Raw genomic sequence first — 288,358 nt, 5'->3', positions numbered from 1 at the left:
GAGGAGAAGAAAAGTGGAGAAAGCACATAGCCTTGAGGGGGTCCTGGGCTAATTGTACAGGTATCAGATGTGATGCTGCCTAGCTTCACCTGCTTCTTCCTGTGTGTTAGGAAGCTTATGATCCACTTACAAGTGTGTTCAGGTACTGCTAGTTGGTTTAATTTACTGAGAAGAATGTCTGGAATGATGGTGTTGAATGCTGAACTGAAGTCTACAAAGACGACCCTTGAGTAGGTATTTGGAGAGTCAAGGTGTTGTAGGATGTAATGCAGAGCCATATTAATAGCATCATCTGTCAATCTATTTGCTCGGTATGCAAACTGCACGGGATCTAACAGTGGATCCGTGATGGTTTCCAGGTGAGGCAGCACAAGCCTTTCAAAGATTTCCATAACTACAGATGTTAAAGCAACTGGTCTGTAGCCATTCAGTTCCTTGATGGAGGGCTTCTTTGGCTCTGAGATGATAGTAGAGCATTTGAAGCAGGAAGGAACATAAATCTCTAGTGATTTATTGAAGATTTGGATGAAGATGGAGGCCAATTGGTCAGCACAGACTTTTAAGCAAGAAGGAGTTATCTTGTCTGGCCCTGGTGCTTTTCCTGGCTTTTGTCTGTGAAATAGAACTTGCACTTCTTTTTCTGTGATCACCAGAAGTTGTGAATGCAGTTGGGGCCAGTTGTAGGAGGCTTGGCTGTTGTTGGTGTGTTTGAGATGGGGGTTGTGGAGATAGGTGGCTGTAGTTTTCTTTGTTCCCTATAAGGTCATAAAAAATTAACTGCAAGAAATATTTCTGTTATGAGATTCCAAGAAGTACATGTAATTAGTGACTATTTTAAATACTAGTCTAATCTAAAAGTATGTTATAAACCAGCAATTTCAAAGGGCTAACTTTTAAAATTGTTTGATGCTAAAATCGATGGTCAAATATTTGAAGAAAACTAATGTTACTAATATAAATTAATATGAGATAAATAGTTAAGCAGTAACATTTCTAATTCAAGTAAATATTAAAGTCAGTTATGATGGATAAATAAGCTGTTTCACAATATATTTGTACTGCTTGTTAATTAAGAACAAGTTAAATTCAAGCTATTCAATTCTGTATGAATCATTTGTGAACCAAAAAATACTGCAATCAGTCTTCATTGTTTAGTTAGACAGCTTTCAACTTTGTTGTACAGATACAAATGCAAAAGTCAATGATCCATAAGAAATCACTATCAAACTATTCATAGAGATTTATAGAGTAGAAAACTTTATTTTTAGATTTCAGAAATATAATTAAGAACATGGTAAGATGAATTCAAAAGGTTCAGTGTCAGTTGTCACAGTCAGAATGATTAAGCATGAGAATCAGAACAGAAGTGCTATCAATTTTAGGATCTATCACCAGAAGTACAGCATTCAGTTAAGTTCTCCACTGTGTTGTAACTGGAAGTGAATAAGCTGCTAGTTACTCTCAGACTACATTTGAACCACCCATTTTCTGAGTTTATGTAACTTACTAAGCCACACAAAAACCTAACCAAAGGACATATTATTTCTTAGATATGGGCTAGGTTGAAGAGGCAGGACAACGGTAGAAGGAAAGGATTTCTTTATTTGGCTCTGAACAAAAACTGCTGTGCGGTGTGCCTGCTGTTCTTTTTACACACTGCTGTCCACAATTTCAACCACTGACGGCTGTTACTTTTCCCTGGAAAATGAACCAAAGGGGGAAGTCTGACATTTTCCCTTTGAATATCCCTAACACCCCTCCCCTCCTGGAAGATGCATTCATCCGACACTGACTTTTCCCCATTGAATATCTAACACCCCTCCTGGAAGACGCATTCATCCGATCAGCTCTCACTCACAGACATAATCACGTAAGTAGGCGGGACTCCCGTGTGTGCGACTGGACCTTCACAGTTCAACCTCACCTACGGTGGAAACCTGACTAGTTGAGTCTGTTGTCACTCCAGGGCTAGCCCTTTGAGCTGCCTCAGGTTTTTTCAGGGGCGGGGCTGGCTCTGATGGAACAGAGGGCTCTGAGTTTCTTTGCTGGATTTCCCCTCTTCAGCTAAGTTATCCTGTGGTGTACTCGAGTTTGAGTCCCACCCTAGAGTGGGGAGGCTTGTGTTGTTAGGGTTAGTCTTACCTCTCTATGTTGTGTTTCTGTCTCTGAGGTTTTCTGGTCGTTCTGATTCCAGTCCAATCGTCCTCGGAGTTGGTCTATGTGTCTGCTCCATATTTTCCCATCTTCTAGTTCTACTCTATAAAATCGGGGGCCTGTGACTTGCACTACTCGTGCAGGGACCCCCTGCATAGTTGTGAGCATAGACCAATTGACCTATGTTCAAATATCTGCATTTACTCATCGAATCTGCGGGTGTGATTGGATTGTAGTATAGATGTAATCTATCCAGCTCTGATCTTAACTTCTGCCCCATTGAAAGTTCTGCTGTACTTCTGTATGTGGTAGCCGAAGGTGTGATATGTTGTATCATTAAGAATTTGTCTATTTTTGTTTGCAATCCCCTGGTCCGATTTTAGCTAAGGTTTCCTTTGTAGATCTTAGGGCTCTCTCTGCCTGCCCATTATTTTGGGCATGTCCAGGTGCTGATAATACATGGTTTGTCCTGTTCAGCTAGGAAACATTCAAAATTGTTTGCAGTGAATTGGGGCCCATTTTCCGATACCACAACATCCAGTAACCCATGTGTGGCAAACAATTTCCTCAATACCTTAACCACAGCATCTGCTGTGGTGGTTTTCATGATCGTTACTTCCACCCACTTTGAATATGCATCAATGGTTATTAGAAATGTTTGCCCCTGTATTGGCCCTGCCAGGTCTATATGTATTCTAGACCAAGGTGCTGTTGGTAATTCCCATTCTAGGGTTGGTGCTGAAGGGGGTGCGGGTCTAGATTCCTGACAAAGTGTACAAACTGCAACCCATTTTTCAATTTCCTTATCCATTCCCGGCCACCAGGTATAACTTCTGGTTAGTGCTTTCATTCTTACTATCCCTGGGTGGCCCTCATGCAACATTCTTAAGACTTGTTCTCTCAGCTTCTTAGGTATCACAACTCTATCCCCCCTTTAATTACAGACAGTTCATTTTGTCGAATTTTAAACAGTTTAAAGTCACCTTCCAGCGCTTCTTCTGACCATCCCCTCAACACCCAGTTTAAAATACATGCCAGAGTTTTGTCTTTGGCTGAGTGTTTGGCTATCTCTGATGCTGTGATAGGGCCAGTGGCAATGTCTTCAATGAGGAGTATGGATGTGGCTGGAGCTAGGTCTTCAATAGGTTCTAGAAGGGGGCAACAGTTGAGTGCATCTGCATGAGTTATGGTCTTGCCCGGTCAATGTATAAGGCGATAGTTATACGCAGCTAAGAAAACAGTCCATCTTGTCATTCTAGGGGACAATATGTTTGGTGTTGGTTTGTTTCCTGCTATGTTGCCTAGGAGTGGTTTGTGGTCTGTGACTAGGTCAAATTGTCTCCCATAAAAATATTCGTGAAAACGCTTAATGTCTGCTACTGCAGCCAGTGCTTCCTTATGTAGCTGGCTGTAATTCTGTTCAGCTTTGGATAAAGTTTTTGAGTAGAAAGCAATGGGTGCTTCTCTGCCATTCGGGAATTTATGGCTGAGAATGGCCCCTACCCCAAAAGGAGATGCATCACATGTTAGTGAAAGAGGTAATGTTTCATTATATTGTACTAGAACACTATTAGAAGTTAGGAGCCCTTTTATGGATTCAAATGCAGTTGCTTCTCTGTGCCCCCAAGTCCATTCTGCATTTTTATCAAGAAGTCTGTGAAGTGGTTCAGCAACTGTCACTTTCTGTGGTAGAAAAATACTGTAAAAGTTTAAAAGTCCCAGGAAAGCTTGTAATTCTGTTTTGTTTGTTGGATTGGGAGCTTCCTTAATTGCCTTTATTTTACTAGGTGGGGTGTATACCTGTCTCATCAAATAGATATTCCAGAAATTCAACACCTGGTTCTGCTATGTGACATTTCTCTTTTTTTAACTTTAAGGCCAGCTTCTTGAAATCTGCTCAACACTAACCTTAGTCTTTGTTTAAGTTGTTTTTTGTCCTCTGTTGCCATGAGGACATCATCAAAATAAGGTACCACCCCCACAATGCCCTGTAGTAGGCATTCCACTCAGCTTTGAAATAGTCCTGGGGCTACGCTGACCCCAAATTGCAATCTTTTGCATTTGAAAGCACCCCTGTGTGTTAAAATGGTCTGAGCTTCTGCTATTTCTTCATCCACAGGTAACTGTTGATAGGCTTGAGCCAAGTCTAATTTGGCAAAAAAATATTCCCTTTTCCTGTTGAATGCAACAGATGTTGTACAACTGATACTGGGCATGCTCTCTGTTGCAATGCAGTATTCAGGGAAATTTTATAATTAGCACAGATTTGAATTGACCCATCTGGCTTAACTGGGGTGACTATAGGGTCTCCCGCTTAGCGTGATCAACTGGCTCTAAGACTCCCTGGGCTATGTGTTTATCTAATTGTTCATCCACCTGGGTCTCAAGGCAAAAGTGACTTGCCTTAGTTTTATTCTGACAAGGGGAATTTTTGGATCAAGGTTGAGGGAAATAGGGGTCTTTTCTCCTATTATCACTGTGATGTTGAATTTCTTTGATTTATGGGGATCAGAATGCCCCATTATTGTGCCCGCCCTTCATTCCACCTTGATGAGGAGGTGGCCCTTGGGGTGTGGACCACTGGAGATTAGGATGGAACCTGCTGTCCATGGGGTACTGGCAGGGGGGGGGGGGGGGGGGGGGGGGGGGGGGGGGGGGGGGGGGGGGGGGGGGGGGGGGGGGGGGGGGGGGGGGGATGGGTGGGGGTTTACGGGGGGGGGGGGGGGGGGGGAGGGGGGGGGGGGGGGGGGGGGGAGGGGGGAGGGGAGTGTTTTGCCGCCGTGTTTTCCCTACTTGGGGGGGGGGGGGGGAATTAGGGGGAGGGGGAGGAATTAGGTGGCATAGTCTCTGCCCTTCTACATTCTATTCTCTTCCCACCTGTAATTTGAATGAGGAGGTCTCTGGAATCCCCTTTGTTGTGGACCACATGGATGATTAGGGAAACCTGCTTGTCTCTGACTGGGGTACACTGGCAGATTTGTTCTGCATGCTTCAGCAATATGCCCCCTTCTCTCGCATTGGTGGCATATTGTATCCCTGAATTTGCAAACCGCCCAGGGATGGTTCCCTTTATAGCTTGCACACCACATAGGTCTCTGGCTCGTCCCTTGGGGCCCTGATCTTCTATCAGGTTTTACTTTATGTATTTCTTCCTCCTCTTCTTTGGAGAGTTCTCCAATCTCCCCCTCTCCCTGATATTTACTGGTTGTCCCCCATGCTGAGTGAACGCTCTTGGATTTCTCACTTTTAGCTACTGGTTTTTCTGAGATTTCTGCTGCTCGGGCTTCCTCTATTACTTCTTTTAAAGAGATGCTCTTTTTAGTTATCAGCTTCCTTTGCAAACTCAGGTCCCTCATTCCAGCTACAATTCTATCCCTTAAAGTTATTTCCACATTTTCAAACTCGCAGCCTGCAGCAATATCTCGTAGGTTTGTAAGGTAATCATTTATGGTCTCACCTGGTTTCTGTTCTCTGTGGTAAAAGTCAAGTTGGTGAGCCAGTGATGATGCAGCAGGAGCATAATGTTCTTCTAACATCTTCTGTAATTCTTTCCATTCCATTGTTTCCACATCTTTGGGTGCAGCTAGGGTTCTAGCTGTTTTGTAGAGACAATTTCCATAATATCCCAGGAATAGAGCTCTCTTCCTCTGTTCTGTTGCATCCTGCAGTGAATTTGCTTCTAAAAACATTCAAAATTGTCCCATGTACGCGACCCCGTCATGCTTCATTGGATCAAAAGGTTCTGGTTGAGCGTGGGTGGACATTCTGATGATCAGCATGGTGATAGCAGAGTTCTGTTGTAAGAATTTTCTGTCTAAGCCTTGTTTCCTTCGTTCTCTTCTAGAATCCCACCTTCGTCGCTAGTGTTAGATATGGGCTAGATTGAAGAGGCAGGACAATGGTAGAAGGAAAGGATTTCTTTATTTGGCTCTGAACAAAGATTGAATTGAATCTGAATTGTCCAATTAATTTTCATCTGTCATTGTATGAACAATTAGTGGTTCAAATTCAACTCCACCAGAAAAAGAATTTTGAGTAGAACACCATAAAGGAATCCCAAAGGTGCTTTTTCAGGAGGCAACTGGACTTTCTTATTTTTTCTTTTGAAAAAAGTCCAGTTGTCTCCTGAAAAAGCACCTTTGGGACAACAATGACCTGGATGACAGAATATCTACAGACTTCTATTAAGGAATTGTTTCTATCAATAAAAAAGTTGCATCCAATCCAATGATGTTATGTTCCAGGAATGGATTACTATTCTTCTTTTCTTCTTTTTCCTTGTTCTCATCCAGGTTAATTTTTACTACAATCTGTCTTTTATTGTGTGCTGTTGTTCAACTGTTCCTTGTTTCTAAATGATTTTAACAATTTTTAAACTTCCTAAAATCACTGGAGATCAGGCAGAATATTATTGTTATAGTTGGTTGCACAATCAGACAAATGTTTAGACTGGTTTGGGCATGAGTCCTTCACAAGTACCTGGGATAGGTAGATACTGTTGTTTGATGGCGTTAAAGGTGTCCTTGCAGTATATAAGTTACTCCACTAAAGCTGCCTATTGCAACTGACTGATGGGGATTTTGTCAATGTTGATAGTGTTCAAGTGGTGTTTCACATGTTGTGGAATGGCACCTACTACTACATGTATCTTTGCTTTATTTTACCACAGTTCTACTTCTATATGCAGTCTTTGTGATTTTTGTCTACATGTGATGTTTAAACTCTAAGACAGACAAGGATCTGCCACACAAACACTCCAGAATTGACAACTGTTGATAAGAAAGATATTATGGTTCATAACACAGTCCAGCCAGATTGGATTTCATATTTTTATCTATCCATAGAGTCCTTCCCTTTATTTGATATTTAAACAAATCAACCTAATTAAACATTACAACCTACATGCTTACTCATATATATTTCCAGCATCCATATTGCAAAAGCAGCAATCGTTGAAGATTGCATCAGAATAAAATTGCAGCATGACTGCCACTTAAAGATAGCCAAAATTTATAATAAAATTGGCAACATTTACATTTCAGTTGAAGACCCACAATGGTTATTTCTTTATTTAGCAGCATTCTAAAATTGTAAAGGAACTGCAAATATGAGAAGATAAAGGTGCTTATGGATAGAATGCTGAAAGACAAAATGTGCTGTTATTACAGTGAATCAAAAGCGCACAAAAACAACTTTTATCTGAATTACTTATACTACTGTTCTTCAGAAGATGGCAACATTATTAGGATCTATTTTACAGGGGGGATGGAATGAAAATGTTGCAGATGAAAACACATAATGGTAGCCTGAGTTTTGGCACAATTTTAAGAGAAAATAATGCTTTGGGATAGAGTTAATGAAAGTATGAAAGTTTAATATTTAGCCTGCATCTGAATTCTCCAGAAAATGTTGCCCAACATCTTCTGAAGCTGAAGAGAAAGCAGATTGTGATGTATAGAGAATACATCCCATTTCCAAATTGCCCATTTCCAAATTGCAGTTTCAAATACTGTATATGTATTGAATTATTAAGGACAGGTTAGAGTAGTCTTTCAAATGTTATCAGTTGCAGTGGTATCTTATCACTGGGCCAAGTACAATTCAGGCAGAAGGATATCAAATACTAATTACAATACTAATTGCCTTGACTACTCTTATACTGATGATGACTCCTATCATAAATGGAGGCAAAACATGCTCCTGGGGAATATGTATTTTTATATCAAAGGACATTCTTTCTATAATCACTACTATCAAAATCATTTGCCTCTACTGTGAATTGAAAAGATGAATATCAATTCCACAGGCCATCTCAGTCTACAGATAAATTGTCTTCACTATTCCATTTCCTTCTCCTATCAGTCCTACTCCCTTTCTTTTTAGCCTGTTTGTTTCTGGTTTCTGTTTATCTTTATAAATCATCTAAAGCAACTTCTTTGAAGTAACTTAAGTAACTATGTCAACACACATGAGCTTGATGGAATTCTGTGTAATCAATCTGAGTTGATGGCAAACTTTGAATGTTAAAAGAGGTGTGAGAAAAATTGCCACTTCTCTCTGTTTTTTATGTAGCATTATTATTATGTAGATCAGTGCTATTATAATAAACATAATATAAAATACAATAAATTGTTAAAAAAGAGTAAAATAACATTAAATTTAAACAATAAAAGGCTTATAAACTTATTCACTGGCCATACAAAGCCAGTCTGGACTTTAAGCTGAGATAAGACACACTTCTCTGTTGACAGCTGTTTTACTTCCCTTTCCAGTTAAATTACAATTATAAAGAGATTAGCTTTATAGGTTTTAGTAACTTTATTTAATTCTCTAATCTGCTTAGTTTTTGTATTTTCTTTTAGTCAATTTCTCTATAATTCACCTGATTTAATTGTATTTTATCCTATTAAAGTTTTGTGTCTAGTTGCAAATACCCATGTAATAAAATTCTACTTTTTGAAAGACCATATGTTTTTGGTGAGTTTCTTTTTTTTAATGAGAAAGCAGGACCTCAATTCTGAATATGGACCATACAATATTTCTGAAAACTTTTCCACATAGTTACTTCCAGTAAAAATGATTTAGGTTAACTGGTAACTGAAAACATTTCATAACATTGTTAGAGCAGAAAATGTAATAATTATCCATAACCTTCTAAAAAGAGAAGCCTAAACATTATTTTGTTTAATTTCCATCACTGAAACCACAGTTGTTTTTTGTGGCCTGTGGTTGAAACAATAATCAGATTGGATTTAATTAAAACCATGAATTTTCTGATTCATAAATTGTCAGAAAGAAACTTAAGTATGACTTAAAGGATTGATTTTAAACAACTAAAAATACCATCCATTATATTCTTTGTAGTATTTCTTTAGTACTTGAAATTCTTGTATATTGTGGAAAAACAGTATAATTGTTTTGCAATTAAATTCTTACTCCTTCTCTCTATATAACTAAATTACCTAACATATATCATTCATATTTAACTTTTTTTTCAAGCCACATTCATTCAAGGTCCACTCATTTGATCATATTTTATTTTGATTTACTACATAGATTTCTAGCTACCCACTCAAATAACATTCACCTTTTTATGTTCCTTATAATTATCAAACTGGTTCAACAAAAGCATGCTGTTATATACAACCACTTCAGTTCCTTTAAAAAAAATCTCACAACAGGCCATATATAACTCATTAACTATGTACCAGCATCTCCACAATTTAATTTTTCTGTAACCTTTTCCCCTTCTTTAAGGAACATTTTACCTAGACAATTAAAATTAAACCACATGGACATATTTCCTGTAAAATATATACATATACATACATACATACATACATACATACATACATACATACACATATATGAATTGTTAGCTCAATTTTCCTTATTAAACATGGCTTCTGTAGTGACTTATATTGATTTTTAGATTCATACTGCATGATGCTTAATACAACATCAATCGAACATTTGCTACAGTCATTTGTGTTCTCAGCTGACCGCACTATCATCTTCACGCAAAAATATACTTAGAGTATATACCTATATACTTTAAACATTACTACATTCCTTATATATTTATTCATAAATACATTTTAAAAATGAGAAAACTTCACACATTCTTCTCCAACTACCTTCACTAAACATTTATTGGTTACTTTTTATCATACTCTGCTGTTATCATATTCCCCATTGAATCTTCAATTCCATATTTGTGCAAAGCATCCCATAATTCAAATTCATCCACTTGATTATATATATTTTTCTAATATAAAATATTATTTATCATATTTGTGTATTCCTGAGTGACCTATAGACTGGCCTGCATCTTGTAGTATAAAGTTGCATTTAGAGTATGTATAACAATCAGGGTTTCAGAAGCTACAAAAATTGTTATTATCGTAGAACATGTTGTAGATTTCATTGTTCTTCTGTACAAAAAAGCAGTACTTGGTTCCTTTAGTTCTTAAAAAAAAAACTATTGATGCTTATTTTTAAAAATCTTCTGCCCAATTAAAACATATAGCTCTTAGACATCAGAATGATTTAATAAATAAATAAATTATGTAGTATATGGTATCTTCTTGAAATTAAAAAGATATATATTTATATAACATAATGGCTAGCCCTGGCATAAATACCTTCAGTACTGAAATTACATTATTTTTAAATTGTTATACTGGAGATAAATTAAACATTTGGTAGGAATGGGCCAAGAATATTTTCTTAGGAGAATCATCCACACGATTTTTATAAATATGCTTTATAAAAGAATGAAAGTTTTCAAAACACCTTGGTGTTTATTCAGGAATGGTTAGTACAAAACCTGCATGAAGATGAGAACTTGTTTTTGCAGTACCAGTGCTTTCAACTATCAACTTGCTCATACTTGATGGGAAACAGTTTCTCATGCTAAACGAACCAAATGAAAGTCTGTAAGTATACATTTCACAGACTTAAAAAAAAGACCTTGCCCAAACATTACAAAAATATTCCATACTCAAAAAGGGTCAAAAATTATATCTGTTTGAAATCACTGCATCATTGCTTGCCCTGGGGCTGTCTTTTTGCACGGGTATTACCAGCTGCCAAAATATTATCTCTTTACTGATACAGGATGAATAACAGAGTTTCCAAATGATGCATATGAAATTCTTAGATAGGCAGGTGGTTAATTGGAAGAGTTTTACCAGTGAATAAAGTAAGTTATTTTATGGAGGGGAAAAAAAGTAGTTTTGTGGAGAAAGAAGGTGAAGTTGGAAAAGAAAGAAGTAGCAGAGAATTGGGAGCTGAATCTTTTAAACCAGGGGACCCCATCACCAGCAACAGTCCACAGCATGCCAACAGCCAGTCCATACAAACAAGCGAAGCCCTATCTTCAGGATGCAGGCAGCACGCAAAACCACGCCCCCTCTAGTCCACAGAAAAACCTTTGTCCACAGAACTGGTCCTTGTGCCCAAAAGGTTGGGAGGGTGCTGTTTTAAACCCAAATGGTCAGTAAGAAGGCAGGCAGAAACTTGAATTTTGGCTTCACTGAAGGCCGGTGTGTTGGTTTTTCATTGGAAAAGTTTTGCTAACTTTGAGAAGTGAGAAAATTTAAGACTTGAAAAATAGTAAGGGTGCTGTGAACAAAGAGCTGCACCTATCTCAAAGCTGTGGCAATTGCTTTTTCCTTTTGAGTCATGTATGAGAGCTATTTATTAGATCAGATACTGCAGCCATCTGCAGATTGTAAGGGACATCTAAATTTGCCACAGAGTTCTGAACAAAAGAAACTTCATGTCATGTCTCCTTGATGGAAATAACAAAAAGCAAACAATCTTAGCTCTTTAACCAACCATTTACCACTTGAGCTGATAGGGGAATCTGTTTCAGCAGTAGTGCTACCGTATTAAATTAATTCAGTTACAGTCGTGGCAATGATCTTCGGAGCCCTGCAAGAATAATAGTGGAATAATTAACTTCTAATTTCATTAAACTTTAAAATGGAATTTTTAAAATCTATGCTAAACAAACTGAACAAATACACAGCTGAGTTCAGTTTTTTTTGTGCAGAAAGCCCATTTGTACTAACCTTCTCTGTGATTTATATTTTCCATTTCACTAAGTCATGAAGAATTCAGTAGATAGCTGAATAAATTGTTTAAATATGTAACTCTTCAGGGTATTCAGTAATATTTCTCCAAGGATTCCATCACAGTTTTCTTGCCTGATTACTCAAAATGGCATGAATCAGAAGAGGAGGTATACTGCATTTTAATTTACTACAAATTTAGTTTAGTGGCAAAGGCAAACAGCATATTTTCACTGTCTCAGATATACTCAGTAGGTTCTAAAATTTCTGAGTAAGAAGGCAAATCAGAGACCATTTGGTTATGCAGATATGATTAAAGACAAAATTAATATGGTTCATCAATACCATTTAGTCATTGATGACTTAATTTGGAAAACACCACAACAATTTGACTTTTGACAATGGGATCTGGAAATATTTAAAATTGTTTAAAATTGTACAAATCTCACCCTTATGGGTGGTGTGTGTCTTCTTCCATTTTAAATATTTTGCTGAAGGTCTGGGAGTTTGAGGATTCTGTGCAGTATCTTACTTGTTCCTAGCATTGCATTCTTCTGGGTAGAGACCTCTGATGGGATCTGTTGGAAACATTCCCCCAGCAGAGAAGTCACAGCCCTGAGTGCTCCTACCACTACTGGATCTATTTTGACCTTTACTTTCCATACATATGTGATATATTATGCTGTATGATACTTGATGCTTGATGCATGATGATGCATGATACATTAGGTATGATATGCTATCAATTATGGCTCCCTTTCTCCTCACCCCTGGAGCATTTCTGTGTTTTAAATTTTTAGATCTTGGGATGCAAAATAAATGTGGCATGTCAGTAAAATACACCAATGAAAGGAATAGTATGATTCACAGGTAGTGTCTTCTTCAAAAGAAACTAGGCCATCCAAATAATTATAGATATATGATTTGCTTACAGTTTATTATTTTCCATTTTGTAACACAGAATAGAAGTTTATGACTAAAAATAAAGAAAGGATCTGGCATTGTATGGTCTCATTATTGAATAACTTTTGGAGTGGGAGGTTTTTGAGTGTTGTGGCTTTACTGGAGATATGATCAAATACATACACAATACAATGGTGGTTTTTCTCATTCCAATCAAAAAAGTAAATAGAAGCAAATAGACAATCCACAGAGAAGATGCAAGGAAACTAAGACTTAGGTCTGGTAAAGTCTTAAGATGTCTTATGACAGTTGATTTAGTCTTTTTTCAAGGCCAGAACCCACAACTGCACTAAAGGTAATCCTCAACTTACAAACACAATTGAGTCCAACATTTCTGTTGTTAAGGGAGACATTTGTTAAGTGAGTTTTGCCCCATTTTACAACCTTTCTTGCCTCAATTGTTAAGTGAATCACTGCAGTTGATAAGTTAGCAACCTGATTGTTAAGTGAATCCGGCTTTCACATTGACTTTGCTTGTCAGATGATTGAAAAAGTGTGATTACATGACCTTGGGACACAGCAACAGTCATAAATATGAACCAGTGGCCAAGCATCTAAATTTTAATTACATGATCATGGGGATGCTGCAAAAGTCATCACTGTGAAAAAATGGTCATAAGACCCTTTTTTCAGTGCCGTTATAACTTTGAGTGGTCACTAAATGAACTGCTCTAAGTTGAGGACTACCTGTACTGCTAAGGTCTTCAAATTCTCAAGACACGCTATGATTGCATTTAATACATAGGTTGTTCTTTACTTCTGACATTCCTCCTTTTTATGAGTGGGGAAAATAACAAATATATATGATAGATAGGAATAAATACCTCATGGTAAGTCCCACTTGTTTAACTCAAATAAATATGTATATCTATACATTATTGATTGTCCTTTGAAAAGTACCAATTAAAATGACCGGTACATTTTCCACTGGTCAAATCCTGAAGAAAATAATGTCTTATCTTTGAAGTCAATCAGTGTAAACCTGAACCATGTATGTTTTTTTCCAAAGAGAAAATACACCAAGTATTTTCCACTTACAAAATTCAGTAATGAATCCAGATTCTGAACTGATATTCTCAATTTGTCTCAGTTCTCATTTAATACCCCTTTTCATTTGTGCATCAAGTTTTATTAATTTTATCAAAATATAAAATACAAAGGAAAATAAAAAGTAATAGAAAACTAGGGGAAGGAAAAGGAGAAGAAGATAAAATGTGCAGTGGAGAGAGAAAAAGTAAAAAAGGTATTGACTTCCATCTCTGTTTGGCATAGTAGATGATAATAATATTACAACCTCAATTTTTTATTTTTATACAATAGTATATACTAACCATTTCTATAACAAACCTACAGGTGAAACTCGAAAAATAAGAATATCATGCAAAAGTTCATTTATTTCAGTAATGCAACTTAAAAGGTGAAACTAATATATGAGATACACTCATTACATGCAAAGCAAGATAGTTCAAGCCGTGATGTGTCATAATTGAGATGATTATGGCTTACAGCTCATGAAAACCCCAAATACACAATCTCAGAAAATTAGAATATTGTGAAAAGGTTCAATATTCGAGGCTCAAAGTGTCCCACTCTAATCAGCTAATTAAGCCATAACACCTGCAAAGGGTTCCTGAGCCTTTAAATGGTCTCTCAGTCTGGTTCAGTAGGAATCACAATTATGGGAAAGACTGCTGACCTGACAGTTGTGCAGAAAACCATTATTGACAACCTCCATAAGGAGGGAAAGCCTCAAAAGGTAATTGCAAAAGAAGTTGGATGTTCCCAAAGTGCTGTATCAGCACATTAATAGAAAGTTATGTGGAAGGGAAAAGTGTGGAAGAAAAAGGTGCACAAGCAGCAGGGATGACCGCAGCCTGGAGAGGATTGTCAGGAAAAGGCCATTCAAAAGTGTTAGGGACTTTCACAAGGAGTAGGCTGGAGTCAGTGCATGGATCCTGGACATGTCGTATTCCTCTTGTCAAGCTGCTCCTGAACAACAAACGTCAGAAGCGTCTTACCTGGGCTAAAGAAAAACAGAACTGGTCTGTTGCTGAGTGGTTCAAAGTCCTCTTTTCTGATGAGAGCAACTTTTGCATCTCATTTGAAAACCAAGGACCCAGAGTCTGGAGGAAGAATGGAGAGGCACACACTGCAAGATGCTTGAAGATCCAATGTGAAATTTCCACAGTCTGTCTGCTGGTGTTAGTCCACTGTGCTTCATTAAGTCCAGGATCAATGCAGCCGTCTACCAGCAGATTTTGGAGCACTTCATGCTTCCTTCCGCAGACGAGCTTTATGGGGATGCTGACTTCATTTTCCAGCGGGACTTGGCACCTACCCAAACTGCCAAAAGCACCAAAACCTGATTCAATGACCGTGGGATTACTGTGCTTGATTGGCCAGCAAACTTGCCTGACCTGAACCCCACAGAGAATCTATGGGGCATTGCCAAGAGAAAGATGAGAGACATGAGACCGAACAATGCAGAAGAGCTGAAGGCTGGTTTTGAAGCATCCTGGTCTTCCATAACACCTCAGCAGTGCTACAGGCTGATAGCTTCCATGTCACGCCACATTGAGACAGTAATTGCTGCAAAAGGGGCCCAAACCAAGTACTGAGTACATATGCGTGCTTATATTTTTCAGAGGTCCTATATTGTTCTATGTACAATCCTTATTTTATCGATTGCATGTAATATTCTAATTTTCTGAGATTGTGGATTTGGGGTTTTCATGAGCTGTAAGTCATAATCATCTCAATTATGACAAATCACGGCTTGAACTATCTTGCTTTGCATGTAATGAGTCTATCTCATATATTAGTTTCACCTTTCAAGTTGCATTACTGAAATAAATGAACTTTTGCACGATATTCTAATTTTTCGAGTTTCACCTGTATCTAATCAACAAAAACAAAAGTTCATTTTTTTTCTTTACAAGCATACATCTGGAAGCAATTTCCAAATAAAAACAAAATTAAATATATTCTCTTCTTTAGATAAACAAATTGATGTAACAATCTCTGCCTTTCCTTGCTGTGAGAAATAATAATAATATGTTTCCATTTGCTCATTAAACTTTATAGACTGTCATAATTTATATTAATAATATATTATTTCAGTTTTTTAACCTCAAAGGAAAAAGAATAGCTTTTCTAAAGTTAAAAACAGTCAACTTTTCTTTAAAAACATTTCTAAAACCATAAGTGATTTAATACCCCTTTTCATGTAAGGATTCTGAAAAAAGTTTTTGTTCAGTTTCTGTATATAGATTCAGGTGTCTAATTATTTGATAGCGAAGAAAATTGAGGAAACACAATAAACTATTGTAGTACTATTGCAAGAGCATATTTATTTAGGAGTACATTCTATTTAGTCCAATAAGTCTTTCTTAAATGTGTTTGGGATTATAGTCTTGAATCTTATAATATACCTGCTTTGAATAAGTGTAATTAAAGGTTAGTTGACATTTTTCAGCCTAATCCTCATGGCTGAGTTGTTCAGTGAATGTACTGGCTAGAATAATCAAATACAGTAAGCATATTCAAACTGCAGAAAAGACAAAATACTATGCAAATGTTGATCTGTAGTCAGTATTTTTTGCATATCTATTTGTGTAATAGCATTAATTAACATTAATTTCAATTAATTGGGTTACATAATCATAAAATTCTAACCATTAGTAGTTTCATTATCATTACAGTATAATAAGGACAAAAAACCTTATGTATTTTTTTAGGTTTCTTATGATTAGAGATTTTTTTTTTAGACAAATATTATTGGTCCTAGAGGCCAAATACATGTTTCCTGAAAATATTTTAAATAATTTATATCTGTATTACAGTCCTAAAATCTATAGCTAGGACATGATTTGCTCCAACTTGCAACAAAAATATGCAAATGTTGCAGGAAAAAAGCAGGAAAAAGCAGGCAAGCACAAAGGCAACAAATGAATTGTCAATTTAGGTTTGTTTCATATAAAAGGAAAGAAACAGAAAAAATGGTTAAATTCCCAGTAATGTTAAAATAGGCAAGTGATTATTAATATAGCTGTGTGTGTGTGTGTGTGTGTGTGTGTGTGTGTGAGAGAGAGAGAGAGAGAGAGAGAGAGAGAGAGTTTCTTTAGAAACTATCATAATCCTAATCAACATACTGGGAATCTATAATCATTTAGATAAAGGGAAGCACAAAAAGCATTAAAGAAGGAATAGAATAGAACTTTATTGTCACTTTAAATGTACAATAATCTGCATACCTTAACATGAAATTTCACTGCATTCAGCTCTTAAATGATAACCAGTATGAATATATCCACATACAAACACATATATGACACAGAGAAATATATGTGTGTTTTTATGCAGTATGTACCAAGCTTGAGCATATCTATAGTTATTAAGAAAACATAGATATTAAATCCAATCATTTAGTCTATGCATATTGCAACCTCACTTCTGAAGTTTAATTACAACACATAATTCTAAAAGTGGAAGCATGAGTAATATTCAAGAAGATTTGAGTGCAGACATCTATCAACCAGATGCATGGGAAATTGCGAGGGCATATAGAGTGATATATTTAGCTAGTGCAGAATGCTAGACAATGTAGTTTGCAATTCTATGAGCTTGTAGTACAAGGGATATAAGTACTGTCAGTTCTTTGGACACTTCTTGAACAATTCATAAAAATGATATTTAATCATTTTATCACCTTAGTGAGGCAAATTTGGTACATGTGTATATTTATAACATATACTTATGTTATTCAGAGGTATTTTGCAGTTACTTTGATTCCATGATGGCCATTAAGTATTTAGTCCAGTAATATTTTGCTAATTTCAGTTCTGCCACAATCTTTAATTTGATTCCAGTAACTGTATTACCTCATTTGTTATGTTTTTACCCTGGATAATATTTTATGTAGATTTTTTATAAAGTGACTATCTCGGATGTTTGTAGAAAACAGCTTTGAAATCTGTTCCATTATTTTAAGGAAGTGTCCATTTTTTCACATGTGCAGCAGATTTAAAGAGTCGAGCAGTGCTGATATTCTTTTCAAATTTTTTTGCCAGTGAAGAGAGTATGCTGCAATCTTCTCTTGATGCTGATCTTTTTGGATGGCCTTTAAATGGCAGTTTCGCTTCAAGCTTTTATCGTGCTCTTACACGATTTGCTTCTTCTTCATGGCAAGTCAGAAAACCAGCCATATTTTTCCTGACTGGGAACATTACATTTGAAGACTGCAACATTCTGGGTTTTTGAATGCATAAATTACAGTCTCTTCATTTTGTCACTACTGAGGATTTCCTTTCTGTTATATTTCTATCTGGTGCAGTGGTGGGATTCAATTTTTTTTTTACTGCCGGTTATGTGGGTGTGGCTTGGGCGTGACAGAAAAAGGATACTGTAAAGTCATAGGTGATATTTGCTGGTTCTCCAGACTACTCAAAATTTTCGCTACTGGTTCTACAGAACTGGTCAGAACCTGCTGAATACCACCTCTGATCTGGTGGATGGCTCACTTTCAGTCTGTAGAGATCGAGGATAGTTTTGAGAGTTACAATTGCAGGTCCAAATCATCTACCAATCTAAGACATTGAACTTGTATAACTTTCCTGAATAAAAAACAGGAACATTTTTTTAAAAAAAATCTGTCATAGTAATGACATAATAGTTGTATTTAAGAAACAGCAGTTAAAATTGTAAATACCGTATACTGCCTTATGACCAAGGCTCGTCTTTTCATATTTTATGAAAATAAAATGATTGACAGTATAATATTCCAAAAATAATATTCTTTCTTTGTTGCTTTAGTGGTCAAGACCTAATTTTTTTTATCTAATGCACCATAGATTTGTGTCATTCATACTGCACACAAAGGGCCTGGAGGATGAGTATTGTAAATTACATTTAAGATTTAGTACAATCCCAGCATAAGAGAGTATGAAAAAATGTTATTTGACGGAAAATAACATATACTGTCTGTTAGCAAATGCTGAGATGCCAATTCTTATGAGTTTAATACAAACTATTCAATATCTTGTGTTTTGTTAAAACTCCAGGGAATTCTGTGCCTAGGTGAAAAGTGAGTCTTTCATTTCAGAAAACTCATCTCTTGATATCAAAAAAGAGAATGCTTGTCCTTCTAGGCATAAACGTTTTAAAAGCTTTAAGGCCAAAGGGAGAAAAAATGAAATGAAACATATTTAACCTTGTGAGACTTATCATCATACTTTATACTTTGAACATTTGTATCATACATTTTGATAGACATCCAAGCTGTAAAATTTTGCCACAAGGATGTAATTTTAATTTTTGCCAGTTTATTTTTATTCTAAATTTTTAATGATTTGCACCCTATCTCTAGAGATAAAACATAAAAGATAGTTGCCATCACTTTTAGAAGCATAATTGTGTAGTAAAAGCAGCCCAAAATAAACTTGTGAACAATCTATTCCTTAGTTGTTTTCAGGGGTACAATAATATTATACCTTACTGAAAACAAGTTTGTGAGCAGAGAGCGGCTATGAGATTTTTTTTAATTCATAAATAAAGAAAAGATTGGTATAGCATTTTGAACTGTGGTATTCTAGAAGTGCCAATTGTCTATTATGTCAGACATCATCTTTGTATGTCAGATGTTCTGGCAAGTAACTAGACAAAACAATTACAGAAGATAAACAAATTATTAATTTAATAAAGCTCCTGTGATTAAGCATATTTTTATATTTTCTGTCATCTGCAGTTCACATAGAAATTACATTTATTGTTTCTATGTCTGTAGAAGTAGAAAGAGGAGAGAAATCACATTTGAAAGACAACAGGGAGTGTTTTATTTACTGGCAAAAACATATTTTATTGTTGATACCATTTGTATTTTTGCTTCAAGAATTTACTTATAAGGAGTAAAAGGAACCCAAACAAAATCCCTGACATTTTTCAGAAGAGTTTTGTGACAACTCAAGGAGGTGTCATTGAGATAATAGATTGGGTGATTGTATGGTCTTTTTGGGTGATCGAATGGTCTCCTTGGGCATCACCATTGTTATACCAGGATGTGGCTGGAATGTGTCTTCTATCATAGAAAGCCCACAGGTTCCCTCGTGATCTAGTCAGTAGCTGATCATAATACATGCTCAAAAAAATAAAGGGAACACTTAAACAACACAATGTAACTCCAAGTCAATCACACTTCTGTGAAATCAAACTGTCCACTTAGGTAGAAACACTGATTGACGATCAATTTTACATGCTGTTGTGCAAATGGAATAGACAGCAGGTGGAAAGCATAGGCAGGTAGCAAGACATCCCCAATAAAGGAGTGGTTCTGCAGGTGGTGACCACAGACCACCTCTCAGTTCCTATGCTTTCTGGCTGATAGTTTGGTCACTTTTGAATGCTGGCGGTGCTTTCACTCTATTGGTAGCATGAGACGGAGTCTACAACCCACACAAGTGGCTCAGGTAGTACAGCTCATCCAGGATGGCACATCAATGTGAGCTGTGGCAAGAAGGTTTGCTGTGTCTATCAGCGTAGTGTCCAGAGCATGGAGGTGCTACCAGGAGACAGGCCAGTAATCAGGAGACATGGAGGAGGCTGGAGGAGGGCAACAACCCAGCATCAGGACCACTACCTCCACCTTTGTGCAAGGAGGGACAGGAGGAGCACTGCCAAAGCCCTGCAAAATGACCTCCAGCGGGCCACAAATGTGCATGTGGCTACTCAAGCGGTCAGAAACAGACTCCATGAGGGTGGTATGAGAGGGGGTTGTGCTTACAGCCCAACACCGTGCAGAACGTTTGGCAAATTGCCAGAGAATACCAAGATTGGCAAATTCACCACTGGCGCCCTGTGCTCTTCACAGATGAAAGGTGGTTCACACTGAGCACATGTGACAGATGTGACAGGGTCTGGAGATGCCGTGGAGAACACTCTGCTGCCTGCAACATCCTCCAGCATGACCGGTTTGGCAGTGGGTCAGTAATGGGGTGGGGTGGCATTTCTATAGGGGGGCGCACAGCCCTCCATGTGCTCACCAGAGGTAGCCTGACTGCCATTAGGTACCGAGATGAGATCCTCAGACCCCTTGTGAGACCATATGCTGGTGCGGTTGGCCCATGGTTCCTCCTAATGCACAACAATGCTAGACTTCATATGGCTGGAATGTGTCAGCAGTTCTTGCAAGACGAAGGCATTGATGCTATGGACTGGCCGGCCTGTTCCCCAGACCTGAATCCAATTGAGCACATCTGGGACATCATGTCTCGCTCCATCCACCAACGCTACGTTGCAGCACAAGACTGTCCAGGAGTTGCGGGATGCTTTAGTCCAGGTGTGGGAGGAGATCCCTCAGGAGACCATCTGCCACCTCATCAGGAGCATGCCCAGGCATTGTAGGGAGGTCATACAGGCACGTGGAGGCCACACACGCTACTGAGCCTCATTTTGACTTGTTTTAAGGACATTACATCAAAGTTGAATCAGCCTGTAGTGTTGTTTTCCACTTTAATTTTGTGTAACTCCAAATCCAGACTTCCATGGGTTGCTAAATTTGATTTCCGTTGATAATTTTTGTGTGATTTTGTTGTCAGCACATTCAACTATGCAATGAACAAAGTATTTAATAAGAATCTTTCATTCATTCAGATCTAGGATGTCTTATTTTTGTGTTCCCTTTATTTTTTTGAGCAGTGTATAATGTTTGATTAGCATACTATGGCAGAGTTTTTATGAATATAGGAAACAAGGTTGCTATTTTAATGTCATTTTTAAGATTTAATGCTTCATTTTATATTCTTCTCCTTTCCTGCCCAGCAAGGGTAAGATACAGTAGCTTTTCTGCTAACATCAAGGCATATCTTTTCCTCATCTGCCATCTTTTCATAATTATTATGTAAGTCAGTATGTGGTTATTTCAGTACCTTCTATACTCAAAATCCATACAATGCCACACATTATCTATTCATATGCAGTTGCTTTGTCTACTAGTATGATTATTTTCCCTGATGGTACATGAAAATGTTTCTTACAAATGTACAGGTTTCTCTAAAGAAAAAAATGAAAACAGTGAAAATTAATATGATATATCTCCTGCTATCCTTGCTCAAATACTTTGGCTACCTAATGAGGAAGGACTCACTGGAGAAGAGCCTAATGCTGGGAAAGATTGAGGGCAAAAGAAGAAGGGGACGACAGAGAATGAGGTGGCTGGATGGAGTCACTGAAGCAGTAGGCATGAGCTTAAAAGGACTCCAGAAGATAATAGAGGACAGGAAGGCCTGGAAGAACATTGTCCATGGGGTCACGATGGATCGGACATGACTTTGCAACTAACAACAATCCTTGTTAAGTATTGGTCACAAATAATTTCTAAGCAATTTGAACTAATCTGCCATCCAACAGTTTGTGGCAAAGATTAAGAACATTTATATTTTGATTGTGCTATCTCATAGATCTTATTGTGTTAGGGTATAATATGATATAGTCTTGTTGCTTGTACCTCAACCACTGAATCTAGTGATAGAAAATACCAATGAATTCACTGTTGACCTTCAGACTTCATACTATAAGTGTTATCAAATGATGCTACTAGCTTAGACAGGGTCTCCTTTAAATAATGGGAAACTTTCCATTTATTTTTATTCCTTTTCTCAAGCTAGAGAATGCCTGTTCTCTACACTTCATCAATCATATGTCAATGGAAATTCCTTGTTCCACTGAAATTCCTTGTTCCATTCCAAATCTGGCAAGCTCAAGAAAGATTTTAAAATGAGATGATTTTGCTTGACCACATTTTTATAAGAATCCAAGTTGAGTTTGTATATACCCACATGGCTCCTTAATTATGATTCAAGGATGCCTTGCTTACCATTCTTTTAATAATATTATGTCCTGACCTATATGATCCTCTTATCCTTATAGCTCCCTGTTTTCCAAACTTGTATTTATTTGCTGCAAAGGAATAAAATGGGATTTTCCATCTTATCAGACCCCAGGGTTTGCTAAATGCATAATTTCTGATACTTCAGTGGCAACCTTCATCTTTATATTTCCAGCTTTGTTAATGAGACAAGTAGAAAGAACAAATTTATATTGGTGTAGTTTAAATTATGTCACAGATTGGAAGAAAATCTGTTGTATGAGTTTGCCCTTTATCTTAGGGGGTCCCAATAATCAGGTTGCATTAAATGTTTGTTCAGCAAAATGCAGAAGAGGTTATTTCGGAATGTTTTAATAACAGTGAAATAGGTAATTTTTTTCTGCAAGTTTTTTCAAGAGTTTTATGCACATAGACTGAATTATCATTAACCAAATGTGTCTGTAATTATTAATACATCTCTTATGCTCAAAGCACATAAGACACTAGTAAGAAGCATCTGCCCAAGAGCTAATAATCTGTTTGAGAAACTTGTTAAGAGCTGTGAAGAGAGATAAATTCAAAGTTCTCTGACAGCCTGCTTCTTCCCAGAGGTTTCCAGTAAAAGATAATTAGGAGAAATTCTCTTATAAAACCAATGAAGCAAAATCTTTATGTATAAAAATTACTCTGTGGGAAAGATAACAATGGGAAGGTAACAATCTCTTATGAAGCATTCCAGATAAAATCAATACAGACAGTCCAGCTAATTTAGTTACTCATTTACCTCTTGAATAAGCTCTCTCATGCATTATATCAATAATGTTTCTGGGAGACTATCTAAGCCTCTTCTTTGAATGTTTGTAGGAAAACCCTTTTTCACACTTTCTCCTTTCTTTTTCTCTTGTTTTATAGAGCATGGAGGATAAATGAAACTGAAGGTTGCTTTGTTCAGTCAAGAGTTTGAAATAGCCAGAAAATTAGAAAGTACTTATTAATTGAGCTTCTACCCCAATGACCCCTAACAGAATTATAAAGCTAAAGTCCTGTTTTTCACCCTTGATATAAATGAAATTGCATGGGAGAATTGTTCGGGGAAAGAAAAGCTGAATTCCATACATTCAGACTTCTCAGTATGGAATTCATTTATCAAGGCTTGTCATGGGATTTATCTTAAGTTATTATGTAGAGTGATTACTGGAATTGGTACTAGTGGGTATTCTTTTGCAATAAAAGGTAGAACTTCATGCCTCATATATAAATGTTGGTACCTCTGAAGTTGCTCTTTGGTAAACACAGCAGAAAAACAGTTTATTATATTATTTGAACATAATATTTGTTTATAAAATAGTTTTGTCTCATCTTTTACATATCAATAAGCTTTATAAATGATTCCTTAGCATTATAAGCTACCTGTTATAACATTTAAATTTAAGAATTAAAACACAAACATTGGCATAAATCAAAATTCATAATCTTTTGTATCATTATCAATGACACAAAAAGTTAAAATGCCAATTAGATGGCATCCTGAGATCTGATTAATCACTAGGATCACAAAACTTCCTGCAATAATGCCAGACCATTGACTCCAAATAAGGCTATCAAAGTACTTTATGGCAGATTACGCTTTCTATAAGCATAATTTAAGTCGTTGTCTGTATTGATGCACTTGCTAGGATTCTGGAAACTATTGTAGAAAAATATACCTGCCAACATATATTATCACAAATTATACAAACAATAATTTAACAAGCACCTTAGGGATCATCATCAAGTCCAAATTCCTCAGCAAGACTAAATAGTTTCCTCTATTTTCTAACATCACAAGATTCATTTAGATGTATTGTATAGAGCCTTGAAGTTGGTTTTTTTTTCTCCTAACAGCAATGCACTTTCTTTGTTCAAAGTTTTTCCAAGCATCATTTCAATGAGCTAGTCTACTTGTGCATGTATTTATTCATGGTTGCATTCCTTTGACGATCTGAAGAGCTTGGATGGAAAATAATTCCACTGTAGAAGTGATGAAAATGTCAGACTCCATGCATACCATTCTGCTTGTTCATAAAACTTTGAACTTCCTACCTCTTAAGATTAAGAAAATACTTACCAAAAAGCACAAAGAGCAACTGGATGCAAAGTTTAACATGTTCTCTAACTCAATACATTGCCTCTAAGAGACCTACACAAAAATATGAGACTTTTCCTGCTTTGAGAGTTTAATTGATTTGCCAAGCTGGGCTGATGTGGAATATAGATGATATCAACTCAACCGAAAATGCTATGGAAATTCATAACATTCAACAAACTGATAAAAAAATCTTTATGTTTTCAGTGATAAAGGAAGCATTCAGAATGTTGAATATTAATGAGGAGTGAAGCCAAGGAATGAAAGTTTCACTCTGGTCCACCTTTCCAGTGGGAAATAATAATTTAAATTCATTGGTCCGCCTGTTCGGTGGGAAGTTTGGTTTGATGTCACTGGCTGAGCTGTCCAGCTCCCTTTAAAAGGGAGATCTGGCAGACAGGCAAGACACTGGGTTGTACTGATCTACTCAATAAAGGGCTGTATTCATTATTCCCTGTGTCCTGCTTCTTCAATTTACCCCAATTAAACACAGAATTTGCTTTCCCAGAAAGTCAAAGCTATTAAATGCTATTCAAAACAGCTAAAAGTCATTTGATTCTCTCTTTTTTTGCAACTTCCTCCCATTGTACAAATGTGAAGTTTTTCTTTTCACTGATTTGAAGATAGTGAACAAAAGAAAAGAACTACTTCAATGTGAATTCAGTAAAAAGGAGCCTACTCAGACAATACAAATTTAAATATCTCATTTGCAAAGACTTCCATGCTGAACAATCCAACTCTGCTAAAAAAAAAAGTTTCTCCATTGAAAAATATGTATAGCATAATAGGAAAAAATAGTAAAGGAATGAAAAGAGTTATTTTGTTCTTAGTTTAATTTGAAAAAATTTATCTGATGCATACCAAATGTATCAAAACCTAATGCAAATTAAGTTACTGTTTGTTCTGTTTTTTCTAACACCATTCTTGCCCTGATACTAAGGAGTCTCTATTCTGTTTCATATGACCTGACCTTTATGACCTGTTTATGTTATTTTCTATTTCACACACACACACACACACACACATCTCAGAATGATACATATCATAATCAGAAATTGAAAGTTATACAAAACACCTCAATATCAACCATAACATTACCATTCACCAGGGAAATCTAAAAATTAAATGTTATATAAGTTAATAATATATAATAACAGCTAACAGCAATTGTTAGTTTGGCCAAGATCAGAAGGGATAAAGATATGAATTAATTAATGAACAATGTGCAGATATGTTATTTTGTTGTTTGTATGTCTTCTTTAAGTTTTGAAAATTCGGCTAGAGACTCATGATTTAAATGGGGGTAACTAACGGAGCCCTGACACATATTTTCTCTCAACATAACATGTATGACTCTCATGGTAACTCATAAGATAGGCAAGGGGTGTCAAACTCAAGGCCCACAGGCTGGATCCAGGCTGCAGGGTGCTTAGATCTGGCCTGCGGGACAACCCTGGAAACAGCAAAGGACCAGCTCATGGTGCCTCTGCCAGTGTAAATATGTGGCCCTGCCGAGCTCCATTTTCAGTTGCGATGGCCTCCTTCAGCCTTCTGCTAGCAAAAACGGAGCTTGGGAGGACCATGCACAGCACTCCCGAGCTCCATTTTTGGTTGCAATGGCCTCCTGCAGCCTTCTGCTAGCAAAAATGGAGCTCGAGCTCCGTTTTTGCTGGCAGAGCGCTCAGGCCCCCACAGGCACCCCCAACACAAGTGATGTTGAGCTGACCATGCCCACCCTGGCCACGCCCATCCAGCCCCCAAGATCAAACACATCCCTGATGTGGCCCTCAATGAAATAAAGTTTGATACCCCTGAGATAGACTATTGTAAAAGGCACTGACAAACTTATTCAATCGGGACTTTGGTCAAGTAAGAATTTGAATCTAGGTTTCCCTTGTGCCAAGCCTGTACCTTCATCCAAGGATGCCCAATATGTTGAGACAATCCCTGACATTTTACCTTTAAAAATATTGGAAATATTCTATTTTTTTTTAAAAAAAAGATCTACTGTAAAGCAAAGTGGCAGCCTTCAGAATAATTTTATTTTTAAAATTGCCTTTATATTTGAACTCCATAAATGTTTCTCAACAATAAAACTGATGGAGAACTAAAGCTCTTATCTGAATGGGTAATTGTTGCCATGAAAATATTTATGTGGCAGTTTCCCAAAAGTCCAAATATACACAAAGGCTCGAAAACTTTGGAGATCATACCTGAACAGTATCCTACTTATTATAAGCAGAACTGAATGCATTCTTAGCTGAAATAGAATAAAGGTGTCACTGCTTTGAATATGGAAATAAGAAGTGTTTGTCTGTCTGCTTGTTTTATAATGCTTCAGTATGGACAATTAATTGAAAAGATTGTCTTTTGGTATATGAAATCCGATATTCACTTAGTCTCTATATGCCAGTTGCCTAGCCTCTGACTGACTGGTTAACCTCTCTGCCTCTTTTCTTTACAGCTGCCTGTAACATTAGAGGATGTCTTCCCTCTCTAACACCTGAAAATCAGCACCATGAAAGTAAGGCAATCTTTCATGTCACAAATCCAGCTGGGATGACCTTGTGAAAAGCTCAGAGTACAGTGGAGATACTATAGCTGAATACATTTATGAGATAAAGGTTCAATATTACAAAGTGCTTTGATACAAGTGTGTCAAAAGGAAAGAAAAATTTGTTCTTATAATGCAAACTATAGTAGAATCTTCCATAAGCCATTTTTTGTGCAGATGGTTGTGGTTTTACTATATTCAATAGTAAATTATAACTAGATACCAAAGAATATATAACAAGGAGGGATATAACAAATTTATTTTTTCTGTTAAAACACAAGGTCATTGTTTTAAAGCAAACTGCTTGCAGATAAGAGTTCTATAGAAAACTGGCTTGGCTTGGCCTGGCATTGTATTCTCCCAATGGTCTTATCTCCTCTTTTGAGTTGTCACTCTGTATTGCATTGTGCATGATATATATTTTAATTGGCAATGAGAAACATGCATTGCAGTCTTGCTGAAATGGCTCTTTATGGCTACTGTGGAGTGGAGCCATAAATTGAGGATGCATCATTTAGTTTCTGGAGAATGAATAATTTATAATGAATGTAATTCCTTTTTATGAGTCCTATTCATTAGGGAAAATTCAGTAGGAAAACACACCCTTTTGTTATGTGTCCCAAGGTGGGTGAAGCAGTACTTATATGATTCAAGGGGAGATTTAAAGATCATCTTTTAAGAAGCCCTTGAGCTATACATCATGTAGTGAGGCTCTTATATATAAACCTAAACGTATATAAAATTAAATATATACTATAGAATATAAACCGTGCTGGACTATCACAGAATATCTTCAGTGTTTTTAATTTACCCAAATCTGTTAGCTACAAATAGGTCATCCCTAACCAGTCCATGATTATGCTTGCTATAGTCATTCAGTGTTCTTGCAAATGAGCCTCAAAGATTTGGCAAAGAAACAACAAATGAGAAGCAATGAGAAAAATACATGGGAAAAAAATCTTTTTACAGAGCTTTTGGTATATTTATTGCTATTTTTCATTACCCAAGTAAATATTTTCTCCTTATTCTCCACAAAACATTTATTAAGGAGGCTAGGCTGAGGTTAGGGAGGTTAGGCTGAGAAAAAATGATATTTGATATACTGAAATTGCTGATTTGCACAGATGTAGAAAAAATGTGCCCTTAGATTTCTTTTAGAGCAGAATTGGTTTGACAATATATACTAGTTCATTATACACATGACAATAAGGCAGATATTCCCAGCATAATATGCTTAGCTCTAAAATTTCATAAAGCTGAGCAATGTTTAATCAGCCCAAATCTAAACACAAGGAGGTTGTTTCAATTAAATAGAAGTTTGAAATATTAAATTCACATGGTACCCACAATATGGATTAAACTGATTCTCACATCATCTGCAATTTTTCAAATTAATCCACTATTGCTTGTTGCCTTTCTATATAATATTATCAAAAAAGCACTCAAAAAATAAAAAAATCCATATAATAAAAGTGCATCAATAATAAAATAAACTGTGGCTGTGATAAGTAGCCTGTAACAAGTTTGTAATTATCAGATCAGAAACAAATATACAATAAAGGGCAATATTTTAGTCCTTCTTCTAAAAATATTCTATGTTTTTCATTTCCTTGAAAGTCGAGCTTAATGAGCAGCTCTTTGTTATTGGAAGTAGAATGCTATAAGATCAGCAAGATCAATTTTATTAGCATCTAGATTCTTGCTGTGTAATTTATTTACCATCTAAGATACAATTTCCAAGGATAGAAAAAAAGCAAATTGCATTGCCATCAACCAGAACGTATTAAAATTATCTTTGCCTCTAATTCTTCTTATTTTTCCTTCTATTCTACTACAAAAAGAAATTTGATGTTGGCTAAAGATTGGATAAAAATGTTCATCAACCCCATGCAGCTTCTGTCACAATGCCACAAGTAATGTTTTGCTTGTATAAATGTCTTTTATTATTCAAGACTTTTAAAATAAAATGAAAAGCACCTTAATCAGCTGTTACACCTAATTGAACCCCAATACTGTAGTTATTTTATAGATCCAGCCTTCGCCCACTGCTTTACGGGGTTCCACAGGGCTAGGTACTCTCTCCACTCCTGTTCGACATTTCTATGAAGCCGCTGGGTGAGATCATCTGTCACCATGGACTGAGGTATCACCAATATGCTGATAATGCTCAGCTGTATTTTCTTGGCCTGTGGTGAGTTAAGTGTTGCTGTCTCCTCCCTCTCACAGTGCCTGGAGGATGTTAGGGGCTGGATGGGGAGCAACAGGTTGAAACTAAACCTTGCAAGACCAAGTGGCTCTGGGTTTGGGGTTCATTGACTCAGGGAGAATTGCCACCTTTGGTCTTGGATGGGGTGGCACTACCCCCAAACAGACCCTGTGCATAATCTAGGGGTTTTCCTGGACTTATGAATCCTGCTTAAAGAGCAGGTGGCGGTTGTGGCCAGGAGGGCCTTTGTGCAACTGCGGGTTGTGCACCAGTTATGCCCTTTACTGGACCAATGGTCCCTACTCACAGTCACTCATGCCCTTGTCACTTCCCGTCTTGATTATTGCAATGCGCTCTACATGGGGCTTCCCTGGAAGAACATCCGGAAGCTCCAGTTGGTGCAAAATGCAGCAGCCCACATGGTTTTGTGCAGACTCCAGTGGACACATGTTTCACCTCTCCTGCGGGAGCTGCATTAGTTGCCAATTTGCTTCTGAGTGCAATTCAAGGTGCTGGTTGTCACCTTTAAAGCCCTTCATGGCTTGGGACCAGGTTATCTGAGGGAACAAATCTACCCAACCATTAGAGCAGGGAGGCAGGGAATGTTGCGGGTCCCATCCCTGAGGGAGATACACCTGGTGGGACCCAGAAGAAAGGCCTTCTCCATCATGGCTCTCTCTCTCTCTCTGGAACATCATTCCCCCAGAGATTAGAATGGCCCCCACTCTAATACTCTTCCAGAAGGCACTGAAGACCTGGTTCTGCCAGCGGGCCTGAAAAACACAGAGCGGGATGGAGCCCATCAAATGGCTCGTATGATCTGCTGTCATCAGGGCAGGGGGTGGGACTTGGGTGTTTTTTTTTTTTTTCAGATTTTGTTCTATTGTACTTTAATAATTTATTTGATTCTTTTTGTTAGTTTTTATTGTTTTTTTATTTTAAATATGGTTTTACATTCTGTAAGCCACCTCAAGTCACCATGGGCAAATAGACAACAATATAAATTCAATAAATAAATAAATAAAAATATTTTAAGATAAGCAATTATCTTTCAACTGTTTTGACCAGCAGCATTTATGGGGAGAACCAAAACAGCCTAAATATCAGCTGTAGTATTGAAATAGAAGACCAGCTCACAAATACCGATAGAAGATTCAGCTTTTTCTTCTATACAGAACTAGAAAGATTTGCTTTCATCATTATCAGACAAAAGTTACTGAAGCTGAGAAAAGAGAAGATTGACATCATCTTCCATTTTGCATTAAAATTTGAAATAGGAAAAAGGGAAACTCAGGAAAATTGAAATAAAGAAATAAGGTTTGAGTTACTGTTTCTGAAGGAAGAAGTCTAAGAAGGCATTTGCATTGGAATGTTGCCATTTATTTTTCAATACTGTATAAATCTCCTGGCCCATTTTTCTTTTTCTTTTAATCTATTTTTATTTTATTCAAAAAAAAAGGTTAAAATACAAAACATAAAAAAATAAAGAAACAAAGGAAAAACAAAACAAACAAGAAATTTAAAAAGTGCATTAAAAAGACTAATACATATATAGATATTGTCCCCCCCACAACTGAATGCTGATTAATACATTATAACAATGTTAGTTTTGCCCTTGCAAAACAGGCCCAAAGAATTTTAAACTACTAAATTATTAATTAATTTCCAACTTGTTAACCTGTCTGTGTACTATATTAATGACAAAGTTAACAGAAGAACAATAATAATATAAAAATTAAAAATTCCAAAACCCTGTTAACAAACTGTTATTGTAATCAACTTGTAGAAAATTTATCAAACTTAACTATTTCAAATTGTCCCAAGAAATAACACTGATTGGTTCTGAATCAAATATCCATGTTTGTTTCTTAATACCATCTCTTATCAATTGTTGTCTGATTAGCTGCAACAAGTCCAATCTCCAAAGCCTATCTTCTCCCAAAAAAAATTACAGATGAAATTGTTCCCCAGTTAAAATGACAAATTAATTCCCCAACCACTTTAAACCACTTTAAAAAGATTAGTTTATCACATATCCACTCAGATAATTTTTGGCTGTTGCATAAGAGTGCAGGTTTGAACTTCAGAGAGATGTATGGAATCGACTCTGTTATTTTTAAAATCTAAGTCCATATTTCTTCCCAGTAACTCTACTGGTTTTGAATCACATTCCTTTTGTGGTTTTAACTGATTTAGAGTCACTTGCCTCTGAATATTTTCCACAACCTTTATGAGTTCATCAAACTTTTTAAAAAAGGTTTCAGTTAAGAACTGTATGTTTCCAAATTGTCTTTTTTTTTAGTATCAGCCTTCTTCCCTTGTCTATGATCTGATACATTGTTGCTCTATGTAGTAGATAAGAGAATTCTTCAAAGCAAAATGACAAAAAAGACAAAGGAGCAGGAATGATATTTGCCAAATATTTCAATCCAAAATTAAAAGAAAGATTAAGAAAAATAAACTCCAAACTTTTTGCAAATTGATAAAATATAAATCCCTGTAGTAAATGTCTAATAAAAATGTAAAGCAAGTAAATTTACTTTCACTATTCACAGACTCACCATGGTTCCTTATGGAAAAGAAAAAGTTATTCAAAACAACAACATAATTCAAAGGGAAAAAGAAAAAAAAATCCAGCAGGGGTTAACATAAAGCAGCATTCAGCCAACCAGTCGACTTTTAAAGGTAAAAACAAAGTAAAACAAAAGATTAAAAAAGTGAAGTTAAAACCCAGGCATGCTTAAGAAATTGAACTGCATATACTACAGGTATATGGCCAATGGCTTTCTAACAACTCCCCAAAGGGCTGGAAATCTTCAAAACTCTTCTTCCCAGGCTGTCTAAAAGCTGTCTTGGGTCACTTCTAAAAGCTCCCATTCAAATCCAAGGAGCAGCACTATCAAAGAAATAGCTTTGGCAGCAAAATCAGGAAATCTGCAAGAGACAAAAGTTCCCTTGCAATTGTCTCAAAGGTGCTTTTACAAGAGGCAACTGGACTTTCTGGTTTTTCTTTGAAGATGTTTCGCTTCGCATCCTAGAAGCTTCTTCAGCTCTGGCTGGATTGAAAAAGCATCTTTGAGACAACCGTGACCTGGATGACTGAGAATCTCTATAGACGTTGCCATTCAGCAGCCATCTTGGAGAGGAAATCCTATCCTGGCTTGTTTTCATTTTATTTGTCTTATTTTTCTGTGCAGATTCAATAATTGTGTACATCAACCTTTTCTGTATCTCTCAGATTGTGAAAGAGTAATATTTAAGTTTAAAGTATTTTGTGATTCAGAATATGCATTTGAAATCTTGCTGCAAATTCCTTACAGCAAATATTTATTTATTTATCAGCACTCTTTGGTGTCTGTCTAGATTATTATTTTTTTAAAAAAATATTTTTTTGAAAACTGCCATTCGCCTATATTTCCAACAGCTTCATATTTACTTCCTCCAATATTAAGCATCTAGTCTAGAAGAGTTGTTACTGTATATTTTCTTTTCAATAAATTTTCATTTTATTTATTTCTTGTGAGATTGACCTATCTCCTATGAAAGGACTAAAAATTCTAGTGATATGCCTCAGTGTGATATGACCAAAAAAAATGGCAACTATAGAAATTATTCCATTATTCGTTCATTTATTTATAGTTGCAAGAAAATCAGCTCAAGATATGAGAACCATATCTCTTACAGTCTGGAATTAAGAACTTCCTTGGAAGATAGATAGTATTATAAATTACTTAATGGCTATCTAAAATAGGATTAGAGATAGGGTATGAAGATATGAAAAGCCAAAGGGCTTCTGTGAAAAGTTTAAGACCTTGAGCCTCCCATCTTAGAACTGTTCGTGGTCTGCTACAAAGGAATGATTCATATATTTTTTTTAGGTAGGGGAGGGAGGATCTAATAACTGTCCTAATGGTAGGGTGAATAAATGTACATATAATGTGCTCTGTTACTTAATTATGCTTATGTAAGTTGATTTCCCTTCACTTAATTTTAGGCACTAAAATTAAATTATCATAATAAATGAAATTATTCTATGCAAATATACACAAAACAATGAAGGAAGAAAGGAATTTCTCAAAACAAATGTTTTCTGAAAAAAAATGGTAGATTAAAAATTAGGAAATAATATTAAAAATTATTAGTTTTCTTTTTCCAAACATATTACATAAAGTATTTCTGCATTCATAGAATAATTTGCTGAGCCCTAAAAAAGAACCTGTATATTGCAATTACAGGCTTTTTTTTTCATATGCTACATAATGTTGTGGGTAGAGCAGAGAAAGGAAAATGCATTTAGCACCCACTTATAGCAGAGGAAAAACAGGGAGTTTTAACAATGTGTCTGTAATAATCATTATGTCACTAATCTCTCTCTTTGAGACTTCCCACAATAACCACAATACTGCTTGTGAGCAGCTGTAATTACAGATTGCCTAGTGGGGTCTGCGTCTGCCCTGTGCACCACAATTTGTTTACTTAGAAGCGATCTCTCAATTGTGAATGAAACCTTCATATAGCCTTTAGTTTCTTTATTACCTTCTAATTAATTTTGCATTAGAAATTTATTAAAAACATACATTTTAACATAACAGAATATTCTCATTTCACATGTGGCAAAAAGGACAAAGTCTGTTTTCTCCAAGTACCTTCATTTAAATTTCTTTCCTAATTAAAGGATTTCAGTCTAAAGTTTTGAAATAAAGATGATAAAAATGTCAGCTTTTGAAAGGTGTCCAGCTGGCTTTTTATTGTGCAATCCCATCCCTGAACTGGAACACTGCAACAATAGAATGATCCTGCAAACTCCTACAGCAACTAATTGGCAGGAAAGAAAGAAAATTGGAATGTGGTGCCTTTAAATGATTCTTACTGTGAAGCAATGGAAGAAAATAATTTGGACCATGTTGTTAAAGTTTTACTCCTCTTCCTCTCCCACTCCTCCTTTTCAGACTTTCCAAAACTCAAATATTCAGGTCTGCCAGGGAAATAGAAGATGGAATCTTTTCACTTTTGAGAACAGAACCCAAACTCCAAACTTGATCCATGGAAAAAATGGCCTTTGGGCTGATGGCTCCATCTGTAGCCAGCTGTACCATTAGAAAAGGAAGGTGAATATACGTGTCCCAGGATAATGCTGCAGGATCCAATCTGGGTTGGTCACCTAACGAGAAGTTCCTGAAGAAGTTCCAACATGAGTCCAAAAGCTCTGAAGACAAAACTTCTGGTCCCGGTGACCAACTCAGATTGGATCCTGTACCATCAGCATCACTTAACACATTTTGAATTTTATAAAGATGGTGCATCATCTAAGTAGTTTATTATCAAATGCTTACTACTGTTGGGCTCTGAGCGTGGTGCTCTTTGCATTGGTGCCCGACAGCTATGATGAGAATCTGGAGGATGCAGCCATGGGGAAGCCCAACACCTTTAAATGGGCGCCAGCGGATGACATGGCTGTGGGGAAGCCCGACAGTGCTGATGGGCCTTTTTTGGGTGATGCTGTGAGGAATCCCCGTGTGAGCCTCCCTGCTGCAGAAGAGCCTGCTGAGAATAATTGGAGGCAGATGGCTATCAGAACTCTGGACAAGAGCCCCAATGCTGACGGCATTGTTACGGGGCCATTTGCAAACTCCACTGCACTTGCTGGCAATGGGGTGTTGCTTGGAGAGGGGGTGTAACTAGAATGAATAGGTGGTGGGGCTAATAAGGCTCTATAGGCAGAATTAGGGTAGGTAGGGACTGACAAACCATGATTGCCTCTAGGGAATACAATGAGGAGAATTAGGGTGTGGCGGTCTGTAGGAGGTAGATGCGTTGGGCAGGGGGCGTGGCCATGGCTATAAATGAGAGGTAGACGATCCCAGTGCTAACCTTAATCAGCTTTCTGCTGTTCTTGTCGGATGTGGAGGTTGATGTTTGTGAATAAAACAAGCTTTAAACCATCATAAACAAATATCATTAAGTGTTGTACATTAAGATTCTTGATTCTTAATGAATGTACCTTTTCTTTATGTATACTGAGAGTATTTATACCAAGACAAATTCCTTGTGTGTCCAATCAAACTTGGCCAATAAAGTATTCTATTCTATTCTATTCTATTCTATTCTATTCTATTCTATTCTATTCTATTCTATTCTATTCTATTCTGTTCTGTTCTGTTCTGTTCTGTTCTGTTCTGTTCTGTTCTATTCTATTCTATTCTTTCTGAACTGTGGAAGTTGGCTTGTTTATTTTGACAGATAAAAAGTAATTTTGATATCAACTTCCAAAAGAAAATGCTGCCTCAGGCAGGAAAAGGTCCTGGATGCATCTGTGATTTCCTAAGGCTTTGTTGTTAGCATGGAAGGTACCTGTGCACAAAGGCAGGTCCTCCATAGGCAGGGGTCGGATTCTACTGGTTCTTACCTATTCACTAGAACCAGTTGTTAACTTTCTAAGCAATTCGGAGATTCAGTTGTTGGAAGAAATCTACTTTTGTTTTTTCCCACCCTTATTACATTCTTGGCAGTATGCCTAGACTTACTGTCTCGGAAGGAGTTTTTTTTTCTTTGCTGGTACTTTCTTAAAGGGGAAGGGTTGTTTTAAGTTTTTTACACTGATATTGGGAGGAAATACTCCCCCGTTGGAGTTCTTCCAGCCAGGATCAGCACTTTGAAGAAATAATTGAATAATGAAGCAGAGCTGCCAGAAAGAAGCTTTTAATGACAAGGAACCAAGATGAGGGACATTCACAAGGCTTCTTGGCTAGCTAGAAAGATTGACATTCAAATGTGAGTTTACATACCCTTTCTGAGTTTTGGTTCAAAAACTGGTTTTTGGTGAAGTTTAATTCTGTCCTTGGTAACATTTAATCCTGTGTTTATTGATGAGATAATGTTCCCTATTCAGCTTTATTTGGAAGGAAAAAGGTTAGTCTCTCTTCCTGAAGAAACTGGGTTGAGAAATCTGGCTAGTTCCTGTATCTATTTGTTCTGGTAATTGGTTTAACAAGCAACAGCTACTGTTGTGATTTAATTATTTGTATTGTGTTTGAATTTTTTCCTGCCTCATGGTTTCTTTTTCTATTTGGAGAGGGGGTCTTCCTTCACTGCTTTAGTGATTCCTGGCATTGTCCTTTTGGGGTGTACTTCCAAGAGGCAGGATGCAAGCTTGGCACTGATTTATTTACTGCCTTTCTGTGGGGCATGTGATCTTTCCTTAAATCTGGATGATTTTCTTAGGATATCTTGTGAGGTGAGTGAGACCAGCTGGTATCTTTAAGTGGTGCAAATGGATCTAAGGATTGCTTCTCCTGGGTGTACTCTTTCTGGAGAGCTTAAATGACCTCTCTGCTAAAAGGTTTCACTTTATGAGCAAGAGTTGGCTGCTGAAAGTTATCATTGCATTTTAACTATTTTAATTCCTCAAGGTGGTCTGGCACCCTGCCTGATTTGTAACTCCGGCTTGCAGGTCTTTTTAATCTAATGATTGGTATTTAGGGCAGCTTTTTGCAAGCAAAGAAGCTTTTTGTATTTTTCTACAGGAAATCTTTGACTTACAACAGTTCATTTAATGACCATTCAAAGTTACAATGGCACTGAAAAAAGTGACTTATGACCATTTTTCACACTTATGACTGTTGCAGCATCCCCACTGTCATGAGAGGCCAGGCGAGGAGAAGTGCCCCTTGACATGAGTGATGTCGAGTTGGCCATGCCCACCCAGTCACATGACCACCAAGCCACACCCACCAACTAAGCCACGCCCTTACACACTTACGACTGTTGCAGCATTCCCATGGTCACAAAAGGCCAGGCACAGAGCACCCCTCGACATGAGTGACGTTGAGTTGGCCATGCCCACCCAGTCACATGACCACCAAGCCACGCCCACCAACTGAGCCATGCCCACAGAACCGGTTGTTAAAAAATTTGAATCCTACCCCGTCCATAGGACTGCTTCTCCAGAACTACTAGATTATATAAACATGCTTAACTTCAACTGAAAAAAATGTGGTTGTTTTTGAAATGAAGCCTATCAGGCTTTCCTCCCCCTGCTTGATTCCCCCTTGCTTTTTCTGCTCCAGATGTGGAAAAAATATGGATTAAGTGTTTGAAATGCTGACATTTATAACATCCATCTCTAACTTTATCCTTATCCTTGATTTCTGATGGTGATTGTTTTCATATTGATGGTTGGGTGGAAAGTGAAAGGGGATTATGTAAGTATTGCATGTAACAATGCTTTAGGTAATTTTTTTATAGAAATCCATTTATTATGAACAACAGGGACTACTAATGACAAGCCTCAACATTCTTTGCATGATGGTGTCATTTTCTGGGCTGGAATACCTTACCGACTCAGTAGGATATTACAATAGGGTATTAATGTTACAGTTTGGGTTTGGGTTTGTTCCAGAAAAAATACTGCCAACCATTTACTTTTTAAAATGTAGATGGTGTTCCAATTCAATAATATAACTCTATATTCAAACAATAACACTCAATAACAGTAATAATCACTAATGTGTGACAAGGATAATGTCCTATCCTCTTCCAATAAGAATTTACTATTCTGGCTACAGTGCTTCGAGAAATAACTGTATTTTAAAATCCTTCCCAAAGAACAAGAAGATCAGGGGCTACCAAATAATCAGAGAGATATTTTGGAACAGCAGGTTCCAACAGAAAAGTAAACAAGAATATTATTATATTGTTATATTCTCAGTGGTATATTGAAGTTCTTTTTCTATTTATTTATTTTTGATTTTATTCATATACATTTTTTGAATGCAGCATTTTGTCCAGATATATTATTTATAAAAAAAAAGACACATAGCTAATACTGTAAAATATTGTCAATTTGCTAATAATATTACTAATAATATAATAACAGCTAAATTAACAGACTGTGACATAATGGATAAGTTTTGTATTTTATCTGCAGAAAACATCAAGCTAAAACTTCAAAGTTTATACTTTTAAAATAAAAAACAAATGGATAGTTCTGTTGAAGACATAGAAAAGGTTGCTGCCTGTCACCAAAATATGGCTAGTGGCTAGATTGATTTAGTATCAAACAATTTTTTAGTATTTCAGCCAGGGAAACTTCCAGCATGCAATGGATTGTTCAGAGAGCAAGTTTCTTCCTTTGTTTTCAACTAAATATCTTTTCTTTTTCAGCTTTGTAACTTAGACTTGATTTTATATTTTTTAGGTTTTAGGTTTCATGTTTAACTTTTGAGATTTATTATCCTGATCATTAAAATATTCATATATTAATTCCTTTGTTACACATACTGTAGGGCATATTGCCACAGTCTCTTTATGAAATACTTTCTAAATTATATATTATATACTTACCTCCCTCTATGATCATTATATAAGATTGTATGATTCCTGCTGAGTATTGTTGAAAGCTGACATATATTTGTCTAATCTGCATATAGTTATACAAGTTTGCCTAGTCATCAGTATCATTTGCAGAGAATAGGAAATGCAGATGCAAATGTTCATGAACATACAATTATATTAAGAAGGTGAAACTGCAATGTAAAATGAAAGAAAATGCACAATAAAAATATTTTAAAAATAAGGTAGTGTTAATGGAAAAAATGAATCTATTTGAATGCATTCAAAGAAAATGATTGATGCTGAAAATTATTTAACCTGAAGCCCATTTCAAAAAAATCTCTTATACTTTGTAAGATAAATAAGATAAAAGTAACTTCTGATTGCAGTGCAAGTATTAAGATGAAAAAAATATACCTATAGAAAAATATTAATAAAGAAATCGGTATTCAAAACTCTTCTTGGAAAGAAGCTTAACAGATCTTCAGAAAAGGAGAGTCCATCAGATGGAGTTCCTTCTAAAGAGACATCATTTTCACATCAGAGTGAAATGACTGTTATGAATGAGTAGCTTATTGCTAAGCATTTAAATTGTTATATACTGTATTATATTATCATGGTATGGGAGAGGTCCTTTGGTTTTTTTCTCCCTCACATGCACAAATTATTTTGGTGGGCTTTGGACAGTATACATTTTGATATTGTTATTGAGATATGCATAACAATATGCAGATAAAAAATTTGCAGATAAAATTTTTTGAGTAATCTCTGATGAACCCTCAAATTTTGAGGGTTCTAGAAAATAAAGTAAATTGATAGTAAAGTGCCTGTTTTTCCATTAATTGTTAAACACATTTCTTTTAAACTTTTTATAGTGTTCAGCCTTTCTCTAAATAGCTGGAATGTACTATACTTATGGCCCTAGAAAAAACATCCTACAATACAATTAAACATAGCATTCCATAAGGGTTGGCTGCATAATTATTAAAACTATATTTACTAAGCCCTATTTGTATACTTCCCTTTATATTTGAATGCTAAACCCTTTATATCCCTCCATTTCTAATTAAATTTATATCCCTCTATTTCCTTTCTTCAAATAAATAAAAATTGTAATACATTGTCATACAGTCCTAATCAACAAAAGTCCATTAAACATTACCAAAAATAGCAATTCAATTGTGTTAACTGTAATCAAATAAACTGGTTTTGTATTCTTCTTTCTAAAATCCTCAGAATCCTAATATCTGCCTGTTAGTGTTTGGGGATAAACCCCTAGCAGAGTATGCAGCAGCAGTCAAGCCAGGCAGCCAAATGAGAGAGGAAGGGTTTTAGAGTATACACACACTGAACACAAACACTGTTTGTGGTTTAAATAGTTTTTAATCCAGTTAGAGTTTAAGCATTGTCAATCAGTCCGTATGTCATTCACAATATATCCATTCAGTAAGACTCACTAACTCAGTCCAGATAATAATCCTTACTATATCTTTATCAGCCGATAAAGATATCTTCTCCTCCTCCGATGCCTTTCTCCAGAGGATAACGCTGGATATTCAGTAGAGCGATCAAACAGTAGACAGTCGCAGTAAAACAGTAATAAACAGTTGTATCCAGCAGTAAACAGCAGTAAACAGTAAACAGCAAGCGGTAAACAGTAAAACAGTAGGCAGTAAGCAGCAGGCAGTAAACTTTCCAGCTTTCTCCTGCTTCCTCTTATTGCAGTTTCTAACCGCACCCTTAATTGGCTAATTACATGCAGTGTGGTGCTTAAAGTTACAAACACTTAAACTATGATACCTTAGTTTATATATTTATCCACCCAAACCTTGTTGGGTATCAATGTTATACCTAACATTCTCCCCTTTTGGGTGATATAAATATATAATACCTTTACAATCTAACCCCATAGTTTTCACAACTCTCCTGGTGCTTTCTGGCACCTTGGGCTTTTGTAAAATTATCAGCTACATTGTCCTCCGACATGCAGTACTCCAGCTGTATCATTTTACTTCTCACAGAATGTCTAACGTTTAGGTACCTTAAATCTGTATGCTTGCTCCTAGTTTTGACTGCAATATTTGTGGCCATTTGAATTGCTGCCTGATTATCTTCATGTATAATTATAGGATAATTCACAGTTATGCCTATATCATTCATCATTTGCTTATACATAATTAATTCTGTACATAATAGCGATAAACAGGAGAATTCTGCCTCCATAGTTGACAAACTTATATGCTGTTGTCTTATTGACTTCCAACCTATTAATGTCTTACCCAGCATTATGGCTGTTCCTGAAGTCGACTTTCTTGTGTCTCTTTCTGATGCAAAACTAGCATCAGCATAAGCACTCAGAATGAGATCTCCTTTTGGTTCTAGATACAATGAATAATTCATTGTCTTTTTTAAGATATCTTAATATTCTTTTAGCTGCAATCCAGTGTCTTTCACTTGGTGCAGAATTGAAACAACTAACTGATTCACACTGTACGATATGTCTGGTCTAGACCAATTGCTAATATAAGACAAACTACCAATTAATGATTGATAAATTACCTTATCAAACCCGGGCTTTGTGCATCAGTGTTGCTAAACTCCTGACTCATTGGAGTCTTAGCCGGCTTACAAAGCTCCATTTTATAATCTATTAGCAATTTGCATATCTTATCTTCCTGAGATATCTTAAAGCCCTTCTGTGTTTTCTGTATATTTAAACCGAGATATTTTTTATCTCCCTAATTGCTTAATCTTTATTTTCTTTCCTAATGATGCTATTATTTTATTGGCCTCATCATTAGTTTCAGTAATCAATGCAATATCATCAGTGAACAACAATAATAATGATATTTTGCCATTTGTCTCCCTCTTAAATAGACATGGATCGGCTAACCCAGCTCTGAATCCTATATTGTTTAGTTCCTTTACAATATACTGGTTCCATTCATAGCCTGATTGTTTAAGACCATAGAGGCTTTTTTTTAACAACCAACAATCATTATTATCTATTATTTCACTTTTAATTCCAATAGGTTTTTCATATATATAGTGTGTTTTAATGGGCGTGCAAGTAAGCAGTTTCCACATCTAGGTGGTTAATTATATATTTTTGCTAGCTGCCCACACTAAAAGCTGCCCTCAAGGTTGCTGCCTTAAGACTAGTGCAAACACCTCATCATAGTCATTGGCATTCTGTCTAAAACCTTGGGCTACTAATCGTGCCTTATGGATTATATTTCCATCTTTATCAGATTTTACCTTAAAAATCCATTTGCAGCCAATGGACTTCATATCTACAGGTAATCTCGCATTCTCATATACTTTCATATTCTTTAATGAGTTCAGTTCCTTATTCATTGCTGCATACCAACTTTCTTTATCCTTAGTAGGATACATTTTTATTTCATCTACAGTACATGGAACTCTATTAATCTGGCACACTGTGTTAGCCTGGTACCTATCAGGCAGTCTAGATATTCGTGTAGTTCTTCTGGGAATTACAGGGCTTGCAGGAGGACTTTTTTTTAACTACTACCTGTTCATCTTCCTCATCCTGCTCAGCTATTGGATCTATTTCTTCCTGTATTTCTTTCTTTACTTTATTCTTAAAGTTACAGGGATAACTAATGGGATTTTTATAGGATTCAATAATTACTTCTTTATTGGTATCCTGTTCTAACTTCTCCCATCCTACATGCTCTAGAAATTGGGCACTAGCACTACATAACACCTTAGATGTGCCTTTCTCCCAAAATCTATATGCCCTATGGTTTGCCTGGTAACCAACGAAGAAAAATCGTTTAGCTCTGTGTTGCCCTTTATGCCTGAGTTGTGTAGGGATATGCACCCATGCTGGTGCACCAAATGTGTGCAGGTAACTTAGGTCAGGTTTCCTGCCATGCCACTTTGTGAATGGTATTTCACCTGTCGTTGTGTTAACAACGTTGTTCAATGTTATTAGCACACATTGTAGCCTCCCCCACAAAGAATCAGGTAATCCAGAATCAGTTAACATTGTTCTAACCATTGCCTGTAGTGTTTGGCCTCTTCTCTCTATGAATGCGTTGTGTTCTGGCCTGTATGGTGCAGACTTCTTGTGCTCTATTCCAGCTACCTTTAGTCTGTTCTGGAATTTGTTGTTAACAAATTCGTACCATTATCTGTCACCAGGGTTATCAGTTGCCGTTTAGTCTTTCTTTCTGCAAATTTAAGCCAGTTGAAAAAATGTTGATATGTTTCAGTTTTGCTCTTCATTAAGTAGCAAAACCCATATCTAGAATGGTGGTCCATAATGCTCAGTATATATCGAGCACCCCCATACTGGGTTTCTTTGGACCTATGATGTCTGCAAATATCACTTCTAAAGGTTCTTTGGTTTTGAAACCATTTAACCCATTTGCAGGCAATACTTTGCTCTTATCTTCACAGCAAACATTACAACGCAAATATTTATCACAAGGTTTTAACCTTATTCCATCAGATAACTCTACTGTACGTTTTAGCATTTTAAAATTTACATGCCCCAAACGCCTATGCAATAAATGGATACATTCATTATGAGGCTTTATATTGTTAAATACAGTCTGTGCCTCCCCTTTCTTACTATCATCTAAGACGTATAACGTTCCATTTAAAGCTGCAGTTACCCTTTTTTATCCTTCTCAATTATGCAATTATTATTTTTAAATGTAATTACATAACCTAGTTTGACTAATACCCTTACAGAAAGCAAGTTGAACTTTAGTTGCGGTACATACAACATTTTTATATCCTGATTTATGCACGGACAATGTGCAGTACCTTCTCCTTTCGCTTTCAGGTTCCAGCCATTAGCAAGTGATATATGTTGAGAGCTTGTAGACATTTTTACAAATTTTGTCTTATCTCTCGTGATGCAGTGGGATGCACCACTGTCCACCACCCATAAATCATTCTTCACATCACAGTTGCTAAACATGGTTAGTTCAAAGGCTTTCTTGGGCTTTTTACATTCTGGCTTTTTCCTTTTTGCAAAAACTTGCCAAATGTCCTCTTCCTCCACAATTAAAACACTTTTTAATTGTGTATGCCGTCGAAGATAAATTCTCTTCTTCCGGGTGCTTTCCTTTACTAAGCTGGTTTCTATCAAGCTTTGAAGATAATTTCTCTTCTTTCTTAGATTTATCTTCTCTCAGCTGGTCACGTTCACACCTTCTTCTGGCTTCTTCTAGTAGCCTGCCTGTAATCTCGGTTAATGAGAAGCTATCCTTAGGCAATACTTCCAACGAAGTCACATAGTCATCATAGCTTTGATCTAATGAAGATAATATAATGTATACTTGTTGCAGCTCATTAAAGATAAGCTCTTTTTCTTGTAATTCTTGAAAAATGTTCTTCATACAGTTTAAATGAGCTAACATGTCTCCATTCCTTTGAAGATGTGTTCGAAACAGCTTCCGTGTAAGATTTATATGTGCTCCTACACTGTCCCGAACATATATCTTCCTAAGGTTCTCCCAGCAGTTTGCAGCATTTTCTTCACCACGAATATGGACAAGCTGCTGGTCACAGAGAAGTCAGTCCTATGATGCATAAAGCCTGCTCATTCTTCCGTTTATAGTCTTGTAACTTTTGGTTATCCTCTTCATCATCAGGATCCCAGCTACTCACATCTGGTGGGTTTGTTATTATGTCCCACAAACCTTCTCTACATAGAAGTAAACTACATTTCATTGACCATGAAACATAGTTTGTTCCATCCAGCCTGGATATCAGGGACAGATGTGGTAGATTTACTTGTGCCATTACTCTTCAGATATATGACTATTTTAAACTAATAAAAACAGTTTGTTTTTACAGTAATGTGCAACTCACACCAACTCTCACTGCTATATTCTGGTTAGTTAGACTGTGCAGCTGGGCCCATAACCATTGTTAGTGTTTGGGGATAAACCCTAGCAGAGTATGCAGCAGCAGTCAAGCCAGGCAGCCAAATGAGAGAGGAAGGGTTTTAGAGTATACACACACTGAACACAAACACTGTTTGTGGTTTAAATAGTTTTTAATCCAGTTAGAGTTTAAGCATTGTCAATCAGTCCGTATGTCATTCACAATATATCCATTCAGTAAGACTCACTAACTCAGTCCAGATAATAATCCTTACTATATTTTTATCAGCCGATAAAGATATCTTCTCCTCCTCCGATGCCTTTCTCCAGAGGATAACGCTGGATATTCAGTAGAACGATCAAACAGTAGACAGTCGCAGTAAAACAGTAATAAACAGTTGTATCCAGCAGTAAACAGCAGTAAACAGTAAACAGCAAGCGGTAAACAGTAAAACAGTAGGCAGTAAGCAGCAGGCAGTAAACTTTCCAGCTTTCTCCTGCTTCCTCTTATTGCAGTTTCTAACCGCACCCTTAATTGGCTAATTACATGCAGTGTGGTGCTTAAAGTTACAAACACTTAAACTATGATACCTTAGTTTATATATTTATCCACCCAAACCTTGTTGGGTATCAATGTTATACCTAACACTGCCTCATACTCTTTGTCTCTTCTCTCAAATCTCTGGTATTTTACTAAGCTCCTTTTGTAATTCTAGTAAAAGAACGTTATCCACATCACAGTTCATATTTCTACATTTACTCTTACAAAAACTTTGACATCTTTGTTGTAAATCCAATGTAGAGAAGTTATCCATATCATTCTTCTGGTTTGATATTTTCATGTCTTTTGTAATTAGTAAGTCGTTATTCAATTTCATTTGTAAATCTATTATTTCCATCTCTTTCTTATGGACTATCATTTTTAAATTCACATTCAAATAAATTTCAGTTTTATTCAGTGTAGCTTACTTCTTCACAATCACTTCTTCCAATTCCAAAATAACACATAACTTTATGATTACATCTTTGGTCCATCCATCATAAATCTCTCTTAAGGTAGTCACTGATACATTTCCTCCTAATGACCTTTAGTTTTCAACCTTCAAAGTTGTGTTATCAGTTGTTTCCAAATATAAACATAGACATTTCCTAGGAGAAAGGATTCCTTTAATTGACTTCAAAGTTCTTCTTTAATTTCAGTCCTTCTAAACCTTTCTAAAATTTCTAAACCTTTCTAAAATCTACACTGTAATCACCTTTTGTTGTATATTCTGAAAAAAAAACCTTTGAAAAACTTCAAACTTATAATTTTCTTACTTAAAGGATTGAAGCAAAATTCACCAAGTGAATACAATCTGACGTGCCTTTCTGAAAGTTTTCAATGATTAACAGGCAGTATGTTTTTAAAGGAAAAATAAACTCGAGAATGGTTTAAAAAGTAAGGTTTGGTCAAACTTTATGCCCATAAAAGCTACCTTAAAATCTCTGAGCTCAGTGAAATCTCATGACTCCCAGCTGTTTGCAAAAGACCACAAAAATATTATTTCTAACATCTACTAACACAAAACAAACAGCAGTCTGGAGCACTTATGAGAACTTAAAGGTATTTTTTTTCCTCTAGAGAAAGGTTTTTTTTTATTTGGGTGGTCCTGATCTAGCATCCAGATGCATTTTCAGTTTTGATATCTCCCACTAGTTGCGAGATGTCAATTTACCATTTCTTATTAGGAGCTTCTCTGCAGATGATACTGAAAAGTGGAAAATACTAAAGCAATTTGAAAAGCTGCTATCACAGTTTCTTAAAAAGGAACAAAATGATCCATTTAATGGTTTTGTGCCATTTCTTTTCAGAAATTGAATTTACTACTGCAAAGAATTGGCATTTCTTTTGCTCTCTTTAAATCTGTGTCTTCCACAAAGCTACCATAGTCAGCATGTAAAATTATATTTTTGTAATCTTTCTGCAGGAATTAACACTTTCTGATGAGAAAACAATATATCTAATCAGCCTCACAGAGGAAAAAGCATAGTGTACATATTCATTTTATTATTATTTAATCTGGGACTTTTATACTGCCCAGTGACAATTTCTTAACTGTGTACAATTGGTTAAGATGGCATTAAAAAACTACGCACAACAGCATAATAAATTCAGTATAAAACCACAATTTATATCATAACCCTAAAGTTCTAAAATATTGTAATTTCCTTTTTGTACAAAAAATACAAAAAGAGGTTTGCCTGGGGCCAGAAGAAGATAATCTAGATATGAAATAAGTCTCTTTGGTTATTTCATAAATTGGAAGCTGTTAGATCGCGGGGAAGAGACTTAAGACCAGTGTGACTTTCAACTCTTTATTTAGTCCTTAAAATCTGCTCTAACCGCGGAGCCGCGGCAGCTGCTTTTATGACGGCTGCTCGCGGCTAGCGGCCAATGACAGCTCCTTGAATCTCCCGCCATCCAGATGGACCAATCGTAAGGTGTAAATACGGTCCAATCAGAATAGGGTAAACGGGCCAATCAGCAAGCTGTATTGGTGGACCAATCAGATTTAAGGATTACAAGTATGTTAATATAGAACAGAAGCATACCTCTGTACACATTATTGAGTATTGGGCAGGTCAGAAAGCAGAATGATACCTAAAACACAGCTGGTTTCATTAGAAATTGACACTAACCTTTATCTCTTTCCAAAATTCAAAATTATCTCCTTCCTGATTTTATAATATCAGAAAAAGGAACTGCCATTCCTTCAGAGGCCAGAAAAAGCTCAGGAGAGAATATTAATTCAAGGCTCTTTTTTTTTACAGCTATTATAATGTATTTTTCACTCCTTTACTCTTTGAAAAAAATACTTCAGCAAATGGAATCCCAAGTGCTGAAATAACTTTGAGGATTATATTCTAACAGATAAAATTTTACTGTATCTGTTCATTAGAGATACCAAGTGTACATGGTTGGGGCAGCAAGTCCCTACTTCTGAAAAGAAATGTGCATCCATTTTCGATGTATAAGTAAGAAGTGTATTTCACAGAGATAGGCCAACACCTGCAATCAATAGAGTTCTGGTTTTTTTGTGAATTTTTGATGTTTTGCAATTGATTTGAATTACTGTATTTGTCTCATATGATTTACCTATATGAGTATTTGATGTGAAAAAAAATAACTATAGCATATTTCATTAGATTTGAAATTTCACTTAAAGGAACCAGCAGCTTTAAATGTGGCAAAAAATGTTTATTGAAATATTGGAGACAATTTGAAACTTGTAATAAAATAATAAATAACTGCATTGTACTTCTAGCTTCTCCATTGTTAGAGGAATCACCTGAAAAGCAAACAGTGCAACTTTGAAACTGCCTAACTTAAAAGTGAAAAAATTTCCATGGAACATTTTTTGGCCCAATCAACCAAATAATAGTAGCGCACACAGTTTGATTTGAACTTTTAAATATTCTTTTTTCTGTCTCCCAAAAGTAAAATCTATTTTAAATAGAAAATATTGGCAAAATGTAAGAAGATAAAAATTACATCTGCACCCCAATACCTTTCATAAATATCTGTTGTAATTAGGTTCAGAACTTGAATTTTATCCACAAACAACATGGAATCACGTAATAGCTTTGAAACTGAATATAAAGGGGAGGGGGGAATTATGAAAATTCTTATTTCAAGCAAGAACTGAATGAAAATGAATGCCTGGTGATAAACCTGGAAGTGTGTGTGGTGGGGTGTAAATCCACCATCATCAACAGGTAATTGTAACTTATACAGTGAATATTTTGAGTGATGTTACTGCCAGAGAACATTACTTTAACTATCAATTAACTTAAAACAGCAAGTATGGAAATTGTTAAATAGACTGCACACAGGTACAAGATCCAGATACACTTTGAACAAATGAAGCCTCATTTATTCAAAGTGTATCTGGATCTTGTACCAGTGACTTTTGTTCTTTGCTATTGTGGTGACAGCACCCCTGGGTGCAGTGGTAGCAGTGGGGTTGAAGTAGAGGCCTGGGGCCTTCAGTAGTTTCAACTGGCTTCCATTGCCCTGGATCTCTATTTCACTCAGAACTGCTGGTGTCGCCATTTCTGTCAAGGAGTGCTGCCTCAAGCCTTATACTAGCCACTTCCGTGCTACAGTGGAAAGCCGCAGCTATTCCTGCTGCCCTGCACTCTGCAGCCTCTGCAGCCCCAAATGACCTTCACTATCTTCTTCCACCCATTGCTGATGAGTGTGCCCAGCCTGGCCCCATGAAAGTCAGGTATCAAGTCGTCTTCCCAAGGCCAGAAGCACCTCCTCCAAATTGCCAGGAAGCATTCTATACTATTCTGTCCTACTCATGCACATACACAAACACACCATGGGTGTAAGGAATATTTATCAAGGCTTCCAACCTGAGTTGATATTCCCTAGCAATTCCCTGTGCACCAGCTCAACCCCAATGAGTTCCACCTGCTACTCAAATGAAGCCAACACTAGTCCTCAGGGCAAAGGAAAGTCAAGTCCACCAGGCCAAAGCAAATTCCTAAAGCAAAGGCAAGTTCCAAGACAAAGACGAATCCATAGGCAAAGGCAAGGAAACAGCTGAAGAGACACAATCCAAAGTTCAAGGCAAGAATACATAGCAAGAAAACAAACACATTATTCCAAGCAACATCTCCATCTGTCTGCTGTCCTAAATAGCCAACTTCTGGTGCAGCCCATCAAGAAGGGCAAGGCTGCCTTGTCATGAGTAATCTGGCTGACCTTCACTGCTCCTGCCTTTCCTCTGACCTATGTGTTCTTGGATCAAGGTGCAAAAGGCAGTTTCTCTTCCTCATTACTGACCAGCTGCAGCTGCATGCTTTCCCCACCTGAAGCCTGAGAGCTGTCCTGCTGTAGCTGTGCTTCAGCCCAATCACTCTCAGATGGCTGCTTGGGACCATTAACCAACTCCCCTCCTAACATGCCCCGAACTGGTTCATCTTCTTCCTAACTCGCATCCAGAGAGGTGTCTGGTGGAGTCATCACACATAGCAGCAAATCTAGAATATAGCATTTCATAGGCAGCAACTATAAAAGCTGCAGGCAAACAGGTCCATTGAGTGAAATAAAGCCAATAAATGGAAAGTCTATCATATACACTGTTCAAAAAAATAAAGGGAACACAAAAATAAGACATCCTAGATCTGAATTTATTCTTATTAAATACTTTGTTTATTACATAGTTGGATGTGCTGACAACAAAATCACACAAAAATTATCAATGGAAATCAAATTTAGCAACCCTGGATTTGGAGTTACACTCAAAATTAAAGTGGAAAACAACACTACAGGCTGATCCAACTTTGATGTAATGTCCTTAAAACAAGTCAAAATGAGGCTCAGTAGTGTGTGTGGCCTCCACGTGCCTGTATGACCTCCCTACAATGCCTGGGCATGCTCCTGATGAGGTGGCAGATGGTCTCCTGAGGGGTCTCCTTCCACACCTGGACTAAAGCATCCCCCAACTCCTGGACAGTCTGTGGTGCAACGTGGCGTTGGTGGATGGAGCGAGACATGATGTCCCAGATGTGATCAATTGGATTCAGGTCTGGGGAATGGGTGGGCCAGTCCATAGCATCAATGCCTTCATCTTGCAGGAACTGCTGACACACTCCAGCCACATGAGGTCTAGCATTGTTGTGCATTAGGAGGAACCCTGGGCCAACCGCACCAGCACCAGTCTTACAAGGGGTCTGAGGATCTCATCTCGGTACCTAATGGAAGTCAGGCCACCTCTGGTGAGTACATGGAGGGCTGTGCGGCCCCCTAAAGAAATGCCACCCTACCCCATTACTGACCCACTGCCAAACCGGTCATGCTGGAGGATGTTGCAGGCAGCAGAATGTTCTCCACAGCATCTCCAGACCCTGTCACATCTGTCACATGTGCTCAGTGTGAACCTGCTTTCATCTGTGAAGAGCACAGGGAGCCAGTGGCGAAGTTGCCAATCTTGCTGTTCTCTGGCAAATGCCAAATGCCCTGCACAATGTTGGGCTGTAAGCACAACCCCCACCTGTGGATGTCAGGCTCTCATACCACCCTCATGGAGTCTGTTTCTGACCATTTGAGCAGCCACATGCACATTTGTGGCCCGCTGGAGGTCATTTTGCAGGGCTCTGGCAGTGCTCCTCCTGTCCCTCCTTGCACAAAGGTGGAGGTAGCGGTCCTGATGCTGGGTTGTTGCCCTCCTATGGCCTCCTCCATGTCTCCTGATTACTGGCCTGTCTCCTGGTAGCACCTCCATGCTCTGGACACTACATTGATAGACACAGCAAACCTTCTTGCCACAGCTCGCATTGATGTGCCATCCTGGAGGAGCTGCACTACCTGAGCCACTTGTGTGGGTTGTAGACTCCGTCTCATGCTACCACTAGAGTGAAAGCACCACCAACATTCAAAAGTGACCAAACCATCAGCCAGAAAGCATAGGAACTGAGAAGTGGTCTGTGGTCACAACCTGCAGAACCACTCCTTTATTGGGGATGTCTTGCTAACTGCCTATGCTTTCCACCTGTTGTCTATTCCATTTGCACAACAGCATGTGAAATTGATTGTCAATCAGTGTTGCTACCTAAGTGGACAGTTTGATTTCACAGAAGTGTGATTGACTTGGAGTTACATTGTGTTGTTTAAGTGTTCCCTTTATTTTTTTGAGCAGTGTAGTTTCCTAGTTGGAAAACAAAAAGTGGGACTCAAGGATCATCTTCCTGGAACACAAGTTTAACATCAGTGAAGTGAAAGAAAGAAGGACTATAATGGAGATGGGTGAATTATTGAGATGGCTCCCTTCTTATATTATTATTATTACTCCTTTACCTATTATTTTTCTGTTTTGCTTTTATAGTTTTTAAAGCTTTGAATTATTATATAATGGTTTTACATCATGATTGTTTTATATATCTCTTGTTTTACCAGATTATTGTTTATTGGTAAGAGCTGATTAACAAAGAATATTATTTTAGGAAGAGGTAGAGTTTTTCTTGCTGGATGAATCTAAGCAGGTTATATGGCCATATAACCATACTGAGAATATAATAATATTGGTCTGGAGGTTGATCTAGATTAGCTCTAAGGTCACTTCCAACCCTCACATAATATGTTTCTAATGATTTATAGTACAAATTATACAGATACTAGACACTAATGTAGAAAACCATAGAATGACCTTGTAGAAACAATATGATGACAATTAGAAAAACATGATTTAAGTGCAGGACAGGGAGAAAAGCCATTATAAGGAAATTGAGGTAAGCTGCATTTAAACCCTGTGAATATAAGGGAAGGAAAATGCTTTCAACACATGAAATATCAATAGAGTTGCAGATATTCTTGTGGAATCTGACCTGGTCTCCCTGGCCCCTCAAAACACAATTATACATTTTTGTTCATAATCAAGGAATTTTTTACCTAAGTGTTTCTCAACCTTGGCAGCTTTCAGACATATGGACTTCAACTTCCCTGCTGGCTGACAATTCTGGGAGTTAAAGTCCACATGTCTGAAAGTTGCAAAGATTGAGAAACTGGTTTATCTCAATGAAACTCTACATGATTGTATGGCAAAAGGCAAGTTTGATTCGGAGTAGTAATCATCTCCATGAAGCTGACACTTGGGAGGTAGGGATCACTTAAAATTGTTTCATTATGAGTATTTCACTATATAATGGTGAAATATATTTAATCATGTTTCATTATATTAAAGAGGTAGAAACTATGGTTCTGAGAGAGAGAAGAACAGAGACAAATGATCATAATGTTGAGCAAGTTCAACATCAGGGCAGGTGTTCTCTTTCTGGGGAACTAGTTTGCTGCAATGTTAAAATTTAAAATACAACAGAAAGAAATGATGTCAATAGCAGTTCTATTGTTCTAATCTGTTATCAAATGGTTACAAATAATTGTAGTTTGGGATTTATCCTAATGATGAATGGTCTTTGAAAAACTTCCAGGCCCTTGAATAGGATCCCTGTGGAGTCCCATCAGTTTTGTTATGTGGGGTTTAAATTCTTTGTTTTGTTTTTTCCATTTAAGCCTCTTATTTAGTAGTTGGGTGCCTTCCATATTCAATGAATGAATGAATAAATGAATAAATAAATAAATAAATCCTTTTGAAAGAGCCAAAGCTCAACATAAATTCACACTGTTCCATCTCAACATGCTACAACCTATTGGCCTGATTTATAACCATTAAGAGCGTGGCTTACACTTTCCTTTACACTGTTTTATTGATTAGCATTTCATTTCTGTTTTTGCTACATTCGCACATCAGGACTATTTCTTTGTTCCAAATACAGAAGAGAGAGAAAATAAAAAAAGGAAAATAACTTATTTGCCTGTCCTAAAAAAATGTTGGTGGCTTCTTTCTAAAGATCCTCCTATTCAAAAGTCTACAGCTGTCTCCTTTATACTTTTTTCTGCTGCTCAAAACCATGAGAGTGTTTTTTCCACCATTGCCCGCTCTCTGCTTGTCACTATGGTAATCAGTCTCAGTGTCGTCATATTCTGGATTGCTGACTAAAAATTCTCCAGGCCAATTATGGTTCTCTTTCTAGATTATGAGTTTACAGCTGCTTCTAGCTCTGCTACCAGCTGTCCAGCTCAGTTTTTTTTTCCCCTGCTTTTCTATCATAGCTTTAATTTGGGTCATCTTTTTTCATTTAGCCTTTTATGTCAGTCAGCCTCACTTCAAACAGTCTTATCAGATACCAAGAACTCCCCTTTGCCTACTAAACCTTTTTCAGCAAAAACATGTTTTTCACAGGTATTTTAGGGTGCTTAAGTTCTTTTCAGATGCTACTGTATAATGCATCCAACCAGTAGACCAAGACAAAAAAACCCAAAATGTAAGAACACTTGATAAAGGGTAGAAAAAACTGTCCTGGGTATGGTGATTTTTTTTTCTGCTAAAGTATGTATCACCAAGTAGATGAAAATGGACCACACTTATTATTACCATCAGGCTGAATTAATATTTTCAAGACCCCATACATCAAGAGTCAAAATGCAGTGGGTGGTTACATATACAATAACAGCACAGCTACGGCCCAAAGAGCAAAAGTTGGAGGTTTAATACTCTTCTCTCGGCATCTCCATATTCTCTATGTTCTAGTTTTGCTTCCTGTGTTGTTGTGTATATTGTTAGTTTTTTTCCATGGGATTTCATTCTTCCTTGTTCCTCCCACCTTCCCTGCCTCCCTCTCTTCCCTTTCCATTCACTTCCTCCCCCAATTCCTTTCCCTTTCTAACAAGCAGGCTAGTGGCTGCTTCTGGGTGGAGGAGGGGTGAGAGATTGTGAGACTGGCTGGGAAACTGTTGAAAATGAAGATACTGTGACCGCAACAGCAGCTCAGAAGCAAACAGCAGTAGCACTGAAGCAACTACAGCTTCCTCAAATTTCATTCCCTTCGGAGTCATGGATCCTGGATTTTGGACATATTCTGTAAGTTATCTCATTTGGGTTGCCTTGGCTCAACAATTGTTGCCATATGATGCACTGTTTTCCTCAATTAAAGGTCATGGCAATAAGAGTTTTCGTAGTATATATATTATGCAACAAATGCATGTATGAAACTGATAAAAATATGGAATTATTTTAATTGCAATGTTCATTTAAAAAGACCCTCCAATGGAAAAATATGAAGTAAAATTAAAATGTTGAGGCAGGCAATAAGATTTTGGCAGTTTTATCTTAATTAAAAAACTGGTGTTGCTAAAAAATTTCAAGTGAAACCCCATAACTGAGCTAATGCAGAGAAAATAACTTTCAAAGACAAAAATGTTTAACAGATTAACAGAATTGGAAGGAACCTTGTAGGTCATCTAGTCCAACCCCCCCCACCCAAGCAGGAAACCCTATACCCGTGATGGCGAACCTATGCCACGCGTGCTGGAAGTGGCACGCAAATCCATTTCCCCCAGCACGCGAGAGCTCGCCCGGAAGAGCCCCACTGCACATGTGCATGCGCCGTCACCTGACAGCTGATCATCAGTTATCTGGCGTGCAGGTCGGGGGTGCGGGGGTGCGCAGGAGACATGCACGCATGTGCAGAGATGTGCAGTGCATACTAGGGGTCGCATGCACAGAGATGCACAGCATGCGGAGGGATTGCACATGCATGCACAAATGGATGGCGCACGGGAGTGATTGCGCACAGGAGTGATTGCGTGCACATGCGCAGAGATGCACGGCGTGTGGTGGGGTGATCGCATACGCATGTGCAGGCATGTGGCACACGGCAAGGGGAATCACACACTCATGCGCAGATGCACAGCATGCAGCAAGGGGATCACATGCGCAGGCGCAGGGGGTGGCGGTGGGCCAGCATGCATTGCCTTCTGGCTGCTGGCACGCAAGCATGAGCACACAAGCGTGCACACAATTATCGGTACGGGAGCCGAAAAAGGTTTGCCATCATTGTCCTACACCGTTTCTGACAAATGGCAGTCCAATCTCTTCTTGAAAGCCTCCAATGATGAAGCTCCCACAACTTCCAAAGGTAAGCTGTTTCATTGGTTGATTGTTTTCACTTTCAGAAAATTGAACGTCTCCTTGATCAGTTTCCATCCATTGTTCCTTGTCTGGCCTTTGGGTGCTTTGGAAAATAGGTTGTCCCCCTCCTCTCTATAGCAGCCCCCTCAAATACTGGAACACTGCTACCATGTCTTCCCTGATCCTTCTCTTCACTAAACTAGCTATACCGAGTACTTGCAACTGTTCACCGTATGTTTTAGCTTCCAGTCCCCTAATCATCTTCTCTGCACTTTTTCTAGAGTATCAACATCTTTTTTACAGTGTGGTGACCAAAACTGGATGCAGTATTCTAGATGTGGTCTTACTAAGGCTTTACAGAGTGATATTAGTATCTCACTTCATCTTGATTGTATCCCTCTGTTAATGCAATTTAGGATTGCATTGGCTTTTTTGGCTGTCGCTGCACATTGCTGGTTCATATTTAACTGGTTAAATAAGACTCACTGCTATTAAGGCTGGTTTCACCCAGTCTATATGTGTACTTTTGGTTTTTCTTGCCTAAGTGTAAGACTTTACTTTTCTCTACATTGAATTTCATTTTGTTAGATAGGGCCCAGTGTTCAAGTCTGTCAAGATCTGGATCTTGAGCCTATCATCTAGGGTGTTGGCTATTCCTGCCAGCCATCATACACAAATTTGGTAAGTTCCCTTTCTATTTCCTTATCTAAGTCGTTTATGAAGATATTGAAGAGTACTGGGCCTAAGTCGGAATCTTGTGGTACACCATGGCTTACTTCCCTCCATGTAGATATAGACCCATTAAGGACTACTCGTTGAGTATGGTTTGTCAACCAGTTAAAAATCCATCTGGTGGTGATGCTATTTATCCCACTTTTTTCTAGCTTACAAAGAAGTAGGTTGTGGTCTATTTTGTTGAATACCTTGCTGAAGTCTAAGTCCATGGTATTTCACTGGTCTACTAACTCAGTCACTATGTTGAAGAATTAAATAAAATTGGTTTGGCATGATCTGTTTTTAACAAGCCATGCTGACTGCTAATTATTACTTTACTCATTTCTAGATGGTGGGAGATCTGTTTTTTGATTATCTTTTCTAGTATCTTCCCGGGTATTAATGTTAGGCAGATTGGTCTGTAGTTTCCTGGGTCTATTTTTTTCCTTTTTTGAAGATGGGAACCACATCAGCTCTTTTCCAGTCCTCTGGTAGTTCCCCAGTGCTCCAGATTTTTGGAAGATGTGGTACAGTGATTCTGAGATGACATCTGCCAGCTTCTTTAGAACTCTGGATTCTAAACAAACATTAAACAAACACTCACTTTACACAGTGTTTGGTTAATGCAAAATATACACACAAAAGGTGAGGCAGTTAAAAGTCTGACAGTCTTGATTGCTGAGTGATAAGTATTTTGAAGTAACTAGTGGTAAGATACATTAACATACAGAGACTAACTAAAGCTATTCATTTTAAGGAGTTAGTTGCTACTTTGTAGTTTAAGCAGTACCCATATCAATAACAGGATGTTTTCAGAGATAGAGACATGAGAGCATAGGTAGTCCTCAACTTATGACCACAATTGAGTCCAGAATTTCTGTTGCTGAGACATTTGTTAAGTGAGTTTTGCCCCATTTTATGACTTTGCCACATTTGTTAAGTGAATCCCTGCAGTTGTTCAATTAATAACACGTTTGTTAAGTGAATCTGGCTTCCCCATTGACTGCTTGTCAGAAGGTTGCAAAAGGTGATTACCTGATCCCAGGACACTGCAACCGTCATAAATATGAGACAGTTGCCAAGCATCCAAATGCATATCATGTGTGACCATAGGGATTATGCAGAGTCATAAGTGGGAAAAATTGTCATGTCACTTTTTTCAGTGCTGTAATTTTGAACAGTCACTAAATGAACTGCTATAAATCGAGAACTACCTGTAGTCTGAAGCAGTCCAAAGGTCTATAACCAGAGAGTTACACAAATTGGTCTCAGAGTCTAGTTGGGGATCCAAGCAAGGGATCTAGCCAGGGAACAAGAAGAGCTTTGACAAAATGCCAGAGGTATAAAGTTCCAAAATAGAAAAGCTGTTTCCAACAAAAAGAAAAGAATCTAGAAGTTTTTTCCCCCATAACCAAGGTTCCTGGAATGAATTAGGGACTTCCTGCCTTCTCTTCTTGAGGAAACAGGCTAATCACCTTTGCTCTGTCCTCCTTAGCTGCTGACATGTTCTTGGGTTTGGTGTCCTGTCAGTGTCTGTTCATTATTTGATCCACACCTATAAGTTCTGATTTATTGTGTCTGGCAGTTGCTTCGGCTATATGATTATCTACTGTTTCTTTGTTCTACAATCCATCAGGTCTGTCTCTTCAGTTTCTGAGTCAGACAGAATATCTTCCTGCCTATTTGAGTTGGAGCATGTCACATTCAGAAAAATCTAGCTAGAGAAGTTTGTGTACTTTGTGTCTGGGAGGTAGCTGTGAATTTTAGGAATGGAGAATGACATTGCAACAAAGACTGCTCATAACTTCTTAAAAGTGACCATTTACTTTTTTTTACTCAGCATGTGTAAAACATTCATTCTGTATACAGTATGTCTGAAGTTCACATTGCCCAAATGTCAGTTCCTAACAGATAGACCTTTCAAAATGATAATTGATTTTCCACTTGAATGCAGAAGTATAAATAAAAGGAAATTTTGCTATCTTTATCGGTAAAAAGAGCTGACTTTATTGTTTGTAGTTTACAAAGAAAAAGTATTTTATAATCAACCAAGAAAAGCTGGGTCATTCTTTTTCTTTTTTTTCCCTTCTTTGTACAGATTTTTTTTTTGTTACTGTTGGATGTATGTTGTTTTTTCTTTTGTATTTATTCCTATTGATAAAACATAATAAATATATATTTTTTAAAAAGGAGAGCTGAAAAATATTTTGAAATGTCATTTGATTTCCATAAATCAAATCATGAAATTACGATGTGTATTTTTGCTCCTTTATGTAAGGATTCACTGTGTCAGATCCACCAGCTTCAGCTTGGCACTTCCACTTGACTCTACTGCAATCAGCATTTCTTAGTAAAAGTGTATTTTCACTTCAACCAAATGGAGTCAAGAGTTTTACTTCCCTTAATGATCAGATTGGGGCAGTTCTGAGACATTGTTTTGCAGAAGATGCATATGCAGAAAATGGATTTACTCAATATATCATTCAATAGCTAAGGGGCGGGGTTTGGCTTTCTATAAAGGGTATTATATATCTACAGTCAACAATTGTGAATTAGAATATTGTAAATATAACAATTTTAAATTGTGTTGGACTTTTTATTACAACTGATAACCAACAATCAGCATACAATTTTGGCAAATGAGAAAAAGATGCCCTTGATTTGTAAAGGTATTGCTTATTTTATTTTGTCTAATGTTATTGATGTTAGAAAATCATGTGCATATATAAGTGTTTTGTGAGTGTATTTTTCTTGTTTCTATTATTGTTATAAAGCAATTGTAAGTCATGATTCTCATGATTGAAATTGCATGAAAGAGTTGTAAATAAATAATATCAGTATATAATTGAAATTCTAATATTTTAGATGTGCTCAATTCATAAACTATAATATACTTTCATAGTTCATTAAATTCTTAAACATACACACACACACACACACACACACATACCACATTTTAACATACAGTAGCTTAAACTTTTCTTTGATTACTTCTAGGAGCTCAATGAGAACAACATAATCATTTCAATAAACAAAGGCACATAGAAACTTTTCATTTCTCCAGATCTCTTCACCAGATAACATGTTAATACAGAGGAAAATGATTTTTGACAATTTAAACAAGCATATCATATTTTGAGTTTGTAGTCCCCTTTGAGATTTAATAGTACTATGTTATGTCTCACCTTTCCAAGGAAGATGAGAAGTCCCAAACTCCGACCAAATACAGGCAGGCAAGAAGATTCAGTATTTACAGAGTTAATTCCTTTAAGCAGGCAATGTTCTTGGTAGTATCACACACGCTGCCTGCCAAGTCCGACAAGATAACCAGAAACATCAATCACGGAAGCTTTAAAGAAACAAGATACACCGAAGATCGACAGAAAATTCACACTTTGTCCCGTACAGAGTTCTCAGAGAAAACACACCCACTTTTATCCCCTGTGGGGCGTGTCTCCATGACTCAGCTCACTCTCTCATTCGTCCACGCCTCCTACACTGCAACTCACACTTTTTCCTGCGACGCTGCCTAGCATCAAGCCAGCATTCGTCTGCTTGATTCTCTGTCAGAGGCTGCTCCGATATGCCCTCCTCCTCCTGATTAGCCTCAAGCTGTCCCTCTCAGTTATCTGCCGAAACCTGAGGCATAATCAGGGAGGAAGGCATTGCCGAAGAGGAAGGTCCTGGGGAAGAAGGCATTCCCAATTCCACCTCCTCATCTTCCGAGTCCTCTTCCTCTAACAATGCAGACTCAGGACTCGGAGCCACAACAGTACTATATAAGATTTTTTTCCAGCCTTAGTAGTATGAAAATTATACATCATTATTGCTTTGCTCACAGCAGATGCAAATGGGGGTGGAGTAGGAGAATGATATTTATATTTCATGTTTGGAAAACTATATTAATATATTAATTTAAGAAGTTGCAGACAAGTGCTTTATATGGGTGGAAAAATTCTTCTCTCTAGCCATAATGCTATCACCTGCATGAGCAGAAAAAAATGATGAAAGAAAATGTTTTACACATAAAAGATTGTATGATTACTTTGGTTATAGCAGAAAGCATTTCTACATAAGCAATTAATTTTTAATAATTGCCCCATTCACTGTATCTAACATTTCCTAAAAATATCCCTTTGAGTATTAATGTTTCATTTACAATAGTATAGGATATCTCATAGAGGGTTTAAATTCAATTCAAAAGGATTATTAAATTGTACGAACAAAATAATTTTCTGCTTACTCAGTGCCACCACTGAATTTCTTCACATATCAATCATGTTTCTTCTCTAAATTTTCATGTAGCCATCAAAAGGTTGACCTATTATAATTTCTTGAGATGCTGCATTAGAAAATACTTTGTTTATTGTTTATTTATTAACATATGATAGATTAAAATTAGGGAAAATATATTATCTGAAATATCTCATGATATGAGATTTTAGGCAACTCTTGGAAACTGAAACAAACCATTCTTAAAATTTTGGGGAACATTATTTAAATAACTGCAAAATATCCTCAGTTTAAAATGAATCAATATGTTTAGTGTAATAAAAGTGCCAAGTTTCATAAAAATTCTTTGTATCATTCTAAATTAATTGGTATAGATTATTTATTTATTTATTTTATTTATTTATTTGATTTGCCAATTGTTTACAAGATAATAAGTATAAGCGTATACATAGTTGTGAATACATGAAATGGGTACATATAAGAAAAATAAAAGAATAAGAGAAACAATAGGACAGGGACGGTAGGCACATTGGTGCGCTTATGCACGCCCCTACAGACCTCTTAGGAAAGGGGTGAGGTCAATAGTAGACAGTCTAAGGTTAAAGTTTTTGGGGTTTGGGGAAGAGACTACAGAGTCGGGTAGAGTATTCCAGACATTGACCACTCTATTGCTGAAGTCGTATTTCCTGCAATCAAGTTTGGTGCGGTTTACTTTGAGTTTGTATCTATTGTGTGCTCTTGTGTTGTTATGGTTGAAGCTGAAGTATTCATTGACAGGTAGGACATTGCAATGTATGATTTTATATACCATGCTTAAGTCAGACCGAAGACGGCGTAATTCAAGGTTTTCTAGTTCTAGAATTTCAAGTCTGGTGGCATAAGGTATTCTACAACGAGTAGAAGAGTGGAGAACTCTCCTTGTGAAATATTTCTGGACTTTCTCAATTGTGCTAATATCAGATACGTAATGAGGGTTCCAGACTGATGAACTGTATTCGAGTATTGGTCTAGCAAATGTTTTGTATGCTCTGGTTAGTAGTGTGATATTACCAGAGAAAAAGCTACGTAGGATTAGGTTAACAACTCTTAATGCCTTTTGGCTATGTAGTTGCAGTGGGCTCTAGCACTTAGATCATTAGAGGTGAGTATTCCAAGGTCCTTTACAGAGCTTGGATCATCAACAAGTTCTTGACTATTCAGCTTGTATTTTATTTAAGAGATATCATGTACATTTATGGGTTTTCATGCCAGCCATTATGAATGCTAGATTTGTTAGATATTAAGCTTACATTAACAAAACTAAAGCATATATTAAATATTTCAGGAAATCTATCTTCAACGTGTTGCTCCAAATGCTTTCATTTTCAAAACTGAATGAATATATGTATGTGTGTCAGAGGTGGTATTCAGCAGGTTCTGACCAGTTCTGGAGACCCAGTAGTGGAAATTTTGAGTAGTTTGGAAAACCAGCAAATACCACCTCAGGCTGGAGATTTTACAGTATCCTTTCCCTGCCACACCCACAGAACCGGAAGTAAAAATATTTGAATCCCACCACTGATATGTGTGTTATGTGCGCGCACACACACACACACACACACACACACATGTGCCCACACAGAGGATTTCCATAATGCACTCTGTCAAATAAGCATTTATGCGAACAATTTCATGATCTTTCTTACATTATTTCTTAAATAGCAATATCAATAGCTCTTAGACTTATATACCACTTTACGGTGCTTTACAACCCTCTCTAAGCAGTTTACACAGTCAGCATATTGCCCCCAACAATTTGGGTCCTCATTTTACCCACCTCGGAAGGATGGAAGTCTGAATCAACCTTGAGCCTGGTGAGAATTGAACTGCCAAATTGCAGACAACCAGCAGTCAGCAGAAGTAGCCTGTAGAACTACACTCTAACCACTGTGCCACCGTGGCTCAGCTAATTTTACCTATTTAATTTATCAAGATTGCCACATCAGTACAGAAAACCTGTGAGTTAATCAAAACCATATTCAGAACTCTAAAACAAAACAGGAACTCAGTTATATTTTCATCACGTAGAAAACCTTGGCTCAGACTTTCAGTGTTGTTTATAGTTTGATTCTGGATAAAGTCTCAGGCTTGAAAAGCCAGCAAACCTATCAGGAATAAAATACTGTAATTATTAGTTTAAGATGAAGTTCTGCTAAAATACCTTCATTAATTAAATTACAGTGATAGGAATTTACTCAAGGATAGTAATATTTTTATGGCATATCTAACAAGCCAGTATCCTCCAAATTAAACCATACAGAAATCATTTAAATTGGTCAGTGCAGTCCTCATTCTAGAGAATTACAGGTGCCAAAAAGTTCATTGGACTGTTATAATTCATAATTACATCTTTTATCTTTAGTAGATTGGGTTTTTTTAACCAGACTTTTTCATTTATATGTCAAAGAGAAACGTGACTATTGGTTTATTTGATCTATCTTATGTGCAGAATTGTTAAGTAATTTGAAATCATTCTGTAAAACCTTACTTTTGGACTATAAGCACACATAGTCTAGTTTTCTTATTGCCTTACTATTTACTTATTGGTATGTTCTACACAGGTTCTGCCCAGAAGAAACAAGAATGCAACTAATCTCTTTTAACATAGAAGCATTTAAGTAGTAAGACTTCCCACAAATATGGACCTCAAAAATGACAGCATTGCCTACATGTTGGAAAGAGGAGAGATTTTACTGAGAAACAACACAATAAAAATATATCAAAGGGAAATGCCAAAGAGATAGTGAACAGACTAATAATCAAAGGATAAATAGAATTTCGTGGAGAAATAACATTTTAGTGGTACTAGGGATCAGCAGGACATAATTTGTGATGGCTAATGATGAGATAGTATACTGAGGTTTCTAGAGAAATCAGAAAACCTGTATGAGTTCTCTATAAACCCTTTTCTTTGCTTTAGAGGATTAGTTTTGGATATTAATAATAATACATGGAGTTTGTATGCTGTCCAACTCTCAAATGACTCTGATAAGAAGGTATTAGTGGGCATGGCTTAGTTTTGGAAGCCAGAAATCCAGCCAAATATATGAAAGCCAACCCATGTAGAAGGCGTAAATTAGAGTGGAAAACAAAGGTTATTAAGAAGCCAGTCTTTATATTAAGACAGATAATAGATTCAAAGGTTAGGAGAAAAGAAAGAGGACCACTGTATTTTCTCTGGCATAGTTGGGTTTCTTGAGAATTGGCAGCAGATACAGTGGAGAAGAATGCTAGAAAATCTACAGCAGATAGCTAAGGTTATGGTACAGAAAGCAGAAGTTCGCAAACCTTTCCTCCCAGGATACCTTTTGTGTCTTTATACAACGATCTCCCCCTGCTTTGGGATAGTGGTAATAGCTATTACTGCTACCACTTATCTTTCAGAAAGCACTTCCCTGGCTCTTCTTTATCCTGGGGTGTGAAAGAGATAGGGCTGCCTTTTCCTACATGAAAAGTAAAAAACGTGAAATAATAGCATAGAGATATGTGACTAAATTATTCAGTGCTTCCTTCCATCTTTTAAAGAGAGACAAATCTCACCAGAAATAATCAAAAGCAATGGTTTTATTTAAAAGATATAAACTCTCATTAATGTTTAGTATTCAAACACAAACATTAAAAGATGCAAAAGCCATTCAGATCATGCAAAAATAGCATCTTAAAAGGAAAATTATAAAAGAAAAAACAATGCTCTAGGGTAGAACAAAAGATGCTATGAGAATGTGCTAGAATATTGAGAGGATTCTGCAGGAAACTCAGATTAAAGGAATATTATGCTATAAATGCTACTACTGTGTTTCTCCAACAATACGCCCTCTCCCAATAGGAAGACCCAGCATGTTTTCTAGGCATAAGGTTAAATTAAGCCGCTCACCCCCAAATTTAGGCCTAGTTTAAAACATGCGAAAGGGGGAGGGTTGGGGGAACTTGCTGTTAGGAGTGCCCCACAGGCAGCCATGCCTCGCCACCAGCCACTCCTAACGGCCGATCATGGTGGAGCTCGGAGAGCTCCCTACTCCCCACCAAGTATCTTTGCTGCCGGGGCTCTTGTGCAGGAAAGATGGGGCACCAAAGAGGTGGATGCTTCTGCTTTCCCATCTGCACAAAGGGCACCAGCTCCCCCTCCCCTGCCACAGCCCCGGCACAGGTGCGGGAGCTGACTTTAAAATGGACTCCATCCACGTCCCCTCTGGCAGCCAGAGCAGGGCTCGGCAGAGATGCCTTCTGGCGGGTCTGTGCAGGATCTCTGGAGGCTGAGCTTGAGCCTGCCCAGCCTGGTGGTCTGCCTGCTTGGGCGAACAACCTTTGGACTTCAACACTTCAGGGGGGGGGTGTCTGCACCGCACCTGAATGGTGCATACTGGAAGGTCTGGCTGAACCCAGCCCAGGAGGTTAGGGAGGGTAGAACAAAATTGGTGCGTGAGACCGGTCGGCTGGTGTTTGCACTGGGGGAAGAGGAGCTGGCGGAGCACCAGCTGCAGCAGGAGTGAGTGCCAGAAAGGCAGCCCGCTTACCTTTTTGTGCAGTGGCAGGAAGCCAGGCATTGCCAGGGCCGGGGGCTCTAAGCGACCCAGCAGTCAGCAGGGCAGGTTAAGAAAGCAGCCTCTTGAGTAATGGTTCCGAGTGCTGCAGCTTGATCTGAGCTCGAGCATGTCCACATGGCATGCTGAATTTGGTGCTTAATGGAGCTCTGCAGGTTTGCCAATGAACTGGACTAAGAACTAACCACACAGGCTGAGCTGGCACAATGCACAGGATGGAAAGTGGTTGGCTGCGTGGGTGTTGTGGGAACATGGCCATTCACTGATAAGGGTGTAAATACACATGCACACACACTACCACCAGGCTGCACGTGGGAGGAAAATTAAGACATCCTCGAAAAGACGGCCTAACCGTGTTTTGGGGGCTCAAAAAAAAAATAAGACCCGGCCTTATTTTATGAGAAACACGGTAATATCTTTATGTTTAGCCTGAAGGATGGATAGATTAATATTACAAAGTTGCTTGTTCAGAGAAATATATGAAATTACATTTGATAACACACAAGAAACAAAAATTAACTCTAGCAAAATTATTGATTGAATATTTTTAATTTCCCCTACAGAGAACAGATTCTTGAAACACATATTCCCCGTTTCAGTTAAATGAACTGCCAAACTTCCCAAATTCCCACATTTTAACAGGCCACAATAATTATATCAAGCCCCACTATTCTATAGACGTAGTTCGGTAACTTCTGTCCTTCCCCCCCTCAAAGGATTAATTTTATCCTATTTCAAGCAAAGGGAGAAAGGGTGTAATGTGACTTTGTATGTGATCAGTAAGCTATGCCTCTCTCATGGGTGTCAATTCTGTTTGAAATAAGAAAAGTGCATTGGGAATATCCATATTCTGCTGGTTGGCAGGAAAACTATGTTCACAACAATGTTCACAGACCTGCTTGTCTTCTTGCTGAGTCAACTGCAAATACAATAAAGTTCCAGGGAAGACTTTATTGTGTCCTTTCACACTTCATGATCATAATTAGCTGGTCTGAAGTCTAGATGACTCAAACAGATTTATTTGTAAGATAAACAAAAGTGTGCAAAGAGACAGAAAGTTCGGCAAACTGCTCAGCTCCTTGAATGGTTTTAGCTAGAAATGGAGATTTGTCATATATGTACATAGCATAAACATGAGGAAAAGGCAAAGAAAGGCCACCAAATGACCCTGGAGAGAAAAGAGACAAATGACAGAAACAGATGGTAGATGTGCTATATTTCTTCCTACATTTCTCCCTAAAAATATGTAAGATCAAAATTCCCTATTCATATTGTCCTTTTCAACAATAACACTTAATTTCAAAAGTGTAGCAAGGAATCACTTTTAGTAGCAAATGTAGAACAATTTGGCCAATAAGACTTTTCCTTGATTTTGATGTTATATGTATCCATTTCATGTATGCATAACTATGTTTATACTTATACCTATTATCTTGTAAACGATTGACAAATCAAATCAAATCAAATAAATAAATATAACACTACATCTCTACATAACTTCTAGGAGAGCTGAAGTGTAACATCAGGTGCCACATTTGTGAATATAATGTTACTGCAACAAAACAAACCAAGATAACTGGATTAGCTCTTTCACGATTGACTAACATGTTATGCGGTTAAAGGCTTTAAAGCTGAGTTTTAGTACAAATATTCTACCACTTTATGTGCTTAGGATGAAGCTTTAGTACAGGCTTGTCCAACCCGCGGCCCACGGGCCGCATGCGGCCCAGGTCGCCTCGTAATGCGGCCCAACACCCACCCCAACCTTCATGAAAGATCCAGCGAGGAGGAGGAGGAGAGGCAGGCGCGAGGCGGGCGAGGCGAGCAACAGAAAAGGCGGGCAGCCGCAACCCAAAAGTCCCGCCCCGCCAACTCCTGCTGTTGCCGCCGCCGCCACCGCTGCTGCTTCTGCCCCCGCCGCCGCCTGCTGCTTCTGCCCCTGCCACCGCTGCCGCCGCCACTGCATTTGCAGGAGGAGAGGTAGGCGTGAGGTGGGCGAGCTTTCTTTCCCCCCTCCCCCCCCACCCCGCAAAATTTGGCCGGAAAATTATAAAATAAAAAATAAATAATTTTTAATAAATAATTAATAATAATTTTATTTTATTTTATTTTATTATTTAATTTAATTTAATTAATTTAATTATTTAATTTAATTTAATTTAATTTAATTTCATTTCATTTAATTTCATTTAATTTCATTTAATTATTTAATTTAATTTATTATTTAATTTAATTATGTGCGGCCCAAACCAAATTTTCATCTTCTAATGTGGCCCAGGGAAGGTGAAAGGTTGGACACCCCTGCTTTAGTATAACCATCTAACAAAATGCTAACAAGGGAAAAGTGTAATTTTGATAGGTTATTTTCTTGCTTTGTCTATTGTTCTTATGTTTCAAATTTCAAAGCACAGGGAGTGAAAACTGAAAAGAAATGAAATTGTTATCATTTGTAATTGAGTATTATATCTTGGCAAATGTACCAATGTGCAGGACATTGTGACATACTGTGATATTATTTGGTAGTAAAGAAAAATATTTTTCAAGGGAGAAACTGAAGCAATAGAACATGGGTGTCAATCTCACAGTGTCACGTTGCTGTCATGTATCGTGACATTTTTCCCCTTCGCGAGCTGGCGTGAGTGTGGCCTGCGTGTGATGCATCCGGCCCACAGGCCAAGAGTTTGACACCCCTGCAATAGAGAAAAATAGAAAAAAGTTTGTAGTAACCATCAATCACAATTCAGTGGATAGATGATACCTATAAGTGGCATATCCAAACTTAATACTTAAGTTACTACATAATATAATTAATGTAATTTGTCCAAAAAATCAGAATGGGACCAAACTAATATAAACACCATAAAAAGAATACTCCATAAATTTTTCAAACTACATGTAAATATTCTCAGAAAAGCTTAATAATTCTTACATTTTCATATTAGATACATATCTGCACATTAAATTATTTCTTCAGGCAGAAGCATATGAATGAATTATCTTTCTTCTAAATTGGGTGTTTCTCTATTCTATATGGGAAACACAAAATATGGCATTCATCTCCATATGTAGAAAAAATGAACTGATTAAAGTAAGAAAATTCCTACTTTAGGAATTTAGTAGGAAAAGTACAATAGGAAAAAATCTTTTTTTTAATGTTCCACCAACTGTGTATGCCAGTACGTTTATGTAAAAAGCCCTGCAAGTTATGGGGACTTGTTGCTTGTGGGACTGTCTATCTCCATGATATGCTCCTGGCCAGTACAAGTTGATAGGGTTTATTTTCTCCACATCCCTTCAATTAGTCACCTTTGGGACCCTTTTCTAGCATAGAAAATGACAATGGAATGAGGTTCTTCTTGCTTTCTGGGTGGCTCCCACCCTGTTGGCCTTCTGCAAATCCTGAAAGACTTGGCTCCACTTCTAAATTATGGGCTAACTGGATGAAGCCCTTGTGAGATGTATTTTTCGGGGGGCTGATCTACTCTCTTGTTATTGATTCTTGCTCTTTATTTTTTTTTTCTTTCATTCATTTTTTGTTTTTTTGTCTGAGCCACTCAAAATTGTCTGGAGTTGGGTAGTACCTAAACTAAATAAATTATGTGTATGTATGTATCATATGTGCAATCTCTCTCTCTCTCTCTGTTTGGGCCTATCTGTCTGTCTGTCTGTCTGTCTGTCTGTCTGTCTGTCTGTCTGCCTATCTATTTTGCTGAAGGAAAATTGGCATAGTAGAAGAAAAGGATTGTCATGAGTCCCAGCCATCATATTTTACAATTATAGGTGATTATTCTGATAATAATAAAGTTAATAAAGCTCCTCAGGAAAAAAAATAAGGGAGGGTGATTAAACAGCTTAGCTTAGTTCCTCCTCAAGGGTTGGTAGAAATGACCATATTATGAACAGTGACTGTAAAGTAAGAGTTTAATAGTTCTTTTAATAACTCAGTTGCTGAGAGAGTGGCTGTAATCATATATTAAGGTTAGCTATGATGAAGATTATTCTGGGCAGAGGTGTTATTTAGCAGGTTCTGACCAGTTCTGGAGAACTGGTAGTGGAAATTTTAAGTAATTCGGAGAACCGGTAGCAAAACTTTTAAGTAGTTCGGAGAACTGGCAAATACCACCTCTGACTGGCCCCGCCCCCATCTATTCTCTGCCTCCCAAGTGCCAGCTGATTGGCTAGGTCTTCTTTTGTTGCCCTGCACAGGAGAATGTAGCTGGAAAGCAGGTTAGTGGGATGGGGAGGGAATGGAGATTTTACAGTATCCTTCCCCTGCCATGCCCACCAAATTTATAAATATTAATACAATATTTTTTAAAGTTCTGCTCCTCTATCCAATTATTATTCAGTATGGTCATACAATGCAATTGAGCTGTCTTAACATTTAGTAATATGTCCCTTGGATATCTCATTTTTACAACACAAATAAAAAGATGAATTCATTAGGGATTTTTTTGAACACAAAATATTCCTAATATCAAAAATGTCTGCACTGAGAAGGTTGCTCAATTGTTGGTTGGTATGCATGCACACATAAATGAAACTTTAACAAAACTTCTGCACAATGACTTTGGAGGCTACATTGATTTTTAATAAGCACAAATCTGCTTATGTAGCTAATTGTATGAAGCTGCTTTTTAAAAAAAAAAAAGTGAAAATATTAATGCATGCAATAATATTCTTATATTGCAGAAGGTTAGAGCAAATAGATCTCTGTAGATAAACATTATCATTTTTCTCTGCTTCAGATCTCCCCTTTCAATTAAATCTTTCACTTGATACTGTTGGTGGAGAGGCTGGGTTTGATAGGCAATAAGCCATTTAAAATCTTAGGTTTTCTATGTCCAGTGTCACTGATATGCCTTAACTTATAGTCCTAACCTGCCATTTAAAATTTGGCATGAAAATCTGATACATAAATTATTTACTCAGAGAAGTTGAAAAACATCTCAGAAGAAAGCAAAAATATTGTTACCAAGCCTATGACACAAATGTCCATAATATACACAAAATATGCTTGGCTTGAGAGAGTCTTTATTTGTAACTTATTCTTTATCATATATGTTCACAGCACAACAGATAATTGTTTAAGTATTCTGTACCTGGTAGAGCACTTTATTTATTATAATCATAACAAAATTGGAATGGAACAGACACTTGGCTTCTACTGCAAATTTTGTGAGCAAGTAACACATCAGCCTGATTCAGATTTAATAGCAATAGTACTTAGACTTATATACCACCCCATAGTCCTTTACAGCATTCTCTGAGCAGTTTTAATGACAGCATATTGCTCCCAACAACCTGGACCCTCATTTTACTGACCTTGGAAAGACAGAAGGCTGAGTCAACCTTGAACAAAAACAATCTTGGGTTGAAAGAAAGTGATTGGTTCAAAGTCACTGGGTGAGTTTTATGTTGAGAATAAACTTGATCCAACGTCACCTTGGTTTTAGCCTTACATCAGTTCCCAAAGTTCTGCTTATAGTTATGGATAGTGAGTTCTCATTTCATAAGGTCAACCAGAAAAAAAATCATAGTTAAATTATCTATCTATCTATCTATCTATCTATCTATCTATCTATCTATCTATGTGTGTGTTTTCTTAAGTTTTCGCGGGTATTTATATGTATGGTATTCAGCTTTGTTCGGGTATTTTCCCACATCATTATAGTTGTGCTTTTAAAGTTGTAGCAACGTTTCAGCAGAATCTCATCTGCCATCATCATCATCATCATCATCATCATCATCATCATCATCAGGCTTCTGAATACTGAATTCTGAAGCCTGATGATGGCAGATGAGATTCTGCTGAAACGTTGCTACAACTTTAAAAGCGCAACTATAATGACATGGGAAAATACCCGAACAAAGCTGAATGCCACACACACACACACACACACACACACACACACACACACATGTATGACAGATTAATGTTTTTCCTGTTGTTTATTGGATAATGAAGAAAACATTCTATTTTCACTCTAAATTTGTGTACTGTAATATATATTGAAAATGATCTTTAAAGGAATTGTAAATTCATTTAAATTGTAAATTTATATTTACGTGGCATTTTGGAGATGAGCTGCGAACATCCTTCTCATATGTCTGATAATATCTTTGTTTCTTATATTCTAAAGCAGGGGTGGTCAAACTCATGGCCTGGAACTGGATCTGGCCCACGGGGTGCTTAGATCTGGCCTGCGGGGCCATCCTGGAAACAGTAAAGGATCAGCCCACAGTGCCAGCAAAAATGGAGCTCAGGAGGGCCATGCAGCCAAAAACGGAGCTCAGGGACCCGTTTTTGCTGGCAGAGTGCTCAGGTCACCACAGGGCCCCCTGACATGAGTGATATCAAGCTGGCCCCTTCCCTCCACCAGAGATCAAACACAATCCTGATGCGGCCCTCAATGAAATCAAGTTTGACACTCCTGTTCAAAAGTGTCTGAGTCAATGACTGGATTTATATATTAGGCTAAGCACAATGCTGGCTTGCTTGTTTGGAGCTCAGTATATTGTGTGAAGCAGATGTTTTGTAAATCATTGCTTAAAGTTTCCAAATATAGATAAACCAAGTAAACTAAAGTTTAATCAATAAGATATGACTAAAGAAAGCATAACTTAGCACAGAGTGTGAAGCCAGCTAGTATGCCTGTCTTGGTAATAGTTGCTATGCAAGGAAACTTCAAAGTGTTGCATTAGAAATGGACAAGTTAACATGTCATATGATACTGAAGTATCCAATTTGACCAGAAAACACCCTTCAATTGAGTTTACCTTGAGAAAATCTCATTGTAAAATCACAGGACTGCACATTCTACACAATGACATACAGGAGGAAAAGCTTTCATAATAAGGCAAGGATGGGAGAAAAAAATGGATGACTGCCACTTTATTGAGTGTAATGCCAGGTCTGCCTATGGATAGAGCACTTCTACTATGAGGGATTTATGCAAACAACTAGACTTCCTTATGAAACTTTGTGGGATTACAAACCACATCAGTGCTCATCATCTTGAATACAACAAGAAGGGGATATTTTAAAGACAATTGGAAGTTGGAAAGCATTCTGCCCTGGTTGATTAAGGAGTGGCTCAGAATAATTTACATTAAACAAGTATATAAAAAGTGACTAGGCCAACATGAGGAAAACAATGGTTCATTTTCTGCTTTTCTTTCCATCTTCAGTTAAAGTCTGAAATCAGTCTGAAATCTGGAATCTCAATCAGAAGCTGCCTTGCCTTGAGTACTTCCTCTCCTTGCAAAGCTTTGCTTAGTTTAAGGAAAAGCCTCATTTTAAGATTATTTTGTGGGGTGATCTGTTGTGGGAAAAGTGTCCACTTACATAAGGAAACAGAGCTTTTGGAGATAAATGCAACAAAAACATTTTATTATCATACAGAACTACACTGATCTCTGAGCTCCTACCCAAAAAATGCAAAAGAGCTTGTGCCAAGCAAGGTTATGGATTATATTGTTCTATATTAACATTCTCCAAATCGTAAATTCTGATTGGTCCACACGGACCGCAACCTGATTGGCCGACTAAGCGGCCGTGATTGGTGCGCTAAGAATCTACCGCGATTGCCCGAGCCGATCACGGGAGATTCGAAGCGCTGTCATTGGCCGCCGAGCTGCGCGCTAGCTCTATATGAAGAGCCGCCGCGAGCGCAGGTCTTGTACAGAACTGTATATTCAATAAAGAGCTGACTGTTCACTTTGGTCTCGCGTCTCAATGGAACCGATCTACCCGATCTAACATATATCCTCCCAAAAAATTAAATAGAAATGATAAGGAAAGCAATGTCATAAAAGAGTGACAGGAATGTTACATCTCATAATACCTTGGAATGATCTACTAATTTTAAGAGTCATTAAAAAAGGTCTCTAGGTTGATCCTATCCTCAATTCTCTACAATTGTTCTGTTCCCAGGCAGGATAACATGGAGTGAAGAGGGGTTGACAACAATATCCTGGAGGCATTTCACTAGACCAATGGTCAATGCAGAACTTTGCCCAAGAGTAAGAAAAGAAAATGAACATAAATAGCAATAGCACTTAGACTTATATACAGCTTCATAGTGCATTACAGCCCACTCAGTTTAGAGAATCAGCATATTGTCCCAAACAATCAGGGTCTTCATTTCACCAACCATGGAAGAATGAGACAAGCAGTAGCAGATTTGGTTCCACAGAAGCATAGTCCAAGAACTACAAAGAGAAGAAGTTGAGCAACTACTGATGCCTACTATGCTATCAAACATGTGCCAAAGACCTTGTCACATTGAACAGTCTGAACAAAAAGGACATAAGATGCTTCAGATATGATTTTCAAGAAGAACATGGGGACTTTCCACTGCAATTAAGCAATTCTGAAAACAATTAGATGTTTAATAGGCTGCAGACATGTTCTGCATTCACACTGCTGCATGCTCTAAATGACCTATTCTAAAGTGGTTCCAAATCATTGCATGGTTTTACGCCATAAAGTGATGCCTCAGTTACAAGAATGACTGCATTTGCAGATGGATCCCTGTGGAGATAAGGCAGAATTAAAGCTTAGAGCAATCAGGCTATCTCTACATTTATATTTAGGCCTTGAATTTGATATTTTTTTCATTATTCATGTCTGTTTTCTTGAATTTTAGTTATCATTTTAGGTTTCTTTAGGATAGGGATACTCAGAGTTATAAAAATCAAGATGATTTTTGAAGGGTAGGAGAAAATTTTCTGAATCTCTTTGCTGCAACCGAGTGCTTGTCTTCATTAAAGAAGTATCTTTATAGCCAAAATAAGGCTTGCCTAGTATAGAATTTGCATACAGGTTTAGAGTAAGCACTACTCCCCTTTCCTGAAACATCTTTATCAGTGTTTGCCAATAAAAAGAAAGAAAGAAAGTTGACTGATCAATCCAGGACTGTCACAAAGGAATTAATACTATTTATACTTGATATTATGATTTTTTTTAAAAATGTAATATTGTTTATATCCAATGAACTGAATTTTTATAAAATGAGTATTTTAATCTTGATATGTCTAGTTACCAGTAGATCCAAGTTTCACCAAAGTCTATTTATTCTTTAAGAAAGGTCATGACTCTTTGGAAAACTGAACATGAAAATGTTTTAGATGGAAAATTCTCTAAATGGCAACCCACTCCAGTATCTTTGCCATGAAAACCCCATGGACAGTACCAAAAGGCAAAAAGATATGACACTGGAAGATGAGCCTCTCAGGTCGGAAGGTGTCCAATATGCTACTGAGGAAGAGCAGAGGGCTAGTACTAGTAGTGCCAGAAAGAATGAAGTGACTGGGTGAAAGCCAAAAGGAGACTCAGCTGTGGATGTATCTGGTGGTGAAAGGAAAGTCTGATGCTATAAAGATCTATACTCCATAGGAACCTGGAACGTAAGATCCATAAATCAGGGCAAGCTAGATGTGGTCAAACAAGAGATGACAAGACTGAACATTGATATCTTAGGAATCAATGAACTAAAATGGACAGGAATGGGTGGATTTAATTCAGGTGACCATCAGGTATACTCAGTGGTGGGTTTCAAATTTTTTTACCACCAGTTCTCTGGGCATGACTTGGTGGGCACGCTTTGTGCACACGCAGAGGGTTTCTACTGACCTTCTGCTGTTCTGACCCAAGCCCTTTTCCAACAAATCAAACACAATCCAAAAGGATTGTAATGCTTTTGAAAAATAACTATCTGTGATAAGCACAAGCCTTGCCAAACTGAGAGACTTGCCAAAAGATAACAGACAAGAAATAATTTGCAATACAAGATTCTTCAAACACAAACTCAGGATACTGGAATGTCCACAAGGCTGGATTTTCAAAACATATTTGCCTTCTACAAAGTATGTTCCTTTCACAGTTGGCTTTTATCTTCTTGAAGGAGGGGCCATTACCTTGCAGCCTTACTCCCCAGTCGCCCATGCTGTTGTAGCTGCTCTTTCCTATGAACAATCCTGCATGCAAGCGCACTTGCACAGGCTCCTCGGGAACCTCCTCATCACTGCTGCCAGCCCCCACAATCTCTGAAGGCAACAGTCCTTTCCCTAATGGTCCTGGCCCCTCATTAGCAGTCTGCACCTCCTTAGCCGTCTGCACCTGCTGCCGGCTAACCACAACACCTGCAATCCTGCATTCTCCCTATGTCTTCAACAGCTGACGTCAAGCAATCTGCTGTCCTGCGCAAAGCAGCTGAGCTTCAAAACCAGGAAATAAAGGTCAGTATAGAACTTGGGCAGGCAGGAAGGCCCAGCAGTTGATTGTCGAATGAACTGGTTCACTCACAGATGATCCTTGGAGCTACCAGTTCAGCTGAACTGGGCCAAACCAGTAGAATACCACCACTGAGTATACTACCACCACTGAGTATACTACTGCGGGAAAGAATTCCTCAGAAGAAATGGAGCAGCCTTCATAGTCAATAAAAGAGCAGGAAAAGCAGTACTGGGATACAATTCCCAAAATGACAGAATGATCTCAGTTCGAATCCAAGGCAAACCATTCAGTATCACAGTAGTGCAGTCTATAGCCCAACCACTGGTGCTGAAGAGGATGAAGTTGACCATTTCTATGAAGTCCTACAACATCTTCTAGAATTAACACCAAAAATAATGTCCTTATCATCATGGGGGATTGGAATGCTAAAGTAGGAAGCCAAAAGATAACTGGAACAACAGGCAAGTTTGGCCTTGGAGTACAAAATGAAGCAGGGCACAGGATTGTAGAATTTTGTCAAGAGAATACGATTGTCATAGCAAGCACTCTTTTCCAACAACCCAGGAGATGACTCTACACATGGACATCACCCTGTCAACACAGAAATCAGATTGATTATGTGCTCTGCAGCCAAAGATGGAGAAGCTGTATGCAGTCAGTAAAAACAAGGACAGGAGCTGGCTGTGGCTCAGATTATGACCTTCTTGTTGAAAAATTTAGACTTAAATTGAAGAAAGTAGGGAAAAGCACTAGACCACTCATGTATAAACTAAATCATATCCCTGATGAATATACAGTAAAGGTGACAAATAGATTTAAGGAATTAGATGGGTCGGACACAACGTCACAGCTAACAACAACAACCTGCACTAATGACTCTCTTAAGGTTATTCTATCACAACTATTTCATTATTATTAAATGGCACATTCAGTTGTTATATTGTTACTTTTCTGAGTCAGTCAACAAAGATGGTAATTTTACTTATTCACACACAGTGGTGACTGTCTCTTTTTCCCTGGCCTCCTGATTGCTTCTGTTTCATGAGCTTCTATTGGTAATTATCTCATCATTATGGCACCTCATAAAACCAACTGCTTCATGTTAATTTAATACTGGAACAATAGTTTTTGCTGACTGGGAATCCAGAGCAAATAAAGAAATGAAATATTGGAAGATTTTAATACCTCAATACTTCACTACATATTAATGCCTATTAAATGTTCCTCTTATCTGTGGAATCTCTGCAATTCACAGCAAACAATTATGCACTCATTCCCTATATAATCCCAAAAGCTTGATCAGACTGAAGATGAGTAATTTTGGTTGAGTGTTATGCATCTTCACACATAGAATAATCATCTCAGAACTGTCCAGCAAAATAGTTAATGGTATTTATTTATTTAGCGTATGGCAAATACATGGACTTATAGTGTATATTACTGTATATTAATGTACAGTCCACCCAGCCATTCAAAGACAGGGTGGTCTATGTTGAAAAAAATCAAGTTAATGGTATAAGCCATTCTACTGCAAGAAAGACTAATCTAAATGACAACTGAATATGTACAACTCTATGACTTACAATCTGCATTCCAAATAATCAAACACACTACCAGTTCAAAAACTAATAATACAGGAGAAAAAATAAAGAAAAAACAAAAATCAAAGATGTAAATTATATATGCCAAAACAGTAAGATATATAATCATAAAATGACATTTTTTAGGCTAATGATTGTTTTTGGATCAAGTCCCAAGAATCAGCTCTTTCACGGGAATTTGCTTTAGCTGTTAAGCATTTTCAAGGGGGCTTGTTTGGTTTTCACTAAGCTATTTGGAGTTTAACAAATGATCTATGATAAACACTTTTTTGCCCTCCCACCCCTTCACTAGAGTGCTATTTTCAGAGGAGAAGAACATATGAAGAACAGTGACAGGAACTGGGCTTGGCTAGTGAAGAGAAGGACCAGGGGAAACATGATAGTGGTTTTCCAATATTTGAGGGGCTGCCACAGAGAGGAAGGGGTCAAGTTATTTTCTAAAGCGCCTGTAGGCCAGACAAGGAATGATGGATGGAAACTGAACAAGGAGAGATTTAACCTGGAAATAAGGAGAAATTTTCTGACAGTGAGAACAATCAACCAATGGAGCAGCTTGCCCTCGGAAATTGTGGGAGCACCATCACTTGAGACTTTCAAGAAGAGATTGGACTGCCATTTGTCAGAAATGGTGTAGGGTCTTCTGCCTGGGCGAGGGGTTGGACTAGATGACCTACAAGGTCCCTTCCAATTCTGATTATCTGTTATCTGAGAAATCCCCAATCAATGGACTTTATGAGGCTAATGGAAGATTTATTTTTAAAAAGCTGCAAGTCTCTTTAAAGAAGAGAGGAAGTTAAAGGATGTGATTGGCATTCAGGTCGTGTCTGCTCAAACTTTAAACTTGGATGGCATAATGGTATGTTAGAAAGACTTTGAGAAAAGGGGTAAAGAGATACTACCTAGGGAACATTAGAGAAGAGAGGGCATAGCCTGCAGCTGCATAATGGGCAGAGAAAGAGGTTCAGAAGAGATCCTCCCTAACATCTCAAGTTGTAAAGGAGATACTGGGAGGTTTGTACTGTCAGACTTGCAAACCTTTGTTAATGTAGCCTCACAATAATGTAGAATTAGCTCATTTGGTCATGCCTATTTACCTGGGAAAGCTAACACATGGGCATCAGAAAATCTATATATGTGTTCTATATTGCCTTTGTTAGGAATATAAGTCACCTAACAGGTATTTGGGTTAGAAATATATAAACCAGGATAAACATTTTAAAACTGTATCTTTAAGAAAATGCAAAACTGTAATTAGGTGTGGTTTCTCAAACGGCCATAAGATGGAGCCAGAAACCTGGTTTCTCTTAGTCTTAGTCTCAGAAGAGAGTGTGAGTGTATCTCTGTTTCCTTCTGTTGGAAAGTATTGCCGTTCCTCCATTTCTTCTAATTGACTGATATTACTAGATTTGATGTAAGTCTGATACTGAACTGTTTTTGACATTGGAATTTGTTATTGGATTAATCCTGGACTGAAAATTGATTGCCTTACCTGTGAATGACTTTGGACTGTCTATTTTGAACTTTGCTAAAACATTTATTGAAAGTAAAACCCTACATTTACTATACAGTGTATCTGTATGCTGTGTGTGTATTATTCAAACACTATTCTCTATACATCTTCCTGTATGTGCTCATTCTCCTAACAGGGAATTACCTCAACACTGGTTATGGGCCCAGGCCATATCAGGCTCAGATAACTGAGAGTTAGCGCGAATACACAGTACTGTATACAGACAGCTGTTTACTGTTTAATTGTGGTTTACTATCCTGATAAAGATGGCACAAGACACTTCAACAAGTTATCACTGATAACCCGGTTGGATGGAACAAACTATGTTTCCTGGTCTATGAAGTACAGTCTACTTCTGCGTAGAGAAGGTTTATGGAATGTAGTTCAGGACCCACCGGATGTAAATGCTTGGGATCCAAATAATGAGGATGGTGCCAAGAAGCTTGCTGACTTTAAACAGACCAATGAACGAGCTCTTTGTATAATTGGACTAACACTGAGTGACCAGCAGCTAGTCCATATTCGTGGAGAAGAGTCTGCTGCTTAGTGTTGGGAGAATTTGAAGAGAACATATAGCTAGATTCTGTAAGAAAGGAAAACAACAGAATACTGGCAAACACCAGAAGGCTAAGAAGAATATTAGTTTAGCTATGTCTAGCAATTCACCTGTAAACCATGATTTGTGGGTTGTTGATAGTGGAGCATTGCAATGTATTACTAAAGATAGAAAAGGGTTTGTAAAGATGTCTACGAGTAAACAACATGTATCATTGGCAAATGGATGGAAGATTAAAGCATCTGGTCAAGGTACTGCATATTGTTCTTGTATAAACGAACATTTAACTATGTTATATGTACCTAAACTGAAATTTAATTTGTTATCAATAAGGGCTTTAGTTAATCTTGGTTATGTAGTAACCTTTAGGGGAGATAACTGTATAATAGAGAAAGAGGGTAAAAGTGTTACTGCTACATTAGAAAATGATTTATATGATGACCAGTTGAAGATGGCTAACTCAGTTTATAACAATGTTAAGCCACATGATGAATGTATACATTTACTGCATAGACGTCTGGGGCACATTAATTTCAAAATGCTCAAACTGTTGAATTGTCAGAGGGAGTAAAATTGAAACCTTGTAGCAAGTATTTAAATTGTAATGCTTGTAGCCAAGAGAAGAATAAGGTTACTCCTGCAAACAGACTAAATGGGTTTAAGACCAAAGAACTTTTAGAGGTTGTGTTTGCTGACATAATTGGTCCTAAGAAACCAAGTTTAGGAGGTGCCTGCTATATTTTGAGTATTATGGACCATTACTCACGATATGGTTTCTGCTATCTTATGAAAAACAAAACAGAAACATTTCAACATTTCTTTAACTGGCTAAGGTTTGCTGAGAGAAAAATGAAAAGTAAAGTAATTACATTAGTTACTGATAATGGGACTGAATTTGTTAACAAAAGATTGCAAACGATGTTGAAATTGGCTGGTGTTGAGCATAAACATTCTGCACCTCACAGACCACCACAACATAATTCATTTGTAGAACGAAGAGGGCAAACATTACAAGCCATGGCTCACACTATGTTATCTGATTCAGGTTTACCTGAAACACTGTGGCATGAAGCCATAATGTGTAGCAACCATGTTTTAAACAATGTAGTAAATACAACAACTGGAGAATTGCCATTCACTCGTTGGCATGGCAGGAAACCAAATTTAAGTTACCTACGCACATTTGGAGCTCCAGCATGGGTGCATATTCCCTTGAAAGTAAGACTGAAAGGGCAACATAGAGCTAAGAAGTTATTTTTTGTGGGTTACGAGGCCAACCATAGATAATTTAGATTTTGGGATCAAGGCACAGCTCATGTTTATTGTAGTGCTAATGCAAAATTTCTTGAGCACGTTGGATGGGATAAACTGGAACAGGAATCCAGTAATGATATAATTATTGACACCAAAATAGTCCCTAAAGATAAAATCAGTAAACCACCAATAGCTATTAAAGAGGAAGAACATGAGGAAGTAGTAGAACAGGCACAGGAAGAAATAGAAGAACAGGAGCAGGTGGCACAGGAAAGTCCACCAGTTAGCTCTGTATTACCAAGATGTTCAACCCGAGTAACACGACCACCTGATAGATATCAGGCTAGTGTTGTATGCCAAGTGAATACAGTTCCAAGTTATTATAATGAACTAAAATTGTATCCTGCTAAGGATCAGGCTGTTTGGCAGAAAGCAATGGATAAGGAACTAGAATCTTTAAAAAGACTGGAGGTATACGAAAACGTTAAGTTACCACCAGGTAAACATGCCATAGGTTGTAAATGGATTTATAAACTGAAGACAGGTGTAGATGGGACTGTTACCCATAAAGCCAGGTTAGTAGCACAAGGGTTCAATCAGACAGCAAATGACTACAATGAGGTGTTTGCACCTAGTCTGAAGGCTGCTACATTAAGGACAGCATTAGTGTGGGCAGCTAAGGAGAAATATATTGTAAATCATTTGGATGTAGAAACGGCATATCTGCATGCACCATTGCAACACACTATATATTTAAAGACACCTTTAGGTCTCAAAAATGATAATACAACTGATTGCTGGAGATTGAAAAAGAGTCTTTTTGGCTTAAAGCAATCAGGATATGAGTGGAACCAATTTATAGTTAAAGAATTAACTAAGATAGGTTTTGTAGCTGGCATGGCTGATCCATGTTTGTTTAAAAGAGAAAGTAATGGTATAATTTCATTGTTGTTATTATTTACTGATGACATAGCATTAATCACCAAAACTGAAGAAAAAGCTACTGAGATAATTTCCCTATTGGAAAAGAAATTTAAAATAAAACAATTAAGAGAAATCAAACATCTTGGTTTAAAGACAGATAGAACTAGGGGAGGATACAAGATCTCACAGGCAGATAAAATTAACCAATTACTAAAATGTTTTAAAATGGAACTTTGTAAGCCGGCTAAAACACCAATGAGCCAGGAGTTTAGCCATAGTGATGTACAAAGTCCTGTTTTTGATAAGAACATTTATCAGTCCTTGATTGGTAGTTTATCTTATCTCAGTAATTGGTCAAGGCCAGATATTGCATACAGTGTTAATCAATTAGCGAGATTTAACGCTGAGCCAACTGAAAGGCACTGGCAAGCTGCTAAACGTGTGTTAAGATATCTGAAACAAACAATGCATTATGCATTGTATTTGGAGCCAAAAGATGAACTGAATTTAACTGCATATGCTGATGCAAGTTTTGCTACAGACATAAATACACAAAAATCTACATCGGGTACTGCTGTATTATTGGGAAAAGCATTGATTGGATGGAGATCTATTAGACAGAAACATCTAAGTTTGTCAACAATGGAGGCTGAATTCTCATGTTTGTCTTTATTATATACAGATTTAGTTTTGTATAAGCAATTATTGATTGATATGGGAATTGATGTAACAGATCCTATTGTTGTTTATGAAGATAATGAATCAGCAATACAGATGGCTTCAAATATTGCTGTTAAGACAAGAATAAAACACACAGATTTAAGATATTTAAATGTGAGACAATATGTGCAAAGTAAGATGATTAAGCTAGAATACTGTATGTCAGAAAACAATATAGCAGATCATTTTACAAAGGCCCAAGGCTCTATAAAGCGTAAGACTAGTTGTGAAAATTATGGACTTAGAATGTAAGGTTCTACATATTGTCTTACCCAAAAGGGGAGAATGTTAGGAATATAAGTCACCTAACAGGTATTTGGGTTAGAAATATAAAAACCAGGATAAACATTTTAAAACTGTATCTTTAAGAAAATGCAAAACTGTAATTAGGTGTGGTTTCTCAAACGGCCATAAGATGGAGCCAGAAACCTGGTTTGTCTTAGTCTTAGTCTCAGAAGAGAGTGTGAGTGTATCTCTGTTTCCTTCTGTTGGAAAGTATTGCCGTTCCTCCATTTCTTCTAATTGACTGATATTACTGGATTTGATGTAAGTCTGATACTGGACATTGGAATTTGTTATTGGATTAATCCTGGACTGAAAATTGACTGCCTTACCTGTAAATGACTTTGGACTGCCTATTTTGAACTTTGCTTAAACCTTTATTGAAAGTAAAACCCTACATTTACTGTACAGTGTATCTGTATGCTGTGTGTGTATTATTCAAACACTATTCTCTATATGTCTCCCTGTATGTGCTCATTCTCCTTATGGGGAATTACCTCAACAGCCTTCTAAAAATGTGTTGGGTTCCCAACAAAGTAAACCCAAATGGATTATTAACCAATCCATCATCCTCCACTTAGAGACAAACAACCTACTCTCCAATAAACAATTTGGTTTCAGAAAAAAACTATCCTGTAATCTGCAACTCTTACACTGCAAAAACATATGGACGACACAACTCGACCAGGGCAAAACAATAGACGCAATCTACATAGACTTCTGTAAAGCCTTTGATTCAGTGGTACACGACAAACTACTCCTAAAAATAAAATCCTATGGTATCTCTGGACAACTGAATAACTGGATAGAAGCATTCCTGGCAAACAGACAACAAATGGTCAAAATTGGGAGCGTCCTATCAAATTCTATACCTGTCAATAGTGGTATCCCCCAAGGCAGTGTTCTAGGACCAACTCTCTTCATACTCTATATAAATGATCTCTGTGATCATATTAAGAGCAATTGCGTTCTTTTCGCTGATGATGTAAAGCTGTTCAATACCACAGACAATACTGCTACCCTACAAAAAGATCTTGACTATGTATCAGAATGGTCAAACAAATGGCAACTTCAAATCTCAACAAATAAATGCTCTGTCTTACATATTGGCAAAAAAAATCAGAAAATAAAATACAAGCTGAATAGTCAAGATCTTGTTGATGACCCAAGCTCTGTAAAGGACCTTGGAATACTCACCTCAAATGATCTAAGTGCTAGAGGCCACTGCAACTACATAGCCAAAAAGGCATTAAGAGTTGTTAACCTAATCCTACGTAGCTTTTTCTCTGGTAATGTCACACTACTAACCAGAGCATACAAAACATTTGCTAGACCAATACTCGAATACAGTTCATCAGTCTGGAACCCACATTACGTATCTGATATTAGCACAATTGAGAAAGTCCAGAAATATTTCACAAGAAGAGTTCTCCACTCCTCCACTCGTTGTAGAATACCTTATGCCACCAGACTTGAAATTCTAGAACTAGAAAACCTTGAATTACGCTGTCTTCGGTCTGATTTAAGCATGGTATATAAAATCATACATTGCAATGTCCTACCTGTCGATGAATACTTCAGCTTCAACCATAACAACACAAGAGCACACAATAGATACAAACTCAAAGTTAACCGCACCAAACTTGATTGCAGGAAATACGACTTCAGCAATAGAGTGGTCAATGTCTGGAATACTCTACCCAACTCTGTAGTTTCTTCCCCAAACCCCAAAAACTTTAACCTTAGACTGTCTACTATTGACCTCACCCCTTTCCTAAGAGGTCTGTAGGGGGCGTGCATAAGCGCACCAACGTGCCTACCGTCCCTGTCCTATTGTTTCTCTTATTATTCTTTTATTTTTCTTATATGTACCCATTTCATGTATTCACAACTATGTATACACTTATACTTATTATCTTGTAAACAATTGGCAAATCAAATAAATAAATAAATAAAATAAACAAAGCTTTTCAAGAATGAGTGTGCATGTGCGCATGCATGCACACACACACATCATTATTGTTTCTCCATTTTTTAAAATACAAAATCCAGCTGTTATAGTCAAAACAAATTTCATTCCTGTAAATAAGCGCATTGCAGATATGGCTTAAATACCAGCTACATTTCCTCCCCACATCCCCCATTCCCAGTTTTAATCAAAAGTTCCTGGAATTTCCTGGAATCCTTTTTTTCCTCCACTTTCTTTTTTTCTTTTTTGTTGAACAGCAACTGAAAGATTGAGTTCTAATCCTGCCTTATGAATGAAAATTGGCTGGGTGACTTTGGACCAGTCACTCTCAGCCCTACACACCTGGCTGTTGTTGTTGGGAAAACAGGAGGGAGGAATATTGCTCCCTTGAGTTATGCATGATGTAATAAGAGTAGGATAAAAATCAAATAAATATATAAACCAACACCTGACATACTCACATACACATCAGGGAGCTTGCTACAATGAGCTGTAATATTTGAATATTTGTGAATTAATACTACTAATCAAGTTGGATTCAGAACACCCAAATTCAATCATACTACTGAAAACAAATATATTTATTTTCAAACCAAAGCTTTTTAAATGACTGGATCCAGGGGTGGGATTCAAATTTTTTAACAACCGATCATGTTATTGGCTGGGTGTGACCAACTCAATATCACTCACATCGAGGCACCCTGTCAGCTTTAAAAATTCAGCTGCCACATTTTTTTTTCCTTTTAGAGAGTTGGAGGAGTTGAAAAGTTCAAGGTTATTCTGTATGTTGTATTAAGTAATTCCAGTGGCAGTTAATTGGTGCTCGTGATTTATGAAGTGTAGAAGTGGGAGGAGAGAAGGGAGGAGAGAAGGTGGATTCTGTGTAAGGCCCAAAAATAATTTCACTTGGGAAATTGCCTTTGACATGCCAGATCTGTTTCTAATAAATTCAACCTTGGAGAGAGATGTCTCAGAGTGATTGATATCATGGATACTTTCTGGATGCCTTACACATGCATCTCCTCACTTGGCCTCTCAAGACTGTGGAGATGCTGCAACAGTTGTAAGTGTGAAAAATGGTCATAAGTCACTTTTTTCAGTGCCATTGTAACTTTGAATGATCACTCCACACAAGCAAAGTACCAGCAAAGGAAGGGAAAAAAACTCCAGAGACGTTCCTGAGACAGGAAGTCTAATACTGCCAAGAATGTAATAAGGGTTAATGGAGAGACAGTTTCTATAAGCAACACCAGAATGTTTCCTTCCTGCCTTCGTTACAGGATTAGGCCAGTAATTTCTTCTAACAACTGGTTCTCCAAACTGCTTAGAATGTTAACAACTGGTTCTAGAGAATAGTTGCGAACTGGTAGAATCTCACCTCTGACTGGATCTAATACTGCCTCTCATTAAATGATGTTTGACCTCCCTCTTATATTTAAAGTACACTGATGCAAAAGATGAGAATAAGGGTTTTTGAACAGCACAAGATAAACCAAAGCCATCTTTTCTACCTTAAGTAAATTTAAATTGGTTCTAGTAACAGAAACAGGTTTCTTCTACATCTGAACTAGAATATAATTGAATTATCTAACCCAGGAACATAGAGAAGAGCAGCAAATAAGCCAGTTGCTTGTGAGTTAGCTTCATTTAACACATATTGCAGCCATTATTTGGGAGACTTTTCCGGTTTGTCTGCAGTGAATGCAATAACAGCCTTGATAAGAGATTATTTGTCAGAAATTATGGGTGAGGCAGGAGAGCTGGTAGAAATCCTTCCTCTTAACTGAATGGTAACAGTTTTAGAATGGCTAGAGAAAAGTTGTAACTGGAGTTGCAATTTGAACTGAGAAACTGCCAAATCTGAAAACAGCAACAATTACCTATGGAAGAGAATATTTGTAGTTCAGCATTCAACTCTGGAAACATTGGTATTCTCTGAGTTTGATTATTTTCTTGCAGACAATTCATTACCAGACTAAATATCAGGGCAGACAATAACCAAGCTACAGAGCATGAGGAACTTTACAGTTCAAACCCACCTGCAAATATTCTCTTCCATTGGTAATTGTTTGGTTGTTTCCTTGCAGACATTTCATAATCCAACTAGATATCATCATCATGGCCTGATGTTACCTAGTTTGGTAATAAAACACATCCAAGAAAACATCCAAGCTTAGAAGCACCATAGATTCCATGCAACATCAAATGTCAGTAACAGAAAATGAAATGACAGTTGTTCTCATTACAAATTGGAAGATATCCCTTCAGTAGACCCAAGCAGGTGGCTTCCAGGTGTGTTCAGATTATATCTCCTTGTGCTCCCAACTAAAATGGTGGAATGGAGAATTTCAAGATGCACAGTCCCAATATTCCAGAGACTATACATTTGGAATGCTGCATCATATTTGTATTTGATACTTAAGAGAGAGACCCAACATATAAATGTGAATTATGCTTTCCATTATCAATTATATCACTAATATTATCACTGCCATCACTAATAATTATAGATTTTCAAATAGATCGCAGGGCTATCCTTATATTTGAAGAGACATAATAACGTTTTTCTACATAAAATTATGTGCTCAGATGTGCTCATTTATAAACCTTGGATATATTGCTTTGATCCCGAAGTGCATACTTTAGTTCTAACCACACACTAGTGTAAGCATTGCCACATATACATAATTGATTAATCTGTTTTCCTATCCTGAATTAATTTCCAGGTCTGTAGTTGTTTGGATAGTCTCTTTTAAAAAATGAATATGCCATCACAATAAATTTTACAAAGCAACAGTTCACTTTCTGAAATTCTCAGGGGAGACACACTTTGCTCGTAACTCATTCAACAATGCACACACACACAAAAAAAACACAACACACATAAACAAAGGGAAGTAATTACACTAATCATGAAAAATCCAAAGTTTGCAGAAGAAATGATGGAAAGGCTGATGAACAATGAAGACTCATATATCTACATACCAATGTAAACTGTTGGATGAGAGTGAGGAGCTAGAAGATGGGGAGCTAAAAATGGAATTATATAGTATCTTTCAGGATAGCATGGATATCTGCTGGAATATTGAACAGGACCCTTGCAACATTTTGCATTATACAAAAGAAGACCTTGAAACTAACTCCAGTTTCGCCTTCATTTGTATAACTAATTTGTTGCAAGTTAGTCTTCAAAAAGAAGCTTTTGGTATTCCATTCACTCTTGTCAGAAATCTGTGTCAAGCAGATATTATCAGCCAAGGCTGGCAAAATCAATGCATGAAGGCTGAAGCTAAGGCAATCAAAAAGCTGAGAGAAATTTAATGAACCAGACGAAAACCCAAGGAAAATACTGCAGAAGTGAGAAGGTGTTATTTGTTCAGAGACTTGTTAAATTGTTGATACATGAGAGGAAAAAATGATAATCCTTTGATCATTTTGTCCTTTTCATGTTTACTGGCATGGCCATGCAGAGTTGAGGATACATTCACAAAGAGGACAGATGAAGTAACATTTCATTGAAAATCAAGTTACTTCAACTTGATATTTTGTTTATTAATAATGGGTCAGACTAATACATAAATAACTATATTTTATACTGTTGGAGATTATAAATATCAGGGTTTTTTCCCCTAAAGAGAAAAATTAAAGTATAGATTTTTTCTTTCTTTCTCTTTCTAATCATGTTACCTGTTTTTTCTGGATTTCTAGGAATCAAATTTTATAAGTGTCTTTTATAGCATTTTCTATACCTGTCCTCAAATTCATTGTTAATGAAACTATTTTGATGCATTGGGATAAACTGCTCTCTCTCTCTCTCTCTCTCTCTCTCTCTCTCTGTGTGTGTGTGTGTGTGTGATTATTTGAAACAACTTAATTTTCCTAACCTGAAATAAACTATTCCTATCCGACACTATATTCTGTTGATACATTATTATCATTCTTTCAAATGCAACACAGGATCCTAGAACTGGAAGTTATCATAGAATCCAACTCAGCGGCTTGTGCGGGATCCACTAGAGAAATGGATCTCTGACAGATGACCAACTGACCAATTCTCCGTCAGAAGATTTCTAGCAAAGGAAAATTTACCACCTCATTCTAATGAGGCAAACCATAATATTGTTGCTTTTACTGAAATAAATAGTGAAAAGATATTGAGACATCCTTGTAGATTCTGGAACTAAGAAAAAAAGTATATTATGGATCTCTTGGAATTTGCCATTAGCTTCACTGAGGGGTGCATTGTTGCTTCATGTTATTACAATACTACTCCATTTTCAGAATGCATTAGTGAAAATGGTGAACACATTTAGAATGCATTAAGGAGGAAGACAATATACAATGTCTTGTCCATTTATACTGCAGGGCAGAGAACATTTATCTTTTCCTGAATATCATATAATAGGCCTGTGATACAGGCACTCTTTTTTTCTACTTCTTTTGAAAGGGAATAACACCTTCATTTGTCTGCTTTAAAGATACATACTTTTAAAATAAGTAAATTACATGGTACTATGTGTACTATCAGACTGGTGCTGAAATGCTGTAATTACTGTTGTAAAACTGCAGAGGGACTCTGCTTGGCTTAGGCTCAGTGCTCAGTTTCTGGAGACATGCTGGCATTATGGAAATAAAGCATTCTGGTTTTGCAAAGGATCGAGACATGGCTGATCTAATTTGATCAAGCACCTCAGTTCGAACTTTATCCCAGATTTCAGAATTGTGTATTAATTGCCCTCGGAAAGTATTTTGAAATTGCACCCCTTATATTTTTTTAAAGCACATAATTCAATTAGTTTCCAGTTCACCTCCAGGTTCAATTCAAATGACAAATTGCTTGACAAATACAAATTTACAATGACAAATTTACATGACAAATTGCTTGAACCTCCCCAGCCCCAGGCTGAAATAAGGAACTCATGGTCTAAGACAATATGAAGATCCTAAGATGATATGAAGATCCTATTCTTGCCTCCAAAAAATAAAAATAAATAAAATAAATGTAGAGGTATAATATCTTGCTTGGTATATTAAAAATTCACATGCTTTTGGGTGGCTTTGGAAAGTTAAAAAGGATGAGTTGCAACCTTCCCAAAACTTAACCCTGTCTACTTGTAGGACATCATTAAACTGTTCTAAAAATCCCTCCTAAAATAACAAATAAGAAGTGTTACCCATGCTACTAAAAAGTTTGTGTACCTGTTTAGCGACTACATACATCTTAACGTCTGGCTCAGGGGTAGTCAACCTTTTTATACCTACCACCCACTTTTGTATCTCTGTTAGTAATAAAATTTTCTAACCACCCACCAGTTCCACAGTAATGGTAATTTATAAAGTAGGGGACAAAATCCCTACCGTCCACCATGAAAGCTGGAACGCCCACTAGTGGGTGATAGGGACCAGGTTGACTACCACTGGTCTGGCTCCTGTGTGACCTTTCCAGTCACTTGAAACCATCTCCAGAAGCCTGATTATATATATAGAAACAGCAATAACACTTAGACTTATATACTGCTTCACAGTGCTTTACAGTCCTCTCTAAGCGGTTTACAGAGTCAGCATATTGCCCCCAACAATCAGGGTTCTCATTTTACTGACCTCGGAAGGATGGAAGGCTGAGTCAACCTGATGAGATTTGAACTGCCAAATTGCAGGCAGCTAGCAGTAACCTGCAGTAATGCATTCTAACCACTGTGCCACCGTAGCTCTTAGATATGTTCTGTCACCAAAAAATAGTTTGTTAGGTGAGAAAGTGAGGAAATTTTCTTTTCCCCCATGTAGAACACCAGTTATGATATTCCCTTCAAAATGAAATGAAAACAGCTCCATCTGTTATAGTATTGGAGCAGACAGTCACAATAATATTTTAACAATTAGTTTTATTATAGCATAATAAAGACATAAGTAACGCATATTAGTTCAGTGCAGTGGCATTTATATAGTATTAATTGGAGATTATAGTTTTACCATTGCCTTTACCTGCACAATAGTGAAATGATGACATTACCATTGTTACTAAAGTGATTACAGGTACCGTGTTTCTCATATAATAAGGCTGGGTCTTTTTTTTTTTTGAGCCCCGAAAAAATGGCTAGGCCGTCTTTTCGGGGGTGACTTAATTCCCCCCCCCCTTGCATCTTCGGGCGGGTGTGCGGTGATGGCTTGGATGTTGACCTCGGCGTTGGTGGGGCACTTCGTACCGGGGTCAACGCAGGCAGCACCATATCCGGGTGTGCAACAAAAGTACTTCCTAACGGCAAGCCCCCCCCCACCATTCCCCCCCATTTCGCATGTTTTAATATAGGCCTTAATTTGGGGGGAGGGGCTTAATTTCATTTCATGCCTATAGAACATGCTGGGACTTCCTATTGGGGGAGGCCGTATTGTTGGAGAAACAGGGTAGTTCTCAACTTACAGCTATTCGTTCAGCGACCATTTAAAGTTAGGATAGTACTGACAAATGGTGTTTATGACTGGTTCTTATAATTCCAAACACCCCAGCACCCAGTTACAGTGCCCCATGATCACATGATCACCATTTGTGACTTTCCCTGCTGGCTTTCTCAGAAACGTAATGAGGAAGCTGACAGGGAAGATTGCAAGTAACTGAGGTAAGTCGCCCCTACCCACAACTTTTCCTTGCACTTGTGCTGAGCCAGCCACTCACACACCTTTGACCCTCACCATGCCTCTCTGTCAGCCTTTCCAGGTAAACCAAGCGGGGAGCAAGACTAGCTGAACTAATTCTACTTTATTTTAAAACTACATTAACAGAATCTTTTAAGTTTGAAAATACATATGTTCCATTGCCACATTTTACTACTTGATCTATTAGGACAGGCCCTTCCTAAGGTTCTTCTCCTGACCATTAAGCCACTGGGGATTCCTGCCTCTCTCGTTTGATTGTTTCCTAGGCAGCATCTCTTTTCCTCTTTCTCCAACGTAATTTACACATTCTATTATATCCATGCACTCTTGTGTGCCATCCCTGGGCCTCAACATACATCCCTTGCACCTCCTCTACAACCTCAATTGTGCTTCTCTTGCACCTTGACACCCTAATGCATTCTCCTCAACCTTCCTTGTGCCCGTCTTACACCCTCACTCTCCCTTCCTCAGCTGTGCTGCACCTTTCTCACACCTTCAGGCATCCCATCACATCTCCTTGTGCACCTCCCCAAGCCTTGTTGTACACCTCACAGATACACACGCACACAATCTTGTCACAACTCACTCACACCCTTGTTCACTCCCATGCACCCTCATGAATGCTTCCTGAGTCCCGCTATGCTTCCCTCACACTCCCACACCATTCTCCACCCAGCAGCAGCCACTTATCTGCCTGCTAGCCTGCTGCCTGCCATTTGCAAGTTCTTGATGGCATTTCAACAACTTGGTTATGGGAAGCTGGCAGGAAATTGCCTCACCTAGCAATCATGGGATTCAATTAATAATAGCAAGTGAGTCTGCAAGGATTATAATAACTAAGCGATGCAGTCAAGCTTTATGACTGCATCGCTTACTAATGAAATTCCAATCACAACTTCTGTCATAAGTCAAGGAGTATCTACATCCCCCTCCATTATCTTTCTATATTGTTTCCTTTAGCTGGGCAGATGGGATGACCATTGCTCTTTGGGTGACCATGCTAAATTATACATTTATATAAACTCCATCCATTCTTCTCTCAACTCAAGAATGCACTTCACCATAATGACAGTGTAAGGGTGTAATAACTGATACAATTCATATCTTTCTTATTTCAAAATACAATGTTGTCAGAATTTAGGAAGAAGAACAAAGTCTGGATGCAGATCATCCAAAGTCAAAGTTTGTCCTTCATGCAACACTCAATAAAATTAACTCTCAGATATTGCAAATCTCAGTATGAACTCTCTTAATCCACTGATAAGACATGTAAGTGTGCATGTAAATGTGAGGTGTATGTATATGGTATATAAATTGTGCAAAAAAGAAAACCTTGACTTACAACCACAATTGGGACCAGAATTTCCACTGTTAAGCAAAGACATTGTTAAGTGAGTTGTATCCTATTTTACGACTTCTGCCATGAGAGTGGCAGTCTAGAAATATGAAATATAAATCAAATAAAAAGTGAATCTCATGACTGCTAACTGAATCTGGCTTCCCCCCCATTGGCTTTATTTCTTAGAAGCCAGCTGGGAAGTTCACAAATGGTGATCACATGACTCCAGGATGCTACAACCTTTGTAAATAAATGCCATTTGGAATTCTGATCTCATGATTGTCGGGGATCCTGCAATGGTCATACATCTGCAGATTGGTTGTCATTTTCTTTAGTGAATTCAAATGTCACTGCATAAATGGTTGAAAGTCAAGGACTATCTGTACAGGATATAGCTCATATAAACATCAACGTTTTGAGCAATCTCCCCTAGACATATTAAAAGAATTTGTTCCAACTATATTGCAGTCTAACTCAACTGAAAAATAATCTCCAGCGGATAGTTTTCACTATGAGTCTCTGATGTGATAATTTCATAATTTCTCTAGTTATCACAAAATCTGCCAAGAATTTATAAATGCTGCAAATTCTTCATTAATATTTTAAAATTTAAATTAAATATTTCTTGTTTGAAGAGCCAATCTGCTTTGGATGTGGGTATTTTTCTCTGACCATTTTCACTTCTTGCTCCGTCTGAATTTATTAACAGCAGCTGGTTTAGCAGCCAAGCATGACTAAAGTAAGTTAACTGATTGGTAGGCCTTAAGTGGCAGATAGTCTGTGTAATGTGCTAATTTCCAGTACTATGTAGGCATAATTTGATGATTAACCTGGGAACAGTATGCTGCATAAGATTATGTAAGGTAGAGACAGATTACATAAGGAAGAGATAGCAATGTTAAGCAGGCATCCAAGAAAGAAAACTGGTCAACTGTTAACCTGCTGATAAATTGAATTCTTGAAGAGCTTTTGCAAGGTACACAAACAGATGTCTTGTTGTGGACAGTAGTAGGTGCTATACACCAAACTGAGTCTCCCCAAAGCAATTCAGTGATCAAAGGACACTCTAGGACTAGGTCTCTCTTCATGTCAGAATCTCTTTCTCAGGCAACTGAGTCATCTTTATATGCTGGCAGCTTTATATGAGGTCAGATGCTGTTTTCAAGTGGACATATATTTATTCTTTTCTCAGCTGTTATTGAAACTATGTATTTTTCCTCCCTGTTTTCTGCTATCTCTTTTATTTTTGTCCTCTGGAAAACGGAAAGAAAAATCCATGATGGGATGATCAAGGTCAAAACTACTATACAAATATAAACCCACTCACTTTCTCTCTCTCTTTTTCCCATCTTTACTTTAGGATAGCTATGACCGAAAGATGAAAATCAGAGCAATCGGAAAGACAAAAACAGAAGTCCCAATTTGAAGGCATTGGTATTCATTCGTAAAGCTTTTTCTGTCTTGGATACAGTATCTGATAAACTGTATCTTCTCGTGTGTTCCTATAGATAGTCTAAGCCACGGGTGTCAAACTCGCATCACGTTGCCATCATATGATGTTTCATGACAGTTTTCCCCTTCGTGGAGCTGGGGTGGGCATGGCCTGCGCATGACGCATCTGGGCCACGGGCCGCCAGATTGACACCCCTGGTCTAAGTTATCTATAGGAGCACATAAGATAAACTATAGGTATTTTCAAAGACCCTGTTTTGGGTACTTCCCCTACTGAATTTTAAAGTGAAAGGCTATATTGGAGAGAGTGCAAGTTCTTCTTGTCCTGTGCCAACATTAATTTTAGTGGTAATCCTGCCTAGCCTTGATGTGTCAACATTATTGTGCTTTCAGTGCTAGGCAAGGACAGTTTTATTTTACCAGTGCTCTTCATAGGTCAATGAAGTATTCTCTTCCTATCTGTGAACCAGATGAAAATTAAATTGGCAGACATTTTGCTGTCTCCATTATTTCAAACTTCATCTCTTCTGGTTTGCAGACATAGGATTTTTGTTGTTGTTCCATTTCAAATAGGTAAAATGTAGTTTTTCCAAACCTTTTCAATATCTTAGCTGGACAGAGGAAGGGGGAAACCATCAGTCAGATCACCGGTGTGATAGCTGCTATTTTTAACAGATAGCTGAAATAAAAAAAATTAGCCATCTTTCAAATCTTGCTGTTTCTTCACTTTTCACTCCACTGTGTGGGATGCTGATACCCAAGCTGGAAAAGGTGAGATGAAAGGAGGATGAGAAGCTCTTTACCTGTCAGGAGGCTAAGCCAATCCCTAGCTTAGAGATCCGAGTCAGCTGAAATACTGTAGCTACTATGAAAAAATTGCAAGGGTAGATTTAATAGCCAGACAGAATAAAAAGGGAAGAATAAACCAAAAAGCCAAAAAGATTATGTACATTACTATAGCAGGTGGCACGCAGAGCCATTTGTGCTGGCAAGCGAGCTGCAAGCAAAGTTACCTTACTGGGCATGCGCACGCCTCACAGCCGATTTTCGGCTGGTTTGAGGTCTTTTTCGGCCTCCCAAAGGCTTGAGGAAGGCTTCTGCAGGCTTTGCAGGCTGAAAACTAGCCTCGTTTCGTCACTTCCAGTTTTCCGAAAATACCAGAAGTAATGAAACGGGGATAATTTTCGGCCTGCAAAGCCTGCAGAAGCCTTCTTCAAGCCTTTGGGAGGCTGAAAAAGACCTCAAACCAGCCGAAAATCAGCTGTGAGGCGCAGTGCAGGTAAGGGGGCAGTGGGGGATTACATGTGCATGCATAGGGGTGCACATTGCCTTCTGCGTGCTGGCACACGAGTGCGAGCACATTTTTTTGGCACAGGAGCCCAAAAAGGTTAGCCACTACTGTACTATAGTATGTTCATTTTTTTTTTTTGTTGGGTATCAAACCCAAATGCCCTCTGTGGCATACAGAATTAAACCAGTAAAAAAATGAAACCAGTAAGAAACCATATAGACAAATATAGCATGTTGGGGGGAAACAGAACTCAGACATCAATCTTCTATTCTTCACCACAGGTAGTCCTCAACTTATGACCACAATTGAGCCCAAAATTTTTGTTGTTAAGCGAGACATTTGTTAAGTGAGTTTTGCCCAATTTTACAATCTTTCTTGCCACAGTTGTTAAGTGAATCACTGCAGCTGATAAATTAGTAACCCAGTTGTTAAGTGAATCTGACTTCCCTATTGACTTTGCTTGTCAGAAGGTCATATAAGAGATCGCATGACCTTGGGACACAACTACAGCCATAAATATGAACCAGTTGCCAAGCATCCACATTTTGATCAGATGATATGGGGATGCTCCAAAATATGCAACTGTGAAAAATAGCCATAAATCACTTTTTTCCCAGTGCCGTTATAAGTTTGAATGGTCCCTATATGAAATATGGTAAGTCAAGGGCTAACCTAGAGTTGGAATCACAAATTCATCTGGACTTCTGGCCTGTTTGAAAAGCAATGGTTTTTGAGCTTTTCTGCAAAATAGCAAGGTTAGACCCAGATGAATTTCCAGGGTGATGGTACTACAAAGAACGGGGTAGTAAGAGAGAACGCATGGCCCACAAGATAGCATTGTGTAACTGGTGGGACTCAGAGATTGCCTGCTCTTTCTGATTAAAAGCATGACTAACATTCAAATGTTTTCTGTTGCAATTAGAGAATGCTGACTTTGGAATGGTTCATTAGAAACCTCTAAAATTCAAAAAGCAATTCCGGAAGTTCAAACAGTAGTTCTTCCACAGCTAATCTTGTCAATTGCAGATAGGACAAGATAGAAGACATATGTAGTTTGGGAGATTCATTAGGAGGGTAGGTGATGCAGCAAATAAAGTAAGCAGTGTAAAGAACAGTTTCACCTTCAAACAAGGTGCTTTGTATTTTGAATCGAACCACTGAATTCACTTTAAAAACAACTTCTGCAGCCTCATTCCCACCTACTATTCCATTAATGCCACTGCATTGCGATATCATAGGAGAGTAAAAATGTTAAATTTCTTCTCAGAATAAACCGAAAAATATTTTCTTTGAAGTGAAGTAATTAAACTCAACAAAGTATATGCGTGTGTGTATATAAATTGATTCTGATGTATTTTTCTTTCAATTGGGGAACATGATGAGGACCATATTCATACAATGCACTGAACTGCAAACTAGCCAGTCATATTAGCCTTTTAGTCCAGCTTGTTGTGTGAATGTAGGGAGTCACCTATGTGTTAGTTGGGTGACTATATAAATTTATTACATAAACAAACAAATGCTATGTTAAATGAATCCCAGTTAAGGAAACCATGGGTTAGTGTATTATATGAATAGACATAGTACAGACAATTTGATGCAGTTGTTCTACGTGTGATTAACAGATTTTGATAACAAGACACTACTTTATATAAACAGAAGAAAGTCTATGTAGTGTTTTTAGTAAAGTGATACTATGCATGACTATGGACCAAGTAGGAAGTTAAAGGGCTCTCCACATCCATCTCTAAGTCAAGCAATGTCACTGTAAATTTGCTGACCCTGTTGCCAAGTCTTATCCTGCCTCTGTTGTATCTGATTCATGACACCGATAATTATATTGTATTGTCCAGATTAATGAATAAGTTGCTGCTGCTTTACTATTATGGCTTGTCACCAGCTAGTGAGGAAAACTTCCATAACCTGGTATTGCAACAGAAACAGATAGGTCTCATTTCAGGATTCTGCCTTTTCCTCCCCCCATAATTCACACTGAGTTTTATTTTATAGTATCAGTGATAATAAATAATACAGGACATGGAAATTTCTATCCAACTTATTGAAAATAACCTTTATTCTAGAAATTGTACAGTTAGGGAAAAATAAGAAAAATAAGAGAAAGTAAGAAGAAAAATAAAGGAAAGATAGGAAAAGAAAACAAGTAAACATAGTAAGATGTACCTTATAATAAACATTTTTCTAGTTTAGTAACCCCAAAATAAAATATTAATGCAAATCATTAAAGTCACTTCCTGAAGGGCAAAACAAGCTGTATAGAAATGTATACTGGATCTCCCCAGCGATTTAAAGTCAGTTCAAGAAAAGCCTCTGCCTGTTTTCTACTAGTGTAAAAGTGCAAACAATGCTCATCTCCTCCCACATCTCATTAGGACATCTCCAAATATCTTAATCATGCAAAATAATACAAAATAAAGCAATTTAAGAAAATACCACGACAAAAATAGGCTCAGAAATAAGAGAAGTATCATGCCATAAATATGCAGTTACCTAAGTGCTTAAAGCATGATAACTGAAATAACAAGATGATAGGCAATCACTATTCTAACTTCATGTGTGTAACTAAAACTAGTTCAGTGATGAAGGGAATGTAGGCTTGCCAGAGAGTTGCCTTTCCAAATTTCCAGTCCTGCAGCTGATCTGGTTGTGGTGGCCAGAAAATGCTCTGATATTGCCTGGTGTGAGTGCCTTTATATGACACTCAACTGCAGGGTGACTATTGGAGTGCAGTTATACATTTTTTAAAAAAATCAAGGCATTGATAAACAATATACCTGGCTATTACAGGAAATAATTGAAGACTACTTAGCCAACATTATACCATTTATCCATCCAATGAATATCCAAGGATCCAAAAAGGTGACACAATCTTCCCAAATGTTTCATAGCAGCTTTAGAAAAGGTCTTCAGAGCCTCAGAAGACATACAGGTGAAACTCGAAAAATTAGAATATTGTGCAAAAGTTCATTTATTTCAGTAATGCAACTTAAAAGGTGAAACTAATATATGAGATAGACTCATTACATGCAAAGCAAGATTGTTCAAGCCGTGATTTGTCATAACTGAGATGATTATGGCTTACAGCTCATGAAAACCCCAAATCCACAATCTCAGAATATTAGAATATTACATGCAATCAATAAAATAAGGATTGTACATAGAACAATATCGGACCTCTGAAAAGTATAAGCATGCATATGTACTCAGTACTTGGTTTGGGCCCCTTTTGCAGCGATTACTGCCTCAATGTGGCGTGGCATGGAAGCTATCAGCCTGTGGCGCTGCTGAGGTGTTATGGAAGACCAGGATGCTTCAATAGCAGCCTTCAGCTCTCCTGCATTGTTCGGTCTCATGTCTCTCATCTTTCTCTTTGCAATGCCCCGTAGATTCTCTGTGGGGTTCAGGTCAGGTGAGTTTGCTGGCCAATCAAGCACAGTAATCCCATGGTCATTGAACCAGGTTTTGGTGCTTTTGGCAGTATGGGCAGGTGCCAGTCCTGCTGGAAAATGAAGTCAGCATCCCCATAAAGCTTGTCTGCGGAAGGAAGCATGAAGTGCTCCAAAATCTCCTGGTAGATGGCTGCGTTGACCCTGGACTTAATGAAGCACAGTGGACCAACACCAGCAGATGGCATGGCTCCCCAAATCAACACAGACTGTGGAAACTTCACACTGGACTTGAAGCATCTTGCAGAGTGGGCCACTCCATTCTTCCTCCAGACTCTGGGTCCGTGGTTTCCAAATGAGATGCAAAAGTTGCTCTCATCAGAAAAGAGGACTTTGGACCACTGAGCAACAGATCAGGTCTGTTTTTCTTTAGCCCAGGTAAGACGCTTCTGACGTTTGTTGTTCAGGAGTGGCTTGACAAGAGGAATACGACATTTGAAGCCCATGTCCAGGATGCGTCTGTGTGTGGTGGCTCTTGATGCACTGACTCCAGCCTCAGTCCACTCCTTGTGAAAGTCCCCAACACTTTTGAATGGCCTTTTCCTGACAATCCTCTCCAGGCTGCAGTCATCCCTGCTGCTTGTGCACCTTTTTCTTCCACACTTTTCCATTCTGCATAACTTTCTATTAATGTGCTTTGATACAGCACTTTGGGAACATCCAACTTCATTTGCAATTACCTTTTGAGGCTTTCCCTCCTTATGAAGGGTGTCAATGATGGCTTTCTGCACAACTGTCAGGTCAGCAGTCTTTGCCATGATTGTGATTCCTACTGAACCAGACTGAGAGACCATTTAAAGGCTCAGGAACCCTTTGCAGGAGTTATGGCTTAATTAGCTGATTAGAGTGGGACACTTTGAGCCTAGAATATTGAACCTTTTCACAATATTCTAATTTTCTGAGATTGTGGATTTGGGGTTTTCATGAGCTGTAAGCCATAATCATCTCAATTATGACACATCATGGCTTAAACTATCTTGCTTTGCATGTAATGAGTCTAATATATTAGGTTCACCTTTTAAGTTGCATTACTGAAATAAATGAATTTTTACACAATATTCTAATTTTTTGAGTTTCACCTGTAATTGGGAAGAAAGAAACATTAATATAGACAATGAGAAGCCCACTCCCCTTTGAATCAACAATAACATTGTAATTATCAGTGTTGAGGAAGCTGAAAAAATGCTTAAATGAGCTGAATGAGACAAGTAAAGGTATTGGAGTAAAGATCAATAGAAACACAGCCCAATATATACTCAACTCGTTCTGCCAATACCATGAAATGAAACTTGGATATGAGAAGCAAGAAAGTATGAACATATATATCTTTGCCAAGAAATCAATTTAGTCAACAGAGTTGACTGAGAAATATCACACCAAAGAAAAGCAGTGTGAGTTAGCTTTAGTCACATAAAAAGAATTATCCAACAAATTGGCCACATTAAGACAGGAGCAAACATCTCCAGCACCATAATCTTCCCAGTAATGCTCTATGGATGTGTCAATCCTTTGAGGTAGTTTTTGCCTTCTTCATAGGGATGCAATAGAATGACTGACCCAAGGTCACTCAGCTGCATTTGTGTCTAAGGCAGGACTAGAATTCACAATCATCTGGTTTCTAGCTTGGTGCCTTGATTATTACACCTAACCTGCACTTATATCCTTGCTTAATAAAATTTATTTGTACTAAAGGTTTTTTTTTTTAACTCAAGCTGTATCATCTTAATTATATCACTTTTTGAGTTTTATATAGTAAAGTTAGTGCTGTTGCTTTTAGATTTATTGAATGCTTGTTGAAAATAACATGAAATTCCTATCCAAAGTCTGAGAGGTTATTATCTAATTCAGGGCTGTCAAACTCATGTGGTCATGTGACATATCAGAACATTTTTCCCCTTTGCTAAACCAGGCATGGGTGTGGCTAGCACTTGACACATCCGATCCATGGGCTGGGAGTTTGACAGCCATGATTTAGTTGGTAGGTTAGTATTTGACTGGAAAAATAAGTGGCTACCCATTATTCTGCAAAAACCCTTAACAGTCAAAACTTGTTCTGAATATTTAAAATTTCTTTCAATTGTTTGTTATGAGTACCTACTTAATTATTAACTGTGTAATTGTAGCTCTTTTCCCAGAATGAATTCTAATAATGCAAGTTCATTAACTATCAGGATGGGATAGAAGTTTGGCTCTACTATTTAATCAGTTTGCACATTTTTGTGTTAACTTTAAGAAGTTACCAATTGTTCTTCTGGCACCGAGCTAACATTTCTATTCTATTGCTCAATTGTAGACACATCTTGATCACCTGGTTCTACTAGTAAGTTTGTTGAGGCATTTCCTTGTAGCATTTGTGTGTGTGTGTGTTGGAATCAGATTTTAGTTAGAGATTTTACCATCTTTATACTTTTTTGAGTCTTGGTCAAGGGTCTTCAAACTTGGCAAGTTTAAGACTTGTGGACTTCAACTCCCAGAATTCCTGAGGTAAGATGACTGACAGAGAAATTCTGGGAGTCGAAGTCCACAAGTCTTAAAGCTGTCAAGTTTGAAGACCCCTGGTCTTGGTGAATTGCATTGGTAACTTTGACTTCATGTTGTTAGATATTCTGACATTCTGATTAATTTGAATAAAGAATTATGTTGTAACTTACATTCAATGTTCTATTTAAAGCAACTCAAAGAGACATGGCTGCAAAATGAACTCTTATCCGTAGCAAGCTTACTCTATTCCCACAGTTGTGCAAAACATCCTTCTGCCTAGCCAAAAGAACAATTGTTTTCTAGAGCTAACAGAACAATCCTGTTTCAGCAGGCATTGGTGACCAATTATTAGTTCTGTTGATGTTCAGTTTAGGTGGCTGTCTTCTATTTTTACAGATATTATATGCTTCTTACAATTCATAAATGGAAATAAATCCTTCCAAATAAATATATATGGAGTCAGAAAGGTGGAAGTTAACTGTGAACATGATGACTATGGGAAAGTGGGCAAATAAGCACAGACCCAAAGGCCTTTCTTCCCCAGAAGACATAGTGAAAATAATTGTTCTATTCTTTGTTGGAACTCTGGAGAGAAGTTGGAGTCACAAAAAGAAAAGTGAAAGGGGGTGGGGGAGAGCAAAGGGGATCAAAGAAATTGGCGAAATGAAGTGCAAATGGAAAGGAGATGTGTTGGCAGAAAAATGGTTAAGACTGGCTGGTGACCAGAGAGAGGGAGGAGGTATAACCGCAAATTCCATAACTGTCCCATTCTACCTCTGTTCACTGCCATTACTAATCACCTGATCTCACTCTCAGTTCTAAGCAGAGTGAAACACACAACATTAATGGCAAAATGCGTACTTTGGGGTATGACTGCACCATCATTAGCATAAATAAGGATAGACATAGAATAACAGAGTTGGAAGGGACCTTGGAAGTCATATAGTCCTTCATGGCACTTAAGATAATTTTTTAGCATTTAGTTTTTCAATATTACTTTTACTGGTTCTTAGATGGTAAATACACTAACTGATTTACTTGCACATTTAGGAGGCAGGAGGAACTGTTACTAGAGCAGTTTGACTATGACATACTATATGTCTATGGAGATTCTCAATCATCCAGGTCACAGTTGTCCCAAAGGTGCTTTTTCAAGAAAACTGAACTTTCTTGTTTTTCTTTGAAGGCATTTATTTCTCTTCTCATTCAAAAAACTTCTTCTGCTCTGACCATGGTTGAGATTGGATGAGAAGTGAAACATCTTCAAAAACAAAACAAGAAAGTCCAGTTGCCTCTTGAAAAAGCATGAACAGAACAGACACAGACTTCAGAGGATAATTAGGACTGCAGAAAAAACAATTACTACCCACCTGCCTTCAATTGAGGACCTGTATACTGCACGAGTCAAAAAGAGGGCTGTGAAAATATTTACAGACCCCTCACATCCCGGATATGAACTGTTTCAACTCCTTCCCTCAAAACGATGCTATAGAGCACTGCACACCAGAACAACTAGACACAAGAACAGTTTTTTCCCAAAAGCCATCACTCTGCTAAACAAATAATTCCCTCAACACTGTTCAACTATTTACAAAGTGTACACTACTATTACTGTTAATCTTCTCATCACTCCTTATCACCCATCCCCTCTCACTTGATTGTTTCCTAGTATGATTTGATTGTTGATTGTACCCTATGACTATCATTAAGTGTTGTATGTTATGATTCTTAATTCTTAATGAATGTACCTTTTCTTTATGTATACTGAGAGTATTTACACCAAGACAAATTCCTTGTGTGTCCAATCACACTTGGCCAATAAAGTATTCTATTGTATCTGGGACATGACACACTGTACTTTCTAGCAACGCTTACTGCTCAGCCTGCTGAATTGTACAAGAAAGGGCTCAACTTTTGGCTTGTCGATCTGCTTTGACTTTTTTAAGAACCCAGAAGTTCTTAACCCAATCTGATCAAAGTAATACGTTAAAGAACTTCTGATCCCTGGAATTGATTATGACCTCAGAACTAACTAAACAGAGTTCATTTTAGGATCCTTCCATCTTAAAATCGAATTTCGTTTCTGCAATCCTTCTGATTTGGAGCAGGGACCATTCTGAACGCCGTAAACTGTGATTAAACCGAATCATGTTCGAAATCGCTCAGTCCTAGCTTTCCATCCCGCTCCATCACCTGCTGCGCCAGAAACAAATACGAGACTGTGGCCCGATACCGCCGCAAGCAGAGACGCTTCCGCTCCTCCCTTTTCGTTTTTTCCCAGCCGGGGCTTTCACGAATCAAATGATGGCAGTTCCAGTTGCGCAGTTCGGTCGCTAGGGGGACTCTGCGAAGGACCGGCCTGCTGCTACTGCCGCCGCCGCCGCCGCCGCTTTGGGCGGGTTGGAGTATCAGCTGACATTCCTTCTTTTCCGAAGCTCCGCTAGCGCTGCTGCTGCTGCTGCTCTTGCAGCTCGGTTTTCATTCCTCAGCAGAGCGGGGAGGCGAAGCGAGGCGACTGGGCGGATATCTTTCGGCTGTCTCCCTATATATTTTAAAACTAGTGCCTGAGCTCCAGCGCCCTTAGCTGCTGCTTTTGCCCGCGATGCTGCCGCATTTAGCTTTTCTGCTGCTGGGAGCCTCTTGGACAGCGGGAGCTTTGGAGGTAAGCGGCTCCCCATTACCTTCTCCCTGTTGCTACGACAAGAAAGTCTTTGTTCGCCGAGAACCTCCCGCAGCTTTAAGCTGGGGCTTCGCCCCGAAACTGGCCGAGGAAAGCGGCCTGCTTGAGGCTCGGGAAGAAAGGGTGTGTTCCTCAATCCGCGCCTCTTCAGAAATGCCTGGTTCAGCCTGAACAATGGAGAGAGGAGGCTGGGCTGGCTTGGACGGGCGGCTTCCGAAAAATGCCTCTTTTGCTCACTTGCGGGTAGCTTTGGGCAGCCTTTGAGCGAGCGTCCGTCCGTCGACTCTGGGGCGCTTCCGAAGGGTGGGGAGAAGGGAATCTTGCCTCTTCTCTGTTACTCAGGACGCGGGCAGTCTATGGGATGAGAAAGAAAAGGAGGCGCGAGGGGGGAGGGCGAGGCCCCTTGTTTCTGCCTCGCATCCGTCCTTTGTGGAATGCGCCAACTTGGCATCGGTGGATTCGATGCTTCGCTTTGCAAAGATGAAGGGGGAGGCAAGGAGGGAGATGAGTTTCACGTCTGTCGCCGGCCGCCGTGCTGTTTTTTTTTTTTTTTTCTGTTGCCTTTACGCTTCTTCTGTGTTGTCTGGTGTGGCCGATCTGGGGGCGAAAATCGAGAGGGGGCGGAAATCGAGGGGGCGTCGCTTGTGATGTTGGGGCCGGGAGACCCGATCCTCCAACGAGGCGGTTGTTATTGCCCGCTCATCATTGCTTCCCCCCCGGTTCCTTCTCTTCCTCGCCCTCACAGGGAATGCAAAACAAGAGCCGCTCGTTTTGGGGATTGCCCCTCACTCCCGCCGTGCGGGGGAGGGGGGAAGGAGGAGGAGTAAGTTCTCTCGGCTGAGGTGCCTGTGGCTCGGCCAACTTCAGTAGTAAGGCATTAATGGGTTGCGGCTCCTGCGGAACAGACCCCCTCCCGCCTTTGGGCAGGGTGGGGGGTTGCTCCCACCAACTGCGACCCTCTCTGTACCCCCGTGCTTCCCTGTCAGGAAGAAAAGGGGCATTATGAAGGGTCCTCCCCCCGTAATAAGGTCGTGCGGTTTATCCTGGAGCGCGTTACAGGCTTGAGAGGCAGGACTGGGAGAGAGGGTGGTGAGGCAGAAATCTGCCCAAATCCCGCAGGAGGGTTTCCTTCGGTGTGGAGATAAAGCCCTTCGGACACCGAGAGGCTTTCCTCTAAGGAAGGGAGTTTGGGGAACCACATGAAAGGAAAAGGGTTGGAGCGAAGCTTAAGAGCGAGAAGATGGCGCCTCTGCAGTGCAGTAAGGAAGCGCTGTAATGAAAGCTGCAGACCGAAGCAGCCCTCCCACCGCTAGGTGTTTAACAACTCGACTCTTCCTTTCATTCCCCACATCAGATAGTGAATTTTTGCCTGGTGAAATTTTCGGCTTCAGCATCCGGAGTAGAAAGAAAGGGATGTGCGAGAACGAGAGGGAACGCCAGAGAAATCTTTCCCTGAGTAGAGCGACTGTTTTCCCGCGATTTGGGTTGGCGTTTAGTTCGCTTTATCTTAAAAGCCCCCCTCCCACCCCTTTCTCGTTGCTGTAATTTTGCAGAATCAGTTGCACTCAAACCATTGGGCTAAAACTGGGCTCTGCTCTAGGTAGACTGGTTCGCTTTTCCTGGCATTGGCAAAAGAGGATCTAAATATGCCACACCCTCTTTGAAAACTGTAAAAAAAGTGGAATGCCTTGGAATTTAAATTCTTGAGCCTGAAGGTTAAGGTGTTTGTTGGTATGGGTATACTGTATGTTGGGCCTGCAAGGGAGGTTCAAGATCTTAGCTTGCACAGAATAGCCTGAGCTTGAAATAGAACTTGGTTCTCCTTCTGACATACCACCCCCCCAATGAGTTGGAAGTGATTAGCATTTCCTCCGTGCTACTTATAGAAAATTGAGACAAGGCTCTATGTGGTTTAAAAACAAATAAAATTGACCCAATCCATGATGAGTGGATCAGTAGTATTCATGGGCCTTAAATTTATTTTCCATTTTTGCATAATACTGGTTATCATTAAGGGAATATTGCGGTAGCTATGGATGGAAAATATGAATTTTTAAATTTGTGAAGGCTGGTTCACTTTAATTTTTCTTTTAACTCTCAGGAGGGCAGAAGGAAGAAAAGCAATCTCCTTTACCTATTTTGCTTTCAGGCTGATTTGTCTTTCCATCAGTACATTAGGTTCTTTATTTGTTGATGCAAATGAGTCTCATTAAGTTTAATTCCTTAATAGGTGAGTATAGGACAGCACATTAAGGTTATAATCCTATTTTATGCACACTTGTTCTAGAAATCGCAATTAACTGAATGTGACTCATTTTGAAGTTACAATGCATAGAAAGGTGATGTTAGGATATACTGTGGGTGGACAATCTAAAGAAACCAAAGTCTTCAAAAGAGGAACTAGATCAGGGCTGTCAAACTTCTGGCTCTTAGGTCACATGCATCATGTGCTAGCCACGCCCATGCCCAATTTAGCAAAGGGAAAAAAGTCCCGATACATCATGTGATGCCGCCATGATGACATGACTTTTGACATCCCTGAACTAGATGATATGTTTGTTAAGTATTAGATTTTGTTTCATATGCCAATTGTAGAATAAATACGCTTTTCAAATTGTTTGGATTTGAAGTTTGACTGTCTTTTCCATAGTGGTGAACTTTTTTTAACAGATCTAATACCCATTGAAAATAACTTGTTCAGACTTGCTTATGAAGTCTGTAAAAGGCTAGGATTTTTTTGTTCAATTTTTTTAAAACTGGTGCTTTTTTATTCTACCTTGTTGTCCAGTGAATTTATGTTGATTTTCATGATATTTCTTCCAACTTCAAAGAAGATTAGATCTATTTTATATATAAATAATAAATAACATTTACAGGAGTTAAGTAACAGGTGTCATACCATGGAGCAGACTTAGTTAATTTTACATGTTGCATTAAGCCATGCATTGGTTTACATATCATATTCAACCCTCATGTGCTTGATTGCATTTTTATTTTCTGTGCTATGTGAACAGTGTTTAAGGTATAAAGTCTGTATACTGTTTTTCTCTCAAGTGCTGCCTATAGTAGAAGTTGAAGTCAAAGCACCTGGAATACAACAGATTAGAAATGACTGGATTAAAGATTAGGATGATTATATCCAAGTTTCATGAAAAAGACATGGCTGTTTAGCTGTACCTTGTAAAGGAGCACACTTGTTAGGGTACAAATACATATATAACTTTGTATGCCCATTTTTTTTAGTTTTATGAATAAGGTTTTTTATGAAAATGTAATATACCTTTCAGTAGATATACATTTCTTTCTTCCTCTGTCCCTGTTCCCTTTTTCTGAGTATTGCTGCACATTATCAGTTAACACACTTTGGTTTGATTTCATTGTGTTTGCAATGTTTTGACAAAAAATTATTTTATGAAGAAATTTACAGAGCACATCATGAGAAAGGAGGGGCTAGATGAATCACAAGTTGGAATTAAGACTGCCAGGAGAAATATCAACAACCTCAGATATGCAGATGATACCACTTTTAATGGCAGAAAGTGAAGAGGAACTAAAGAGCCTCTTGATGTGGGTGAAATAGGAGAGTGCAAAAGTTGGCTTGAAACTCAGCATTAAGAAAATGAAGATGATGGCATCCGGCCCTCTCAATTCCTGGCAAATAGATGGGGAAGAAATGGAGGTAGTGACAGATTTTATTTTCCTGGGCTCCAAGATCACTGCAGATTGGGACTGCAGCCAAGAAATTAAAAGACGCTTGTTCCTGGAGAGGAAAACTATGGCAAATCTAGACAGCATACTAAAAAGCAGAAACATGACTCTGCCAACAAAAGTGCGTATAGTCAAGGCCATGATTTTCCCAGTTGCAATGTATGGCTGTGAAAGTTGACCATAGGAAAGGCTGAGTGCCAAAGAATTTAGGCCTTTGAACTAAGGTGCTGGAGGAAACTCCTGCGAGTGTCTTGGACTGCAAGGCAATCAAACTGGTCACTCCTAGAGGAGATCAATCCTGACAGATCTTTAGATACCAGATCCTGAAGATGAAACTCAAATACTTTGGCCACCTAATGAGAAGAAAGGACTCACTGGAGAAGAACCTAATAATGTGAAAGATTGAGGGCAAAAGAAGAAGGGGACGACAGAGAATGAGGTGGCTGGATGGAGTCACTGAAACAGTTGGCGTGAGCTTAAATGGACTCCGGAGGATGGTAGAGGAAGGCCTGGAGGAACATTGTCCATGGGATTATGATGGGTCGGACACGACTTCGCAATTAACAACAGATTGGTATGGGGCATATTACCTGCAGGTGATGATGAAAATTGCATTCTTCTATGTGAAACAGACATGATATTCTTCCGATTAAAATCGGAATTCTGATTTTTTTGGGAATCGCCGCGAGTGGGCGGGCGGTGCGAGCGGCGGGCGGTGCGAGCGGCGGGCGGTGCGAGCGGCGGGCGGTGCGAGTGGAGCCCAGGCGGTGCAGCGGCGGGCGGTGCGAGCGGGCCGTGGGCGGGCGGCGGGCGGTGAGCGAGCCCGGGCGGGCGGGCGGTGGGCGGGCGGGCGGTGGCGGCCCGCGAATATCATGCGAGTACATCCCGGGCGGGCGGGGCGGTGACGCGGGCGGGTCAGACAAGTTGGGAATCGCGGAGCCCTGGTCGGAGGGGCGTCGCGGCCCAGGTTGCCTGGAAGGGAAGGCAAAAGGAAGAGCCGGGCGGGCGGAGCAGCGGGCGGAGGCTCGGCTCAGTGGCTCCTGGTTTGCCTTTCCTTCCAGGCAACGGACGGAGCGCGCGGGGTGCACCCTGACGGGCGGCGGCTCTGTTGGCCGTCTCTTGGCCCCGATTTTTTTCAGAGAGGAATATCATGCCTGGTGAAAGTACATCCTTTAAATGCTTTTGTTGTTGATACTTGAGAGATCCTGCCTATTAGATTGTTTATGGACTAGAGAGTTTGAAGTGGTACATATTAGGAAGACATTTTATGGTAACAGAATGGATTTAAATCTAGGAAGAGTGCTGGGCAATCCATGTCTACTTGCTTTATGAAATTACCTTTAATACTATAATTTCAACATGTCAATTTTCACACTCTACTGTTAGCTGATATACTTCATTTTATGATGCATATGTGATAATACTCTATTTACTTAGACAATTATTGGATTTTATATTAATTTCTCAATTCAAGATTGCCTTTGCTAATGATGATAGCAATCAAACAGTGTACTACAATGTAAAACAGAAATGTGTGTTATGAAATGCATTGTTTCTTAAATCACTATACATGTATATCTCTTTTCTATTAGAGTCAGATGGCAAATAAGTCTTAAGAAAATCTCTATTATTTTGTTTTGATCTGCCTTTCAAAATACATTTTTATGGGTCATTTATGTTACATGCTTGCCTAAAGGAGAAATGGCTTTAGTGATCATTGTAAGTTATGGAGTACATAAATAGGCTATGTATCAGTTGTGTAATAAAGTTCTGGACCTTCATTTTCTCTCCTTTACTTTAGAAAAAAAATGTGTCCACCATCTGTATGAACTTTGAGAGATAAAATTTGTTTTGTGATTATTAATTTAAAAAGGATGAAAGTTGATTTTCTTATGGATTTAGTGAATTTTTTAACCTAGTAACAGCTAGCAACTACTGCTTTCAATGGAATGATAAGATAGAAAAGTTTGAAGTACGATCTAATAATGTTGGTTACAATAATGCTTAACCATTAATGCATAAATGTCCTCCACTCACTGCCTTGAAATAAATCCATTCTTGCGCTCTTTTCTTGAGATTTTATACTGCACAAATATGACATAATATTTATGTGCTTTAAGAATATGAATGACTGTTCTTACCATTGTAAATTCACAAGTGTCACTCTATGTCTTCTGCTTTTAGTAAAGCAGTTTCCATCCCATATACTGCATAAAAAAGAGACAAATTCATATTTCCACTCAGACATTTTCATACAGCTTTTTTTTTGCAAACAACAATAATTCAGCAATATTTATTTATTCAATTTATATGGCCACACATCTCACTCTGGGAGGTACACAATTTAATATAAATAAATAAAACATATTGTTACTAAAATAAACTTTAAAAATAAAACAAGATTACCAGTTAAATATAAAAGGCCTTTAACATAGTCAGGAAACAGGCTATCACACACCTGGAACCCCAGATTTGGTCACAATAGAACTGAATGACAGTTTTGGTAGAGAAGTTACTCATTATGTTACACATTTAAAAGTCAAAATGTTGGACTTCTAAGCCATTTTTTGTGGCATAGCCTGTTGTCTGAATCACCAGTTTGATTATTCATTAGATGAGTGTTTCTTCTTAAAAAAGTATTGAAATGGGTAAGTACCATCTCATCCCAGTACACATGGGTCAAGAAGTACATGATGCTTCTATCTGTTGTGTCAGCGTTACAAATGAATAATACATCAAATAACGCCTTAGTCGCTTCCTGTTTGACTTGTTACAACATTCTCTCCATAGGATTGTTCTTAAAGAGAATTGAGAAGCCTCAGATGATTCAGAATGCAGTAATATGGGCAATATTGATGTTTCATGTTGTGCCCAAGTAACACTGCTACTCCCTCAGCTGCAGGCTTTCATCCAGTTTCTCAATTTAAGATGCTGGTTGACACCTTAGAAGCCTTTGTTGGCATGTGACTGGGTTTCCTGTAAACCACCTCTCCACTGGTTTATATCCAAATCACCTGAGAGGTAAAGTGGGCATGCTGTAGGTCCCATTCATGAAATAGTGTCACTTGATAGGTCCTGGAAAGCATGCCTTCTATGGCACGATGCCTGTTTTATGGGAGAGCCTCAGTTTAAAACATAGATGACCCTGACACTGCCAGTCTTGCACAATCTGGGACCAGGATGCTAACTGAACATATGGGTGCAGGTGTATTAGTAGTTAGAGAGGGCTTTTCTTAGTGACCTCTATTTTCTATTTGAGAGTCAGTTTGGTTAATGGTTAAGGCATCAGGATAGAAAGTGGAAAACTGAGTTCTAGTCACATCTTAGGCACAAAGCCAACTGGATAACCTTGGGCGAGTTGTTGTTTCTCAGCCCTACAAAACAAACAATGCACTTCTGAAATCTTACCAAGAAAACTGCAGGAATTGGGAGTCAACACTGACTAGAAGCAGCAAGAAATATATATTGCAGTGCAAATTGCAGTGATATGCACATGTGAAGCTTACTGCTAGGCACTACACACTAGATAGAGTAAGTGGTGTCTGAATGTATATGCTGCATCAGACTTCATCCATCCATATTTGAGGACCATCTTTATGGAGCAACAGAAGCATATGAACTAGTGCTAAGATAACTAAAATATCACTGAGCAAGCTTAGGTTATTTAATATGTGTTTCAAAATAGCTGTGCTGTCTCCTAGCATGTTTTAATATATTACTTTTCCTAGTTAAAAATATACTAAATGTGCCTAATGATTCTTCTACTTATGTGAGTAACACAGTTATGAAGGTGTTTCATTTCAGAATTGCAACGAATTCTATGTTTATGTATCAAAATAAACCAGAGTTGATAATTTGGGAATCCCAGAATCAAAATTTCCATTTGAACTTTCAAACTATTCTTTAGAGTGTTTTTGCAATTCTCATTGAGAAGATAAATACTGTGCGGACAGTAGTTTGCTGAATTGAATGCCATAGTAATTTATGGTTAATCCATTTTACCCAAATAGGAGAAGGAGAATAACGTTGCAGGAGAGGTGAATTTTTTTAAAAAATAGAAAAGCTTCTCTCTCTTTCTCTCTTTCTCTGTTTCTCTCTCTGTCTTTGTGTGTGTGTGTGTACAATTCATGTTCATTCCTAGGGATAATTCTCCCCCCGTATAATCTTGCTGTTTACTGCTTCTTAGAATTTCTAAGAACTGCAGAAATCTTCCTATATCTGAGACATGTTTACACAAGACAGTTTTACGCTGTTACCATTTACATATTCTTGATTTTTTCCCCCCAGCTAAAATGTGATTCCTTTCCCAAACATGTTTCACTTACTGATTTTTTAGATTTTTAGGCTAAACTGATGATCTGATATGTATGGGATTAATTTTGTTGGTATGAAATGAATACCAACATTAAAAATTGGGCATTAATGATTTTTCACTTCATTTAAAGACAAATGTTTAGGTTTTTTTTAAATGCCCTAAACATTGGAAATAAATTCTAAAAGAAAGTTTAATATTTAGAAGTTGTAAGTTTGAATTGAATTATAAACTCTTTCATTCCAGTTGAGTCTGGTTTTATGGTTAATCTAATTACTGAAGGTTACATTGGCAGCTTGATTTTGCATGTGTCTGATTGGGAGATATAAAGTAATTGAAATGGCAGATAAATAAAGTATACAGCCTAGAAATATGGCCTCATACATAAGTGAAACCCAATTTCTTGATGGGTTGGATTCTATATACTAGGCCTTTTTTCATTAACTCCATAATTGTAGGCTTGCCATTAATATTTACAACTTTAAAATAGTTTTTTTTAGAGTACTTGTATGAGTACTTCTGTGAATTCTACTGACAGGTAGACCAGTCTAAGAAATGCCATATCAGTCAGGACTATTTTTATTGCTTCAATGTGTGTAGGATGCAGTTTGGGCATCTAGGCTAGCCCATGTTGCACCACTGCTCTGTGAGCTAGTTTGCTTCAGCTGTAATTCAGGATGTTCATTATTACCTTTAGAGCCTTGCATGGCATAGATCCAGGATACTTTGAGGAACAGTCTCTCACCCCACTGGGACTGGCCAGCTCCTGCACTGGCAGAGCAGGTATGCTCCTGGCCCCATTAGTCAAGGAATTCCGGTTGGTGGGTCCAAGAGAAGGGCTTCTCTTTGGAACCTCTTACCCCTTGAGCTGATATTGGCTTCTACCCTTCTGACCTTCCGTAAGGGCCAAAATATGCGGCTCTGGCAGATGGCTTGGGTTTCCACATTGGAGGTGGTTGATGAATTAAGAGAAAATCACACCTCCCTCCTCCACTTATCCTGCTCCCTTTCTCCTCTCCATCAGTTAAATATAATTCTTATTTCCATTTTTGTTGTTTTGGAAAAAATATATTTTTGATGTTAGTGCTTTTAATGCTGTAAGCTGCTTAGAGATGGGTGGCAAATAAATTTAATAAATAAATACATTGCAACAGTTACAGAGTCTTGCAAGTCTGAATATGCTTTTTCCACTCCCTCAGTAGTTTCTGTGAACTAGGGAGGACTTGTCTTTGTCATTCCTCCTAGGTAAATCATACCAAAAAAGCCTACGAAATGACCTGATATATTGTCAGGCTACATTAACAGAATCTTGTAAGTCTGAAAATACAAACACCCCACTCACTTTTTACTGCTTGGTCCAGTGGTGGGATTCACATTTTTTTTTTTACTACCGGTTCTGTGGGCGTGGCTTGATGGGTGTGGCAGGGGAAGGATATTATAAAATCTCCAGTCAAGGATGGTATTTGCTAGTTCTCTGAACTACTCAAAATTTCCGCTACCGGTTCTCCAGAACTAGTCAGAACCTGCTGAATGCAACCTCTGGCTTGGTCCCTTCCTAAGTTTGCTTCTGTAACTGTTAAGCCATGGTGGGCTCCTGCCTCTCTTCCCTTCTTTCCCCAGGATCATCTACACCAGGGATCCCCAACCTTTTCGACGCCGCGGCCCGGTTCCGGCGTCAGCTGGGCGCTGCCCGGTTCCGGCGTCAGCTGGGCGCCGCCATCTTTTTGACGAAAAATCACTTCCGGTGGCGTCACGGAAGTGATTTTGCAAAAAAGCGGCGCCAGCGCTTCTGGTGAGCTTTTTCGGGTAGAAATGGCTTTCTACCGGAAAAGCTCACCAACGCTAGCGCCGCCATCTTTTTGACGAAAAATTGCTTTTTTACCAAAAAGATGGCGGCGCCCAGCAACCAGCGGCCGGTAAGGCTTGTTCCGCGGCCCGGTACCGGTCCGCGGACCGGCGGTTGGGGACCCCTGATCTACACAGTTCCAGACAGTCTGAGACATTTTTTCAAATTATTTTCTTGGCTTTGGTTCAAGCCCTGCTTATCTGGCTTTTGTCTTGGTAGCAACTCTTCCTCATGCCTCTCAAGGTCTTCTTTATTCCCTCTACAACTTCTCATTGAGAAAGACCTGACTGCAGAAAAGCTATAGCTCAATGATGTCCTAATATGCATTACCTTTCCACTGAAGAAAAAATTGTGAATTGTACCATATCACTCTGTTAACTGTAAGACTCTGTTCTGACCACAGTAGTTGAATAGTGTAGCATTCAGATCAGTTGTGTGGATCGATATTTTTCATGTGAAGCAGATTTCTTTTTTCTTCAAAATGTACTCCCATACTCCCAGTTATAGACTTACTTTATGTGTGGTGTTAATGTAGACTGAAGACAGTCTGGTCTGTGGATTTATTCTGAACTGCTAATGACCCCTCCAGCCTACGTCTTCTTTCTGAAGCCCTGATATGTTCGTAAGGAAAGTATGCATTTGGAATTGGATAGTGGTTTATAGAAAGTATGGTTTGTTGAAGAAGTCCTGGGGAACAATCCAATTGATAACCCCCTTCGAAGACAAGTACTGACTTATTGTAATATTTGATTGCCCAGTTCAGGCATTTTGAAGGCTATGAACCAATGACACCAAGCCTTGTTTCTAGAACCTAGTAGCTCTGAAATAATATATTGGGTTTCCACACTGGTACCCTCAAGGACTACTGCTCATCTGGGTTCCACAGAATGTTTCTTTGCATAATCATTTACATCATAAATTAAACTGACATGAAGTTGTCTTGATTCATTAAAAGATCTTGAGAACAGAAATGTTTATATTGGTTTGTCTAGTCTATTGCTCATTGTCTAAGCTTTCTTATGTTGCCATTGGCTCAGGTACTAGCCTTTACATAAAGCAGAATTATGGTAGAACTGAACCTGTGACTTTTGACTGGAGACGTAGGATATTTTTACAGAATTCAAAAATAACAAAATAAATACTGGAGGAATCAAAAAGTGAAAGGTAAAACTAAGATTGAATTTTTGGGTTTGTTCACTTGCTTTGCATGCCATCGGAATATTATGGCTTGTTCAATAGGCTATAGTTTTAAAAAAATCCTGGCATAACACAGTTTGTGATTAAAAAAAACTTTGTAAGGTTACGACTACAGAGATGGCTGACTGAAGTCAAGACGGAACAAGGTGTACTTTTTGAGGAATGTGGAATAACCACTTAAAAATGCAGTAACTTTGCTCTAATGACTAGAAAGCCAAAAGAAAAAATGCCTTGTAAAATTTAAATTATTTTATAAGGAAATATACAGAAAACACTAGTTGTAGTCTGATTTTTTTCCTCTTCCTAGAAATTTTATCTTGTAATTTCCTTAATAGCCAAAATCTTTTGTCACCTTGCATGCTGGATACAATATCAGTATCACTTTTAGCTGAACTCTATCTGTTCAATTGGTATACATTAGAATTACCCTGATGGTAACATTTTGGCACAATCACAATATGCTTCTTCTGTTAAAACCAGAATTGTTTTACTGGATCCTGTTTCAATAATATAATTTTACATTTAATTGAACATTTCATTTAATGAATGTTAGTAGGCAGTTCTTCAGCAGTTGTTCAGCAGTTCTTTTCCATAAAAAAAAAAAGAGAGAGACTTGGGGTATGTGTTATAAGGCATCTATTTTTCAGCAAATTAGTAAAAGTGTTTCATCATGTTTATTATAAAATTAGTTTAGCTGAAGATACAAAGATAAGTTATATAAATAGAGCAGAGAAATTATGAAAGTGAAATAATTGCATTAGCCAAGGAAGCCTGCAATTATCACCTATGTGCAAGAACAGTCTTAAATTGTTAACATAACAAGCCCACATGGTCTGGTGCTCACACATTATCCTATAAACTATTTATCCCCTGTAAGCCACTTATTTGTCTCCCCACTTTCTTTCTGAATTAAAGCTGCTGAATTCAAAGACTGCCTAAGATTATTGAATCAGGGGTGGTATTCCACCGGTTCTGCCCAGTTGGAGAGCTGGTAGGAGTGGTGAGCAGTGGAGACCGAATCGGTTCTCTCCGTTGCTCTGCTGTTGGACCCACCCGCCTGCCCAGGCTCCCATACTCACTTTTATCCGCTGAATTTGAAGTGCAGCTGCTTTGTGCGGTACAAAATAGTGCTGCGCGGCAGCTGCTGAAGCGACCAGCATCATGCAGCTTGCAGGAGGCAAGTTAGAATGCCTCTGCGCCTGTGCAAAGTGTGCATGTGGTGCACGCAAAGTGAGTGCATGCGCGCAAAGCACGCCCACCAAGCCATACCCACCGAACCGGTGGCAACAATTTTTGAATCCCACCACTGTATTGAATGGCTGCTGCTCCCTGTGACATTTGTACCATGTATATTCCATATTAAGAACTGGGTATCCTTCACTACTTGCTGTCTACAAAATTTGGTGTATGGTGTTTCTTATCTCCCAGTGATAGCTAGAATAAGAGATTTCACACATATTTTCTTCTTGTTGGCTCTTCTATTTTTATATGGCTTAGGATCAGGGGTGGGTTTCTACAGGTTCTGTCCACCTCTGGAGAACCGGTAGCTCTGAAGAGCAGCAGACATAGAACCGGTTCTATGTCTGCTGTTGTTTTTGCCCACCCACCCACCTGGGCTCTTACCTGACCTTTATTTCCTGATTTTTTCAACTTCAGCTGCCGAACAAGGCACAGCTGCAGTTAAAAAAGCAGGAAAAGAGGGCTGTTTTAAAGGCTGATTCTCTGCACGCAGACTGCTGATGACGATTTACAGGCGCGCGGCTCCCAGCGTGCAGGGAAGCTCGTAAATCCCGAACCGGTAGTTAACCCTGTCATATCCCACCCCTACTTAGGATCATTACAGAAACAGCATCTGTATTACATCTGGTTTTAAATCTGGGTATAATTGAATCCTCTTATTGTACATTATGGAAAAACATTGGAAAATATAGAATCTTCAAGATAGAAAATAAGATCACATAGATGCAATATAATAGCATGGATGGTGAAGCACCTCTTTTTAATTTACTACAGTGCTTTCTTTTTCAAGCTACATAGCTGCTTTAGATGTTACTTTCAACTGTAAGTGTGTGTGTGTAATCAGACAAAATGATCTCATGAACAGCCAAGTAAGATGGCTGTACATGTATGTGCAAGTAGAAGTAGTTATGAGCAACTTCTACAACAGCTACACAAGCCTGAGAAAAGACACTACTGCTCATTAGAGTTGAAAAGTACTGGCTTATAAACTTTTCACAGTATTTGTATAATCCTAATAGAAAAAGCAACGCTATGATATAATTAATAGTAAAGGAGAAGTGGGACTGATGTGGAAATGATAAATAGAAACATAGAGAAAAATTGGTTCTCCTTACCAATACCTAACTACGAAGGTATGTAATCCAGAACTCATTTTTCTATTCTAGTTTAGCCCCCTTGAAATGGACCTGATCAGGCTTGGAATTATTTCCATTTCTTCTTTGTGTGAACTCTTACATTGGAGTGTCAAACTCAATTTCATTGAGGGCCACATCAGGACCGTGGTTGACCTCGGGGGCTGGGTGGGCATGGCCAGCTTGATGCCAGTCACTGGGTGTGGCTGACTGAATGGGGCATGGCCTGCTTGACGCCATTCCCCAAACTGCTGGCATGTTTCCTCTTCGCATTAGGTAGGCTGGGCCAAAGTCACGCTGGTCTGATGTTTCCTCTTCACATGACCAGGCCAAAATGACACAGGTAGACTAAGCCAAAGCAACATGGGCTGGCCCCTTACATTTTCCAGGACGGGCCCACAGGCCAGATCCAACCACTTCATGGGCTGGATCTAGCCTGTGGACCTTGAGTTTGACACCCTATCTTACATTATGTTCAGTTAGGAGACAGTTGGTTGATATTTCAGAAGGCTTGAGCTAGCAATAGAAACAGTTTGCTGCAGGGCAGATAGGTGGCCTCCAAGTCTTCTGCAAGTGCTACAGACCTTTAGCAGGGGTATCAAACTCATTTCATTGAGGGCCTCATCAGGGTTATGTTTGACCTTGGGGAGCCGGGGAGGCAGAATGTGACCATCATGGCCATGGCCATGGTGAGCATGACACAGGACTCATATTGGAGGCACCTCTGGTGGTCAAGAGCTAATACAGGACTTCCCTGAGACTGTCCCTCATAATCTTCCTTCCTTCCTTCCTTCCTTCCTTCCTTCCTTCCTTCCTTCCTTCCTTCCTTCCTTCCTTCCTTCCTTCCTTTTCTTTTTCCTTCCCTCTTCATTCTCCTTTCTTCTTCCCATTTCCTTATTTTTCCTTCTTTGCTCTCTTCCCATCTTCCCTTCTTTTTCTTTGTCTTTCCCTTTCTTCTTTCCTGTCCCTTCTTGCATGCTCAAATGCAAAAGGGAAACATTTTTCCTTTTGTTTTTTTTTTAGTTTGTTTCAATAGCCCACTGCCTGCAAAAATGGAGCCCAGTAGAGCTTTGGCGGCCTCCCCAAGCTCCGTTTTTGCTGATGGAGGCACCGTGGGCTGGTCCTTTGCTGTTTCCAGGCCAGCTCCATGGGCCAAATCTAAGCACCCCGCAGGCTGGATTTGGCCTGCAGACCTTGAATTTGACACTCCTGTTATATAACAAATCTATGCCAAGGTATCTTTGGTTTCAGAGAATCCTATGAGAAAATAGTTCACAAGATAATGATGATCAGCATATTTAGAAGTGTTGGTGTTTGACTCTCCCTAGCTTTTGTTTTCTTTTTAAATAGCTTATAAATGAATACTATGTTTCTTAGTTGTACGGGGCGGAGAATCCAAAGCATGGGTAGTCTCTGCTTCCTTGCTTGAAGACTGAGTCAATCAAAGCTTGGTCCAGCCCCCTTCCACTGCACATGCCCAGTTTTTGACTCAGTCTTCATGCAAAGAGGACACGAGAAAATGCTCAAGGAAAGCCATCAACATTCATACTTTGGATTCTTCAAATTAGGAGAGAAAATCAACGATCTGTGACTAGAAAGCGAAGGAGGTGGAAAGTTGTTAGAATAGAGATTGGCTTAATTGGCCTTTCTTCCAGGTATGATTGCCCAAATTGGACAATCCACTAAGTCTATATATATGTGTGCATCTTTCCCTCATGGAAGAGGTGGCTATTCTTATAAATGCCCATAATGACCAGTAAACTGTTGTTTGCTCCTTAATCTTATTTCAGTCTCCACTTGTAGTATGGTATCAGGTATCCATTTCCTTCTTGAATAGTGTTAAGTGTCTATGAAGTAACATTTCCAAATATTTCAAGTTTCAGATATCTTAACTGGCAGCATAGTTTGGCACGTGGATCACTTTTTAGTTGACATTGGTTTCTGATTTTAAGATAATATGAAGAAAAATTAAAAATTTTCCCAATAAAAAAATAGTATAATGTGTTATTACAAAAATGTCAAGAAATGAGGGTTTTCTTCAAGTGTAGGGTTCATTCATATACATATATTATATGTAATTATTCCTTTATGAACACAGAAACATAAAAATGTAGTGCATCATTGCTTGCCATTAAAAAAGTCTGCTATTTTCCATTTTATTAATGCCATAATTTAAAAATAATTTATGAAGATAATACAGACATTGATTCATTCTTGAGGTGCATTCTAGTTTTGTAAAAAAAAAGTTTTGGTGTGTTGAAAGATTATAGCTTTGTTCACTGAATATAGAAAATTTTGTCCTCTTTTTATATCTGAGGTGTGCATAAAGTCTAAACTCTTTGGATACATAAATTGTTTAGCCCATATTTGCAATGTCTGAACAAATTATTTGATTAAACTTGCAAATATATTAATATAATAAAATATTCTCCACTTGGAAATAAAAAGAATATTGCAAGTGGAGGCATATGCATACTTGTTTTTATTACAGAATATAGTAATGCCTCCAAGAAACCATCTGCTTGAGAATGGCACTTCAAGGGAGAAAAAAACTCTTCCTGCTGTTTCTGCACCTGGTCAGGTATAATTGTACTGTAAAGCATCTTCAGCTTACATTTTCAGGTCAGATACAGATCTGAAACAAGCTGTTTCTTAGTACTTACTTTTTATGCACAAAAGAATTCTCAATAAAATACACTTGTATGTTAATACTTACATGTACAATTATTGCTTTCCTAAACTTAATAGCCATCCTTGTCTGAATTTCTCCTCCAAAGTAAAGGAGTTCTGTGATGTTACATATGGTGCAGACTGATAATTAGACAGTATTATCTTGAGGGGGGAAATCCACTTTGTATGGTAATGCTAACTATATTTAAAGGGGTTTCTTAAAACATTTCTTATGCTTTGGTATTTAAATCTTAGTATCTTCACAATGCTTAGTTTCTCTTTAAAAAGTAGAATTAAATAATGCATATTTTTTTAGATTTCTACATGGCATAATCAAGTGTCATGTGTGAGTGAATCTGGGGGAAGGAGTTGTATTGTAGTTAGGGTTATTTTATGGAAGATAGTATGTTTGGTCTGGAGGTATATTCTCTGGACTGAATATAGATTGAATTAAAATTGGATTCTTTGAATTCATTATAATTAGTTGGTCATGATATCTCATCACTTTCAATTGTCAGAAAATATATGATGTTCATCCTTTTATATCTTCATATGATTCATATTTAATAAAAGGCATAGTCTTCTATGATGGAAATTAAGCAACAAAATCCTGGAAGAAGGAAATGACAAACAACTGCAGCTTCGGTATTGCTATCAAGAAAATGTCCACATCCACATAATCATCAGTAGTTGTGTTTCAGTCAGGAGAATCTTTATCTTTTTAATATCGCGTATCAAATGGGAAAACTGTTTACATTATCAAAGGTGTAGTAAGCATATTACACAGGCAGACTAACACAATCTAAGGCGTTGTTATATTTCTAATGTCCTTTTAATCATGCTGTACGTAATGTTAGTTGTTTAATATAATAGGTAAAACTTTACATTTCCGTACTAGCTCTTTTTCTTTTTAAGAAATCTTATTATACTTGCCTGCATTGCTGCTTAAGTAGAAGAGAGACAATTGGCATGTAAGAATTTATCCTATCTGGTAAATTCTACAGACAATCCCATTTGTTTAGATTCCTGAAACTTTTGTTATGTCATGTTCCAGGAATTTGGACATGTAATTCCTGTTACCTAGTCTTTAATTTTAGAGGCCATAGAATCTGGACGTAATTGTTTTAGATTTTTGCCAGCATTTGATACTACAAGTGTAACTTTTGGTTATTTTGTTTTTCAATTAAAATTTGAATAAAATTTGAATAAAAATAATGGCTGTCCATCTCTAGCTTATTTTTAATACTGTTTATATGCTAATTAGTAGCTTCTTTAATACAGTGTTTAAACATTGATGAGAGATAAATCACAGTATCTACCTTTTTAAATATGGGGAATTATACTTCATTTCTGGGGTTCTACTTCAGGACCTAGGAGTGGTATTGATGGTAATACAGTGATCACTGGAATACATGAGGTTGAAGGAGGTTTTGAGGGTAAACGCAATACTGGATACTGAATGCTATCAATAGGTTATGATTTATAATGCTTCTTTCCTTCATTTTTATCACTATAATCCAAGGAGATCAGCAGAAAATAAACTTGAGTTCCAGATAGGAAGCTGAAGGCCAGGGAGGAAAATGGAAAAAGACACAAAACCTTTCTACTTTGTTTCTAATAAATGTATTCTTAAGAGATCTTAAATGAAAAAATATATAAAAGAAATTTGGAGAACCAGTGGGGAGAACCATTTTTAAAGCAAAAATTGATTCATTAAAAATATGGGGTACAATTGATAGTAGCCTTACCAATGAGTTTTATACCAAAGTTGGAGTGTTGGAATGTGTCTTCCATAGTTCCTAGAGATATATAAAAAAGTAGAAGAGCTGGAATTAGATGCAAATGTACAGATATAACTTCTTATAGACTTTTTGCCTTTGTTTATTCTCTAGAACAGATGAACAGAGAGAGAGTATGTGAATTTTTCCAGAGTATTATTAAATTGCTCTGCTATAAAAGTCTCGATCAATCCTTATTGTGGGAAAGAATATACAACTTAATTTTTGAATAGTATGCTCCATTTGCCAGAAAAAATGGATTTTTCAAGGAATGTGGGAGTAATTTATATGTTCCATTACCAATAAAGGAGAATATTTGTAGCTCAGGGTTGAAATAAGGGGTCCTTGGTGCTCTCTGAGCTTGCTCGTTTTCTTGCAAACGTTTCATTACCCTAACTAGGTAACATCATCCTGCTAGTAAAGAGTGCTTTTGCTGTTTGCTGTATGTTGCATTTCTATCCTGTTCCCAACTTTAATCCTGAATTCAAAGTGACCTCTGAAATGACATTTTTAGTCATTTGAGAATAACTGAGTGGTGTGAAACAGCTTTAATGTTATTTAATCAGTTTGGCAAGATGTATACAATATACCCTAGTTTTGAACATTGATTAATGCCTAATGAAATTCATAACCTTCTGGAAGGACTTGGCAGACATTAAAAAATTGTGTTCTGCTGATAAAGTATAAGGACAGATCATATCTTAAAAGCTGTCTTGACTACCCAACTGCCTTAAGACAGATAATAAGAAGTAGAGTTGGCCTTTCATTTGGTACTCACTTCTGTTGACTTGATATTTTATTCTGATATTAATCCAAAATGTGACCTAGATATCTAGAGCACCTATAAAAAGAGAATAGTTGTTTCAAATTAAGCATGCATTATGTGTAATTAACCAATCAATTCAATAAAAATGCTATAAAAATAAAAGTTAAAATCAGTTGTATGTATTATACTTTTTATTGCTCTTTTTGGTAATTGTAGTTATCTAATTTTGCTTTTTATAATTGCTGGTGCTTAAAATTGTTGTCAGTTGCCAAGAGTCATGTTCTGAGAAGGGGATATGGCTAATAAGTCTTTCGAATAAATAAATTTGAACTTGTGGTAGCTATCACATAGCCCCAACTCCCTCTGAAACCATATTCTACATATGAATTTAAACTGCTCTAATATTCTCTGTGATCCTTTCCCTTTATATAATCTTACAAAAGTGTCAAAATCACAAAGCTTACATAGTTGGACATAACATTCATTGTTGCATTCAATAATGCCAGTTTATCTGCAATGCAGATGTCTTTTGAAATAATAGCAGGAGAAAATATTAAGCTATTGTTCTCCATTATAAGAATGAGCTGAAGTAAGGCAAGTTTCTGAGAAAAAGATTGAAAATGTTACATTTTAAATTAATCACAATTTAGTGCAAGGGCAGGCTACTTGATGCCCTTAATTTAATTTGTTAAGAATTTGGCCTAATTTCACAAGGTCTGTGCAAGCAGGTTAATTCAGACCACAGGCTACAAGTGTTTCTCTTTTCTCTACAACATGCTGTTTGGGAGTGACAAAAGACAGTGTTAGGAAGAAAAACAGAATGCAGAAGACAGTTTTAAAAGAGAAGGAAAAGTGTATCAGAAAACAGATTTCTGTTCCTTGTTAAGCTCCATCCAACATGTATTTCTTGTAGCACACCTTGTTAGTTACCAGGATGCTTATTCTTATTTACTGCATTATATTACTGTGACAAATAATATAAACAAACTCATTTCATCACTCATTGTTTTAACATGGCTATATAATTAAGATTAACCATAGTTTGTACGGCAAGATAACTGGTAGCTAAATGCAAATGAAAGTTTCTCACCTTTGTGGTCATACCAAAAGGGAAGAACAAAAAGATTACAAACTTAGGACTCATTTTGATTCCCTTCTATAAAGCAAAACAATAGTTTAGCATTACAGGTCCTAACATGGCACCTGTCACGTCATCTCCTATAGCATCCATGGACAGCTCCCAGGCTTCAAGCCTCCCTTGTTTCTTTAAAGATACTTTTGATGAGGAAATTAAATGGAAAGTTTGTTGCAAGTTTGTTTAGCTTAACCATAATAGCTATTTTGAAGAAAGCTTTTGAACTCCACATATATCTCAGAGATTTCCCTGCGACAACGTGTTTCCAAAGTAGGGAGCCCAGATTTAGCATTCCTTCTGAACTAGCCTACTGCTTGACTTATCTTCCATCTGGCTACTACAAGCTGCCAGCATGGAAACGGGTGGTGTAAACTATGCTGTAGTTAGTGAGCATTTCTTTGTGAAAGGAATGAAAACTTCCTTTAAAGAGGCACGTTAAGAAGCTAGCCTTAGACCTAGATCAGGGGTGTCAAACACGCATCATCAGGGCAGCGTCACATAACATGGTGAGACTTTTTTCCCCTTTGCTAAACTGGGTGAGGGCGTGGCCAGTGTGTGACGCATCTGACCTGTAGGCCACAAGTTTGACAGCCCTGACCTAGATGATCATTGCCCTGCCTACATCTATTGTTTGGGGGAGAAGATGATCAAAATAGTGATGGGTAGTGGCTACAAAGGGCTGTGGAAGTTGTAGATTATCTGGAATCTTTTTGGTTAGCATTCAGCCCCAAACAGGGAACTGAAATTATGTATATCATTTCAGTGGTTGGTTTATGGCAGGATTTAGACAATCCTCTTTGTCCTGCTAGTTATCTCAGGGCATCTCTCAATCATGATATCTTTCTTACAGATACCAGGTTGAGAGTAAAAAGTAATGTTTTGTGGTGGTTCCAGTTTTTCCTAATTAAGTGGTTGTAGCCAGAAGGAATACAAGAGGGCAGGCAGGGGCTTTAGACAAATGAGAGGGGTGTTAAAACTTGTACATTGATATCATATTAAGTCTGCTCATCAGTTATTTTAATACAAAAACCAAAATGCAGATAAGCCTTGCACTTACTTGCAACAATGAAGGTTATACAGGAGTGTTGTACAAAGTAATTCTGCTATATCCTTAAGCAGTAGATACCTTTAAAGCAGAAGTGCATAACCAATGCATAACCAGTCCACTATTAGGCAGAGGGGTATATTGAATTTTGAGTTGTAATTTGGATATCAGACAGTAAGGCACATTCAAAACAAACATAGCATTGGATTTAAATTATAGTGTAATATAGAAATAAATAGAAGTGGTTATTTGTATCTAATTATACAGTTGTACATTTTTATCCCAGGCTGTGGGGGAGATATTGTGAGGTACTAATACCACTCTATAAAGCCTTAGTAAGACCACACCTAGAGTACTGCATCCAATTTTGGTCACCACATTATAAAAAAGATGCTGAGACTCTAGAAAAGGTACAGAGAAGAGCAACCAGGATGATTAGGGGACTGGAGGCTAAAACATATAATGAATGGTTGCAGGAACTGGGCTTGGCTAGTCTAGTGAAGAGAAGGACCAGGGGAGACATGATAGCAGTCTTCCAATATTTGAGGGGCTGCCACAGAGAGGAAGGGGTCAAGCTATTTTCTAAAGCACCTGTAGTCCAGACAAGGAATAATGGGTGGAAACTGAACAAGGAGAGATTTAACCTGGAAATAAGGAGAAACTTTCTGACAGTGAGAACAATCAACCAATGGAACAGCTTGCCCTCGGAAGTTGTGGGAGCACCATCACTTGAGACCTTCAAGAAGAGATTGGACTGCCGTTTGTCAGAAATGGTGTAGGGTTTCCTGCTTGGGCGGGGGTGTGCGGACTAGATGACCTATAAGGTCCCTTCCAACTCTGATTATCTGTTATCTGAGATTGTGTAGATGCCTTCTTAGGGCTTCCTGGCTGTTGGACTAGATGGGAGAGAAGAGCTGAACTTGAACCTCGTAGGTTGAAGTTACTGTTGATTCATTAGGACTCTGTGGTCTTCACAGTTACCCACAGTTATGGGTAGTGCTTACCTATCAAGGAGCAGGTTTCTTGAGGGGAGGGAGGTCCTCATAGTTCTTGTTCCTAAGCCCTAGCTAAAGGAGCAACATTTGGCTTAGGCTGGTGTAGCAGGTGTTGCTTTACCTAGAGCAAGAGGACTTTGCAACAGTATCTTTGGAACACTACCCAGCTAGAGTACTTAATGCACTTCAGTTGAAATTGCAGTTAAACACTATTTAGAAATTACATTTGGGTTGCCAGCATTGTGAACATGTTATATTGTTTTCTAGGCCTAATTTAAGGTGCTGGATTTCTTTGGTAAAGCCATTTTTTATATTGATACCTGAATGCTTCAGGACTGATTAACTCAGTCACTATCAACTAATCAAGTTGATCAACCAGGGAAAACCTTCTATTAATCCACTACTTCGGAGAGGTTCCGGGGTCTGAAGTGAGGGAATGTTGCTTTTCTGTATCTGTGCCAACACTGTAGAGTGTAGAACAAATACCCTGAAGATGTTTTGTTTATTTGTTTTTGAATTTTTAAAGTCTGAGCCTTCCTCTGATTTGTTGTTGCCACCTTTATCTTCACACTGTGTTTATTTTTTAAAAAATATTATTGTATTTTTTATCTGTGTACTCTGCATGTTTTAAATTGTATTTTCTCTATGTAAGCCAGTAGAATAATTTTGATTATGGCAACATAGAAATATGTTTAATAAGAAGCAATAAAATAATGTACATACATTGAAAGAAAATATTGCTCAAGGATGGATGTAAATTGTTCCTGGTTGATTTTTTAAATGTCTACTGTAAAATGAAGAAAATGGAACATTATTTTTTTTACTAAGACAGTATATGGTCTAGAGTTAATAACATGTTAAGCCAATATTTCTGAATCTAGCAGCTTTAAATTCTTTTAAGTCTTTAATTCCTAGGATTCCCCAGACAGCATTATTCTTAAAAAGTTAAAGAAGGCTGAATTATATATGAAAGCTGAAAACCCATGTGGTTTTTTATTGAAAAAAAATTAAACCCAAAATATCCACTAGAAAGCCTTTATTTTCTCTTTTTTCCGAGTCTAGAAGGGAAGCATATTTTGGAGGGAAATGATTTCATCTTCCTAAAACACACAAAATGAATGCATAATGGTTCTTTTTTTTTACACCAGTTATTTCAGTAAAAGGCCCATGTGAAACTAATTACAATCCACAAAAGTATGGTAATTGCAGTATGAAAAGTTAGTTTTATTATCCTAGCTTTGTACAGGCAAATTTATGGGACTTGAGAAGGTAACAGCAATATAATCAAATTCTATTTAATTAACTAATGATTTAACAATACACAAATGCATGTGTACCCATGCACACAAATGTATCCCTCATCATTTTTCAGATGGCTGATTTCATTGTTTATTTAAGATGGGGCAGAGTTCCAAGATCACAGTATAATGCTACCCATATTATATGTGGTCTTGAATTAAATCCCTATAAACTCTTGTTGGAGAACTTAAGTAAGTAGCTCAGAAAACCAAGATTATATTCTTCCTTTCATCTATGTTCCACTTTTAAGTATGAATTCTTATTTATGAAGATAATAGAAATAACAATTCTAAGACACAACTGGAAGTATCTTGAAAGAAAAATCTGTTGTGAACATATGAGCTAATCATTCCTGCCTTCTTTAAGCTGACATAGTATAACACCAAGCTTGCAACATTTCATTTTTCCCTCTTTTACTGGCACTGGGCTTAATTAATCAAAACCTCACTCACCCATATGGAGAATTAAATACTGATTGTGCTCTAAAGAGAAATATGAGTAATAAAAGGCAACCAGGGATTTAAAAATAAGCTCACTTGGATGAATGAATGAATGATGACTGAATAGGATAGCATTACATGAAAAATAGCTTAAAATAATTGAACCTTCTCCAGTGAAAGCATGTGGATAATCAATGGTGTTATACATTTAATAAAGGAAAAGACTATTCTTGGTCTAAAAACTTAAATGTAACCTAACTTTTTTCTCAAAAGAACTGTTAGTTGAATCTAATATGTCAAAGCATGCTGCCTGGTTTTAGGCAGGAGGTGATCTTTGTAAAAACTGCCCACCATTTTATTAGTCTATCATAAGCAAAACTACAGGACAGCTGTTTAAATGTGTTGTATCAAATGGGCAACAAAATATTTGGCATAAGCTACAGGATGTGCGTGTTATATGATCATGTAGTTCAACATCTGATCTGGATGTATCCATATCATCAACAGGACTTCTGCAACTCTTCAAATGTGCAGTGTTAATGTAGCCTTAGAAAAATACTGAAAACATGTTGAATGAGAACAGTGTTTCTTGAGAATGATGTTAATATTAAACTTATATACATGAGTCAGTAGCAATCAACTCTTCCACCTTCCAATGATGCATGCCTACTAGTATCAAATCAGTGGGAGGGAATATATCAGTCTGAAGTTATATATACCATCAAAATAAATGCAAACTCCCATGAGGACATTAAATGGAAAGTTTGTATTCTGTTATTTTGAAGAGAACAGAGGTGTCAAACTCGATTTCATTGAGGGCCACAACAGGATTGTATTTTACCTTGGAGAGCTGCGATGACCGTGGCCATGTTGGGTATTTGACACAGGCTCAAGATGCATTTTTCCCCTTTGATGAGGGATACATTTGTGTGCATGGGTACACATGCATTTGTGTATTGTTAAATCAAACTTCCTGAATTCTCTTAAATACTGCTAATCAGTTAACTAAATAGAATTTGATTATATTGCTGTTACCTTCTCAAGTCCCATACATTTGCCTGTACAAAGCTAGCATTCAAAACAGTTGTTCCAGACAAAGGGAGATTTACTTTCTGGCACAAATAGTCTCAATTCCATAATGTAGAGATTAAAAACATATAGAGTCCCAGCTATTATGGGGCTTGATTTTTTTATATAGGAGCAGATCTGAATATGTGCATAATATTGTCAGAACAGAGATGTTCAAAAACCTAATGTGAGTTAAGACAACGTAAACAACATCCAGGGTATTATATTTATACTTACTGGGTTGAATGATAAATTAACATTTAGAACCTTAAAATACTTTTAAACAAAAACAATTCATTTCTCTTTAATTTATCCATATCTTCTTTTTTGTCTTCTTTAATTCGTCTGCTTTATTTATGGCATTTCTCCATTCCCAAATTCGCCTAGCTTTCTTTGCCTCCAGATGGGAGGAGTCAATGACGGACACCTGGGTGCTCAGCACGATTAGGTCAGGGTTACAATTGGACTTCCTAACCCCACCTCCCAATTTTTTTTTTGATCTGTCCTGTGTCTCGGGACATTTCCAGGCAAGGCCTCATGAATCAGGCCATTCAGCACCTTCTTGAAATCAGAGCTATTCAACCTGTTCCCCCGTCTCAACGGGGACATGGGCTTTACTTTCACCTTTTCATCGTTCCCAAAGCCTCATGGGGGTGGCGAGCCATCCTTGATCTAAAATTTCTCAACCAATTTGTAAAATACAGGCGATTTAAAATGCAGACTCTGCATTCTATTTTAGAGAGCGTTCGGGAGGGCAACCTCCTCTCTTCCATTGATCTCACTGAGGCTTACCTCCACATCCCAATTTGGCCTCATCATCGCCAGTTTCTCTGTTTCTGTTACCAGAATACCCATTACCAGTATCGAGCACTTCCCTTCGGCCTCTCATCGGCTCCAAGGGTCTTCACAAAGGTTCTGGCAGCATTGGTGGCATCTCTGCATTCTATTCCAGTGAGGATCCACTGCTACTTGGACGACATTTTGATTCTTTCCTCTTCCATCCTTGCCGCCCATTGGGATCTGCAAATTACCCTGTCATGTCTCCAGAGCCACAGATTTTCCATCAACACCAAAAAGAGCCAGCTCTCTCCTACAACCAAATTGCAACACGGGAGCAGTCATCGATACCATGTTGTGCCAGGTTTTCCTGTCCCCAGTTCATGGAAAGAGCCTTGCAGAGATCATCAGCCAGATCCAGCAACATCAAATTATCCCCCTGTCGCTGCTGTCCAAACTTCTGGGGAAGATTGTTTCCTGTATTGGCATCGTCCCGTGGGCTTGGCTCCACTCCCGAGCCCTCCAATGGTTCCTGCTTCCCTACCAACGAGCAGGAACCAGCCACTCATCCATCAAGGTCCCACTTCTGCCACAAATCCGGAGATCTCTCAATTGGTGGCATTTCCCATCTATCTGGAGGGGACTCCTGTTCAGGGACCCAGACAGGCTAGTGATAACCACCGATGCCAGCCTCCTGGGTTGGGCTTCCCATATGCAGGGCCAGATAGCTCAGGGCATTTGGTCCGGATTGGAACAGACCCTTCCCATAAATTGGCTAGAGCTCAGAGCCATTTTTCTGGCTCTCAAGCATTTCAGGCAATCAGTGATCGGCTCTCATGTTCTAGTCCTTACGGACAACATGGCCGCAGAGGCTCATGTCAACTGGCAAGGAGGGATGAGGTCCAAAGCCCTCATGAGAGAGGCTCTACAGCTGGGGTTATGGGCAGAGAAACACCTGTTATCGATCTCAGCGGACCACATCTCCGGGGTCGACAACTCCCAGGCCGACTGGCTCAGCAGGAGCCTAGTCGACCAGGCAGAATGGTCCATTCCTCCATCTCTATTCAGGGATCTTTCCCTCAGATTTGGAACATCGGCGGTGGATCTTTTCTCCACTCCTCAAAACGCCCAAGTCACCAGATTCTTCATGAGGTTTCCTTGCCAGGGAGCGGAGGGGACCAATGCTCTTTGGTGCAGATGGCCCAAGGGTCTCCTCTACGCCTTTCCCCCGCTTCCCATCATTCCGGCAGTAATTCGGAAGATGTTGGAGGAACATGTGGAGCTCCTCCTCCTGGCACCCTATTGGCCAAGGAGGCCCTGGTTTGTGGACCTGGTCAACCTATCGGTGGCTTCTCCTTGGAGGATTCCTGCCCATCTAATCTCCCTTCACCGGGGGCCCTGCTCCACCCAGAGCCCCAGTGGTTCAAGCTGACCGTGTGGCACTTGAGCGGCAGCGGCTAGGGGAGGCTGATCTTCCAGAAAGGGTCATCCTCACTATCCTGGCTTCTCGCAAACCTTCTACAAGGTGCATCTATGATGCCACCTGGAAGGCTTTTTCCCGATGGTGCCTCAGGGAGGGTCTTTCTCCTGCTTCAGCCCAGTTGGCAGAAGTTCTTAGCTTCCTTCAGCATGGGCTGGAGAAAGGTTTGGCCCCCAACACCTTACGCAGGCAGGTTGCGGCCCTCTCCTCAGTCCTTTCATGGGGTTCGCTTCCTTCCTTATCCCATCACACTTCAGTCAGGAGGTTTTTGAAAGGGGCTTCCAACCTGCACCCTCCGGTGGTTCACAGTTATCCTTCCTGGGACCTTCATTTGTTCCTTAATGCCCTTACAAAGCCCCACTTTGAACCCCTTAGAACAGTGTCTCTCCGTTTCCTGACTCTGAAGGTAGTGTTCCTTGTTGACATCACTTCTGCCAGGAGGATTTCCGAGCTTGCTGCTCTTTCCATCAGACAGGACCTTTGTTCCTTTCACGATGATAGGGTTGTTCTTCATCTGGACCCCTCATTTATTCCGAAGGTTAACACCTGGTTTCACAGGTCCTAGGACATTGTTTTGCCTGACTTCTGTCATCTCTCGCACCATGACTTAGAGCGGCAGTGGCACATGCTAGACGTAAGAAGGACTCTTAGAATATACATTAAGCACACTTCCTCCTTCAGGAAGTCAGAAGCCATGTTTGTTTCCTTTTTCCCTTCTCACTTGGGGCACAAGGCCTCTTCTACTATTAGCAGGTGGGTCAGGTCTTGCATTGAGCAGGCCTACAAAGCTGCGGCCCTTCCAGTTTCCCAAGGTCTGACAGCGCAATCTACCAGAAGCGCGGCCACTTCTGCTGCCTGGGCGACCCAAGCATCCTTGGAGGAGATTTGTCGTGTGGCCACGTGGACATCCCTGTCTCCTTTCATCAGACACTACCGTCTGGATGTTTTTGCCTTGGCGACTGCAGCCTTCAGCAGACGGGTGCTTCAACGAGTGGTTCCACAGTCGGTGTGATGAGCCAGACGAGGACCCGCCCGCGGACATGCAAGCTTTGATATGTCCCATCCTGGGCTCTCAATGCAGCATGGAGGAGAATGGGCGTTGGTAGAAGTTACCGTGAATTCCCTTTTATCTATGCTGCGAGAGAGCCCAGAGAGGGTATTCGTCCGGAGAGGGTAAGACATATTTCTGTATTTATTTTGGGCTTTCAGAGACACCTTTCAGTCTGTCAAGTATCTTTGCCAAAGCTGGGGTCTCTCCCGGGGGCTGGCTTTTATATCTTAGTACAGACTGAGCTATGACGTCATAGGAAGGAGTCAACCCATCCTGGGCTCTCTCGCAGCATAGATAGAAAGGGCGTTCACGGTAACTTCTACCATCGCCCAATTTAATTAAAGTTACTATAATGAACAGAATTCCTGGAACTAATATTATTGGAAATGTGGAGATTTATTTATAAATATGGGTAGTCCTTGTTTAGTGTTGGTGATTAGGACTGGCAATTCCATTGCTACGTGAAATGGTTGCTAAGTAGGAAAATAGATGACTGTAGGTGACTCTACTTTCCTTTTCTCTATTCCCCCACCTTTTGGATTGGTCACCCCAGCAAGGCTGAGATAGCCATGTTAAAACAGACAAGACTAATCAATTTCACACCTCTTTTTTTTTTTTTTTTTGCCTCTAAAGCACTCCTCCCGCCCTTTGCAACACTTACATGGATGCTGGGATAATTAACAAGAATATTTAATATTTGTATTTACATTTATTGAAGAAGGAACTACAAAAGAGTAAGCAAGCACCGATTGGAGAACACATATTGAAAGCAATGCACTGGCTCTGGCAGATGCAAACATCCACTGTATATTCCCTATTATGTGTCTGCTTACTCTCTTATAATACCTCCTTCTGAAATCTCTCTGCTCTGCAAAGTGGGGAAGCGGGAGTCAGGAACAGGAGAGATTGTCTAAAAAAATCACTTCCTGTTTTTCATTCTTCAATAGAATTATACCACTACTTACTATATCCTGAATATCAAGACTGACTGATTCATGCAATTAGAAAGACCAAAAAAAAAAAAAAAGAAGAAGAAAAAAGAAAAGGGGGCGAGTTCCATGTAAAAAGTGAATTAAAGAATGTTAACAGTTCATTAAAAGAACTGAAAATACACCATAAGGACATTCTGATAGTCAGAAGTGCCTATGTCTGTGCAATAGAAGTACGCACTTTTTAAAGCCATGAGTTGTGAAGTTGTGCTAAGCAGTATGTATCATATGCCGCCTCCTGGGCCTGTGTTATAATGCAGGGATCCCCAACCTTTTCGACGCCGCGGCCCGGTTCCGACATCAGCTGGGCGCCGCGGCCCGGTACCAAGCGTCAACTGGGCGCCGCCATCTTTTATGACGAACGGCGCTTCGGTGACGTCACCGAGCGCAGCTGTTTGTCATAAAAGATGGCGGCGCCAGCGCTCTGGTGAGCTTTTTCGGGTAGAAATGGCTTTCTACCCGGAAAAGCTCACGAGCGCTGGCGCCGCCATCTTTTTATGACGAAACAGCGCCCGGTGAGCTTTCTACCCGGAAGCGCTTTTACCAAAAAGATGGCGGCGCCCAGCAACCAGCGGCCCGGTAAGGGTTGTTCCATGACCCGGTACCGGTCCGCGGACCGGCGGTTGGGGACCCCTGTTATAATGGACCTGGGTTTTATATGATGAGACCTGAACCACTGGAGCTAAAACAGACATTTTCTTTCTCTCAGCAATAACTGGATCAAGTGATTCCTTTTGGACTATGACTGCTTTCTCATTCGATCTTAATGAGAGCATAGCAAAACATGATTGGCGATTTAGGCACTGGAACAAACTTTTTCTGTTCATATCTTCGCTCTCAAAAGTTTCAATGGAACATTACATAGTTTTGAACAAACACATACATCTCTTTCAGTAACAACTTTTTCTTAATTTCTTCCGTGTATCCTCTTTTCCCACCTATCCTTTTTTTAATATACTTGGAATTGGTCTTTTTCAATAAAGGCATTTTATCAGACAAGGCTAAATTATGGTATTCTTTAAATGCTGTTGAAATCCGTGGGTTTCTTGTGCATATTAAATGAATGGCTGTGTGGCAATATCCTTTCACCATCTAAACTAAGGAAATATAGCTACATGTTTTGACAGATAAGGTATGAAAAGCAAACAATGGTAAGGAAGTGAAATCTCTAGAGAAAATAAATGAACATCTATCAACAGAGTGAACAATGCCTGGAATACTCTACTTGACTCTGTGGTTTCTTCCTCAAACCCCAAAAACTTTAACCTTAGACTGTCTACTGTTGACCTCACCCCATTTCTAAGAGGGCTTTAAGGTGTGCATAAGCGCACCAATGTGCGCACCATCCCTGTCCTAAAGTTCCCTTTATTTGTATCCATTTCATTTATTAATAATCATGTTTATACTTATATCTGTTATCTAATACAGGGGTCACCAACCTTTTGGACCCCAGGGACCAACAAATTCATAATTTTAAATCCCGTGGACCACTGATATGAATTTTGACTGACGGTGTCTTGCTGATGTTGGTGGGTAAGTCGGTCCCATATTCCAGAGCTGCAGTAGTCACAGTGGTAGTTATCCCGGAGCAGCTGCTCCTCCACCCGGGTGCACCGGCCTGCCATGGATTGGAGGAGCTGCTCTGGGATGACCAAAGGGCCAGTCTTCTGACTACTGCAGCTCTGGAATATGGGCCTGACTTTCCACCAATGTCAGCAAGCCACTCTGGGGCAGATTTCCTTCTCCCGCCATTGGTCTTACCTTCCAGTTCCAGCTCGCATGGCTCTATTCAAGGTAAGGTTTGCACTCGGCTGAAGGGTGGGGCCAGCGGGTGGGCGGGCCATGTGGGTTGAAGAGGAGTTGCGTTCCCGCACAGTCTGGATTAATTGCTTTTTAGGGAGTGCTTTGTGGGGGGGACATTTCTCTGAGGACTACCAAATTTTTCTCACGGACCACCAGTGGTCCCCAGCCCACCAGTTGGCAACCACTGATCTAATACCGTGTTTCTCATATAATAAGGCCGGGTTTTTGTTTTTTTTTGAGCGCCAAAAAAATGGCTAGGCCGTCTTTTCGGGGGTGACTTAGTTCCCCCCTTGCATCTTCGGGTGGGCGGCGATGGCTTGGATGTTGACCTCGGCGTTGGTGGGACACTTCGTATCGGGGTCAACGCAGGCAGCACCATATCCGGGTGTGCAACAAAAGTACTTCCTAATGGCAAGCCCCCCCCCCCACCATTCCCCGCATTTCGCATGTTTTAATATAGGCCTTAATTTGGGGGGAGGGGCTTAATTTCATTTCATGCCTATAAAACATGCTGGGACTTCCTATTGGGGGAGGCCGTGTTGTTGGAGAAACAGGGTAAATGCTCGACTAAATAAATAAATAAATAAATAAATAAATAAATAAATCTAAAGAAACAAAATTTATCAAGGATTACAAAGGAGCAGAGACAAATTATCAGCAGATCTACAACAATACAGAAGTTTCTAAAACCATATAAAAGATTAAAATAGGAAAGGAACCTATACCAGATGGAGTATCAAAAACACTATTTTTGCTGGATTCCTTGCTAGCCATTGAGGATGTGCACAATATGGAAGAACTGTTTATTTTGAGCTTGGAAAAAACATATTCCAGAAACTTGCTGGGCTGTTTTAGATCAACCATGGATTTGCAGAATAGAAACTTCAAACATTTTTATTATTGATAGTTTGGGATAAAACAAAATTCAGTCAAGGTGAATATTGTAAGGCTGATGCATGTTGCACCCTTTCTCCCTCCTTTTTTCAGCAGTTCCCAGTATGAACACACTGTATTGACTCACCAGCTTCTCTGCTGAGAAAAACGATGCACTCATCTTCTGATGCATCCTTTTTCTCTTTTGCTTCAGTGGTGAGGACCTAGAGAGGGATATCTCATCAGCTCACCTGCTGTCTCTTCTTCCTGCATTGGGAATAGGCCACATTCCAGAATGAATTGATTAATCATTCACGTGGGGCAGCAAAAAAAATCAAACCAGCTAAGGAAAGGAAAGGCAGGAGGAAGTCACTGGAAAGAAACTATTTTACTTGACTACTTGCCAGAATTAAAGGCATCAAGCCCATTTGTTAAATGAATCTCAACATCATTTCTTTATATTTATTTTAACATGCTATTTTCGGTGTGCGAAGGTCTCATTTTGGGGAGTGGTTCAGGAAAAATGTGAGATATGTGAAATCCAAAATACAGTATATTGCACAGGCTTGAGACTTTTTCCAGCTACAGAATAATGGCTCAGTAAAATATAATCCATATACAATTCAATGTCCCTGAGGCATACTGACATTGTGTTAATGGTCAACCATAGGATAGTCCTTAACTTATGACAATTTGTTGAGCAAACATTTGAAGATACGATGGCTTTGAACGAAAGACATAGAACCCATGACCAAAGTCACTCCCGTTGTAGTGCCCCCACAGGTACTTATTGTGATCTGGGCACATGGCAGCCCATTTGTATTTGCAACTGGTTGGCAGGTGCCCTGCAATTATGTGACCACCATTTGGAATCTTCCCTACCAGCTTCCCTAGAAAGTCAGTGGTCCTGGAGAAGGTTGCAAGCTTCTACTACTGCCTTGCAAGCTTCTAACTGCCTGCCAAGAGAATACCCTCTAGTCTCAGGGTCTGGCTAGAAAAAGTCTAGCAAAACAGTTGAATTTTATGATTGCATCATTTAGCAACAAAAATTCCACTCCCAATTTTGGACAAAAGTTAAAGACAGTTGCCTATGGTGGGGAGTTTGGGCATATAGACAAAGCCTTCATATGGTAGTACAGAGACTAATCCTACTACTGAAGACTGGCTCAAAGAGTACTTCTACTATGCAATATTCTACTATTGAAGACTGGTTCTTCAATAATACTTCCAGAACAAGTTGTAGAAATTCATTGTTCTTTCCATACAGGAGCATCATTGGACTAGAGAGTTGTAAACCAAAGTTCATAGTTCCATGTATGAAATAGGTTATTGTTTCTGGCTGGTTTTACACATTGTTCTAAGTCATAATGCAATTGGTTTGGTTTTGTCTTGGATTAGAAACTTTTGTGAAATCAACTATTGTGACTTGCAGTGGTTGTTTTTATTCTATATGCACATCAAAGATTCTTGATTTGGTTCTTTGGAATGCTGCTTTCAGGCTTGCAAAAAATACCTTCATTTTCATCCTACATAATTTATTTATATATTGTATTGCTATCTTCATTTGTATTGATTTTAATTCGGCATTCAACACAATAATTCCTCAGCATTTGGTGAAGAAACTGGACCTATTAGTTTTTAATACACCTTTATGTACCGTATTTGCCGGCGTATAAGACGACTTTTTGCCCTGAAAAACATGCCTCCAAGTGGGGGGTCGCCTTATACGCCGGGAGGACTCCGACTCCCACTTCGAGCTTGAGTTGCAGCCGGGAGGGAGGCTGGGGGAGCGTGTGTGTGTGTGTGTGTGTGTGTGTGTGTGTGTGTCACTCGCCACGCGCTGCGCAACCTTTCCCCCTCTTCCTTCCTTAGCGGTGTGGGGAGGAGAGGATTCAAGATCCTCACGTGCGGCGTACTTTTCTTTTCTTTTTTTTTTCTTTTGCACGCAGGTTTTGCATGCGGGCGGCTGTAGGTTAAGGATGGGGGGAGCCCCGGGTGGGTTATCAGGTTTTACGGTGCTTCCAACATGTGCGAACGGTGGAGAGCGGAGAAGAGAGCGAGCGAGCGCCCGCTGTGTGAAATCCTGCCGTCAAAGCAACACTGGGGAGGCAGGGTATAAATTTACCAGGTTAATGTAGCAATGGTGATTAATGCCCAGAACATTGTTTGCGGGTATTGGGGGTGTGTGTGTGTGTGTGGTGGTGGTGAGGAGAGGTTGTCCTTTGAATGCGGAAAAGTAGGTGTGACCTTGTGTAGGAAAATAAAGAGATCCTTTTTAGCGTGTTTGGCTTCTTTGCCTCCCCTCCTTCGCTTTGACGTGGAGATAATGGCCTTCGGGCGGGAGGGGAAGAAAACGGTAGCTGGATCATTTCAAATTTCACTTACTCTCCTGCCTCACTTCAATATGTCTGAGCGACTCCAGATACTGGAAGACTTTTTGAATGAAAGTGTTACCTCCATTTTTTTTTTTAAAGAGGGCCACTTGGGGAAAAAAAAGATTCTAAGGAATTCCTTGTTTCTTGATTAAAGAGAAGGCATTGAATATACTGTTCCTTGGCAGCCTTTTCAGTGTCCGGTTTTGGTGTGTGTGTGTGTGTGAGAGAGAGAGAGAGAGAGAGAGAGAGAGAGAGAGAGAGAGAGAGATCAGCTGTATTGAGAAGAGAACGTTTCCTGTGTTCTCATTTTATTTACAACATATTTTACGCTTAATGGTAAGCAATGAAAAATATTTTTAAAACTCATTTCTAAACTCCATAGCTATTTGCATATTCTTGGTTCAAAATTGGATTAGCTCATTTCAAAATTGTCCAAAGCAGAAAAGTGCGCCAAAAAAAAAAAAGTGCAAAAGTGGAAGGTGTGTGGAAGAGGGGTAGTCTTATACGGCAGTATATAACAAACTCTATATTTGAGTGGAAATGTATGGACCTATTAGTTTTTAATACACCTTTATGTAATTGGATATTGGATTTCCTTATTGATAGGCCCCAGTTTGTGTGAGTTGGAAGAAAAGTCTCCAACTCCATCTCCTTGAGTACAAGTTGTGTCTTGAGTCCGCTACTGTTCACCTTGATGACGCATGACTGCTGTGCCAAATCTGCTATAAATCATATTGTGAAGTATGTGGATGACACGGCAGTGGTGGATCTTATCTGGGACGACGATGAAGATACATATAGGGAAGAGGTCGAAGGCTCTGGTGGACTGGTGCTATAAAAGTAACCTGGTTCTAAATGTTAATGAAATAATCATCGTAGTTTCTAGAAAGAGCCAGCATAGGATGCAGCTGTAGAGGTGTCAACAGTATTAAGTACCTGGACGTGCAGATAACTAATAATCTGAACTGGTCTCTCCACATGTCATATTTAGTGAAGCATGCAAACTAGTGTCTGTATTTCCTGCGTTGGATGAGCAGAGCACATCTTTCTCTTTCTCTCCTGGCTACTTTTTACAGAGGCACAAGAGAGAGCATTTTAACTAACAGCATCACTGTTTGGTTTGGTGGCTGCAGTGCCTCAGAGAGAGAAAGTCCTTTCAGAGAGGCAGCTTGTTTTCTGTCATTGAGGATACTGCTTATAGATGCTATGTGCTTAGAGCTCAAAGCATTGTTAGAGATCCCACAGTTTCAGTAGCTCCCCTCTGGGAGGAAGTTTCGAAGTATTTTTAGCAGGACTACCAGATTCTGTAACAGCTTTGTTCCCTATGCCAGCCGTCTGGTAAACTTGCAAGATTTGTTTCTCTCACCATGTACATGTATACATCCAAACTAAACTGTGTTGTTACTCTGTGTCATATAATATTTGTGGGTATATTTGTATTTATTTGTTTGTTTGTTTTGTCATGTTTATGTAGTGTGATGTTCGTCTATCATGTTCGAAGAGGACCTTGACATCTAACGGGTTGTGGGCTGTGTAGTGTATGTTAGAGGTGGAGACCCTTTGAAAGCTGTACGCAATGAAATTTCATTTTAATGTATTAGTGTACATTCAGTGACAATAAAGTTATTCTGTGTCTCTAAGTTCTAAGTATTCTTGGATAAATCTGTTTGAAATCCTTTTAACAAGTCATCAGGAAGAAAAAAATGTGACTTTCTCTTGATTCTGCTGTTGCTGCACAGGAAACAAGTGATACAATTTTTCCTTTTGCTACTCTAATAGGGTTATGTTAAGAAGTGCACAACTAATCTCTTTTAAAGCAGCCTTATAGATTGTTTGCCTGCTGAATACAAACCAGTTCTTCATTAACAAATAAGATATAAATTTGCATAACCATTCTTTTAAATAATCTGTTCTCTAATGGAATTGCTATCTTTAGCAATCTTGCTCAAGGAGATAAGGATAAGAAATTCCTACATCATAACATAATTCTTCAGCTAGGGCAGATATGAATATATTCATTGTTCTCCAATTTATATATCTTGTTCTCTGGTAATAATATTGGGAGGATGTCAAATAACCTTTATCATTTTGTTTATTTTTAACATACTTTATAGTTTACTGCTTGGGGAAATTGATATGTAGCTTATTTATGATGAAAACCTAAGCAGGTAAGAATGAGGCTGTGAAACTCATAAGCAATTACATTCAAGTAAATATGTGTAGTAATACATCACAAAATTACACATTTTAAATGGAAGTATAATTACAAGGGTAACATACACATTTCTCAATTAATTTGGATGTTAATCATCAAATAATAATTGACAGCTAAATGGTTATGTCAGGATTCTGACAATGCTTTAATTAATTCATCTCGAGGCAAGTTTCAAAAGAAATCCAATTATTTATTAGGAACAACATGTCGGCACTTTCCTCAAGTGCAGTTGGCTATCCCCTACGTAATTTATTGTTTACCTATGACCCTGTTTTCCCCATCCTCCCAGGGTGTGTCATAAATCACATTCTCCAACAAAGCATTTTTGCGGGCTATGGAAAACACTCCTCTCTGGCTGGGCTTGGTAACTTGAGACACAATCTGGCAAAAGGTATGCATGGAATGTGTTTCTGATCATAGCAATGAACTGCTCCATCAGATCCTCCCCTTCTTATGACACTCAAGAGCAAGCCAGGAATGCTTTACAGGTTACTTGTTATAACAGCAGTATTATTTTTCTTTTGGTTAATTGGATTGTTAAAACAAGTCTTGAACACAGAGCGGCTATTTCATAGCACTAAGAACTGGCTGTCATTTCCTAATTAAGGATTCAGTATATTTACTATTCCACATCAGTTGTGTTGAGTTAAATGTTTGCTGTCATGTGGTTATCTAAATGCAATTATTGGACATTTTAAGTTGTGCAGAAGATATATATTTGCACATCTTAATGCGCAAATATTTCCTTATGTAACTCTTATATTCCAGTTTTCTATGTTTACAGGTATTGATAACCGATGACAGTTTGACATTTCAGTTTTAATCTCGTTACAGAATGAAACAGCATTTTACTATCAATATTTCTATGTCATGCAGGGAAAAAAACCACATTAGCTGCTGTTTTTAAAGAAGGCCTGAATGTAATTTAACTCTGCAAATTGATAACAGAAATGTTTTCTCATAGGCATATTTCCCCCTTGTTTATATACTGAACATTATTTCCTTACTCTGAGGTGATTGTAGGTATAAGCATTTTTCTTATTATATTCTTAATAACAGTTTAGCAATCATTCTATCATTTGATTTCTCTGCTTAACCACATAATTAGATATCTTGAATTGGTTCTATTTATTATACATGTCCTTGTATACTGGTGTACCTTGTATACCTTGTTTACTGGAATTTAATATCTAATAATATGTACGTGAGAGAAAACAATGGCATCAAGTATATTAGTGCCTTCCACTGCTGCATGATCAATTATCACTCATTAACTGTGTATATGAGATAAAAAGTTCTGTGAGGTTTTTCTTTTTAAAAATTAAAGTGATGTTTTAATATCGTTTTATGCATTGTTGACATAGATCCAAATCTGTAATAGTATGTGGGAATGACCAGGAGAGGAAGAGATTCTGCTTAGGCAACAATTAGACAAAAGAGGGAGGAGCCTGCAATTGCTTAACAGTCAGAGGGAAAAAAACTTAGAAAGGATCTGCCCTAAATAATTACACTGATAAGAGACAGTGGGAGGTTTGCACTTTCAGATTTTCAGGATTCTGTTAATGAAGGCTTTCAATAAAGTAGGTCATCTGGTCCTACTTCCTTTCTGGTTTGCCTGGGAGGGCTGACAAGAACAAACCATACATATCTATTACTTTCAATGTATTATTGTATTACTGGGTACAAAACAAAGCATGACTTGTTAGATGGGTGTCTTCTGAATGTTTCAAGCTACAATTTGAGTACGTTTCAATCAGTAGAACTACCAGTGATGCGGTATGAGCATTGGAGACCAAAATATCTGAAATGTATCAAGTTGCTGTGAGGAGTCTTTTTAGCAGTTTTTAATATTAGGAATTTGAGATAGCATAGGGATAATATTAAAATAGTCTGCTTATTTTTTGTTATCTGTATGTCTCGTCTGTCTGTCTGTCTGTGTATCTATCTATCTATCTATCTATCTATCTATCTATCATATTTATATAGCTGCTCATCTCATGTGGGCAGCTTACAATCAACAATTAAAACAATACCACAGATATTTACTTTAAAAATATGTATAAACAGGATAATTAAAATAAGATTGTGGGAGTACACTAATCTAAATACAACCATTGCCTAGACTTTCCAAGGGATAACAGGGACATATTTGTGCAGTGACAATTTTATTGCTAATAATATGCACACATATACATAATTAGATACAATATAGGATAAGTCTTACATGTTACAGAAATTGTTTTCTATCAATCTTTACTTTTTTATGACAGCAATTTAACATAGACCCTCTATCCACACTGCATACTTTTTGGGATGGTGTAGTAGTTAATCAAAGAAAAATGTTTATGTACATTAAAGAAAAACATGAATTACACTTTCCTCGGTGTCTCATTTCATTGTTTTCATAAGGCATGTGTCTAGCACATGCCCAAGTCATTTTTTTTTCAGTGATGGGTCTCCCAAAAGTAGAACAGCTTGGCCCCAACTATTTATTCTTGTGTAAATATGGTTCTTTAGGAAAGCATTTAGAGATGCTTGAGCATACTTTTTGTTTTATTTTCCATAAAATACACAAAAAGGCAGAACGGTTGTTTCCATTTCCTAATATTATCAATTTTAGAATAAGAAGTTATTAGCAAACTAGGATATTTCTGCCCTCCATTAGCTGCCAGAATGCCCTTTTCCACTAATTCTACAACATCTGAACATAGTGTTCATGTTTGGAGACCCAATTTCATTCTGGGTATATAAACATGTTTTTGTCAGCTTTGGAAGCCATATTAGTACCAGACCATTCCATACTGCCACATTCTTGAGCCTGGGAAAATGGGGTTTTCTGGAACGCTGACAGTTTCCTTTTACTAAGTTATAAATGGATGAACTTTTATAACATTCCCAGGGCTCCTGAAGGCTTCCTGACAGGATCAGATACAGTGTACAAGAAAAAAACAAAAACAGAATGCTGCCTTTTAAATGCTTGAAGTATTAAGTACCGGACATCTTGATAGTAATTAATGTTTTAAGAAGATTAAAGATAAGTTGATAAAGATCTAGGTGTCATAGGCCAACTCTGATTAGACAAATTGATGTGAAACCAGAATTAAAAAAATTCAACATTTTAAAATGTGATTTTAACTTGGATAAATGATAAATAATATGTAAACAAATTTTAAAAATACATAAAATGGACTTGATGGGAACTAGAAGTGGTTTTTGTGTTTTGATTTTTGAAAAAACAGTTTTGATTCACATTGTGAAATAATATTGAAGGCACATTGAAGGAAATTGTAAGGAAATAGGCTACAGAAATTTCCTTTTTGTATGTATACTGCAGTTTAATTCCAGACAAGTATTAATGAAATTAATACTTTTCCTGCCCTGCTGCCAATAAATATACTATTTGAAATATTTTTAAAGATGCCATTACAAAACCAAATACAGCCTGGTTGTTGTTTCCACACAGCATGCTTAATCAAACAATAAATAAACTGTAAGGGTACTGTTGATGTACCCTTATCAACTTGATAAATAAACTTTATGCAAATAGTAATAGATACGAGGTTACGAGTCTATATCTAACTCCTATACACAAAGGGAGTAATATTTTGCCTTTACGTTTTTTAAAAAAAGAACACTGAATGTTTCAGTTATATGGAACTGCTGTGCGATGTGAGCTCACAGATTTTTTTTCTCAGTCTAATCTAGTTTCCTCTGCTGTGTAAATTCTACTAGGAAATTATCTTTACAATGTAACTCAGAAGGAGGATATGTGCTTCACTGCAAATATACTCCACAATTCACAATCTGAAATTTGCTCTTGCTTAAAATCTCTTAATATGAATTTTATACCCTATCAATTGTGTTCACTTAAGATTGTGATTGAAAATAATATTATCTATATCTGCTTCCAGGTGCCTACTGATGGAAATGCTGGCCTGTTGGCAGAACCTCAAGTAGCCATGTTTTGTGGCAAATCGAATATGCATATGAATGTTCAAAATGGAAAATGGGAATCTGATCCTTCTGGAACTAAGAGCTGCATTGCGACAAAAGAAGGGATTTTACAGTATTGCCAGCAAGTAAGATTCTTTTTTAACATGCACTTTTAAAAACATTTTTAGTATCAGATACCAAGGATACAAATCTTCCTCCAGCTTTTAAAGTGAAATATTCTGATATCTTGTCTCTCAGAATAAGATTTGATGATAATGGTACTCATATCTCTTCTAAAGAGTGTGTTTGTCTTTAATCTTGTTCCACATTATGTCCTGTATCACTAAGGGACTGGGAGAAAACATTTCTCATTATTATAATAGATGCCGCATTTCCTCAGTTTCTCTGTGCGAACAATTGATTGGCTCTGCAATACTTACTTTCGGTAGAAAAGATAAAAGAAAAAGTGAATTATTGTCACATATATATCTGTGATGCTTGGTTATGGCATTGAAATAGCAAATGATTTTGGTGGCCATTTACACACCTCTTTCAAAGAAGAACAATTATTTGTCTTATGAAATGGAATATTAATAGTTGTTTCGCTTATTAGAATGTTAAAATGTTTCTCCTTAGAAGAATTCTGATATTCAGATCATTGTTTTAACACTGACTTTTGTCATAACATGTAACCAAGGTCTTTTGATTATATGAAGCAGCCAAAGTATTTGATGAATACTTCTTAAAAGTAAAACTGAAAAACAGCAAGATGTCTCCAGCTTTGCAGAATAGGCAGAATATGAATATGTTACCATTGAGTTCGAAATCCACATACTTCAATCCTTTCCCTTCCCCCCCATCACAATCCATTCTCACATCATCTTATAAATACATATGATACAGAAGCTGTGGTATTGCTTAAAGGCCTAGTTAGAACTGGTCAGAGACAAACTCTTTAATTGATGAAGAATCTGCTGCAAAAAGAAATATAGTGTTTGTTACAGATCAGTCTGTGATTCATTTTTGTTTCATTCCTTCTGATCTCTTTTCTCCTTTTTGGGGGTGGGGTGGAGAAGACACCTAAAAGGCCAAATATATAGACAGTCTTAAAAAAGGTTGTATGTTCCATTTTAAAATGAAACGATATGTCAAATAATGAAAATGGATGCATTTGGAAAGCATCAATGTGGTTGCTACGCAAAATGCAGAGCAGTCTCCAATTTGGTGACTTAAAAATAATTTAGATCTTTCAACCGATATCTCATTAGGCAGGGGCCTATGGCACCTAGAATGATAGTTAAATCCTACTTTATTATTAATGTAACAAGTTGATTCTGCCCATCAAAATCTACGCTGCAGATTAGTATAAGTCTTCATATTTCCTGTTTGTCAAAAGCAATATAATAGTAAAGCTGAATTTAACTTTGGGAGAAAAAAATGTCTGCTCTTTATTATCAGCAGAAAAATCCCCATGACACTATATTTTCTCTGAGGCATGGACTTAACTTTCTAATATGGATAAATTATGCTAATATAGCTTACAGTTTTATTGGATAGATAGAGACCAAAATTGTTGTTGTAATAATTAATAATAATAATAATAATAATAATAATAATAATAATAATAATAATAATAATAATATGAAATATAGGCTTTAATTTATTTAATATATTGCACTGAACTGATAAAGAATCTGCTGGAAAAAGAAATATATAAAGGACTGCTTTTAGACTACTGAGTGGAGTATATTTGAACACTTGGAACTGCAAAAATTCACTGACACCTTAGTCTCATATATCAAAATGTGCATGGATAATGTAATAGTGGACAAGTGCATCAGAATCTATGGTAATTGCAAACCCTGGTTGTCTGTAGAGGTACGGACACTTCTGAGAGCCTGGAATTCCACCTTTAAGGCAGGTGACAGAGCTAAATACAATGAGACCTCGGCAAATCTGTGGAGAGGCATCAAGGTAGCTAAACAAAAATATAAACAAAAGTTGGAGAGCCATCTAGCAGACGACAACTGAAGGCAGGTGTGGCAGGGACTGCATCACCTAACCAACTATAAGGGCAATATGATGAAGGCAGTTAACTCCGATTCCTTGTTGGTAGAGGAGTTGAACACCTTTGTCCTCTATCAGGTCAAGAGATCTGACCCTGCAGCCCCAGCCCACTGGCCCTCCAACTCCCAGCCACTCACCTTGCCTGAACACCAAGTGAGAGATATATTGAAGGCAGTGAATTCCAATAAAGATGGAGTGCTGGGGTTAGTGGTAAAAATCTGCTGACCAACTATCAGAATCCTTACAAGGATCTTCCTGCAAATGGCCAGTGTTCCATCATGTCTGAAAGCAGCCACTATTATTCCAGTCCCGAAGAAAACAGCAATAAACAGCCTAAATGACTATAGACCTATTGCACTAACGTCTGTAGTGATGAAGTGCTTCTAGAGACTGGTTCCTCAACACCTCAGGTCATGCCTTTCATCTAACTTCAACCAATATCAGTTTACCTACAGAGGAAATGGGTCGATAGGCAATGCCATTGCTACTTCCCTACATTCTGTAATAAGTCATCTAGAGAAACCTGGGAACTACATCAGAATGCTTTTCATAGATTACAGCTCAGCTTTTAACACCATTTTGCTGGACATCTCATCGAAAAGTTGACTGATTGAATTTCCCTTCTCTTACCTGTGATTGGATTAAAGACTTTCTGATGGACTGGCCACAAACAGTGAGAGCTGGGTCTTTCATATCCTCCTCCCTGAAGCTCAGCACTGGCTCTCCTCAGGGCTGTGTGCTCAGTCCCTACTTATACTTGTTGTACACCTACGACTGCATATCTTCTGATCCATGTAATATGATAATAAAGTTTGCAGATGATACCACCATACTGGGTCTTATTACAGAAAGAGATGAATTGGCATACAGAAAAGAAGTCCAGAAATTATTCGCATCATGCTCAGAAAACAACTTGCATCTAAACACCAGCAAGACGAAGGAGATGGTGTTAGACTTCCGGAAGCAAAGAGAGGAACCTACATCAAGGGGAGAGGGTCTCTTCTTTCAAATTTCTGGGAGTCCACCTTAGCCAAGATCTCACCTGGAAAAATGACACAATCCAGGTGGTCAGTAAAGCTCAACAGACTCCATTTCCTTAGGGTCTTGGGGAAAAATCACGTGGAACAATGACTGATGACTTCTACGATAGAAAGCGTCCTTACTTATTGTGTTATGGTAGGGTATGCTGGCTTGACAGCCATGGACAGAAAGGCATTACAGAGGGTGATGAGCACAGCACAAAAAATTATGGGCGGTTAGCTGGATCTAAAATTAATCCCTTGGGTCACAAATTGGATAGACACTGTAGTATTATTAATAGCCACATAGTTGCAAATAATGAGAAATTGGTAAACAGTAGAGGTATAATGCAATTTCTTGATAAATATTTAAAAGCAAGCTTCTCTTTAATATCAGAGTAGGAAAAGGAGGAAGACAGTTTTTGGGGCTGGGAGTCATTCAACGTTTGTGGGCAGTTATGTCTCAGAGGTCACTTATATATTTGGAAAGCGCTGAAATTTGTTGATTTTCAGGATTTTATTTCAATTGTTTTACGGCTTACAATACACTTTTCAGGTATTCCCATGAGGAATTAATAAGGAGCAGTAAAATCCAATTAAAGGGAACTATTATATTAACATAAACAAGCATTTTCCATGGCCATTAGAAGAATGGCCAAATATTTATTAACTCAGAAAACTCCTGAGCTTCAATTTAGAATTGGCTAACAAGTAAGCCAGTTTCTAAATATGGGATTATGTGCTTGGAGAGCCAATATTTGCAATTAAGCCCAGTGCAAAATTAAGCTCAGTTTTAGCAATTTGGATCAGTAGCAATTCTGAGGGTCATAGAAAGTAGACATACACATAGCTTTTCTACCTAAAACATGCTTATTCACAAGAAGTCCAGTAATCTATCCTGGATCTCAAATATTTGAGGCTAAAATTCTATTTATTTTATCATTATATAATAAACTGCATTTTATTATATTCAGAGTGTCAGGGCTAGGAGGTTTTTCCTAAATATGACCGGAGTAGATTGAGTGGAGGCAGGATGGAAATTTTTAGAACCGTTTGTAAATATAATCTCAACTGCAGTAGCAGAAACTCTTTCTCCAAAGATTCTGGAGGAGGTCTGAATAATAAAAAGTTGAAGTCTTTATTTTGTTTTTATATAAAATACACACACACACAAACACACACACACACACACACACACACATATACACATACTCAGATACTGTTTTGAAAATATGTTAATAAAAATATATTATACTATATATACAGACATTACCTAATGTATAAATACATACATTATACATTATGTATAAGTACATATATGAACATACAGTACATATAGTATTGTACAGTGTTATACATACATTATATGCACAGTATGTATACATACATTATAACTATATTATGCATTATACATCCATGTTATATTATACATTTATTATAATCCACACATTATGCATACATTGTTGCATTATAATACCTTAAACACCCATTCATTATATGTTACATTATATATAATACATTATGTACACATACTTTTTTTTTTACAACCCTGTAATCCCTTTCATCAGTGAGGGGTTGGGGTGACTGAATGAAGCTGAAACATGTTTACCTTATGTATTATATCTGTAATGGAGATATACATAGGTTACAGGATACATACAAGTGACATTATAAACTATTGGGTTTTGAAGTGACTTATAAAATTCAGCCTTCATTTATAATCATAAAGGAAAAATGGATCATTAGTGTTATTGTTCATTCTAAACATTGCAGTTACATGAGGAAGAAAGGCAATTTGAGGAAAAAAACAAAATAAACAGTGTGTATTTAAATAAACTAGTAATAAAAGCATTAATTTAAAAGGTAAATTTATACAATAAGCTGTGTTCTGTTTCTTGAAGATAACGCAGGTTTCCTCTCCCTCGCCAAAAACTATTTATATAATTTCAGTCAAGGGTCTTCCCAATCTTTCATTTGAAATTTGGAGCCATATAATAGGAACTAAATCTATGTTGCAGTAGGTGTTATACCACTGCCCATTCCTAAAATAGCTGACACAGTGTCATAGCCAAGAATAATTAAATAATAATAACAATAAAATTGGGTTGTGTGTATGTCCTGGAGATTTGAAGGGAGAAACCGTGTTAGACTCCCAGACCAATTTAATTAGTATCAACTTTATACAGCCAGCTGGTGAAGGAGCTGTAGGCACATGCTGTGTTGCACTCCTGTGTATTCCAGAGCATTGCTCTTCAGTCAAATTGAAAACAATCCACATCCTTTCATTTTATTTATTGTATGACCAATATATTACCATAATATAAGCATGATATTAACATAATGTAAATATGGCCTAGTAGAACTGATTACAACTAAAAGAGAAGTTCCGAAAATTAATGCTGAAAAACAAAATATTGGATAGAATATTTGTTATGTGTCCAGACCACTTTTATAACTTCTGTGCATTTTATTACCAATAGTTATAATTAACAGTGTACACAGGAGAGCACTGTGATTGCCAATAATTAGTCTGTATGACTAATGGGAACTGTTTAAAGCACCATAAACTCAACAAATTATTTAGTAGTATTGCGTTAATTACTGTTACAGAGTGAGCTATGTTTGATGTTTGATATTCTTTCAAGTAAGAGTGTGTGTGTGTGTATCTGTCGGTGGGGTGGATGGGTAGGAATGTATATACATAAATATACTCTCCCTCCCTTCCTCTCACATGTGTACACATACATAACAATAGCAATAGCACATAGACTTATATACTACCTCATAGTGTTTTTCTGTAAGCAGTTTGCAGAGTCAGCATATTTCCCCCAATAATTTGGGTCCTCATTTTACTGATCTTGGAAGGATGGAAGGCTGAGTCAACCTTAAGCCAGTCAGGATTGAACTCCTGGCAGTGGGCAGAATCAGCTTGCAGTACTGCATTATAACCACTCCACCATCATGGCTACTATATGCATGCACAAACATTATGTGTGACATGCATCAGTTAACATATATCACTTACAACAGGGGTGTCAAACTCAAGTCCTGTGGGCTGAATCCAGCCTGCGGGGGTGCTTAGATCTGGTCCATGGGGCTGACCTGGAAACAGCGAAGGACCGGCCTGTAATGCCTCTACCAGTGAAAATGGGGCTTGGGAAGGTTGCATCTAGCTCTTCTGAGCTTTGTTCCCACTGGCAGAAGGTTGCAGGAAGCCATCGTTGCTGAAACGGAGTTTACGAGGGCCATGCACAGTCTTCCCAAGTTCTGTTTTCACTGGCAGAGGGTTGCAGGAAGCCGTCACAGCCCAAAATGGAGCCCGTTTTCATTAGCAGAGCACTTGGGCTGCCACAGGCGCCCCCGACAGGAGTGACATTGAGCTGGCCCCACTGACCCTGGCCACTCACCACACATCCCTAGGTCAAACATAACCCTGATGCAGCCCTCAATGAAATAGAGTTTGACACAGACAGAGTTGCTTAAGATGGGTTTGCTGCATAAAGATAAAATGTTAGGCTACCACACATATATCAAAATTATTTCTCCAAATGCTGAAGAGATTGTCCAAAAAAGCATGTTTTCATTTGTGGTAATCATGTGGTATAGTTATTACCTTTTGGCAAAAAAAATAAATAAATTGAGAGTTAAATACCATCTATTAACTAAATAAAGAATTGAAAGTTCTCTGGAGTTGGATTTATTGCACTTACCATATTTTTCAGAGTATAAGACGCACTTTTTCCACCTCCAAAAGTGGATGGAAATTTCTGTGTGTCTTATACAGCAAATGTTGCTGAAGCCCTGCCCACCTGCCGGCTCCCACCCTTCGGTCTCTGCCTCTCAGCAATTTGCCTTCTTGCAGCAAACAGCCTGTTTCAGTTTCAGCACAGCCTGTTTAGCACAAGCAGCTGGTTGTCGATTGGATCGGCCTCCCGATGATCAGCTGTTTCAGGCTGCAGGGATTACCATTGCCTATTTCCACCTCCGTGTGCCACATTTTTGGTGTCCCGCATCCCATTTTTGGCCTCTGTGCAACCTGTTTTTGGCCCCCGCATGCCCCATTTTCTGCCCATTCCAATCCCCACCGCCCGGAAGAGGCAGAAAATGGGGTGTGCGGAGGCCAAAAACAGGGCACGGGGAGGCTGAAAATGGGGCACACGGAGGCAGCAATAGACTATAGCAATCCCTGCAGCCTGAAACAGCTGATTGTTAGGAGGCCAATCCAACTGACAATCAGCTGCTTGTGCTAATCAGGCTGTACTGAAACAGGGTGTTTGCTGCAAGGAGGCAAATTGCTGGGAGGCAGAAGCAGTTTTTTTTTCCTTGTTTTCCTCCCCAAAAGCTAGGTGCGTCTTATACTTCGGAACGTCTTATATTCCAAAAAATACAGTATTTACAGAACCAAACCATAAGCTTAAAAATGATACATTTATGATAATTTTTCACCTGTATAGTAGCTTGACTTTTTATTTACATGATGGTCAATTTTTTATATTGTCTACATTTCCTTTTTTAATATGTGTCTTGGAATTATTTTAATGCAGTTGTCTGATATTGTAAAAGCAAAAATAAATAACTTTAAAAATAAATAAGAAGAATTGCAGCTTTATTTGTTGCCTACAATATATTTAATATTTAAACTAATAGGTCATATTAATAAATTACTTTTGGCTAGTTTTGTAAGTAGTAATATCAATGTGCACATTAATTAAATTATTAAAAATTGATGCTCATTTAGAACAGTCCAGACAACACCCAGGAGGAAAAAAATTGACATAAAATAGGTTGTAGTGTAAAATTGTAGAAATTAGAACAACTTTTGAGTAAATTATTGTTGTTCTTTCTGGATAGGAAAATCAGTCAAATTGTTGTCATTTGGCACAGAGAAGTTTCATTCAGTTCTGACTTAATGTGTTTAATAATATTAACTTTGATATTTTAAAATCAAAGTACATCCACTTCAGTGGTTGCAGAAAGAGATATCTAGAATATATCAGAACAGTATATGCAGTTCACTTTCCTATAAGCTCCCTAGAAAGATACTGATGTTATAGATGGCAGTCTTAGTAGAAGTAATAGATAACCTACATACAGGGGCCATGACATAATGTAACATTTGTATCTCTTTCTGTTCTGATAGCTTAAAGAACAATAGTCTGTAAATACTATAATAGATTCTAGATGTACCTTTCTGCAACTGCTGAGCACCAGACATCTAAAGCTAATGTGCCATGTGTTGTTATTCTTGTTAAGATTTTTTTATCCTGCTTTCCTGTAATCATCTACAGCACAAAGGTCCATGAGATTCTTTGTAGAAGGTTTGAACTCCATAGAATCGTGAAGTGGCACGCAGACCCATCTCCTGGCACACCAGCCATCTCCTGTTGGTCTTCTGGGTTCTGGCACAAGCATACACATTGGCCAGCTGGTCTTCGCATGCGCAGGAGCACCGGAAACTGGAAGAGCAGCTCCCCAGTGCATGCATGCGTGCCAGGGAGCTGCTCTTCTGGTTTCCGACGCTCCCACCGAGGAGCTGCTCTTAGTTTAGTTTAGTTTATTGTCATTGCACCTCGTACAACAAAATCAACCACCACCTTCAGTGCACATCATGACCATGAAAATAAACACAAACACACATCCTTCACACTCTACACATTGAATTGAAAACTCCAACACCACACCAACACTGCACTATACAATAGAATTAAACAGAGCTATGTCAGCTTTGGAAGCCCTGGGATAGAAGCTGTTTTTCAGCCTATTTGTCCTTGTTTTTATTATCCTGTACCGCCTGCCAGATGGTAATAGTTCAAAAAAAGGGTGCCCAGGATGAGATGGATCTTTAAGAATGTTTTGAACTTTCTTAAGGCAGCAGGAGCTATAAAGCTCTTCCAAAGAGGGGAGAGGGCAACCAATGATCTTCTGGGTAATGACATTAACCTTCTGGAGTGCTGTCCTATCTGCCACTGTGCAATTGGCAAACCATATAGAGGTGCAGTAAGTTAAAATGCTCTCTATGGTGCAGTGGTAGAAGGTCACCAGCAGTTTTTCATTCAATTGTTGTTTTCTGAGAAGTCTCAGGCAATATAATCTCTGCTGGGTCCTATTGACCAGTCCTGTAATGTGAGCACTCCAGGTCAGGTCCTCTTCCAGTTTCCTACGCTTCCCCTCAGTGCCAAAAAGATTTGCCAACATTGCCATAGAAGAATATCCAGATACCTGTATTTTATGTCCCAAATAGGGTAAAACTGGTCACGTAGTGCCTGTAAACTCTGCATTACGTTATTGTAAACCACTATAAGTGATTACAGGATACGTAAGTTTGAAAAGTATATTTAAATTGTATTCAAATTTATATCAAATTAAAATTATGGATTTTAAAAATATGTATTTAAAATATTTGTATTAATGATCTTTCTGCTTTATAAGGCTGTTAGAGTAAAGTGATTGAAGTAACATAAAAATATTTATGGATACATAAATAAGTTACTAGAAAATAGACCTAGCTCTTACATTTTATTAATTAATAAAATTTATATACTAATCATCTCACTATTGCAGTGACTCTAGATGGTTTACAAATAAAAACTATAAAATCCATATAAAAAGAGAGAAAAATGAAAAGACAAAGTAAAAAATAAAAACTATTAAAAAGGCGGATGAAGCATCCTCTAGCCACCGAACATCCCCAGGCACCATGCTAAGACATGGTATATAGCTTATTTAACAAGCCATAATTGACTTAGTTTACATAATGGACTTTGGAAGCACTTTCAGTTCTTCATAGGAATATGTTGTGTTAGTCATGCTTTGATGAAGTACTTCTTTGACATGACACTCCACTTAGGGATTTGCATCTGAGCTGCTATGGTGCATCAAATCAGCCACTTCAATGATTTTCATCAGTCTTGTGTGAAGTACCCTAACCAAGACAAAGATTTCTGTGACCCTAAAATTACAGTGTGTGCAAACTGTTGTACAATATTCATAAATGCACATTTCAGCAAAATAACATTTCAATGCAGATTACAGCTCTATATGGATAAGAATATGGCAGATGTTAAAGCTGCTTTTAGAAAAGATGTAGCAAGCTGATTCCTGCTGTAAAATTGTGAAAGCTAAAGAATAGAAAACAGTAGTTCCATTCGTAATTGATTATAGAAAGCCCTTTACTTGTATTGACCATGTCAAGTTATTTAATATTCTTAAGAAAATAGGAATCCCAGAACATTTCATTTTTCTCAGGATACATCTACAAGGAATGATACAAGGCTATGTATTCTCTCCTTTTTTAAAAAATAAATTTTTATTGAATTTTACACAGTTAAAAACAACACAGATATAAAACAGCACAAGAAAACAACACAAATACAATTTTAACAATGTTGTGACATCTACTTTCCCTATTTTTGTTAACTATCTACCAATATATTGATATATATATGTTTTCTGAGGTTTTCGCGGGTATTTGTATGTGGATCTTTGGTTATTCGTTTTATTCTTCCTTTTAACTGCTAGTGGGGGTGTGACTTGATTGGGTGGGGGCTTGGTTGTGTTCTGATTGGGTGGGGGTATATATATGATGCTATGATATATATATATTTGTTTTCTTAAGTTTTCGCGGGTACTTACATGTATGGTATTCAGCTTTGTTCGGGTATTTTCCCATGTCATTATAGTTGTGCTTTTAAAGTTGTAGCAACGTTTCGGCAGAATCTCATCTGCCATCATCAGGCTTCTGTATTGTGATATACATATACATATACATATATTTATTAGTTTGTACTATTTTTTATTCTTGCTGTCCTATCATCTAACCAATTGTACCATTTTTTCCAGACTGTATAGTATTCTCTCCTTATTTATTCAGCCTATATACTTAACATATATTGAGCAGCTGGGTTGCAAAATAATAATATGGTTTTAAAACTGGAGGAAGAAACATTAATAAATTGAATTATGTTGATGACATTGTTCTGATAACTGAAAATACAAATGATCTGGAAGTTCTAGTAATGAGAGTCAAGGAACACAGTGAAAAAAGGAGGCTATTAATAAGACTGAATTAATGAATTGATGAACAAGTATATCAAGCAGCCGTAGAACTGACAGTGAAAATGCTGAAATGGTGGATAGTTTCTGCCTTTTAGGATTAACTTATCAAATTCAAGGGAATCACCGGTCAAGAAAAACCTTGCAGACTAGCATGTGGTAGGCATCAATGAGGTCTTCAGAAAATCAAGTTGGAGGAGCGGGGTGGTTCGATCGAGTCGCTCATCCCGCCGCCCGAGGGGCCCCTTCCCACGCCCCCCCCCGCCGCCCGGGGTTGGAGGGGGGGGGGGGGGAAGAACGGTGGGATAGTAATTTCTACTTAATTTTCAGTGGATGGTTTTTACCTTTGACAAGCAATGAAAGCAAAACTTGGATTTTGAAGAAGTAGGATAGAAAAAACACTGATGCTTTTGAGCTTTGGTGTTAAACAATACTCTGAGAATGCCGAAGCTTACCAAGAAAACAAATAAAATTGTAGATCTTTTGAAAGGTTCGTAAATTTGGGGGAAGTGGAAGGAAGGAGATGAAGAGAATCACCAGTAGCAAAGTGAATGGATTTAATTACAGTGGCAGTGGGGTCACTTTTGGATGAATTGAAGAGCTGGATTGGGGACTTGCCAGTCAACTGGATTGGGGACTGATGGCATATAATCAGTCAGTCTGGATTGGGGACTGATGGCATATAATCAGTCAGTCACTATGTATAAGCCATTTGGGTTTTGTAATCAAAACCCTTATAAATCATACTGTGACTTAGCAAGATTTCCTCAAGTAATGAGAAAACTCACTCAATTTATTTGAATTTCTATGGTGCATACATGGGTGACTTAATCTCTAGCAAAACTACATAGACTGATGTGTCAGGTAACTGAACTACATGGACTGATGTGTCAAGCCACACATGCTACAATATTTAAGTCAGTACAAAATATGTTTTAATATAATTACTTTTAAAATAATTACATTGTAAGGAGAAAGAGTAGTTGGTAAATAGTTAAACACCTATTCCAAATAAACAAGATGAACAAGTTCATTAAAAGCAGCATTGAATGTGTTTACAATTAATTAAACTGTATGCTGTTGTTACGATAGGTGATTAATTTTTTATTACATTGCCTACATTCCTAGCCAATTATTTATAAAAAATAATAAGTTCTATAAATAGGTAAATAGATCAATAGTAAGGGGGTTGATGAGACCCAATAACTTTGTTTGTTGTATTCCTGCCTTCATTCTGTCCCATTTGAATGAAGCTACTATATAAAGTTTTACTTGCACAACAGGAGTAGATACATGGTGAAGTAATTTTGTGTTTGTTTCATTGTACAGTATATATTTCCGTACTCTAACAGCCTCTCTTTATTGATTTAATTATTAATTGAATAGCATTCAAAGGAAACTGCCACCATGAGATCATGTGTTTCAGTTACCTTGCATCATGCAGGTTTCTGATTCATGCTAATATGAAAAGCAAATGCTGGATGAGCAGCCTGTAGGGATTTGTTGTCTGATTGGCAATATTCCAGCCTTGCCTCTTGGTGGAAAAATGCGAAGATAATAAATGTTAGGGGAGAGAGAGAGGTTCGCTTAAATTTGGTTTTTATTTATTTAAAATATTCCACAACTATTAAGGATCACACTATCAGCATGGATCATTTTGCTCTGACTAAAATCAGATGCAGTTCTGATTTTAGAGTAGATGTTAACAATGGCTTAAGGGAGCCTAGTAAAATGATTACTTCTGTAATGAATTATAAAAGCTTTTGGTATATTTTATGGAACAGACTTCTCCAAACTGGTTCCTTTAAAGTGTTGAACTCTACTCTCTATTTTCACACATTGTAGTAACTATTGATAATAATATCTAGGGATAATGGGAACTTTGGTCAAATTAATATGGAGAGCAGGTTGGGAAACGGTGGTACCTGCTATGTGGATGTCTGCCAACAATTTTATTTTTGCTTGTTCCATCAAATACTTTGTGTTACTTATCAAAACTATAATCTATGGCTCTGGGGTGAGAATTTCTTGCCACAGTTGAAGTCATTTACCTGATGCATTCTGTGCTATAATTTGGATTATAATGTTTGAAAACTTTTACTCCTAAGCATGTAGCCCAAAAAGCAATCTAATTAATGATATTTTCTCTCTCCACTTTTCCCCCCACCTACAAATCACTCTAAATTCTTAGCAGGTACAATGCAGACACTATGAAATGGTAGTCTTGCTTTCTGTCTATTCATCAAGTTAAATTTAAAAAATGAACATTTAATATAATGTACAACATTAGGATGTAGAAACCATGTAAATGGTAAGATTACACAGGAAGAGTAATTTACACCGGAAGACTAAATTAAACATTGGAAACAAGATTGGAAGAGCAATATTTCTCAGTACATTTAATTTTCTATATCATATTATAATATGAATTTTAGGACAATTTTACAAATTTGGGTTTTATCATATATACCCAACAATGTAGTTGAATAAATAAATCTACTAAATAGATATAAATAGATAAACATATAGATAAATAAAAAATATTTACTTTTACCAGCCTGATAGATTGTTGTGTTTTCATACAAATTAATCTTCACTATTTGAGAAATGAAATTAAAATATTTTTTCACAGATTTTGTTTAAAAATTAAAGATTTTAAGAGAAAAAATATACTGTGCTGTATAAGGAAAACAGAATATCTGATTCTAATCTACTGCTCCCAAAACTTCATTCCGCTTGAAGATTTAGCATCCCAATACTTGACACAAAATAATTGTAAAAGAGCTTGAAAATGTGCATAAATTATTCTACGGTTTTTAAATCATAACTCTAGTAGCTGGTATTAATTTGAAAAGTCCTGAACTGCTTCATTTCAGGATAGATGAAAACACTTTTTGTATACTTCAGAAAGAGGTGCCATTTGCAATTTCTGAGTATATGTTTTATGATTATTCTCTCTCGTAGTCACTTCTAATACATAATCAATGGCAGAACAGCTAATGATAATTTCCTTAACTGCAAGCCTGATTTCTAATGTTTGTATATAAAATTGGCCTGCACAATCAAAATTTCACATAGGTTTCTACTTATTATATATACTTTATGAAGCTCTCCAATCATAATGTTATGAATATCATATGCATCTACAGTAATATTTTATATTTATTTGACTATTTTATGTTTTCAATAATAGGTTTATCCTGAACTTCAAATCACAAATGTTGTTGAAGCTAATCAACCAGTAACAATCCAGAACTGGTGCAAGCAGGGAAGGAAGCAGTGTAGGAGTCATCCATATATTGTTGTTCCATATAGATGCTTGGGTAAGTGTAATTATAAATGTTGTCAAGATAGCCTGTGAATGTAACTACATATTTTTGTGTGTGTGTGTGTGTGTGTGTGTGTGTGTGTGTGTGTGTGTAATATGTGAGTGGATGTGTATACATATATGTATAGTTACACTTATGTATAGTTACACTTTAAATTAATAGTTAAAATATAATTAATTAGTTTAATAAAATTAGTTAATTAGTTAAAATAAAATAAATAAATAAAAATTAATTACATATATGTAAATAGTTACATATAGTTACACTTAAAATTTATTTTTTAAATTAATTTATTTTATTTCTTAAAGTGTCTATATATAATAATAATTATTGTTTTCCTATTATGACATTATGACACTTTAAGGAAATTAAGTTAATTTTTTTTAAAAGTCTAAATAGGAAAAAAATAAATATATATTATGTTTATGCCATTACAGTAATAATAGAATATATTCTACTTCTTGCATTTTATACATTTATAAGTTGCGTGTACAATGACAGAAACAAGTTATTGTCAGTTATAGATATTTTCTCAAATATCTTATTTGCTTTTCTCCCAGATATAAAATGTATTTAAAACTTATTCCTAAGATAGTGCATGTTCCTTCTTTCTCCAGTGTAGTCACCAAAAAGAATAGGAAAATTTTTGCTTTTTCTTTTTTAAATTAATACTATTTTGCTGTATCTGGACAAAGAATAGTTACTTTTAGTTATGATTACTTTAAATAAACCAGTTTATTGAATTATCTAAGCCAGCTTCTTAAATAGCCTAATATTGTTGTTAATATAGTATTAGCCTTAATCTGTTTATGAAGCACGGAGAATTAATTGCTGAAAATACCTTTGAAAGCTTTTCAATCTTTCAAAATCTTTGATTTATTTTTGTAAGTCTAGACTATCCAAAGATATAACACAGCTTGGAAATCAGAAAAACTCCATATTATGTATCAGATTTCAAATAAGAGAGGCTTGAATCACTGTTCTTTAGATACTTTATTTCCTCACATTCTGTTTATACCAGGGATGTCAAACTGTATTTCTTCAAGGGCCAGATCAGCATTGTAGTTCTCCACAGGCTGGTGGGGGGCAGAGAGTGGGGGGAGATGGGATGGACACCTCTTGCAACACCCTGCTGGCCAAAATGGGATGCTGGAGGAGGGGGCCACGAGGCCTCTATGTGAGCCATTTTCGGCCTCCATGACTTCCAGAAGCATGGCCCGGTTTTGGCCAGTGGAGTGCTCCTGGAGGCTGGGGAGGCCAAAAACAGGCCTTGTGTGGCCTCTGCATGGCCTGTTTTTAGCCGACAGAGTGCTGCTGGAGGCTGGGGAGGCCAAAAACAGGCCGTGGGGGGGTGCTTGTGGGCCCCCATGGCCTGTTTTGGCCAGCAGAGGCACCCTGGGCTGGTCCAATACAAGTATTTCCAATACTTTAAAAGTTTGTAAATGAATAGGTTTTGTCTGATGCTGTTGCTGAAGTAGTTTGACCAATTTGAGTTAATAGTCTAGTTTTCAATATCAAGTATTTATATATGAGATAGCTGTTTAATTCAATAACAATAATATTATTCCCTGAGCATGTGTTTGCTTATAAACCATTTGTTCAAGCTTATAATAAAATGGGTGTGTTCAAATATTTTTTCTTTCAGTTGGAGAATTTGTCAGTGATGCCCTTTTAGTGCCAGATAAGTGCAAGTTCCTTCACCAGGAAAGGATGGATATTTGTGAAACTCACCTGCATTGGCACACGGTTGCTAAGGAGGTATGTTGAAGTTCCTAGCCCTCTTTAAACTGAACATTTCTCTTGTGATGTTTAAAAATAAATAGAACATTGACCCAGAAAAATTTCAGCAACATTTTCAGTTCTGAGTTTAGAACAATTTATTGCCATTTCATTAAAACAGAAATATAATCTTCATTCCAGCAGTTCTTTTTTTGTTTTCAGATTCATTCATAAATGTATATTTTCTTATTCTGTGAATACGTAAAGCACAGATTTGTAAAAATAATGTAGTCTAATGTCTTTTAAATGCTTGTTTTCCTGTCCCAGGCCAAATCACATGCCTGGAATGTAAGACTTTAGTTTAGATCAAGGGTCTTCAAACTTGGCAAGTTTAAGACTTGTGGACTTCAACTCCCAGAATTCCTGAGCTAACATGACTGGAGGAGGAATTCTGGGAGTTGAAGTCCACAATACTTAAAGCTGTCAAGTTTGAAGACCCCTGGTTTAGATGAACAATTGTAAGTGGCAACAAGCAGGGCATGTGCACAAACACATGTATGCTTTATAACATCCCTAAATTTGCCAGAAGCTTGCCTGTAAGAAGTTTTCATGGCCAAAAACCAAAGCAGCAAGAAGAAATGTACTCAAATCTGGCCCAAAGCTCTAAGTATCATGGGTGAGTCAGCTGATCAAGGTTTAGGGTGACAATTTGCACATCACTGACATCACTCTAATTTCCAACTAGGAATGCTAGGCTAGCATTCGCTATTGAATAGAGATGAAGTCAGTAAATGTAATCAAGGCTGGGATTGCCCTTGATGTACAAGGAGATGCACTGAATGCTATTGCTCTGTTCTGTTGCACACAATGCACTCTTAGGGTGGTCAAAGTGTTCAGTTTCTTATTCTCTGACTTCAGGTGCAGTTGCTTTTGAGGATGACCGGGTAGATGAGCCTCAGGTGACTGAGTTATCAAGGGTTACTCAGGCTGAGGTCATTTAGGTAGAGCCAGTGTAGTCTCTTGGTATTAGAATCCTGTCTTGGAGCTGGCCATGACACCTATAAACAACAGTGCAAACTTATATGTGTTAATGCTAAATGTATTGTTCAGAAAACAAAAATGCAAAATATTTTATATTCTATTTAATTATGCCCAATTTATATTAAAATTTAATTTTATCTAATGAAATCAATTTGCATTAACATTCACAAGATAGGCTTCCCTTGTTCTTTAAGCCTATAGCCAAAAGATACTATTCGCAGTAGTTCTGAGTGTCATGCATAGCTGTAGCTACTTTCCATGTCTTCTGTGAACATACAGAAATATGTAATCCATTGAACCCACTAGAAGTGAGTTCTAAAAATTATATATTATGTAAAACATAATGTACATCTACTTATACAGGCTTTCTTTGCTATTTCTTCAAGTTATTTAATTTTCTTGCTTCCTCTATATTATTTGTGATTTTACTAATGTATACGATAGTCCACCTGGTTACCTTTTGACTTTTAAGCTCCTTTGCTAATATTTTATTTTTATTTATTTATATACCACCTTTATTATTTTTACAACTAATTTAAGGTGGCAAACATATCTACCATAACTTTCTCTTATTCTGGGTTATCTTAAATTTCGTTTTTAAGATTTTGTATATATTGCTATTTAAAGGAGAATATTTGTGGCTTAGGGTTGAAATGAGGGGACCTTGGTCTTCTCTGAGCTTGCTTGTTTTCTTGCAGATGTTTTATTACCCAAACTAGGTAACATCATCCATGCTATCTTGCTGTTTGCGTAACTGTGGTAATTTCAGTTTTTCAGTAAGCTTTCTGTTGTGACCTTACCTGAATTTGTTTGTGATTTTTTTCAGACTATGCTAAGTTTTTGACAAATACATTTTTCCATGATGTAAATTATTTTCATTTTCAAACGAATAATTTAATCTGGAATCAATGAGAACAAAATAATGTTTTCTCGATTGCCATTGGACATTACAATCATGAAGATTTAAATGTTATTCAAGCCCTGTTTTGAGTGATATAAATGTTTAAAAGGTTGTGAGATAAATGCTCATTTTAATATTTTCCTAATAGAGCAAATGCTGAAACTACATAAATCAGATCCAGAAATATAAGGTGAATTACAGGTTATCTTCAGTTATGATCACAATTGGGACTGGATTTGGCAATTAGGACCCAATTTTATGATAGATTTTGTGGTGGTCATTAAGCAGATCACTGCTGTCATTAGGCAAATCTGTGGTCACTAAGCAAACACTGTAAGTGTGAACCCATTTCCTAAACAGACAAAAAATGTTTCGAATCAGAGTTATGTGATCGCAGGATGCTGCAACTGGTTGTAAAGGCAAGCCAGTTACTAAGCACCCGAAATGTCATATGACCACAGATGTGTGTATGGCACACATTTTACAATGGCCAGAAGTTCTATGCCTATTGTAATTTTGAACAGTCCTTGAGTACCAATTGTAATTCGAGGACTGCCTATATGTTCCAGGAGGAAAATCTTGCTTTCATTTGTTCTGTATCCTAAGGCGACAATAGTTAAAAAGCTCTGCCAAATAATAGGCAGGGGATCGATTTTAATTATTTTTCTCAATAGTCAGAATTACAGGAAAGAAAAAGAAAATAAATATAAAATGTAGAATATATTTAGAACATTTACATACCATAATGACTAGAAATAGAACATATAAGATATAGCTATGTAGTATACCTAAATGTAGCATGATTTGTAAACATACATTTTACTGTAGCTCAACTAAAGGAATCCTAAGATTCAACTCCACAGAAGTAGATGGCATATTGCCTTTTGTTAGGCAAATCTGCCTCGATAGGTTTGTATCTTAGAGTTTCTACCCCAAAGAATTTTTTTAAGCATTAAACTACTATATCATGTTGATTTTATTCTTGCAAAGAGTTACACTATTCTCTTTTATTAATATACGAAATAAAGTAATACAGCAAGCTTAATGTCACAGCAACCTCTACAGGACATAATGTGTTTTGCATGTCTTTATAAATCAGTTGATCCTTACAAATATGAGCTTAGTTTCTCCCAGACTGAGGTAAGGAACATTTCCTCATGAGGAAATCCAAATAAGAATAGAATAGAACAGAATAGAATAGAATTCTTTATTGGCCAAGTGTGATTGGACACACAAGGAATTTGTCTTCGGTGCATAAGCTTTCAGTGTATATAAAAATATAAGTGATGAATCATGATCAAGAAAATAAGTCTGCTTAAAATAATTTCTGAATAAGACTCATTCATCATGCTGCAGCAAAACTGTATGCATGCAGTAGTGTATTTCACTCTTTCTCATGTTGAATTACTACCTTGTGAAGATTATTACAAAGGACTCTGGCCATATAGTAATGCTCCCCAACTTTTCTGGCCTGGTGAAGGTGGCAGTGGGCTGTGGGGGAGATGGGATGGTGGCATGTTCACATGTACCACTTTCACAAATGCACCTTCACACACATGTGCTTGTCCACCACTTCCGCGTCCTGGTTCAAATAGGCTGTGGACCGCCACTGGACCACGGACTGGGGGTTGGGGACCGCTACTGTGTAGAGTTTGAATTAGCACTAAGACAACAATTGACTCACCAACCTAGTCTGTACCAATTTTTAAAAGCTAGTTTTTGGTGACTGTATATGTTGTGTCTCCTTTTGGCTTTCTTTTTAGTCCTGCAGTGAAAAGGGAATGAATCTGCATGACTATGGCATGCTGTTACCCTGTGGAATTGACAAATTCCGTGGTGTGGAGTTTGTTTGCTGCCTAGTAGCAGATGAGAGTGACAATGTTGATTCAGCTGAGGCTGAGGAAGATGATTCTGACGTTTGGTGGGGAGGTGCAGATGCAGACTATGCAGATGGCAGGTAAGACTGATCATACCATCTTAAGATGGGGGTGGGAGTGGGAGGAGTTAAAAACTTAATAGGGATATGTCCCAGTGAAAGACTGCAGTGAAGAAGACTGTGATATTGGAACAGTAACAAACAGCCTAGTTAAGACCATGTTTATTTGAAAGTACTGTACATGCCAGTGAATTCAGGGGGATTTGCTAATCAGGCTCTTTCCACTCATCTCATTAACCTAACCATAATGGGTACAAGTAGGAGTGTTTTCTCTGGTTTGATTGTTTAGTCACATTGTATAACTCTCTAGTGCTATATAAATTCTACAAATGAAATTCTTCCACAGATTTTCTATGAGGTTTAGAAGCACAATTTCTAAAGCTCTAAATAATGCGGAAACATAAGATTAGCACAATCCCCTATTAAAAATCTTGGTAAATAAGCTGTCCTTTTACTCTCCTGTACTCACTCTTTGTGTATGTAAGGAGAAATATCTGACTAAAGCTTAAGAGTTGCATCATCTGCTACTCTTTAAGTAAATTTAAATAATATACCATTTATGAATCATTTCAGCAGCTTATCGACTGGTTGCAGGGAAACATTTTTTCTGTTTGTCAGATGTTCTCTATAGGATTATGTATTTAGAGGTAGAATAATTGATTCTAGCTACTTTCTCACTACTTTCAGCTAAATAATTGCTATTGCCAACTATATCATATTGAAATGCCTTTATTTGGTTGTGTTCTGTGGTGTTATGCAGCATATAAGGCTACAATGATGGTTATGTGTATTGAAGACTAGTAGAAAATATTTGTTAGAAATTTACAGCAATCTTATGAAGACACATACAATGGAACAATAAGGAAAGACAGTTACAAAACCTTTTTTTAAAGTTTTAAAGTTTAAGTTTTAAAACTTGTTTCAGTTTTATATGCTTCTAGCTGTTTTTAGGGATATTTCCCCATTTAATATAAAGATATCAGAATTTTGTTCGCATTTTTGACTAAAATTCTTTAAAAGTCCACATGTTTGAGATTCATATGGAAATGTTAGGTAGATGCCTTTTCAATGTAATCTCTCTCATATCATAAACAGTTCACTGTCTAAAATTTAACTTGAGGCTATGTTTCTTTCCCAAATATTTTTTTTTATTAAAATCAGTTCAAGAGTGCAACTCTTGTTTACATATCCAGATATCGGGGTTTGTTCTTGTGTGAAATATTAACAATTTCCCCATGAAGGAAAATTTGACATTAATAAACCAAATATGACCCTGTAATATTAAACTCGGGTGGGGGGAGAATCTAGGACTGTGGAAAATTATTTGAGAGGCGTTTTTTGAAAACCTTTTTGAACTTAACAGCTCAAAGCACTGTGAGCTCATGCACTTTTGAAAGCTTAGCTCAGTTACTTTGGATGTTTCCCATGTATTCTGATCCTACACATGTAAGGCGTGTTCCAGTAGTGCCAAAGAAATAAAGTTTGGACTTGTCTATGGCTGTATCAAATGAAAATGCCCTGAAAATGGTAACACTGAACTTCCTAGTGCACTTCAGTCTTCTGTAAAGAAAATAGAGTATTGAATACAATTTGCCTGTATCTCATTTTTTTAAAAATTGTTAAAATTGCATTCATGGAAGAAATATCTTGTCAAACTTGGAAAACTTCAGAATAGTAACTAATTTCAATTAACATAATTGCCTGTTGTAGTTTGGAGAAATTTTAACTTTTTCTAATTATTATTTGTTTATCTAGTTTATCATGATGTGATCACCATTAAATTCAAGGCTTTGTTCTTTCCATCCAATGGAATCAAATATTGTAAACTCTGATACCTGAGGGAATAATTGAAACCTTTTTTTATTATCTCTTAACAAAAGAGTATAATGAGTATCTAAATTTCAAGTAGAGAATAAATTATTTCTTTAAAAAAATAAGAAATGGGAATTTATTTCATTGTCAGCATGGCTTCATTATATACATATTTTAATGGATAAATATTTTTCATGTGATGCTGTTAATCCACTACTACAAAGATAAATTATTTCAATTGAAGAATAAGAATAGTGAGAAATAAAGTAATTGTTCAAAATGGAAAAGTTTCACTATTGTAATTTGCTGTTGTAATTAAAATCCCTAATTAAGATTATATAGAAAAATGTTAAAGTAAGGAAATACTACTATTTAAACTAGACATAAGCTGCAAAGAACCCAAGTTCCTTAGTGGACTTGAAGATCTATGTAATTGATGGTAGGATATAGTTAGCCTAAAGAACTAAATCAGAGAGAGGTAGATGTTAAAAAAACTTTTAAGATCTTGGAAACACATCTTGCTCAGTTTGAGATCGAATTATTATTTTGCACAGATCTTTTTTTTTAAATCAAGCCACTGGACTTACACATCTGTTTTTGTAGCAATAACATATATAGCTCAAGTGGATTTTTTAATTTATAAATGTGATCTTCTGAATTCTGGTGTCTGTTTGATAACACAACATTGCTTGTTCTGCCTTCATAAGAAAGATAGGAGGAGGGGCAAATTCTCCTTTAAAATATAAGGAAAGGACATATGTTAGAGCTTTCTGGGCAGAAGGGTCTATATTCGGACTCCTGAATCTTTTAAGTATCAACTATAGCAGATAACTTGAGGAATATATACTAGTAATTCTATCTATTGAATTTGTTATGAAATTCAAAATTAAATCTAGAGGAAGAAATGCTTTAACATGTTTCTGAAAGAAGACTAAACTGAATGTTCTGCAACTCAATATTGTTCATACTTGGAAATAAATTCCATTATGTCCAGGTAGTTTGCTGCTATGTATATAAGCAGGGTTAATATAATGTGAATATGTCCATATCAGAATGAGCCTCATGTTATCACATACATTTCTAATATGAAACAGAGTACCATGCAAAAATATCCTGTAATGGCACATTTTAAATGATGTAATTTTTTTTTACTAAGAATAACACCATATGATGTCCTTAATCAGTATTCCACCTACAGGTAGTTTACCTCATATTGAACTATAATAAAACGTAGTATGGATGTAAAGCAATAATTTAAAATTCAAATGCAATTTACCTCAAACTATAGACAGCTATAGTAGTAATTGTAGTAATTATGTATAAACCTTGTTCTTTGAAATATCAACTGTTAGTGTAAAATATAAAAGTAAAACAATATATTCTTATATATTGATGCTTGTCAAACATCCAAGAGGTCAGAGACTAAACTTTGAACATAATTGCATACATTATGATATTTATGTCATACTATTGTTTATTCAGGAACAAATTCATTCTGTTTCCTTTTATCTTCTTGAAAACATCCACATCCATAAATGTCCAGGCCTTCTTTTGATGACCAATTTAAGTAAGGCCATGTTTGCTCCATGCTGTGAGGGAATCAGCAATATCAAAAATTTGACTAAATTTGTTGTTTGCAGTTATGACAAAGTAACAGAAGAGCAGCTAGCAGAAGGGGATACTACAGATGTAGAAGATGAAAATACTGATGATGATGATGATGATGAAGATGGTGATGAGGCTGAAGAAGTTACAGAAGATCAGTACCAGGAAGCCACTGAAAGAACAACCAGCATTGCTACTACCACTACCACTACTGAGTCTGTGGAAGAGGTTGTTCGAGGTAAGATGTTTTAGGCATTAGTTCTGAGAAACTGTTGTTCACAATGCACACTCATCCTTTACTACTGAACTAAAAGTGTACAGCAAAGTGTTCTATGTTATCTTTTATATCATGTATTTCTTCTGTGATGTAAAAATTGAGTGTTCCATTTATATTTTTCCCATCTCAGGCTTTCCAAAAGCAAAGAAAAATGGAATCATCAGGATTTTCACCTTTCAGTACATTGGTATATAGAGAATTAAAATAGATGTGAACTTTTAATTCAAAATAGAATCAAGCATGTGACAAACACATTTAGTAAGGTATGAAATAGGAAGGATTCATATCAGTAAGGTCATCATTTTAAATAAAGCTGAAAAAATGGTCGGTGTGTAACAAAAATAGACTAGAAGATTTAATATGTTGCCTTTTTTCCCTGTAGATATATTCTCTGTTGACGTATAGGACATAAATGTCAATTCAATAAAATTTTAAAATCAGTGATTTGACCATTATATATTTACATAAGCTTCTTCTGTAACAATGCTTTGTAAACCAATGCTTTGTTACATAAGTTTCTTCTGTAACAATGTTTTCCCTAATCTGATTTGCTTCAAATGTATTGAGACTGCTTTTCAAGAATTCTTAGAAAGTATGATTGGTGTTATTGGAAAATATATTGAATCTGTGTGTTTTGCAAGACTTCAGTAAAGATCCTGCATTTTTATTATTTATACATTTATTTTAAATGGGAGACTCTGAGACTTTTGTCAGTATTACTGCAGATAAATATATACGTTTTACGTTCTTTTTTAATAGAAATATTAAGTTTTGTAATAATGTTAATTTTACTATTTTATCGCAAAAATTAATAAAATGAATGAATGGTTTCTCATTTCAGTACATCTACACATGTACTGAAATACCTATCAATCAAACATTAACATCTATTTTAAGTTTTTGCTTCATGAAAATTGTTACATCCTATTTCTTGAAAATTTCAGGTTTTTGATATTTTTGTTTGATGAATTTGGAAAAATTTATAATAGATTCGTGTTTTGTAATCATATAGCTATGAAAATCTATGAAATGAAGCATAGAGAAAATATAGCAGGATTTAAGTCAAGAATAGTTTTGGAAAGCATAGTTGGTAATATACCTTCACAAGAGTAAACATAATAAATTTCTTGTGCCCAGCATTTTAAAAAGGTGGTTTATTATTTCTACATATAATGATCAAACGGTGGATGAATATTTTATGGAATTCTGTATTCTGTTTGAAGGAGAAATCTATATTTCTTCTCTCTTCTATGGCTAGAACAAAACTTTTGTTTAGGTTTAATCATTCACAGAGGGAAGGCAATCAACAGTCTCAATACATTTCCTGGAGATTGAATATCATTAACCAGAGATGCCACAGTAACCATGGTCTTTACCTTCATTTCTAAAGCATACCTAAAGGATTTGTTCTACTAACCACAATCAAGATGTGCAAAACATATTGAAAGTGCCTTGTAATTATCATCCCAAACCTATAATCATAGTAACAACAAGGAAATAACTCTTCCCCCTTTGCATTGGTTCTGAATTCAGACATGGACAGCCTGAGTACTGTCCTGAAGAATAACATAATTTGAGATTTTTTTGATGAATTGTAAAATTGGGTTAGAAAGTGATGATTCATTCCCTATAAAGTTTTAGGTTTGACCTTGTTTCCTTAGGCACAATTGAGTAGGGTGGTCATCCATGGAAATAAAAATTTGGTATATTTTTATCATAATTTCTTGAAACATTAATATTTAGGAAATGGCAGCCAAATTATTCTTGATAGAACAAATATGCTTCCATTTTAAAGAACATAACAGTGTTACCCATGCCTGAAAGATGACAGGTGGCAGCCTGATATTTTTTTGCCCATTGACAAGAAATAAATGAAAGGTTTTTTTGCAATTACTCTTTTTCAGAAAAACAAGAGGGGAGAAAGAAGGCACCATAACAACTTAGTTGGATTTAATTCCTGTTAAAGTAATTCAACTTTATAATGAGATATATCCCTGTATTACATGTAAAGCTGTGTTTAATTTTTTTTTTTTTTTTTTTGGCAGTGTCAGCAAATCAGAGCCTCTTTGATTCATTGTTTCTTCTGAGGTCTGTAATTGTTAGTGAGCTATAGTACCTCTATTGACTGCTTCATAGCGATGCCTATGACATTATTGTGGTGTTTGAGAACAAACTGATAATAAAGGGATAGTGAAACATACCACATTTCAAATTGCAAATTATGCTTGTATTATATTTGAATGGGTTTTGAAAAGACTGTCTTTCATGTTAAATTACTTTCTTTATGTTAAATCCAATAGTTCTGTATATTTTTCTATTCTATTTTGTGTTTTAATAACTTTTATTGAAGGTTTTAATAACAATAGTTAAAAAAACACAATGAAACACAGAAAGAGTGGGAATAAAGAAAAAAGAGAATTAAAAGTGTGTCAAAAAATAAAGGAAAGAATAAGAGAAAGAAAAATAAATAAAGAAGTAACTTCCAGTCTTCAATCATAAGGACAAATAAACATAATAATTAATCATCCCCGGTAATATTACATGTTAGTACAAGTAGTCCTCACAACAGTTCTTTTAGTGACCATTCAGAGTTAAAGTGGTACTGAAAAAAGTGACTTATGACCTTTTCCCCCCTCACTTAGGATCTCCATGGTCATGTGATCAAAATTCAGATGTATTTATGACGATTGCCCTGTCCTAAGTCATGTAATCACCTTTCTAACAAACAGAATCAGTGGGAAAGCCAGGCTTTCTAACAAACAGAATCAATGGGAAAGCCAGATTGACTTAAACCGTGTTACTAATTTAACAACTGCAGTGATTCACTTAACAACTGTGGCAAGAAAAGTCACAAAAATGGGGCAAAAATCACTTAACAAATGTCTCATTTAGCAATAGAAATTTTTGACTTAATTGTGGTCGTAAGTTGAGGATTACTTCTATCTCTTCTTCCCATAACTCATCCTTTATCCATTCACAAAACCATTAATTATTAACATTTCAAGCCTATTGTCAGCAAAAAGTTAATAAAGGGATCCCATACTTATACAAATGTGTCTTATTTTAACCGTGATGGAAAAAAAAGTACTTCTTTCTTTTGCTTCTAAGAATCTTAATTTTGAGTTCATGCAAATTCTATCATAAGAATTGATTTATTTTCAGTTTTTCTTTTTCCAATATCAAAGATTTCTTCAAGGCCTTTGTCTACTAGAAACTGCTTATCTAGGTCAATCATCTTGACTTCTACTTTATATTTCCACTTTAGTTATTGACTCTGTCTTACAGTCCATGATTTTCTAATTTCCCAATATTTCTGCAAATTCTTTACATTTTGATATTTCTGCATCAAGAAAAATTTGTTTCCTTTCTTTATCTTGTGTGTTTTCCAAGATGTTCTCTTTCTCATTAATAATTTCTTCTTTAATATTTCTGAAGATAAACTGTTCATAAAACATTCCTGAGAATGAAGCTGCTGTTTTTTGACCTTGTTATTCAAGAATCTTCTGAAACATTTTCTGTTATTTTTCAAGTTCAAGTGTTGACCAAGGGGAGTGCATTCTGCCTGGAATCTTTAGTCTCCACTAGTATTCAGTTTCTGAAATTATAAAAGTTTCAAATTTCTATTTTGATTTAGGATAGATGAAACAAATTGGTTCACATGAAAATGCTATTTATTTATATAATTATTTCCAATATCTTGTAGCAAATGTCCCACTATCCCATCAACCAACCCATTGTAAGAAAGAAGGGAGACACAAAACAGGGGACATAGGAAGCAAACACAGGGTTTGTCAAATTGGATTCAGATGCGTATACATTAACTCTCAAAGTATGAGGAACAGTGTGAACTTGAAGTCTTAGTAAATTAGGGCAGATACAACATTGTTGCCTTTACTGAAACTTGGTGGAATGAATCCATGACTGGAAAATGATGTTAGAAGCATTTAAATTGTTCAAAACAAATAGATCTAACAAAAGAGAAGTTACAGTCACATAATATGTAACAAATAACTATATGTCTACAGAAATGTAAAAAGCCAAGAATGAAAACCTTCATGAATGTATTTGCGTTAATAGGAAAAAGAAATGAGATTACCATAGGTGTACATTACAGACTATACAACCAAACAGAGGGATTTGAAGTGGTGGCAGCTTTGGGGGAGAATTCAACCTAATGCAAGCACAAGTAATACCGTGTTTCTCATATAATAAGGCTGGGTCTTTTTTTTTTTTGAGCCCCGAAAAAATGGCTAGGCCGTCTTTTTGGGGGGTGACTTAATTCCCCCCCTTGCATCTTCGGACGGGCGGCGATGGCTTGGATGTTGACCTCGGCATTGGTGGGGCACTTCGTATCGGGGTCAACACAGGCAGCACCATATCCGGGTGTGCAACAAAAGTACTTCCTAACGGCAAGCCCCCCCACCATTCCCCCCCATTTCACATGTTTTAATATAGGCCTTAATTTGGGGGGAGGGGCTTAATTTCATTTCATGCCTATAAAACATGCTGGGCCTTCCTATTGGGGGAGGCCATATTGTTGGAGAAACAGGGTAGAACAGAGTGAAACAAGTGTCTTAATATGTTAAGTGAACTGATATCCACAAGCTTAGAGATGAGTTTAGGAAGGATTACATAGATGAAAATCTTAAAGCGGAAAACAACTTAAGAAGCTTGGGAAACTCTGGAAACTGAGATCATAAAGTCTAGTCCACCGAGTACCACCGAGAAAGAAAAATAAGAGACCTCCAATGAAACCAGCATGCTTGCATAAAAGAACTCTCTGATAAACAGAGACAAAAAGGACAAGAATAAAAAATGGAAAGAGGGATACATAACAAACAGAATACTAACAAATAGGCCAAATCTGCAAAGATGAAATCAGGAAAGCTAAGATTCAGAATGAAGTAAGACTTTTAACAAATGTCAAAAATAATGAAGCTGCTTTCAACATGGAAAAACAAGATTAATGTCAACGAAATTATTGGTCGGCTAATGGGAGAAGATGGCAAGGAGGTGACAGCAGAGAGAAAGTGGAACTGCTTAATTAATTCTTTGCATCTGTCTTTACTATCAAAAGCAGTACTGTAAAAGACAAAATAAGACTACAAGTCAAAATAGGCAAGAAAATGGTAAAAGAGTACTGATCCACTACAGATGAGTTCAAATCGCCAGGACCAGACTGATTACAGTCCATCTCAGGGTTGTGAAGGAGCTGGCAGATGTGAATCAAAATCACTGAACCAAATGTTTCAAAGCTCCTGAAGAACCAGGGAAAAATAGATCCAGGAAACTACAGACCAATAAGCTTAATGTCAATGCCTGGGAAAATCCTGGAAAAGATAGTTAAACAATGAATATGCAACACCTAGAAATAAGAAAATGAGTGTCAAAACAGATGATGCCAGAAGCCTTATTACATTTTTTTGACAAAGTGACTAAATTAGTGGATCAGGAAAATGCTGCTGTCATAGTTTATTTAGACTTCAGTAAGGCATTTGATGAAATAGACTGCAGCCCACTTGTTAAGATAGAAAAAATTGGGATAGACAGCATCAACACCAAAAGGATTTGCAACTGGCTGATCACGTGCACTCAACATGTAATCCTCAACAGAACTACATGTACATGGAGGGCAGCATGCACTGGAGTACCTCAAGGTTCTATCTTGGGCCCAAGATACAGAAGGATCTTGATAGACCTGATTGAACATTGGACCAACAAAGTTAAATTAAGTGGTGAGAAAAGTAAGCTCTTACACAGGCAAGAAAAGCCAAATACACAGGTATAGAATAGGTGGTACCTTGCTCGTCAGCAGTAACTGTGAAAGAGATCTAGATGCCCTAGTGGACAACCATGTGAGCCAGCATGATGCTGCAGTTGTCAAAAAAGCCAACACAGTTCTAGGCTGCATCAGCAGAGGGATAGCATCAAAATCACAAGTAGAGTACTGCTCTATACTGCACTAATGAGGCCATACTATTGCACTCAGTTCTGGTCACTACAATATAAAAAAGATGTTGAGACTGTAGTAAGAGTGTAGAGAAGAATAAACAAAGATGATTAGGGGACTGGAAGCTAAATCATAAATGAATGGTTGCAGTTACTGGATTTGTCTAATCTAACAAAAGAGAAGAACTAGGGTGACATGATAGCAGTCTTCCAATATAGGATGTCAATCTGTTCTCCAAAGCACCTGAGGACAGGACAAGAAGTAGCAGATAGAAGATTATCAAAGAGAGATCCAACCTAGAATTTAGGAGAAATTTCCTGATACTGCAAACGGTCAGTGGAAACATTTGCCTCCATGGGTGCTCTGCAATGGTGGGTTGCAACTGGTTTAATGCTGCATGTGCAGCATTAAAAAACCACCCATTTTAAGCCTAAAGGGTTACCTTCTATGTCAGCGCTGGTGAGTAAAAGCCACTGTGCCGCACGAATCAGCTGAGCTAAAAAACAGGGAAGGGCAGGAGAGCGGGTGGGTGGTCAACCGCTCACCGGAACTACAGGTTCTAGTGAACCAGTCCAAACTGGCTGAATACCACCTCTGGTGCTCTATCATTGGAAGTTTTCAAGAAGAGATTGAACAGCCATTTGTTGGAGCAGAAGACTTCCAAGGTCTGTTCCAATTCTTTTATTTTGCATTCCAAGATAATTTCAAAAAGTGCTTGGAAAATGATCTAGCACACACAAGTGATCTTTAAAAGGCTTAATTGCAGTTGACAGCCTGATGATTTATTTCATCTACTGACATTCAAACTCACAGGAAATTGCTATCCTGTTGTTTCCTTGTGAGGAGTGGGTCATCTATCTTTATTCAGAGATGATCTGTTGGATGCCCACCTTCATTTATTGACTTTTTTTATCATTCTGGGAAGCTTCATTGCAATATTTTAATAAAAATTAAGAAATAGTGTTTTAAAACTCAGTTATTTCTTAAAGAGCAAATAATAAAGAACTGTTTTAAAACTTGTTTAATACTTGTAAATTATTCATGAATGTTCACAAATTTTAATATGCTTTTTATTTAAACCATTTCTTTTAATATTTAGTCTAGATGGATACAAACACAAATACCTACACTGAATTAGGTGTCAAATTTTTTATGAAATTTATTTGGAGGCATAGGCCTTCACAGTGGTCAATATGATTAAAAAGATTGGGGGGAAAAAAACTATAATATGTCTGGAGCCGTTGATTTAGTTTGAAGAGTTTTGTATTCATGAGTAATTGTAAAACATTATAGCAGGTAGAAAATGGTTCCTGGGTTCAGTAATCTTGCTCAGGATTCTTTATTGCATGTGCTCTATTCATTGCTAGTGCTGCAATGCAGAGATAACTATTTGGGATCCTTAAATTATATAAAGTAATATGTTACACTATATAGCTTAAGGAGGCAAAAAGCTTTTAAAGTTTGAAAAAGTTCTTGAAAATATATAAAGGGTTTTATTTTTCCTCTTTGGTTTGACATGAAGCAATAATGTTTAATTCTGTATTTCTTGTAGAGTTACCATTTTGTGGAAAATGTTTATTTCTTGTTAGAAATGGAATGTGTCCTAGTTTTCTAAAAGCCAAACATCTTATAAAACAATACTGTTTATAATCATGGCTGGATGATTGAGAATCTCCATAGACATCAGTGTCATCAGTTTGGAATCCAACCACACAGCCCAGTGAATTCCACTGACTCGTAACAATTTAGCTTTAGTTTTGTTTACATTTTTACATTTTATTTTTTCATTTCAGCCTTATATTTAAGTCAACTGAATATGAAGTAGTTTTGCATGACATCTCTTGAGTCGTTTGTTATCCATATGTGTGTATGATACTTTATGAGAGACCTTTTATTTCACATTGCTATTAAAATGTATTTAATCTGTGCCTGTATCATATTGAAATTGGTGTAGATATGAAATTAGGAAGAAAAGGCAAGTTTTAATCTGGCTGAAAAAATGAAAATTAATTTATTCTATATATGTCTTAGGCTACACACACACACAAATATATATATATATATATATATATATATATATATATATGTATGGTGTTCGGCTTGTTGGGTATTTTCCCGTCATTGTAGTTCTTTTAAAGTTGTAGCAACGTTTCAGCAGAATCTCATCTGCCATCATCAGGCTTCTGTTGTGTCCGTCTGTGAGTCAGATATATATATATGGGAGTCTTGGTCTGTGTTTATTGGTCTCGGAGTTTGCTGTGTTCTCTTGATTGGTGTCTCTAATATCTTCTGTATATATATATATATAAAAATCCTAACAAAGCTGGAGAACACACAAATATATATATATATATATATATATATATATATATATATATTCACACATATATACATATATACACATATACACATATACACATATACACATATACACATATACACACACACACACACACACATATATATATATATATATATATATATATATATATATATATATATATATATATATATATATATATATATAAAATCATAATCTTCTCAAGCATCTACCCAATGCTTGGGATATTTGTAATTGAAAGATAGTTGGAAAAACCTTTATTTTGAGAATATGGAATAGTTTTTAAGGACTACTTAATTGGCCATGATACACTACTTTCTAAATAATTTTCTGCCAAAATTCTGCTGTTTTTATTTTTCCAGTTTCAGTCTTGTGACAACATATCTGTTAATACACAAAAAGTGGAATAGATTTGCTTAAATGAAGTGATTCAAGTCATGCAAGCTATTTTATTTCTTCACCATATCCAAAAGACTACCTCCTTTGCACTGATTTGTGTATCCTCTAAACTTTTTGTTCTAGAAATATAAGGAAAGGTTCTTTTTAGCTGCCTTCTCCTGCAGCACTGAACAAAGTTTTATAGGCTGATCAGTTTGGGGATTACCCACAGTGGTTTGGTATAGCTACTCAGTGTAGAAAAACTTGAGTGCCAACTGAGGCAGGTCTAGGATGGGTACCTTTAGTGCAGGGGTTTCCAACCTTGGCAACTTTAAGCCTGGTGGACTTCAACTCCCAGAATTCCCTAGCCAGCAAAGCAAAGCTGGCTGGGGAATTCTGGGAGTTGAAGTCCACCAGGCTTAAAGTTGCCAAGGTTGGGAGACTCCTGCTTTAGTGTATAGTGTGAGCAATCCCAAATGTTAGCCCAAACAGCCTAGATTGGAGTCCTTCAACCGATGCTGTGGGGGCGAAAGTAGCCTCTTCTGGAGCTCTTTCCAAAGTGGGTAAATTTTCCCTTTCAAAGAGCATTGCCTCTTTTAACCCTTTATCAGGAGAAAGCAAGAGTATCTATTTTAAAAGACAGTGATAAATTATTAATGTTCCTGAGGGTGAAAAGGAAAGTTCTTTTTTTTCTTTTGCTTTGATTTTTCTCTGTACTGCACGCACGCGCACGCACACCCACACCCACACACAATTTCTGTATTAGGTTGTATTAGTTTTATTTGTTTAATATACTCCTCAAAAAATATTAGGAAAAAAAGGCAAGAGGCATGCGGCTAACTCTCAACTGCCCATGAAGTGTCTAGAAGAGCCTAAAGGATGCCATATCTTGTGAGCTGATATGCAGCTCTTGCCGCAGCACAACACTTGAACATGCCTGGCCAGCATAGTTGTCAGCCATTTCTCAACACATTTTGTGGGAGAAACCAAAGGAAAAGAAAAAGAAGAAATGATTGGAACAAATATAAGATCAGCAGTATGATTCAAATACTTAAAAACTAAACATTAATTTTGCAGATATAGTTTAACTCAAAAAAAGTCTTTGTTTATTCTTTAAATATAAATATTACAGATAATTTTTAGTTTGTATTTTTAAGGTTATTGATAAAATTTAGCCTGGGAACTCAATTTTGAATGCTGAGCTGTAGCATAAGCATATAGCATAAGTGTTATTGAACTGAATGGCACTATTCACTTGTGTTATTCCACATAATATATTCCAATATCTGTGTGCATGAAACCTATTTTGACCAATTTAGACAAGTTACTGGCTGCAGTTTAATGTGTAGCTATATTAAACCACCAGTAGCCCTTCCCACCTAATATGCGGCTCTGGCTTTGTTCTTTAATTTCTTTTAATCAGAGGAAACTTAAGTATGTAAAGTATGTAAATTCTAAAGTATGTAAATTCTAAAAACTAAAGTATGTAAATTCAGATGTAAAGCTTATCTCCACTTTTAGGAAAGGTCATTGGGTCATATTTCTGACGTGTTAAACATTCGAAATCAGAATGTTTTGCACACTTCCACAACTAGTACTTTCCTTGTTTTCTTTAGGGAAAAGGTTGGCAAACTTTTTTATTATATAACTTACCAATCCATATTGCCGTTACAAACATACTGGTTTTTCTTAATATTCCATTTCAAAATAGGCAGTATGGTTTTATTAAGAAATTAAAAAGAAGGGGAAATTTTGAAGAAAATGTGTCTTTGCACTATTCATATGGTTATATATACTTTTGCAGTTAGCAAAAATGTATTCTGTGGGAACAACTGGAATAAATGGCTTAAATGACAACATTTATAATATCCTTTTTAAGAATACTTAAGTGTTTGCAATAGAAAATAGCACTTCAGTTAAGAAGAAATAGCAAAGATTATCCAAATAGTATTATTGATTATGAAGTCAAGTGGAATCTTGACTTATGAAGTCAAGTGGAAAGGATCTGAATAATTTTTTCTAAACTAAAAATGTATAAAACTGAAAATCTAAATAAAAAACAGCTATGAAATCTGGTAAGCATTGTAGAAGGCACCCAGACCCTGTATTTTGAAATAGATGGCTGTAATTAAAAATAACAAAAATAATAGAAGGTAAATATGACTATATGTTATGTAACATTTTTAAAGTTTTATTGCTTCTCCCTCCCCCTCAGGTTTGGAACAATGTTGATTTGAACTGACCTCTAATAAGTAACACTAATAAGTAGTTGAATTTGAATCTCAGCATTTTTCATTCTGGGAGATTGCTTCGTTACAAAGGTGACACAGGAGCATTTTCCATATAATCAACTGTCTTGAATTTAGGTCTTCCCTGTTGTATTTTAAGCACTGACCTAACACAAGAACAATATATTTTCATTTAAATATGGTTGAAAGAGTGGAACTTGAAGCAGTAAATTTTTGTTGATGGTATAACAAAGGTATAAAACTTCTTCATTGAAAAGCCACTTCTAATTTTTTGTTTCCTGGGAAATATGTAGAGACATATCTACATATACAAATAAACGTATATAGAATAGAATTAACAATTCCACTTTCATGCTAAATGTAGTTCCTCCACATCTCCTATAATTAGAAGTGTGCTCTGAACAAGCTGAGACTGGTCCTTGCCGAGCAATGATCTCCCGCTGGTACTTTGATGTGACTGAAGGAAAATGTGCCCCATTCTTTTACGGCGGATGTGGTGGAAACCGAAACAACTTTGACACTGAGGAATACTGCATGGCAGTCTGTGGCAGCGTCAGTAAGTGGATCTTTCCAGCCTGTGGCCGTGTCTTTCTCTTTTCTATCTTGTGCCACCCTGCCTCTGCTATTCTGTAGTGAATATTTTTGTTTTTCTTTTAAAAAAAAAAGACTTTGGGAATGGGCCTATCACTAACCATATTTCTGTCAGCTTTCCTAATTGCCCGCATCTTTGTAGAATGTGTTTGGCCATTAGTGCGTCTATTTTCTCTCGCTTTCTATATTCAGGCATGACAATTAGTGATCAATCTGTCATCTATGTTGTAGACACAAATTACTGCTGCTACAGTAATGGAAACTGGGATATGAAACTGGGATATGAAAAACGTAGAATTTAAAATTACTGCTAAAAGCTTGCTATGCAAACATACTCACTGTTGTGCATCTGTGTACTGTTCTCATGCATGTACGGTGAATAATCAAAGTAGAAACAATCTGCAAGCTTGTAAAATTGCCTCTGGTCATATTAAATTGTTTGTGTCCTGTTTTGTAAAATAGTAGTGATGCAAAAAAATACATGTCCACACAAAATAAACTTACCTTTTCAGAAAAATTTAATCTGAGCACTACATATATGCATACATACACAGTATATTCGATATATACACATACACATTTGTTTATTTGTTATAGATGATTGCGGAGATTAAATCACACATTTGCATAATTGCTGTACATTCAGTTCTGATAAAATAGAATTTATCTTTATAAAATGAATTTGTGCCAGTTATTGAGTTGACATGTTTCCATATCATTCGATACATTTGGGGATGAAATAGAATATTTATTGTCTGATTTGACTGTTTACAATTATACAATTGCTTTATGGTACATTATAATGCATTTTACGGCAAACGTAGTGTTTTAAAAGATTGATAATTGGGATAATCTACAAACTATGACTAATAAGACTAAGCAGTTATTCTTCTCTTTCAAATAATAAGATGATAAAAGACTGTCAAAAGGGGAGATGGGCACAAACCTTGTTCCTTCCTTATAAGCTTTATTATGATTTAGTTTACATAGTTACTGAAATTCTCATTGTTGAATGATATTTTATGAAATTATTTCATTTTTATTTCATTTTTTCCTCAGTTCATCCTACTCATGCAGTAAAGTTTTCATTTAATTTTACAGTTATCTAATGTTAAATATTTACATATGAATTTGATTATTTTAGTTGCATATACAAAAGATAAATATACAATCAAATACAATGTGACAATTCTGTTCTGAGGTACTTATACTGCAGTCTGAAATGCACGTATTGGGAGTACAATTGAATTAAATTCAGTTGGAGTTATTTCAGAAGAAAATATGCTTAGGAAAACATTCTACAAGTCCTTAAGTATGTTTAGTTCTGCTTAAGTGGAAGAAGTTTACTTTGTGTATTGGATAGCTGGCATTTAATGTTTTGCACTCTGAAGCCAGGGCAAAACAGAAAAATGTCTTCTCTTCTCAAAGCTGTTTCTTTTTCCAGAATAACTATTTTCAAAAGGGGTTTATACAACAGGTTTTTGATCTTGGTATACTGCAAGTGTTCTTGTATTTTCTTCTCCCTTCTGAGGGAAAGCATCTTAAGTGTTGTCAGAGAAAGATCTGACTAGTGATGCGACTCGGAGATTGAACATAAAATAAATGTTTTTAAAATAAAGGTAGAAAACTGGATTTGGATGAAAAGTAAATGCAATAAAACATAATCAGCATGTTTTCTGTATCAAAGTAGACTAAACATACATCATAGCCACATCTGACAAAGTAGCAATTTCTGCTTTTTTAAAAAAATAAATTTATTTACTTTTTAAAACTCAAGATACATTATGTTGCAGATAAACTGTCAAGAATTGCATGCCCGAGTAAGTGAAACTAATTTCTTTAGTCATCATTTTAAAATGAAAAACTAGAGAATTGCTTCTAGTTCTTCATCAAGGGCTTCACTCTCTATTTCCAATATTTTTTCCCTACTTTTCGAGTTGTTAAGTAAGCTGGTCCACTGTTTATTCCTTCTGTCCAATACTGGTAGTACTTGACTTACAACCATAATTGAGTCCAAAATTTCTGCTGCTAAGCAAGACAGTTGTTAAGTGAATCATTGTAGTTGTTAGTAAGCCAGTTGTTAAGTGAATCTGACTTTACCATTGACTGCTGGTCAGAAAATTGCAAAACGTGATCATATGATCCCAGGACACTGCAACTATCTTATATACATGCCAGTTACGAAATGTTCAGATTTTGATCATGGGACCATGGGGAAGCGGCAACAGTTGTAAGTGTGAAAAAACATCATTAGTCACTTTTTTCTGTGCTCTTGTAACTTTGTTTACTAAATGAACAATTGTAAGTCAAGAACTATCTGTATCTCCATTTCCACAGGTCTAAGTTGCTTGGATATTTGGATAATTTAACATTTTTTCAAACAGTCTAAAAAAAATCAAATGAGATCATAACTATAATTCGTTAACTTTTTCTCTCACTCCCCCCTTCCCTTGTTATAATGCTGGTGAAGGTTCATCAAGTATTAAAAATACGGTTTCTAGTTAGGTGGGGTTATTTTTAAAAAAACAAATGGGAATTTGAACTGTGAACTTTAAAATATGTAAGTACTTTAGAATCCTAATTCCTTCTGTCATACTCTTGGGAAACAGTACAATTCTGCAATATATGTTAAAGTGCCCTTGCAATTATTGATGGCTTAAAAATCGATTCTGTACAGGCCACATTATTTCTTCATTTCACATACAATGTTTTGGTATTCATATATGTAAATTACAGGTTACCAAATGATTGAGCTGGCCTAAAGTTTATGTCTGATTTTCTATAAATATCTAGAGTTGTGTGTTCAGTTAATACAATAGTGATTCTTAAAGGATTGTTCTTTTAAAATAGTAATTTCAAGCTTTAACTGCCTTTAAGATTTCTATTAGTTTCCTAGGGCAGTTGTTAAAAGTGATGGAATGTAGCATTGATCACAAATCATATTTTACTTAAGAGTTCAGTACTAAGTAATACACAGTATTAATGTTAAGTATGTTAAGAAATAAACAAAAGCTAAAGCTTTGAAACACATTTTTAGGTGTTGAATCTTATGGAAGTGAGAAAGTTACTAGGCTAAAGTTATATTTTGCTAAGCTGTGGGATATTGCTTCCTTCCTCGAACAACATTGGACTTAGAACTAAGATTTTTTTTTACCTCTCTCTGTATAATTAAGTTAGTGCATCTTACACTTTAAAAAGAGGAACAACTAAAGTAACTGATCATAGATACTATTAAGATTTTATTTTATATGTGTGTATAATAAATCTCGATGCATATTAAACTTCATATTGTTGTGAACAGAGAATAATATTAAGGCAACTTTACTTGGAACAGCTTACCTTTAAGACCATAGAACAATAGCATCTTCCTATCCCAAGTCCTTGGGAATGACTCAGTAGTTGGATTAAAAAAATGCCTAATTCAGTCTAAATATTGGGCTGATTGTATGACTGGCCATAATAATATAAGGCCGCTTAAAAGCAAAAAATAAGAAACTGATCATAGATGTCCAGAAGAGAAAAACCAAACATTGCAATAAAAAAACATTTTGCCACCCTACTGTAAGGCTTGTGAGAACAGCCATACTTTTAAAAGACTTTCAGAACATTATTAGGGTGGGAACTATATGGATTTGTATGGAAATACTATTCTTGGGGAAAGGTATCATGAATGAGAAAGCATGTTTCCTTGTCCAAAGAGAGGACATTTTTTTAATTGAGAGCATGTGGAACATGTCTACTCTGCCTGATCTTACTAGACAGGCATTCTGAAGTTTGGAGTTAAAGAAGTAGAATCTTATTACAGTTCTAAATAGTGCACTGCAAGGACAAATATATTTCTTTGTTTCTGCCTTTGCTTGGTAAACAATTGCAGTTTCAACTCTGTTTTTGTCTTTCTTGAAAGATATAAGGAAAGGTCTTGAATGGTCCCAAATCAGCATGATTTATTTTGTATGATGTGCACAAATTCAACATTGTTGCTCACAGCTCTCGTAATAGTACTAATTAATTAGCATTTATATTTGTTCCCTGGTGTGCACTCTGAATTGAGGCTAGCTATTTCCTTAGTAAAGAATTCTACAACACTTTTGCCAAGAATTACCAAATAAAACTCTTGACTCTTGCTGAATATATTATAATAGCCTCATCAACACTGTAATTATGGTAGATCCAATATGTTTGTGTGAACTTTCTTAAGCATTATTAATAGATATTAGAGTTACAGTGCAATTTCAGATGGTAAAGTATCTTGAAATTACCTATATAGTTTTTTTTACCAAATTTATAATTTAAACTTTAAAAGCTGTGAGATTGTGTCCAAATGTGCAGTTTTGTGTTTGCATGAACAAAAGAACATACAGGTAGACCTCGCTTAAGAACTGCCCTGTTTAGCAAGCATTTGAAATTCCTGTATCACTGGAAAAGTAACTTTATAACCAGTTCTTGCATTTATGATCATGGCACATCCCAGTGGTCATGTGATCAAAATTTGGGCATTTCACAGCTGGCAGGTATTTATGATTGTCACAAAGTCCCATGGTCATATGATCACCAATGGCAGACCTCAGAGTTAGCTTCTGAGAAGCAGAGTCAATAGAGAAATTCTCAGTAAAATTGCAAGTCATAGTCATGTGATGTCACAATGAACCCTAGTGACTTTTTTAATGATTAAATGGGAAATGACATTGTCAGTCTGTTGCAGTCATATAATGTTTCACGTAGCAACTGTATTGCTTAAAGACGAGAGTTATTCGTCCCAATTGTATTTGCTAAACGAAGTCTACCTGGACATTAAAATGTTATCCTTTATTAAAAGAAGATATTCAGTGTTCTCTATTTTTATATTTTAACTTTCAGAAGATGTCTAGATGGCATTTGTAAAAAAATGAAATTCTACAAAAGGAAGTATGCTTTACAATGGAAGATTTGATTCTATATTCATACAAATTTTGGATAAATAGGGAAAATGAAATGAATGACAAGAATTCTGAGTATAACTCTGTATGTGCATATTTCACTTCATTAAATCTGCTGTCAATTTGTGGTTTTTAAATGGGGAAAGACCAATTACATAGTGGAAGATTTCCTTTATTTCAATCATGGCACCAAAAAGATCATGTTATTATTATATTATATAGGTGACTTCAGCTGAGAACCTGAAAAGCCATTGAGAGTCAAAATAATTCTGGCTTAGATGAACAGATAAATTGTCTTGGTTTATGACAGTTTCCTGTGTAATAATTTCTTCAGTTTCCAAATTGAAAGCAAGGCTGATGAAGCCTGCAATAATTAGCAGGAAAGATTGTGTTTGGACAATGATGAATTTTTAACATATGCTATTACCATATGTTTGTGAGCTTTTTCTTGCAATCAAAGCTTTGGAGAGTTGCACAGATCAAGTTTAGTGTTCTCTCCATGTCTGTCTCATATGCTAATCCTATCTCCTGTCCTATTAATTATAGCTAATAATAAAATAATGTTTGAGTGTAGTCATAGTGGGTTTTTAAAATGTATCATGTGTAGGAACAGGGTAAAGTCAAATTTGCCTAGGAATTAAATCTGTATATGTAATATACTTGTTTGGTTTCCCAAATTAAAAAAAAACTGTTTTAAAATCCTAGTTTCTTCTCATTGCTTTTTTTTGAAATAACCTGAAACTTTCATGCTTTCCTGTTGTGTTTATATGCATCTTCTCTGAAATGCAGACATATTTTCTTGAAATACATTATTTCTGTATTTGTTCCTCTATTAGCTGGTTACTTACGATGTACGATTTCATAATTCCTTTTAAAAGAAATCTTTGCTTTCTTTTATAAATTTCTGTTTCTAGTACCTACCACAGCTGCCAGCACTCCGGATGCTGTTGACAAGTACCTGGAAACACCTAGTGATGAGAATGAACATTCCCATTTCCAGAAAGCAAAAGAGAGACTAGAAGCGAAGCATCGTGAAAGAATGTCTCAGGTAAACCACAGATGGGTCTTATTAACTTGTTTTTGTAGTACAAACCTGATCTAGCTATCCGCTATAATCAAATGTTCTCATTTCCTAAACCTTAATGAACTTCTCTGATTATTTAATTTATCCTCTCATTTTTCCCTCTCCAGTTGCTTACTCCCCCGCACCACAAGTCTTTAAAAAACTTGCAAGCCTATATTCATGCAATAGTACACCTGTCTTGAATTTAAAGAAGCATTCACTTTTGATTTCATAAGTTGAGCAAATGGTGCATCGGACTTTTCCTCCCAATGCTTATGTACTCAAAATATAATCTGTGTAGTTTTAATTCAGCTTTAGAGTGAAAGTTCATAACTTTCAAAGAGAAGCTGGCCTGCTAAAGATTTACACTTTTTATAGAACCATTATAAATATTAATAGAGCTACAATAAAGCATTTCACAGATTATATTTTCATCTCTTGTTTGTTTTTTGCTGGCCACTAATGTTAAAATCATGGGTCCAAAAAAGTCCTCCTTCCACCTGCCATTGTAATTGGCTGATAACAATATCCTTTTGATTATAAAATGGCTACATAAATTTGCAGTGGTAACTGTCAACCATCTATCAGTGACTCTAATCCATTCAGCAAGGGGGGGGGGGGAGCATGAAATAGCCAAAATAAGTGGATGTAATCAACTTATGTATTAAACTGATTGGCAGGCAAAACAGGAAAAAGATCCATATTTTCTTCTGCTGTGATGTATGCAAGGGATATAAAAAGTATATGTCAGAAGTAAAGTATTTGTTTCTGATTTTTTTTCTTCTGGGTTGGGTGAAGGTACACAAATATTTAGCTTTAAATTATTTTTCTAGTAAATGGTTTTTTTTAACATGGATTGCAGAGATATGTTTGCTCGTAAACTGGATTATTGGTTTAAAATATGTAAAAATGGCATATACAATGACCCCTTTGAATAAACACAGTATTTTGTTAAATATTAGGGGAAAACAAGTATATTTTCAATCAAAGAACTTGTGGATTTGGTTCTGATACTGATAAGTCCCTGGGATGAGAAAACATATTTCTTAATCTTTAACAATTAATTGACATCCTATGTATTTTTCAGTTGGCTGGTTGATTGATTTCCGTATTTTAGCTGAGAGCACATGCACATCCTGTAAGCCTAAGATTTTTCCAGCCTTGCTCTACAGTTTTAAATAAGACCTTCAGAAAAACAGTTGAAATGTCTTGTGCATAAATACTTTCCCAAATATACGATACATTATCACTTGACAGTGAGGAAGCACATTTTGTTGTGCATATTTAACTAATCAGCTGTATTCATAATCTAATAATTTGCATAATTTGGTAGTGATTAGTACTGTAAAGTACTTGTGAGTTTAGTATTTGCCTTCCAGTCTATGTATGTACTGTATACAAACATTGTTAACTCTGAATTGTCCTTACTTTCTGGTTTGATATAATGGCAAACCTGGACTGTCTCTAGACTGAACACTGAGTGGCTCTTTGGAATGTGAATAATTTTCACTATTCAACTTTTAAGAGGTCACTCCATACTATAATTGAAGAAAAAAAACTTTTCCAAGCGGTAAACATTTGAAACCATTTTACGTAGAACAGTATTTGTTCATTTTCTGTTTTATTTGCATAGGTCATGAGGGAATGGGAAGAGGCAGAACATCAAGCAAAAAATTTGCCGAAGGCTGATAAAAAGGCTGTTATTCAGGTAAAAAAGAAAATGCTAATTGTATAGTAAAAAAAAAAATAAGACTGCGGTATGATTGAATTTTGTGTAACAGACTTAACAGCTTTACTGTTTTTATTTATTTTGTCCACAGAGCTTATTATAATAGATTATGTACATTGTGTGTTTACATACACTTAATAACCACTACATAATTCATTCCCCACTGGATCATCGTTTCAGAGATATTTCCTTATCTAAACAGAGACACAAAATGACCATGGGCAGGCAAATGAAGAGGGAGCAGTAGTGACTTTTTCTGCCAGCTTCCCCATTGAGTTTCCTTGTGAGAATGATAGAAGCATGGGAAATCTCCCTTCCTTCTCTTTCCCTTCCCTTCCCTTCTCAGCAGGCTGGTGTGTGGCTGCTCCTGGGTGGGGGAAGGAGTTTGCGATCCCTAATCTTCAGGTACAACATTAACATATCTTGGTGGCACAGGGTTTGTAAGAGATGTCCCAGAAGCTAGACTGAATATGCATCTGGAAAGCGTTCCTTCATAGAGTAGGTTGTATACTAGAAGGGCCTATAAGGTAGTCCTTGACTTGCAACAGTTCATTTAGTGACAAGTTACAACGGCACTGAAAAAGTTACCATGTTTCACACTTATGACCATTGCAGCACCCCCCATGGTCGCATGATTTACATTCAGATGCTTGCCAAGTGGTTCATATTGTTGTGGTATCCCAGGGTCGTGTGATCACCTTTTGCAAAATTCTAATAATTCTAATAAGCAAAGTCAATGGAGAAGCCTGATTCATTTAACAATCATTTTACTAATTTAATAACTGCAGTGATTGACACAGTAACAACTTGGCAAGCAAGGTTGTAAAATGGGGCAAAACTCACTTAACAAATACCTCACTTAACAACATAAATTTTGATCTCAATTGTGGTTGTAAATCGAGGACATGCACTTGCCTGCCACTTCCAAGGCCTTGTTCTGAACAGCTCAAGGTCCAGTCGTGGGCCACAGCCCAGGGATTGGGGAACCCTGGCCTATACCATTATACTTTAAAAATGTCCATTTCATTACATGTAGTTATCTAGATTTATAGTTTTAATGTTTATAATTTAAACATTTATATTGTTTTAGTTCTGTTATTTAGTGTTCTTTTTATGTATATAGTTTTAATAGTACAGTAGTAGCTCTTTTTGAATAATAGAATGAAATAAACCCATTCTTTTTTTGTTATTATTGATCTTTGTTATTAAATCAGTAATAATTTTATTTCTAAAACAATTAAGCTACTGAACAAACTATTTTTTCCAGCAAATGGGTAAAATTTTATGCAGTGTATTATGTATGGAAAGCAGATAGATGATTCTCCTCAATTTATGAAGAGAACAGCCAAATCCTCTTAAAGAATAGAATATATACTCACCTATCCCCAAGACCTTAAATTTATTCAATGACTTTCAACAAATCATATAGTCTAGCCTTATGTATTTCATAGGATAGGTAGGAGAAAATAACATAATCATCACCTTATGTGTTTGTGCTTTGTACTCCATGGAATCTAGAGAAAATATAAATACTAGACTATAGTTAGTATCACAGTCCCCCCAACCCCCGGAATATGCCTGAAGTTAATTTGGAGACAATATGAGAAGAGAGATGTAATTGAGATAGAAATACACACATACTTTTTCATGCGTGCTTTCAGTTTTGCGAAGACGGGTTGGCTTGCTGATCTCAGAAGTATTTTAAACTTATTGGAATATGTGATATGTGGTATAACCTCTGTTTTTGGAAAAATAGCACTGTAACTTTATCAATACATTAAAAGTTGAGTGTTTACTTTAGGTATATATAATATATTTTGTTGAACATTGATACTTGGATCACTGGACACTATCACTTTTTGCTACAATTTTCAGAATCAGGAGAGACATCTAACCACATTGGAAAGATTGGCCATAAACAATAAAAATTCAGAAAATTCCAGAGGATCTCAGTGAAGACAATACATTTCCAAGTCTTTTTCAGAATGTTTCCTTTATATTTCAAATGTTTTGCTGCTTATATTATTACAATTACTTTTGCTATAATACTTTTTTTTTCAATAGCATTTCCAAGAGAAGGTGGAATCCTTGGAACAAGAAGCTGCAAATGAGAGACAGCAGCTAGTAGAGACTCACATGGCCCGAGTTGAAGCCATGCTCAATGACCGCCGTCGTGTTGCTTTGGAAAACTATATTACAGCTCTACAGGCTGTACCCCCTAAAGTAAGGGATTCAAATAATCATAGATTATATGAATGTAGCTAGGAATTTATTCACTAGCAGGAGTGCATGGACCATGGAGCCATTTATCTCAAAGTAACATACACTTGAATTTAAATTACGTTATTCTAGTAAAAGTAAGCTATCTGTCTTTGTAAACTCATTGTCCTTTAAATACAATTTTAAAATTTATCATTGATTATAATGTCCCAGGTGTTTAAAATAATCTGAAATATCTTTTCTCCATGAATAATAATATATTTCATAGCATATCATAGTTTTAATGGTATCAAATTGGGCAATATCAAAAATAAGTGTATTGGAGAAATAATAAAATCTCAAATATGGAAGTTACCGATAATAGAAAATATGTTACTGGGACATTTATAACAAAAGTCTAATATGGTATTGATCGCCTTGTAGTAAGGTTCCATGCTTTAAGTCCCTAAATAAGTATAATAATAAGTGAATAATAGATTTGTTAATTTAAGAAGTAAATTGTAGGCTTTATAAAAGAAAAAATAGATGTTAGGAGTTTTTAATTGAATTTGTGACTTTACAAAGTAACAATTTTGAAAGTATGATTGATTTGTAAATGTATTGTAAATGTTGTGGCTCACTACCAGGCTGTGACCTGTTTGGAACCTGGCCATGTGAACAGCTGGCTTGCACACATGCATTTTGATGATACAGCAGTGGTGGGACTTATCTCCAGTGGGGATGAGTCTGCCTACCGAGATGAGGTGGACTGGTTGCTTTCGTGGTGTGGAGACAATAACTTGGTCCTCAACACTAATAAGACCAAGGAACTTATAGTGGATTATAGAAGGAACAGATCAGACATCCAGCCCTTGCTTATCAATAGAGACCGAGTGGAGCAAGTGGCTAGTTTTAAGTTTCTGGCTGTTACCCTAAAAGAGGACCTGACCCAGGGTGCCCACATTGCATCCCTGGTCAAAAGGACCCAGCAGAGATTATACTACCTGAGACTTCTCAGAAAACAACTGAATGAAAAACTGCTGGTGACCTTCTATTGCTGCACCATGGAGAGCATTTTAACATACTGCACCTCTGTATGGTTTGCCAATTGCACAGTGGCAGATAGGAAAGCACTCCAGAGGGTTAATGTCATTGCACAGAAGATCATTGGTTGCCCTCTCCCCTCTTTGGAGGAGTTTTATAGCTCCCTCTGCCTTAAGAAAGTTCAAAACATTCACAAAGATCCATCTCATCCTGGGAACCCTTTTTTTTTTTTTTAACTATTACCATCTGGCAGACGGTACAGAATAATAAAAACAAGGACAAATAGGCTGAAAAACAGCTTCTATCCCAGGGCAGTAGCTTTTTTGAATTCTGCTGTATAGTGCAGTCTTGGTGTGGTGTCGGGGAATTTTGGTTCAATGTGTGAAGGGTGAAGGATATGTGTTTGTGTTTATTTTCATGGTCATGATCATGATGTGCACTGAACATGGTGTTTGATTTAATTGTACAAGATGCAGTGACAATAAAGTACACTAAACTAAACTTGCGCAAGCGACAGGCTGGCGTAGCTTGACTTACACAAGTGGCGGGCTGGCATGCATGGACAGTTCAAATTGTGTGAGTGGCAGGCTGGTGCGTGCAAGTTCAAATTGCATGAGTTGTGGGCCGGCATATAGTTCGAATTGCCCAAGCAGTGGGCTCTGGTGTGCATGTGCATGCACTTTCCGGCCGACCACTTCCTGGTTCCCCTCCCCTGCCAGGCTGCCAAGCTGTAAAGGTTGGGGACTGCTGTTTTAGAGGACTGCAGTAGCTTCAACTTTTGTGACCTACTGTATTTTTTAAATCCAATTATATCAGGCATTTATTAGAAATGACATGATTTTTGCATTTAAAGGTTAAGTATGGCGTTTGTGTTAAGTTGTACTTAATGCCTCTTCTGACTAGCTTAGCACATTTTTGTCTTGGCTGCTTTGGCTGCAAAATATGAAAAGTGTGATTACGATAATGCTTTTACAGACTGCAAAATAATGCATCTTAGTTTTTTTTGACACTATTAAAATATATCTCATCTATATAATGAATTAAACTGATGCAAGTTTGGATTTTATGGGTATTTGGATTTAATGGAAAAATATATCCTGCCCTTGGGTAAATGAAAGTTTTACTATGATTATTTTTATAAGTGAATATTTCTCTGAAATGGATATGACTTGGAACTTGGAAGGCAGTTTCTACATTGAAATATACACTTAAAAACTAACATTGTCCTCTATATTACATAATATTTTTTCATATTACTATACTTTGGGAAATGAAGAGTCCTAATAATAGAAGTATGCTACCTTATTTCACAAAATGTAAGGCTTATTAGTCTTTTAAAGGCTACATACATTTCATAGGATTGTCAACTTTATAAGTGATTTTTGTGGGACTTTTCTCTCTATAGCCTCGGCATGTATTTAACATGCTGAAGAAGTATGTGCGTGCAGAGCAGAAAGACAGACAGCATACACTGAAACATTTTGAACATGTGCGTATGGTGGACCCTAAGAAAGCAGCACAGATCAGATCTCAGGTAATAAGATAGAAAATTGAAGAAGTTCTTATTTTACTATTGTGTGAATGTCAGCATAAAAAGATTGAATAGGAAGCAGAGATTAAAAAGGCTGCGAGTTCCAATACAGTAATATTGTTTATCTTTATATTTAATCTTTTAGAGAAACTAAAGTTGTCACACTTTAAGCATTTTTGTTGCATCCACTGCGGTATTTTTATAATAAAATTTGGATTTCTGCTTAGAGGTTGCATTTTTTATCAAACACTCCTTCTTGATCTAAATTCATTTATGTCTATTTTCCATTTATTCTTATGTTATATGGAAACTATTCTTCATGCTTATATAGTAAATTATTGCTCATCCAAACATAGCAGTTACTTCTTTGATGGTCAGACGTTACTGATGATGTGAGTGATAGTTTCCTGTTTAAAAAGCTGCTTAATTTGTTTTACTTAAGGTATTAATATAATGCTTTGCCAAGCATATTTGTGGAATTTTTGAAGTTTCAAATTTTCCCTTGGACATCTCTCTCTCTATGAGGTTTTAAATGCACAATATACTGCTTGTATTTTTTTTAATTAAAACACCATTTTAGTACAAGTATAAGAATAAAATAGAATTCTTTATTGGCCAAGTGTGATTGGACACGCAAGGAATTTGTCTTTGGTGCATATGCTCTCAGTGTACATAAAGAAAAGAAAAAATAAAGTATATTGATCAAGAATCATAAGGTACAACACTTAGTGATAGTCATAGTATTCTAATAAGCAATCAAATTATACTAGGAAACAATAAAATAATATAAATTGTAAAGATACAAGCAAGATGGTAATAGCCATAAATCGGAAGAGAGAGGTACTAGGAAGGATGAGAACAATAATAGTAATACAACCTTAGTAAATAATTTGACAGTGTTGTGGGAATTAGTTGTTCAGCGGAGTGATGGTATTTGGGGGAAATTGTCCTTGTGTCTACTTGTTCTGGTATGCAGAGCCCTATAGCGTCATTTTGAGGGTAGAGAAGTTGAAACAATTTATCTCCAGGATATGAGGGATCTGTAGATATTTTCACAGCCCTCTTTTTGACTTGTGCAGTATACAGGTCCTCAATTGAAAGTAGGTTGGTAGTAATTGTTTTTTCTGCAGTTCTAATTATCCTTTGAAGTCTGTGTCTGTCTTGTTTGGTTGCAGGACCAAACCATACAGTTATAGAGGTGCAGATGACAGACTCAATAATTCCTCTGTAGAATTGAATCAGCAGCTCTTTGGCAGTTTGAGCTTTCTGAGTTGGTGCAGAAAGAACATTCTTCACTGTGCTTTTTTGATGATGTAAAAGTTTTGAGAAGGCAAAAGTTGTAAGAAAAGATTAGAAATGCATTTTCTCATGATGTAGATTTTCACAGTTGAATCATTAACACATTCTTGTATGAAGCTTCTAAAATACATGCTTGATAGATCAATTTCACATGCAAGTAAGAAAACAAGGGCTGAACTTTCCATTTCATATTAGCTGACTTTGGCCTAAGTTCCCTTTTACAGTTTTCTGGCCTTGTCTGGCTTCAATTGCTAAGCAAGATGAAGCGTGGCTAGTACTTGAATGGGAGATCTGTAAGGAATGCCAAAAATATAGGCTATGTTCTTCTCTCCTAAATAATAAAATATTCAGTTAACATTTTTATCAAATTTTCTATGAGATAAAGGGAAAATGATATTCCCGATATGTGGAATATCTATGCAAATGCTTACTTTTTAATATACCTTCTGTCATCTTCTGAAGTCAGTGGACAAAGGGCTTTATGATTGAAAACCCTCACTGTATACCATATATGCCGGCGTATAAGACGACCCGGCGTATAAGATGACCCCCCAACATTTCCACTCAAAATATAGTTTGTTATATACTCGCCCCCTCTTCCGCATGCCTTCCACTTTTGCACTTTTTTTTTTTTTGAGGCACTTTTGTCTACCGTGGAAACAGAATCCCGTGAAGCTGAAAGGAGCAGCCAGCCTTCTCCCAGCTCCCAAGGAAGCGAGGCTTGCACCGCCCGGGCTTCGCTGAGGTATCCGGCTGGGGCTGTCAAGAGTTGTTACCGCTGGCGCGGCTCCACGTGCTCCAGTCCCGCGTTGCCTCGGGAAGGAAAGGCAAAAAGGAAGAGCCGCGGGGCGCTTTGTAATGGCAGCAGCGGCTCCTGGTTTTGCCTTTCCCTTCCCGAGGCAACGCGGGACTGGAGCCGCGCCAGCGGTAACAACTCCTGACAGCCCCAGCCGGATACCTCAGCGGAGCTCGGGCGGTGCGAGCCTCGTTTCCTTGGGAGCTGGGAGAAGGCTGGCTGCTCCTTTCGGCTTTACGGGATTCGTTTCCACGGTGCGCAAAAGTGCCTCAGCCGCGGGCAGCCGCAGTGCTTCCCAATTACTATTTGCCGGCGTATAAGACGACCCGGCATATAAGACGACCCCCCCAATTGGAGGCATCTTTTTCAGGGCAAAAAAGTCGTCTTATACGCCGGCAAATACGGTAATCCTTCCTAACTCTGACACTTGGTAATGCCAATTTCAGAGACCAGCAACAGAATTGGAGTAAAGAATTTTTTCAGACAGATTAACTGTAAGCTTCTTCCTGTCAGAATCCTTCTGTTGCAATTTGTGCATGACCAGATCCTTTTCATTGGAGAAAACATATTCTTATGTTTGAATTCAAAGTAAATTGTTCAGGAAGTGCTTCATTTATTATTGTGATATTTCCCTGAAGGACAGTATAAGACATGTGACAGTTCAAAGTAATGATAGTTTGGTCATTTTAGGAATTCTTGTGCTGGCTATAAAAATATCTTTTACCCTTTTAGGCTTGTACATATTAAAACAGTAATGCTCCTCCTTTTCCTGGGTGAAACTCAGTCAGAAGCAATAATAGATGTCAGGGTGAGGAACTCGTTGACTTTGGCATGCCTATTTAGCATGTAGTTTATCAATCCTCAATCAGAACACTTAAATATTATTGCTTTCATAGATTTGAAACATTCGTAGGAATGAAGGCTTTTCGGGCATTAGTAGATATTGTGACTAGAACAAATAGCCTTACTTCTTCAAATCGTTCAGAAAAAGATGGAGAACTTGTCATACTGTCATATAGTTCTGTTATCTTCCTTACTAAACATTTTCTAAGAAAAAAATAAACCAGCATGTCCTTCCTATAAATAAAATGAACACAATAGCAGTTTATCCTTTCAAGGCTTGGACAACATCAGTGAATTTCTTATTAATCCTTTTATAAATTTTCAACTATAAGTTCAAGAAGATTATAAGCATTGTTGTAATTTTATTTCTGTAGGTTATGACACATCTGCGTGTGACATACGAACGTATGAACCAGTCTCTTTCTCTTCTTTACAATGTGCCAGCAGTTGCTGAAGAGATCCAGGATGAAGTTGGTAAGTAAAATCTCATTTTAGTTTGAAAATTTTATTCTAGCAATAATGCAATTATTTTCAACTATTGGGACAAAAGAAATTGTAACATGCATGGTATTAAAGGAGATAATAGTTCCTCATATAAACTGAAGCAAGCACAGAACTGAAGTGATGTTGAGTTACCACATGGGATGAAAAAAGCCACTATATGTTAATAAGAAATTGGATTTCTCCATGCCCTTCATGCAACAAACGGGAAAGAGGCAAATAAAATCTATTTTTCAGAAGAATATTTTTGCTTTTGTCAATGTTGCTGGAATGGTATGTGCTTTTCAAAGATAATGGAATGGGAGGAGAGGAGAAGGAGAGGAGAGAAGAACCTTGAAGGTTTTCTAGTCTACTCTCCCTCTGCGCAGACAGGAAACCCTAGACCAGGGGTGTCCAACCTTGGCAACTTTAAGACTTGTGGATAACTCAGACCTCAGCCAGCAACGCTGGCTGAGGAATTCTGGGAGTTGAAGTCCACAAGTCTTAAAGTTGCCAAGGTTGGACACCCCTGCCCTAGACCATTCCATACAAATGGTTTGTCCAATCTCTTCTTAAAAAGTGTTGGAGCACCCACAACTTCTGGAGGCAATTTGTTCCACTTACTAATTGTTCTAACTTCAGGAAAATTCTCCTTAGTTCTAGATTGCTTTTCTCCTTGATTAAGTTCCAACCATTGCTTCTTGTCTTGCCTTCAGGTGAATTGTTTAAATTGTTTAAAAGAAGTATAATGTAATGTCATATCAACGTAAATTATTAGGGTAATGGTCTAAAATATTTTTTTATTATTTTTATTTTCCCTTTCTTCAGATGAATTACTTCAGAAAGAGCAAAACTACTCTGATGATGTTTTGGCTAATATGATCAGTGAACCCAGGATCAGCTATGGAAATGATGCCCTCATGCCTTCATTGACAGAGACTAAAACAACAGTGGAACGTCTCCCAGTGGATGGAGAATTCAGCCTAGACGATCTTCAGCCTTGGCATCCCTTTGCAGTTGATTCAGTCCCAGCAAATACTGAAAATGAAGGTAATGTAATAAGAGGAAGAAATTGATTTTGGGGGAAGGTTTATTAAGATGATAAAGGCAATATAGTATAAACAATATGCAAAAGTGATGATAAATGGAGAATTGATTGAAAAAAATTAATATTAAGAAGAGAACAAGACAAGGGTGCCTCTTGTCACCATTACTGTTTTAACCTTAGAAGTGTTAAATAGAAACAGTCAATGGTAGTACATGGGACAGGCTTTGAGCACTACTTAAAAGCTATTGTTAGGTGGTTCTCCAGCAGTAACCAACTTGTAGTGCTACAGGGTCATCTTTGTCTCCTGTGTATGTAACATCTACATGACTGAGTAATCTACTTGATTTGAATTAGGTTTATCTCAGAGGTAGTTTATTTAGCTTGAGATGTGATATAATGCTGGATAGGAAGACTTCCCTAGATATAGATCCATGTTTTGGGGGTCCTTCTAGATGCACCTGGTCCTTCAACATCCTAGCAGAAAACAATCCAAGGAGCATGCCTCAAGATCCTGATTAGTCTACTTACTAGAAAGGTTAAGATTATAGTTCCAGAATTCCAGTTATTTTACTTTCTAACGATGCCTCATTTTTGTGAAAATGGGAGAAGCTGCATTTGCTCATAATTTTGATAACTGCCAATATCCTCACTAGTTTAGATCCTAGATCCCGATCATTTCATGGATTTATTACTGAAATGTTCTTTACATGAGTGTTCCTTTGAAGGCTCTCTTGAAGTTGCAAGTGGCAAAGAATGCAGCAGCCTGTTTGTAGTGCATGAGAGCCTCTAGGCTAACATAATCTATAAAGCCCTTCCTGGCATGGTGCCTTGGTATCTGTGGGAGCACCTGCTTCAGGTAGAATCGATTCCAGATTATTTGGCCCAGAAAGCACTATGAGTCCCCTCTCAAGAGATTAGAGAACAAGGCTACAATATGTTACTTTTCAAATTATGGTCATCTATTTTATGTAAACCTTATCTGTGGAGATCCAGATGGCATCCTTGCTTATAGTTTTCCAGAGCAAAACACACTACTTAGGTAGCATTTTGGGCTGCTGAAGGATATAGAAGGGCATAGAAATCATTCTGATGCCACTTTTTAAGGAGGTGTGATTTTATGGATTTAAAATCATCAGAAAGCTAATTAGATTAGCAGTATAGAAATGTTATAAATAAAGGGATGGAAGCCTTTGAATCTACTGAAAAAAATCAGGTTTTCCACTCAGTCAAGATTTTAATGGATGGCACTGCCTAAAACTCTGCAGTCAAAAAAAAATATTTTCTGTTGACAGCTCAGAAAGACAAAACGCAAGTGCAAAAGCTTTCACAGATTGAGACTATAAATCCCACAATTCCCATCGGCAAGACGAAGCTTTTCTTCTTGCTTATCCAATTCTCAGCTTGCAGGTGAATAAAGGGTTCTGTATTCAAAATTTATGTTGTAGGTAAACTTAGGTTAACCGGGTTCTGTGATTATTTATTTATTTTGTCAGTCGATATGGCTGCCGAACTAGCAATATGGCATGAAAATAAAAAATAGATCAACAAGATGAAAGCACACAAAGGTAGTGCTTGACTTACAACCATTCATTTAACGACTGTTTGAAATTACAACGGTACTGATAAAGTGACTTACGACCAGTCCTCACTTTTATGCCCATTGCAGCTTCCCCACAGCCATGTGATCAAAATTAATGGGCTCGGCAACCAACATCTATTTACAGTGGTTGCAGTGTACTAAGATCACCTGACTGCAACCTTCCCAACCGGCTTCCGACAAGCTAAGTCAATGGGGAAAGCTGTATTCACTTAACAGCCATATGATTCACTTGACAGCTGAAACGATTCTTTAACAATTGGGGCAAAACATGTAGAATTGGGCATGACTCACTTAACAACCACCTTGCTCAGCAGTGAAATTCTGGTCCGAATTGTGGTCGTAAGTGAAGGATTTCTTGTGTATTACATATACACAAGAAAAGCATAGCAAGGCCCAAGGCTGCAACCCTTTCAGTTTTTGGAGAGTCACAAATGGGCTCATCCTTTATCCTGGCTCAGTACCCAGTAGAAACACTTACTAGGTCTTTAAAGTTTTGTGGAGGGCCAACAAATTTAGGGCTATGGAGCCTGCTGTTCCTCTGCAACAGAAAATGCACGCCATCTCCTGGACCCTGCTACAGGGCAGTTTTAAAATTATTTTCTACTAAAAATAACAGATGACATGTTCTTTGATTTTCATTTATATATTCCATATGGATATACTCTACATTCCCTGTACATTTCTAAATATTGTAATTATTATTTATTATAGTTGATTTTTATATTGTCTACTTAAAAAAAACCCTAGCTTTTGTACTATGATGCCATCAAGTTAGTAGTGTCAATTCTGAGCAACCACATAGATCAGGGGTCCCCAAACTTGGAAACTTTAAGACTTATGGACTTCAACTCCTAGAATTCTCCAGCCAGCATTGACCCTGGGTGTTTGTGCCTTGACTGGGAATCTGGGTTAATTAAATCTCTTTTGTTATTTTGAAAATAATAAATTTGCATGCACTCAACAGTGTCAAATATAAAAGAGCGTAGGCATAAATGAACTAAATATTAAACTTGGTTATAATGCATGTGACAGCTTGGCAGGTAAGCTGGATTTCAAAGCAAAGACTATTTGTAGCCACAATTTTCTATAAAGAACTTTTATAATTATAGAACTGTTATAATCAAGACAATCTTTTCTAATCAAATGCCTTTCAAATATATTGGGTGGCAATTTTTGTAATTTCTAATTTGGCTTAAAAAATAATGGGGCTTATGATCCAACATGCGCAGACATTGTTTTCCAAAGCATTATTTTAGAAATAATTCTTTTTTTTAGAGATATAGAATATTGGTTTTGAAAAAAATGATAAATTCCTAAGACTTCGTTCAGTTATTCTGTTACAAGCTAGTCTGAAGCATAATTGTTTTAACACTTATGATAGTATTTGATGATGATGATGATTGTAACAACAGCAGCCTAACTTCTAAAGGGCAAGAAAAATGAACGAAGTAAAAACTACCTTAAAATAAGTGGTATGTATTTATTTGTGATATTATGTTATCAGCTTTGTTTAAAAAAAACACAGGATAATTTACTTCACCTTGAAAAAAATACTTTTTCTTTTCTATCACATAATTGTTTATTATTTGATTCAGGTCAGCTAAATTGTAACAGCTAGAAATTAATTACAATAAGATGTCAGTTGCATATATACATTTAGTTTCAAATGTTCTTGTTTCTTTCTTTTTTATTTTCAGGATTAACTTAAAAGCAGATACTTTTTCTCAGCTGATGCTTTTGTAACTTCATTTATGGCACATATCTTTCCTGCACTATCCCAATCAAAACCACAGGCAAATAGTTTTTGAAATTTTTGTTTATTTCTTTTTATTTGCTCTTTATCTTTCCTTTTTATTTATTTCTTTGGCTGCATATACCCAGTTGAGCCAGTTGATGCCCGTCCAGCTGCAGACAGAGGACTCACCACACGACCAGGTATATAATTGGCATGGCTTTTACCTAACCTGTGTTGTCCTGCATGTCTGTGTTTGATTTGAGTGGAAGGAATCATCTTTTCTTTGTCATGTTTCTCTGCTGTGCTCCTCTGTCTTTGCATAGACATGATTTAACAACAAGGATCTTGGAGTCCTCATCTCTAATGACTTAAGTGCTAGAGCCCACTGTAACTACATAGCCAAAAAGACGTTAAGAGTTGTTAACCTAATCTTACGTAGCTTTTTCTCTGGTAATATTACACTAATAACTAGAGCATATAAAGCATTTGCTAGACCAATACTCGAATACAGCTCATCAGTCTGGAACCCACATTACGTATCTGATATTAACACAGTTGAGAAAGTCCAGAAATATTTCACAAGAAGAGTTTTCCACTCCTCTACCTGACATATTGCAACGTATCACAATGTTTTTTGCCTTTGTAGAGCCAGAGTGGGCATGGCCTGCATAGTGACGCATCCGGCCCACAGGCCGCCAGTTTAACATCCCTGTCCTACAGTGCCCTATGCTTGATCTGTTTTGTTTTCTTTCTTTTTTCTTTTTGCTCTCACTCAAGGTAGAGATTACTTTAACAAACTCAGCAATGTAACCTCAATTAGTTTATTAGAACCCAGCAGCCAGCACTGCTGCTGAGTGATTAAATTTCAGACGGAAGGCTTTTTTTGTCAGTACACAAACTGTACACATTGGTCAAAAATGATTTTCTAGAGAAAATTACAATTGTATTTGTAAGAGGTCACTATTATTTTGCTAACTAACTGATACGTTGCTAGATGAGGAGTGGTATAATTTCAACAGTTGCCTTTAAATACTGTCTCAAAATGTGATTTTTTTTAAAAAAACTGACCTGCATCTCAAAAATACACTAATAACTCTTCACATTCACTAGATTTATTACTTCAGGATGTCATGGCATGTATATAACAGTCCCTCATCCAGTTTTCTCCATGACCCTGTGATATAGACTAATAACAACAATAAACTATTGAAGAAATTGATGTCTTCAGTGGTTATATAGGTATGACTCGCTACAGATAAGCACAGTGTAAATTAATTTAGCAAATACATTCTTCTTAGTCTGGCAGTTATGTATTGATCTCACTGGAATAAAATGGAAACCTTTGCAAGCTTTACTGCCATCCAGAATGTTTCTATATGAACACACTTTTGTAATGTTGAGCATTTATATTGATAGTGAGGAAGAAATTACGGACTGCTGGTTGTTTTTTAAAAAGACTTCTTTAAAGATTGACAGATATCCCTATTTCCTCATCTATTATGCAACTAGCCAAATTTCACATCCAACACAAATAAATTTTATGGTATAAGTTACCAGAGCCTAGCTTCATTGATTTTCAATGGACTATTGTAAACTTTTTGTGGCATCAGATCTTTGGCAAATTTGCATATATTTGCCTTATTAAAACATATTGCAGTAATATAAGGGATCATCTAAGAAGAAATGAGAGAAAAAGCAAAATATATTTTCCTTGAGGAAAAACATTTCTATAAATAACATTGTTGTGGTTTGTCACATAGTCAGCCAGATTGTTTAAACTGGATTTAGCGTTTTTGTCCATTGATTGAGTCCTTCCCAAAAACCTGGGCTAGGGGGGTGTTGTTTGATGGTATTAAAACGTATGTCACAGGATGTAAACTGTTTCAAGTAAAGCTGCTTTTTGCAATTGATGGGGATTTTGTCAATTCCAAAGGTGTTAAAATGGTGTTCCAGTTGTTTTGAGATTGTATGTGAGGTGCCCATCACTATTGGTACTATCTTTACTTTCTTTTGTCACAATCATTCTAATTCTATTTGTGCGTCTTTGTATTTTGTGGTTTTCTCTAGTTCTTTCTCTTTTACTCTGCTGCCTCCAGATACTGCAGTGTCCACTATCCAGATATATCTTTTAAGATTTCTACATCTCATGAAATTTCAGCATATCCCTGAAATTTTGATAAAATATCACATGTAAACAGTGAAGTCTCTTGTGGCCACAACATAATTGAGATTTAGGAAAGTAGTAAAATTTGATGATTTCAACAAAACTTTGAGGAAGAGCTGGCTTGAAAGAGTTTCTTGTTTAGTAAAATTATACAGCTCTATGGATACATTATCCCTTGGGATAGGGACTCCATGCATTGCTCATCTATTTTTGCTATTTTAAAATTCTTTGCATATGTTACATACATCAGATTTGGTTCATATAAGCCTAGTTAAATGCATAAATAAATGGCAGCCTTGCTAAAATTCAGCCATGAGTTAGAATTATACATTATTAATCTAAATCAGAATTAAATATCAGGATATACATTTTATTATTCATTAGCACTGATCTTTTGACTAAGAAGTGCATATAAGCCAGCATTTTACAATTGTATGTATTTATAGCTTTAGGACAGTGGTGGTTAACCTTTTTGGACTCCTGTGCCAAAAATTGTGTACGGGCTGGAACACGCGTGTTCACATGCCAGTACCCACATGCCCCGTGCATATGTGAACAATCCGCCCCACACCCCCTTACCTGTACTGCGCCTCACAGTTGATTTTCTGCTGGCTTGAGGCCTTTTTCGGCCTCCCAGAGGCTTGAAAAAAGCCCCTGCAGGCTGAATAGGCCCATTTCATCACTTCCCGATTACAGGTAAGTTTGCCTGCAGCTCGCGTGCCAGCACAAATGGCTCCGCGTGCCATCTGTGGCACACGTGCCATAGGTTCGCCGTCATGGCTTTAGGACCTAATAGTCCAACATTTTCTTTTCTTGCAATGAGCCACAAATGTTATTTTGAACTTGTACTTTGAGAAATGAAACAATATCACGATGTATCTGCAACCAAGATTCTCAATTGATGTTAATGTTAGATGTCTCCATGGGCCAATTCAAATAATCAGGCACAGCAGTCTCAGTTAGTGCCAGGAATAAGACTCATCCTTGCAAGCTTGCTCCAGTTTAATTACCTGGCCTGTTTCTTTTGAACACTGTATTACTTGCGTAGTCTATTTCTTTGTTTCATTATTTTTCCTGTTTATCTCAAATTACCTTTCTCTCTCTAATTTTTCATTTGCATTTCTTAATATTTTCTGTTGGTAGCTGAGGTGGATGGTGTTCATATAATTATTTTCAAAAGTTTGTTTTTAATCATTTCTTGGTTTTTTGGTTTAACTCAGGCTCTGGATTAACCAATGTTAAGACAGAAGAAACCTCAGAATTAAAGATGGATGCAGAATACAGACATGATTCAGGATATGAAGTACATCATCAGAAACTGGCAAGTGTAGTCTCCATTCTTAGATTGCTTTAGCTAAAATTAAACAATTTGTTTATGAACCTGTTTCATATAAATTTCTTTAGGATGTTGTCCTGTGATTATTGAAACCTGGATCTTGAGAAACCATGATATCTTATATTGTAAGACATTTTTGTGGTAAAAATCTTACACTTTATTATGTTACATGTTATGTTACATTATGTTATTTTATATTTTTATGTACGCCTGTAGTATATAAAATTTTGGTAAGTTATAAATATGGGTGATTTTCGTTTAATCACCAAACTTACAATAGTGTTTAATGAATAGTAATTATGACCAGACCTTGTACTTACAACCAACACAGTTTCCCTCAGTCATGTGAACGTGATCTGGGCACTTGGCACTCCGCTTGCAGTTATGACATCACAGTGTCCCATGGTCACACGATTGTGCTTTGTGACTTTCACGGCTTCCCACAAACAAAATCAGTGGTGAAACCGACACCTTTAAAATATGAGAATCAGATCGTACTAATTTGCCTCAGGAAACAATATTTTGGTATTTAAACTTGTTCACTTTGGAGAAATTATTGAACATTGCAAATGCATCATTTTACAAAGCTAAAGAACTCATTAGAAATCATGTTATCTTCTTATACAATCACCTTTTATTTTTATGTTTAGGTATTCTTTGCTGAAGATGTAGGTTCAAATAAAGGTGCCCTCATTGGACTAATGGTAGGGGGTGTCGTCATTGCCACTGTCATTGTAATCACTTTAGTGATGCTAAAGAAGAAACAGTATACATCTATCCATCATGGTGTAGTGGAGGTAAATGAAACTGATAAATATTATTCCATACATTATTTCAGAAGCAGATAGTACTAAATAAATTTAAGTCCATCTGTGTAGATTTATGTATTTAATAGAATGGTGTTAACTTCCTGTTGGAGATATATCATCTATATCCTTAATATTCTCATTTTTGGTACGAGTAAATTTCTCAGATTAATATTCCTATGTTGGATACATAGACCTGTGCTCCAAAAGAATGCTTAAACTGATACTTTAGTTATGTTTATTTATATCACCCACATAACAGCATGAGATACATTTTCTATCTCTGTAGTCTTAAGGTATTAAAAAGGTATATCTCACCATTTTAAAGGTATTAAATTACAGAATATTTAACCTGTAGACCAAAGCACTGACTATTTATTGTCTTTCCGTATAGCATCTATTGCAGGGCTGTCAAAATCGTTGCCCCCAGGCCAGATGCGTCACACACTGGCCACACGCCCAGTTTAGCAAAGGGGGAAAAAGTCACAATACATCACGTGACGCTGCTGTGATGATGCGAGTTTGACACCCCTGATCTATTGGGAAGTAAGACCCAGTGTCATGACAGTGTAATGACAGCTCTGATGCTGCCCAGGACCAATCATTTGAGTAATTTGAATGACTATAACAGGACTGAATATTCACCTACTTTTTTAAACAGCTTAGACAAATGTTAAATAAACATTTAACTGTATAAATGAATTTTATACAATACTTCTTATATCTAGAAATGTTATTTCAATATTGCAGTATAAAAATTGGGGACAAGGACATATTCAGCATTGCCTGTTAACTAATAGAAGCTCAGATACTTTCATGATTGTTAGTGATCACAAAAATAACAATTATACAATCCCACAGTATTTGTAATGTACAAAAGAAAATTAGTAGTTCAAAAGAAACTACGAACTATAATTAAGTTTTATCCGTTGCACATCTAAAATGTTTTGATTCATCTTGCCCTATTTTCCAAAGATATTTTATGTACTATACTATATCCATACTATAAACAAATTGATTAAACTGTATTAGTATTACAGTATTATTATAACAAGCAATTATATGAGAACATTCATCCTTTTTCCCTTCAAGCAGCTGGTAAAGGTTTTAATGGCAATAACAGATTTTAACATTATTTTTATGGTTGATTTAGCTTTGCATTCTTTTACAAATAAGGGGAATACCAATGCTGGGAATGAATGAATAAATAAATCAACAATTACACCAATAGAAAATAATATTTGTAGCTCAAGGTTGGTGCTCTCTGAACCTGGTTTTCTTGTTGATATTTCATTGCCAAGCTTGGTAACATCATCAGTGCTAGTAGGGAATGGGGTTTGCTGTCAATGTATGTATTAATGGCAACTAAGATATAAAATAACTGCAAACTCCACTCCCTACTACCAAATCAAATCAAATCAAATCAAATGTTTATTGTCAATGCACAACATATGTACAATGAAATTGAAATGATGTTACCTAGTTTGGTAACAAAACATGTGCAAGTGAAACTACTAAGCTCAGAGCAGCAAAGGCCCCATAAACAATTGTGGTCTATCCATGTTTGGCTTTGACTGTACTCTTCCTTGGCCTGCTCTAGGTGGATGCTGCAGTGACACCAGAGGAACGTCACCTTTCTAAGATGCAACAAAATGGCTACGAAAACCCAACCTACAAGTTCTTTGAGCAAATGCAGAACTAGAACACCATAGCAACCTCATGAATTGGACAGCAAAGTGATTGCTTCACTGCCCATCGATGTTCAGCTGAAAGTAATATGGAAATAAGCAAACAAAACAATGTTTTATTATTTACTCATTATCGCCTTTTGACAGCTGTGCTGTAACACAAGTAGATGCCTGAACTTGAATTATAAAATCAGTAATGTACTCTTTCTTGACATTTCAGTCTTTACACTACATTATTAATGAATGTTTTTGTGTACTGTAAAGTTAGCTGTACTTAACTAGTGCATGAATAGATTATTTCTTGATTATTTATCATACAGCTCCTTTAGCCAGTTGTATATTATTCTTGTGATTTGTGATGAACAAAAAAAAAGTCCTAATTGAAATATACTTTAAGAATTGATGGGGGATGCTTTTTGTGTACGTGGGATTGAGCTGCTTCTCTTCGCTAAGTTTTCCTTTTCCTGCTTACTATGCATTTTAAAGACAAAATGTTTTGGGGATTTTTTTAGAAAGTATTCCAGATGAGTTATTTTCTTCTGCAGTTGCATTTTATTGTACAGATTGTTGCTTCTGCTGCACTAGTGATGTAGAAAATCATGGGAATACACATTTGTTTCTTTGTGCCTGTTTTATGTGCACACCTTTAGGCATCGAGGGAGTAAAGTTTTTTTGCCATGTATCTTTTCATCTAAAAAGAATAAAGGAAGGAAAAGAAAAAAATATCATCCCTGTTAATCATGAGCACTTTTATACCAGGGCAGGGTGAAGGGAAGAATGGGAGAAATGCCTGCTGGTTTAAAACAAAAATAGGGAACCTGTAGGATAATATACATAATTGTTGCTTATGAATTGATAGCTTTCTACAATATGTTACATAAATAAATTACAAATAAGACTATTGGGCAAGAGTTTTACTTGGATGGAGAAATTACCTTTTGGGAGGAATAATTTTAATAATGACCATCAAGTGGGAGGGGGGGGGTGTAGGTTTTTTTCTTCTGCAAAAAAACATGATTCATAGAATTTCTTCTTTAAATACAATTGATAAAACTAGCAGTAGGTGAGAGGGTGTTTGCCTTGGCATGCCTTCCCTCTAAAATGTCTTTTTTCAGTTTGTATAATAATGTTTTAATGTAAATAAATACATTCCTGGAGTTTTATTGTATTAGTGTGATTCTGTGATAACTGTCCCACATTACTTGCTTGGTTGTACATTTTTTTCCACGAAGAATGCTCAGGCATTCCTGGTAAACGCTAAATTTGGGAAGCTGATCTTTACAAGCTATCTTTAATGTTGTTATATCCAAGTGAGTTCAATGTGATTTACTTACAAGTAAATGTAGTGTTAAGATTACTAAAATCTTATCAAACTTTCAAGGTTGATAATCTTCTGGTAACGATATTTGAGGAAGCAGGGGATTAACTTTTCATTAAATATATGGTACATTTAATTTTTGTAAATGACAAGAGGTGGCTGCATTCTGGTATGCAGGAAAGGATGTAATTTGTCAAAAAGCTCCTGGTTCACTGAACTAACATATCTTTTATGGTAATAATGGCACGCAGATTTAGTAATCTTATGATAGGGTCAGCATCTGCTTGTTTGCAGCCACCTATTTGTGCCAATAAGCGATCCAGAAAGAAAACCCGAAGAGTATTTTTACCTAGCTTGCATCATGTTATTTTCTTCTGTATAATCAGAAATATACAGAATTCCTTAAATGTATACTTACATATACAAGTACAGTTCTCTGGCCACACAGCATCATAGCATCAAAGGCAACGGAAAGAAACTAATTCAATTTGAAGCATTTGAGCTGAAATTACTCAGTTAATTTGCTCACAATCGTAACTGGAATGAGCACTTCTGTTTTAGAAGGATGCATGTTAGTTAAAATCCTGGATAACCTTTTGCTTCCAATGTAGGAGTCTGATAATAAAGTATTCTGTTCCTGTTTATTTTACTAAATAAGCTACCTAACGATGCTTGACACCAGAAACATCCAGGGAGGGGGGATTTAAAGATTCAGCACTTTCATGATTTCATATGAGTTGTCTATTTTGTATCTCTCAGTTCTATTACAATTACAAAATACTGAACTTATATATTAATTCATATTTTCTATATATTGATTTTCCTATTGGGGCAGTGAAGTTAATATTAAGATCTGTTTGGATTAATCACTAAGTACACAAAGAGTGCAGTAAGTCATATATGCAATTTACAAAGAAGCCTATTATATTAATTTGACCAACAAGGAATTGTTTTAAGCACAAGTTTTTGTAAAAAAAATGTGTAAAAATATGTAAAAGTCATTTTTAGATCAAAGTGTTTCATGTTTTTATCTAGTGCATCTAGTGCATTTATTGTTTATAGAACAATATTGTTGTAAAAGAAATTTTCCAATTAAAACAATCATAAGAAAAATCTTTTTGCTAGTTTTGAACTAATGTAGATCAAGGGCCCAAATCTATTCATTATTGACAACAAATCTAAAACAATGAGTATCATAGTTCCAGAATGTTTAAGGTACAGATCTACAAAAAGTATGAATAATTCATATTTGGACACAAAACCAAAACTGCTGTGTAAAATTTTATTTTTTTACTTTTACTATATTGACAATTTTATGCACAAATATTTTAGCGTAAAAATAGAAAATAATTGTTTCATGTAAAATTACCAAAACATTCAACACAAAAGGAAATACATAATTTTAGAGCACATGTCCTTGAAGAGTAAAAATGTATGCAAACCCTCTATTTTACAAAAATTTGGGAATATACGAGCTATATTATTCTTCTGACAGCCACACAATGCAATTTCACATATAATATTCCATACCCTAGTACTGAAGACCTCAAATTAGTCACAGATTGTCCCTCACAAGAAATACAACAAAATATTTCTAGCTTTTTTTATCATTTCTGTGGTTCTGTTATAAGCAAGGCTTAACATACATCAGCACTATAAACTGGAACAAATGTAACAAGTGCAGCAAACTTCTAAAAGAAATACAATGAAAATTTAAAATTCTGGAAAAATGTATATAAAAGAGAGGCCATGTGCCATTTTCCTTACTATGGCTTAGAATATGCATAGCTGAGAGAATATAATAGTATTAACTTGTGATCAGAGTAATTTGACTCAAAATGGACAGATTTATAAATATGAATGAGTAATCTGAGTTGCTTGTTATGCAATAACAATTCTAAAGTTTATATTGGCACAGAGTCATTTTTTGTTCTTATTAAAACAAAGTATGAATTCTTGATAATATATTTCAAATGAACAATTCTTTATAATTATTGTACAGATTGTGAAAGAAAATGAAAAAAACAAAATATTAATAGAATTTAAACTATTTTGTATTCACTACACATCAGAGTGACTGGCCACAAGATTACATGCTTTCTTTGCCGAAAATGATCCTTAAACACTACAATATATTCCTGTATATATTTTTCAGTAACTTGAAAATGAGTAAATAAAACCATGAAGTATACCTTAGCTGTTAAAGTAACAGCATCTCTAAGACTAGAGTCTATAGAACTAAGCCATATTGTATGATGCTTCTTATGGAAGTATGATATTCAATTAAGTGAATTGTTGATAAAGGATATTCAACTTGGCTACATTTTTGATTAAGTGAACCATAACTTTTAATGGCCTTAATTCATAATATTTATACCAAACAAACCAAGAGTAATAAATATACCCATGAAAGTGTTTCCCAGATTTTATAAGTAAAAAAAAAAGTAAAACACAGGTGCAAACAGTGCACTATTATCAGCATTTCTGGATTTCAACTGGGTATAATTTTTAAAAAATATTTTAAATTTACAGGACTATTATTTTTTCAATATTTTTTTTATTTCCAAAGCATTAAAACAAAGCTTGGAAACCAAGTAATTTAAAGAAAGTATTTTATTTTTTATTTTTAACACAGCCACTTATATAACTTAGGGAAATCAATCCATTCTTTAATTCTGTTACTCAACAAGGGGTTTCTTTCTGTGATTAACTTAAGTCTTCAGTTGAAAAACAATTACAGTGCAAGTATAAAAGCAGAAACAGCTGATATACTCCGCAGTGTAGATTAAACAAAGCAATTTTTTTTCTTTGGATGAGAGACAAATTTCAAGTTTTTAATTCCTACACTAAAAATCTGGAAATCCTTTTGGTTCCAAACACTAAGCTTAACAAAGTTTCTTAAGATAGTTAAGCATTTCCCCCTCAAATACACATATTTATCTACAGTTATCAAAATACTCATAATTGGCTTATTGGCGTTACATCTGGATTTCTGTTTTCAGCAGTAACCTTTTTTCTTGCAATGGGGCAAAGAAATCACTTTTATATCAATGTTTTTCTTACAGCCTGTCGTGCTTAAAGTTATAAAGATAGCTAATAGAAACTGTTCTAATTTTAGAAATATTAACATAGCATCTGAAGAAGTGCAGAGACCAAATTTTTTTAAAAAACCTGTTCTACGTGTGAATGCTTCAAGCTGGAAAAAAAAAAAGCAATGTAGCACAACATAATACCAACAGATCTTCAATTTCCTTATAATTCCCAAACTCTTTGCTACAACCTGGACATCTTCATATTATAGAACCTCTGGAATGCCCTTAACATTCATGAAACACATCTTTAAGTCAAAAAGACCCTAATTTATGAGTGTTGCTTGTAGAAAATCATGCACCATATTGAATTGCCAATTAATAGATGCAGTTCTAATTTTAAACCAGAAACTGCTAAGTGTAAAAGAATGTTGTCAAGCTTTTAGGTCCTAGTCCTCAGTTCTCTTTTTCTGTTTGCAGAGATGCTGTAGCCAATGCAACTGCTGTGACTGGTTGTGTAATCCCATGCAGTTGCATCTTTGCCAGTTTCTTTTGTTCACATTCCGTCACCAACCGATTCAGTTCAGCTGCACTGTACCCAATGAGAGTCTTCAAGTCACACACAAACTTGTATACAAACCTTTTGCCTTGTACTTTGCAGATCATGTCACCATCATAGTAATACCTTCATTGAAGAAAGGAAAAGCAACAAGAAACAAATGAAAAGTCATTAAACATGACCCATTTTTTAAATTTGTGAAATTTGTCTTTTGCAATAAAACTGATTAATTTCTTTCCATGATTCCATCAAAATCTGCACCAGTTCAGAAACTATGAAGCAGTGAGAGATGTGGCACAAAACATTAAGAAAAGCTCACCCATATCATGTTAGATAACCTCTTTCATTTAAATTTGAGCTTAACCAGCCTTTATAACTGCCAGAAGTATGATTTCCTGCATATTCAATATATATCACTATTGAATTATTAAATAATGTTGCAGCTAAAGCATACATTAAAACACAGACTGCATGATTCAAATAGCCTATGATGATATTTCTGTGCATTCTCATATGTACTGGCACCATGAAAGACTCCAGTGTTCAGACTGGAGAATATTTGGGAGAAACAGAATACAGTGGATATATAAAACCTGATTTGGGGTAGGGGTGGATGCCATTTTAAAGCATTTGGCACAAATAAATCCTTTAAGTTGATAAAAGGAAAGATGGTTCCCAAGCTCGTATTAAAAAATATGTGGCCCTTTCTGTAAATTATTTCCTGTCTTTACTGAAAGGGAAATCATGTCAGAATTAGTTCTGATTGAAGCAGCCTGTAAGCAAGTCTGTGGGCAAGTAAATAAATATTTCAAACAAACAAGCCATATATTAAGAATATCTTCACAATGAACAACAGAATGTGATGCTTTTTAGTTGAAAGAAATATAAAAGGATTTTCCAATATTAGAAAAGTATTTTCCTATTGTCATAGTGTAATTTGAAACTATAAATGATATCAATTGAAGATGGAAGATTGAAAACTCCAGTGAAGATGGAAAGAGGTACTTTATTACAGAATACATTCTTTTAAACACAGGTTGTACCATACATAATTTTTTATGTAGATACCTCTGCCTTCTGGGACCATTTTTTCCTGAAGTCCAAAAGGTTTTCCCACACTGTGTTGGGCTTTGGCAAAGCCTTTTTTAAGGAAGCTGTATGGCAGGGTGGTTATGATGTACTATTTAATTTATAGTGTTTATCTGATTTTCTGTTTTCTCAACATGGATATCAATAATTGCTCTATTCTTGGTTTTTATTTTAATCTTATTTATTTTTTAAACTACTCCATTGACTAAAAAGGATAGTCTTGAAGGACAGATCCACCATTAAGGCAAGAATCAGCTGAACAAAGCTTGAACCCAACACAAGAAAAGAATTTGTGAAAATGCCTAACAGCCCCTTCTCACAATTCTCAAAAAGATAAAATAGAGGAAAAGTAGCAAAGAAAGCTTTGTTGAAGTTAGCTCCCACAAATTCCTCCTGTGCTTCAATCATTTTGATGTTAATCATTTAGTTTTGAGAATTGAATCCAATATACATTTTTCTTCATTTTATTCTGCTGCTTAGATTATAAGACTACATGGGGCTTGTGAAGCTTTTACGGATCATGTCCATTGTTCTACAACTTTCAGCTGAAAAGCAATGTAATAATACTATAAAATCAATCAAGAGTTTTTAAGCTTACCGTAAAGCACGGCTGAGTTTTTCATAATTCATTGTAGGCTTATTTTTACGTTGTCCCCACTTTTGGGCAACTAGTTCTGGTTGATTTAGTTTAAACTCTCCTTCGTCACCAACCCATGAAATGCAATCTCGGGCATCTTTATCAGTCAGAAGCTCAAGCAAGAATTGCCATAACTGGATCTGACCATTGTTTCCTATTATGATTAATATGCAAATATTAATCATACATATAATAAGTATTTTCATCTACTATAAAGTTAAGGCAAGCAGAATAAAAAAGACATAAAATTTAGGTAACTGTATACAGGCAATCCTTGCTTACCAACCACAACTGGAACTGGCAACTCTGTTGCTAAGCAATGCAATCAGTGAAATGTCAAGTGACCACTCCAAAATTATATCAGTTATGGCTGCAGTCACTAAGCAAATTACCTGTGGTCATTAAGCTTATCACATGATTGTAATTGCTTCCTTCCAGCGTTCCCACTGACTTTGCTTGTTGAAAGCCAGCTGTGAAGGCTAGTGAATAGCATGAATAACAATCATGTCACTGTGGAACACTGTGACTATCAAAGTATACTGGTTGTTAAGTGCCCAAATCAGAAATCTGTGGGGATGCAATGGTAACTACAACTCTGAGGACCACTCACGTATCTCCTTTTTTGCACCAACACAACTTTGAATAATTGCTGAAAGAGCAGACAGTAAGGAAGGACTATCTGTAATCTATTTAAAAAGAAGAAACTAATGTAACAATAGAAAATCTTCATCAAAATTTTAAAATCAACTAAAATGTCAATGAACAGACCAAGCTTTTTCCTTATTAAAATTCTACAAGTTAGAATTCAAGTATAAAAATATGCTTAAATGTTTTTATAATTTATATCAGCTTTCCATATTTCGGCATTGCTCCACAAGCTACAACTTACTTCTCCCGCATCACCATTGTTGAAAATCATAGGAATAGACATATACTCATGTATCTTCAGATCAGTCAGGCTGAAGACTGAGCTACCTCAATTAAAATATTTAATTCAAAAGCTTGTTTAACATTTTAGTTAATTCTAATGTATACTATTTTTAAAGTCCTTCATTCCAATCCCAATTTACTAAATTACTTAACAAAAGTGTTTAGTGCAGCTTGTAACCAATCATGAAAGTTCATACATTTTAATAAAATTTGTTAGTTGGGAATGTGCCACCAGATTCCTGATTTTTTTGTTACCATAGATTAACATGATTAACATTTTTATAGTATATAGATACCAAGAAAAGTCTTGAAGAGACCAACAAACTTAAACATAAATTTAATGAGAGATATGATTAAACATCCTTGGGATTGAAATCTTCTGAGTTACTAACATTATTTTTTTTAAAAAATAATGGTAGTGAAACTATTTCAAACACTTTTTGAGAACCATTAAACCATAAAAATAAAAAAAAATCGTAATTCATAAAAAATAATTGTCCTTCTTAAACAGATGCTTTCTCTTTATTGGAGAAAATATTTAATTTCTCAATGAAATATGAAAAATGTTAAAATACAAGAGTAATAAAATATAAAGTATGCCTTTATATGGTTTTATATTTTCAGAGATTGTACTTCATTTCTAGATTTTCACAAACTCCTGGCAACATAGGTATTTCCCTTTAACTTCAAAATCATTGTCTTTCTTTAGAATAATAGTTAAAATATTTGCTTTAATAAAAAAAAAAATACCTGTTCTGTTACCCGGTGAACTTCTATCTTCCCCTGAAATCCTTGGAGCTCTTTGTACTTTTGAGGCCTTTGCACTATTAATTACTTTAATGGTGGTTGGAGTAGAAGGCTGAACTGAAGCTGGAATAATTTGCACAGCTAGAAAGGACAAAGCATCAAACAATAAATTTAAAAAAAAACAACACATAAAATTGCTATTTCCAACCATAACATAGACGATCTCTCAAGATATTAAATTGTTTTGATGGGCAATGCATAATGTTCTGCTTAACATGCTGTATGCTCTTAGCTTTTCCCAAAGTATATCCTATATTCCCAACAACTCACAGAGATTAATTCAGCTTCTTGGAAAAGTCCTCCATTACTTCAAATGAGCTGATGACAAATAGTGCTGTAACATCCAAGGTCAACTCAGAGATCAAAAGAAACGCCTGAACCTATACCTGGAGGCTGTTGGTTCTGGATTTGGCAATAGTCTCAGAAAATACTCTTTGCAATTAAGTTATTTTTGAGGAGGGATATAAAACAAATATTAATCAACTAGATTGTTCAGCAGTAACATAATTTTAGTACAAGTATAACAGGGGTGTCAAATTCACGACCCGCAGGCTGGATGTGTCACGCGCTGGCCACGCCCACACCTGGTTTAGCGAAGGAGGAAAAAGTTGCGATGCTGCTGCTGTGATGATACGAGTTTGACACCCCTGAAGTATAATAACACGAGTATACCTCCAAAATGGACTTTTCTCGGTTTAAACAAAATAATTTAATTTAATTATACTTTAAATTGCAATTTAACTTTATAAAAGTTATTTTTGTTTTTATAGTTTAAGTCTCTAATTAAAATATTTTTCTTTCGTAAGTATTCAAAGGATGACAACTTACGTTGATCAATAGTAACTGTTGCTATTTCTCCAGAGTGTTCCTGGCTAGCTAGTACATCTGAATAATAAAGACAAAATTTTGCTATTAAGAAAATGTTATTGCAGTTTGATAAACAAGGAAAACAAAGGAAAACATAAAAAGGGTGTGAGAATTTTATGTACAGTATTATAAACTGAAGATAGGACAAAAATAGATTTTGTATTGTTTGAAGCCAGAAGAATTCATTACATTTTGTGTGTTCTGGAAAACTGTTTCAAATAAGAATGAAACAAACTCCAATGCTTTAATTGTTCTGAGTTTTAGACAAAAAAGAAAGAAAATCTAGATAGAGCAAGGTTAAGAAGCATTTCTCCCTTTAATCCCCTCTAAAGCTCTCAGAATAGCAAATCCCACTAGTCTTCCTTCCCAACTTTCTCAGGCAATATTCGAGCATGCATATCCCACCATACCCCTGCCCTTATTTTCAGCACTTTTACTCATCATCTCAGCTATCATCATAGCCACAGCCAAGGTTGTGCACAGGATATCCCACTGTTCTACCTGCCCCTCCATCTTACCAGCATCTTCCCATAGCTATTATTTCTGATAATACATATTCTAAAAGCCTGACCATTCCCCAGTATCACAGGGCCTTTCCTTTCCTTTCAGCTGCTACAGATATCCCAGGAGAGTATATCCTTCCAGCCAATCTGCCCATCAATTTTTTCAGAAGCCTTCCCTTCCTCAATTTAACAGTGTCCTTGGCTTTTTTCTTGATTCCACCATCACCACCAATGCTATCTAAATAAACTCCATTTTACTCGAGAACAAGGCAACCACTTCATTCTTTTTTTTTAGAACAAATTTTATTAATTTTCAAAAACAATACACAAACCAACAAGACATAAAACGTAAGAACATAGAACATCTTTTGAAAAAGCAAATAAAACATTTTATTTAAGTACAGCATAGTTCCAAATTATCCCATTTCCATACAGAATATGCATCTTACATATTCAACTTCATATCTTATTACTCTTTTTCCAATTTCTCACTATTTTTCCCTTTACTTCTATTCAATTTTATTCATTAAACTTATACTTTCATCTATCTTATTTACAATTTCATATGTTCTCATCCAACAATCTTAATTCTCAATAAGCAAACATAAACAAACAAAACACGTAACATGAAAACATAAAACTTCTTTTTAGAAAGTGGCTTAGCCCCGGGTTACATCTTTTTGTGCAGACATAAATCAAATTCATGCTCACCTTATATACTATTTCAATCTTATTTAACATTCTATACTTTCTATAAGTCTTCTCCCCTCTTTTCACTCTCTTAATTCTATTTTATTTACTTCATCTCAATTTAAATCATTATACTTGTATCTTTTGTCCGTTCTTTTTCAATTGTCTATTTATCTTTTCTCTTTAAAACAAAATTTTTCCTGTAATCAGTGGTTGAAGTATGACGCCTTTCTATCTTTCCCCCAATTTAACACTTAAAATACTACATAATTTCCATTCTGATTCTGCTTAGTACATTCTAAATAACATTTTAAAATAAAAAAAAACATAATAAGCTTATAATATAGTAAAAACAATGTTCCATAACAAATTAATTAGTTAAACTCTATTATTAAATCTTAGGTATTTTACACATAGATATTAGGTAATATTAAATCTTAGATATTTTACACATTCCTTACAATATTCTATTAACACATATAATATTCCAGTTTTCTAACTATTTCAAATACAAATACAATACAATCTTGTGTACTTTTACAGAATCTCTTTAAATCGTATTTTACCCTTTATCTCTAAAAAAACCCTGTTTTTTAGCATCTTGTTTTAAGCCTTTATAACTTCCTTTTCCTTTTTCCCTTCCTTTCTTGCCAAATCTAACCTTTTTATCCCGCCATCTCTCAATCTCCACCCTTTTAGTCTCCCCTCTCTGTTGTATTTCTCTTTTCTGTTGCTTTCTGACATTATATCGATTTTTCACCTTATTTTTCCCTTTCTTGGTTGTTTTTTTAGATCTTGAATTCTCTATTTTCTTTCCGCCTTTTCCCTTTTCTTCATCAACTCAAATAGTTTGTCCATTAAAGATGGCTTCTCCTTCTTCATCCCAGCTTTCTGATTGCTGTATTTCCTGATAGGTAGAAATCGCCATTTCTAAGAAGTGGAAAACAGATCCAAAGAAGCCCTTGCCTTCTTGTTCCTCTTCTTTTAGCTTTTTAAATTCCATTTTCAATTCTTCCACGGATAATGCCATTGTTTTATTTTTATTTTTTTAAACAATCCAAGTGTTTTTAGACTTTCAAAAAATAGCTTGAAAAAGTTCCAAAGTCATCAAGCAATCCAAATCAACCCAAACTGTTTCATTTAGCACTTCCTTCTTTTAATACTTTCTCTTTCTGGGGTAGAGTTCAATTACACAATTCCAAAATGATTTGTTAGAAGTCTTATTACAGTTTAATCTCTGATCTTATAAACTCCAAGCAGTCTCCTCCAGCAGAATTTTAATATAAATCATTTGCCTCTCCCTTCCCACTTATAGCAAAAAAAAATAGCCAAAAAAAAATTGATTTTAAAATATCAATGTTCAGAAATCTTTGATGTCCCCTTGGCTTTAATTTTCAAAATTAGTTACCTTCTGTTGCCAAAGCGGATGTTTCCGATTTCCATTGCTATCTCCGTAGGGAAGGAGAGTGAAGCAGAAAAAACTTTCCCTTTTCACTTTCATCCGCAGCTTTTTACAATCTTCTTGGGAACAATGTATCCTTTAAAGAGCTAAATTTCCAGGGTGTTCAGATGTTACTTATTGTCCCGGTTCAGCCAAAGACTTTCACTTTCTCCACTTCCTCCTGCACAAAACTTGTTCGGCTGAGAGGTTCTTTGTGGCGGCTATTGCTGACCGCCGCTCCACCGCCTTTGGAAAAGGGAGTTTAGCCGGCTGAGGAAGGGGATTGCGATGTCCCCAGACCCCTGTCCAGATCTCCCCTGTCTTCAGTTATCCCTACAGGATAACTATAGCCTCCAGATCCAATTGGATCGGAGGCACTCCAGCAGCGAGCGCGGCAGGGATCGCGCACGAACGCAAATTCCTGCCGCCGCTGAAGCCTGACAAACCGGAACTCCCAAGGCAACCACTTCATTCTATGCATGGATCAAATAACCAGAAACCAGCTGTTCTACATCTGGAACGTTTTGTACATTCTACTATATACACAGTAAACCAAGGTGTTTTTGATTTATGTATCTATTATATTAATTACATTATAAATTCTATAAGACAATTTCATTTCATAACTTTTTTGCCTAGTTTTTGTCACCAGTTAACTTCTGCTATTGAAAATGTTGAATTATGTATGGATATGTTTTTGTTAAGAGTGAAACTGAGGCAGAGATGTGTTTATTTAACTTAGTATGGTTGAGGAAGTGGATATTAGCTATATTCCCAATCATATCTACCTGTCAAATAACATTTAGTCAGGTGACTAATGTTTATTTGATACAGGACAACCATCTTTAGGCATCAGAAGCAAGCATTCTCTGCAGAATAGCATTTGCCCAGATATACGAACAACAGCACACACACAATGACTTTTGGGAAGTCCACGCAAAAATGACTTTTTTAAAAAACCAAGCCTTGGAAAGTGACACTGTATTCTGTACTCCTGTTCTGTACTCCTTTTTGCAACAGCAATTGTTTTATGTTTGATGTGAATGGATTAGATTCACAGGTTCTACTATTATGTATTGGTATTTTATGAACTGTAGTAACTATTATTTTATTCTAAAGCTTACTATATGTTTTGAATTCAATTTATAGTGGCTGGATAATGCTCCTTAAAGTCAATTTCACCTGAAACAGCAAGCAAGCAAACAAATGAATAAAATATTGGGTATCCATAGTATTATAGAAAACTGTGCATTTAATGTCTGCTTATTTTTCAGAGGCAGACTGAAATCTTTTAAAAATTGTACAAAATTGTTTCATTAAATGGAAAAACATAAGTATTGACATTTCAATAGTATTATTAAAATAACTGTACTGTTTTATAGTACCCTGTTTCTCCAACAATACGGCCTCCCCCCAATAGGAAGTCCCAGCATGGTTTATAGGCATGAAATGAAATTAAGCCCCTCCCCCCAAATTAAGGCCTATATTAAAACATGCGAAATGGGGGGGAATGGGGGGGGGGCTTGCCGTTAGGAAGTACTTTTGTTGCACACCTGGATAATATGATGCCTGCGTTGACCCCGATACGAAATGCCCCACCAACGCCGAGGTCAACATCCAAGCCGTCGCCGCCCGCCCGCCCGAAGATGCAAGCGGGGGGAAATTAAGTCACCATATGGCCTAGCCATTTTTTCAGGGCTCAAAAAAAAATAAGACCCAGCCTTATTATATGAGAAACACGGTATCAGTATCTTTGAAATGATACTAAGATTTGTTTTCTGCTAAAAACTGCAAAGATAGAAATGGATTATAATTTCACATAGTCAAATAGCATTTAAATTCACATTTCATGCATACATCCTGAGAACTAGAATATCCACAATGTAAAACATTTTATTTATTTACTTTAAAAAAAAAAAACATTTGCTAAGAAAACACACATACATTTTCGAAGAAGTTCCAGATGGCTCCATAGAATTTCTCCCCGAGGGACTCTTTGGAAGAAATCTTCTTGGCTGAGGCTACACAGTTCTCTTCCAGGAATACTAAGAGTATTGAGGTCAATGTCAGTCATGCTGAATTCCTTCATCACCCATACAACCCAATGCAGTACCTGATCCGTTGACCACTGAACTGGATCTAGGAAAATACAAATAATTCATTTTCCCGATGCTGAAATAGACATATTCTATACAATGTACATTCTGCAAAAATAATAAAATCATAAAATTCCTGCAGAAAATATTGTCGTGAGTAGAAGCAGCTGAGAATAGGCTCAAATCTAATATATCATTAATTAAAATTGCAATTTCTTTCAGAATCATTTGTGATTCATCACCTGCATCATCAGTTTTAGGAAAGAAAAACTTTATAACAAAATTGTGTGAGTGGTCCAGAATAGAGTGAGTCACAGGTGCTAGAGAGGGTGTACAGGGGAGGAACACTTACCAAGCAACTTGCAATCTTCCCTGCTGGCTTCCCCACTAACTTTCTGGAGGAATCAGAAGTTTGCAAATGGCAATCAATGACTGCATGGTGCTTGGCAACCAGTTTGCCAAATTCTCAAATTGCGATAGCATGACTGTATGGGTGCTGCAATAGCCACAACTTTAAGGACCAGTTTTAAGTTTCATTAAGGATCAGTTTTAAGATTCTATCGTATCTTTAAATGGTCACTGAACAAATAGTCATGAGTCAAGGACTACCTGTAATGCTATCCATTATGTTTTCAACAGACACTGAAGCTTTAGTGAATAAAATTCAGTATCATAACACATTCATTTATTTGCAGGTTCCACTGTTGCATATCCATATAGGCTATAAAAACTCTTTTTATCTATTGATAGTAACTGGATAAACCAATGTTTGATTCCATCTGTGGCAACTTGCTATACAGTAATTGAGCTTCATTTTTAAATCTATAAAGTCCATAAAGCTAAACAGAAGTACTTGCAGTGGATGAAGCAGGAAGATCAAAATGATATTCCACTGAATAATTTGTTTTAGAGTTGCATGCAGAGCCAGAACATTCCTGCATTCCCCAGAATGTTCCATTCTTCTACCATAATGTATCAACCTGGTCTTTGTACACCCCTAATTCTTATCATTTAATGATACGATGTCTTACCATAGGGTATTCCTAAGCGTTCTTGTTCTTTACGGTACCCTTCTAATGCTGCAGCCCATCGAGTTACTTGTTCTGATGTTTCATCAGATATGGTGGTAATATGTTTAGTTCCATCTAATGTTATTACTTGAGTTTCTTCAACAAGGTGTGCTTCAGTTTCAGTATGATGGGCATCTGGATCAATCACTACCTCAACTGTTTCAACCGGTTTTACAATTTCAAGGATGTTTAACTTTGGGTCCATTCCTATATACAGAAAAAGAAAGTGAGTAGATATCCAAACGTAATAGTTATAAATAATGAAACAGTATGGTACCTAAATATATTAATAAATGAACATTACTATTACTAAAATTGCCTCTTCAAATGCAGTTTTAGTTTTAAAACTCATATGCGGAAAAAAGTTATTAGCCTTTATTCTCGCCAATGGTAAATTCATTTAGAAAACAATATTCCTATATGAACAAAGGATTTCATTTCAGTTTTTTCAAAGTTATATTGCATCTCTCATGAAACAAGGGAAGGTAAAGCAAGTGAGAGAAAAAGTAATGCCCCTTGATTATTTCATAAGCTGCCCATATCTAATCCAGCTCTCCATTATGAAACTTAGGAATTATTAGGAACTGGTGCCAAAGGTATTTTCCTGTTCCGTCTTTGCCAACTTAGCCTTCTATTTATACCTTTTCACAGTGAAATTCTATTTTTATTAGATAATCTGAAATAATTTACCTTGCCTCGATATTACTTGGACACTAAGCTGCACAGTTCCATCTGTTTTGACACCTTGATCAAACAGACTACGGTCTGGATCCAGCTTGATAATAAAAGGAAATTTAGAAAAATGTTGAAGTAAACAATTCATAACTATCAATGTGGACATTTCTTAAAAAGAGATATCGACTTTACAAATACAGATAATCAACTTACAACCATTCACTTACTGACTTTTCAAAATTAAAGCAGTACTGAAAAAAAGTGATTTATGACCATTTTCACACTTATGACTGTTGCAGCATCTCTATGGTACATGATCAAAATTTAGATACTTGGCAACTGGTTTATGCTTTTGATGGTTGCAGTGTCCAGGGATTATATGATCATATTTTGTGACCTTCTGACAAGCAAAATCAATGGGGAAGCCAGATTCAAGTAGAAACCATGTTACTAACTTAACTGCAGTGATTCACTTAACAACTGTGGGGAGAAAGGTGGTAAAATGGGACAAAATGTACTTAACTCACTTGCAACAGAAATGTTGGGCTCAATTGCAGTTGTAAGTTGAGGACTACCTGTAAGCATTATTTTCCAATCAAAAAAGCTATTGATACATTCTTTTAAAGATGTATGTGTACGTATACATACACAAACATATGCATCCTACATTATATGGCAATAGCACAAAGAATCAGTTATTATCATGTTTAACATGTCAAAATCATTGCAGATCAAAATAGTTCCCTTCCTGCCCCCAGGGTGGAATATTTTTTGTTGAAAATAGCATTTATACTGCACAGTACTGTACTGCTTATTCTCCATAAACTAGATATTCCTGTGTTTTTATTTAAATAAAAAGACAATTTTCTGCTCTCCTCATTTAGATACACAAAAATGTGATTCATCGGAATAAATCAAAATTGTATTTTTTCTGATATAATCATAACCAAACAATGGCTTGTTTTGCATCCTAGAACAATCTGTTTCCACCATCCAAACCAAAACTTTCCTCTACATGCACTACTATATTCCACAAACTTCAGTATTTCACATTTAAAGGCTAGATTATTTGCTATATTTTAGCTTTCTCATACTACCTGAACTTATATTCTATTTTCCTAAATAAATATTAACTTTCCTTTCATTTAAGTAATTCAAAAACTCATATAAAAGGTAGTAAATATTTTGATAAATGTATCAGATATGAGAGGAAAAACAGAAGTAGAATGGTTGAAAAAAAAAGAATGTTATATTGTGCAAAAGAAGTGTACATGAACCTATGATTGGTCTATATTGGATTAAATCTATATTGATTTACTACTAAATTAAACTAGCTCTAAAACTGATGCTTATTTAAAAATCTTTAACAATTTGTGCTTATACCTGTATATCTTGCAGACAGATTTCATGGGCTTCTAAGGAACATTGAAGTCTTGGTTCCAGTAGTTTCTTTAGGTTTCCAACTGGTTCATTGATATCAATAGCCTGACTTACAAATTCTGCAGCAGTGTAAGTCTGTTCAACAATGCTGAAATGAAAGAATTAAAAAATAATCCACTGTATTTTAAACATTTTTTTCTATAATAGATTTTAATTTATTGGCCTAAATCTGATTTGAACATTTTTAAAAAGTTCAATAATATTGGATATTGACAAGAAGTACAGGTAAATAATTCATATGTAAACGCATAAATCAATTGCACTTCCAAATATTAAAGTGACTGACTACATGGTTATAGATGGATATTTAATGAAACTATTTTATTTTAAAACTAAATTCTGAAATCCATTAACGTAGATGTGAGACAAAAACCACAACAGTAAATCTCTTGAGTACCAAACCTGAAGGGCACTTTTTCATATAAAATGCATTTTTAATTAATTGCAAGATTTTTGAATTTATGATGATTTGGGAAAGGGGTGCAATCTTTTGGCAAATCACCTAGAGATTTAGCATGATATAATTAAATGTTTCTGTTGTTTCTATGCTCCTATAAAGACTCATCAAAATAGATGTGATTAAGGCAACAGCATTTTTTAAAAACATAAGATAAGAAAATTCTAAGACACAAGTACATTACATATATTGTAAAAATGAAAATGTGCTGGCAGATGATTAGCAGCAGTAATCCACAAAATTCTTGACTAGTATTTTAATACTAATGAAGAACTGGAATCAAAGATCAAGTCAACTTAATGAAACTGCACTGTCAGCTATAAAACCATATTTCCCCTAAATTAAATGTTTCTATTATTTATTTTGCAAGTAATATATACTCTGGCTTTAAAGAAAGTCCTGTTCATGTGATATTTTTATTTCAATTTTATAAACCTAACCCTAACCCTAAAGCAATAAGGAATGAGGTAGAAAAAACAACTGTTGCTTCAACTTGTTGCAAGCATCAAAAGTTCTTTGAACAGTAATAACAAATTTATGCTTTCTATCCTTAATAAAAAACTAATATATTTACATCCTTAAAGTCAAGAAAAATATTATTTCCACAGAATTTAAATGAAAGAATTTTTCAAATGGATTTATCTTCCTTTATTAATCAGAAAGACAACTATAAAAATAATCATGTATAAGGTCCCATGGAATCTTTCTATATACCTTTCTTCAGTGCATTCTTGTTTTTCGGTTCCATCTATTTCTATTTCTATTAGTTCTTCTGCTTCTCTTTTAGTCATGGTTGAAATATTTCAAGAGATAGCCTGCAAATTCAAACACAAGTAGTACACACGTGTTAAAATAAAAATAATTTTATCATTTTTACTATTTCATACAATCTAAAAAAGATATACAGTAGCATAAAGAATATATGTTAGAATAAATTTGGTTGAGTACTACTATGAAGCAATCATGCTTAACAATAAATACTAGTATTAATAATAATTCTGATATTCCATTACAAGTTAAAAGGCTGCTTTAAGTTGTTGACACTATATAAATACACTTGAGCATTTTTAAGTACTTTTTTTGCCCTACAAACCTGAAGCGCTGCACAGCCTTTGAAATCACTTAGACAGTAAACACATCACTTCTGTGTTAAAATTGTTTAGATACACAATATTTTAAAAACCTCACATATTCTGGATTTATTTTTAAGAAGATAATACAGTACTGGCTCTTCTAGAAATCTTGTACAGGTAGTCCTTGAGTTATGACTACAATTGAGCCCAAATTTCTGTTGCTAAACAAGACATCTGTTAAGTGAATTTTGCCCCATTTTATGACCTTTCCCGATTTTGATCATGTAACCATGGAGATGCTGCAACGTTTCTGAAAAACAGTCATAATTCATTTTTTCAGTGCCGTTGTAACTTTCAAATGGTCACTAAAGGAACTGTTGTAAGCCGAAGATTACCTGTGGTCTTAACAGCTGATGTTAACCATATTTTATGCTGCGTTTATTTTCCATCCTTTTTCCATTAGTTTCTGAAACATGCAGTACGTTATATTCATTCTAGTCTAAGAAATCCATACAACTTACTAGAATGTTATAGCTTAAAAGAGTTATCTTTAGTCTGCATACATTTGCCAATTAAAATATGCATTTTAAAAGGTAGGCCTATACCCTTCAACTTCAAAGACAAAATAGTGCTTTAGAACATTAAATTACATCATTGTCTACAGTTAGCTATTTAAACTAAATACACCTCTCCCTTCGATCTCATGGCAACTTTAGAGGGTGGCCAAGCAATCGCAGAAAAGGCATGGCAGAGAGCTCCCACCACCCCACCAGCTTATTGCCTTCATGTTGGAAACGTTGAGATTTTACATTACTTTCCATTTCAAACTATTCAGCTTTGCCTTCCCAAAAATGGGAAAAATAATTTCCAAGAATTCTAGCTACACAGCACCAGATTACAGCAAAGGCAGGTTAGAAAAACAAGAACAAGCATTTCGGGAACTCTATTAGATATGAACATCAGGCTACCAAATACTGTTAACATAATTCTTTTTCCCCTGTATATCTATATCCTTCTTTACCTGGCATTTGTAAAGAGAAATAAAAATGATTAGTTGCCCCCAAACCAGTTCTTTCTTGGTCCTGTACTAAATTGAGGTTTTCTAAAAAAGATTAACCCTACATATGCATGCAGTAAGAACTTACACAAAAAAGTATTTACAGGTAGTCCATGATTTACAACCACAATTGAGCCCAGAATTTATAGTGCTAAGTGTTAAATTTGTTAAGTGAGTTTTGCCTCATTTTATGACTTTTCTTGCCACATTTGTTAAGTGAATCACTGCAGTTTATAAATTAGTAACACAGTTGTTAAATGAATCTACCTTCCCCATTGGCTTTGCTTGTCAGAAGATAGAAACGGTCATAAATATGAACCAGCTGTCAAGCATCTGAATGTAAATCACATGACCATGGGGATGCTGCAACAGTCTCAAGTGTGAAAAATGGTCATAAGTCACTTATGCTGTAAGTTTGAACGGTCACTAAATGAACTATTGTAAGTCAAGGACTATCTGTATTTCTAGTGTGCCCCATCAAAAAAATTACAAGCAACTGTACTGAAGAAACAATGCTGCATACTCCTTGTCTCCAAAACATTACAAGAAATGATAAATATAAACCCTTCGTCATAATAATAAATATATTTCATTTATTCCTAGTTCTCGTTTTCAAAGCGGCCTTTAAAAAGGATGTACGGTGCCGATATACTTACTTACAATGTAACTTTTGCTACCAACTATGGCTATCCACCAGACGCCCCTTGTTCCTCACTGAAATAATTACACATCGATTTTGACAGAATCTACTGCTATAGAAGTTGAAAATAAGCCGACAAGTCAAGACTAAGAAAACGGCGAAAGAAAACTGTACTGACGACGACTAACCATGATGTGGAGCGTTTCAAAACACGGATGGCAAGAACGTGTTTAAAATTGAGGGAGGGCAAGAGGCTGCCGAATTAATTTCGAAATCTGTTGTCAGATACCCTCTCCGGAACACAACGTTGTCAAAATATATATACATATGTATATCAACCTATCCCTGTGTGGAGAAAAAAAGGCTCCTGCCAAAGGGGCTTGGCTATCGACGGGACTCCCGAGGCCTCTTTTTCCACTGTCCAAAAGAGGAGACGAAGAGGACGCAGAGATCCTTCCCGCCCCATGATTCGAGGGGGGGGGGGGGTAAAAAGGCAAAAGCTTGCGGCGACGAAGAGGCGCCAAGATGGGGGGAAACCCTTCCCCCGGTCCAGGCCTTCCTCCGTCACCCGCGGCTGCGCCTCCTTGTTGTTTGAACTCGAAACGGAAATGAGACTCGCGCCGCGCGGAGCAGAAACGGAAACAAAACACAAGAAGTGAGGAGGCCACGAGACCCCCCTCCCGCCCGGATACAGCGCGAGGCGCTTTCCTCTTCCCCCTCCCGTTCACTTTCCTCCGAGCCGCGCGCCCCGGAGTTCCCGCTTGAACACTCACCAGCCGCCGCCGCCACCTCACGGTCTCCGTCACAAAAACAATCCAGCCCCACTGCTTGTGGAGCAGCGCTGCTGCTTTCTCTTTTCCGCCGTGGCAGCTGCGTCGGTTCAACCAGAGAAGCTCCTATTTTCCCTGACACTCCCGGCGGCGAAGGGGAGTCGTGGGGGGGGACGGGACCCTTAGCGGACTCCAACTCTGGCGGTCGGTCGGTCGGCTAGGCCTGCGCGCGGGGCCCTGGCGGGGGAAAAGCGCAGATACACGATTCCCCCCACCCTGCGCGCCAGGGCAAAAACTACGATTCCCAGCGCCCCTTGCGAGCCCGCCTTGCGCTGCTATAGTAAAATTCAAAGTATTTTTACAAGCGCCATTTTAAGTCGGAAGTGAATCCTTCTGTTTCCGGTAGGTAAACGGGCCATCGGTTAAAGAGTTTTTTCCGAGTTTTTAAATGACCTTTCCTGGTTCGAAAAAAGGCCGCAAAGGAATTTCGAGTAACTACAACTAGAGAGAAGGTGAAGATGAGCCGTGTTTAGATAAGCAAATGACCGGAGACGGGCGGTCAAAAAGCAAAATTCCCGAAACCCATTGCGACTTTCGGCGGCGGGGCGGGGCCATTTGACTGCAGGCTCCGGGAAGGTGACCGATCGTGGTGGGTGTTCCTTGAGGAGTTGGAGACCGGGTGAAAGAAGGCTGAAAGAGCAGCCATCTCTGGAGGATTTCGGCTTTAGGTAGTTTAATCCCATTCCCCCCGTTTTTCCCCCAATCGCATTGTTCCGAATCGTCTCTCCCTCGATATTCTGGCTTCTAACTAGTCCGTTGAATGATGCAGGCTTTAAGCGAGTGGCTGCACCTAGCGGGAAGGTAAACTGCTAATTCGTCCATAATATCCGGTGCATCAGAAGGGATCATATTAGGGAAAGTGGGGTTGAGAATGCGAAGTTGGTTGCTATGGTGGGTTTAACTTCCAGGGACAGGAGGAGTTTTCTGAGCAGCAACTTCTTTGGCAGACAAGGCCACTGCCAGCTAATGTTGGGGAGGCCGTAGGCTTGGGCATTATGCCCTCAGCGGCTTTTCTTCTGACACAATATCGCAACCGCTATACTTTATACCTTTACTGGACCCGTTGTTTTTACTCGGTGGTGGGAGGATGAAGACAGTGCTATTGCCGCTCCCCCCTCCCCCCACTCGCTTCGGGAGAGACAAATGAATGGGTGCCTGCAAAAACAACAACAAAATACCAGGCTACTGTAGTAACAGTACTCTGATCTTGATAATGGAATGGGCCTCAAAAGTTATTCATTGATGGCAACTTTATTAGCTCCCCTGTAAATCCTTGCTTGCTCTTGCCCCCTAATCCAAATCCCTCAAGACAGCTTTGAGTCTAAAGTAGGGGTCGCCAAACTTTTAGACCTCAGGGACCACCAAACTCATAATTTTAAATCCCGTGGACCAGAGACCTAGGAAAATCCCCCCAAAAAAAGTCTGCAGGAAAATTCCCTACCCCGTTTTCCTACCGATCGATCATTCTTTATTTGGGATCCCAGGATACCATCTCCATCTCCATTCTCGGGGTGGGGGGAGAGACTTTTGGCTTCATGCAAGGAAAGCAGCAGAAGTCTTTCTCTCCCCCAAACTCTGCCAAAAATGAGTCTTTGTGAGACTTGTTGTACCAGTGCAGCCTCTTGGAGCAGGATGCCTTCCAGGGTCCCAAAGACTCGTTTCTGGTGGAGTTTGGGGGAGAGAAAGAAAGACTTTTGCTGCTTTCCTTGCATGCAGCCAAAAGCAGAAGAAAGAAGCTGCAAGAAGCAGCCCAGTGGCCAGGTGAGGTGTGTGGAGTGAGTGGGACAAGTTCCTCCCCTCCCCTCACTACCTTGTGTTGTTCACAATGCAAGTATTCCCATGGGCCATGTGGGCGGCGCAGCCTTGTGTTCCCACGCAGCCTGGATTAATTGGTTTTGGGGTGACATTTCTCTGCAGACCACCAAAATTTTCTCATGGACCACCAGTGGTTCCCAGCCCACTGGTTGCCGACCACTGCTGTAAAGTATTTACGTAATTCTTCTGTAATGAGCAGTCTTCCAGCACACTTAAATATTTAAAATCAGTATAGTTTTGATTTTAATGCTGAAATTTGGTTTCTTTAACCAATTTATTATTATGTTCACCCAAACTTTGAGCCTTTAACATTCTCATAGATTGTTGATAAATGATAAATAAGAAAGCTTCTTCAGTATTTAGGAAAAAGAATTACAAATGATTAAGGAAAATGAAAACATTTCTGTCCTACATACCGTCATTTTACCTCAGTTAAGAACTGTCATTTTAGTAATTGCTGATAGTTTGGTATTGATTCTATCAATAAAATTAGTCATTTAAATGAGTCATTTATGCAGAAATATTTTTCCATAAGGAGATATCTGATGGAGAGGCAACTAATCTGCCAGTTGATGTGATTGAGTAATTTGATTTTTTTTCTCTCCATCTGCAACCTAGTGGAATTGCTCAACTGGACATCCTATTGATTTTTGTTTTAAAAATAAGATACTAATTGGCAAAGTAGTATATTATTGCCTTCATCTTTTCTGTTGCCATTGGTAATATTTATTTACTTGATTTTTATGCCCATACGTTAGAATAATTCAAGATGACTTACCATTAAACTCAGCAAAATCATCAGAATGCAAAAGATAAAAAATTAAATGACTGAATGGGAAGTGTCTTCTTCATCCAGAGCTTTACTGCAAATTAGTCTTATTGAAATATTTGTATTGAATTTATACTGATGGGTGTGATTTTTGGTGATATTTTTATCTCTGTGGTTGATTGTCTAGTTTTCTCCTTTTTTTCCTGTTTTTTTGTTAGCTGCCCAGAGTCACTTGTTAGAAGCAGGTAACATGTACACTGAATAAATATACGATTTAATATCACTGGGCTGATGGCCTATTCCAGGGGTAGGGAAACTTGGCTCTTTTATCACTTATGGACTTCAACTCCCAGAATTCTTGAGTGAGCCATAAAAAGTTCCCCATCCCTGGTTTTTCAGTTGTGGGGGAAATCAATTTTTGACTTGAATGGGACTGTTTAATATACAAATGTAGGACATATCTTAAACAGTCCCATTCAAGTCAAAAATTGATTTCCCCCACAACTGAAAAACCAGTAGGCCAGGGATGGGGAACCTTTTATGGCTCACTCAGGAATTCTGGGAGTTGAAGTCCATAAGTGATAAAAGAGCCAAGTTTCCCTACCCCAGGCCTGTTCAAATAACTTGGCTAATGGCCTTGTTATTGATACAAATAATTCTTGACTTTGACAATTGGAACTAGATTTTTTATTTCAGTCAATATGTGATTTACCATAGTTGTTAAGCAAATCCAGGTTCCCCAATAGTTGTTTTTTGATGGAAATTAGCAAAAACAAAAAAAGATTGCAAATTGTGATCATGTTACTGCAGGATGCTACAACTAGTCATAAATGTGAGCTAGTTGCACTGTGTTTGAATTGTGATCACGTGACTACAGGGGTGTGATGGTCATAAGTGGAGATACAGATCATATGTCACCTTTTCCAAGGCCATTTAACTTTGAACCATCATTAAACAGTCTTAAGTCAAGAACTACTTGTACTACTGTTGTAAAACACAATATGGATGGGACCAAATGGCTCTCTGGGAAATAGTATTCTAGAGTACACGAATGACAAAGGAAAGGCACATTATCTCTGGGCATCTACAATATGACATTGCTTAAATGAAGGGATTTGGGGATATCCATCCTGTGAGATCATTTAAGACACAAGTCCTTCAGTCATGTAGGGCTTGATAGATGAAAAACAGGCCAATGAATTGCATCCAGAAACTCATTTATATCCCATGGAGCACAGTCACTGTGACAACACAAAGCAAAATTGTCACATAGAAATACCAAGGTGTAATCATAATTGATTATGAGGCTACACTCTGGATCTGCTGAAGCTTCTAAATGATCTTCATTGGTGGCCCTATGTACAACATGTTGCAGTTGTCTTAAAGAGATACCTAGGCATAAGCAGTCCAGTAAAGGGCACAGTGGCGCATAGGACAAGTCCATTCTGGCCATGGCTGCCATTGAATGGGATACCAGCTAATGGAATAGTGGCAGTTCGGAAATTATTTACCAGATTTATCTGTAGCTTTTTACTACTTGGGTTTTAAGAGGTCAACAATGAAACAAATAAAATGAAACAAAACATTAACAATCAAATACCAATCATTAGTATACTGAAGGAAGATATTAAGAAGTTGGAATGAGCAGAGCAAAATTCATAATCCAGTTTTGAAGTGGCAACTTGGAAGTTCCTGCTTGTTGAGTGAGTTTGAAGCAGGTTTCCCAATGTACCTCAGACTAGTACTGTATAGTGTTCGTATGAAAGTAAATAATTTGCATTTCAGGTGTAATATCTTTTGTCTTTCTAGGTGAAAATTTGGCAAATTTATCATGATTCTTCAACAGCTCTTTAGATTTTCTTCCATTTTCCGTTCAGCCCTATCTGTCCAGTTGCGTAGAAATATTGGCTTTTCTGCCATTGCATTTAATAAAGCAAAGGAACTTGATCCTGTACAGAAGCTCTTCTTGGACAAGATTAGAGAATATAAAACCAAGAGCCAGTAAGTTAAATCATCAGTTCATTTATATGAATAACTACTTTTATTACTCACACTTCCTGCAAGGTATTTTATAGTATTATTTAAATGTCAGGTATATGTGTTTAATATGGGATAATATAATGATTTTTTATTTGTTACTATTTTGTTTGATGAAACCCATAGATTGAAAGATCCTGGGATTATGGATTTAATTTTATATAGGTTAAGTTATATAAAAGTTTTATAATACATTTTACAGTTCTCTCTCCATCTACATGCCGCTGAATGAGATAATGCATACCATCTCTCTGACTTTCCACCCAGAGAGTCTAAAGACAGTTGATATTTGCCAAAGAGTCTATGATGTTGATCTTCAGACAAGCACGATAAGCCAATTACAAGAGTGGGTTCCTTTCTGGAAACCATTAGATCTACAAACCACCTGCCAAACCTGGTTTGCTCAATACACTCTACAACCTTCTTTTTACCTGCTTTAGTGCTCTTCCCTCAGCAATATTGGATGGATTTCATAAAATTCCATTTAATGAGAGAAATTGTCCCCATGGCAGGAATCCGACTTTAGTGCACGTAGTTCTTTATCCCTTTTAAGAGGACCTATGTGTTGGTATACTTATATTACCATCTAATAGAGATCAATGAGAGGGAAGTGTTTGTTTTCTAATTCTTAAACCAGAATTCTGCTTCTATTAACAGTATTCTTATGTGGTATGATAATCGTTATCAGCGCTTATTGTCACAAGAAGGCTTAAAGTATCCTAATCTTGGAACAATGTCACAAAGTTCTTCTATTCTCTTGCTTACATTTTATTAATTTTGTTTTGCTTTCTTATATTTTGGTCTTTTTGTTTAATTCTTACGTGTGTACATTTTAATTGTATGTATGACTGTATGGTTTTATTATTGTTTTTGAGCCTGCTTTTATATGTTGCTTTAGGATTATACAGTGGATATAAAAAGTTAAAATGCCAGGTTTTTGAGATGTAAAAAAATCAGACCAAGATAAATCACTTCAGAATTTTTTCTACCTTTATTATTAAGAGCCCAGACCAGAATCCAATTGAAAATCTGGGAAGTAACCTGCAGAGGGCTGTGCACAGGAAATGCCCTCACAATTTGGCAGATTTTGAGCGTTTTTTAAACGAAGAATTGGGCAAAGATTCCCAAGGCAAAATGATAGGCTCCTACTCCAAAAGACTGCTTGCTGGCAAAAAAAGCAAGTGCTGCAATAAAGAATAAAGATGTGCACCTCTGTTCAACCACATTATTGTAAGTTTTTTATTATCATCTTCTCCCTAAAAGATTTCAATTTGCTTTTCAATTGAATTGTATAGTTTATATGTTATATTAAAGGTGAAAAAATTCTGAAGTGGTTTCTCTTGATCAGATTTTTTTACATTTCTAACACCTAACATTTTAACGGGTATGTAGACTTTCTATATCCAATATAGTTACTTTGTTGGTCATTGACCATAAAAGGCAACACTGATGAATTAATATGTGATGGTGCATATGTTATTAATACACTTCCTGAAGGAAGGATAAATCCTGAGATTCTCCATACACAATTCACTAATGGACTGCTTCAACTATAGCAGCAGGAACAAATGAGCAGGAAATATTAGGTTTAAAGTACTTTAAGTTATCTCCCCCCCCCCCCAAATAGTGTATAAGTACAATAATGTAGTCATACGTGACAGGTTATACTTTCTATAATGTTTCTAGTATCACCAAGATTTGCCAACTTGTAAAATATCCATTGTAGCCTAGATTTATTTTCTGTTAGCCTATTCTGTAATATTACTAAATTTGCTCCAAGAAGCTTTCTTCCCTAATGTTATCTTCCAGGCAAATTGAGCAGGTACAGAATATCTGCAACAAATGAAGCAGGTTATCCATTCAAAAAATATCTGCTGTGGAACGGGTGTCTCTTTCATAATATGTTGTTTTACAATGGACATGGATACTCCCAAAATGCCATATAGTAAAATACAAACTGGTAAAGGATACTCTCTGCCAGAGTACTTTGTCAGATTTCCCCCCCCCCTTTTTTTTTTTAATCGATGCATATAACTATATAGATGCAAATACTGTACTTTCAAAAAATGTCTGTAGCCACCTAGTGGATGCATACTCGAAAATGAAATTGAGACTGCAATTTTTCCTGGAAGCATGTTATTTTAAAATTAAAATTGTGGAGCAGGGGATCTGGTATATTCCAAAGTAGGCATAGGGATTTTATGGTCCACAGGCCACTTCCAGCCCATCAATTGTATTTGTCTGACCTGCGGCAACAGCAGAAGCAAGAAGAGTCCCCCCACAACAGGCCCAGTTTCTTATGTGGCCCCCTCTCCTGCTCCTAAGAGATATGTGTAGGGACATTGGTTCCAATAGGTGCCAAAGATCTCAATGGGTGACAAGTTGGAAACCCTATATATTGTGTCTGGCCTAAGATTGTTTTGCAATCAATTTAGAATTTCCTGATTAATCCATTTGGTAATGGCATTTTCCTATGGCTTTCTTCTCATAATTTAGCAGTTACGCAGCAAATCGTCGGGGCAGGGAGTTGGGGGGTGATTTTTTTTCCAGATTTTGTTCTATTGTACTTTATTAATTTATTTGATTATTTTTGTTAGTTTTTATTGTTTTTTTATTTTTATTTTTTGTTTTAAATATGGTTTTACATTGTGTAAGCTGCCTTGAGTCACCATGGGCGAATTGGTGGCAATATAAATTAAATAAATAAATGATCTGTAAGCTATTATGAATATATTTATGTATTATAAATCTGGTGATCAGTTGTCATTCTGTTTGCTTAAAGTAAATAAATTGTAGATTTCCAAAAAAATTAATTTGGAATTCTTATACAGGGATCTTTTAATAAGATGTTACCAGGTTTTGTATTTCTTTGAAAAATAACAGTTCTTGTATTTTTAGAAAAGCTGGTGGCCCTGTTGATGTTGGTCCAGAATATGAGAAAGAGATGAATGAACAAACTGAGAAACTCACACGAGTCTATGGCGGAGGAGACATGACCAAATTTCCCGAGTTCAAATTTGAAGGTAAGGTTTTAGAAATGTGCCCATTACAGGTAGTCCTTGATTTACAGTCATTTGTTTAGTAACTGTTTGAAATTACAACTGCACAGAAAAGGTCACTTAAGATCAGAAAAGGTCACTTAATTAAGATCAGTCATCACACTTACGATCTTGTAGCATCCCCATGGTCATGTGGTCATATTTTGGACACTTGCAAACTGGAATGTATTTACAACAGTTGCAGCATCCTGAGTCATGTAGTTGCCATGTGTGACTTTCCCAGATGGCTTCCAACAAGATGGGGAAAGCTGGATTTGCTTAACATTCATGTGATTCATTTAACTTCAGTGATTCACTTAACAACCAGAACAAAAAGGTAAATCAGATATGACTCACTTAACAATGCCTTGTTAGCAACAAAAATTCTGTTGTTCATTGTGCTTGTAATTCAAGGATTACCTGTATTGATGTATAATGAGATTAAAATGTGAAGTTACAGTTTTCTGATGGTTACAATATAATTATAGGCAATAGATTATGTGCAACATTTCTGATTCAGAGGCAAAAATGTGCTTCAGGGTACAAATACCTTTCTACTACTCAAGCACCTGTACCTTTTCCTATATCACACATGGTTTCCTTAGTTACTACCTTCCATGGTTGCTCTATGATCCCATCGAAAGATGTCTTCCTAAAGCTGAGGGAGAAAGTGAACTAGTGAAAAGTCACCCAGCTAGCTTCATGCCCTAAGGCAGGATTAGAACTCATATTCTCCTGGGTTCTAGACTGGTGCCTAAACCACTACACCAAACTGGCACTCTATACAGACCTAGCAGGCAGTAAATAATACATTTGAATTCTAAATGTAGTTTAGTGTTTCTATAACAATCACTGCTCTGAATTGCTTTAAAACTCAATTACCAGATTGTAATTTCAATACATTTATGAAACATATCCATACTCAGTTTAAAATAAAATTTTAGAAACACACTTTCCTATTCTTGGCACAATAATCATCTATGCTGTTTCCAACAATATCTATACACATTCCTACTTGGCATCTTTGTGTTAATTTTTACATCAGCTACAATCAATGTAGGGTTTTCTATTTGTTATGATACTTTGTGGAACTTCCTAAAATTCCTTTCTTTTGTTATTTCAGGGGGTAGCTTGACTGAGAAACAACTCAGCAAGCTTTATTTTTGCATAACTCAATTTCAGTGATTCATACCTCTCGTATGAAAAAAAGTAGAATCCAGTGTTGCTTTTTGATGTTGATGACTTGAACATTTTATGCCATAGTATATCACAAGCAAATGCTTCATTAACAAGATTTTTTTTTCTACTCTCAACAGAACCCAAATTTGATGAAGTTCAGAAGTGATGTGGTCACGTTATATGAAGCATTAGGTTGGACATGTTGAATTAGTCTGTGGTTATAACTTAAATAAACAATTCAATGCTAACAGTGTGCACTGGTGTTTTGAATTCAATTGGACATACAGATTCTTATTCATCCAATATGCTTCTAAAAGGATATTACTAAATATTTCATTACAAATTAAATATCTTTTGTTTTTCTAATAAGCTTTAATTATTAAACATAGTAAATTTGTTGGAAAATAATTTAAATAGCCCACATAGTTCAATCATGAGAAATTAGAACGTAACAGTAGTCTAGATGCCTAATAATAGCAATGTTTACTTAAATGATTAAAATGATATTTTTATACGCACCAGTGATCACTCTTACTTGGCAGCCTTTTTCTGGACTCCACATTTTTACAGAGTCTTTTAAGACAATACTTGCTTTTGAATAAACAGAAGGGTCATTACGATTGTAGATATTTTCATCACAAAGTCCATAACTTGCTGATACCTGTGTTTAGTAAATACCGTGTTTCTCATATAATAAGGCCGGGTCTTATTTTTTTTTGAGCCCCGAAAAAATGGCTAGGCCGTCTTTTCGGGGGTGACTTAATTCCCCCCCCCCTTGCATCTTCGGGCAGGTGGGCGGCGACGGCTTGGATGTTGATCTCGGCGTTGGTGGGGCACTTTGTATCAGGGTCAACGCAGGCAGCACCATATCCGGGTGTGCAACAAAAGTACTTCCTAACAGCAACTCCCCCGCCGCCATTTCCCCCCCATTTCGCATGTTTTAATATAGGTCTTAATTTGGGGGGAGGGGCTTAATTTCATTTCATGCCTCTAAAACATGCTGGGACTTCCTATTGGGGGAGGCCGTATTGTTGGAGAAACAGGGTAATTACTTTAAAGATAGGAAGCAAGCCTATAGTATGTAAAGGATATTAAAAACTGAATATTCTTTATTACCAATTTAATAAAGGAGTACATAATTTTTTAAAATCTTAATAGAAAATTATTCCCCCCCCCCTTAAATGTTGACTTCATCTTGAGAACTGAAGTATGATCACTTATCATTTATTTTAAAAATTATATGGCTGCCAAATCAGGTATTTGTAGGACTTTTAATATAAAAGAGAGTTGTCAAAATGCAGTTTGTGATTTAAGTGTATATGCTTATATATATTTTTTTTTACATTTGTCATAAATTTGATTAAATTCAGATCTAAAAATTGAACATTATTTTTTATTCTAGCAAAATGCTGGTAATACTAAATGATGCATTGCTTTGTTAGGTGGCCGTGTTTTGCTTTCAAATTAAAAATTGTGGGGTATGTGCAAAATACTCTGACATCTATTGCATTGTTTAATAGAGTTACAAACACCTGACTATCATGTCAAAACAATTTGTGTGTGTGTGTGTGTGTGTGTGTATGAGACAAAAATACATAAATGACCTTCCCAGACAAATAATAAAATAAAAATATGAATGGTGGTAAAGAAAGTTACCATAATTTCAGTATCATATATATGATTGGAAGCCATCAAAACTTTAAGCAAAATGCTTTTAAATAATATTTTTGACCCCATTTTACTGTAAGAAAAACCCCAACATGAAATAATGGACTGAGTGAATTTGTATCTTTTGTCATATGGGTTGGGAAGCAGCCTATATATCCTCAGGTAATTCTATATACTTTTAGCACCCAAAAAATCATAACATTGGATTGCATTGCAATCTTTTTTTGTGTGTTTGGTGGAAAACAACTAAAAGATATAATGCTATATTTAGGTTTCATTTATTTTAATAACCAGTCCTCTTTCAAAGTTGAAAGTCCAATCATACAAATAGAAAAGTGCAGTCCTTTGTCATTGAGAGGTTGCCAGCTCCATTCGGTTCTGCAGTAGATTATACACGTATTTGAATAACGTTTCAGACTAAATAAGAGCACATTTTTTTTATCACTACCTCACTTGATAAGTTGTTGTCTTGATCCTAGCTCTACAACAGCAACAAATTTACCCTCAAATCCAAATTAATGATACGAATCAACAGTAATTTTAAAATCAATTTGTTAGAAATGTTTCTGCTTCATGAAATCAACTGGTTAGTATAAACTGAGACAGACTGATTGCAGTTATTTTTGTTCCTTGGCAATGATAGCAGCAGTTTTAGTGGTCAACCTCTAGAGAAAGACGAAAGAGCAAGCACCAAACTCTGTTTTGGAATAATATAGATAATTGTTTAAGGCTATTCCAGTCACAGAGTTTGTTTCAGAAAAGTGGCTTTGTAATTAGCCCCCTTAATTAGGGCAAAGTGCTATGTAATCCAGTTTCTGATCCTAGCGCCTAAGGCTTCCATCAACCTCAGAGAGAAGTAGTAGCCTTCTCCTATAGTTTGTCTCCACAAATTAATACTCTATGTAAAAAATGGGAAATAGTATTTGCTTATAACAACTGGTAGCCATTTTTACTCTTGTCTGAAATGAATTTGTCCAATTCTCATTCCATGCCATCCAAGTCAATAGGATTCACATTAATTAGCAAAAATCCCCAAAATACTATTTTTTTGGTCTGCATGGGATATTTTCATCCATATGTCACCAAAAGATCATGGAGCTAATGCTGTCAGTGAGAAATGCCAATCTGTCCACTTCTTCATAGATTCTTCAATATTATAAAGCTGGTCATGGTCCCAATGATTTCCTATTTTTTAATTCTGTAAAGTCTCAAAACACTGTTCCAATTTAGGAAATCTCTTGATAACCTTCATAAATTTTCTACTCAACAGTACCCTTTTTGAGATCTAATAATCAGAACTCTACCGTTAATTCACTATTTCTTTACATGTAGGCATGTGAAACAGCAATGTTTATATTCTGCCAATTATTTTCACTCCTTTTTTAAAACAAGCAGCATCAGAACTAACACTTTTTACAACTTTTACCACCTTTTAGCGATAGAATCTTGAAATCTGCCACCAGTTGTTTGTTGTTGCACCTAACATTCTTTTTATAGAAGAGTTCAAACATCCCTTTGATATTTTCTGCAGCAAATTCTGATCCTCAGAAATCGACTTTCTTTTAAATAATAAAGGACTTGGTGTGCTTGAAATCCTAAAGGAATTAAATAATTAAAAAAATCAAACAAGTTCTAGTGAAGTTAATATAGTATTATTTGTAAACAACCAGTGGTCGTGTATGTACTCATCACACTAGGAGGATTATATGTAGATATACAAGGACATTTTTTTGTATAATCTTGAAACAGAAGAGTACAGATGTGCCTTTCTTTTCTCCTCCCAAATACATATATACATACATATATACATACATACATAATCCTCAAACTATAACAATGTATCTGATGCTACAAAAGTAAATATTTACTGCTCAACAAATATTAGGAGCACTATCATGCCTTTCATGTTGTAAAAGGTTACTAGCAACTTTGAAGCATTGGGGTCATTTTTATAGTAATCTGGTGCATGCATGTGAACTGAATTTATGGTAAATCTGATTTGCCATGAAAAAGTTAAGACACGTTGGCATGAATCCATAGCTCATGGCCACTTTATGACCATTCGGGGTGTTCCTGGACTCAACTCCTGCTTGAAGAGCAGGTGGCAGTTGTGGCCAGGAGGGTCTTTGCGCAACTGCAGGTTGTGCACCAATTACACCCTTTCCTGGACCAACAGTTCCTACTCATAGTCACTCATGCCCTAGTCACTTCTCATCTTGACTATTGAAACACGCTCTACATGGGGCTGCCCTTGAAGAGCATCTGGAAGCTCCAGTTGGTGCAAAATGCAGCGTCCCACATGGTTTTGTGCAGATCCTGGTGTGCACATGTATCACCTCCTGTGGGAGCTGCATTGGTTGCAGATTTGCTTCTGGGTGCAATTCAAGGTGCTGGTTGTCACCTTTAAAGACCTTCATGGCTTGGGACCAGGTTATCTGAGGCACCATCTCTTGCCAGTCACATCTAGAGTGGGGAGGCAGGGAATGTAGCGGGTCCCATCCCCAAGGGAGATACACCTGGTGGGACCCAGAAGAAGGACCTTCTCCATGGTGGCTCCCTCTCTCTGGAACATCATTTCTCCAGAGATTAGAATGGCCCAAACTCTAATACTCTTCCGGAAGGCGCTGAAGATGTGGTTTTGTAGCAAGCCTAAGGAACCCAGAGCAAGATGGAACCCATTAAATGACTCATGTGATCTGCTGTCATTGGGGCAGGGGTTGGGAGTTGAGGGGTGATTTTGTTATATTGTACTATATTAATTTACTTAATTCTTTTTGTTAGTTTGTATTGTTTTAAGTGTGGTTTTATATTCTGTAAGCCGCCTTGAGTCACTACGGGTGAATAAGCAATATAAATTAAATCAATCAATCAATAAATTAAATATTACTAGCATCTCTGTGGATATCTGCCTAATATCACATTTTCTGCCAGTGATCATGTATGAGAGAAATATAGCAAAAAAAAAAAACATTTTTCTAAAGATAGACTTTACATCATCTTAAAACCTAAACACATTTGGCATGGCCACTATTGTTATTCTGTACTGTGTGATAATGATCTTATGAAAGGGCAAGTATCCAGAGTCAAAAACTGCTATGGGACCTTTAGACCAACAAATATATTTCTACACATTAGGTAGGAAATTATGTAAGCTAAATTATGTTTAAACATAAAATAGCCATCCGGACCCTTTTTCTCTCTCCTGAAATATTAGTGTTCAGTTGAAGGGATACCACACTTGATCTTTGCCAAAGGCTGAGAAACATTTGAAGGGAACATTTATGTTTGGGAATATTCAAAATCAAGTCTCATCTTCTTTACCTATTCCAGTGGTAACTAACCTTTTTGGGCTCCTGTGCCGATAATTGTGCGCATGCTTGTGCTCACATGCCAGCACCCAGAAGGCAATGTGCGTGGATCCACCCACACCCCTGCACGTGCGCATGCAACCACGCATGTGTGCTGCACATCTCTGCACATGCATGAGCGACTGCCGCGCACCATGCATCTGCACATGCGCAAGCAACCCCTGCATGCACCGCGCATCTCTGTGCATGCACGTTTCTCGTGCCCCCCCACCCCCTGCGCATGTGCGCCAGATACCTGACAATCAGCTGATGGACGGGCAGCACACGCACATGCACAGTAGACCTGCGCTGGGCAAGGCCTTGCGTGCCGGCAGTAATGGCTCTGCATGCCACTTCCAGCACTCGTGCCATAGGTTCACCATCATGGACCTATTCCTTCCCCAAAGTCAGCAAGAATATATTACTAGATTCAATTGACTTGTCCAGTTTTTAGCACCTGCATTTTACATAACAGTTGTGTGAAACACGCAGGTAGATGCAGAATACTCACTTTTTCATTTTCTGTAGTTCTGTACTTGGAACTCGTGTTCCTGTTCGTGAAATTAAAAAAAGAAATACATTTACATCTGATCGCTTCTGGTCGATTAACTATATATCTCGTGTGTATAAAGGTATTTCATACACACTTTAATTGAGTTTCCTTGAACAGAAACCAAAATTTATCAGTTGCCTGAATAGAGTACTGAAGAAAATATTTCCATGTATAAAGCAACACCATCAAATTTTAAAATTTTGGACTGAATAATGCCTTATTTTTTGTGACCATAATAATATTAATATGTACAAAACTCTCAAGTTGAAATATTACAATAGAAATTTAATTTGGCATTTTATTTAAATGGATTTGTCTAAATGAAAAATTATGCATTTTGTGAAAACAGCAGTTACCATTCTTTTAATTAATGAAAGTGAACTATATATTTAGTCCAGTGGCCATTAACCTTAACAAAAAGTATACTTTATACATGTTCAGTGATGAAACTGTATAATGCATAAAGAAAAAGACTGCCCAATGATTACTGTATTCAAATATTTTTACATGGTGTATTAGAAATCACCCACACTCTAAATATTTTCCAGCTGTGCCAACATTTATAGGTTACATTCTTCAAAAGGTAATAATGCAACCGAATCTACTCATTCGACTCAATTGCTTCCACAACCCAGTAGAAATTATGATTAACATTTTGGCAATACAAACATGACAATAGACGTAAAGTAACTACTTACATTGAAGAATTTCTTTCTAGAAAAATAAGGAAAAATGCAATAAGATGAATACAATTTGATACTGCTTAATTGCAAAGCTTTTGATAACTTACAAGACAACCGAGTGCATTGAAACAGATATTTTATTCTCTGATTTTTGTACACATTCTTTTTTTGTATTTCCTATCAGACTGCAGTTACATATTAACATGACTTGCATGTTTGAAAGTGTAAACTATCTTAAGGAATGTTTTTTCTCTGTATGAATTTCCCTTGCAGATTGGTGGTTTTTCTCATCCTAAGGGATAGTTTAACTTGGAATATTTCCTAAATAATCTGAAGGAATTTATTGAGCACATGCTCTTTACCTAGTGTGGATTGCTTTGCCATGGAATTATAAGTAGGTACTGATCTTAGCAAACCTAGCCACAGCCATTTCTTTTCTAGATGTTTTATGTGTCTGAATAGAAAAAACAAGATTTTAAAAATATTTTATAGTGTGCTATGGAAATGCTTAAAAATACAAACTCCTTTTGATCAATTATGAAAATATTCAAAACCACAATAGGACAATATTTCTTAGAAATAATTATAATATTACAAAATAATAAACATATTTTCAGAAATTGAGAGTACCTAGAAAAACATCTGGAGAAAGAAGGCAAAAATTAGGATACATATTTTTTTTCCTCCAATGGAAATAAAACATTGTTAGATTTCTCCTGCCTGCTCCTCAAAGAATAATGGCTCTGTTTAGCTGCTAAGAAACCAAATTGTTCTCTTCCTTTTGTGGCTCATTGTTCCTGTAAGAGTAGGGCATGCAGAGAGCAAGAACTGACCAGCTGCTCTACTGAAAGTGAAGTGGATTTTATTTCAGCAAAATCTTTTGTAAATTAGCGTGCTTCTATTGTAATCCAGCAGAGGGAGTTAGTGATGAAAATTCTGCAAAGATTAAACCTGGTGTCTTAACATCACTCTTCTGGTAAAGATCAAAGTGCTTCAGTTTTTAAATTGCTAGTATGTGCATAATTCCATTTTATAATCCAGAATGCACTTTTAGAATTCAAATAATGGTTCAGATTGAATTCCAAAAAGGGATCTAGGTATATACACAGGGGCACAAATGTAGCAGATTCTGATACAGTATTCAATTTAGCAGACATATAATATTGGGGAAAATGCAGCTACTTTAAAGATTGCAGTGAGGCATTGTAATCATGCTAAAAGAAGTAAAGTGTCAGTCTAACCTTCCTGGCCTTCTGCAAGGATTTAAAAACCCGACTCGGCCAATTGATTCGGGGCTCCAAAGAAGGAGTTTTCTTCGGGAATTAATAACAGATCCCATCTCTCCCCCCACCGCCTTCTCATCTTATTCCTTCCCTCCCCATCTTTTAGTTTGGGATGAGCATTTGGATCTTTATAGTATTAATGTTATCCATAGGTTTTGTATAGTTTTATCTTTTTAATATCATAAGCCACCCAAAGTTATTCTCTGATAAAATGGGTGGCCAATAAATTTAATGAACAAACAAACAAAAAATAAACACACCTTTTCAGAATTGTACTGCGCACAGTCCTACTTTCTGTTTTTAGAGTTAAGTTTGCCAAACAGTTCTATGAATTTCTGATAGAAATTATAATATAGAAAGACTACAGTAGCAAGTTAGACATTTCTTTTCAATGTGAATATTGGCACATTTCTAAAGGAATTTTTATTTTTGTGGAGCTGCATTCTCTAGTCATGTCATTCCTCAATAATAGCAGTAACACAGTCTGCTGGGACACATGGAAGTGTCTCCAAAGTTATCAAAAGAACATTAAATCTAATTGTACTTAATCATTAAAAAAGAATATAAATTCTTTTGATTCCCCCAGTCAGGAAAGGGTTAGTCGTGTGTGTGTGTGTGTGTGTGTGTGTGTGTGTGTGTGTGTTTGGCAGTGAGTGGGGTGTCAACATCATCACCTAGTCCTTATTAGTATACACAATGAATCCAGTGCACATAAAAAGGGTAGGATTTTGAACATCAGTTACCGTATGTGCAGCATTTTTATTCCCTCTCACCCCCCATGAAGGCTTCCACTTCTGTTGTACTAACTGTAACCACAATTCACAAACAAGTAGGCAATGAAATATTTGTAATACTTCAAAGAAAGGGTAATCTCTACTTACTTGAAAAATAACCTTTCTTCTGTGCATAATATACCCCAAGACCACAGGAAGCCATTATTAAGGCCACAATGACCACCGAAGCTATGATAGCACTTACATTAAGGTCATCTAAAATTCAAAACAAAATAAATATATCAGGAAGGGATGCAATGCCCAGAGTAGTTATTTCAAGTAAATCATCTTGAGAGAAGGCACCAATGGCTAACATTCAATCTTAAATGAGAACATTAAATAAAAACCTTACTCATATGTTGTTACATGTAAACCAGTGGTGGGATTCAAATTTTTTTACTACCGGTTCTGTGGGCGTGGCTTGGTGGGTGTGGCAGGGGAAGGATAGTGTAAAATCTCCAGTCAGAGGTGATATTTGCCAGTTCTCCGAACTACTCAAAATTTCCACTACCGGTTCTCCAGAACTGGTCAGAACCTGTTGAATGTCACCTCTGATGTAAACAATGAAAGTTCAGTTTTCACCATCGTTATGAGTTTATTGAGTGGTCTTATCTAAGCTTCTATCTCTGTTCTTATTGCCATAATTCTCCCATATGATAATCACTAAAATTCAATATTATAGAAAATAATTGTTACAAAGATGAATGGTGAGGTCTGTGAAGTCTTAAATATGCAGTGAAATCACTTTGAAGAATGCTTTAATTCCCTCCCCCATTTTCTTCCCTTTTGAACATGTTACTGAAAAACTTATGTACTGAAAAATTTAGCTATGAAGACAGAAAAGCTATAGGATTCATTATAATCTCACTTCTTCCAAAAAGGTTTCATTCTAAATATCAGGTGTCAAGTGAATGTAGTTGGAAATAATGTGAGACCAAAATAGAAAACTGCCGCAACAATAAAGCTAGAATTTAAATGATCACTATACGAAAAAGACAATAGATTCTTGTGGCAGTAACCAATCAATATTTCCAAGAAATCTAGAATACATGATTGAAAACCTTAGTAGACAAGATAGTGTACCTCACAGGTGTCAAACTCGATCATACGTCACATGGCATATTGCGACTTTTTTGCCTTTGCGGAGCTGGGGTTGGTGTGGCCCACACATAATGCATCTGGCCCACAGGCCGCCAGTTTGATACCCCTGGTATACTCATATATGCATTTATTACCTTTGCCAAATACTTTTTTTCTGCATACCTGAGTCTAAATACTATTAAAATTTCCATCTAAGTACTGCCATATAGGATAACACTATAAATGGGAGTTAGCTGCCATTGCAATCGTGAAAGTACAGGTTCTATTTTGCTATATAGCCCAAATATTTGAGCATATTTTAGGCAGAGGTTATATTCAGTAGATTCTGACCAATTCTGGAGAACTGGTAGTGGAAATTTTGAGTAGTTCGGAGAACCGGCAAATACCATCTCTGACTGGTCCCGGCCCCATCTATTCTCTGCCTCCCAAGTCCCAGCGCATCGGTTGGGTCTTCTTTTGTTTGCACTGCACAGGAGAACAGAACTGGAAAGCAGGTTAGCGGGATGGGGCGGGAATGGGGATTTTGCAGTATCCTTCCCCTGCCACACCCACCAAGCTACACCCACAGAACCAGTGGTAAAAAATTTTGAATCCCACCACTGATTTTAGGAGTACAAAAAGAATGATTCTGACAATGATATCAATGTGGACATTTTCATAAGGGAAAAAATCTTTGATATCCTGTTCCCATTGCTACATGATTTTTGTACTTTAAAAGTATTTAGATTTCTATTTAAAAATAAATGGATATATCTTATTTTAAGATTTAAAGCAATACAGGCCCATAGTCAAAATTATCAACATTTAAACCCTCCCCTTTCAAGATGCTGATTTCACTACTAAAGCTGGTTCTTTGGAACTGCTGCTCCCTGGTTTTGAAAGGGAGTATCCCAAGATGACCTATGGACAATTGTGGACCCAATAGCCAGGGATGGGGCATTCTTGAAGATTCCAATTCCCTCTGGAAGCGATCAAAAAGTCATTGGGTGTATCCATCTTCCCATCAAGCAGTTTTGTTTTCTAAGCATCCTACAATTTTAACTTTCACTGTTTGATTTCACTGTTTTATTTTACTTATTGTTTTAAAAGGTTGATTAATGGTTGGGTGCTGATTTATCTCAATCCCTTGCTGGATTTTAATTGCCTTTTCTGGGGTTTTTTTCTTTTGATATATGTTGCTTTGGATAACCTCTGTTTCTTCTGTATGGAAAGCATTGGGAGTGGTGAACAGCTTTCAGATTCTCACCACTGAATTCTGTATTTTTGTTGAATTTGTAAAACACCCGGAGTTTATTTCCATTGAACTTTTCTTATAATCTTGGATTGATATATAGAGGCAAACATACAATTTTTTTGTTCTTTGTTCCCTGGCTAAGTTTCACAGATCAAGATGGCTGAGCTTACAGATCAAGATGGCTGAGCTTACACTAAAACTTACAGTAAGAAAGGAGAGTGGGGTGATGCGCAGCTTCTAGCTGATTTTCTCTCTTGAAAACTTGATTAAATTTTAATGATTGTTAAAATAAAGTTAAGATCTGAAGCTTTATCTTTGGATGCGGATGAAGATACACAAAAGAACTTTGATCTATTTCTAGATCAAAGAGATAGTCTCATGGCTGGAGAACCAACAAAGTGGATTTCATCTGTTGTTTTGATTTCATCTGTTGTTCCAAAGTTTAAGTCTGCACATTCTTTAATGTTATGGTTTTGACTAAAAAGGAAAGGACAGAATCCAGATCTCTACAAAGTCTGAGGGAGACTGAAGCACGTGACCACTGAACTGGTTGTTATACCGGTGGAATCCCACCCTTGCATAAATACATGTCAGTTGCCAAATGACTGAATTTTGATCACATGGCCATAGGGTGGCTACAGTAGTCATAAGTGTGAATATAGAATAGAACAGAATTCTTTATTGGCCAGGTGTGATTGGACACACAAGGAACTTGTCTCAGGTGGATAAGCTCTCAGTATACATACAAGCAACAAGTGATAAGTCATGATCACAATCATAAAATACAATCATCATTTAGTATCCTAGGACTGTCACTGAGTGTTGTATCTTATGATTAATAAGACGCAACACTCAGTGATAGTCTTAGGATACTAAATAAAAACAATCAACACATGATACAAACAACCAAGTTATAGTTCTAAGATGCTAAAGAAATAGATAATGGGAGAGATGAAAAGGATAATAGTAATACAGCTCTGCTACGTGGTTGGACATCCCAGGACATAAAACAGTGTTGTGAAAATAAGTTGTTTAGCAGAGTAATGGCATGGAGGGAAAAACTGTCCTTGTGTCTAATTGTTTTGGCGTGCAATGCCCTATAGCATTGTCTTGAGGGAGGAAGTTAAATAAGTTATAACCAGGATGTGAGGGGTCTATAGATATTTTCACAGCCCTCTTTGTGGCTTATGCAGTGTACAGGTCTTCAGTGGAAGGCAGTCTGGTTCCAATTGTTTTTTCTGCAGTTCTAATTATCCATTGGAATCTGTGTCTGTCCTGTTTGGTTGCTGTGCCAAACCAGACAGTTATTGAAGTACAACTTACAGACTCAATAATTCCTCTGTAGAATTGTATCAGCAATTCCTTGGGTAGTCTGAGCTTTCCGAGTTGGCACAGGAAGAACATTCTTTATTATGCTTTTTTGATGATGTTTTTGATGTTAGGTGTTCATTTCAAGTCCTGAGAGATTATAGAACCCAGAAACTTGAAGGTCTCTACTGTTGATATTGTGTTGTCTAATATTGTAAGAGATGGTAAAATAGGACGGCTTCTCCTAAAATCTACTCCCATCTCTACAGTTTTGAGTTTTTTCATTTCAAGATTGTTCTGGCCATACCACAGGACCATTTGTTCAACTTCCTGCCTGTGTGCAGATTCATCGTTGTCTCGAATGAGATCAAATGTCTGTTGTATCACCTACAAACTTTGGTATTTTAACAGAGGGATCCTTTGAGATGAAATTGTTGGTATAGAGAGAAAAGAGTAATGGAGAGAGAGAGCACAGCCATGGGAGGGCACCTGTGCTAATTGTACAGGTATCTGATGTGATTTTGCCTAGCTTTACCTGCTGCTTCCTATCTGTTAGAAAGCTTATGAGCTTACAAGTGTGGTCAGGTCCTGTTAGTTGAGTCAGTTTAGTGACAAGAACATTTTGAATGATGGTATTGAAGTTTACAAAAAGGACTCTTGCATAGGTCCTTGAAGATTCAAGATGCTATAGTGCAGTACCATTTTAACAGCATCATCTGCTGATCTATTTGCTCAGTAGGCAAATTGAAAGGGGTCTAACAGTAGATCCGTGATCTGTTTTCAGGTGGGCCAGCACTAACCTTTCACAAGTTATAAGCTAATCATGTCACTTTTTCAGTGTCACTCTAACTTCAAACGATCAGTAAATGAAGAGTTGTAAGTAGAGGCCTGCTTGTAATGTGTTAAGATTAGTATTCATTATCCTAAAATTTAGTTGAAAGAAATTCTGTGTACAAGTCTCAGACTTAAAATAAGATTGGTCCTTACAAAATGAAAATGGTACGCTTGTCAAAATAGTGCCTTTAAAAAAAATTAAACTGGTTTTGGACAATACATCCCCTTTAACTTATAACAATTTCACATAAACATTTTCTGGCTTTATTTGCATTTGATATTTACCTACTTGCATCCTCTTCACCGGACACCTTCGAGGCCGTCCAACTCTATTATAAGCTTCACAGTAGTATTCCCCAGTGTCATTCTTTGAAACAGGATTGAACAGCTGGTTTAAAAGAAAATACAGCAAAACTCACTATTGGATAAAAGGTTCAAGAACTATTAGATCTAAAAATTTCTTATATATTCCTTTGCAGTATTTAGAAATATTTATTTACAATATGTCAACATTTTCCAATACTAAAAATGGTTAACTCATCTGGCAGCTAATTTAATGAAGCAAACTATCATTTTTCAGAGGAAACCTAAGCAAAAGGTAGCATCAAATTCTGAAAAGTTGATGTGGTTGTATATATCAGACTGAAAGGTGATAAATTAAAATAGAGGGAAATGAAAGTCATAGAGATTGGAAGGAACTACCCATTTTGGCTTTAATTTCTTCAAAGTATGTATCAGATATAGAAAGTTAATTATTTGTTACATGCAAACTGGTATCCTTTTTTTAAAAAAATGTGCTAACCATGTAAGAATAAAGTGATAAAATACTCTTTAATAATCAGAATGAAAACAGATCCAAAATATAAGATACAGTTTTTCTATTCAGCTAAGGTTTAGTTTAAATTACTTTAGTTTACTTTATTGTCACTGCACCTCGTACAACGAAATCAAACACCATCTTCAGTGCACATCATGACCATGACCATGAAAATAAACACAAACACACATCCTTCACCCTTCACACATTGAACTGGAAACCCCCGATACCACACCAACACTGCACTATACAGCAGAATTCAAAAGAGCTACTGCCCTGGGATAGAAGCTGTTTTTCATTCTATTTGTACTTGTTTTTAATATTCTGTACTGTCTGCCAGATGGTAATAGTTCAAAAAAAGGGTTCCCAGGATGAGATGGATCTTTGAGAATGTTTTGAACTTTCTTAAGGCAGCGGGAGTTATAAAGCTCTTGCAAAGAGAGGAGAGGGCAACCAATGATCTTCTGGGCAATGACATTAACCCTCTGGAGTGCTTTCCTATCTGTAACTGTGCAATTGGGAAACCATACAGAGGTGCAGTATGTTAAAATGCTCTTTATAGCGCAACGGTAGAAGGTCACCAGCAGTTTCTCATTCAGTTGTTTTATGAGAAGCCTCAGATAGTATAATTTCTGCTGGGCCCTTTTGACCAGAGATGCAATGTAACACCCAGAAACTTAAAACTGGCCACTTGCTCCACTCGGTTTCCATTGATAAGCAAGGGCTGGGTTACTGTTAAGGTTACTGTTCTATAAGAATTCAGCACGTGCTCAGGGATGAAGTTTGTATTTCAAACCTGATTTTATCACAATCAATGCTCTTGTCAATCAATTGTTTGCTAGTCTTGTCCTCAAACTGGGATGAGAACCAGGATCCCTGTTCAGGCAGATTTTATCACAAGCAGCCTTTGGAAATAACCTGTATATGTAGCAGACTTAGAATATAATGGACTTGTAGGCAGAAATTAGTTTGAGATCAGAATGAAGGGAAGTTTCCAATGCCCATTTCTGCAGTAATGGTGTATACTTCCCAGGTAACATTCAAAACCTTTCTAAAACAACTACATTCCTCAGTATTGTTCCCATTCTTGCATCAGTTCAATCCCAATTATTTAATTCAGAATACATTTTAATCTCCTTACTGAACTTGCAATTAAAATTTTCATGATGTGAGTCATTTTGGCAGTTGGCTTTCCTTTTTATTTTTTTGTTATTTCTATAATTCCATTTTGAATTTCCTCAATGTTGCTGTAATATAGTTTGAATTGCTTTGAGACCTGGAAAGTCACACACTAAGTGTCATTAAAGAAATGTAAACTTACCAAGGTTCCTGTTGTAGTATTCAAAGTATAAGAATTTTTCTCTTTTTTGAAACTCCAAAAAGATGTGCTCTCAGGGAGAATAGCACCATTCCGATACCATCTATATTTTGAAGCTGGCACACCTTCACTTTCTTTGCATCGCAATTCAACTACTGTCCCACTCAGAGCTGAGACAGGCACTTCACAAACAGGAGCAGATGGTGGCACTAGAAAATGTCATATATCTTAGACAAATACCCATATGTCTAAATCTGAATAGTTATTCACAAATTACTCAAATGAAAGTTTGAATGATATGCTTGGGTGTTTATATATATAAAACCTCTGCTGTTTTGCTGATTATAATCTTAACTCAATTAATAACAAAATATCAGTTGTATTGTGCCCATACATTTTCTTTCACAGTGTTGGAAGGAAAATCTGTCTGGTTCAGTTCCAAGCTGGGAGAAAGATGCTGGAAACAACATGGAGGCTGATTGGAAAGAAGGTCTATTTATTGATGAACAGAACACCACCAGGGTTTGTAGCTGACCCAGCACCACAAATCCTGGTGGTTCTGTTAATCAAAAATTAGACTTTCTTTCCAATCAGCCTCCAGCCTCCATTTTATTTCCAGCATCTTTCTCCCACCTTGGAACTGAACCAGATGAAATTTCTTTCAACAGCATTAAATAATGCAAGGGGAAACTACCTATGGTACCACACTTGCCTCAAGTAAGCAGGAGCAGGGGTGGTGATGCTGAGGCTAGAAAGCATTATTTTTCCATTATGACACCTGCATTGTGGAATAGATTCCCTCTAGAAATTAGGCTGATATGCTCTGAAATAGCCTTCTAGAACCTTTTAAAGACTGAAGTCTTCCACAGGATGCTTTGCCATCTAAACTTGGCTGTTTATTTTTATAGCAATAGTAATAGCACTTAGATTTATATACCCCTTCACAATGCTTTACTAATAATGCTTCTCTAAGCACTTTACAGAGTCAGCATATTTCCCCCAACAATTTGGGTCTTCATTTTACCAACCTCGGAAGGATGGAAGGCCGAATCAACCTCGAGCTAGTGCATTCTAACCACTGCACCACTATGCCTCTTAAACAAATTGTAGCTAATTTGTTTAAAGTGCCTAACATGTTTCCCTAATTTTCCCACCTTTCTCTTTTACAGTCATTTAATTAACCCTCATTCAAATAGATGCCTTTATTTGACCTAAAAGGTTTCCCCCCCCATAAAATTGTAATATTCCTGTATTTCATCTGTATCAGTTCTCAAATTAAATTTAAAGAAAAATGAAGTTGCCCAGCAGAATTAAAATTAAAATTTAATTTAAACTGCTGATAAGATCCTTTAGATTTCTTACCCAAGATTAAGAGAGAGATTTCAACTTCCCCTGTTCCTTGTCCTTGTTCTGTAGGTGCACTAATTTCACAACGATATTTTCCAGAATCCTTTCTAGTCACATTTTTAAGATGAATGCTTGAGTGCAATATTTCAGCTCGATCTTTAAAACTACCTGGAAAACAATAACATTGAGAGAGAGAAATGAGAGGGGTGGAAGAAGAGTTGGTGGCAGCTAGCTAGAGACTCTTGGATGACTGATTTCCATGTAAAATATTGATAAGAAAGGAGTTTTCCTTTCCAGTGTATAGCACGCACTTGCTTTCCATTCCCCAAAGGATATTTTGTTATGAATTATTTTACAGTTTTGTATTTAGGGTTAGATTTTTTAAAAAATTAAAAATTTCAGACAAAACAGATGCAACTACATTTTTTGTTTTTGTTTTCCTGATGCCTGTACCTGAGGCAATAGCTATAACAATCTTTGTTTGCTAATGTCCACAGTTCTTCCCATAAAGGTAGTATTGTCTGTTCAATCCATATTCTATGTGGAGATGGGATGTGGAGTAGGACAGGATCAGGACTACATTTTATATTTTCACTAAAATCCTCTTAGGGTGAATATTACATCATAATCTTTCTCCAATGTATCCAGACATGTGTTTCTGCCATCATTACCAAATCCTCTGCATTTCTCTCACTCTAGAAAAGCCCCTTCCCAAAAGAGATTCACTTAAACCAGGACCCACAAGAACAGTGTTAGGGCATCCTAACCAAGCTTTAATTGGACTGAGGTTGCCTTCACATATGCAAGCCGCATACTTATCTTTTCTGTGCATTCCTCTGAGCACCTGGAAGCATGCAAATAAAAAAGGTTATATCTGGTTAAGCTCACTGTATTTAGCAGCCATCTCTCCAAATAATCATGGTGACAGTTTGATCAGAGTAGCTGCTAAAGCCCAAACTCAATCCAGGACAACTGAATTAAGATTTACAGACAGACAAGTCATTTATTAAGTGACCAATAGTTATCTCTCACAGGATGTGGTGAGGATAAAATGGGGAAAGAATGTATTTCCTTGAAAATCTTGGAAGAGTGATGAAAGATAGGAAATAAAATCTAGCGATAACTTTTATTTGACCTCTAACTGATCCTATATTTGGGGTCATTAATGTGCTACAAACAGCAAATTAATGCATAAACAACCAAAAATATTTGCTTACCTACAAAGACACCATTCAAGTAGACAAATGAGACAGTGGACCCTTTAATCTTTTTCCATTCAACCCTTGCACCAACTTCCTTCTTTACATTGTGCTTACAACTCAGATACACCCCTACAGAGAAGAGGATAAAAAGATAATTGTTTTCTCTTTTGGTATAGCTTATATTAAAATTGTGCAAACAACCAGCATAATGGAAACTGATTTTAATAAGATGATTCTGAATGCCATTTCACAAATTGTATTTTGAACAGAGATTAGTTACGTGAAGGTAACATATCTTCATTCTCATAATGTCTGAAATACCATGTAATTTGATGTAAGTCTATTAAAAATGGTGGGTTCACTCTTTCTTAGACCTTGTTTTAAATTGATTCATTTATCAGACCGTTTAGTAGTCAAAACTATGTCTACTTCCAAGTATAACACATAATGGTGGAATAAATTTCAAAAGTATAAGCAAACCCTCACTTTAACTCAAAGTAGGGAATGGTATCCATTAATGTAGAAGTCTGTCAAATTTAACAATTTAACAAGTATTTTATGCATACATATAATAAAATGGTGGAATGGAACAAATTTTGTCCATTGCACATGAGGTGTACTAACATGGGGTTTACTATGCAACATATGGGGAAAACCCTGGCTACCCAGGAAATTAAATTTTTCATCTTGCAAAATGCTCATTTTTAATATTTATTAGAACTCCTGAATTTCAGATCACTAGGAATACCCATGCTATCATTTTTCAAGAACATTCTTTCAAACATTATCAAAAGGCACTTTTTAAAAGAAAGGTTTACTGATGAGATGTTATATTCTTAGAAATGTTACCATAGCAGATTTCTAGAGCCAAGTAGTGGAAATGGCTAGGCGGTGCTTTTCCTGAAATTTACTTATCAGGAGGTCAGGGTATTTTTATTCTTTCAAGAATAAAGGTTATTAATCAAAGCACTTTTGTTTTCATAATGTTCTTTTTTTCCTATTTTTAAAAAATGATTGTACTGTGCACATGAATTTTAATAAGGACTGCTGAAACAGAGAATATACAATCTATCATTTAACATGCACATGAGGAAAAAGTCACTTAATTTTTTTCACATATCTTCACAAAAGAATAAGTGTTTTCAAATTGAATTTCTCATAGGTATTTCTTAAGAGAAAATAAGGGAAATTAAACAATTTAATGAAAACTGAGAGATATTATATAATATTAAAAACCAAGCAAAATGTTTTGTCCAAGTACACAGTGATAAAAAAGTAAAATAAACATTTTAAAAAGTGAATTTTGGAATAGAAAATTCACAACAAAAATTTCAAAAAGGAAAGAGTCTTTAAATAAAAAAGAATAAAGTGGTTCAAGGTCTAAGCTTTTAAAATGCTATGGTTTCCCAAATTAATGAAAATATAGTTGAATTTTTTTTTAAGTATGCAGTGTCCAAACTTCCATTTATTCCATTGTTCCGCAGACACAAATTGAAGCTCCATATAAACCCTTCATTTATATATTCATTTTCAAAGTATTTGTGCTTGACCTATCATGTAACAAGATGGAATGTATGTCAAAAATGTGGTTTTTAATCAGAAGCCCACAGCAAACATGGTAAGTATGGACAAAGGCAAGGATAGGAGCTTGTGTTAGAAAGACAGGGCTTCAACAGAATACTTGCAGAGAAGCCAATATTGCTTCTTTGTTGGATCTGAAAGAAAAAAAATAACCCGATGTAGGAAATTTTATGAAATATTTATCAAATGGCAAAAAAATTTTTTTTAAAAAAAGACACAAATGGATCATAAACAAGGAATAGTATTCCTTCCACAAAAAGTTGCCACATGCTAGTTTCTTCTTTGTTCTAATAGCAATTCATCAGAGCAAAATGGTATGGGAAGGGATAATTACATGAGTTTTACTCATCCTTTCGGCAGTGTAAGCAATCCTGAACGCATGTGCAAGAAATGTTAGATACTTATTCAGACATTATATGTCAAAATATATCACATAGATTATAGCAATAATTCCAAATTAAGCAAATTCACAAAATTTGGCAAAAACAGGCAATTTTTCAAATGTTAGAACTATGTCCATGTTCCTGAAGGAGAAAGACTGTAGTAAAAATGTAGGTTTTATTGTAAGATCAGATAACTTGAAGCCAAAGTAGAAAAGAAAATATCTGTAAAATCTCTCTACCCCATTGAGTTAGGAGGTAGACTTTAAAGAACTGAGAAGATAGCTTCCCATAGATTCCACATCAATGGAGGAGAGATCTTCATGAATGCAGAATTTTTGTTACCTGTGAATTAGAAGACTAATGGCAGACTTAAAAATCAAACTGAAACATGAATATCACATAAAACTAGGTTGGAACATTAAAAAAGCAGTTCAGGAAACATATTCCTATCTAAATTTTGTAATGTGAACAAATGAATACGAAATTCTCAAAAGTAAAGGAAATAGATTCAATGGAATTGAGAAAAAAGCAAACATAATAAGAAGTCTGGAAGATGGAGTGGAAGTTGCAGATGACACTCTCAAATATCAACCCATCCACTGCAATGCATGGGATTATGTATAATATAATTCTGAGAATACATTTATTTTCATTGTTTTAGAAGGATTTGAACAAGGAGCAACATAATTTATCTACTAATAACAATGTGAATAATTTAAAAATATATCTAAGGTTAGTACTATGATGTTTTCAACTAGATTTGAGAATATTTTTAATTTTCTTCTCTTAAATAAATGACGTAATACATTTTTGAGTTTAGCTGGATCACCTATGAGAAAAGCCAAAGAACATTTGAAACAAGTATATTAATCAAGCAACTAAATGATTCTGGATGATATTTTATGCTTCTACAACTTACTATACTTTAATGATATGAGTCTTCCTGACCCCTAACCTTGTTTCTGCTTTTCTATGCTTTCAATATACTGTAAATATTTTTTTCTCAGAACAGTGTGTGTGTGTGTATGTGTATGACATACTATACCTTCAAATTCTCTTGCTGTGACACGTTCATTGTCTGAGTAAACACTGATTCCATATGCTTTATTATCTGAAAAGAGAAAAACTTACATTAAAATGTTCATTATTTTTTATACTGATACAACCCAACCCCCCTCCCCTTGGCAATCAGGCTGCTTGGTGTAGTGTACATACACACACACACACACATTTTCCTGTGCTTTATTTCCTTGTTTTTGAGCACAGCTGATTCGCACATCCGCTGTTTTATTCACCGGGGCTGCAGCAGAAGGTAAGTATTATAGCTAAAAATGGTCTTTTCTAAATGCTGGGCGCGCATGTGAAGCACGCGCTCACCGAACCGGTTGTTACACTGGTTGAATCACACCACTGGGTTTCATGTTATATAGAAAGGTGTTTCTTCTATATATGTTTCTTATGTTAGAATCAAACCTCTTTATTATTTGAAATTACATCAGTTTTCTTCTTTTATTTAAGATGTTAAACTCAGAATAACTAAGTTTCATTTTGCAAAAGTACTTTACTTTAGATAAAGAGGTACATTATTGTTTTTATGATTAAGAAACAGAAAAGAAGAACTGATAAACATACAAGAGAGAGAGTACACTAGAGATAGAGCTTCATTTATTTTTAATGGCTTAACTTCCAAACAATTTTTAAAGTCAGTCATTCATCTCAAAAACCATTGCCCAACTGAGATAATGTGTATGATACAGAGGATCATATTTCTCTTTCATCACAGGGAGTCCAAATCAATCTTGATTCATAGGGAATCCTTGTGAAAGAACAAAAAAAGACAAAAATGCAAGAAACACAAACAGAACCCAACTACTTACATCTAGTTGCTTCCTCTATGCACATCACGGGGCTGGAAGGGACCTTGAAGGTCTTCTAGTCCAACCTCCTGCCCAAGGCAGAAGTCCTTATACCATCTGGGACAAATGGTTGTCAAATCTTTTCTTTAAAACCTCCAGCAAAGGAGCACCCATAACTCCGGGAGGCAAGCTGTTAAATTTACTGATCATTCTCAATGTCAGAAATTCTTCATTTTCAGATTGTATCTCTCTCTGATAGGTTTCCACTCATTCTTCTTGTCCTGCCCTAGGGTACTATGTAGAATAAATAAACTCCTTCTTCCCTTTCAATGACTATGAAATAAATGAATGGATTCTGAAAATTAGATACATTTTTAATTAATTTTTAATTAATTAGATACAATACTTTGGTGCTGTGATGACCCAGGGTGGGATACAAAACAAACACAGTCACAGAAAACAGGTGAAGCCCCTTTTATTCCTTCAGTTTGCTTCCAAGCTTTGAATATCTTTGGCGGAAGACAAAAAAAAACTCCCACACAGTTACACAAAGAACGAAAAAAGCAACACAAACCAGGCAAGATAAGGGCTGGAGGATGTCCACAGATAACACACACTGGGAAGGATGCCAAACTCAGAGAAGAACTATAAACTAGAGATATTTACATGATTTGTTTCCAGTGTTTGCCAGTACTCAGGTCCAAACTCTTATTCAGTTGTCACACTGCAGCCCATGAAGAGGATCAAGGCCCTCTCCTCCCAAGGAGACCATGTCTCTCCCTTATCCTCTCCTCCCTGTGTGCCCTAGGATGGATAGGGGATGGGCCTGGGTCCTCCTCTTGACTGCTCAGCCGGCCTCTGCCCTTCCCCAGCCTCCTCCACAACCTCCTCCAGAGCCACACTTCCACTCCCCGTTGGCTGTTCTTCCTCTCCCTCAGAGTCAGTCTCCACCAGGGGCATGACAGGTGCATAGTAATATCTACAAGAAATACCATGTGCCTGCAAGCAACAACTGAAGGAACTACAAAATAGACAAATAGAACATGAAGCCAAAGTGCTCTGAGACTTTAGAATTCACACAGATGAACATCTGCACACAACACCCCAGACATAACAGTTGTTGATAAGAAAGGTTAAAAAAAAATGGATGTGGTAGTACCTGGAGGCAGCAGAGTAGAAGAGAAAGAATAGAAAAAAACCAGAGAAAATAATAAAATATAAAGACCTGAAAATAAAAGTAAAACAACTGTGACAAAAGAAAGTAGGCACCTTGTGTGCAATTCCAAAACATCTAGGGCCATGATGGCAAACCTTTGGGATGTGTGCCAGAGGTGGCACGCAGAGTCCTCTCTGTGGGCATGCGAGCTGTCACCCCAGCTCAGCTCCAGTGCACATGCACATGTGCCTCCTGCCAGCCAGCTGGTCTTTGGGTCTCTGCTGTGCATACATGGGGGGGGGGTGCATGGGAGGGAGCATGGCACATGCGCAGGGGACATGCACGCATTGCATTTTGGGGATGCACACGCACGCGCTTTGGGCACTTGGTGCTGAAACGGTTAGCCATTACTGATCTAGGGCATCACTTGAACACCATTGGTATTGACAAAATCCCCATCAGTCAATTGCAAAAGGCAGCTCCTGTGATGATACTTTTAATACCATCAAATGAAATCAATTGTTATGAATTTGACATTTTTGTCTATGTTTGAGTCCTTCCAAACTGGAATAGGCAAATGATTTTGTTTGATGTTATTAAAGGTATCATCATATTTATTATTTTTTTAATACTGCTGTTTGCCACCTACAGTAACTTGTTTGTAATTTTGACAGGTATACATGTATTTTTGACAAATAAGTAAACATCGAGTTATATTAGGCAAACAGTAGATGTGACATTTTAACCTCTGCTACTATATTCTATATATAGATTGAGATCTTAGACTCATTATATATCCATTTATAATGAGTCTTAAGATCTCAATCTATATACAATATATATCTACAATATATATCTACAATTATCTATCTAAAATATTATATGTATATATAATGTATATACATAAATTGTGTATATATACACACACATACAGAATTCTTTAGAAATCTCATTTTGACAAATTAGATACAAGTTCAAAGTTATTCTAAAACATGCATTTTTTAAAATGGCATTTTAAAAAAATATATGAAGCAATCTTATGGCATTCATCTATATGAATCATTTATTATTCTGTTTTAACTTAAGATTCTTATAACAAACCTAAATTTGGGGTTTTCCCATACTACAATTGAGAAAGTATAATATAGTATAAAAAATTACCACCCATATAAATATGGTACATTTTGTGAACACTTTTGTTTCTTGTTTCCTTTTTCCAAAGGAGAAAAAATATTTATATAAACCCTTTCACCTTGTGTTATTTGGAAAGATCTTTCATAACTACGGACAAATTCCAAAACATCTAACCAGAATCACTTTCAAAACTGTGACTAGAAAAAAATTCAATGCTCAGTACTCAGATAAAAATTAATAGAAAAAATGAACATAGTTTTAAATTTTAGTGAGCATCACGTATGCAAATACTCAAAAATTCAGAATTATAAACTTTTAGTAACCAAACTATACATTTTTAGTAACCAATAATAATTAGGATATGTCTTGCAAATATCTAATGCTATGTCTTCCAAGTCTGTTTATGAATATTATAACGGGTTTAAATAGTTTTTTAAAATTCTATTGACAAACGTAATGAGTAAATGTGGCAATAGTTAGAAAAAAATCTGAAAAAGTTTCTGCCAATCCTGTTCTCCTAAAAATTAACAGGAAATAAGTTAAATGGTTTAGCATTACATAAAAATAGATTGATACTATTATACTGTATAAATAATTTATGACAAAAAACAACAAAAATGTAGGAAAGGTTACCAGTTGATAAAACATATATATTACAGTATTTTTTCCCAGCGTTTCATTCAGGTAGTTAGATGAATTCTATTGTTCTGTGTTTTGGGGGAGTGGGGTTATGTGTTTATTCTTGACAATGGGGAGCTATATGTGATAGGTTTTCTCTGATGAACAGCTGAATACATCAACACACATACATGCATACCTTTAAAGTACAAATTTAAAATGCCTAAAAGTATGCATTTTTTCATTTTGAAGTGCATAAGTGCTTAAGATGTTTTTAGAATAAGTTTCACATAATTGTATCCAATGATATGTGTGAGAACACTGTATATATCATATGTATGCATATGTCTCTGTATACTGTGTACTGTATCTACATCTATATCTATATCGTATACGTTTGTGTAATGGTTCAAATTTGGTTCCAAAAAATGATATTCTGGAACATGTGGAGGCATCAAAATAGAACAGATGTGAGACTTCTGAAAGGAGCTGCTAAGCAATCCCAGGAAAATATATCATCCCAAACACTTTGAAGCACCTTTATGGAATTGAATCCAAAGCAGTAGACAGATCCTACTAATATCAACACAAATACATATAGAGATATAAACAAATCTAAATATTGGATACATAAAGTTGTTCCCTACTATTTCAGGCAGAATGAAATAGTCATTGTATCAGTAGAGTGAATACAGCTGCTAAATAGGTCTGTAATTACTTTCTCACTTTTACTTTGCAAGTTACAGTGTTACTATAATCCAAAAAGAACCACAGTGTAGAATTTATTTTCCTTGTTTATACATGATATCTTAAGCAAAGGATAAAATAGCTATTCTATCAGCAGAATTTCCATTGTATGAATTAAAAGCCACATTTAGATTGAAGTCTTTATACAGTATTTATTGATTGCCCTATTTTGTACAGATACCTGTTTGATAATAGATGTTGGGAAAATCTATTCTTCACAGAATCAAACTACATAAAAATTGTCCTGCCTAGTATGGCTCTTTAGTTTCATTTCCATATTTCGTTTCCTTGTATTATCATTTCAACTGCATTTTTAACTTAGATAAAATATGCATTGGAAGTGTGATTTAATCCTCAGACACCCTCCCGCAGCAAATTTTACGTAGGTTTGAACTAGTGCAAGCCATGCGTATTTCAGACAAGGGTAAGGCAGGGAATGGAGAACTGATGCAGAAATCCTTGAAGAAGAATTTGTCACATCATAGCACAAGTAGACTCCTATTTAAACATGTGCGTGCACACATGTCCTTCATAATAAAGACCATAAATGCTTCCACAGAGGCCCAGTGTTCTTTATTTGAACATGTTGTCATCTCTCCAGCTGCAGTGCTATCCTCCAATGCAGCTTGCAGTCTTGAGAATCAAATAGCATCCAGAAAGTATTTTAGCTGTAATTGTTGCCATTCTCTACACATTTTCACCAATGCTAGCAGTGGTGAGCAGCTCCCAGTCTTCTACTACCTTTTGGTGACACTAAAGCTGCTTGTCTTTTCATCATAACATGCTTAATTTCTGAAAATGAAGTTCTCTTCCCATTGCTTACCAGTTACTAGAATACAGCAATTGGATATTATAAAAACAGGATTTTCTCCTTGAAATGTTTTTTTTTTCCATCTTAAAACCATCCTCTCTACCCTTCACTTCTGTTTGCTCCCTTTTTATTTTTGTAATGCCACTACTTTTCAACACCCTTTGACCTTCTCTAACCCTTTTATCATTTTCACTTTTTCCATTAAAAGCAATGAGTGACCCCCAAAGTAAAACCCTGCCTTGTCCATGTTAGAATGTTAGGTCGGGTTTTTACTTCAAGGTAAGCACTTTGCTTCTTAAGCTGCTAGCAAAATGCACATTTTAAAAAAAGAAAAAATGAAACTACTTTTTTTTTTCAAAAGTAAAGGAAGTTCAGCAGAATTCTTGCAGTTACCTTAGTTATAAAATAGTCAAAAGAAATGTGCGGGTATCCTGATTTTCACTTCACAATCATTTTGTAAAGTGGCAATGTACCTGGATTTATTTCAATACAATTCCAAAGCTATATCTGCAAACATGAGGTAGCTCCTTCCTATAGGTCTTTACGAAGCCTAAGCACCTGAAAGCTTTCAGAGGGCTTAACAGATAGATAACAGAACTACGGCACCAGCCTTCTTCTTGTAACAAAACTAGCAGGGTACCCATGCTTCGCTATGAAACTATGTGATTGGGCAATTTTGGGGGGAGGAAAATAAGGAGCGGGGAGGAATTGTGCCTCTGCCTACCAGCATCCATCAGTATTCTCTGGCTAACGTCCTGTCAGTGTGTGAGAGAGTTCAGGGCTGTTTGGAAACTGAAACAGTATTTGCTGTGTGAGGAAGGAGACAGCAAGGAGCCTGGGCATAGCTTAGCTCAACTGCAGTTGGAAGAGATTTATTTTCGGGGGGGAGGGGGAGTAGAATTCCTTAGCATCAGAGCATGTTAATAATATAGGAAATACTAATGCTCTGAGGGTCATTTCAAAAATTCCTTTGTTAGCAAACACCTAGAAGCCAAGAGGAACATACATGCCAAATTTCAAGTTTGTAGGCTTTACGGTTCTGGAGATTTTGTGATGATGCGTGAGTGATATTTCGCTTTTTTATATATATAGATTCCACAATGGATGTCCATATCATTGTCATCATCACCAACAAAATATATCTGGAGAAATGAAGGCTGCTGCTGAGGCCCCGCCATGATACTCCCAATCCTGTGGCAAACCTGTCCTTGCACTTTGAATCTTGGCATAAAATTTCCCTTCTTCACCTCTCTGGTTCCAAAAGACATCATTTGGAAACATCCATTGTACTTCCGGATAGCAGAAAGAAAGTGCTTTGCCGTTGGATGCTGGTGGGTGAGAAGGCTGTGTAAGGGTTCAGGGTAGGGCTGAAGGGGAGGGAGCTGGACTTTACTGCAACTGCAGCACATCCCAGGACTCTCATCCTGCCACTTTAGAGCATGACACCAGGTACAAGGTAACCGAGGTCTGAGATCAACTACCTTTTCCCTGGAATAATGAATCTGAGGTTCATATTGAAAACCAGACAAATACTTATTAGTCCAAGGCATTGATCTCATTTGTGACTGATTAATGTAGGGGTTATTAGATGTATACTTTTTACTGCCTGTCTACTGACTTGGCGATGAGTTTGATACTTGTGTGCAGCTTCCCTTACTCGTGTTTTCCTAATCGCATCTGTAAATCTTTTTCTGTGTTTTAGCCTCTTTTCTCTTTAAGTGGTATTACAGTAGAAGGAACAGATTTGTCTGAACTGATGAGGAAAATAAGGGGCGCAGGAATTCTGCCTCTGCCTACCAGCATCCATTGGTATTCACCTGGATAGCCTCCTGTCAGTGTGTGAAAGAGTTGAAGGGTGTTTGGAAACTCAAACAGTATTTGCTGTGTGAGCAAGGAGACAGCGAGGAGCCCGGTCATGGCTTAGCTCAACTGTTCTGTACTAAAGCTGCTTGCTGCTGTGAAACTAAAACTGAAACTGAAACTCCTCTCCTCTGCTTGTGTTTTGCATTTGGAACAGATTTCTTTTCAGGTGGGGAGGGGGGAGTAGAACTCCTTAGTGTTGCAGCGTGTTAATAATATATGAAATACGAATGCTCTGATGGTCATTTCAAAAAATCTTTTCTTAGTGAGCACTTAGAAGGAAAGAGGAACACACATGCCAAATTTCAAGTTTGCAGGCTTTACGGTCCTGCTTTACGGAAATTTTGTGATGATGTGTGAGTGGTATTTCGCTTTTATATACATAGATTATACAAATAGCAACAAGACATTCTAAAGGAATTTTAAAGAACCAAATCTTTAGATAGAGAGAAAAAATATTTCAGAGAAGACAGTTTTCAGGCAACTACATGATTCTGAATCAGTAAACATATAGTAGAACTTTTAAGTTTTTATTTAGACTTTTATTAAAAAGAATTACTACATATTTAGATATTATCCAAAAATGGACTTTATGTTGTACAAAAATTAAACATATTAACTGGTGGAAAACTTGTAATTGCTCTCTGCCCCTTGCTTTTTTTGTGTCTTTGTACTGCCATGATTTCAATCCTTCCAGTATAAATAAATGATACCTCTCACATAATCACATCAATGTTAAACCAACAAAGTGTAATGTATAATTTTAGCATGGTTATAGCTTATCATATCTGTTATGGTTTAGCATGGAAATATGGTCCTGCATATTTCATTGTAAACTATTTTGACAGCTGTGCATTCCGGCTTCACTTATCTATGATCAACACATTGTTTGGGTGTGGTGATTTCTATTCCATTATTATGATTTTTTTTAAAAAAGTGTTTTAGTTTTCAATAGCTATGCTCATTTTTATAAACATCAAAATACTACAAACCAATATTTTGAAACATTTGACACAATTTAACCAGACTTGATCATAAATTTACAGTGGGTTTATAGCAACGTTTTCAATAATATCAATGCCAACACTGAAAAACTAGCAAATGTAAACTAAACAAAAATAATTTTACATGCATCTATGACTAGTAGGTATTCATATAAACTAGAAAAGGACCATCTTGAGCTCATGTCTCAAATATCTTTACAAACAACATAGATGAAGAGGTACAGATAAAGCTTATCAAATTTGCACAAGATACCACATTGAAAGGAACTACATTTAAAACAATAAGTAGATCAGAGCCAAAATTAACAAAATCCATTTCTACTGGGAAAAGTATAAAAATTTGCATTTTTGTTTATCACATGCATGATATTGGGCAGAAGATTTGTTGATTGTACTGTACTCCATAAGAAGACAATTAAGGAATTGGCAAAGCACAAGCTAAATATTAATTCAGAGCAGCAGCAATGAAGTATAAGAAATTCTACTCATCATCTATAGGATAGGTAGCACTCTATTTTGTACTGACTGACATTAAGACGCATTCTTGAATAGCAATAACCTACAGCGGAAAAGGGGGCAGTTGAGAGGAAATGTTAAACACTTTTTGAAATATCTGATGGAGCATCGCTTAGTTGATGGACTGATCAACAGGTTTATTGATACTCCACTAAAACGCAGAATTTTATCCTGCTCCCGAATTCTAGGGTTGTAAACTTCATGGCAAGCCTGCCTAAGAGCTCATCTTAGGTAGTTGGTTAACCTGGTCAGCCTCATGATCACCTCTGTGGCAGCCAAGACAAATTCTGCAGCCTGCCTTGTGAAGGTATCTTCCCACCTTTAAAGCACGGTGAAGGACGAAGCCTCCTCAAAACGTGTTGAGGAAAGCTTCACTCCCAGTTCGTCTTGGACCAGCCTTAGCAGACCCAAAACGCTCCGCCGAATCGGTGTGTTTTGGTTTGCAGGGGGTGGGGGTGGAATAAAACCCTCGGCAGCTTTCCAGCCGAAACAAGTCAACGACCTTTTTTTTTTTTTAGTCGCCTCAGAAAGCGTCCTCGATTTCTCCCGGGTCCCCTCACCGTCTGGAGCCCAAACCCGACCGGCTCAAGTCCCCAGTCCTTGCCGGGAGAAGCGCACGCCTCTCGGCAGCCACGGCCAAGCTCGCCTCCCTTGCCAAGCTTGCTAATCAAATCAAAGCGAGCCATGGGTGGGGAAGGGGCGGGCAGGAGCCCTTTACCCCCCCTTTTTTTTTGGTCTTCTCCGCAAGCAGCCTAGTAGGAAGACTCGAGGGAGAGGGCTTTTGTTTGCACCCTTCCCCTCAAAAGTGAGAGGAAAAGCGCCCGCACCGAGAGCCTCCCCGTTGCCACAAGATGCTCCTCGCCAAAGGGGGGAAGATTGAAGGCGTCGGCGGCGTCGAGTTTGGCACCTCCTAAGCTCAGAGTCCTCTCCCCACCTCAGGCCAACCGTCGCCCCTCTCAGCCCAGAACTGAACGTTCGCGCGTTGCAAACCAAGTGAAACTCCCTCCCCCCGCGCCCTCCCCCAGAAGAGAGGGGAGAGAAACCCCGGGAGACTTACAGCCAAGGGACCCCAAGAGGGAGAAGAGAAGCCAGTAGAGGAGGCGGCGGCGGCGGCAGCAGCAGCAGCAGCAGCAGCTCGCCATCTTCCAACCAGAGCAACAGCTGCTTCCCCCCCGCTCCCCCAAGACAAACGAGAAAAGTGGCTGGCAGCGGCTCCTCGGACTGGGGGAGAAAAATCGATGCAGCTGCTGAAAGCCTTGGCTCCAGCTTCCCCGCGGCTCCTCCCTTCCTCCGTTTGCGCACCTCGCGGAGGGGAGGGCGGGGGGAAGCTTTGCTTTGAGTAGGCCACGGCTTGTGTGTGTGAATGTGTAAGAAAGCGAGAGTGAAGGGAGCGGCGGGTTGGATCCTTGTAAGAGATAACTGGGGGAGGGGAGGGGGCGGCTTTCAGCTGATCCCTCCACCGCTTTGGAGGGACGCCCCAAACAAGAGAAGTAAGTCCCCGATCGCAGCAAGGTTGCGTTTAGTACCAAAGTAAGCGGTGCGCCCACGTTTTTATACCATTCTAACCGTGGTTAAGCGGTGGTGTGAAGACGCTATAAAGTGTGGAAATGGTCTGTGGAGATGCTCCAGCTTTCCGTTAACTCTGCGTTCCAACGAGCCACCGTGGGGTAGCCAGCCTCATTTTAACCAAAAACGGCGTTTGTTACTGATATCTGAAATCAAGTTGAATCAACTGTGTTTGTTTTTTTTTCATCTGTCATATAAATTCGTTGGGCTTCTGCTTTTTTATGGTGCCCTTTTTCACACAGAAGAAATTATATTGCCGACTAGCCTTACCTGTAGATTTGTGTTCTTCCTCATTGAAGTCAATGGCCGATAAACAGGAGTACTGAGACCCAGCTCTCTAATGCTGGGAGAAGTGGAAGGAAAGAGGAGAGGTTGACCAGCAGGAAAATGGATGGAATCGGTTACAGTGGTGATAAGTGGCTCAATGTGAGATTTAAAAGATCGGGTTTAACAACTATGAGTTGTGGTTGCCTTAGGCATGAAAGCCAATTGGGTGACCTTGGGCCAGCATCTCTCTCAGCCCAATTCACCTCACAGGAGGGTGACTGTTGTGGGGAAGATGGAAGGCACATTCGGCAGTCACTACCTTGAGGTGTTTTTTTTTTTAATGAAAATGTGATATAAAAAATATTTTTAAAAAAACTTTTACAGATGGCATGAGACCCAACACTAGACTTCTGCTTCTGAGTGGTTATATGCTGGAGTAAGATTTATTTTATTTTATTTTATTTTTTTCAATTTTATTTTTAGCATTCCCATCTATCCCTACAATGATTTGATACCTATAAGTAGCTGGGGCAGAATACAATTGGGTAATTCCACTACAGGATCATCTTGGTGTTAAGACAATGTCTGGATCAGATGAGGCAAGAAACATGCCTTTTTCTTGGGGACTGCATACTTTAGATTCTCTGAGTGATGTATCATTTTATCAAGCTACAAACTATTAGGCTTAGACATTAATGGTGATCTGTGTTCTGAGCTATTTGTAGCTGTGGCAGCCTTAGCAATTTGCTGCTTGAGTGTATTGCTACAATCCTGAGTACATAGTAGGACCAAATTAATTAATGGCATCATTCTGGAATGTGCTATTACCAATGTTTGTCCTAATTTAACCAATCTTTGCATGGTGTTATTTTGCTCTGAATCTTGCTCTGAATCTGGCAATGCACCAAATTGGCCAATCAACTTTGCATCCTGTAAATCCTTAGAACCTTGGGCTTTAGGTAACAGTTTGCTGATTAGAGCTCTTCTTTTTCAAATTGTTGCTGATGGAACTTTCTTACTTAGGCTTATTGCAGTAATTAACCAGCACAAGATTGTTAGTGAAACATCCCTGATGTTTTTTTTGGATTCAATATGTTTATATATATATATATACTTTCTTTACTTTTCTATATATGATTTTATAGTGTGGTGTGTGTGTGTGTGTGTGTTTATATATATATATATATATATATATATATATATATATATATATATATATATATATATATATATATATACATATATTATATTTATATATATATATTATATATATATATATATAAGCGCACCAACGTGCCTACCGTCCCTGTCCTATTGTTTCTTATTCTTTTATTTTTTCTTATATGTACCCATTTCATGTATTCACAACCATGTATACACTTATACTTATTATCTTGTAAACAATTGGCAAATCAAATAAATAAATAAATAAATAAATAAATATAGTTTCACCTGTATCTGTCTTCTTTCCTTCAACTTTTTCTAGTGTCAAAGCCTTGCCCAGGCATGATTTGCAGGTAGGTGTGTGTGTGTGTATTTGTTTTCTTAAGTTTTCGCCGGTACTTACATGTATGGCATTCAGCTTTGTTCGGGTATTTTCCCACGTCATTGTAGTTGTGAAGCCTGATGATGGCAGATGAGATTCTGCTGAAACATCGCTACAACTTTAAAAGCACAACTACAATGACGTGGGAAAATACCCGAACAAAGCTGATAGCCATATATATACACACACACATACATACATACATACACACACACACACACACATACATACATACATACATACACACACACACTTATACCTGCAAATCATGCCTGGGCAAGGCTTTGACAGTAGAAAAAGTTGAAGGAAAGAAGACAGATACAGGTGAAACTTTAAAAATTAGAATATTGTGCAAAAGTTCATTTATTTCAGTAACGCAACTTAAAAGGTGAAACTAATATATGAGACAGACTCATTACATGCAAAGCAAGATAGTTCAAGCCGTGATGTGTCATAATTGAGATGATTATGGCTTACAGCTCATGAAAACCCCAAATACACAATCTCAAAAAATTAGAATATTCTGAAAAGGTTCAATATTCTAGGCTCAAAGTGTCCCACTCTAATCAGCTAATTAAGCCATAGCACCTGCAAAGGGTTCTTGGGGCTTTAAATGGTCTCTCAGTCAGGTTCAGTAGGAATCACAATCATGGGAAAGACTGCTGACCTGACAGTTGTGAAGAAAACCATCATTGACACCCTCCATAAGGAGGGAAAGCCTCAAAAGGTAATTGCAAAAGAAGTTGAATGTTCCCAAAGTGTTGTATCAGCACATTAATAGAAAGTTATGTGGAAGGGAAAAGTGTGGAAGAAAAAGGTGCACAAGCAGCAGGGATGACCGCAGCCTGGATTGTCAGGAAAAGGCCATTCAAAAGTGTTGGGGACTTTCACAAGGAGTGGACTGAGGCTGGAGTCAGTGCATCAAGAGCCACCACACACAGACGGATCCTGGACATGGGCTTCAAATGTCGTATTCCTCTTGCTAAGCTGCTCCTGAACAACAAACGTCTGAAGTGTCTTACCTGGGCTAAAAAAACAGACCGAGCCGGAGGAGCAGCGGGGGGTGTTTTCCCACCCTCGCCGCCTTTTCCAGCCAGCCGCCTGCTTGTGGCGTGCCTCTTTTCCAAGTCGGTGGACTCTTCGCCCTCACTTGGCTGCGGAATAGCTGCAGCAGGAAGGAGGAGGAGGAGGCGGCAGCAGCAGCAGCGGCGGCGGCGGCAGCACAAGCATCAGCGGCGGTGGCGGCGGCACAAGCAGCGGCGGCGGCGGCGGCAGCACAAGCAGCAGCGGCAGCAGCGGCAGAAGCAGCAGCGGTGGCGGGGCAGAAGCGGTGGCGGCGGCGGCAGGGGCAGAAGCGGCAGCGGCGGCGGAGGCAGCGGCAGAAGCAGCAGCGGCAGAAGCAGCGGCAGCGGCGGCGGCAGCAGAAGCCGGCAGCGGCAACAGGAGGAGGTGGCGGAGTGGGAGTCTTGTGCTGCGGCTGCCTCAGCACGAGAAGCGCTCTGACGGCGCCTGCCTTTTATGTTGCTGCTTGGCGTGGCGCTCGCCTCGCCCCGCCTCGCACCTGCCTCTCCTCCTCCTCCTCGCTGGCTCTTGCAGGAAGGCTGGGGTGGGCACTGGGTCGCATTACGAGGCGACTTGGGCCGCATGCGGGCCGCGGGTTGGACAAGCCTGCCATAGAGAATCTATGGGGCATTGCCAAGAGAAAGATGAGAGACATGAGACCGAACAATGCAGAAGAGCTGAAGGCTGCTATTGAAGCATCCTGGTCTTCCATAACACCTTAGCAGTGCTACAGGCTGATAGCTTCCATGCCATGATGCATTGAGGCAGTAATAGCTGCAAAAGGGGCCCAAACCAAGTACTGAGTACATATGCGTGCTTATACTTTTCAGAGGTTCGATATTGTTCTATGTACAATCCTTGTTTTATTGATTGCATGTAATATTCTATTTTTCTGAGATTGTGGATTTGGGATTTTCATGAACTGTAAGCCATAATCATCACAATTATGACAAATCACAGCTTGAACTATCTTGCTTTGCATATAATGACTCTATCTCATATATTAGTTTCACCTTTTAAGTTGCATTACTGAAATAAATGAACTTTTGCACGATATTCTAATTTTTTGAGTTTCACCTGTAGATGGACTCAATCATGCTGGCAATAGCAAACACCAGGTCAAAGAAAGATCATTGTGGAGAAAACTTATTGTGGTTGCTAGAAATAAAAAATGTCTTGATGGCACACAATCAGTTACAATAATGAGGGGGAAAATCAAAATACCATAATCATAACTGCAAAAATCTGGATAGCCATGAGTTGGTAGCAGTTGTAGAGTTAAGTCTAACTTTATTGGAGCTCAGATCCAGTTGCCCTACCTTTGGGATTTTATTCTATTCAAAAAGTTACTAGGTTATAGATTCATCTGAATCCACCTGAAAAATACCCACCAATGCTTTCAATCCAAGTTGCATTTAGCTAAATGTGATGGTTATTTAAGAAAATGTCAGCCTTCAAGATTTTCTTCCTTTGCTTTGCATCTTTCGGCTGTCATAAGTAACGGGAGGAGGGGGAAAAAGTATGGGAAGTGAGCTGGAGGTGTTGCAAACTACTACTGTATAAACTGAGGAGGGTGGCGGGGAGCACATTCTTGCTTAGGTTTCTATTTCTTGCTTAGCTTTCTCTTCTCTGCGCAGCTGCGAACCTTTATCAAAGTATGTCAAGGTCAACGGGCAGAAGCCTCATCACCACCTGAAGATGTCCACATGATGACACCCACAACTTTTAATTGGAAGAACCATTTGAACTATTGGGGGTGGGAACATTGCCATCACTTTGTATATGTGATTTATGCGCCTATTTTCTCAGATTCAGAATTCTTTTGTTGCTACCACTTGACTTCCAGTAAAAGATATCTTTTCTCTAATTAAAAGAGTCTAAGTATTTCTTTCTTGGATTTTGAATGGAGCATCAGCTGACAGAAAAGCTACTGGGACTTTTGTCTACATATAACTTTAAGCTGATGTAACAATGAATATTGACATAATACAAAATGAAACTGGAAAGTTAAAGTATTAAAACAAGTAAACAACTACCACATCTACCAATACGATTTTTGTGCTCATAAAATTAGTATTTGTGTGTGTGTGTGTGTGTGTGCGTGTGTGTGTATGTATGTATGTGAGGTATTCAGCAGGTTCTGACCAGTTCTGGAGAACCGGTAGCGGAAATTTTGAGTAGTTCGAAGAACTGCCAAATACCACCTCTCCTCTGACTGGAGATTTTATACTATCCTTTCCCTGCCACACTCATCAAGCCACACCCACAGAACTGGTAGTAAAAAATTTGAATCCCACCTCTGGTATGTATGTATGTATGTATGTATGTACGTACATACATATGTTTAAACACTTCTGGGATCAAGATAATGTCCTCCCTCCTATTGTTTACATCACAACCAGCTTTTGCCTTTGAACTGTGTGATTTTGAAGTTTTGTATTTCTCAAGAGTTGAAGACCTGCCCTTTCATAGGCAAAAAAGCCCCACCTTTCACTTCTTTCCATGATCTTTAATTTTCATTCCTTCTGCTGGTCTTTTCCACACATCAGGAAAAAGAGAAAAGAACTAGGCAGTGTAACAAGCTAAGAAAAATTCCAATTCAGTTTGTCTCCCAACATCAGCTCTTCCTTGTTATGCATTATATGTGGTAGTATCAATGCCACTGGTGTAATGGCATCAGCTAGAATAAGAGTTTCATGTTTTTGGATGCTTTCGCCATTGATAACTTTGGATATAACAGTCCAGAATGTTTGCAAGATGCCAAGTTGCCTACCTAACTAGAGCGACAGTTCTTCTTTCTTCCTCCAAACATGCTGTGCAAAATTCAAATCCTCTAAAAGGCTCATGAGGTAGGTAGGTGAGGGAGATTAGGAAGTCAAGCTCCGTTGCAGATAAAGGATGAAATCCAAGGGATGGTTCTTGTTACTTTTTTACCTGCCAGTGAACTTCACACACCATTTGATTATGTCTGTTTATTTTGGTTATCTTGTGTTTCCTCCCCCCAAATAGATCAGTTGGATCAGGATTATTGATTGGTGATTGATAGTTACTTCTGTGAATTTATGTACCCATGTTGTAATCACAAGGAGCATTTTGTACCAATTGATTACCTCCACAGTGTGTTAAAGCTCTTTGGACATGAGAACAGTAGTGGTAGGCAAAAAGGTAACAAGAACCCAAATAACTGCTCAGTTTCATCAGTTTTAACCATATAACTCCCAACTTTTCTTTTTCTAGTGAAGATAATTGTATTTGTCAGTGCATACATGAATAAAACATATTATGAATTACTTTGCTCCTTTGTTCATACTGTAGCAAAATTTTGCACCTTATTTAACTTACTATAGTTTATTTCATCTAGTTTTTTTAAAATTAAAAATGCCAAACAATAAAAAGAACAAAATCAGTTCTTGATATGTTTTCTATTAATATAACTCACATTAGAAAATATTTTGTGTGAAACGCTTGACATTAATTATTTATCAAATGCAAAGATTCACTCAGACAGCAGTTCTGAGATGTACAATACAGTTAAAGTACATTTATTAAAATAAAGACAGGTTGCAAAATGGAAGGCATATTAGGTGTTGTAGAATGTGCATGTTCATATAGAACAAAAAGCAAAATATATACAATATATCCTGCACCAAAACAAACATACTCAGATGGGCTCCAGATGAATTTAGCTCCAATTGAGTGCTCTGACCCAAATCTTGTTCCAAGAAAACAAACACGAAACAGTGGTAACAGAAAAACCTTTTAATGATTCTTTACGAATTCCGTTCCTTCATGGTTAAAAGGCTGTTTTAAATTAATTATCTCTGATAAGAACGAGCCTTGCCAAGGTAGTGCAAGGCTGCCAAGAACACTAAATAAAGTTACTAAGAAATATTTCAAACACAAAGAATCTCCAAACACCAACCAAGATATTCTGAACATCCAGGAGGCTTGAGTGCAAAAACTTATTTGCTTCCTGCAAAGAACTCCGGTTTTTCAGCTGGCTTTTAGCTCTTGAGGGAGGGCCCATTACCTTGCAGCCTTAGTCCGTTGTCGCCCGTGCTGCTGCAGCTGCTCTTTTCTTCGAGCAGCCCTGTGCGCATGTGCACTGGGCACAAGCTCCTCGGGAACCTCTTCATCACTGCTGCCAGCCTCCACAATCTCCAAAGGCAGCATTCCACTCCCTGATGGTCCTGGCCCCATCCCTGCCTCACACGCAGGTCTGTCATCTGAGTCCTCGCTCTCCGAGACCTCAGCCGTCCGCACCTACTGCTGGTGAACCACAACATTGAGTATAGGCCAGAACTAGGAAATAAATGCAAGGTCAGCAAACAATGTAGAATTATTTTCATTATTATATTCAATATTTATCTTTTAAGTTTTGTATGACTTTAAGATAGTATGGTCTTGATTTTTAGGTCTACATTTATTTTACAGCAATCTACAATATATACAATACACCTTTAATATGACATACAGTGTTTTCAGGCTTTCCTGTTCAAACAGAAGTGCATTACAACATTTTTTTTTTACTCTCCTTCAAACACTTGCAGGAGGAATTAGTAATTAAATCTAACTGCGATATGAAACAGGATGTTTTTCTGTTTCATGTGTTTTCATATATACAAAGGAATATATGCAATCATAAAAACAGCAAACAAAAAATTTCTAGGACAAGGCATTTCTGGTAATGATCTTTGATGTGAATGTGATATAGCTGAGCAAGTTTCTGTGGTGGTTAACTCTTCTGAGTGCTGCTTTAGTTTCATTTTTTCCCCAAGCAGGTTCTTGAGAAAAGGCATTATACATCATCAGAAATAATATTTCCTACAGGATTAGCCTGCCGTGATTATCTCAAAGTCCATTTGTTTTGATAGTGACTTCTATGCACATTTTTTGCTTTGGCTGTAGTATAAAGTAAGTTAAAGTGAATAAGTAAATAGCAGTGCTGACACAGAAGTATCTATTTCCTAGAGCTATCATTAAAAAGCAATTTTGGAAAATGCAGCTGGCTTATATTGCTCAGATACTTTTGACCCAGTAATACTACACTGAAAATGTTCTTGTATCCACTCACTGGGTCATATATCACAGCAGACTGATACTCTCCAAATTCTTTTTTTTTTTGTACATAATTCTATATTACCCAGGAAGGTTGACAAAGAAACTATTTCATGATGGTGACAAGAGTCTGTTTGGAGCATCTATTGGAGTTCTGGTAATTATCTTTGTTGAGTTGAAGCACAAAATACTGCAACAGCTAGAAATAGAATAGAATAGAATAGAATAGAATTGAATAGAATAGAATAGAATGGAATGGAATGGAATGGAATGGAATGGAATAGAATAGAATAGAATAGAATAGAATAGAATAGAATAGAATAGAATAGAATAGAATAGAATAGAATAGAATAGAATAGAATAGAATAGAATTCTTTATTGGCCAAGTGTGATTGGACACACAAGGAATTGTCTTGATGCAAATGCTCTCATTGTACATAAAAGAAAAGATACATCCATCAAGAGTCAAGAATCATAACATACAACACTTAATGATAGTCATAGGGTACAATAAGCAATCAAATCATACTAGGAAACAGTCAATATAAATTTTAAGGATACAAGCAACAAATTTACAGTCATACAGTCACAAGTGGGAGGGGATGGGTGATAAGGAGTGATGAGAAGATTAACAGTAACTGTAGTGCAGACTTTGTAGATAGTTGAATGGTGTTGAGGGAATTATTTGTTTAGCAGAGTGATGGCTTTCAGGAAAAAAACTTCTTGTGTCTAGTTGTTCTGGTGTGCAGTGCTCTATAATGTCGTTTTGAGGGAAGGAGTTGAAACAGTTTATGTCCGGGATGTGAGGGGTCTGTAAATATTTTCACAGCCCTCTTTTTGACTCGTGCAGTATACAGTTTACTTTACTTTTTTTGTCATTGCACCTCATACAACAAAATCAAACACCATCTTCAGTGCACATCATGACCATGACCATGAAAATAAACACAAACACACATCCTTCGCCCTTCACACATTGAACCAGAAACCCCCGACACCACACCAACACTGCACTATACAGCAGAATTCAAAAGAGCTACTGCCCTGGGATAGAAGCTGTTTTTCAGCCTATTTGTGCTTGTTTTTATTATTCTGTACCGTCTGCCAGATGGTAATAGTTTAAAAAAAGGGTTCCCAGGATGAGATGGAACTTTGAGAATGTTTTGAACTTTCTTAAGGCAGTGGGAGCTATAAAGCTCTTCCAAAGAGGGGAGAGGGCAACCAATGATCTTCTGGGCAATGACATTAACCCTCTGGAGTGCTGTCCTATCTGCCACTGTGCAATTGGCAAACCATACAGAGGTGTAGTATGTTAAAATGCTCTCTATGGTGCAGCGGTAGAAGGTCACCAGCAGTTTCTCATTCAGTTGTTGTTTTTTGAGAAGCCTCAAGTAGTATAATCTCTGCTGGGCCCCTTTGACTAGGGCTGCAATGTGGGCACCCCAGGTCAGGTCCTCTTTTAGGGTAACACCCAGAAACTTAAAACTGGCCACTTGCTCCACTTGGTCTCCATTGATAAGCAAGGGCTGGATGTCTGATCTGTTCCTTCTATAATCCACTATAAGCTTCTTGGTCTTACTGGTGTTGAGGACCAAGTTGTTGTCTCCACACCACGAAAGCAACCGGTCCACCTCATCTCAGTAGGCAGATTCATCCCCCCTCCACCCGAGATAAGTCCCACCACTGTTGTATCATCTGCAAATTTAGCAATAGTATTACTAACGTGAGTGGGAATGCAGTCATGCACATAAAGAGTATAGAGTAAGGGACTCAACACGCAACCCTGTGGTGTACCAGTGTTAAGAATAAGGGCTGAAGAGGTATGATTACCTAATCTGACCCTCTGTGAGCGGCCAGACAGGAAATCTATAATCCAAAGGCAGATTGAATAAGAAGGTCCAAGGTTCAGAAGTTTAGACACTAGTCTATGTGGAAGAATTGTGTCAAACGCAGAACTAAAATCCACAAAAAGCATCCTCACATAGCCCTCCCACTGCTCTAGATGAGTCAGAGCAGTGTGAAGAGTGATGGCTACAGCATCCTCTGTAGATCTATTTTTTCTGTATGCAAACTGGTGTTTATCAAATGTATGCGGAAGACCAGAAATGATGTGCCAGCAGACCAATTTCTCAAAGCACTTCATGATGATAGGAGTGAGTGCCACTGGTCTGTAATCGTTGAGGTTATTGATAGGGAACTTCTTTGGCAGCAGAACAATGGTGGAAGCCTTCAAACAAGATGGAATAGTGGACTGGGATAAAGACCGATTGAAGATCCTGGTAAAGACTCCAGCCAACTGATCAGCACGGTCTTTAAGCACTCGGCCAAAGATACTGTCAGGACCGGCAGCCTTTCTAGGGTCTACAGCCCTCAGAATGCTCCTCACCTCCTGGTCCTCCACAATGAGGTGGGGGCTACAATTAGCTGGTAGTTGTGTTTTATCTGTCTCTGATGTCTCCACTTCAAAGCGAGCAAAGAAATGATTCAGTTCCTCTGCCAATGAAGCATCCCCCTCAGCAGGGATGACATTGGTCGGTTGATGGTTTGTAATTTGTTGAATCCCTCTCCACACCTGCCTCATGTTATTGCTATAAAAATTATCCTCAATCTTCCTCTTATAATCAGTCTTGGCCTTCCAAATACCTTTCTTCAGATTAGCTCTGGCAACACTGTATCTTGCCCCATCACCGGACATAAAGGCCTTGGTCCTGTCATGCAAGAGGCGCTGGACTTCCTTGGTCATCCAGGGTTTCTGATTGGGATAGATCCTAATACATTTATCCACATTGATAGTATCTGTGCAGTGTTTGATATAGCACAGAACAGTTGCAGCGTGCACCTCTAGGTCAGGGTGGTAAAAGATGTCCCAATTTGTGTTCTCAAAACAATCCTGAAGTTGTTGGGAAGCATCCTCTGGCCAAGATTTCATTGTCTTTATTATAGGCAGAGCCCGTCTCCTAAGAGGGATGTAAGTTGGTGCTAAAAGCAGTGACATATGGTCTGATTGTCCCAAATGTGGTAATTGTATAACCTTATAGCCATGTTTGATGTTGGTATATACTTTGTCCAATATGTTTGCTCCTCTGGTAGCACACTTAACATGCTGATAGAATTTAGGGAGCACTTCTTTTAAATCAGCTTGATTAAAGTCCCCCACTATGATATGCACAGCATCAGGATACTTATTCTGCTGATTACTAACAGCGTTATACAAGAAATCCAAAGCTATGGTAGTATTGGCATCAGGTGAGATACAGACTGCAGTAATCAAAACCACGCTGAATTCCCGTGGAAGATATATGGGTCTACATTTAAGTGTCATATACTCCAGATCCATGGAGCAGTGGCTGTCTACAGTCTTTGTATTGATACACCAGCTTTTGTTCACATAAAGGCTTAAACCTCCCCCTTTGATCTTGCCAGATCTTGCCTCTACTCCTGTCCTGCCAGTGAGCTATGTAGCCTTCCAGCTCAACAGCTGCATCTGGAATGAGTGAATGAAGCCAAGTTTCTGTGATTAGCAAAACACAGCAGTTCTTGATGAATTTAGTCTTTGCAATCTGTAGCCTTAATTCATCCATTTTGTTAGTCAGGGATCTTGCATTGCTAAGAAATATACTTGGAATTGAAGGCTTGTGTGGAAACTTACTCAGCCTAAAGAAAACCCCAGCACAGCATCCTCTCTTCCTGTTCTTCTTTCTCTGCCTCTTCCTCCTTCCTACAGGGATAGTGATCCATGGCTCCCCCAGGGGCCCAGCTGCCTCCTTTGGTATGATATGAGAATGTATAAAATCATCCGTAGTAGCCTTTTCACATTTCAGTCCAATTTGTAACAAGGATTGCCGACTATAGATGCTCCTTGCACAGGATTCAATCAAGGAAAGGATCCAAAACACACACAGAATCATACACACCATACACTAAAAGAAGGAGCGATTAGCCACAGCATCCATGCGCGCAGCCATCTTGAAAAGGTCCTTGATTGAAGGCAGGTGGGTAGTAATTGTTTTTTTCTGCAGTCCTAATTATCCTCTGAAGTCTGTCTGTCCTGTTGGGTTGCAGAACCAAACCAGAACATTAAATAGATGTTAATAAATAGAACGTTTATCCTAGTTTATGGAAATCAGGATTTGCCTAACAATCCAGGCACAACATAGACTCCAGTTTTCTCTCCTATTCTTCTTCTGAGAAGACCATCTCCTAGAGCAGGGGTCGCCAACCTTTTGGACCTCAGGGACCACCAAACTCATTATTTTAAATCCTGCAGACCACTAATGTGAATTTTGACTGATGTTGCTTGTTGACGTTGATGGGAGGGAGAGGGAGAGAGTGAGATCTGATCAAATCTTGGAGGGCTGGTGATGTTCTCTCTCCCTCCCTCTCCCTCCCCTCTCTCTCATAAACACAAACACACACACACACACAGATCCCTCTCACACACACACCTCCTCCAAGGCAGCCACATTCCTAGCCTGCTTTTGAACTCCATTCTCAGAGGGGGGGAACAGAGATCCTATCTAACTTCGAGGGCTGGTGATTTTCTCTTTCTCTCTCTCTCCCTCACATCCCACCATGCCGTCCAAGGCAGCTACATTCCTGGCCTACTTTTGATCTCCGTTCTCAGGCTTCATGCAAGAAAAGCAACAGAAGAAGCAGAAATCTTTCTTTCTCTCCTCCCAAACTCCACCAGAAATGAACCTTGGCCAATGCAGCCTCTTGGAGCAGGATGCCTTGCAGGGTCCCAAAGACTCATTTCTGGTGGAGTTTGGGGGAGAGAAAGAAAGACTTTTGCTGCTTTCCTTGTGTGCAGCCAAAAGCAGCAGAAGAAAGAAATGGAAGAAGCAACCTGGTGGCCAGACAAGTTCCCCCCTCCACCCTTTCCCTCCTCCCCTCACTACCTCGTGTTGTTCCTAATGCAAGCGAGGCAAGCCTTATGTTCCCGTGGGCCATGTGGGCAGCGCAGCCTTGTGTTCCCCCACAGCCTGGATTAATTGCTTTTGGGGGGATGCTCTGGGAGTGACATTTCTCTGCGGATCATCAAAATTTTCTCACAGACCACCAGTGGGCCACGGCCCACCAGTTGGCGACCACTGTCCTAGAGCACTTGCTGAGTCACATTGCCATCATGTGATGTTTCATGATGTTTTTCCCATTTGCAGAGCTGGGGTGGGCATGACCTGCATGTGATGCATCCGGCCCTCAGACTGCCAGTTTGACACCCCTGTCCTAGAGCATTTTAAGGATTAATAATAGGGAAAGAAAGTGGGCGTTTAATTTCTAAGTAATATGTAGTCAAGTATGTTCGCCAAAATCAATTGGATAATCCTGTGATTTATTTTTTTATTCAAAGAGATCTCAGGAAAGTATCTTTGCAATCTGGGCTGCAAAAATCCAGCTAACAACAACTAGATGGCTTCAAAGAGTTAGCATTTTCTGTATCTTGTTTTTGCCATGTATTGGTTATATGGATATTTGTAGTATAGAAATATATAGACAGTAGTCCTTCAGCTTCAAAGAAGACACTCTGTTGTCCATGGAGGTAGCTCTGTAGACTCTGGAAGCATAGAGTCTAGCACAGTAGGTCACTGGAAGTCCATTGTTGTAGTATTCAAAGCTGGTGGAGGCTTCATAGCATAGGGCTTGTCAGCAAGTTCTGTCAGCAGATGCAGCTTCTAGTTCCCCTAGTTGGATATCACAAAGTGTAGGATTTCTTTTACAGTGTCTTGATAGTGCTTGTGTGCTTGACTGCAAAGTCTCTTGGATCCAGTATACCATAGAGCAGGGGTGTCAAACTCACAGCCCCCAGGCTGGATGTATCACGTGCTGGCCCCGCCCCCGCCTGGTTTAGAGAAGGGGGAAAAGTCCCAATATGTCATGTGATGCTGCCATGACGTGAGTTTAACACCCTGCCATAGAGCAATTGGCAAGGCATACAGCAGTCATACATTCTAATGAGATGTCCTACCGGCCTCATCTGTGCTCTGATAAACATAAAAGTGATTTAATGCTGGGGACTTCACATTTTCCAAGACTTTCAGGCGAAGACTTGGATGTTATCAAACAAATATCAAGGAGGGAATGGAGAGCACATATGTGAAATTTCTCCAGTTGTTTGATGTGTCTTCAGTGCAGAGTGCAGGACTCACATTCATATTAGCAGAGGGGATAATTTCAGCTCTATAGTATTTTAGCTTTGTGAACATACCATTGTCATGTTGATTGAGCACTCTAGTTCACAGCCAACCCAGTATCGGATGACCTTGCTGATTCTGGAGTTAATTTCTTGTCCAAGGACCTTGTTCAAGATGATGCTTCCCAAATATTTGAAGCTGTTTACATTTATCAGTTGAGTATCATCAATAGTGATTTTGAGTTCTACAGGGCTTAGTATTAGACACAGCCTGGTAAAGTACTTCAGTTTTATTCAGGCTGGATCCATTTCACAAATTTCCTTTGGGCATCTGTAGTGTCATGGGCTGATTTAGTGAGCCTCCTCATTTACAGTGTTAAATGTTTTTGCTTAGAAGTGATTCTAAAATACTACAAGGGTGTTTTATGTATATATCAGCCCAATGTATCTCACAGGGTTCTTGTCTTGTTATGGAAAAAAGAGGAAGGAGTTTTAGGTACGTTCACCAAGTTATTTATGCAGGAAAAAAGATAAGAACAAATATACTGTAAATAAATACATATACTAATAACACCTTACACATTTTATTCCCAAGGTTACCTAATATGCTATAATACTAAGTGGTAAAATTAAGCAACATCCTTAGTCTTGAGCCTAGAAAGTAGTAAAACATTACATATGCTTGTAAAAAAGAGCAATGCAAACTCACTGAGTTACAGTACTGCTTTGGCAAGATATTCGGACATCCAAACATATAATCATGGTTTTTTCTGCGGTCATCACCATATCATCATTGGCTGCTTTTATTATTATGCTAGTTAAATTGCTATCCACATGACTAACTGCTGTAGCCAAAGCCTGTAAGTGCTTATTGATGTGCAATGCTCAGTTTAGGGTATCTGCAAATGATTAAAAATCAGTAAGAAAACTATAAAGATATTTGCTTGGGCTGTATCTGTGTGTAAGAGAGAAGCATGCAAAAGTAACTAAAATCTCAAATTTAAATATAAATTATGGATTCCTTAAAAATTACAGTTATGATTTATTAAAACATATAATAAAAGTATACTGTTCAGAGATAAAAAAATTCCTTGAGTAGAGCTCAACATTTGCTGAATTTCTTTCTTTCTTTTTGATGACAATATAGAACCCTTTGTCATTGCCTTCCTCCCGAGTATTCTTTTGATCTCCCAGTCTACATCCTGAGATTACTTGATCATCCCATACATGTCTGACTTTTCTTAACCTTTTTGAGATCAGCCAAGATTTGCAAGCTGACATTACCTCCACCACCAACTATAATAACAAAATAAAGATGAAAGTGAAACTTAAATAATGTCTCATTATAAGTTCCATTTTCGTAAATAAAACAAGTATTCTTAAACGAATCTTGATATATACCTAAATTTTGTACTTTATTGTACAATAGTAACAGATCAAGACACAAACATATACTATGCTTGAAGGCATGTATGATTATATATTAGCTCCGATGCAGGGGAATTTATGCGTGTAAATCTAATGGTTGCTAGTTTGTTGCATAATTTTCTGATCTCCAACTCAGATTTTAGAGATTGGGGCATCTGTTATCTAGCTTTATGCCAGCACCAGGGAAAAGACACCTTCAGCCCTAGACTGTGAGGTCAAAAAACATTTTATTTGCAACTTGCACTGGACCAGCATGGTGGAGTAAAGTCTATAACTATAGCTGTCATTCTGCACTGGATAAATTTAGGTGATAATAAGTTCTCCCATATCCCTTTCCCATCCAGAAACAAAAAGCATTGAGTGACAGTGACCCATCATTTAATTTGCTAAGAGGGCCTCTAGGGACTTTCTGAGTGCTGGAGTCATTGCTCAGTAACACAGTATACTTCAGGATAAACATTGTTTTGCAATCTGATAATTAACAATCTTAAAAATAATAAAAACACAATTAAGGAACAGGAAATCTGGTAAATGTCAAGGAAGTAGAAGTTGGCAGGCTCACTGTTGTCCTCAGGAGCCACAATGGTGATTCAAGTTCTGCAGCGTCAGAGAAACAATCACACGGAATCCAAAAATGGAAAATTGTTCTACCTCCAACAAGGAAATTTCAAAAATTACCACAAATAACTTTTCAGGCAACAATCCTGACCCCTCAGATTAAAATGTCATTGTTTTTTAATCTACAGCATTAATCTAAGCTTCCACACTAAGTAGGAAAATTGGAATAAAGTTGTATTTATGGTTGTTTGGACATGAATAGTTTTTTCAGGTGTTGTATTTGGATGTTCCATTTATCAGACTTCGTGACTTTAGAGAGCATTACAATGATCTCCAGTAGAATAAATCCATATAAAGCAGGTGTGTCTAACTCATGGCCCATGGGCTACATGCAGCCCAGGACACTAGTAATGTGGACCCACAAGATAATAAAATAAATAAATAAAAAAGGAAGTTTTCTATTTACTATATTATATATTTTATATACGATCCAAGACAGCCATGATGTAAAACTTATTTTTACAGTGTGGCAAAATAACGAGTCAAATTATGCAATATATTAAATATGTGGAACACAAATGCTCTCCCAATTTTGTTTGATTTACAGAAGAATGTGCAAAGTATCTAAAGTTTGAACCATTTTTCAATTTACAACACCACGTTGTGTATGCGAAAGAGTTGTTTGAATGCAAAATGATCTGTTTTGGTAATGTGGAGAATGCTTTAATAGTAACACAGCACAGTTTAGGTATGAAATGGAACATTCCAGTTAGTAAAGTTTAAAAATCAAAGTGTTTCACACATCTCTACCCAAGATTAAACACACAGTGGCATATAGAGATTACACTGAGTGGACACATTCTGTCCACATTATTTTTTCCCCATGAAATTCAAATGTTTTTGTCTTGCTGTATGTGTATGCTTGGAATCTTCCTTGGATAAGAAGCTTGTTTTAAAGAAAATTTGTACAGACAAGATGTTTGCTGTGAATTCTAGAAACAAGGTAACAGGATATGGGAAACAAAAATTAAACTTCAAAACAGCAGCAGTCACAATCTGTATGTGCTTCTATTTTTATATGGGAAGCCGAACTCTAAGGAAGCTAACATTTTTAACTACAAACCTCCAGATACCAGAGTCTTAAGAAGAGATACGAGAAATGCATCGCTGCCATCTGGTGGTCATCTTTGAGTTTGCAGTTCCAAATACGGTAGAATTTGTTTAGGTGAATCCGTAAAGTATAAGGAAACGCAACTATCTTTGAAAGCAACCTCTGTTCTTGTTGTGTCCCTGACTAGCTAAGTCTTCAACCTGGTCCGCATTTTGAGCGGGACCATCTTACTGTTCCCATTGGTTGGTGCCGTTTGACAGCAGACTATATAAGGAGCTGTCAAACGGCATCAGCTGGGGAGTTGGGGCCCGGCTCCAGCCAGCCGGCTGCCAGCCCAGCTGGGCAGCCACGTTAATCTGTTACTGCTTCAAATAAAGAAACGTTATTCTTCAGCTCCTGTGTCTGCCTGGTGTGTCCGTCTAAACCAAATACAACACTGGCGACGAGGGTGGGATGTCAGAAGAGACACCCAGGCAAGAAGCTAAGTCACTGAAGAAAGAAGTCTCCCTGAGCTGAGGAGAAAAAGTCTCTCTGAGCTGAGAAAAAGTCTCTCTGAGCTGAGGAAAAGTCTCTCTGAGCTGAGGAAAAGAAGTCTCCTGAGCTGAGGAAAGAAGTCTCCTGAGCTGAGGAGAAAGTTACTGCCTGACAGGCACTCTAGCCTCCCGTGCGAAAGGCACCCCTGTTAGCGCTACCAAAAGCGCAGAAGTCTGAAAAGCCTCCCCAGTCGAGGAACAGACGTCGCCTCAAGGCCCGTGAAGGCTGGCGAAACCCCTGTTGGCGCTACCAAAAGCGCAGAAGTCTGAAAAGCCTCCCCAGTCGAGGAACAGACGTCGCCTCAAGGCCCGTGAAGGCTGGCGAAAAACCCCCACCCGTGGGCGCTACAAGAGCGCAAAGCCTACAGCCTCTAGCAGAGGTCCAGATTTCGCCTCAAGGCCGTGAAGGCCGGCGAGACTACACTTCCACCCCCCACCAATCCGGCCGCTGTTACCGTCGCTGCCGCCGCCGCGCGCGACCCGACAGCCGCTCCCGCCAGGGCGCCGGCGCCTCCGCTGCAGCCGCTCCCGCCGAGGGCGCCGCTGCGGCCTCCGGCTCTTCAGCCGCCGCTGCGGCCTCCGTTCTTCAGCCGCCGCCGCGCCATCCGCTCTTCAGCCGCCGCTGCGCCTCCGCTACGCCGCCGCGGCATCCGCTCTTCAGCCGCTGCCGCGGCCTCCGCTGCCGCCGCCCGCGGCCTCCGCTCTTCTGCCGCGCGCGCGGCCTCCGTTCTTCAGCCGCCGCGCGCATCCGCTCTTCAGCCGCCGCTGCGCCTCCGCTACCGCCGCCGCGGCGCCTCGCTCTTCAGCCGCCGCCTCGGCCCCTACGCTGCCGCCGCCGCCGCGGCCTCCGCTCTTCAGCCGCCGCCGCGCCTCCGCTCTTCAGCCGCCGCGCGCCTCCGTTCTGCCGCCGCCCGCGTGCCTCGCTACCGCCGCCGCCCGCGCCTCCGCTCTCCTGCCGCCGCCGCGGCCTCCGCTCTCCTGCCGCCACCGCGGCCTCCGTTCTGCCGCCGCTGCGGCTCCCGCTACCGCCGCGCCTCCGTTACTTCTGCCGCCGCCGTCGCGGGCCTCCACAGCCGTCGCCTCGCTCCGCCGCCGCGCGCGCCTCTCCTGCCGCCGCCGCGCCATCCGCTTTTCAGCCGCCGCTGCGCGCCTCCGCTGCCCGCCGCGCCATCCGTTCTGCCGCCGCCTCGGCCTACGCTGCCGCCCGCCGCCGCGCCTCCGCTCTTCAGCGCCGCCCCGCGCCTCCGTTCTGCCGCCCCGCGCCTCACGCTACCCGCCGCCGCCGCCGCGGCCTCCGCTCTCCTGCCGCCGCCGCCGCGCCTCCGCTCTCCTGCCGCCGCCGCGCCTCCGTTACTTCTGCCGCCGCCGTCGCGGGGCCTCCACAGCCGTCGCCTCGCGCTCCGCCGCCGCCGCGCTGCCTCTCCTGCCGCCGCCGCGGCCTCCGTTCTGCCGCCGCGCGTGCCGTCGCTGCCGCCGCCACCTCCGCCGTGGCCGCCGACAGCCCAGCGCCTCCTCGACTTCCACCGGCTGCCGAGCGATGGGCCTACTGCAGGTGCAGCTCTTCGTGGGCCTGCTGCGTTCAGCTCCAGGCCTTTCTCCATTTTCAGGCTTTTCACCATTGTGGACATGGGTACAGCCATTGGCTCTGCAGAGATGCAGATAATAAAAATTCTCTCTGCCCCCCTTTCCAATGGCTCTGGGGGATGGATCCGTATTTAGGGGAGGGGGTGTCAGGCGTTGAACAAGGAAGTTCCATGCACCCACCTCCAGGGTCTCTCCCACCTTGGCTTGTCTCCCTTGTCATTAGTACTACACTCCCCAGGGGGCGAAAGCTAGGTAGGTGGGAGGTTGGATGTTCTTGTCCCAAGGGGGGCCAGGAGAGCACAACGAGCCTCCAGCCTTAGGGTTCAGGCACCTCTACCCTACCCCATGCAGGCGGTCACCAGACAGGTTTATTCACCATCTTATCTGGTTCCCCTTCTCAGGCTCCTGCCTTGTGACAGGTGGGGTGCCATTTTTTGTGCAAGCCACAGCTAGACCTGCCATCTCTACAGCGTTGGTTCCAAGGCAGGCAGCTGTCAGTATTTGACCCACAACCCTTGGGATGTGGGACCCTACTCCGCCACAGGCGGGAGGTCACCTGGGCAGGGTTGCTTGCCACGTTGTCAGGGTCTCCTTCCCAGGCCAGGTGCTCGTCCCTGGCCACTAGTTCAATTTCCTCACTAGTTCAATTTCCTGTTTATACCATTGTGTTTCCAAAAGGCTGGGCAGCGCATGTCCTTAGCTAGGGAAAGGGGTGTTGTGTCCCTGACTAGCTAAGTCTTCAACCTGGTCCGCATTTTGAGCGGGACCATCTTACTGTTCCCATTGGTTGGTGCCGTTTGACAGCAGACTATATAAGGAGCTGTCAAACGGCATCAGCTGGGGGAGTTGGGGCTCGGCTCCAGCCAGCCGGCTGCCAGCCCAGCTGGGCAGCCACGTTAATCTGTTACTGCTTCAAATAAAGAAACGTTATTCTTCAGCTCCTGTGTCTGCCTGGTGTGTCCGTCTAAACCAAATACAACAGTTCTTACCCCTTTGGAACCCTTCCCGTTCATTTATATTTATCCAGAATTATGATAGTGAGATTCATATTCGTCTTCATTCCGAAACTGCAATCCTAAAACCCTTCGAAGTAACTCCAATTAAAATAAACGCAAATTGCAGTTTCGGAATGAAGACGAATATGAATCATCACTATCATAATTTAATTGGAGCTAGTTTTACGTACAGTACACAGTTTTCCATCTTATCCTCAATTCCTTATAGGAGAGTCTAGTGCAAGGCAGCCTTCTCGCATTCCCGAGTAACGAGAACCTACCCAGGATTTCAAAGCAAACTTTACAGGCTCCAGACCTTGCAGGAGTGCAGTGCTATAGCTTCATGTCAAAAAGAAAGGTTGTCTCTGGTTCAAGATCAGACAATTCAAAGAGATAGGAAGGTAACTGTTTTCGACCCGCCTCCTGTCAAATCTCCTGATAGCTATGCCTCAAAGCAAAAATTACAACTTTATTCCTCGATGTCTATGCCTCGTTTCCCTCGCTCATCTAGTCTAGTTGACTTGAGTCTACTCTGAGTGGACTTCATAGCACCGATATAGCAGCCTTAAAAAAAGGAGGCTTTAAAGCTAGGAGATAAGTCTCTCTCTTTCTCCCCCCCCCCGCCCCCAAAATAAGTTCTTTTCTCATCGCGGGGCACACACACACAAAAAGCATCCATTCCAAAAAGCTTCGACTACCTCTGAAGCGAAGCAGCCGGAGAGGGACCGCGAGAGGCGGAAAACTTTTGTCGCGATCGGTGTTTCCGGAGGACGCGAAGTGCGTCGGACCGCCCAAAGTAGGTGGTGGAGGACGAGCGAAAGGAAGCTGGGGATGGCTTCTGTTTGGTTTTCCCGTGGACTATGGCGGGGCTGTGGCAAAAGTAAGCCTAAGCAGGAACCCGAGGGATGGCTGGTTTAAACGCTGGGCTCAAGGGATACAGCTAAGGAATTATAATATTGCCGTTAACCGATATATCTTGGTATTGCATTGCTTAGATAAAAACATTGCAATCCCTGCTTGTCCTGCTTAACGATAGAACAGGATATCTGTAACTCAGAATTGAAATGTGGGGTCTTTTGGTTCTTTTCTTGCAGACGTAGCACCATCATTGCTGGTAGGGAGTAGAATGCACATTTGGTCTCAATTTGTATTTTAGTGACTTGCCTTGGCAATGTTAGTGGGAATGGTCTTGGTAGTTCTTTGGTTGGGCTATTTACCGTTAGCTTGTTTGGAATTCCTTGATTGGGTATTGTTTGCTTCTTGATTGTTTGTCTAATGCTAAACTGAATAGTAACATTAGACCAACATAACAATATTAACATTAATATTCAAATATTAATATTAGACATAAATATTAATGTGTGCTTGTTGATAGCAATAAGGAATATTTTTCCTCCATTAATTTTAGTCAAAATTCATAGAACTTGCTTTCATATGAATGTATTAGCAAAGGTGATATTAGACAATTAAAATAATATGTTTTAACAAACATTTCTTCCACCCCCCCTCAGGGCTAATTTCCACTGCATCAACTCCTCAACTTTCAACAGCAGAAATTGCTCAAAGGCGCAATCATCTGTTCACAAAAGAGAAAGAAAGACAACTGTCTCTTAACCCACGGATTGAGAAAATTGAAGTAAAACATGTGGGTAAATCACATCCCGACACCTTATTTATAATGAACAAAGGGCTTTCCACTCCATACAGTTGTGCTATGCGTAAGTAATTAAAATGGTTGTTAGGCTGACTAAGAAAATTGAAACATGCTTCATGTAAGAAGGGCTATGGTTCAGTTAGTTGTGCTTCTACAAATACCCAATGCTTGGGGGTTAAACTTACTCTAGTAAGTATTCACTTGGGATCACCAGTCATTCTGCTTCCCTAATATGTTTCTTGGTTTCTACAGATTCTGTTCTCTTCTTTGATACCTAGTCTCTAGCAATTTGGAATCCTCAGCTTTGTTGAATCAGTTTCACCTATCCCTATTAATTCCCCATGAAGCATCATTGGAAGGAGAGAAATGCTCCAAGTCATCATGCTATTTAGCAATAAATTATAACTTGATCCAAACAGGCAAAAAAAAATTCCTGGCTTCTTCCTGTTAACAAAAAAAGATTATGATAGTGTGTCAGCCTTCAAGATCTCTTCTACATTTTTTTTCTACATCTTTTCTACTGCTACGCATCTTTCTCACTATTCTCCATCTTTCGGCTGTCATTAGTAACGGGGGGAGGGGGAAATTGGAGGGGAAGAAAACTGGAGGTGTTACATTACTATGCTGTAAATGGGAAGGAGGAGGGGAAGTATAAATTCCTGTTCTTAAGTTTCTATTTCCTTGCCTAGTTTTTCTTTCCTTTGCGCAGCTGCGAAATTTTATCAAAATATGTCAAGGTCAACGGACAGAGGCCTCATCACCACCTGAAGATGCCCACATGATCATATTCAGAACTTTTAATTGGAAGAGTCTTTTGGACTTTGGGGGTGGGAACAATTCCATCCCTTTGTATATGTAATCTGCGCGCCAAATTCTTTAGATTCAGAATTCAACCTGTAGCTTCCACTTTGATTTTCAGTAAAA

General features: G+C 37.4%; 5 protein-coding genes across 13 annotated transcripts in view; 3 read left to right on the top strand and 2 right to left on the bottom strand.

The window, feature by feature from the left end:
• The first annotated feature begins 102,787 nt into the window (after positions 1-102,787).
• Positions 102,788-205,919, top strand: APP (amyloid beta precursor protein). 2 transcript variants are annotated; one of them, XM_026664121.2, is made up of 17 exons: positions 102,788-103,073; positions 143,197-143,364; positions 157,550-157,679; positions 159,331-159,443; positions 163,110-163,303; positions 166,735-166,937; positions 178,283-178,450; positions 184,316-184,449; positions 186,098-186,172; positions 188,258-188,416; positions 190,842-190,970; positions 194,280-194,379; positions 195,214-195,435; positions 198,915-198,968; positions 202,153-202,253; positions 202,919-203,065; positions 204,675-205,919. In XM_026664121.2, exons 1-17 carry the CDS (start codon positions 103,014-103,016, stop codon positions 204,774-204,776), a joined length of 2,259 nt encoding a protein of 752 aa, XP_026519906.1. In that variant the 5' UTR covers positions 102,788-103,013; the 3' UTR covers positions 204,777-205,919. The 2 variants fall into 2 exon arrangements, with proteins under 2 accessions (XP_026519906.1, XP_087822794.1); XM_087966668.1 differs by lacking the exon at positions 178,283-178,450 and having other exon boundaries at positions 102,797-103,073.
• A 1,429-nt stretch (positions 205,920-207,348) lies between these two features.
• On the bottom strand, positions 207,349-226,184 carry GABPA (GA binding protein transcription factor subunit alpha). 4 transcript variants are annotated; one of them, XM_026664124.2, is made up of 10 exons: positions 225,914-226,184; positions 223,085-223,185; positions 221,857-222,001; positions 220,489-220,573; positions 219,760-220,005; positions 218,577-218,771; positions 213,960-214,016; positions 213,075-213,212; positions 211,356-211,548; positions 207,349-209,794 (listed from the first exon to the last, which is right to left on the bottom strand). In XM_026664124.2, exons 2-10 carry the CDS (start codon positions 223,159-223,161, stop codon positions 209,566-209,568), a joined length of 1,365 nt encoding a protein of 454 aa, XP_026519909.1. In that variant the 5' UTR covers positions 223,162-223,185; positions 225,914-226,184; the 3' UTR covers positions 207,349-209,565. The 4 variants fall into 4 exon arrangements, with proteins under 4 accessions (XP_026519909.1, XP_087822795.1, XP_026519910.1 ...); XM_087966669.1 differs by having other exon boundaries at positions 225,908-226,046; XM_026664125.2 differs by lacking the exon at positions 225,914-226,184 and adding an exon at positions 225,157-225,576.
• Positions 226,178-235,056, top strand: ATP5PF (ATP synthase peripheral stalk subunit F6). 3 transcript variants are annotated; one of them, XM_026664129.2, is made up of 4 exons: positions 226,178-226,312; positions 230,364-230,555; positions 233,490-233,614; positions 234,946-235,056. In XM_026664129.2, exons 2-4 carry the CDS (start codon positions 230,386-230,388, stop codon positions 234,972-234,974), a joined length of 324 nt encoding a protein of 107 aa, XP_026519914.1. In that variant the 5' UTR covers positions 226,178-226,312; positions 230,364-230,385; the 3' UTR covers positions 234,975-235,056. The 3 variants fall into 3 exon arrangements, with proteins under 3 accessions (XP_026519914.1, XP_026519912.1, XP_026519913.1); XM_026664127.2 differs by having other exon boundaries at positions 226,203-226,638; XM_026664128.2 differs by having other exon boundaries at positions 226,308-226,422.
• Positions 235,057-236,742: 1,686 nt separating this feature from the next.
• Positions 236,743-265,229, bottom strand: JAM2 (junctional adhesion molecule 2). Of its 3 annotated transcripts, XM_026663925.2 has the most exons (10): positions 265,000-265,229; positions 255,286-255,351; positions 252,292-252,405; positions 251,090-251,242; positions 249,731-249,936; positions 247,878-247,980; positions 243,224-243,331; positions 241,075-241,090; positions 240,335-240,374; positions 236,743-238,071 (listed from the first exon to the last, which is right to left on the bottom strand). In XM_026663925.2, the coding sequence occupies exons 1-10, from the start codon at positions 265,082-265,084 to the stop codon at positions 238,039-238,041; spliced, it is 924 nt and encodes a 307-aa protein (XP_026519710.2). In that variant the 5' UTR covers positions 265,085-265,229; the 3' UTR covers positions 236,743-238,038. The 3 variants fall into 3 exon arrangements, with proteins under 3 accessions (XP_026519710.2, XP_087822796.1, XP_087822797.1); XM_087966670.1 differs by lacking the exons at positions 236,743-238,071; positions 241,075-241,090 and having other exon boundaries at positions 240,334-240,370; positions 243,204-243,331; positions 265,000-265,228; XM_087966671.1 differs by lacking the exons at positions 236,743-238,071; positions 240,335-240,374; positions 241,075-241,090 and adding an exon at positions 241,411-241,513 and having other exon boundaries at positions 265,000-265,228.
• A 21,344-nt stretch (positions 265,230-286,573) lies between these two features.
• Positions 286,574-288,358, top strand: part of MRPL39 (mitochondrial ribosomal protein L39) — a 12,579-nt gene continuing 10,794 nt past the window's right edge. The window contains exons 1-2 of the mRNA XM_026664120.2: positions 286,574-286,660; positions 287,292-287,498. Coding sequence (XP_026519905.2) covers positions 286,612-286,660; positions 287,292-287,498 — 256 coding nt within the window. The 5' untranslated portion in view covers positions 286,574-286,611. The remainder of the gene's footprint in view (positions 286,661-287,291; positions 287,499-288,358) is intronic.

This window comes from Notechis scutatus, chromosome 5 (genome assembly GCF_049901735.1).
Source record: "Notechis scutatus isolate UNSWTSFEM ecotype Mainland chromosome 5, rNotScu1.2, whole genome shotgun sequence".
NCBI lineage: Eukaryota > Metazoa > Chordata > Lepidosauria > Squamata > Elapidae > Notechis > Notechis scutatus.
This window is presented reverse-complemented; position numbering and strand designations above follow the sequence as displayed.

Coding starts and splice junctions, on each gene's coding strand:
- GABPA (XM_026664124.2), bottom strand. CDS start 223,161: ATGACTAAAAGAGAAGCAGAAGAACTAATAGAAATAGAAATAGATGGA. Junction 211,549..213,074: donor TTCACCGGGTAACAGAACAG/GTATTTTTTTTT, acceptor TAATCATAATAG/GAAACAATGGTCAGATCCAG. Junction 209,795..211,355: donor AAACTCAGCCGTGCTTTACG/GTAAGCTTAAAA, acceptor TCTTCAATGAAG/GTATTACTATGATGGTGACA.
- JAM2 (XM_026663925.2), bottom strand. CDS start 265,084: ATGGCGAGCTGCTGCTGCTGCTGCTGCTGCCGCCGCCGCCGCCTCCTC. Junction 251,243..252,291: donor CTTGAATGGTGTCTTTGTAG/GTAAGCAAATAT, acceptor ATTGTTTTCCAG/GTAGTTTTAAAGATCGAGCT. Junction 238,072..240,334: donor GAACTACAGAAAATGAAAAA/GTGAGTATTCTG, acceptor TAATTCCTTTAG/GATTTCAAGCACACCAAGTC.
- APP (XM_026664121.2), top strand. CDS start 103,014: ATGCTGCCGCATTTAGCTTTTCTGCTGCTGGGAGCCTCTTGGACAGCG. Junction 166,938..178,282: donor TGTGGAAGAGGTTGTTCGAG/GTAAGATGTTTT, acceptor TCCTATAATTAG/AAGTGTGCTCTGAACAAGCT. Junction 195,436..198,914: donor AGCAAATACTGAAAATGAAG/GTAATGTAATAA, acceptor GCATATACCCAG/TTGAGCCAGTTGATGCCCGT.
- ATP5PF (XM_026664129.2), top strand. CDS start 230,386: ATGATTCTTCAACAGCTCTTTAGATTTTCTTCCATTTTCCGTTCAGCC. Junction 230,556..233,489: donor GAATATAAAACCAAGAGCCA/GTAAGTTAAATC, acceptor TTGTATTTTTAG/AAAAGCTGGTGGCCCTGTTG. Junction 233,615..234,945: donor TCCCGAGTTCAAATTTGAAG/GTAAGGTTTTAG, acceptor TACTCTCAACAG/AACCCAAATTTGATGAAGTT.